The sequence below is a fragment of the Vicugna pacos genome, chromosome 3, assembly GCF_048564905.1.
Source record: "Vicugna pacos chromosome 3, VicPac4, whole genome shotgun sequence".
In the NCBI taxonomy this organism is placed as follows: domain Eukaryota; kingdom Metazoa; phylum Chordata; class Mammalia; order Artiodactyla; family Camelidae; genus Vicugna; species Vicugna pacos.
In genome coordinates, this window is record NC_132989.1 from 6,707,203 (window position 1) to 6,933,458 (window position 226,256).

The 226,256-nt window shown below is 46.2% G+C and overlaps 4 protein-coding genes, 1 long non-coding RNA gene, 1 other non-coding gene and 2 pseudogenes across 15 annotated transcripts; 4 read left to right on the forward strand and 4 right to left on the reverse strand.

The window, feature by feature from the left end:
- Window positions 1–295: 295 nt before the first annotated feature.
- CCNJL (cyclin J like) lies at window positions 296–51,048 on the forward strand. 2 transcript variants are annotated; one of them, XR_012064263.1, is made up of 7 exons: window positions 296–524; window positions 919–1,033; window positions 26,895–27,108; window positions 45,595–45,897; window positions 47,319–47,478; window positions 48,935–50,553; window positions 50,667–51,048. XR_012064263.1 is itself a non-coding variant. In XM_072949900.1 (6 exons), exons 2-6 carry the CDS (start codon window positions 968–970, stop codon window positions 49,356–49,358), a joined length of 1,167 nt encoding a protein of 388 aa, XP_072806001.1. In that variant the 5' UTR covers window positions 296–524; window positions 919–967; the 3' UTR covers window positions 49,359–51,048. The 2 variants fall into 2 exon arrangements, 1 of the variants encoding a protein (XP_072806001.1); XM_072949900.1 differs by having other exon boundaries at window positions 48,935–51,048.
- A 3,299-nt stretch (window positions 51,049–54,347) lies between these two features.
- On the forward strand, window positions 54,348–171,279 carry PWWP2A (PWWP domain containing 2A). 7 transcript variants are annotated; one of them, XR_012066337.1, is made up of 4 exons: window positions 141,506–142,182; window positions 157,924–158,888; window positions 168,257–168,522; window positions 170,693–171,279. XR_012066337.1 is itself a non-coding variant. In XM_072953183.1 (4 exons), exons 1-4 carry the CDS (start codon window positions 141,599–141,601, stop codon window positions 170,704–170,706), a joined length of 1,683 nt encoding a protein of 560 aa, XP_072809284.1. In that variant the 5' UTR covers window positions 141,523–141,598; the 3' UTR covers window positions 170,707–171,279. The 7 variants fall into 7 exon arrangements, 6 of the variants coding, with proteins under 6 accessions (XP_072809289.1, XP_072809284.1, XP_072809270.1 ...); XM_072953183.1 differs by having other exon boundaries at window positions 141,523–142,182; window positions 168,257–168,376; XM_072953169.1 differs by lacking the exon at window positions 168,257–168,522 and having other exon boundaries at window positions 141,523–142,182; window positions 157,924–159,621.
- On the reverse strand, window positions 56,997–61,919 carry FABP6 (fatty acid binding protein 6). 2 transcript variants are annotated; one of them, XM_072953228.1, is made up of 5 exons: window positions 61,352–61,919; window positions 60,863–60,942; window positions 59,430–59,605; window positions 57,875–57,964; window positions 56,997–57,111 (listed from the first exon to the last, which is right to left on the reverse strand). In XM_072953228.1, the coding sequence occupies exons 1-5, from the start codon at window positions 61,444–61,446 to the stop codon at window positions 57,058–57,060; spliced, it is 495 nt and encodes a 164-aa protein (XP_072809329.1). In that variant the 5' UTR covers window positions 61,447–61,919; the 3' UTR covers window positions 56,997–57,057. The 2 variants fall into 2 exon arrangements, with proteins under 2 accessions (XP_072809329.1, XP_072809327.1); XM_072953226.1 differs by having other exon boundaries at window positions 61,316–61,919.
- On the forward strand, window positions 62,518–62,590 carry TRNAV-CAC (transfer RNA valine (anticodon CAC)). The gene has a single exon. It is a non-coding gene; the product is annotated as a tRNA-Val (tRNA).
- LOC140689339 (uncharacterized) lies at window positions 84,205–85,675 on the reverse strand. The gene is made up of 2 exons (XR_012064264.1): window positions 84,823–85,675; window positions 84,205–84,425 (listed from the first exon to the last, which is right to left on the reverse strand). It is a non-coding gene; the product is annotated as an uncharacterized lncRNA (long non-coding RNA).
- Window positions 119,567–122,797, forward strand: LOC140690454 (heterogeneous nuclear ribonucleoprotein A1-like; annotated as a pseudogene).
- On the reverse strand, window positions 156,816–157,201 carry LOC102544533 (large ribosomal subunit protein eL22 pseudogene; annotated as a pseudogene).
- A 7,397-nt stretch (window positions 171,280–178,676) lies between the features above and the next one.
- TTC1 (tetratricopeptide repeat domain 1) lies at window positions 178,677–220,489 on the reverse strand. Of its 2 annotated transcripts, none has more exons than XM_006211900.4 (8): window positions 220,423–220,489; window positions 219,013–219,375; window positions 199,501–199,561; window positions 198,184–198,296; window positions 195,066–195,102; window positions 190,762–190,910; window positions 188,472–188,526; window positions 178,677–179,310 (listed from the first exon to the last, which is right to left on the reverse strand). In XM_006211900.4, exons 2-8 carry the CDS (start codon window positions 219,343–219,345, stop codon window positions 179,177–179,179), a joined length of 882 nt encoding a protein of 293 aa, XP_006211962.1. In that variant the 5' UTR covers window positions 219,346–219,375; window positions 220,423–220,489; the 3' UTR covers window positions 178,677–179,176. The 2 variants fall into 2 exon arrangements, with proteins under 2 accessions (XP_006211962.1, XP_015101267.1); XM_015245781.3 differs by having other exon boundaries at window positions 220,391–220,433.
- Between the last annotated feature and the right edge of the window lie 5,767 nt (window positions 220,490–226,256).

Below are 226,256 nucleotides of genomic sequence, written 5' to 3' on the forward strand. Positions count from 1 at the left end.
GGAGCCGACGTAAGGTTGGCTAGAGCAGCGCACGCAGGGGAGAGAACTTTCTAGGGGCATCCCGCCCGCGGCTTGCACGAGTGGCGCGCGCAGGTGGCGCGTCAGCCCGCGGGGTGCCCAGAACGCCACCGGGAGTCTCCGCCAAGGTGAGAGGAAGCTTTCCACCGAGGCGGGGGGAGGAGGGCGGACAGGAAACGCAGCCACCGCCGGCGAAAGCAAGCCTCCAGTTCCCAGCCCCCCGCCCCGCGGGGTGCGGAGGCCGGTGGCGCATGCGCGAGGCCCGGCCCCCAATTCCCCCAGCGAGGGAGGGAGGCCCCCGGCGGCCCGGAGGTTGCTGGCCGCGGCGGGACCCGAACGCGCGCAGGGGCGCGGCGGCCGGGGCGAGCCCGGCTGCGGAGGCGGCCGCCGAGAGCGTGGAGCGCCCCGCGCGAGGGCCCAGCCGCGTGCAGGCACCCGGGGCCACCGCCGGCTCGGCCCTGGGAGGGGCCCGGCGCCCGCAGCCCCCCACGCCCGGAGAGGGATGCGTGAGTTTCGCCCCGGCTCGAGGGCAGGATGTGGGAGCAGGACAAAGGCTGGGCGGCGGGGGAGGAGTTGGGGACGGAGAGCCGGTGGCCACTGCCGGAGCCTCCGCCTGAGGCGAGCTAGCGGAGTCGGCAACTTTCTCTGCAACTTTTGCAAAAGGGAAGATAAAAATCCTGCAAGTTGGTGCACGGCTCCGGGTCGTCCCAAGTCCCGCGAGCAGTGGGGAGGGGGCACCGCAACCTTCCCGGGACGGGAGGCGACCGGCAGCTCCGCCGAGCGGGGCAAGAGGGGGTGCCCCGCCGAACGCCCGGCCGGGGACGAGCGAGGATGGGGATGGCGGGGTGCTCCGAGCCGAGGGGCGCGCTGCGGCCGCTGAGGTTGCCCTTGTCCACGCAGGGTGCGCCCTGAGAGCCCGGTAGCCTCGGGTCGCGGCGCTGCGGACGCGATGATGGATGAGCCGTGGTGGGAAGGGCGCGTCGCCTCGGACGTCCACTGCACCCTGCGCGAGAAGGTCAGTCCCTCCCCGCCCTTGTCACTAGCAGGACGGGCTGTTTAAAGTCCCTTTCGCTCTCGGCTCCGTATCCTCCAGTCGCCCCGCGTGGGAACTAGAATCTCCTGATGCCTTTCTTTCCTCCTGCTCTTAGCTTCCTCCCGGGACAGTCCGTGCGCGGGGGTGAGAGACGAGACTGAAGAGCTTAAACTGCATTTTCTGCTTAGGAGCCCAGAGTTCTCCGACAACTAAACTGTACTCCTTAAGGTGGTGTTTCTCATAGTACTGTCACCCGAGATTATTTTAAATGGTACATGAATAGACTTTTAAAAATAATTACTGTGTACTAATTTTAATATGCAGTGTAAAAGCATGTATCTAGCAAGTTCTGCATAGGGTGAATGATACTGATTTTCCGTTTATTGTAGCAATGTAGCAGTTCCTTTTAAAATAAATTTATTTAAGAATTAGAGACTTGATATGAAGAATAATTAGGTAAATGATAGTATAAGGCATACGTAGTTATGCACACCCCCTCCCCCCAATATCTCTAGGATAAGACTGAGTAAAATTTAGGAAACAGCAATCTAAAGGTGAGGCCTCAAAACTAGGAGGTCGTAAGGAGATAACAAACACTACCCTTCCAGTTTGCCTGCCGTGGGAAAAGGTGGGGGCTGCTGAAATGTGAACGTGCATTTCCCTCCCCTCAAAGGGAGAAATGCCGATGGGTTCTGGGAAAATGGAAGAGTCCAGGTGCGCTGGAAGCATGGCCTCTGTGTCTTGTCTCTTGCCCCTGGGCTGAGGCTGGGAAGGGTGATTTGAGGAACAGGTGTGAACTAGAGGTGTGTATGGATTTCCTAGGGCTCCTGGGACAAGATATCACAAACCTGGGGACTTAAGAAATAAAAATGTGCTCCCTCCCATTTCTGGAGACTAGACGTCTGGAATCAAGGTGTTGGCAGGGCTGTTCTACTCCTTGGCGTTCTTTGGCTGGTGGATGCATCCCTGCCATCTCAGACTCTGTTGTCACATGGTGTTCTATCTGTATGTCTGTCTGTGTCTCTTTATTTTCTCCTTATAAGGACGCCAGTCATTGATATAGGGGCTACTTTAATCCAGTATGACCTTATCTTAATTTAACTAATTACATCTGAAAAGACCCTATTTCCAAATAAGGCCACATTCTGAGGTTCTGGGTAGACAAGGATTTGGGGGGACACTCTTCAACCCAGGGAGGGAGAGGTCTTCTTGGTGGATTACCTGGGTCCCTGTGCACACGGGCCTCACATGCAGTACATTTGCACCCAGTGTCTATGGAGTTCTGATTAAAAAGTCACCAGCTATGCAGGGCTTTTTCCTCATTAGAAGGTAGTTGTTTTCCAGTCAAATTAATTATTATTTCCTTTTCCTTGTACCTACTCGTCTCTCTCTCGTACATTGCTTGTCCGGGTTGTGGCTTTCCTCTGCTCCCCTTGGTCCTCTCGTCAGAAAAGAATGGCCCAAGGTGCACTACATTCTAGGCATCTGGAGAAGAAATCCAGGTCTTGGTGGTTCAGTTAGAAAGCAGGGCCCGTGGGATGCTAGGCCAGGCAGTAAGGGTTCGGCCCTTACTAAATGAATTAGAGAGGCCTGCCGTGGAAACGGGGCTCCCTTTTCAAAACGGGGCTCCCTTTTCATTGTAGGCTCGAGCGGTTGTCAGTTCTGCTTATGGCTACAGAGGAATGGCTTTGGCCTAATTGGCCCCTTTCTAGCAGGAAGGATTTCTGAGAGCAGTATGAACTCAACCAGCTCAGATACCTGAGTTTGCAATCTTTTGTTTATAAATGAGAATGTTGTAATGTCTCCTCTAGCCACTCACAGGAGCAGGGCAGGCAGTTCCCCATTAATTGTGCCTCCCCCATGCCACAGTGCCGTGTTAGCGCACTACTGGGCTGCCCACCTTGAGGGAGGACGGCTTTGTCCAGCTTCTACAGGTTAGAGATGGAAAACTCACCCAGGGCTTGCTGCTCCCGGTCAGCCGTGACTTGAAGCTGGTCTTATTAGGGTAAATCCTTATACTGTCGTGTTTGTTGTTTATTGCCAGGTGAGAACAAATTTTGTTTCCGTCTGTGTTGCTGAATTGCCATTGTAGAGCCAGGAGCAGTTACCCTAACTTGGCTGGCGCAGGCAGCGAGGGTGGGATGACTTGAGACAGTGGGAACCCCACTTTGTCAGACATGAGGTTCCGGTATAGCACTGTACTACAGTATATGAAATGTGACACCGCGGAAACAAACCTTGGTGTTGAATGCACACTAATAATGGCGGAGAAACTCAGAGCTGCTTATTTGACCTCTCTAAAACTCTTTAAACCTGACCCCCATTGTCCGTTCTTCCTACGGCAGCCAGAAATTAGATTGTGTCACTTCCCTGCCTAAAGACCTCCATTGTTGTCGTCCCATTGCACTTATAATATTCTTAACACCTCTGAAACACCTGACACAGTCCGGCCCTGGCCTGCTCTCCAGCCTTGTCTCCTGCCCTATCCCACTCTGACCTCCTTCCTCTTCCTTAAGTAAGTCTAGTTCATTCATGCCCCAGGGCCTTTGCACTGGCTGTTCCCTCTATCTGGAGTCTACTTTTCCTCTGTGTTACTGTATCAAATCATCCTGGTTTGTTCTCTTTACAGCAATTACCTAGTATCTGGGGTTGTTTTCTGTTTGCTTATTATCTTTTCCCCCACACCAGAATGTATGCTCCACAAGAACAGGCCTCTTGTTTGTCTTGTTCAGTGCTGGGCAGCTGTGTTCAGAACAGAGCCTCCTGTGTTCGAATGATGAGAAGAGTGAGTCTTCTTTGATGTCCTCTTCCGTAAACTGGGGGAAATGTTTTCTAGACACGTTAGGGTTCAGTGAGAGGCAGGTGGCAGGTACATGACAGGCACTGTGCATTTCCACTTACGACCACTCGGTGTGAGGCCGACAGCCCCTTTCATGTAGTACATGGCCAGGGTAAGTCTTGGGGTTTGTGAATCCCTACCCTTGGAGGGATTCACAAGTGTAGCAGATAAATCCTCCTAAGAAAGGCAGAGTTTTCCCATTGGACCCTTGGACGGTGATGGGGTTGAGGCTGGGAAAGGCAGCAGTGTGCCAGAAGTCACAAACCTGCTGAGGGCCGGGACACCAGAGCCAGATGCCATCGGCAAGATCTTCTGACCAGCCTGGGCAGGGCTTGCTGGCTGGTGTAGGGGAGAGTGGAACCCTCCTCCCGCCTAATCTCTCTGGAGAGATCGTTCCCTCTCCAGGCCCCCTTTATCCTGTGCTCAGCCTTAAATTACTCCTTTGCCTTTCCTGCCTGGCCCTACTGCTGCTGCTGGAGCAGACCTAGAGCCGCCTCATTCGGCTCCTTTCGGCTGGGATTGGGGGTGCCAGCCATTACAGGGGAGTCAGCATTCTTACTCTGGTCACACCTGTGCCCTTGAACTTCTTCACTGAACATGAGGGGAGGAGCACTTCACCACTAGCAGGCTGGTGGCGGCAGTGAGGCTGTTGGTGATGTTTTTCTAGTAACCAGGTGTGTGCCCCTGGGAGTGTTTAGATTAGAATATCAGCCATTTTTTTTTTCCCCCAAAGATGGCATCCAGGTTGAAAATCAGCAAGTTCTGGTGCACGTGATGGAAATAGGACACAGGACGGCTCTCAGTTTGAGGGCCAGCTTCCTTGTCCTTCAAGTCTCTCTCCCCTCCCCCATGTGTCCCGGCCCCAACCTCAGGCTTCTCTCGTGATCCTTGTCACCTGTTTAGTAACTGGGTCTCCTCATTAGACTATGAGGTGTGTGTGATGTCTTGGCATTCCCAGCCCGGTGTGTGGCGTGGAGGAAGGACATGGGGCATCCACTGCCTCACCTGCTGCAGGCACAGCCATTGGGGCAGCGCAGAAGGGGAGGACCAAGCTCAGATGGGCTTTCCGGGGCACGTTGAATGGTTGTGCAGGAGTGCTTCCCAGGGATCCTCTGTCGGGTCTCTGGCGTGTCCCAGGAGGTATCCCCCAGCCTGGCTGGGCCGTTCTGTGTGAGCGGCTGCAGTGCTGGCTGTGGTGCCAGGCACAGGACCAGATGGAGGCTGCCTCCCAGCCTCCTACAGACTTAGACAGCCTGGCTCTCTCCTGGGATCATGTTGGGGGAGGAGTAGGGGAGGGGCTAGAAAAGGAATTCCCCTCCCCCTCGAGGGCAGATTGACTGGCCTGGACCAAAGTCCAGCCTAAGGATCTTAGGAAAAGAGCTGCAGATTGAGCCCAGGTAATGGAAATCTGCATTATCATCCCTCTCAGAATTCTGCCAGGAGGTTTTATTTTCATTCCTGAATTTTACCTTCTAATGAGCAGCACGATGGATAGAAATTGCTCTGGCCTCCTTCTGATTTATGTCCATTTTACGCATAATCTTCACTCCAATTAGGAGAAAGTGCTCATGGTAGTAAGCAAAGAAAATGTTTCAGGACCCTCATCGCTGTGATTTAAGGCTTCTTGGACATGTGGGAGACTTTCTGAATATAGGAATTTGGGGGATGCTTGGGGGAAAAGTACCACACCCTTCCGATGCCACGTTGGCAAGTCCCGCTTGACGTGGCCTGGTAGCTTTGCCTCCCGGGCTCTGGGGACCCCGTGTGCCAGAGGCCCCTCCTCCTCCATCGGGTGTCTCCTTTCTCCCAGGATCAGAATCACGTGATACTTTCAGGGTCTTCTCTGCTGCTCCATTTGAGGTCTGCAGAGTAACCAGCCACTGGATGTGTTTTTTGACTTCCTGAAGCTCGCTTCCTCATACACTTAAAGATACTTAGCCGTGTGGACGGATAAAGGACATGTTTACTGATTTGTGACTGAATTTATACAAAGACCTTCTAAAACACCAGCAGCAGAAATGACCTTCAATGACGATGACGTTAGTGCTGCTGTTTATTGAGCACGTACTGTGTTTCAGGCAGTGTGCCAAGCACGCCCCTGTGCATTATCGCACTCCTCCGACCTGCCCTGGTGCTGGGATTGACCCTGTTTACAAATGAGAAACTACAGGACTCAGAGGGGGGTAACTGTTTTGAGATCCAATCCCTGATTGTATCAGAGCTTGAACATAAATTCCTTTGGAAAAACACATCTGTTTTAGCAAAGAGTGGATGTAGGGAACAGTCGAGGCTCAGAACCTCCGTGACACGGAAGGTTGTGTATGTCAGTTTCTGGTAGGACTGTCCTCCAAGAGCTGGGTTCTCCCTAAACCACCCTGAGAAGCTGGCCGCCTGGGACCCTGGCCTCCCCCGGGGCGTTGCCCAGCCAGGTCCCCCCTTATTTGGTCCTGGTGGGTCCTGGTGCCTCACCTGTGTGTGGTGCTTCTCACCTTGAAGTGATTTGGCCTCTGCTGTTGCCAGCCCCAGGGGTGCAGGTGGTCAACTTCTCCAGGTGGCCAGGGAGAGGGAGAGAGGCCTCTCTCGCTAGCCTGAGCTCTGACCATGGGTGTGGTAGAATCTCAAACCAGCCCCCAGGGTAAAACTGCACCGTTTTCTAGTGGTCCCCTAAAATCGCCGCATCCTTTTCGTTCCCTTTTCCAGCATTATGTATTTTCTCTTCTCTCTCCTCCCCTTAAATTCCTTGAATTTCGCCACTGCCAGGCTGCACAGTTGTCTCCTTACGGAAGATGGTGACCCAGGTCCACTCTCAGCCATTTGGCTAGTTCACCCCCTAATTGGCTTTTCTATTCCCTTCCCCTCCTTTGGGGTTTCTGCACCCCGCTGAGAGGGGGCAGTTCTTTCCAAATCATGAGGCACATCCAGATCTGCCCAAAGGAGATTGTTCCAGACATGAGGACGTATCTGCCCAGCTTCATTCCAGGAACGTGTCACTCAGGCCTTTCAAACCCAAGAGCTGGTTTTGACAAGCCCTTACCTCCTGACAGGGCTGCCTCCAGTGGTGGTCTTCAAGTGAGACCCTGAGCAGCCAGGCCTCAGCGCCCCTTAATGGTGGTAAGGGTGAGACTTCTAGCATAAATAAGCAGGAGTTTCCTGTGTGCACCCTGCGGAGCTGGTCCGGGCTGCCCCCGAGGTGTATGCAGACAGAGAATGCGAGATGGGTTGAGAAGTGAGGCCAGGAGGCTGGAGGAGATACCGTTCAGTGGCATCTAGCCTGGAGACTCCCTGACTCCAGTGCCTCACCTGTCTTCTGCGGGAAGCTGGGGACAGAGCTGAATCAGAAGTTGGTGTTTTCCCTCGAGTCCTAAGCGGCTTTCAGTACAGAAGCCCTCCGTGTGCCCACAACACTCAGCTGGGACCTGGTCTTGGTGCCCCTTACCTGTGGAAGAAGCAGGTTATCTTGGAACCTTGCTTTCATCTGTAAACCAGGAGCGTGACCCCTGCCCACCTGCCTCCCAGATGTTCCGGGAGAGAGTGGGTGTGGGGGTCCTCCGCCGGCGTCCGGGCCTCTGGCTTGTGCGATGGGGAAGGGTCTCGGCAGCATCCTGGTTGGCTGTGCTCCCTAAGTGACGGGAGGACAGTTAAGGCTCTGGGTTGGCCCTGTGCCCGTGCCCTTGATCTGTTCTTTGTCTCCCTAAAGCACACAGCCCCTTGGGTAAAGGGAGAGAACCTGGCAGAAGGAGGTGACGCCGTGGGGCTGCTGCCTTCTCTTTTCATTTCTTTTTCAAGTTATTAAACACACCGAGTGGGGTGTTTGTTTAGGAAACTGCAAAAATGATTACAAGCAAACAGAAGAAAGTAAAATTCCCGCCGCCCGCCCCATCCCACCCCTCGGAGGTAATCAGTTGACATTTTGGTGTGGGTTCCGCTGTTTTTTCATGTGAGTGTCATCACAGTACCTTTTTAGTTGGGTTTTTGGGTTTTTTTTTAGTAAAAACGGAAAATATCTTTTTTCGAAACACTGTTGATTTTGCAGTATATCATGTTTCCATATCATTCTTCTCCTCCCAACTCCTAACTGTTAGATGTTAGCAAAAAAAATTAGAAACAATTGGGTTGTGTTTATTTAGAATAGATAATACAGGAACATGGTGAAAAAAAGAAAAAAGACAAACCCAAGCTCTATGAAAGGGTAGACGGTGACGAGGCTTCCTTCCAGCCCTGCCCACGTTCCCCTGGTTTCCCTCCCCGAGACGGATCTCAAGGATCCGAGGTTCTCGTGAGTCCTTCCAGAGTTATTCTGTGCACGAACAAACCAAGCGTGTGTCTGTTCTAACACAAGTGGTAGTAGAATTCATACACTTCCCTGTACCATTTGACTTTTTTAATGTGTATGTTTTAATAATTTAAATATTTCTTATGAAACCGCCAAACAGAAGCTCCATGACCAGAAGGGAATTTTTTTGGTCTTTTCTGCTCATTGTAACAATAAAGGTATATAGTAGATATTCAGTATATATGTATTGAATTAATGAATGGAATGTTTCTTTTTGGTCAATTTTTTACCCAAATGTATACATTTTATTTTATATAACTATTATCACAGTACATTATATTTCCATAACAATTTTTTTCTTAACCGTATATACTAAATAACTTCCTGTGTCATCAACCATTCTTTTGTGGTATCATACATAATGTTGTATTGTATGGCTATACCATGATTTGATTAATTCATTTTTTTGTTGGATCTTTTTTTTCTTTGGATCAATTTTTTGGGTTTTTTTTTTTTTTGGTGGGGGGAGGTATTTAGGTTTATTCATTGATTTATTCTTAGAGGAGATACTGGGGATTGAACCCAGGGCCTCATGCATGCTAAGCATGCTCTCTACCGCTTGAGCTGTACCCTCCCTCCTTTGTTGGACATTTTAGATGGAGCTGCTTATTCATTTTTTAAAATTGAAGTATAACTTATATACAGTACAGTGTACTGATCTTAAGTATATATACAGTTTGGAGTGTACAGAGAGTTTTGACAAATGTATATACTCATGTAACTACCAGCATAGTCAAGCTGTAGAAATTGCCATCAACCTAGAAAGTTCCCGGGTGCCTTTTCTCTGTCACTCACCCCATCCTGCTCCCAGCCCCAGGCAGTCAGCGATCTGCTTTTTGTCTGTGTGGATTAGTCTGTCTTTTCTAGACTGTCATATAAATGGGGTTTACACGTGTGTGTGCTTTTCTGTCTGCCTTTTTTTACTTCGTGTAACGCTTTTGAGAATCGCCTATGTTGTATCTATTGGAGTTTCTTTCTTTTTTATTGCTGAGTAGTCTTCCCCTGTATGTATATTACATGATTTGTTCATTCATTCCCCTTCTGATGGTCTTTTGGGTCATTTCTGCTGTACCGTTTGATTTTCCACAGCATTGCAGTGGTGACCCTAGTCCTCTATCTAGGTGTGAGAGATAAATGAGAATAAGAGAAGAAATTCCTAAAATGGAATTGCTGGTTGGCAGGGTTTAAGAACTTTGCGTATCACCATTCAGTTCCAAAAAGCTGCACCAGTTGGCACTTCCACCAGTGGGGTGGGAGAGTGCTTCCCAGTAATTTTGCTAACCCTGAATATTAACTTAAAAAGAAAAAATCCATGCCCTTTCAGTAGCTCAAAATGGTGCTTCCTGACTGTGTTTAAAAGGATCGGAAAGCCAGGATGGGAAAAGCACTAAAGGATGGAAGAGAAAGGGTAGGAACTCTGAATACCTTGCGGGAACTGGGGAGACCGTCTGCAGCAGGGAACCAGCCTGAGACCCATGTTAGGCCGGGTGAGGACTGCTGACCTTCAGCCCTGGCTGGAAAACTCCCCAGGCTGTCTCTTAGCCCCATCCTTTCAGTGTGTGCTTCCCCCTGTCTCCATGTGGCAGTTGCTTGGTAACTGAGTCCTGAGTCTCAATCTGAGTTGTCCTCAGGCACCAGCTCCCTTGCAGGTCACTGGAGCAGAAGGTACCACAGCCAGAGCGTTCTGTGTGATAGGGACATCCATGCTGGTACCACCAGCTACCTACTTAGTCCAAAAGTGGTCATCCAGTGACTTGAGTGGATGAGTGGGGGTGACAAGGAGGGGAAAGGAAGATCATCAAAACATAAAGAAGCATCAGGAATTGGACAGGTTCAGTTATTGTAAGGAAAAGTTGGAGAAAACCTAAATGCCCATCAGAAGGGACTTGGTTTTGCTGTGGTTCATCCATACACTAAAGTAGGCGGAGTCATGAGATGTGACGTGGCAGATAACTTTGCACTAAATAACGATTGATTTTTCTGGTCATTGTGAAAAAGCTGACTCTTTGGAGTGAACCATTGCTTTTTCTTTAACTTTTTATAATGGAAATTTTAAAAGATACCCCAAAGTAGAGAGAATAGTAGAATAAATCCCCTTGTACCCTCTACCCAGCTTTAGTACCCATTTCTTTTTTTTTTAAACTTTTCTTTTTCTTTTTTGGGGGGGCTAGGGGGAGGTAATTAGGTTTATTTATTTATTTTTAGAGGAGGTACCGAGGACTGAACCCCAAACCCTGTGCGTGCTAAATATGCGCTCTACCACTGAGCCATATCCTCCCCCTCAGTACCCATTTCGTCTGTTCCCCAGACAGCATGTCATTTCACCTGTAAGTATCTACTAACAGATAAAGGCCTTTTTTTAAAAAAAAAAAAAACTATGCCATTATTACAAAACTAACTGCCATTCATTAATGATCTTCTATTGCTCAGTCCAGATTCAGTTCTCCCTAGCTGTCTCAGAAATGACTTTTATATAGTTGCATTGTTCGAATCACAGCCCAGATAGGATCTGTGCATTACGTTTTTTTTATTGAGTGAAAGATTCTTTAAATTCTATAGGGCTTTACGATTTTCAAAAGTTTCACACACTTGATTTCATATAATCCCTTCATACCCCTTTTTCATCTCCTGTTCCTATACTGGCCCTCCTCCCTTCCCTCTCCCCACTAGTAACCACTAGTTTGTTTTCTCTGTGTCTGTTAGTCTGCTGCTTTTTCGTTTTTATTTGCTTGTTGTATTTTTTAGATCCCACATATAAGTGATATACACTATTTGTCTTTGACTTATTTCACTTAGCATAATGTTCTCCAAGTCCATCTATGTTGCTGCAAATGGCAAGATTTCATTTTTTATGGCTGAGTAGTATTCCATTGTGTGTGTGTATGTGTGTGTGTGTAGATATAGAGATACACATCTTACATCTTCTTTATCCATTCATCTGTTGATGGACACTTAGGTTGCTTCCATATCTTGGAAATGTGAATAATGCTGCTATGAACATTGGGGTGCATGTGTCTTTTCAAATTAATGTTTCTGTTTTTTTTCAGGGATATACCCAGGAGTAGTCATATGGTAGTTCTATTTTTAGCTTTTTGAGAATCTCCATACTGTTTTCCACAGTGGCTGCACCGATTTACATTCCCACCAGCAGTTCAGGAGGGTTCCCTTTTCTCCACATCTTCGCCAACATTTGTGATTTGTGTTCTTTTTGATGACAGCCCTTCTGACAGGTGTGAGTGATATCTCATTGTGATTTTGATTTGCATTTCTCTGATGCTTAGTGATGTTGAGCATCTTTTTTAATGTGCCTGTTGATTCCCTGCATTTGCTCTTTGGAAAAATACCTATTCAGTACGTCTGTCCATTTTTTAATCTGGTTTTTTTTGATGTTGAGTTGTATGAGCTGTTTATATATGTGGAATATTAACCCCTTATTGGTTATACCATTTGCAAATATTTTCTCCCATTCAGTAGGTTTTTAAAAATTTATTCTTAAGTTTTTTATTATAATGGTCTCCCTGTCCCCTATCCCTTTCAATAAATTTTTTTTCATGCCATTGGGTTTTGAAGAAACCAGGTCGTTTGTCCTGAAGAATGCCCCTGTTCTTGATTTGACCTGTTAACTTCCTCATGGTGTCCTTAACTTGTGTTTACTGTTAACAGTTTGGTTTATATACTTCCCTACTCTGTGGGACTAGAATACGTGGTAAGCTAATTGTTCTCTAGCTGTCAGCTCAAACATCACCTTCCCTGACTCAGGCTGGACCCCTGTTGTGTCCTCAGACCACCCTCCATTATTCCTTCAGCACTCAGCACAATTTGTAATTTTACACATATTAATGGGTTTATTCCACTTGGATCTGGCTCCCTCCCTAGACGGCGGGTCCTGGAGAGCAGGCTGGGCTGTGTCTCCCCAGTTCTGATCAGAGCAGCTGCTGCAGAAGAGCTCCCCACCCCCACCCTGCCCGGTCCCTGTGTGCTCATCACGGACCCCTTATCTAGGGTCTGTGCCTCACAGCCCACGCATTGCTTCCCAGACTTCACTGTCCGTGGGGCAGTAGCCGGGCTGCCATTAACTCCATCTGCTGGTAGAGAATGGCACCTGGGAGAGCTGGCACCTCCAAACTTCACGATCTGTCTGGAGGCTGACTTTTGGCAAGTAAAGGAGTTGCAGCCAGCCCTCAAGGCAGTGATGTGCAATGTGAACTTCCCCTCAGCGCGCGGCATCCGGGGCAGCCACGCAGCAGGCGGAGAAGGCAGGGGCCAGTGGTACAGGGCTGTTGGCTCTGAGTGGAACTCTCACATTGGTCTCTTTTGTGTTAACTGTATGTTTTGAAATCATTCCAGACTTTGAGAGGAGTTGCCAGCACCAGTACACAACTGTGAATATGTTAACACATTTGCCCTTATCGTCCCCTTTTTCTGTCTTCATATATTTATTTTTTCTCCTGGACCAAGATGCAGACACAATACCCCATCATCCCTTAATATTTCAGGGTTTATTCTGCATGGTTACCTTTAAGATGGGCCATGAAGCGGTTTCTGGGGGAGTTTTTGTCCAACCACTAGTGACGTCTTCCCAAGTGTCAGGATCCACCCTGGAAGCCTGATTTGGGTGAAGGGGATTCAGCACTTGGGTCAGGAGGGGGAAAGCCAGGTGGCAACAGGTAGCCCGACTGTGAGCCTGGGAAGGCAGAATCCTAGCTCATTTCCTTGGCTGTCTCTGTGGCTTGTTGGCAGCTGACTTCTTGATCAGGCAGTCACTTACTGAACCCCGTGTATTACCTGCAGACCCTGGGAGGCTCTGCCAGAAGATACCATGGCCCCAAGGGAGGGGCTGTCTTTAGCACAGCTGAGGACCCTCATCTGAGCCCACATACGGCCATTCCATTTGTTAATGGTTGTGAAAGTTAGCAGTGATACTCCCCAGTGATGGATGGTTATTGTGTGCTTGACTTATGTTCCTCCCCTGTTACCTGAGTCCTCAGGCAACCTCCTCTAGTAGGTACTAAATTACCCTCATTTTATCCCCATTTTACAGATGAGACATGCTAACATTTAGAGAGTTAAATAACGTCCCCAGGGTCGTACAGCAGGTAGACGGCAGAGCCAAGATTTGAACCCGGGCAACCTGGCTCCAAAGTGCGTAGCCTTAACCACTGTACCAACGGTGACACCTCATTGCCTAGAAAAGTTTGAATAGCTTCCAAAAGGAGGTGAGATGTGCAGGAATTCATCTAACAGGGCCCAGGGCAGCGTGTGGTGGTCACACATCCGTAACCTGCCAGGGGTGGTCTGGTGAGTCGGGGAGGAGAGGGAGGTGGACCAGGAGCACTGGTTCTGGGAGGCAGGTGTCCGTGGATGTTTGCAGTTACCCTGAGACGCACGGACAGCTGTGAGGAGGGAGAGCTGCATCACTGGAAAATTGCCTTGGCCTTGGAGACCTGGGTGTTGGCAGCGATCCAAAGAGATGGCATCCGAACCAGGGCAGGAAGTGGGAAGACTTGAGAGTTTTAGGAAATTAGGGTCAAAAAGACCGATTAACCAACAGGATTAAAGATTTCATGCTTCTCAGTCGTTGGAACAAAGTAATTTTTCCATCACCGAGGGGTTGGCCTTTTCCACAGTGAACCTTGTTCTTATAAAGCTCCTTATAGCAAGTGCCAGTTTCTGCATGATCTTTTTTTTTCTTTTTTCTTTTTTTTTTTTTAGTACGAGAGGTAATTAGGTTTATTTATTTATTTATTTTTAGGGGAGGTATTGGGGATTGAACCAAGGACCTTGTGCAGCTAAGCGTGCACTCTACCACTGAGCCATACCCTCCCCGCTGTTTCTGTGTGATCTTTAAAGACTCCCACTGCCCTCTGAATTAAGGGAGTAGCTGTTTATTGGGCACAATATGCCGGACATTGTTGAATGTTTGATGCATGTTATCTCATTTGATTATTAAAATTTCTTTGACATCCTGACAAGGCGCAGAAGTATCCGAACATTGGCACACATTGCGTTCAATATGTATTTTTTTTTAGCAGCTGACCACATGCCACTCACTGCTGGCCACTGGGGATATAAAGGATGAACCACACACTCAGGCTAGGGGTATAGGTCAGTGGTGGAGTGCCTGCTTAGCATGCACAAGGTCCTGGGTTCAATCCTCAATACCTCCATTTTTTTTTTAAATTGTCTTTTAATTTTTAAGCCCCCAAAATCTCTACCTTTGTGGAGCTTATAGTTGAGCATCAGGCTCAAATAAGTGCTTATAAAGCTCAGACAGGTGCCCAGCTCTGTCCCAGGAAATCCGATTCAGTAAGTCAGGAAATGGGGAGACTGTAGATTCCTAGGGCTACCTCAAACAGGGTGACTTAAAACAACAGAAATGTATATCCCTCTCAGTTCTGGACACCACAAGTTTGAAATCCAGGAGTCTGCGGGGCCGTGCTCCCTCCAGAGGCTCTCAGGGAGGATCCTTCCTCGCTTCTTCCAGCGTCGGGTGGTTCCCGGCAGTCCTTGGTGTTCCTGGCTTGTAGCTGCGCCGCTCTGTTCTCTGCCCCCGTCTTCACCCGGCCTCCTCCCTGTGTTTGTCTTTGCCTAGTCTTCCCTCTGTATGTCTGTCTTGGTTTTCTCTCCCTGTAAGGATGCCAGTCATTGGACCAGGGCCCACCCTAATCCAAACTGACTTCGTTTTAACTTGATTGCATCTGTAAAGACTATTTCCAAATAAGGTCACATTCTGAGGCTCTGGGTAGACCTGCATTTGGGAGAGACACTATCCAACTCAGTACAAGGGGGAGACCTCCGTGTTTCAGTAGGTCCCCAGGAGATTCCAGGGTCTGTGGTCCACTGACCGCAGTCACAGAAACCCTGGCCTGTAGGTCAGCAGGGGAGTGGAGTCCCAGTGGAGTGACAGGGAGTTAGTGGTGGTGGTGACCTTACTCACCCATTTCAGGCTGCAAGGTAGAATCAGGGTACCCAGGAGAATCCATCAGAAGGAACCTGGAAGTTAGGGAGGGGAGCTGGAAGTGTGGAGTGAAGAGCTTCTGAGGTCACAGCTCAGGACTGGCGACCCCAGGGGAACGGAGGGTTGCACCTGTTGCAAAGAACCTGCATAGAAGGGGGCACATCATGACCCCTCCTCCTAGGTGATGGAGGCTATGAGAGAAGGGTGAGATGTGGTCGTGTGGGGGGACATTTTATAAAACGGCACTGGGTGTTGTCGTGGGGGTGTTGGCAGGGCTCCGTGGGAGGGGTGGGAGGGGGACCACCGAGGGGACGGGCAGACATGCCTCTGGCCACGGTGGGATGCCCAGCAGCTGGAGCAAGGCCTTGCGCAGAGTGTACCCTGTGGCTCTGTCTCCTGGGAACTAGGAGGTGTGTCCGGAGCTGGGCCTCTGGCCATTTGCGGAGTTCAGGGGGCCTGTGAGAGATGGGGTGGCTGAGGGAGACCTCGCTCTGTGCTGCAAGGAAGCTATAGGCCAGACATGCGCAGGAGGGGATGTCACCGGCAGTGGTGGCTTCATGTACTGCAAGCCACCCTCTTGAGAATGTTGAAATAATGTTCCCACAGAGAAGTGGATTCTTTACAGAAAATGCCTCTTTGGGCTCTATGAAGCAATCGGGCCGAGAGGGGAAGGAAGGTGAGTGATACCCCGGCTTTGCAGGGCCTGCCAGGTCAGTGGTGTGTCCTCCTGAGGCCCCTGAAGAACCACCAACCCCCTCTCACGCCAACACCTTTCTTTTTCCCTTGCAATTTACAAGTCTCTGCTTCCTGTTGGTCACCTTGGTTACCCAGGGTGTTTCTTCACGTCTTGCTGCTCTGTTCTCAGGCAGACTCGACCGCTGGAGCTGTTTCCCAAGCAGCTGGCCCAGTGCCTGGAGGCCCAGCCTCCCTGGGGAGGCAGCAGTTGGCAGCAGGGAGGATGAGCATGGTGGAGACCTGGAGTGGGTTTTTTTCAGCAACTCGTGGGAGAGAGCAGCCCAGCCCTGCTGGGTTGTCACATTTGAAGCAGTGTCACAGCCCAGGTCCGGCCAGCTCCTCTGACGTCCAAGCCAGGATGTGCCACTGACCTGCAGTGCAGCCTTGGCCGTTGCACTTCCATGCCCCCATCTCCTGGGTACCAGTGTTAGAGACAGTGCCGCTGCTTCAAGAGGGTGCGTGTGGGAATGGAGAGCCTGAATTGGGTTAAAGTGTCGGGGGCGTCTGTGTGCGGAGAAACGAGATTGGAAGGGCACAGCGTGACACTTGTACGTACTCACAGCTGTCACCTGGTGTGGGATTGTTGGCGATTTTACTTTTCTTTGTACTCATTGTATTTTCTAAAATTTCTGCAGTAAAATATTTTATAGTCAGTTAATTGTAACGTTATTTTGGAAGGAAAACACAAACAAACCTAAACTATCCCATGGGAGCCCCAACACATAGTATTAAGAGCGCGGAGTCAGAAAGACAAGATTCAGGTGTGTCCTTTATTAGCTGTGTGGCCTTCAGCAGGTTACTCAGCCTCTCTGAGCCATCCTTGTCTGGAATACTGGGATGCTGATGTAATACTGGGCCTGCTGGAGGGTGAGAGGACAGAATCCATGGAGCGCAGTATCTAGCAAATGAGATATAAGCTTTCATGTTATATATATATATTATGCATACATTTATATAATGGAAGGTCGTATAAAACTGTTTGTCATAACAAGCAGTTCCAGATACTCCTGGAGAACAGAAGTGAGGTACAGAACTCAGGGGGCTGAGTTCCAAAGGAAAGAGAAAGCTCTGTCCTTGTCGTAGGGTAGCATGTGCCCCAGTCTGTCCAGTAGCAACAGACTGTTACCGAGGAGGAAACTGGTCTGTGTTGACGGAGGATTGGAAGCTGCCAAAATGATAAATGTATATATAATATAAGAGATGGGGCAGTAGGGGAATTTAATCTTGGGCCCAGGGCCTGACCCCCCACGGCAGGGTACCCAGCCCTCTGCTGCCTGGGGCTCCCGTGAGCTGGCGTTTGTGGCCTCTCGTGCCCCTCCTAGGCTCCTAATAACCACGGCCTTGTGGAAATGCTTACTGGGGCATTCTGCAGGTGGAGGCTGTGGTTTTTAATCTCAGCAAGCTCTTCAATTAACCTCAGTTTAGAATCATCAGATTATCAGGCACTGAGCCGAGGATTTTCACCAGAATCTTGCCTTGCAAATGCGCTGGGGTTTAATCCTCCCCAGCGCGCAAGTGCCCAGCTACCAGCACCCGAAGTAAAGCACCATTTGGCAGAACGCGCTCGCTGGGATGCTGTTACTCTGCACCCCAGAAGGGGCAGGGGGTAGATAAATAAATTCAACCTAGAGTTTTCTCAAAACTACGTTTTTTTTCCCAAACTGATGTTTGGGGCCTCTGATGGGCTGATAATACATGATGGGTTCCTTTTAGGGAGAAACCATGTAGTATGCAGGGTTTCCCAAACCAACGGCTCACAGAACCCTTTTCTTCAGGGACTGGGGTGTCACAGAACTCACACTGGGAAACGTTAGCTTTGAAATGACCAAGTATAGAGGGCATAATTTATAATTCTTACAGCTCCCAGTCCTCTGTTAACACGGCCCTGCTTCCTTTTTGGGAACCCTCTGCTGCTGTTGGGGAAACTGAGGCACATGCCACCCGAAGGCAAGGACAGAGCTTCCTCTTTTCCCTGTAATTCAGCACCCCCAGTTTCTTGTACTCCCTCACCAGGCTTTGTGAGCAGTTGGAATTGTTTATTATAATGAATAGTTTTATTCAACCTAAGATCAGGAGGAACTCATTTTTCCCTACCTTTCATTTCACGTATTGGCCATTCCCCAGATTTGGAGATCTGGGTGGGTGTTGAGTATGTCCTTGGTGTCAGGCACTGGGGTCACAGAGCAGAAGAAGGCGCCCCAGTTCCTGCCTGCCTGTGAGATTTACAGTCGAGGAGTGAAGAAGGACGGTGAATGGCTGGGTGGACGGATGGATGGAGACTCCTAGATCCTCGGGGGCTCTCTGACACAGGCATGATCAGGGAGCACTCTTCTCAGAAGTGACTTTTAAGCTACGATTGGAAGGAAGAGTGGGTTACTAGTGAGGCAGTTAGAAAGTAACACAGCACAGGACACCAAGGGGTCAAATGAAGACTTCCCGTCCTCCCTGCTGCCAGGGGTGACTGGCGGAGCTTTCACAGTGCACGTGACCTTCAAAGAAAGCCTCAAAATGCCGGCAGAGCCTGTGTGTGGGCAGCACACGCTGAATTTTATCCCCCGTCCGCCCTGCAACGGTGACAGGCTGGGGTCCCCACCCGGCGGTCCTGGCTGTGGGCTCAGGGTCTGCCGAGCTGCACTTGGGGCTGGCCTTGCCCTGCTCCGGGCACGTCTGAGCCCAGCACAGGCGTGGAGTGTTTGCACCTCTGCCCAGGGGAGAGCCTGGAATCCTCTGAAGCCTGTCCAGGCGGCCCTGTGGCTCTGCGTGTCTCTTGCCTTGGGGCTTCCTGTGGGTTTTGACTGACTTGCCCTTGGCCTTTCCAGAGCCTGTCCCTCTCAGGTAATCCTCTTTCTGCCTCAGAAGCCTCAGGCAGAGCTCTTGCGGGTGGAGGCGGTGGTTTTTAATCTCAGCAGGGAGAATATTTCTAAAGGGCTCAAGCTTCCCTTGACACCCACCGCCTTTCTTTGCCCCGGAATGGCACGTCTGGTCTCCCCGGGGTTTCCCACTCGGGGACTGTCCCCCAACCTCATGGGTTACCCCAGTTAAGGGTGCAGGCCCCGCTAAGGGAGACCTGGGGGAGCAGGGCAGAGAAGGCCACAGGTGGAGGGAGGACCCCTCCGTTGGTGTGTGCTTGGCTCCCACCTGTGTTCATCCCATGGAATACTCCATTCATTCACTCGTATATTCATTCACTCACGGGACAGAATTTCATTCGCCCTAACTGTGTGCCAGGTACCGGGGCACGGCCAAGACCTGGAGGGAAGCGGCTCCTCCCTCCCTCCCTCTCTCCTCCCTCCCTCCTCCCTCCCTCCCTCTCTCCTCCCTCCCTCCCTTCCTCTGGGAGAGCACATTGTAGGTGGGGCGACCGATGATCACTCAAGTCAGCAGTACCAGCTGACTGGGAGGATGCTGCGGCAGAAGAGGGGTCACGGAAGGTCTCTGATGAGACCGGGAGGAAGAGATGCAGCCCAAATGTGCAGAACAGGGGTCTGGTTACATCACGGCACAGCCTTATAGTGGAACCTCGAGACAGCCACTGAAGACAGTTTCCAGTGCCCTCTGAAGGGGAGGGGGGCGCGCTTGTAGCTGGGGGTCCCGCTTTGTGAAAGTTGGTGCAGAGAAGCATCTGAGGAATCCACGTGAAACTTAACGATACTTCTCTCTGCACTAGGGGCTGTAAGTGATATTTGTTCGTCTTTTCTACTTCTGAAAATTTGCCGGTGAACACAGAATTTATAATTAGTAAAAAGGAAAAAGGAGCACTTCTGCTGGGTCGTGCCTGGGTGGGGTCTTCGCATCTTGTGAGGATGCAGTGGGACGTGGAGCACGCCTCTGGCCGGAGGGATGTGGTTATTAAAGGGCTAGTTTTATCAAAGCGGTGATTGACGTAGGGTTGCCGGGGAATTCTCAGGGCCTTATGAATACAGTGGGTGTCTAGACCCTCTCCATTTTTCTCAAACTGGAAACACAGTAATTGAAATAATAAAGTGGTTGTACACGGAATGCTTTTAAAAATCTGGGTGATGTTGACAAGCATAAAAGTAAAAATCACGTGAGATTCCCAGCCCTCTGAGACAACCACTGGGTCACATTTCGGTGTCTGTCTAATAGTTTTCTTCCAGTCCATTGTTATTATTTTTAAAAATACAATAAACTCCTGAGATAAAAGCAGATTTTTTTTAAGGTGGATTCCCCCCACCCCCACCCCAAACTCCATCAGGGCCATCTGTCCCCGTGCCCCCACCTGCTCATGTCTGGATGTACCTGAGGCGCACGCGCCCTCCCATCTGGCTCAGGTGATGAAGGACCAGCAGCTGGGGAGGGAGAGTTTCAGGAAGCCTCTGTCCTTCCCTCCACCCCTCCTCCCCTCTTCATCTGTGCCCTTCGTCCCTGCAGCCTTTGTGCCGGTACCGGCATCGATGCTGCCCCTGGCCCCTGCAGTGAGCAAGACCACCCTGCCTGGCCAGTTCCTGCCCCTTTCCGCCCCCGCCGGCTGCTGAGTGCCTGCCAAATGCCTGCCTAATCCAGGAGAGCTCCCCCGGCCGGCCGCCCCTCGCAGGCTGCTCTTTTGTTACTAGAATCCAGGCTGCTCAGCGGAGGGGCTGGCTTCATGCACCCGGCTGCCGTGGCCTCTCAGCTGATTTGGGTCAAGAGTGCTTGGGGAAGAATGCGATCCTTAGAGCAAAGCCCTTGGAGTGAATGCCTTCCCCCCTAATTGAGTTAGGGGAGTAGTCAGCTGGACTCTCAACTAAACAGGGTGGGCACACCAGCATCCTGCATTGCTGTCCATTTGCCAAAGAATCGCCCCGCTCTGAGGTGCAGGGGAGAAGCGAAGGCTTGGAGCTACTAATTTCACTCCACCCTGGGGCTCTGCAGAGCATGTGGGGCCAGCAGGCCCCCGAGCCCCAGCTACAAGCCCTCGGGTGGAAGGTCTCATCCCACCCTACAAAGCAGGTATCCTTCAGGGCCCGATGGAGGCACGTAAGCTTAACTTATCCGAGGTTTGATTGCCCAGTTTGAGGGAAAGGCCACTAACACTTGCCTGAGTGCTGTTGAGTGCCAGATACTTTACATGATGGCGTTGCCAGCCCCATATTTCAGATGAGGACACTGGGGTTCAGAATTCACATGCCCAAGGTTAGGAAGGTTAGTAAAGGGTGGAGGTGAGACTCTACCCCAGAACTGCCCGACTTTGTAATCTGTGCCAAGCTGCTCCCCTGTATGTGGCGGGGGTGGGAGGGGGTGTTCTTGGAACAGGGAGGGACATCCCTGTGTTCATTCTTATTTTTCTTGAATAGATTTTATATTTTTCAGAGCAGTTGTAGGTTCACAGCGGTATTGAGCAGAAGGTGCACAGAGTTCCCATGTATCCCCGGCCCCTTCCACGTGCACAGCCGCCTCCATTTTCAACAGCCCCCACCAGACTGGTCCACTTGTTGCAACCAGTGGACCTACACGGACACCTCATAGGGACACCAAAGTCCGTAGCTTCCACTGGGGTTCACTCTCCCGTGCTGTACATTCTGCGGGTTTGGATAAATGTAGAATGACGTGTATCCTCATTATGGTATCTTATTCATTAGTTTCACTGCCCTAAAAATCCTCCGTGCTCCCCTCGTGCATCCCTCCCTCCCCCCTCAACCCCTGGCGACTGCTGGTCTTTTTTCACTCTCTCCACAGTTTTTCCTTTTCCAGGTGCCACGCAGTGGGAGGCGTACAGTCTGTAGCCACTTCACATTGGCTCCTTTCGCTCAGTAACGTGCATGTACGTTTCCTCCGTGCCTTTCGGTGGCTCTTCATTCCTTCTCAGTCATGCAGGTATTTTCTGAGCACCTGCCTCGGCCAGGCACTTACTGGGCACCTGGCAAATGGTATGGGCAGGATGGATGTGGCTCTTGCTCTCGAGCTGGAGTTTAGCAGGAAGAGACACATAAATAACTGTCCATACTGAACAGCGTGCTGAGAGAGAGAACAAGGGGTTCCTGATCTGGAAGGATGAGGGTCAGAGACAGCCTCTCTTAGGAAGTGACGTTTATAGCAGTGTCTGAGGGACGAGCAGGAATGGGGACGGGAGCATGGCAGGAAGCTGTCGTCCCAGCTTTCAGAGGCCTGTCTACGCTTGAAACCATCCTGTGCAGGAAGCCCTACTGCTAGCTCCTTCCTGAGCTCTTGTTACCCATCCCAAAGGTCCGTGACTGTTTCTTTTATGCACTGATGGCTTCCTGTGAAAATCTGCACGAGCCAGTAGGCCCTTTTCACAGTAGAGTGTTCAGAGGAAAGACCTGCAATATTTGAGCTTCTCTTGACACAAGGGAAAATCCCCAGAGGGAGGGAGTGAAGCTTGGCCGACTGAGCTGGGAGGGAAGTTGCATATCTGACTTCTGGTGTTTGGGGCCTTTGAACTGCCTTGGTGAGGGCAGCGCGGCCCTGGCCAAAGGTCATTGGCTAATTTCCGGCAGCTGCTGCCTATGGAACACCAAGGCTCTGTGATTGTGGTTGCTTCTTGTCAACAGCCTTACAGCCCTCGGCTTAAAGGAAATACCCAAGTAGCTTGCAAGCTTGTGGGGGCTGTTGTTGGGAGTCAGGGGCTGCATACCCACTTTGGCTGCTGCTGCCAGCTGTCGGAAGCCTGGCTGAGAGATCTTCACCCGTGGCTGTTCTGGTTCTGCCCGTGGCATTGCCCTGCTCTAAAACCTTCAGTGGCTCCCCATTACCCTCAGGGCAGGCGGGATATCTTAGCAGGATGTACAGGCTGCGACTCTGCCCACCTTTGTAGCCTGCTTTGTCCAAGCACACCCTGTCTGTCTGGATGTTCCCAAGGCCCCAGCTTCCCCAGACGGGACCCCATTGTGGCCTTTAACCTGCTGGCTTCCTTTCCTTCCTGCGTCTTCAACAGGTTAATTCCTAGACATCCTTCCAGAACTGAGCTAGGTACATCTCTTCTCCTTGAAGTCCCAACTGCCCTGGTACTTTACACGGATGGCCACACCTTCCTCTGGGCCCAGGGCATTCAGTTCTCACCACAGCAGCCCCGCCTTTCTTCTCCCCCTCCCTTCCTTCACTATTTAGTTTCCGGGCACCTGACCATGTCCTAGTCACACTAGGGTGCTGGCAGAACAAGCCTGAGCAAGAGCAGACCCAGACCCAGACCCCTACCCTCAAGGAGCTTGAAGTCCCATGGTGGGGATGAATAATAAAGAAGAAGCCAGGTGTTTTCCTTGAAGACGTCAAGATTTTCTCCATGATTCAAAACGTCCACAAATGATAACTGCTAGAGAGGGTGTGGAGAAAAGGGAACCCTCCTAAACTGTTGGTGGGAATGTAAATTGGTTCAGCCACTATGGAGAACAGTATGAAGTTCCTTAAAAACTAAAAACAGACTTACCCTATGACCCAGGAATCCCGCTCCTGGGTATATATCCAGCAGGAACCCTACTTCAAAAAGACACCTGCACCTCAGTGTTCATAGCAGCACTATTTACAATAGCCAAGACATGGAAACAGCCTAAATATCCATCGACAGATGACTGGATAATGAAGTTGTGGTATATTTATACAATGGAATACTACTCAGCCATAAAAAAGAATCAGATATTTCCATCTGCAGCAACATGAAAGGACCTAGAGATTATCATGCTAAATGAAGTAAGTCAGACAGAGAAAGACATGTTATATGATATCACTTATATGTGGAATCTAAAAAACAATTTACAAATGTGTTTATTCACAAAACCAAAACAGACTCACAGACATGAAAACAAACTTTTGGTTACCAAAGAGGAAAGGAGGGGTAGATAAATTGAGAGTAGGGACAGATACGCACTACTATATAAAATAAGTAAACAACAAGGATTTACCATACAGCACAAGGAACTATATTCAATATCTTATAATAACCTGTAATGGAAAAGAATCTGAAAAAAATACATATCTGAATCACTTTGCTGTACCCATGAAACTAACACAATATTGTAAATCAACTTTATTTCAATAAAAAATAAACTATTAAAAAAAGATTTTCTCTGGGTGGGGGAGGGTGTACCTCATGATAGAGTGTGTGCTTAGCACCCACGAGGTCCTGGGTTCAATCCCCACTACCTCCATTAAGAATGAATAAATAAATAAATAAATAAATAAATAAATAAATAAATAATCCTAATTACCTCCCCCCCCAAAAGTTTTCTCCTTGATTTAAAAAAATTTTTTTTTAAAGATTGAGGGAAAGAATACATTAAAATTCTTCTAGTCTCAGATCTGTTGCTAGTTAAGGAAAGCCCTGGGGTTACAGGATTTTTTCAAAGTCAGCTTCTTCATGGATAATGTTGGGGACAGGAAATAATTGATTCAGGCCTTGGGCACCTTCCCTGTGCACCACTCTAGGGCTACTGAGGGGTTGTGTCCTGGCCCCCCGGCTCGGGGGACAAGCCAGTAGAGAAGAGGTCCCAGCATGAAATCTCCACCAGGCTTTGCCTTCACCAGACCTGCCCTCCCTCAGAGAAGACAGGGAGGGCCCGCAATCTCCCTCTGTAGTGTTGATCAAGGTTTGAAATTTCGCAATTGCCTCATCCTTTGATGGCCGACTCTCCGTCTGACTGGGCCATAAACTCCATGAGAGTGAATAACATGTACCATCTTAGTTTTTTTTCTTTGTCTTCAGACTGCCTTTTTTTTTTCTTTTTCAGACTGCTTCCATCTTATTTTTTTTTAACAATAGCTTTATCGAAATAAAATTCACATACCATAAATTCACCCCATTAAAGTACACATTCAGTTGCTTGTGTATTCATGGAATTGTGCAGCCACCCACACTATCTAATTTCAGCACATTGTCACCATCCCTGAAAAAAAACCCTTATGCATTAGCAGGTCCCCCATTGGCCTCCCCACCCACCCCAGCTCCCAGCAATCATTAATCCACTTTCTCTTTGCATGGATTTGCCTATACTGGACATTTCATATAAATGAGATCATACAACATGTGGCCTTTTATGATTGGCTTTTTTCACTTAACATGTTTTCAAGGTTGATCCATGTTGCAACATGTATCAATACTTCATTCCTTTTTACGGCCTAATAATATTCCATTTTATTTCTCTACTTGTTAGTTGATGGGCATTGGGTTGAGCTGTTTCCATTTGGGGGCTATTATGAATAACGCCAATATAACTAACTATTCCTGAACAAGTTTTTGTGTGGTCGTGTGTTTCCATTTCTCGAGTGTATATACGGCAAGGATGGAATTGCTGGGCCACGTGGTAACTCTGCTTCACGTTGTGAGGAGCTGCCGAGTTGTTTTCCACAGTTGGCCGCACCATGCTACTTTCCCACCAGCAGCGTATGAGGGCCCCAGCTTGTGCACATCCTCCCCAACATTGCCGATTTTCTGGCTTTGTTTTTGTTTTTATCATAGCCACTCTGATGGGTGTGAGGTGGTATCTCATTGTGGTTTTGATTTGCATTTCCCCGATGATTCCTGATGTTGAACATCTTTGCATGCACTTACTGGCTATTCCTGTATCTTCTTTGAAAAAATGTCTCTTCAGTCCTCTGCCCATTTTTAAATTCTGTTGTTTGTCTTTCTGCTGCCGAGTGGTAGGAGTTTTTTATGTATTCTGAGTTAGAGTCTCTTGTTGATATATGACTTCCAAACATGTTCTCCCCTCCTGTGGGCTGGCCTTTCACTTTCTTAAAGCTTTCTGAAAGTTTAGATTTTTGAAGTCTAACTTACGTTTTTTTTTTCCTTCTGTTCCTTCTGCTTTGGATGTCATATCCAAGAAACCATCGCCTGATCTAAAGTCAAGAAGATTTGCTCTTTTTTTTTCCCAAGAGTTTTATAGTTTTAATCTTGTATTTAGGCCTCTGTCTACCTCATTCCAGGTTTTACCCCAGGGCCTAGAATAATGTCTGATGTTTAGAAGATACTTGATACTTATTAAATGAAATAAATCAATTGATATCTCTTGAATGAATGAACAGACATCTCTAGTCCCAGATCTGTTGCTACTTAAGTGAAGCCCCAGGATTAAGACAGGGGTTATATGGTAGACGGGCAGTTCGTTTTAACCTCCTGCCCCGGTGGACCCGCCCCCTCATGAGCTCTCACCATTCCTTTTCTGCCAGCCTCTCCTTTCTTATGTGTCCTCAATTTTACTTCTCCTTAGTTTCCCGTATTTAACAGACTGTTGCAAAGACACGTCCTAAATAAATCGTGTCTGGTCTACTGGTCTACTTTGGTTAAATTGTAAGTATGGTAGATACACAAGAAAAGTTTTTCCATCATAAAAATCTTGGTTGGGTAATAATATCTTGTTGGTTTTTAATTCAGACGGCACAGCAGTGTATAAACTACAAACGAAAAGTCCCCTCCTTGGGGGACATATTATGTCTAGCACTTATTTTTAGAAAAAAAAATGTGTGTGTGCAGAGAGAGAAAAGGTAAAATCTGGGTGAAGGCTGTTGGGGAGTTCTTTGTGCTCTTAACAACTTTTTTCACTTTGAAGTTTTTGAAAACAGTGTCTCTCGCAATCCCACCCACAGAGGGAATTAAGCCAAGGACCGAGAGGTTGCTGTGTGCTAGGATGGGAGCGCACATCCACTTTTCCTTCCATCCTCTAGCTATTGTGGAGGAAAGGAAGGTGAAGGCGGGTGACCAAGGTCATCCAACCTAGTTGAGTAGAAGAACCAGAATTTGGAGGTGGGTCTCCAACCTCAAGGCCTACCTGTTTTATGGCCTTGTGCAACTCAGGCACTCCACCTTTCCCTGGGAATGGCCGGCTTCTTTGAGCTGCCTCCTGCCCTGTCGTCACGTTCCTGACACTTCCCGAGCCTGTGCTCAGTGAGGGCGGAGACAGTCCAGGACTTTCTGGGCTGTGGGGCTGCCAGCCGGGGACTTGAAGGAAAACGAACAGGGTTTGGCGGGAATTGGTGCCCCCTTACCTCTCGGGAGGCAGCCCTGACCCCGCTTGTGTCCTGCCTATTCCAGGAGCTGAAGCTGCCCGCCTTCCGAGCCCACTCCCCGCTCCTGAAGAGCCGCCGGTTCTTTGTCGACATCTTGACCCTGCTGAGCAGCCACTGCCAGCTCTGCCCCGCCGCCCGGCACCTGGCCGTCTACCTGCTGGACCACTTCCTGGATCGCTATAACATCACCGCCTCCAAGCAGCTCTACGCCGTGGCCGTCTCCTGCCTCCTGCTCGCAAGTACGCGGACCTCTCCTTCTTCCCCAGGGCTCTCCTGGGTCATTCCACGCCTCTGTGGTCTTTGCACGTCTTCTGTGTTTATCCTTAGCTGAATGCGAACTATAGTAATAATAACCAACATTTTCTTTAGCATCTATAATGTACCAGACTAAGGGAGAATTTTAGCAGCTTGATCTTAATGAATCCACACAGTGACCCTAGAGGACAGATACTTTTACTACCTCATTTCACTGAAGCACAGAGAGGTTAAGAAACTTGCCTTGGGTCACCCAGCTTGCCTGTAGGAGATAGGATTTGAGCCTAGAACTACGTGACGCCAGAACCTGTGTCTTAGCTGCATGGCACCTGCTTTCTGGCACAGGGCCTCTGAATGTGCTGGGAGGGGAACCCAGCAACCACAGTTCTTAGAGGTGTTCAGAGACGTGACTGCTTGCACGGGGCCAAGCAGGACCCATTTGTAGTCACCAGGCGTGGGCACAGGTTTCTTGGAGTTTTTAGCTTCCGATGAGGCTTTGCGAAAAACACGGCATAGCATTGACCATCCGTCTGTCTGCCTTAGTAGGAAATACTATGTGCTGAGGCTGCTGCTCTGGTCATCTGCTTAAAACACAGTCCACCGTGCCACCCTGTCATTAAAAATCCCCCTTGGTTTACCAACAGTTTTAGGATAAGGACCAGCCATCAGGGTCCTGCCTCTCTGACCTCATGCCTTTCTCCTCTTCGATCCCTGGGTTCCAGCCAAGCCACCTCCTGTCTCCCATCTTTGCACATGCTGTTTCTCTGCCCAGATTTTAATTATCACCCGCCTTCCCCACTAAGCAGTGAGTTTCAGGGAGGGAAAGGAGCCTGGCATGATGTAAGGTCTCCAAAAAAAGGTGTCTATGGACTAAAGGAAATGAATGGAGCTCGGGGTTCTTTCGGAGCTGGTCTCCCACACGTCTCCCAGCTGCCCTTCATGCAGAGGAGTGAAGTGACACCACAGTGACCAGCGGCAGTCACATTTCCTTGATGGTCCAGTATTTTCTCCTCCGAATTCACTCAGACTTTACAGTCTCCTCTACAGTGTGCTGTTGTCCTATTTCTTTTTTGGGGACCCTCCCCAGTCCTTGATGACTGCAGATGCCTTGAGCAGACGGTGCCCATTTCCTCCTGTGGCTTTGTCCGTCCCTGGCACGCAGCTGTGAACCCTCCAGCACCATCACCCAGTTCCAGACACGTGGCTTCAGAGTCTTGACAAAATTCTGTCTTGTTTTCCACCCTGGCACTTTCCACTCGCTGTTATTTATAAACCCTTTGGCTGCTTTGGGTTTACAGCCTCCTGATTTGTGGTTTTCTCTATCTTGGGGCGAGTTGAATTTCTTGTGTTATACAGAGGAGCCAGTCTTGCTGGGAGTCCAGTCTGCTCACTGCTTACGTGTCCTAAACCACACCTGCACACAGCTCCCTTTTCGTCTTGGGAAGAGATGGGGGGCTCTGGACACATGCCCGTCAGTGGGGGGCGAGATGAGCCTCGCATTTCAGGAGACCCTAGAGATGTCTGCGCCGTGGCCTCTGGCCTCCTGCTGTCTGTGATCTGTGGACTGTATCGCGGCCCCTGGGGGCTGGGGACTTGTATTTCCATCGGGCCGCGGAGGCTCCCTTGGCGTCTGTCTGGGGAGCTGGGACAAGAGGCGCACCCTGGGGACTCCTTTGTGCCGCTGCCGCCGCCAGGGCAGAGGGAGGGGTTCTTTCAGATGGAGAAGCAGACGCCCCCCACCCCACATGTCTGAGGGCAGCAGCCAGCCTCGGGCGGCAGGAGCGGACTTTTCAGGACACCTGCCATACGCTCAGAGGCCCCAGGAAATAAAAGTTTCCATGACAGCCTGAAATCATATTCATTACCCGCCTCCCCTCTCCCCAGGCGGAGTGTCGGCCACAAGGCGGGTCACCTTGCCTCAGGGCGGGTTGAGATCTGCTAATTTCATAGCAAATAATTCCCAGATAAGAAGGGTGAGAGTTCACCTTGCCCTTACTTATCCATTCTTAGGTTTTGAGAGCCGCTTCTGGGTAAGGGCTTGGGGCAGGTGGAACCCTCTCACCTACACATCTCTGCCCCTGTGAAGCAGGGGCCAGCCCAGGGCCCGTGACTCCAGGCCTGCGAAGGAGGCAGAAAAGCCATAGCTTGTAGGTCATTCCATGGTGGCCCCGTGGCAGAGCCGCCCGTTTGCCTCTCTGTGACCACGTTAACTGCATTTCCTACCTGGACTCCGGAGAGGATCCTACTTTAAATATACCCTAGCTATAGATACACCACAAATGGAGTCTCGCCTCTCTCGTATTTAGTCTTTCAGCTTGTTGTTGTTTAATTAAAAAGATAATTGGGCCACGCGGGGACCCCATGACTTGCAGGTGAGATGGCATTGACGGTGCTTCATGATAACCGCATCCCGGCGGGCAGCAGCTTCGTCACCGGCGGGTCCCTCTCCGCATGCCCAGCCCACGTCACGTGGAAGCCTCACAGCCGGCCTGTGCGGTCTGGCTGTCAACTGCCCGTTGTGTAGGTTCAGAGAGGCTCAGGGTCACACAGCTCGGAATTTTGCTTTTTTTTTTTTTTTATTGAAGTAGAATTCATATCACAGCATAGAATCCAGCTTTTTAACCATTGTCAAGTGTCCAGTTCCGTGGCATTTATCACATTTACATTGTGTGCGGCCGTCGCTGCTCCCCAGTTCCAGAACATGTCCATCACCCCAAAAGGCGCCTGTGCTCCCCTTAAGCAGTCACTTCCCGTCCCTTCCTTCCCCCAGCCTCTGGCAACCACCCGTCTGTTCTGTGTCAGTTTGTGTGAAAAGGAACCATACAATTTGTGACTTTCGGGGGTCTGGCTTCTATTATGTTGTGTTCTCAAGGCCCGTCGGTGTTGGAGCATGAATCAGCACTTCAGTTCTTGTTCTGGCTGAGTAATGCTCCACTGTGTGGATGGACCACAGTTTGTTTATTCATTCATCTGCTGATGGACATTTGGGTTGTTTTAGCCTTTTGGCTACTGGGATTGGTGCTTCTGGGAATACTGGGTGTGCATTTTGTTTGAACAACTGCTTTCATTTCTTTGGGGTATTAACCTAGGTGGAGAATTCCTGGTCATGTATGGTCATTCTGGGTTGGACTTTTTAAGGAAACTTGGAGTTTTGCTTTTGCTTGGTTGTTGCCGCTCAGAGATGACTGGGTGCAGAGTCCTCAGCCCCAGGGCGTGGACCAGCCTGAGGAAGGAGCGGGGGAGAGGAAGAAAGCCAGGAAGGCGAGAGGCATGCCCGGTGGTATTTTGCCAGAGTAGCGTGGTCTTAAATGTAAGCCCTTATGCTGATGGTACAAAAAGTATGAGATACATTTTTAGTGTTAGAACAAAATCCAAAAGATACAGACTCACCTAGTGTAAAAAGTCAGTTTCCCCCCACACCTGTATCCCACTCCCACGTTTGGAGTATATCCTTCCAGACCTACATGTACTTGTTATGTATTTCCATAATTGGGAAAAGAAACCCAGGGGTGCGGAAAGGGAATGAATCAGAGATAAACTGCCCAGTAAGCAAAATTACCAGATTCCCTCTCTTCCTCCCTTTTCCATTCTCTTTCCCCCCTCTTTTCACCTAATCCCAATCCCATCATACTTTCTATTTGCAAACTTCTGTTTTCTTTCCCTGTGACTTCCAGACCCCTCCCGACTCCGTGGGAAAACAAGGTTTCTCAGTGCTGAGCTGTAGGTGAGCCCTGTCCTGCCCCCCGGCCAACGGCTTCTGGTTTGTGAAAAAAGTGGAAGCCAAGGGTGACAAGTGCATGTGTCTTGGGGGTAAAGGTCTGACTTCAGATTTTTGTAGGTGGGCCTGAGTCCGACGCTGGCCTTCATCTCAGCCCTCCTCCTCTTCCCCAGGAGAGGGAAGTGTCAAGCAAGAGGGTGGGCCCAAGGCCTTTCTATAAGGAAAGGACCCCTCTCTGGGCGCGGGTCTCCTGCAGGGCTGGGTCAGTTAGCCCTGTCACGCTGTGCTACCTGTGAAAAGGCCCATCTCCTGGCTGCAGATTTTTAAAATTAGAAATGGCATGCTCACTTGTAAATGGGATTCAAAGAATAAAATTTAAAAACCTGTTGCCTAGCCCGCTCTCCAGAGATAACTTCTGGAAACAGTTTCTTGTATCTTCTTCCAAAATCTATAGAGTGTGTTTTCTAGAAATGTTCTGCGTATAATATACAAACACACCGTCAGCCCTCAGGATTCCAAGAGTCCGTGCATGCAAATGCACCTACTCGCTAAAATTTATTTCTAACTCCAGAAGCAATACTCCTGGAACTTTCGGGGTTATTTATGGACACGTGCGGGGCAGCAAAAGACGTGAGTCGCCCAGCGTGCATCTTCCCAGCTGGGCTCGAGCACGGCAGCACTGCCTCCTGGGTTCACTCTCGTGCTTAACACCAGCGTCCTTTTCTCCCTCTGTCTAGTGTCACATCTTCTCATTTTTCTGCTTGTTGGTGGTTTTGCTGTTGAAAATGCCCCCCGACCATGGTGCTGAAATGCAGCGCCGTGTTCCTGCGTTCAGGGAGGCTGCGATGGGTGTGCCTTAGGAGAACACGCATATTAGATAAGCTTTGTTCAGGAATGGGGGACGGTGCTGTTGGCTGTGAGTTCAGTGGTCATGGATCAGCCGTATATTAAACAGAAATACACCAAAGAGGTTATGTGTTGATCGACTGTGATCAGAGGCGCGCAGAAACCTCACCCTGCTTCTCCCCCTGGGGGTGTGGTTGTGTAGCCACCAGATCAGTATTCACAGCGAATGGTCAGAATCGAATACATTAACACAAATGGATTAACCTCAAAGGAACTTTCTTCTTAGCACATTAGGGCACATCCTTCCCATCAGCCTGTGTGGATTTAACTTACTCTTTTTACCGGCTGCAAAATTCTCCATACTATAAACACTGCCATCTGTTGAGGGATTCCTCTGTCAGGGGACAATTACATAGCCACCCACTTTTTTCACTGCCAAGAACAGTATGACAGCAAGCATCCTTTTCCCCGCATCTTTGCACACTGAAGTAAGTCTGCGAGATAAATTCCCAGAGTGGGGGTTGCCTTGGTCCAAGGTGTGTGCATTAAAGATTTTGGTAGGTAGCACTGAATTGTCTTGCAGAGGTTTTAACCAGCAGCTGAGGAGATCCCTTTTTTCTTTTTTCTTAACTTCTGAACTTAATGCGAGGGAGCCCTTGGAATCCTGCTTCCCCATCTGAGCAGCACACCCTCAGAGGAGGGGAGGAGCAGGCCCTCCCCTGTCCGGCCCCTCATCGCTGTCTGTGTGGGGCGTCCCCTGTGCTCCCAGGGGAGAGCCTTTGCTTCCCACCGTCCTGCCGTGTCCTGGCCAGGACCCCCAGGTGAGGAATGAGTTCCCAGACCAATTGCTTTTAAGGCTCCTTGAGCTAGAAATCAATAGCCTCATGTCTTAGGACAGGTACCAAAAAAAAGGCACTGCCTCTAGGCCCCAGGAGGTTCCAGGAGAGGCCAGTCTTTCTCCCAGTAAACCGCCTTCACTTCCCCTCACTCACCCCTGCAGCCCTCCCCTCCTTCTGCTTCATAATTACTATTTTATTTTTTAATGGAACTGCTGGGGATTGAACCCAGTACCTCGTGCATGCTAAGCACGCACTCCACCACTGAGCTATGCCCTCCCGCCCCCTCCCCCTGCTTTGATTACTATTGCAGAATTCTGAGAAGCAGCTCGTTTGACAGCAGGGTGGGGAGCAGGGGTCGCCCCGGTGGAGATTTTGGAAACTTGAAAGCAGCCCTAATCCCCCTGAATGTCCCTCCTGGACAAGGCTGAGGGAGGGCTCACCAGCTCTCCCCAGAGCCAGGAATGCTTGAGACCCCTCACTGCAGGCAGCGGATGCAAAGAGGGCAATTTTTCCACGTGATCTTGTTCAGGGGTGCACTTCAGACAAAGCAAGAGACTTATTTGTAGGATTAAACCCCTAACTGCAAGGAAATGTGGCTGGAAATAATTTAACATCCCCTGCGTCTCACACAAGAGTGGCCAGGAGGAGGCCTGCATTTCCTCCCTGCAGTGGTTTCACGTTTCAGAAACCAGGATGGGTCTTACCTTTGATGTGTGCACTTCGTATGACCATAGTTTATTGTTTCCTCCACTGCAGCATCAGTGGTGCATCCTGTAATCAATGGCGTGTGGGCGGTGGCCACACAGCACAGGGCCGACTGGAAGATGTGGCCTGTCACTTGAGGGCCACGCTGAGCAGATCCGGGCTCGGACCTCCAGTGTTACCGCACAGTGAGGACGTGGTGATTTTTCCATTTCCTGTCCCCATCTCTGCAGGCTGGCAGGCTTAGAACTATTTGGGGGAGGGATTTTGTGTGACGTGCCTGTCAGCTGACTGGGCTGGAATGTCAGAAATTGGACCATTTGCCGCAGCAAGTCTAGTGCTCAGACCTGTTTGTCCAGGGGCTGGGGTTCTGGTCTCTGAGATTTTTCTGTGGGGGAGGGAGGCTCTTAAGCTGCATGGGTTAATTGAACAGGCAGGGTCCAGGAGCCCTTGACCCTACATGGGTAGAACATTCAAAAAACATTTATTCCACCTCTGCCGTGTGCCACACGCTGGGCTCAGCCTCGAGGAGTCGGGGGTGGACAGTAGGGGTGTCTACAGGCCATGTCGTTGGCGATGGTTCATACCACACACATGAACCTACTATGTGCTGAGCCTGTGAGACAGTGGGGGCACAAAGGAGATCAAGACCCTCCCCTAAAGATGCACCCTTCAAGCCGGGCATTGCCAACAGGTCTTGGCACATGCCAAGAACAGGCCAGTCGCCCTTCTGAGAAAATCCGAGTGTCCTTACTGTTAGGAGACCAGCCCGGCTCACACACGCAGCAGGAGGATGACTGGGACGTTGATGTCAGGCCCCCCGTCTGCTCCTCACACTCTGTGTTAGGCTGGCTCTCTGCTCTTCCTGCAGCCGGCAGCCCGGTCAGGTCTGGCACAGAGCCTGGTGAGCTGGGAGCGGGCATTCTGCAAAGCAGTGACCTTCATTACAGGGGAGAAGTCCATTCCTCTGCACAAAGCATATGCTGGACCGTGGCCCCAGATGCCAGCCGTGCACATGACAAGGGGCCCCCACCCCACGGCCCCTGCTTTTACAGTCAGTGAAATTATGTGGGTCCCTTGTGAAGAGGAACAGAAAGGAACCCGGGCTTTGCCGGAGTCATCGTGTGCAGTCCTCACACCCATTGCTCCATCCTGAGACGGGAAGTCCTCGCAGCCAGAAGGGAAGCCGGTGTGTGACCCAGCTGGCCGACTGCCACCTCTGACCTCGGAGGCATTTTTACAATTTCCTCCTGAAGAAAACAACCGCACAGCCTCGCCTCCAGTCCAGAGTTGGACTCGGAAACTGAGTCAGCCTGTCAGGAACGTGCTTGCATTCATTCATTCAGTTTTCTTGAGCTCTGCTCTGTGCCAGAGACTGGAGATGCAGCCACGAATAGAACAGCCTTGCTTTTAAGAGAGGGAGGAGGGAGGCACTGTGAGGCAGCATGAAGATGGGGGCTTGATCTGTTTCGTGCTCCGCTGCCTCCCGGGCTCAGCACGTAGTGGGTACGTGTGTGTGGAATCAGTCTTCAACGACGGGGACTGTAGACATTCTTTAAGGACCTTTCTTTGTGTCCTGAGGAAGGAAGGGAGCTCAAGCAGGGGAAGTCCCAGGTTCACCTTCACACGACCCTGGTGGGCCCCTGATGCCCAGGTCTAGCTGGGATTACAGGCTTCTTTCTGCAGGACATTTCCTAACCTCCAGATCCCTGGAGGGGACACAGCTCTTGGATGTGGCGCCTCTGCAGCAGGTTTCAAGGACACAGTTGGAGGAGGGTGTGCTCCCTGCTTCCCACCCGCTCTGGTCTGCACAGCTTCCTCCCTTCCCTGAAGACCACTGCCCAAGCACCGTTTTATAGCTGGAGGGCTCTCTCGCTCTGTTCTGGCTCTCTCTCTCCCACCTCAAATCTTATCCGCACATTAAACTGTCATTGTGCCCGTGATTGCACGGTTGGTTCTGAATCAAGCAGAGGCTTATAAAGCAGATTGGGTTCCAGTCTTTGTTGATCACCGTTGAAAGCACGCTGAGCCCTCATCACATTCTGTCTACTTCGGCCGCTCCCACTGCACGGGCCCCAGAGGCTGAGACTCGCCCCAGACCACACAGCCAGTGAGTGGCTGAGCCCCCGGGGAACCCAGGAGGATCCCTGCACGGTGCCTGCTCTGCCCCTCCGTGCTGCACTGCGAAGGAAGACAGCCTTCGGCGGGTGCTCTCCACAGAGTAGTTTCCTGGCTTCTTCATCAAATGGCTCAAAATCTGTCTCCCATGATTCCTCAGAAAGACACATATCTGCTGGACATCTGAGCAGTGCCCCTTTGGGGACAAGTAGGAAGCACCCTGTGGCCTCAATAACTACAAAAAGCCAAAGAGTTTTCTTTTTTAATGCAAAAACTAGTGGAGAGGGTATAGCTCAGTGGCAGAGTGCGTGCTTAGCATGCACAGGGTCCTGGGTTCAGTTAAACAAACAAGCAAAGCAACCTAATTCCCCTCCCCCCCCAAAAAGCCCCAAAAATAATAATTAAAAAAATCTTTTTAAGGGAAAAAAACTGGTTTGGGGGTGCGGTACTGTTCTTTATTACAGAAAGCATCCCCCTCAGGGATTCACTCTTTGACTTCAATTCTGCCGTTGGACGAAAAAGCTAAGTCTTGTTGATCATACAGATCTTTAGCGGAAAGGCTCTGGAATTAAATTACTAAGTAGCAGAAGGAATGATGGAGACAAAAGCATTTGTGGAGAAACAGGCGGTTCGACGAAGGGAGGCCGAAGCTGGCCTGACACCCACATCCCTGGGAATTCCTGCACCCAGATCAATGTACTCGTCACCGAGACTTTCTGGGGCTGCAGGATCCTCGTGACTGTACCTGAGACTTCCTGCTTGTGGTGTAGAAAGCTCTGGACGTTTTAGCCATTTATGCATTCATTTAAAAAAAAAAAAAGAACTATTAAGTATTGACTTTATGCTGGCTGTTGTGAAGGGCGTCTGCAATGTTCTACAAGATGGATGTGGTCCCCGTCCTCACAGGGTAAGTAGCCAGCTGGACTTATCATTTTGCTCTCATCCTTAATGGCTAGGATGGTGGGGGCAACTCCCTGAACCTGTTTGAGCTTCTGATTCCGTGTGGAGGACACTCCCAGCCTCTGGGGTTGTTCCCAGAACGAACTGAGAGATCTTGTGAGGGCATGTAACCAGCACCTCCCAGGGAGGCTGCCTGCGTGGCTTGATGCCTGCTGTGCTGTGCCTGGAGCGTGGGATGCCGAGGGGGACCAAGTGTGAAGCTCCCTGCCCTCCGGGGCTCCCATCCTGGTGTGTGGATTCTCTCCCTCTCGCTAACCAGCTGGGAGGCCTGGGGAACTCCCACCCCTGTGAGGAGGACCCATCCGGGAGAAACCTTGGCTTCCTTCTCTGAGAACCTTGAAACCACCAGCAGAAGAGTGGAGTTCAGGGTCACAGTCAAGGGGGAAGGAGGCTGGAGCCACTCTAGGTCCACTCAGGTCGTCCAGCACAGCCCCACCAGTGGGATCGTGGGGCTGGGGGAGCCTTTGGCTGGGCTGATTTCCACCCCTTTTTCAGAGCCTGTAAGAAAATGTTTGTAGCTTTGGCTGTGAACCCTAGTTCGTCGCTACCCAACTAGCAGAACTTTAGAAGATGATCCCTGGGAGTGCAAAGTTCAATACATAATACAGCAGCAGCTGCCACCATTCATGGGGCACATCCTGTGCCCTGAGTCCTGCGCCAGTCCTGTCACCTGTGACCTCCTTGAGCCCTCCCTACCACCCTTGGGGTTCGGGTTTCCAGGCAATAGCCTGAAATCATACAAGTTGTAATGGGTGAGGGTGGCGAACTGGCCTGAACTTAAAGTTCTTGGCAGGGCATTCTTGCCTGTTACCTGTCAGGACTTCACCCAGAATCCAGGCTCCCCCGGGTCAAGGGATGCTCAGCCCTAAGTAAATATTATCAGGACTAGATGTAAATAAAGCTGGCCAGTTCTGCCCCTCCTAATGGTCACTGGTCTCCCCTCTGAGGAAGGAAGAATTAACATCAGAAAGGTCTCCCTTCAGACTGGCCCAGCCTGGGAACTGAAGGGGCCAGTGTTTCCTCTCCCAGATACTGGGAAAAAGGCCTTTCCACCGGAGCTTTCTCTTTCCTCTTGGGTGCTCACACCTCCTCTACTGCCTGGCACTTCCCACGATCACCTCGGAAGATGTCAGGCCCACATTGATCCCTCTGGCCTGCCTTCCCTTCCATTTACATCAGCACCCTACATAGTAGGGTCGGGGGCCGCTGGGAGGGGGAGGGGTGGCCATGGGGGTCTCAATTCCTGATCAGATTTTCTTTCTCATTCTCAGATGAAAATGAGACAGGAGGGAAGGGGGCAGGGCACAGTCATTAAGGGAATGACTCAGCAGTTAGCACCAAGACGGCTGAAAACTCAACTCCCAGTAGACCCGGAGGCCCAAGGTGGCGGGAGATTTGACTTCCAATGGCCCTTGAGCTTCATTATACACTCACTGTAATGTATCAGCATGGGGAATGACACTCCTACAGGTGCCATGACAGTTCTCAGGCTGATCATAAAAGGTCTGAAAGAGGGTGGTGGCCCAATTCCTGGGAATCCCTGCCCCTTCCCCAAAATATTTGGAATAATCCTCCCACTTGTTAGCATATGAAGCTGCTGAGCACATAAAAACTAATAACGCTGTGTCTCGTGGCTGCTCCCTCCTGAGTGAGATGGCCCTCACTCTGTGGATTGTGTATCTACTTTTACTTTATTTTTTTTAATTTATTTATTTTTTGGCATATATATTTTATTATTAACATTTAGTCAGTTTACAATGTTGTGTCAATTTCTAGTGTACAGCGTAATGCTTCAGTCATACACGAACATACATATATTTGTTTTCATACTCTTTTCACCATAAGTTACTACAAGATACTGAATATAGTTCCCTGGCTGGGCTATACAATATGAACTTAAACTTGTTTATCTATTTTATATATATTAGTTAGTATCTGCAAATCTCGAATTCCCAATTTATCCCATCTCATCCCCTTCCTCCCCGGTAACCATAAGATTGTTTTCTGTGTCTGTGAGTCTGTTTCTGTTTCGTAAATAAGTTTGTTTGTCTTTTTTTTTTTTTTTTAGATTCCACATGTAAGTGATATCATATGGTATTTTTCTTTCTCTTTCTGGCTTACTTCCTTAGAATGACATTCTCCAGGCCCTCCATGTTGCTGCAAATGACATTATTGTTTTTTATGGCTCAGAAGTAGTCCCTTGTGTAACTATACCACAACTTCTTTACCCAGTCATCTGTCGATGGACATTTAGGTTGTTTCCATGTCTTAGCTATTGTAAATAGTGCTGCTATGAACATTGGGATGCAGGTGTCTTTTTGAATTAAGGTTCCCTCTGGATATATGCCTAGGAGTGGGGTTGCTGGATCATATGATTACCTACTTTTACTTTAAACTAAACACCCAACCCTGCACCTTGTGGCCTTTCTCTGGCCTTCTGAGATGGCCTGCACTTGGCCTATGGAGTGTGCATCTCTCTGAATAAATCTACTTTTACTCTACTATGGCTCGCTCTTGAATCCTTTCCTGTGAGAAGCCAAGAACCCTCACTTGGTGGAGTGAGTCCCAGGGACTCAGCCGAGGCCTGGGACACGGCCATTCTCTCATGCCCCGTTTTCCTGTATCAAAAAGAAGGGGGGAAGGACTTTAAAATAGAAGAGTGGCCTTTCTTGAGAAAGAGCAGCTTTGCCTGTTTAAAGGCGCTGTACTTTTTTAGCAAAGAAGAATAGTTTTAATAGCTGTTGCATTAAAACATGGTCCTCTTTAGCCAGCAAAATTTGGCCTCGTCTCTGAGTCTAGGTTTAGCTCCCAAATGGGCAGCAAGTGATCCTGAATGAGTCTGTTAAGTGGGCATCTTGCCAGGCATGAAGGGCTGTTGAGGGGATTAGCTGGGAGCCGTACATAAAGCAGCCTGTCTAGCAGAGGGGGCAGCCCTGGGCCTGGGCGTGAGAAATGGGCAACACAGGCTTTTTCTAGAATCCCATTCTGTGCCATTTATCTTTCTGTCTAAGAATTTTTCTGAAGGTGCTGTAAATGTTGATGCTCTTTAGAGCTGCACAATGCATTCATAGGGGTTCATTATAACGTTTTCTCTATTGGGAGGGCTATATTTTAAATTTTCCAAAATAAAGAGTTTGGGTATTTTTTTTAAAGCAATTAAAAATAATAAGTCTCTCGAAAAGTTAGGAATCCTATTTGGTCTGCTTTAAGGCTTGGTTGTCAAGACATTAGTTGCAAGAAGAAAGAGCCAGTCTTTTGAACAGTCAATTCATAGAGACAGAAAGTAGAGAGGTGGTTACCAGGGTGGGGAGGGGCGACAGGGGGTTGTTTAATGGGTATAGAGTTTCAGTTTTGCAAGACAAAGAGTCCTGGAGATTGGTTGCATTATAGTGTGAATGTACTTAATGCCGCTGAACAGTACAGTTAAAAATGGTTAAAATGGTACATTTTATGTTATGCGCATTTTACTGCAGTTTTTTTAAATGCTTTTTTTTTTTTAAAGAAAAAGAAGAGCCAGCCTCTGAGTGTCCCTCCTGAGGCTTGCTGGGTTGCAGAGTCTGGCCAGCATGGCCTAGCCTGTGGTTAAGTGTTCAGGCTACTTGACACCTGAAACTAACACCATATCGTAAATCAACTATATTTCAATTTAAAAAAGAAAGAGTTTAGACTTGACAGATACATGGTCATCAGTCCACTAACTGACTATGTGACCGGCCAGGAATGGCCCAGGCTCTGTGTGCACCAGCCCCTGGGAGTGGTGGAGCAGTGCGTCAGCTGGTGTGCAGAGCATCCTCAAACCTGCATGCTCACCAGTGCCCCCGGCACTGAGGGCTCACGTGCGTGCGCCTGGCCTCCCAGATTCAGGCGAATGCTTTGATATGCTCAGGGTTTTCCTTTCATCTTAGTATGTTGATGGTGCTCCCAACTGTTCAAGTTCGGGGCAGTATGAATATCCAAAAAGACAAGTGTAGAAGAAATGGTAGACTTGTTAAAAATTCCTTTTTTCAACCCCAGTGTAATCACTGATATCAGGAAAGGATCATTTGTGGATGCCAGATCGCTGAGTTAAAGGTCGTTGGGACACAGAATATTCACTTAGTCTCTAGGTGTCACCTCACAGGTGAATGGTACCTTTAAAATGGAGAGATCTGGTGTCATCACCTTAAACAGGCAATCAAACGTAGCATCACTGTTGCTGCGACAAACTGACGTTATAAAACCCCTGATGTGATCTGGTAAGAAGGACAAAATGTCACCTCTATAGGGTTCTTGCCCAAACTGATCATGAGGAGACAATCAGGCAATCCAGAATATGAGATATTGTACAAGACTGCTGGGCCTGAATTCATCCAGTCTGTGTCACGAAAAGCAAACAAAGGGGACTTAAGAGACATAACAGACACCATGTGTTGCCTTGTCAGATCTGAATCCAAAAAACAAAAGTTATAAAGGCATTTTCGGGACTCTTGGGGAAAGTCGAATGTGGACTGAATGTTAGAAAATGTTATTGCATTAATGGTGATGTTCTTGGGATTGCTAATAGCAGTATGATTATGTAGGAAAATGACCTCAGGGATGGATGCTGAAGTAGCCAGGGGTGGCAGGTCATGTCTGCAACTTAATTAAAATGGGCCAGTAAAACCAATATAACACACACACACACACACACACACACACACTTGTGTGGCTCCATCATGTCTGCAACTTAATTAAAATGGGCCAGTAAAACCAATATAACACACACACACACACATACACACACACTTGTGTGGCTCCATGTCAGCAATTGGTGAATCTGGGGAAGGGTCATCTGGGTTCATTGTTCTGTTGTTTCGACTTTTCCGTGGATTTGAAAATTTCCCAAATGAAAAGCACATCAAACAAGTTGAAAAGAGTCTCTGGCTCTTGTCTGACTTGAAAAAACTCAGCCTTCTGTTCCCCCGCCCCTCCTGGGACCTGCCTGAGCACTTCCAGGCATCTGTTGTCTGTGCCCTTTGTCAGTAAGGAGCAAGCAGCTGAGTGGCGGTGCTTGGTGATGGTGGGCTGGGGACAAAGGGTCAGTCTGCTCACAGTCATGGGAGGAGGGAGGAAACGTCTGCCGGGCACGTGCAACACCAGGAAACTCATAAAATCTTTGCTGGCTGTGAAATGTATTGTGCTGGGGAAGAGTCACTAGGACCGGGAGCTGTGAGGTCCCTAAGTGTGGAGCTGAGTTCTCGCATGAAATTTTTCTCTGAGCCTCCGGGGCCCCGAACAGAACCTACGTGGGAGGATCCAGTGTGTGTCCAGCACAAGGCCCGGTGTCTGGCCTGGCAGGAGGGCTCTGTCCATTTCTGTGTGCTGGACACTCCCTCCAGCATCTCCCATCCTGCGTAGCCATGCTTTCTCCGCATGGGTCATGTTCCTAGAGAGCAAACGAACCCCCTTGGGGTTTAGCACTGTTAGATCCAGAGCCAGCTCTGCCCTGCTCTGGCCTGCAGTGCGGTGGGTCCCCAAGAAGCCCCCCTCACCCAGTGTGGGGAGCAGACGGAGCAGGTGAATTCAGATTCCTCAGTAATCCGTGGCCCCTTGCATTGGAGGGTAATCCTCTTGGGCCTGGTGGCTGGGGGAAAATAACAGATCCCTGAAAGCTTTGAAAAGCCCTGAGGGCAGGGAGAAACTAATCTGATTGAGCACATCTGCCCATCGGAATAGACTGCTGGCTGCCAGCAAGGCCGTGGGATCTCGGTGCCACAGCCAGCACGGTGCACAGCGCCGTGTCTCTGCCAGAGCCGTGACCTTGACCCCGCCACCTTCTGCTCCGGGAAGGAAAGAGCTCATATCTGTTGAGTGCCTGCAAACAGCATTGACTCAAGTCAACCCAAGGTTCAGGAAAACCTTGACAATTTTGCAAAACATATTTTTTTTCTTTTTATTTTTATGAGGGGGTGGTAATTAGGTTTGTTTGTTTATTTATTTATTTAATTGAATTAATTTATTTATTTTTAATGGAGGTACTGGGACTTGAACCCAGGAACTCATGCATGCTAAGTATGCACTCTACCACTGAGCTATATACCCTCCCCTTCTTTCTTTTTAAATTGCAGAAAGAATACATGAATCATTGGAGAAAAAATTAGGGAATACAGATAATCAAAGAGCATCAGAGAACAATTCAAATGGCCTACAATTCACCTTTCCAGAGAGAACCATTCATTCTCTCAAGGAATATCCATCGGGCACCTGCTGTGTGCCGGGACTGTGCTGGGTGGGACCTGGTTCCTGTCCTCCTGGAGTTCAGATCTGTTAATGACCTGCTAATGGCCAGGTGGTGGCCACCGATACTAGCACTTGAAATTAAACAATCTGAGTGTGAGCAGTGCCCTGAAGACACTGAGCAGCCTCTGAACTGAGCTCTGGAGGGCACCTGATAAAGTGGGTGAGGGGATGACCTCTCCCAGCCAGAGGAGGGGTCAGATTCCTAATGTCTGGATCCAGGCTTGGGGGCGGAGTGGGGCCGTGAGGCTGGGGAAGGTGGCGAGGCCTGGCCAGCGGGCCCCACCCAAGGATTTCGGCGGACAGGGGCCTCTTGCCCTTGGGAAAAGGGCAGCTCTGTCCTTGCCTTTTCTTGCCCGAGTTGCCCTTGTACAAGGCAAGGCCAGGTGTGTGCTTTGGAGACAGTGCAATGCCAGGTCCAGCTCCTGCCAGACCGGACCCGGGAAGGAGGTGAATGCGGGTTGCTGTAAGCCGCTTTGGACCTGGTCAACAGTCATTTCTGCTCCTACCTGGCAAAGACCAGGGCCTCACGTCACCATCTCTGCCCACACACTGGGCTGTTGCCTGGCTCCCTGAGAGCATGGAGATGCAGGCTTCCCAGAGTCGGTGTTTCATTTCTCAGTGACGTCTTTCGAGGCCTTGGTGAGGAACGCGTTGCATCCGCTGTTGGGCAGCCTGCAGTGGTTGCTCCCTTATCTCTCAGAGAGCGCGGGCATCTGCTGAGAACTGGGTCAGGAGGCGCCGGTGGTTGTGCACAGGTGTTCGAGTGCTTTGTCTGCTGTTCCTCGGCGGCGAATGTGTGCGTGAGCTCAGCTGGGTCGCCCACTGCCTCTTCTTGCTACCGAATGCAAGTGCATGTGCCCGATGCACAGTGAAGCTGACCAAACCGAAACGTCGGGGTCTGGAGTAGAGGAAGGTGTATTGCAGGGCCGAGCGAGGAGAATGGGTGGCTTTTACCCCAAAACCCAACTTCCCGAGAAGTTTTACAGGGAGATGTTTTTACAGGCAAAACTTGGGGTGAGGGCTGCAGGGTGTGTGACTTTCTCCTGATTGGCTGGTGGGGAGGTAACGGGGTGGTGCTCCAGGACTCTTGTGCTCTGCCTGAAGTCGCAGTCCTCCCCCTGGGGGCCTTAGATCTGGCAGAACTCAAGATATTGTTATGTATGTTCCTCGAGGAGGAACCAGGACCCTGCTCCACAGCTGCACCCTTGTTTAAGTGTTCCTCCCTTGTCGCTACACTCCCTCCCTTCCTGACCAGCAACTGTGAGGTTGAGCTTGGAGGCCAAGGTGACCGGACCAGGAGACCAGGCCTGGGGGTGCACCATCTAATGTGTGTGTCGGGCAGTACGAGGGGACTGCGGTCAGGGAAGGCTTCCAAGAGCCAGTGACTTCGAGGTGAAGGACACGGTGAGGTTGGCGGAGTGAGGCGGGGAGGGAGCAGGATGCTCCGGGCAGAGGGGCTGCACAGACGACGGCTTGTCAGCAAGGAGAGCAGGTGCCTTCAGAGAGCTTCAGCGGCAGAGGCCACAGCCAGGTGTGCGTGGTTTCCCCCGAGTGAGGGGGTTAAGGCCAGATTCCCCAGCAGCTCCCCCTGCGGAACCTCCCGCAGCGGAGGCTGCCCCTGGGGCCTTCCACAGCTGCTGACTGTGAGCCCTCGGTCCCCTTGACCCTTGGGCGGGATCACGCAACGCTCATGTTTAGTTTTTGTTATATCCAGCTCCATGTGACTTTGTTTCATGCAACTTATTTCCAGGACTTTCCTATATGTGGTCATTGTTCCTTTAGTACTTCCTGAGCTGGTGACATGTTTGTCCATGGAGTGTCATGTCTTTTTGCCACCGTCCATTGATATGAATGTATTCCAGTTATCCTGCAAAACGAATCACCCCAAAACTTGGTGATTTAAAACAACAGTGACGTGGGCTGTTTGGTGGTTCCTGTGCTGGTTTCGCCGGGGCTCATTCCACTCCTCAGACGGTTGCTGGAGGATCCGCTGGGCTGGAAGGTTCAGGGTGGCCTCGAGCACACGTGTGAGAGGCGGTGCTGGCTGTTCCCGGGGCACCTGGGCCCTCCTCCTTGTGGCCTCTTCTCCCCCGAGAGGCTAGACCTGCCTCCTTACAAGGCAGCCTCAGAATGGTGCTCACAGGGGTGAGGGCAGAGGTTGCAAGACTTCTTAAAGCCTTGCCTTGGAAGTCACATGGTGTCACTTTTTTTTTTGTTTTCCAGTTTTATTGAAGTATACTTGGCATACCGCATTAGTTTAAGGTGTAAACAACATAATGGTTTGATATACGCATCTACTGTGAAATGATCAATAAGTTTTAGTTAACATCCATGAGCTCACACAGTTTTTTTTTTCCTTATGATGAGAACTTTTAAGATCTACCCTCCTAGCAACTTTCAAATATACAATACATTGTTATTAATGTCGTCCCTCTGCTGCACATCACCTCCCCAGGACTAATTTATCTTGTAGTGGAAGTCTGTACTTTTGACCATCCTCACCCATCCCCTGCCCCTCCGCAGGCAACCCCCGGTCTGTTCTCTGTACCCATGAGCTTGGTTTAAGATTCCACATTTAACTGATACCACAACTAAGAACCCGTTGACAGAGTTTAAACTCAGTATCGAAGATAGTGGGGAGTCACCGAAGGGCTTTTCCCCGCCTGGAGGGGCAGGACCAGATTTGCAAGGTCACTGTGACTACGGCCCCCTGACCAGTCCTAAGGTGGAATTAGTGAGGACCAGACGGGAGGGCCACCTTAGTCCCCAGGCCTCACCGCTGTTGCTAACTGCTGTGGAGCACCTTCCGTGCTCCATGTGCTGGTGTGAACATTTGGGGTACGTTTTCTCGTTGAATCTAACAGAAGCTTTAGGAGGTATAGGTCCCACTTTACAGATGAGCAAGCTGAGGCACAGAGAGGGTGCAAGATCTGTGCATGATCACGCAGCCGGAAGCGATGGCATGGGGATGCGAGCCCAGGTGCGACAGATCTGGAGTGTGTGCCTTTGGGCTTCTGCTTCTCCCTCAGGTAAGTTCGAGGACAGGGAAGACCATGTCCCCAAGCTGGAGCAGATAAACAGCACCAGGATCCTGAGCAGCCAGAACTTCTCCCTCTCCAAGAAGGAGCTGCTGAGCACAGAGCTGCTGCTGCTAGAGGCCTTCAGCTGGAACCTCTGCCTGCCCACGCCCGCCCACTTCCTGGACTACTACCTCTTGGCCTCCGTCAGCCAGAAGGACCACCACTGCCACAGCTGGCCCACCACCTGCCCCCGCAAGACCAAAGAGTGCCTCAAGGAGTATGCCCGCTACTTCCTAGAGGTCACCCTGCAAGGTGGGCCTGGTGTCGGAGCCTGTCTGCCCTTCTTACCTGCACAGGGGCGGCGGTCCGGGGGCTCCGAGAGGCCCGCACCCAGGGAGTCCTTCCTAATGGGGGGGGGGGGCGCATCCACCCAAATCACCAGGTCACTCCCCCACTTGGCAGAGATAAGCAGAGAAGGAGCGAGGATGTGCCCCGTGGGTTAGCAGTAACGTGTGAAAGAGAAATAGCAGCTTATATGCAGGCGGCCAGCTGGTAGCCTACTTGTTTACTGACCAGCTAGTAATTTTTTATACGTTAACCTGGAACATGGCAAGTGATCTAAATAGCACAGATTCACAGGTAGGTCATTCTGGGAGAGCTAGAGTCATACAGGTAGGGTGGGAGAGAGGACTATGTTCCCAGCTGCTTTAGCAATAGAGTTACTCTGTTTATTTGAATCTCATCTTCCCGATGTCTTAAAATCTAGATATTAGGGGGGAAAAATCTAGATATTAGGTAAAAATACTAGGTCATTTGAACCTCATGACGACTCCACATGAAAATCATTTCTGCTGTTCTCATTTTTAAAAATCAGTTTCCTTTATGGATACTCGAGAGATGAAGTAACTTACACAAGATCATTGCTAGCGTTTGGACCTGGGGAGTCTGACCCTGCGTCTGTAACCTGGGTGATGCACGCTTTAACAGGCAAACATTGAAGTCTTTGAAAATCATGAACAATTTAAAACAGCATAGTAATACCCTGATAACCGAGTGTCCTTCCTGAAAATTGTGGGAATTTCAACAGCTTGCCTTTTGCATACAAAGGTAGTGCCAGCTTTACCGTGTTGTTAGATATCTTAGTAGGACGTGAAGATTTCTCAGATCATTTCACTATGTGCACATGTGCCGAAACATCACATTATACACCTTAAGTATGTACAGTTTTTATTTGTCAACCATACGTCAACAAAGCTGGGAGGGGGAGAAAGAGTCCTCAGTAAACGTAAGTCAAGGGCCAGTTTTAGTTATGAATATCAAACTCTTGTAGCCATTCATTCATGCTTTCATTCAGCAGATTTTTACTGAGTGCCTACTGTGGGCCAGGCCTTGTCACTATTAATAAGGAGCCTGCAACTGGAAGGACAGATGTTTGGCGGGTCTGCTTGTAGCCCGCCAGCAACCCCTTGCAGCTCCTGGAAGACAGGGGACAACATTTTGAAAATCACTGCTTTAGGATGACGGCAGAAATCCCAGACTGCGAGCCAAGGTGTTTTAAGATTCAAGAACGGAGCTTCACGCTGTACTGAGCTCTCATCGTGTGTGTATGTGCAGTGAGCAACCTTGAACTTAATCATTTGTCTACCAATTCCCGGGAGACACCAGGCAGGAGGGGCCCCGGGACTCCAGGGCATGGCTTTATGACGCTGACTCCCTCTGTGATTCTCCTTCAGATCACATTTTCTACAAATTCCAGCCTTCTGTGGTCGCTGCAGCCTGCGTGGGGGCCTCTAGGATTTGCCTTCAGCTTTCTCCCTCCTGGACCAGAGACCTGCAGAGGATCTCAAGCTACTCCCTGGAACATCTCAGCACGTGCATCGAAATCCTGCTGGTGTAAGTTCCTCTCCTGATCCTTCCGTGTTTCTGAAATGTCGAAGTTCCACTTGCTCGTGAGGCCCAGGAAAGTGGGCCACGGTAACTGCTGATGGAGTTGGGGTTTGGGGGCTCAGTCCTTCCTATTTCGCCTAGCTTTGGGTTTGCCGTTTTCAGGTTGGGGGTGAGGGGGACACGAGGGGCTTCTGAGTGTTGGCTCTGGGATCGATCCAGCGTATCCGTCCGTCTTCTGGGTGATCGCACTGAGAGACTCGCATTATAAGCGGCTTTTCTCTGAAGTGGACACAAAGTCGACTCCCAGCCAGCTGAGCCCAGGGTGGCTTCGCACAAGAGGCCACAGCCTCCTTGCAAGGGCCCCTGGGAATCTGGGGGAGGAAATGCTCAGTGTTTCAGAGAGGATGCTTAAAGCATCGCAGATGCACACCATGAAAGTAGAGGCAAAAGAAGTCAGCAGTAACCTCGGGGAGGAGGGCAGAGTCCAGAAAGCTCCTGATGGCTTCCGCCTGATGGCTGGCAGCATCTCCTGGATGCTGGCCCCGCTGACCACAAGGCCAGGCCCCTGAAGAGCCGACTCAGCCTCCTGATGCAGCTGCCTGTCTCAGTCCTCGTAATCGGTCCTGCTTGCTAGCCTGTATTTTAAAATCTTTGCCTTTTAGAAGGTCCCCAAAGCCGGGGAACCTTCTGGTTTGAGTGAGGATGGGTGCCCCTGGGTACTGAGCCACCGGCCTTGCCTCTGCCTCTTCACCACGGCTGTCCCTCTGTGGTAGCCCCCTTCTCAGATCTGCTGCAGCCTCCACTTTCTCCTTTCTTACAGAAGCCTCTAATTGATTGGTTTCCCCAAAAAGCCTTCTTATGGGAAGCTTTGGGGGGTTTTTTTGAGGTGGAAAAAAAACCTGTTCCATCTCCCTTTTCAGAGGGAGACACTTAGGTCCCTGGGGGCAACCTGCTTGAAGTCTGCAACCTCAGGAGCGAGCCAGCCGGGGATGGAGCTGCCAGGAAGTGGCTTGAAGGCAAAGGTTGAGTTCACCTAAGCCCTGGGAGCTCTGCCGCCTCGGGAAGGTGCTTTGCCCAGTGTGGGGGGTTCAGTGATGAGCAAACGCGAACGAGTCTTCCCTCTCGGGGCTTGGACTCTGCAGGAGGGGCCCAGTGGTGACCTGGAAGTTGCCGCCTGCTGTGTAGACTGCCGAGGTGGGCCATGCAGGGGCTGCAGGGACAGCTGGCTCATCTTGAGGGGTCAGAAGAGGGCTTTTGTAGGAAGCAGGTCCAAGCTGAGACCTGAGGCCGGAGTTTAGTCGGAGAACCGCTGAGGCAGTGGTACTGGCGGTGAGCACAGGCCGGGTGCAGCCCGGCGGTCGTGGCACACACAGCTCGTCGCATCCCACTCAGCTCAGCAAGGCAGCTGTGTGGTGCTGTGGCCTCAGACCTCCCGAGTCTCACCCAAGTCCTTTTCTTTCAGAGCTTATGACAACGTCCTCAAGGATGCCGTCGCGGTCAAGAGCCAGGCCTTGGCGATGGTGCCCGGCACACCCCCAGCCCCCACCCAAGTGCTGTTCCAGCCGCCCACCTACCCCCGCCTCAGCCAGCCAACAGCGACGGCCCTGGCCCACTTCCAGACCCCCGTGCGGGACCTGTGCTTGGCCTACCAGGACCCGCTGCTGCCCCCCCATTCGGGGACCCTGCTCTCAGGGGGCACCGGCTCGTCCCTCCACGCCCTGTACCCCGCCCTGCCGCCCCTGGACGTGTGTCCCGTGGCCCTGCCCGCGTCCCTCGGCATGCAGATGGCCATCACCTCTGAGCCCAGGCACTGCCTCGCCGCCACCTATGGGAGCAGCTACTTCAGCGGGAGCCATGTGTTCCCTGCAGGCTGTTTCGACAGATAGAGCACCTTTAGCCACCCAGGGAGATCTTGGCAACCCAGGAGGTGGAGGACACCGACGAGGGGAGCTCAGCCCAGTGAAGTGCCTGGGAGGCCATCCCCACAGAGCCTCAGGGCCCTTGAACGGAGAAGGTCCGTGCTCTTTTTAAATAAAACTGACCCAGCTCAAGGCAGTTAATGACATACCTCAACCAAGAGCATTCGTCTGGAGAACATTTTCCACACGTGGCTGGGGTGCAAGGGGATGGCTTGGTGGCCATCTCTGGAGAAGAGCCCAGGGGGTTGACAAAGACCTGGGACGAGGCCAGGAGACGGGGGACTGGATGCCGACCACGAGCACGGCCAGATTTTAGCATCAAAGACTCCTTTGTGCTTTGCTGATGGCAGCTACACCACTGAAAAGGGGGGGCAGCCTGACCTGTTCTCAGGACCCCCAGTAGATGCCGTCTGGGGTGCTTTTCTTTCCCTGGCTCCATACACAGGGGCCCATGTGTGCATTCTGCCTTCCGAGGCACGGTGAGCGGCTGTCTTGCTTTTGTTGTGGAACCTAAAACCTCCTTCAGCCTTTTATATATTTTACTTGCTGCTGCTTCCCGAAGTGACCTAGCTTTCTGTTCAGTAAGATGTCTTGTTTACATGCTGCATCAGGGATTCTGTGATACTTGAAGATTCCTTAGGACTGAAAAACCATGGTGATTGACACACTGCCTGTCCCACGCCAGGGCTGTGGGTTTTAACCTGGCTTGGGACTGACCCTGGAGGTCAACCCAGAGCTCCCTTTGCAAAAGCATATGGCCGGGGAGAACCGCTTTCCAGGCTCTCGGTTCCAGGAGATTCCACGTCTTGGATGCTCTGTTCACCTGCACGACTTCGATAACCACCCAGAAGAAAAAGGTTGTTGAAAAGTAAACAAAGATTTAAAACCAATAAACCCCACCTCCCTTCATCACACGCTTTCTAGTGCATAAGATTAAACCCAGCCTCGGCTTGGTGTTTGGCTCAGAGCAAAGGATCGTAATGTGGGATGAATGCCTAATGCCAACTGGATTTGGGGAGTAGGGGGTGTGCCAGGTCTGTGCCCCCACCGACAGCTGATTGGATTGAAAGCCAGCATTTGGGTTTCTGCAGTGAGAGGGCTCTCGGGAAGACCCTCGGAGCCATGTGCAATATGTTTTATCCTGACTCGTGGCTTGTGCTCAGTATGTTTCATTTTTTGGTTGGTTTGGGGTCGGGGGATACATTGTTTGCGCGCTAGAACTGGGAGGTGCAAAGAACCACAGAAGCGTCTTTTTTGTTTCTTTTTTTAAAAAAGAACCCATCTTGGATTTCTTGGCTTGTTTGCCAGTCCAGGAGGCTGGCAGGGAGGCTGCCGGGAGTCGGATCCGAAGGCGGTTTTCCGAGCAGACAGAAGGCTCAGCGTGGAAGTTGAGTCAAGAGGAGACGCTGGACGCGGACAGGCTGGGGCCACTTTGTCACACCAGCATAGGAAAGTGCACGTTCGTTTGTTGTTTTTCTCTTTTTTCCCTTTGCCCAGCCTCTTATTTATATGCAGCTGGTTTGGATTCCAAGTTACTGTGTCTGTTCTGAGGCTGGGCGCCTGTGAGCCCCACCCCCACCCCAAGTAGAGCCTCACAGCCAGCCCAGCCCCCAGAAAAAGCGGTCCAGCAATAAACGTATCACCTGTTTCTTCCTGGCCTCCTCTCAGCCAGCCCTCCCTCGCTCTTCCACGTCACCCCCGCGGGGCTGAGAGGTTATGGGGGGAGGGTGACAGCAAGACTGGCTCCTGCCCTCAGAGCTGGCCTCCCGGGGACATGGGCTGGGCAGCAGGGGTGAGTGAGGCTTGACATCCCAGCTCTACCACTGAATCGGGCAGGTTCTCCAGAAAAACAGAACCCATTATATAGGTAGTGAGAGAGATTTATTTTAAGGAAATTGGCTGAACATTGCATGAATGCCTGGATTAGGGTCAGGGTGAAGGTTCCACTTCGTCATGCCCTCTGGGTTCGAGGTCCAGCTCTCCAAAGCCATCTGTTCTGTCGTCTGAAATATATCAGTGATTCTCAGCAGGACTCACTTTTGCCCCCCTGGGAACACTTGGTGACGTCTGGAGGTATTGTCCGTTGTCACAGTCGGGAGAGGGGCATGGCTGGCATTCCGTGGGTAGGACCCAGGGCTGCTGCTCCACATCCCACAGTGCACGGGACAGCCCACAGTAATGACCTGACTGGCCCCAAGTGACGACGGTGCCCAGGCTGAGAAACCTCAGCTCCTGCATCACCTCCCAGAGAGGGCTCTGTCACTCCCCTAGGCTCCCTCCTTGCCCCCTTTCATTTTCTTCATAGCTGTGAAATCACCTGGAGTGATCTTGTGAGTTTGTTTACTGGGTTTGACGGCTGTGCCCTAAGCCACCCCCAGCCAGTACAACATATACAACATCACCGCCTGGTGACGGTGGCTCTGATCACGCACTTGGCATTTATTAGCCATTTGCAGTCTGTAATTCACTATGCTAAGGAATTTGCTGATATTATGTCTTATAATCATCCTAATAACCCTACAAGGCAGGAACTATTATTAGCTGTATCTTACAGGTCTGAAAACGGGCACAGAGAGCTTCTTTGCCCAAGGACAGCAATAGTGAAGGAAGGAGCCACAGCTGAAACCCAGCCAGCCCAGAGCTGACGCGCTGCCCCGAGGTGCCTCAGTCAAGGGTTTTGAATGAGCGCAAGGCTCCAGCTGGTGGTACCACTCACCTGGTGGAGAGGACGTGACAGGATGATGGATGTGGGTTTGTAAAAAAGCTGCCAGGCATTCATGCTGCTTTTTTACAGGGGTGTGGGGGTTCTCAGCGTGCGCAGCAGCAGGCAGAAATACAGCAACATAGCTTTTCGTACATCTGCCACAGGCTGACAGGATTTACTGCTCCTCCTGTCTGCCCCCAACCGGCTGTGATCTGGGAGGGGGTCCCCAAGCCCCATCTGTGAAGGTGAAAATCTGGGACCAGGCTTGGGGCTTCCCCAGAGCATCCCCTGGGAGAGACCCCACCTCTGGGCTGGCTCTGGCAATCCCTGGCACCAAATTCTTGAGAAAGACTCTCACCAGCCTCATTAACCTCATTCTCTGTTTCTCAGGCAAGCCCTTTGTGATGAATTTCAGCAGAAAGGCCATAGCATTTGGCAGGAGTCTCAAATCCACATGCCCATCAGGACCAGGCGGGTAACGTAGTGAGTGAATCAGCCAGATGATGGAGACAATGTGATGGGGTGGGGCCTACTGAAGCCTGTGTTAAAGTACTGCCTTTCAGGGATCTCATCTCTGTGCTGCCACAACTTCAAATTCCAGAGAAACTGGAAGGACACTTTCTAGGAAATTAACGTTTCATGATTTAAAGAATTAAATTTAAAAATTTTGTAATGCAACAGAAGACACACAGGTTAGAGTGGTTCTCAGGCTGGAAACTTGCAACCTTTAGTATATAGACTAGAACGTTGGGCCTAACAGGTGGAAGGTCTGAGTTTGCTCATAGCAAACTGAGAAAAGCTGCTTCTCCACTCTGAGCCTCCGTCTCTTCATTTATAAGGTGGGAAGGCCGTCAGTCTGAACTATATACTTCAGGTTTATGATAAGAAAGCCTAGAATGTATGGAATCATTATTCAGCGGGGAGTTCTGTGAGGAATATTGTCAATAAGAGGGCCCCTTTCTTTTTTGGGGAGGCTCAGGTGAGCCCCAGAGCTTCATCTCCCTCCAACCCAGCTCTCGCTCTAAAGGAAGAGCTCAAGTGGTCTTGCTTCTGCTGGCCCAGCTCCGACCAGTGTCCAGTCCCCAGCCCTTGCCAGAGCCATAGCAGGCAGCACACACTGGATGTCAGGCCTCCTGCTGCTCCCCAGCTGTGTGGACGTGGGCAGGGCATTCCCCTTTTCTAGATCTCAGTTTTCTTCGTCTGTAAAATGGGAGGGTTTGGCACTGTCTCCAAGGTCATCATACCTGGCTGCAGAGCACTTTAGAACAGTGGCAGCTCCCTGGTCTTCGTACCTGAAGTGTCCCCACTTCTGCAGGTCTGCGGTGGGTCCTGGGCTGTCCTTTTAATAAGACCCCCAGGAAATACACGTGCACAGCCAGGTTTGGACACGTCTCCCTGCCCTGAAAGCTCTGACCCAGTGTGTGCTGGTTCTCACCAGTAGAACCGCCAAGAAAGGCCCTGTTTAGTGAGCACTTACTGTGCTCCACGCCCCGTATTTGACACTTTCCTCATGCTCTCTTATTCCCCCTGCTCTTCTTTTTTGTCCCCATGACAACATCATGAGCTAGGATTATTATCACCATTTTCCAGATGAGAATACTGATGTTCAGAGAAACCCAAGGTCTCACCATGGGCAGGTGGTGCGACCAGATTTCACAGTCAGATATGCCTGACCAAGGAGTTACTAGTGGCCTCTGCATTTTCACCCCTAGAGGACACACACATCCCTACACCAAGGTACAGTCACTCAGGATTTCACTGCACGCCCCCCACCTCCCGCCAACGTACACACCTTGGTGTCTGTCCATGGGACCACAGGTGGGTGGTGGGGCGCCACCTAGCGGTGGTCTTTAGAGACGCTTTGAGAAGCTCTCGTTTGACCAGATGTGCTTGGTGGGAGAGAAATTGTCACCCTGGCAGAGTGGCAGAGATGACTCTCAAGGGCCAGGTGAAGGGCACCTGAACTGAGCGGGGAGTCCCTTCAACACCTTGACCAGCGCAGCAAAATGGTGACGCTCCTGTAACTTTCTGGAGGCCACTAGCATGGATTTTTACCCTTAATCTTTGCAACTCATCTGCGACCCAAGAAGGGAAGGTCTTATGAGCCTGTTTTACACACGGACAAGACAAGACTCCGAGAAATACTGCGGCTTGCCCACGTGCCTTACAGGTAAGCGGAGGCGGTGCTCCTAACATTTCATCACACTGGCTTGAGGATGGCGGTGGTGATGGAGTGGAGGTAGCAGTGGCTCCTGTTTAATTCGCAGCATGACAGCTCTGTTAGGTAAGTACAGTCATTATTTCCATTGGCAGGTGAGGAAACTGAGGCTCAGAGAAACGGATGAACTCACCCCAAGGTGACACAGCTTCTAGGTGGTGGAAGAGGGATTTGAACCCTGGCAGTGTGACTCCAGGGTTGAAACTCTTAACTGCTGTCCCTTCTACTGGCTGAGGAAGCCGCTCTTCCCGGACACCAGCAAAACGGATGCTGCCTTCCAGCTCAGCTTACTCCACTTACCTGTAAGCTGAACAGAGAGACTGTGCCTCCATCAACCAGTGACCCCACATCACTCTCCAGTTCTTGCTCTGCTGTGTGACCTTAGATGAATTTCTTGTTTCTGAGCCTTGGCTTCCATATCTGTGAAATACAGAGTTTAAACTAGTTGGGCTGTGAGGGCCTTCTGTTCCATGAATCTGACTTCTATAACAGAATTTCTCCCCTGCCAACAATTTGAATTTGTCCTTGAATCGGTTACCAGAGTGAAAACAATCTCTCTCTCCCACTCCTCTTTTTCTTCTCTACTCTTTCTCCTCTCCCTTCCTCCTCCTCTCTCTCTTTCTCTCTCAATTTTCAGCCTAATTATGGTTAACTCTCTGTTGTTTAGAGGCTTATTATCCAAGCTCATTATGAGTAATTATTCAGTCTGTAGGGGAAACAGCAACACTCCTAGTTTAATTTAATGCTTACCTAGTTCACTTAATTCGCAATAAGTCTTGGCAAAATGATGGGATTTGCAGGGTCCTGCTTGGTGGGTGGGTGTGGGAGGCTGAGCGCTGTTCCTGGAAAGATAAACAAGTTCCAGGGCAGAAAGTGGGAGGAGGCCAGGAGCAAGCTGCCAATGACCTGGGCTGTGCTATCTGTCCAGGCCAAGGCTGGCCCCTGAGAGTGGAGGGCCATTACATAGGCTGCAAGGACTTGAGATCAGGTAGCACTTATTCAGCACATGCTGTGTGGGACTTGTATATTCAAGATCATTTAGATAATCTGCTCTTTTTTGTTTTTTTGTTTTTTTACTATGTAAGTTTCAGGTATACAGCATTATAATTCAACCTCTGCATACTCTGCAGAGTGATCACCACCACAAGTCTAGTTACCACCCATCACCATACAGTGGACCCCCTTCACCATTTCGCCCAATACCCAACCCCCTTCCCCTCTGGTAACCACTAATCTGTCCTCTGTGTCTATGAATTTGTTTTGTTTCAGTTTGAAATCATACGATACTTGTCTTTCTCTTTCTGACTTACTTCATTTAATATAATATCTTCAAGGTCCATTCATGCTGCAAATGGCAGGATTTCATTCTTATGTTTATGGCTGAATGGTCCACTGTGTATGTATACCATATCTTCTTCATCCACTGATGGACACTTAGTTTTACTCTGATAGTGAGTGTATTCTCTTCCAGGAGTTTTGTAGGAATTTTGATTAGGGTGGGAGAGAGTTTCCCATTTGATACTGTGGGTCTTGCATGTCTCTCTCACCCTTTTCATGAAAGGAGGCCCTGATCTCATGACTTTGGGCAACAGAATCCAACTAGAAGTCAGTATTGTTCAGCTCTGACTATTTTAATAGTTTTAATCTATGTGGCAAGTGATGCTGGCTTTCCATGTACAGAAGTGATGTAAAGTTTTCACTGGAGTGAAAAATAATTGAATTGTCATAGAGAAAAATATGTAGGAAAAAGCAGTCAGGGTGGTACCCAGATGGGGAACACTCCCAAGAAGAGAAGAGAATGAAAAAAGTCCTGCCCAGTGCTCTGGGTTAGGGATTCTCCAGCCAGTGGACGAGCGGGCCTCCCTTCTCCTCTCCCGTGCCCTGGGACTGATCGGCAGGGGTGTCTGCTAAATCCTAATGCTGCCCCAGAATCCCTCCCAACTCAGGGCTCCAGGCACCTACCAGGGAGTCGTACGGGGCCTTCTGACCACTTTCCCAGCCCCCCGCAGCCTTCTCCAAGTTTCTCCCAGGCCCCCCAGCCAAGCCCTACTCGTTCAAACCATGAAGCCTCAGTCCTTCCTGGCACTCCCATAGACCCTTTGCCATCTCATAGACTGTCATTTCCCCTCAGTCCCTCATCGGTCCTCCTGGCCCCCTCGTATACCAGCAGGTAAACTGAGGCCCAAAGGAACGACTCCACAGCCAGTGATCAGAGAGCCACAGCCGTGCTGAAACAGCTTCTCTGGCTAAGCCCTGCTGCGTCTACCCCCGGGTCTGCGCGGCCTTGGAGCCCAGCAGCTGGGGGCCCTGTCCTGGAAGCACCACTCCTGCTCCCACCCCCTTTGATACACCTGTCCCGTGGCCCATCTGAGAGTCAGTGTGTCACCCCTCCCAGCTGACGTTTGTCTTTTTAAAGGGCAGCCTCCACCCAGAGTGTTGGGTGGCAAGCTGGGGTGAGGAGTTCACAGAAGTGCCCATGGTCACTGCCTTCGCCCTCCCCCGGGCGTGTCTGGAGTTTCCCGTCCACATCCAGGTCTCCCTCTGCCAGGACACAGATCCCACAGGGATCCCAGGGCCAAGATGTGGCCGTCCTCAGGGGTTTCCCACTCCCACCCAGCCAGAACTGCCCCGAGACACCAGAGAACAAAAACAAAGACAAAGAGGTTCTCAAGCAAGCAGAATGTCTCTTGTTACACCAGCTTTATTGGTGGCTTGGTGGCCCCTGCAGAGCCCTGCCCACTAGCTCAGGCCAGCTTCTTGCTCACGCGCTCGTAGGTCACGCCTCCAAAGGTGGAGATCTGGAAGAAGCAGCGGGGACAGAGAGAGTCAGTGCGGAGGCCCCAAGGTGCGCATGGGCACAGCTGACGGTAGACCAGCTTCCAGTCCCAGCCCTGAGTGGAAGTCAGTCTGCTGCACCACTTCTCTGGGCCTCAGTTTTGTGATCTGTTACAGGACCCACTGTGCAGACTCAACGTGGCCAAAGTGCTAAACAGATGTCAGGGTGATGTGGCTCTTTGTGGGATAACTGTCCACCTCTGTCCATTTCAGTTCACCCGTGCCAGGCGCTTCCCTTGCAATATCCTGTTTAGTCCTCCCAACGGTGAGGTGTGCCCATTGTACAGATGCGGAAACTGAAGGTTATGGAAGTCAGTGACCCCCTCAGGTCAAGGGACCTCAGTGTCTGCAACATTTAGCATTTAAGGGGCACCTGTGCTCAGTGATGGGAAGATACGGTCCCTGCAGTGACCCGAGGGTGGGCACTGGATTCAGACTGCCCAGCGCCAAGTCCCTGCTCTGTCAAAAAAGCTCTCTGTCCTCTGGCTAATCATTTAGCCTCCCCCTGCCTCAGTCTCCTCACCTGCAAAATGGGGATACAAATCCTTATCTAACAAGGTGATTGTGAAGATAAATGAGATCATGGGCACCCAGCGCTCAGCACAGAGCCTGGCCCATGGGGAGTTCCCGTGAAGCCAGCTGCCCAGAGGGCCACATCTCAGGGACCGTGGCTGGGGGCAGAAATGCAGTCTGATCGATTGTGCCGGGAACCAGCAGGACACTCACCTCCACCAGCTTGCCATCCACCATCTCCGCGGTAAAGTGGTAATGGGGGGAGTCCACCACCACCTTCCCACCCTCCATCCGCACGGTGGCCTGGAAGAGAAGCATGACACAGCTGGAATTACAGAAGCCCTCCCCCCAGACGCAGACCAGCCCCTTGGGGATGAGGGGTCTGCCTGCAGCCCCAGCAATCCCCCTCTTGGAATTCATTTGCCTTATAGAGATCCAATTTACATATATCCAAAGATATAGATAACTTGTGCATGATACCGGACCTCACTGTGCCTCAGTTTTCTCATCTCTGAAATGGGGGTAGTAACTGTACCTTCTTTGTAGAGTTATTATGAGGATGAAGTGATTCACTGTGATATATCTAAAGTGCCTGGAGCAGTGCCTGGCTTGGGGTTGAGGACTGCTTGTTAACTAGGGAGTCAGTTAAGAGCATCATTGTTAGAATGAAGCCGATGTCACCCAAGGGTGTTAATGAATGAACAGCCTAAATATCCAGCCTAGGTTATCCACCGGTGACTAACCTACACGTCTCTCAGTGAGGGGGTGGTAAATAAATGACAGCATCTCTGTACTGTAGGATCCTGTACCACCATTAAAAAAGAATAAGGCAAGTCAGCATGTGCAGACGCAGAAAGACGTCCATGATAAGCTGTCAAATTTCTTAAACACCCAAGTGACAGAATATGACTATTATGACTACTTGTCCTCCCCCTCGGCAGCCTGAGAAACCAGATACACTGGTGGCAGGGCTGGGGGGCCGACAAAGAGGACCCAGAGCCGGTGGAAGCCCTGAGGGGCCGGTCTGGGTTGGAGGGGGATGAACAGCCCCCTTTCCCCACTTCCTTTTTTTTTTTTTAATGTATTACTGTATTATGCAATTTTTTTTAAACTTGGGAGGAGGTAATTAGGTTCATTTATTTTTAGAGGGGGGACTGGGGATTGAACCCAGGACCTCATGCATGCTGGGCATGCGCTCTACCACTTGAGCTATACCCTCCCCCCCTTTCCCCACTTCCTCACTTCCCAGGATTTCAGGTTCAAACCCAGATGAGTCTGATTCTAGGGCCTGGGCGATTAATCTCTAGGCCACACTGGAGGCATCATAAAAATGTGCTCATGCTCTCTGGAGCCGGACGGGTGTGAAGGCCTGCCCCTGCCGTGGGGTCCGGGCACTGTTTACTGATCTTGTGACTCAGCTCAGCTCCCCTGTCTGCAGGATGGGATCAGCGTTGTGGCGACTTCATAGGCTTAGCTGCTTTAAGGTGTGTGACGGATTCAGCAGGTGTCTGGGATGTACGCGTGAAGGGTTCAGCAAGCGTTAACGGTTTTTTACTGTCTTTATCGTGTTCATTATTGACAGTAGCATTAAAAACCAGGCGTGGCTAAATTGCCTGTAACGAGCAAGGAATAACGCCGGCTCTTAAAGCTGGAGGCTGGACTGGAAAAGAAGCCTCAGCTCGGGGAGCAGCCCCTGGGGACATGATTGGGACAGAGGAGTGGGCCAGAGGCCTGGGGAAGGGGGGGTGGCCAGCCAGCGGCCTCTCACCTTGAACTTTTTGCCCCCAACGGTCTCCATGTCGCACTCCTTGCCCACGGTGAGCTTGTTGGTGATGGAGTGGCCCCCGGGGTAGAGCTGGGACCAGACGAAGTCCTGCCCAGACTGCTGCACCTCCGTGATGGTCTTGAAGTTGCGGCCCTTTTCAATCGCGTTGCTGGGGAGCCCTGGGCCCGGGGACAAGCAGAGCGGCTGTGTCAGCGCTGCCTACAGCCTGTGGCTTTGGGAACGAGCTTCCCCCCGTCCCCCAACCCCTATGGCGCAGGCTAGACTGACAGTTAAGAGCACAAGTCCCAGTTCTGCCATTCTAGTCTTTTTTTTTTTTTCTTAATGGAGGTACTGGGGATTGAACCCAGGGCCTTGTGCGTGCTAAGCATGCACTCTTCCACTGAGCTGTACCCCTCCCCGCCCCAAGTCCCAGTTGTGTTGTAAGCCATGTGGCTTGGGCAGGTCACTACGTCTCCAAGCCTCAGTGTTTTCCTGGAGATAATGTGCCCATTTCACAGGACTGTTGCAAGGACTGAATTACCATGACTGTCTTGGAAAGCTCCGGGCATACAGTAAACATTAAATAGTAGCTGCTCCTCAGATAGTCGTATAAAAACAAATAACAGAAGTTCGCCAAGCTCACAAAGTTCTAGGTGGATGGGACCCTCGAAGCTGTCTTCTAATGCTCTTGTTTGATAGGTAAGGAAATGAAGACCCAGAGTGGGAAGGGACCTCTGTGGGTGAAGCCACGTCACTGTTCCTTCAGGGCCAGTCCCAGTAACTGACTTGGAAGCCCTCTTGGCTCCCCAAGGCCCCGGGGCACACTGGCCCCGCTCTTGGGGGCTCCTCTGCCGTCAGGAGGCAGGGAGGGCCCCGGTCCCTTGGGGCCGTCTGCCAGGTCTAGACGACCGTGCTGCCTCACACTTGGCTGCGCACCAGGAGTCCTGCTCACTGTCACTGGTTCCTCACAGCCAGAGTTGCAAATCAAGCAGTCGGAGGAGTGAGGTCCTTGATCTCTGCCCACAGTGCCTAGCTCCGTAAGAGGCCCATGTTTGCCGAACGACTGAGTGAACAAGTGGCTTGTCTCACCTGGTCTCTGCGCTCACCCTTTGGTCACCTCTCCCCAGGCAGGATGTGGTGACACCACTCATCTCATCATTGGGCCCTCGGGGTCTAATGACCTCTGCCACTGGTGTGCAGTGTCACCTTGGGCAAGTCTTGCAGAGGTGCCCCGTCCGTAACACTGGGTTGGCCCATGCATATAGCAAGTGTTCGATGAATATTTGAATGAATAAACCAATCAAGCCTCCACCTCACCAGCGACTAGCTGTGTGACCTTGCTCTAGTCACTCAACCTCTCTGGGCCTCAAGGGGTTTGGGTTTCGGGCACAGAGCCAGCCAGGACAGCCCAGCCCTGGGAAGGTGTTCTCACTCACCCAGACGCTGCATGAACTCGTCGTAGTTCTTCTCACTCTCGGTCTCAAACTTGCCGCTGAAAGCCATGCTGCCGGGAGAGCTGGAGGCCCAAGAGCAGAAGAATGAGGAGGAAGGTCTGTGATGCTGAGAGGTCCGGGGCCTCGGCTTATAAACTCTCCCAGATGCTGAGGGTCAGCACCCAAGTCGCCCCACCTCTCCCTCCTGCCCTTGAAGTAGAAGCATTTGCAGTTTTATGACAAGGGCAGGACCTGGAGGAGCAGAACCCTGAGGTTATTCACCCCGGGGGTGTGCTGGCTGGAATCCCACGGCCATTCCCAGGAAGGCCAGGGCCAGCTCTGCCATGGGGTTTGAGGCGTCAGCCACCTCTGCCCAGCCCTCCCTCCATTCATCCATCCACGCTCTCATCATTCTTCATTTCATCCCTCATTCGGCAACCAAAGTGAATCAGGCACCTCAGCGTGGGGCTGGCACTGAGAAGACAGACATACCCCCTTCCCAAAACAGCTTCCAGTCTGGACCAGAGACAAAACACACCTGCCGAGAACTCCCACGCGAGCAGGATGGGATGCGTCCTGGGAGTCATGCAGATTGGGGGGTGCTGGGGAGGGAGCGATGACGTCCAGCTGGCCGGTGCAGCTTTGCACAGGAGATGACACTTAATACATGTCTTGAGAGAATCATAGGATTTGGTTGTTTAAAGAAGCAGTAAGTTTGGAGGAGGCTGAGAACACAGACAGGCAGCATTCTAAGATGAGGGAACAATGTGATGACAGTGGGAAGGGCCTCTGGGAAAGGAAACAGTGGGTCTGGCTGCAGCAAAGAGGACTTGCAGGAAAACAGACACCAGATGGGGGCAGAGAATGTGAGCAGAGTCAACGAGTGTGAGCGGACCCAGGGATCCTGAGCAGGAGGTGGTGCCCGGTGCACCAGAGACCTGCCGGGTGCCAGGCAAGAGCTGGGAGCTTGGCAAGTTTTACTCGGGTCCAGCTTCACAGCTGGGAGGACTGAGAGTTCAGACCCCTACCTCCTGTCCCTTGTCTGATTCTGGCACCCCTCTGCACCCCAGGACTCCATCTCCTCCATGATAGCTCCAGCCCTGCCTGTCTGCTGGGACCACAATCTGGATCAAACAGATTGGCCGAGCAAAGTGTGGGGCACTTACAAAGGCTCTCATTCTTCTTATTACTAATTAAGGACAATTTTGCAAGTCTCTGTCTCCTTTTCCAGGGCCGGCTTTCCATGAATCGCCATCGTTTCTGTCCAAAGCAGAATTCACCACCGTTGCTGACCCCCAGATCTGAGGCCCAGTGGTTTCCCAACTGATGAAACCAGCTTGGCCACATTTTGCCAGCCGGCAATCCCCAATCTTAGGATTCCTCCCCCCAGCCAGGGGTCTTATTTAAACACACACACGCACACTCCCCGCCCCGCATTGTCATCATGATTGTCTGGTACTTAAACTATTATATACATTAAAATTTCAAATAATTCAGAGTCCTGGCGGAGACAGTCCTTGATAACAGTATCTACCCTTCTAGACTTTTAAATGCATACATACACTTTCTTGTATAAATAAAGTTATATTGTTCTGTCCCTCCTTTTTTATGCCGTGATGTAAGTACATGTCTACATCATTACATAAAGCTATGCCAGGGGAGGGTGTAGCTCAGTGGTAGAGTGTGTGCTTCACATGCATGAGGTCCTGGGTTCAATCCCCAGTACCTCCATTAAATAATAAATAAACCTGATTACCCCCTCTCCTCAAAAATGAATTTTTTAAAATAGCACCTTTAATAGTACCTTTTTAATAGCTCCAGAGTATTCTATTGTTTGTATGTTTCATAATTTACATAACTACTGCTGGGTCTTAAGGTTGTTCCCAACATTTTTCTATTATAAGTAACTCTGAGATAAACATTCTCGTTCTTACCTCTTGGTGTACATGTCAGGTTGTTTACTAAGATCAATTGCTAGGGATGAATTCCTAGACTTGCAGTTCCTGGAACAAAGGGTTTTTGTAACTATAGCTTATATCTATTACTCTACTGCCTTTCTGAAAGGCTGGAACAGTTCACTCCCACCTAAATCATACGAGAATTTCCCCTCATTGATAATAGTGAGGAAATAGCAAAGACAAAAATAGCTAACACTTACTGAGTGTTTATCATGTGTTGGGCACGACGCTGAACGTTCTGCATGGATTATCTCATTAAATCTTCCAAACAACTCTGTGAAATGTCCCCATTTTTCCAGGGAGGAAGCCAAGGTTCAGAGGAGTTAAATAACTTGCCCAAAGTCACAGAGCCCCTGTGCATAGTTCATATTTACTACCAAGGCAACTTTCAACATCGTTTAAGGGCATTTCCAAAAATCTTCCATAATCCCATTACCCTAACACTGACTGTTTTTTGGTTTTTTTAATTCTCTTTCTCCTTTTTTTCTTCTCTCTCCTTCTCTCTCATCCTTGCTTTCCCCCTGTGGCGAGGGGGGGCAGTAATTAGGTTTATTTATGTATTTAAAAATTTTTTTTTAGTGGTGGTACTGGGGATTGAACCCAGGACCTTGTACGTGCTAAGCAGACACTCCACCACTCCCACCACTCCATCCTTGCTTTCTTGCTCACTGTTATAATTAATTAGATATATAACAGCCATAATCACTATGTAACTGCCATATTCCGTTCTCTTTTTCTTTGCTCAGTGTTAGTTTATAGACACAGTCCCTTGTTTCTATAAAGCAGCCATGTTTATTATGAGAAACGGCTGCATAATGTTTGCTGTTGGACTTTTAGGGGGATCCCAAGCTACCCCATGAAATGAAAGTCCACAGTGAGCTTCTTTATATGTGGAGAATTTTTTTTAAGTGTTTCCTTGAGCTAAAGCTCCAGGATGGGATGACAAATTTATGGGATCTGGAGCATTCGTATAGCTCTTAACATGTTTTGTCAAGTTGGGACTGAATTGGTTTCCCCCCAGATTGCCCGGGTGCTGAATTTCTTGGGACTCAGAATTTAGAGCATCGTTAGTAATTTCCCCCAAACAACACCCTTCTCGACATCACAAATTGTGCCACCTTGAGATTCTATTTCTTTTCTTTTCAGACAATCTTTATGGCGGGGAGAGGGTGGAGCTCAAAGGAAGAGCACGTGCTTATTAGCATGTACAAGACCCTGGATTCAATCCCCAGTACCTCCATTAAAAAAATAAAAACCCCTAATTACCCCTCCTCTAAAAAAGCCTCTTTATGGAGGAAAAGGTTTTTAATTTTCTGATTGTAAAAGTAATAGACGTTCATAATAGACAATTTGGGAGGAACAAGCACGGATAAGCTAAAAGCTACCTATAATCTCACCATGGGGTCTTATTTTTCAATTGTAAAATTAATACATACTCAATGTTTAAAAAAGACAAAAGCTCAAAGTGGGATAAAGTAAAGGGGAAAGCCCCACATCCCACTGCATGTCCTTTTCCAGAGCAGCTGCCGTCAAATTCAGTATATAACCTTCGGGGCATTTCCCACATGCACACAAACATATTTGTGCCTAGTCTGTTTTTCCCCTCCTTGTTCTTTTCAACCAAAATGAAATCCAAACATACTGTTTTGTCTTGCTTTTTTCACCCCCCTTAGCAATATATCATAGACATTAATGGATCTTACTTCTTATTGGAAACTGAAAACTATCCCATTCATTATTAAAAGGGACTTTCCAAACAGAGAAGAAAGCCGCTAAAAGAAAGCATGATGTCACACTGGTCTAGGCATGGGAGAGCAATGGAGTGTTTGCCATCTCCCTGTCAACCTTGGAGGAAAATCATTTCACAGCAGTGATTGGGATGTAAGGGGGACAAAGGAGACAATTGGTGGTTAAGCTAGAGAGGCTCAGGGGATGGATGGGGTGTAGCCTCCTGAAATGCCCTGGGGTCTCTAGTCTCAGAGGAAGTCTGTAGTTTGTAGAATCCCGCCTTCATGCCTTGGCCTGCCTGGAATGACTGCTTACCTTTCACCCGTCTTTCCACATTCAGATTGTGCAACTCCACCTCCTCCAGGGAGCCTCCTCTGATTACTCCAATCTATAGTCTGTCCCTTACAGGAACCCCCCCGGGTGTGTACCATCTGCTTGTAATGACTCAAGGGGAAGCCTGGGCGTTACAGTTGCATGTGTTAGCCTCCCTGTATGAGCTCTGAGACTTCAGATTCACAACCTTCATTCATCCAACAGATATTAGCTGAGCACCTACTGTGTGCTAGACTCTGGAACCACCAGGTATCTGTCCTCAAGTCTGGGTGGTGAGAGACCCAGCCCAGTAAACAGGCAACTACAACGTGGTGTGATACATGAGATAAAGCGGCAAGATTGGAATACTGTGGGAGCACAGAGGCAGGACCCTGACCACCTCTTCAGGGGCGGGGAAAGCCAATCTGAGAGAAACTGACAACTAAGCCAAAGCCTGGATTTCCTCATTGCTAAGTGGGGATAAAAACACCTGCCTTCCAGAGTTTTAATGAGATTAAATGAGGATATATACATAATAGGCTTAGCACAGGATCTAGTCATTTGTAGGTACTCAGTGAATGATACTGTTAATCCCATTCATGGGCAGTTTGTCCAGCCTGTCTGCCTATTGTTTTCAATTACTGTTTATTGTAGCATTAATTTAACTCTTCACAAAGTATGTCTTTTATCTCCCAATGATATCATCATCCCTGTAAAGGAGGGAGCCTGCATCCCATACTTCCTCATGGGAGACCTCCGACGTTGTTTTATTTGTTCAGATCAGTGTAGGATAGGCTGGGAGGATGTGTTTTTCAGAGTGTGGTCTTCCTCATACACTGCTGATGGTGCAGGAGGGGAGGGCTTGTGAAAAAATGGAAACCCCTGGGCCCTGAGCCCCAGAGGTTCTGATTCAGTGGGGCTGGGTGGGGTCGTGGAATCTGCACCTGACAAGTTCCCCAGTGGTGGTGATGCAGCTGCCCTGAGAAGCTCCAGGCCAGGGGACGTGGGCAAGAGCTGGCAGTTGGACCAGATGGCTCTCCAGACCCCCACCTAACTCCCTTTCCCACTGACTTCTTTCTGCATGGGCAGAACTGTTTTCCCCTTAGTGGCTCATCCAAAGTCAGCATCAAGGGCGGGAGGGGAGTGGTAGGGGTGTGGCACCGGGACGCCTGACTCAGCTGTCATCCTCTCCCCTTCGCTGGGGTCTGTATGTGCATTTGACCGTCCAGCCTTCTTCCCTCCACACCCTATCTCTTTTCCTCTTCACCTGGAGTTCAATTAATTGTTCAGACACTCATTGAAAACCTTCCAAGTGGGGTAAATGAACCCAAGCTGCTTCCGTATCATAGTGAGGTTTTATGGGGCAATTGAACCAACAGAGCGACCATACCCCTGGAGATAAAGAATGACCCCAAGGCTAATCCCCCTGGGTCACCCCAACTTCCCACCTGGACTCTGGCTCCTGCCTCAGATCAGCCGCTTTATTCTGAGAGGAACTAGTGAAGAAGGTGGGAAATGCAGGTGCTTGAGTCCATGGTCGGAGGAGGATCCCTGGGTCTCCCCCTGACCTCCCTACCCCAGGAATAAATGATCCATCAGGGTTACAGATTCCTTGATCAAACCCCCCCTTCCTCTTCTTTCCTCAACCAAGAATCTGAAATGCTAATTGGGGTTGTTCCTGGAGTATCGAGGCTGAATGGGGCGTCTGCTGGCAGTTTATTCCACGATGATTCTCCTAGGCCTGCTCTCAAGGGTCAGAGACTAAGAAATTCAGCATTCCCTTGGAAAGTCCAGTTGGCACTTTGTTTATCCACAATTGGAACTTAGATTTAGAAATTTACAACTAGAAGAGGTGGAGACTCTGAGGTCAGGCTGCCTGGGTTTGAATCCCAGCTCTGCCACTTGCTGGCTACATGTCCTTGGGCAAGTCTCCCTGTGCCTCAGTTTTCTGATCTGCAAAATGGAGATAATTGCTCCTAACTTAAAGGGTTGTTATGAATATTAAATGAGTTAATTTTTGTAAAGCACTTTTTTCAGAGCCTGGCACAGAGCATGTAAGAGTGTGTTAATAAATGTTGCTGGGGTGGGCTGGCTGTGCAGCTCAGCACCACTCTGTCTGGTCACCAGCTTTGCAGTGACAATTATCTCCGTCATTGCTAAGGTCAGATGCCCCCGAGTTCAGTCCTCATTCTTGTCTTTCCTCTGAGCACTCACTTCCTTGGTGATTTCATCCAGTCCATGGCTTAAAATGTCATCTCTATGCTGGTGACTCCCAGATTTTTTTTTTTCCTGTCTGAGAGCTCCCCTCTGGACTTACATCAAACTGCCCATCTGACAGCTCCATTTCATGTCTTATGCCATCTCAAACGTGACATGTCCAAAACTCCTTTTTGTCTACTCTCAACAGAGCCTGCTCCTCCCATGATCTTTTCCATCTCAGATGATGCGGAATCCTAGAAGTCAGTATCTACCGTGCACTCGCAGTGTGCTACGTGCTTCATATTAATTATCACCCAATTCTCCCAACCAGTCTCTTGAGTAGGTCCTGATATTATCCCCACTATATAAATGAGGAAACAGGCTCAGAAATGTCACTGTTAGTTGCATTTTAGGAACAGTGTAGCTTCAGGTCCTGCACTCGTGTCCTCTAACTGAAAGTAGCAGTTGGATTTGGATGAAGCCCCCAGGCTCTTGGAGACCATTATTTCTCCTGTAGTACTTAACAAGTGATCCCAGATTGCCAGATACTATGCCAGGTACTCAACACATAGCATCTCATTTAATCCCTGGAACAAACTTCCCAGACAGCTGTTATTATCCTCATTTATAGAAAAGAAGGTCTAGGCTCAGAAAGGTTAGGTGGCTTGTCCAAGGTCACACAGCTTTTTGTTGATGAAGCTTGGAATTTTTTTCCTCTTTTTTTTTATTGACTTACAGTTAGTTTACAATGTTGTGTCAATTTCTGGTGTATAGCACAATTTTTCAGTCATACATGAATATACATCTATTCACTTTCATATTCTTTTTCATCGTGAGCTACTAGAAGATATTGTATCTATTTCCCTGTGTTATACAGCATAAACTTGTTTATCTATTCAAATATACCTGTCAGTATGTACAAATCTCGAACTGTCCCTTCCCACCCACCTCCCCCCTGGCAACCCCAAGTTGTATTCTATGTCTGTGAGTCTGTTGATGAAGCTTGGATTTCAACTCAGTTTTCTCTGACTTGAAGCGGTACTTGCCACCACTATCGATGCTGCTGGCTCTCTGATGAAAAGCAAAATGCCAGTCTCTGGCTCTAATGTCAGAGTCATAACCCATGCGTTCATTCATTCATTCAAAATGCATTTACTGAGCACCCAGCTATGTATTAAGGAAGGAAGATACACAGCAGAAGAGAATACAGTCCCCACCCCATTGGATGAAGCTCCCAGCCTGACATCTCGTCCCCTTTCCCCCAGCTCATCCCCTGCTCTTAGCTTCACTTCCTTTCCTGTCCAGCCCATGGATGCGTCACTTTCTCTGCCAGGACCCTTCAAGTCCTTTGCCCACCTTGGCTTCCCAGGTCCCATCTTGGGACAGAAAACCAATTCGTCTCTCTACCTCCCATCCCCAGGACTGCTGGCTACAACCAGGAGAAAAGGTGCAACAGTGAGAACAGTGGGGGTGACAACGCCACCACAAATTCATGGTCTGCCCTCAGCCAGGTTTTGAACAGCTCAGTGGTCCTTCCCCTCATCACGGGTGGTTCCCAACCCCATTCTTCATGCCACCTACCCTTATCAGGTCTTCTCCATCACTCCCACCTCCCGAGTGCCCACCCCAGCCATCACTTTGATGTCCATAAAACAATCTGCTGTATGGATATATCACAACTTATTCGATCAGTCCTCAGTGATTGGACACTTTGGTTAGGTAGGAAAAGATGCACATATGAGAAAACAAAAATGAAAGCCTTATTCAAGACCATGTATTAACATGAATACAGTTAACCCTCAGACAATGCCAGGGACTAGGGGCACAGACAGTTGGCTCGGTCGAAAATCTGTGGAAAACTTGCCCCCCTCCCCGTATCTGTGCTTCCTCCACATTCGTGGACTCAACCAACTGCAGATTGTGTAGTACTTTTCCATTTACTATTGGAAAAAATCCACATATAAGTGGACCCAGGCAGGTCAAACCCCTGCTGTTCAAGGGTCAACTGTGGAATTAACTGAGGCGAGTAGAGTGGAGCTGAACTTGTTCCGGGAGTTCCTGGGTGATAAAGCAGCGGAGGACAGTGACCTCAGAGTCAGTACCCGGAGACGAGATGGGAAGTCCTGTGGCCACTGGTCTGCAGGGCCACCTCCTCACGGGGGACAAAGCACTTTGCCAGACAGGAAAACCCCTTGTTTCCTGCTTCTGCTCTGTGTCTCTGCCTGTTCCACTCCCTGCTTCTGAGTTAATGGAATGTCTGACTGGTGCGGACAAAGCCCTTTGGGTTGCAAGTAAAGAAACCCTCTTGGACCAGCTTAGGCCAAAAGGGGAACTTAACAGGTTACAGCATGCATAATTGCTGCTATTTGACCTTTTCGACCTATAAAAACAGTTTCACATGGTTCAACCTAATTTTTTAAGGCTGCAGAGGCAACTCAGGGAACCCAAAGGGGTGGAAACAGACTTCATGAGGCACTAAAGGAATCTGTCTCTCTCTCTCTCTTTCTCTTTCTCTCTCTCCCCGCCCCCAACTCCATCTGCAGCTTCTCTCTGTGTCCACCTGATTCTCCACACACCTCCTTTCTCTGCTGTCCACGTGCTGGCAGACAACAGGGCTTTCAGAACAGGCAACAGAAGCCAAGCCAAGAGAGAGAAAATCTGATTGGTCCATCCTGAGTCAAGTGTTCACCTCTGGTCCAATCAGCCGTGGGCAGGGAGCCAGATGCTCTTCATCGCGAGCTATGGAAACCGATTTGAACAGAAAAGAAATGTACTGTAAGGATATCAACTAGATCACATAATTTTCAGGCTTGGAAAACAAGTAGGGAAATGGCTTTTGTGAGGATCCCGCCGCCAGTACCAGCAAAAGCTGGACTGGAGAGTTTGCAGCCCTTATCAGCGGTGGCACTGCGCCCTGTCACTGAAGCCACCTTTCCCCTGGGCACTGATCGTGGCTCCCACCACCACCAGAATGGATTCTCTTGCCCCTGCTTCTCTGCAGCTCATTAGGGGTGTCTGATTGGTCAAACCCAGTTCACACGCAGGCACCTCGTGACGGGGTGATGGGAACACGAGTATCTGGCCTTTTCAGCTTCGTCCTGGAAGGTGGAGTCCATGCAGTGGGGGAGCTCTCTAAACAGAGGCAGGGTGCAGATGCTTCTCCCCACCAGTGGGGTCCTGAGGCACCACCTTAGCCACCAGGTCTGGCTGTACTGAGTAGAGAGGGAAGTGTTTGAAGAAGGGACTGTGGGATGGGCAGATGATCAAAGGTGTCCATGACCGTGACTCTCCCCAGAGAGCACGTGCTGTGCCCTGGATGAAAGCTTTTCTCCTCCCATCTAGCCCACTCAGGTCTTCCTGTCTTCCACTTGGAACCTGCACAGGAGAGCTCAGGATTCAGTTGTTCCCACTGCTTTTCCATCTGAGACCCAAGCAGCCGGAGGGCAGAAATCGGCCTTTTGTTTCTGTGTGACGTGTACAGCGGCAAGGGCTTTACAAATACCTGCTGGGTGATTCGGGGCTCTTTCAGATGAAAGTACAGACTCTGATTCTTGGTGACAAAATTTTAAAAGGGGAATATTTCTTGGAGGGTGTGGGGTAGCGATAGAAGGAGCGGAAAAGCAAAACCACGAGACCTCAAGTTAGCCTGTAGCACCAGAGAGCAAGGGGGAAAGAAGACACAGACCCCTTGGGAAACTGACATCCAGGGACTCACCTTCAACCGCCGTCCTTCCTTGCAACCCTCTACCGAAGACTCCGATTCCCAGCTCAGCCAATTACTAGCTGTATCACCTGGACAGGTCACTTAACTTCTGTGTTTGAGATTCCTCCTCGTTGACAGAATGGGGCTAACAATTAAACCTGCCTCCTAGAGACATGGAGGCATTGATAACTCAATATATGAAGAGACTTAGAAAAGGGCCTGGCACCTAGCAAATACTTAGTACATGCTAGCTAATAAAAAAGTACCAGGAGACAAAGTTCAATTGGCCTAGCTAAGCTGTATCCAAGCCCTGGGGGTGGGTCTTGACGGACAGTCTCATGAAGGCCTCTATCCAGCAGTGGGTAGGAAAGGTCTTCAAGGAACACGGAAAGGACTTGGAAGGGCTCTTACAGAGGAAGGGGACATGCATGCCATGCAGGCAAGAACCCTAAGTCCTCTCTATAATTTCTCAGCGCCCCAGGACTGGAAAAGAAGATTGGCCACCCCTACATTTGTGGGTCTAATCCTAGCCAGGCACCAGAGCCAGGAAGGAGGAGGAAGCAAGGAGGTAGATCCAACAACACCCAAACAACCTCACCTCCAAACTTACAACCAAAGCAGCCCATGACCCTCGAAAAATATTGCTTCGGGCCAAAGTCAGATGCCAAGAGGTCTTCATCCGGTTCCCTGTGCATTTATTCATCGCCCCCTCTCCTGCCGCTGGCTAAACGTGATTAATTCCTGTGACAGCCACAGGAATCACTCCTAATGAATTTCTAATGATCTCATTTGGTGTTAATGCGCTATGTAATTCCGCAGGACACTCATTATAATTTAGCCTTATTAAGTCTAGTTATTGGGAACTACTGTTGCTCTAAGCTCACAAGCAGGAGAAAAGTAATTATCCGGAGCAGGCAGTTAAATTTATGGAAAGGACTGGACATTCAGAGAAGGCCAGCAAGTGGCTGCTCTTATGCTTTTGTCCTTGGTGTGTACCGCTGTGCAGAGGGGAACCAGCTGTGTGGGTCTTTGTGCTGAGACCCAGGTGCCCTCCCTGACTTTATATTCTGTAATGTCAAAGCTGTGCAGGGTGCAGGCTGCGTGGTGGGATTTTTAAGAGCCATCCAAAGGTGGCCCTGCCCTGAAATGGTCTACCCCACTTGCCTACTGCTAGGGTCTGAATTTCCATCTTAGGGATGGATGGATTCCTTTGCACCAGAGGCACTGCTGCAGGTGCAAAGGTGACCTATGGCACACCTCAGGAGTTCACAGAGCGGTCACAGATAGTTTATCTCATCTGATCATCACAGCATCCCCATCTTATCATTATACCTCCTTGATAGATAAGAGACAGGTTCACACAGGTGACACAACTTGCCCAAGGCCCCAGGTGCCAGAGCTGGGAACAGAACCAGTATGTCCCCACCCCCAGGTGAGTTCTCTCTCCTGCTCACCTCTCATTTCCTGCCTGGCATGTTTTTTCCCACACACGTGACTGAGACTGCCATCTAGATCAGACATTCCTTGAACTGGGAGCTTTTTCTATGATTCTCTTTGCCTGTTTGGTGGGCCTTGGTTCAGAGGATGAGAGGCAAGGCTCCCTTGGTAAGGGCAGGTCAGGGCTCCTGAAGACCCCTGCAAGGTTCCATCAATCATGCACAAGTCGATTTCATTTCCCCTTTTGCCACTTCTCCCTGAAATTTTCTCCTTATTCCCACTTTCTTACAATCAACTTCTTACTTTTGGCAAAAATGTAGATTACTTTTTTTTTTTTTAGTTGGAAATCATTTTCTCCTAGTGATAAAAGTAACATGTGCTTTTTGCATAAAATTCAGAAAAATGCAGCAGAGCTGAAGAACTATAAGGATCATCTGTAATCTCATCACTCGGATGTTTTGCGGGGTGGGGGAGCCATCACTCAGATGTAACTCTGTTGTTTAACGTAGAGTTGGTGTGTATATGCTTCCAGACCTTATTATGATGCACACATAAATATACATACCAACATTTTATCCAAAATGGGATCGTACCACATGTGCTGTTTTGGAACTTGCTTTTTACTAAACTTAGAAATGCAAATTTTCTGAAAGATGAATTTACATTGTCAGTGGATAAATAAAAACGAATTTAACAAGAATGTCCTTGATGACTCCTCTGGGTTATGGGAAGATACAAAAGAGGGGAGCTTGAGAGAATAAAGTCCAAATACATACATACACAATCCAGGAAGGAAATTTGCTTATTGCTACCTTATCTCCCAGAACATCTTGCTTATCAGTCTGAGTTAGGCGTTTGCCATGAGAAGACCAATGGAGGGGAGATGAAGGGCTAAGTGCAAGGTTGCTGGGCACCAGGGGTCCCGGGCATGAGCAGACGGGGCTGTGGAGTTTCGAGGTCAACTCAGAACCCCGCCGCAGCTCTTGCCCACCTCCCCCAGCCTCATTTTCTGTCACGCCCTGACTGCTACAACCTCATGATCATCAGAACCCCCCCACACTCACAGTGCTACTTTGCATATATTTTTGCTCTCTACCCGTATTTTCTCTCTGCCATCAATGGTGAAATTTCACTTTCGTGCAATGTCGAATTCAATTGTTTGCCTACAAGGAGAGCCGAAAGAGCCCCTTGGAGGGCAGAGTGGGTTTCGCGGCAGCAAGAAAGGAGGGGCTGGGTGGGAGAGAGGAAGCTTTTCTTTCCACTCTGAGGTGGGGACAAGATGACCACAGCCTTCCTTGGTGCCACGTTGAGTTCAGCCTCCGTGACCGCGGGGCTGCCGCGCATCTTCAGGTCACACTGGACGTGACCTCCTGCCTCCGGGGCCACGTTCTGTTCTCCAGGTCCCTCTTTCCTGACTCTCTCCAGAACCTTCTGTCAGCCCCGGATGAGGTGCCTTTGGCTTCTGCCAATGGCTTCTCACTGCAGCCAGGGAGCCCCCCAGAGCTGTGAAATATGTTTGTTGCGGCTATTCAGACGTGGGCAGGAATGGGTGAATCCATGTTGGTATCAGGGTGACCAGTGTGCGTGTCTCTGTGCTCCTCTGGGCACACTGCCCAGGTGTATTGGTGTCTGTGGTATTGTACCCAGGAGTCGAGTGCACGTGTGAGAAGGGATGTGTGTATGTGTACGTGTGTGCGGAGACAGATCTGTGCTTTCTCTGTGTATACATGCGGAGTATGGTTATGTCCTGTGTATACGTGAAAATCAGAGTGCACAGTGCTCAGCTGTGACTGTCTGAGTGTGGGCCTGGATTTATTTGTGCACTGGGATGTGGGAGTGTTTATTTACTGAGATGACAGTAGGTATTAGTTGGCTGCCTTAGATTACAAGCAAAAACAAACGAATAATAAATAACAACCCCCCCAGCAATAAATAAACTTATTATCTCATATGACTGGAATTCCAGAAGTGAGGAGGGAGGACTCTCAAGTTGACTGATTGCCTTGATCAATAATGTCTTGAAGGGCCTCTGTTCTTTCCACCTCTCCACTTGCCTAATGCCACATCCTCATGGCCACAGAATGTCTGCGGCATTTCCATACCCCACACTCAGACACTAGGAATCCAGTGACTGGCAAATACATCTTTGCTTCTGGGGTGACTGTCCTAAGAATGAGGAAGTTTTCCCAGAAGCCCAAGCCTACTTCCCCCGACATCTCATTGGCTAGAACTAAACATGGCCAGAGCTGAACCCGTCTCTGTTAAGGGCACGAGACCACCAAGTTTGGTTTAAACGCATCAGGATCTCCCTCCTGGGGCAGAGGATGGGATCAGCCTCTCAAAACACAAAGCTGCTTGGAAGAAGGGCGGTCAGCTGACAGAGTTCTGCCAGGAAGGAAGAGAAGTGGGGATGGATGTTGGATAGACAGTCTGTAGTGTCTTGCACAAAGGCATGTGCAGAGCACGTCTATAAGTGTCCATAAGTCTATGTCGATATGAACATAAGTGAGTATGTAATATGTATGGGTGTTGCAATGACTTATTGCCTAACAAGCCATTCCAAAACGCAGTGGCTAAAAACAGCCAAGCTTTATAATTTCCCATCGTTCTGTGGGTCAGAAACTTGGGCAAGGTGTGGCTGGGCCGGCGTCTGCACCAAATGGCATCACCCAGAGCCACTCACTCACAAAGCTACATCCCGCTAGTAACTAGGCTGGGCTGGAAGGTCTGCAAAGGCTTCCGTCACGGGCCTGACACGGCTGTGCCCCTCAGCGTGACTCCTCTCTCTCCGGGTATGACTGGCCTGGGCTTCCTCACAGCATGGCAGCCTCAGGACGGTTGCACGTCTTCACCTGGAAGCTGACAAAGTCCAACAAGGAGGAAGTAAAAGCTGCCAGCCCTCTTAAAGCCTGGATTCAGAAATCTCAGAACATTGCTTCTCCCACAGATACTCAAGAGGGAGGAAAGAGAATTTACCTTTTGCTGGTGGAACAGCACACACATGCAGACAAGGAAAGAATTCATGGCAGCCAGCTTCAGCGATGATCTACGACTGTAGGAGTACGTCTTGAACATGGGGGAGGGTTGTATATGAGCGTGCACATTCTTGTTTGCAGGTGTGATTGAAGGATTGTGAGTATGGGGGGTGTATAGCTCAGTGGTAGGGTGCATGCCTCGCATGCACAGGGTCCTGGGTTCAATCCCCAGTATCTCTATGAAAAGATCAAATAAATAAGTAAACCTAATTACCTCCAGCGGGGGAAAAAAAAAAGAATTAAGCATTGTGGGTGTGTGTGGCAGCGTGTGTGTAAGTGTGGCTGTGTCCACTTACACATGCACACCTGTTTATGTGCATATGTGCACATGCAGGTGGGTAAGTGTGTGTGGATATACACAAGGAAACACACACAAGGAGATGTGTGAATGTGTTCAGGTCCAAGGGTCCACCTGGGCCAGGGGCTTGCATGTGTGTGCATACGTAGTAGGGAAAGTTGATGGGGCCAACCTGCTCCAGCTGTGGCCCTCTGTGGCCCTCGCTGAGACCGCAAATCCTGGCCAAGGCTGGCAATCTAATCATTCCTGGGATCTTGTCCTTGACTGGGAGGCCTTGGGTCCCAGGCAGAAGACTCAGGCCTTATCATAACTAGATTCAAATCACACTGCTGGCAGTGGAGGAGGAAAACTATCACTTTGTTTTTTTTTTAATTTCTTGAGGCCTGGGACATCACTGGCCTCAAACAGCCAATGGGAAAGCTTAGCTGCTCCCCGGCTCCAAGAGGGAGCCCCATCCCTGGGGCTGTAAACCGCAGGACAGGATTTCAGGGAGAGCAGGAAGCCGGAGCTCAAGGCTGCTAGCAGGGTGAGGCCTCCACCCTGGGTAGCCCTGAGCCCTTGGCTTCTCTTTCACTCTCTGCAGCGTGTTTCCCAGTAAAGAAAATATGGCAGGGCGGGAAGCAGGGAGGGAAAGGCATGTTGCAGTGACTCCTCCGTGCAGTTTTACTCTGTCTCCAGAGAGAGCTCTGAAGCACGGACTCCGTGGGCCTTTCTACAGATGAGGGAAAGGATGCTTGGAAAAGGAGGGAGACTTCCCCGCAGTCACACCCTTTGCAAGGAGCAGAGGTGGGATTTGAACTCCAGTCGGCCTGATTCTAGAGTTCCTGGCACCAGACCGGAACATGGATGCTTAAACACCTTGCAGGAGATAAACAACTACTCAACCTACAAGACACAGCCTTCAAGGAAAGCACAGTTCAGGCTCGATGGGAGGCCCAGGTCTTCAGCTGGAGTTGATTTTCTCAAAGCCCACCAGATCCTCTCTCAACATTGACTAAAGCCATTCCGGGCTTCTCAGTCCCGTGAGGATAAAGTTCAAAGCCAGACTCCTTACTGCGACTCACAAAGGCCCAGAGGGGCTGGCTGCTGCCCACCACCCTTGTCTCCTTTGAGTCAGCCACATGGGCCTCCTCTTTATTCCCTGAATAGACTTATATACATGCCCCCTCTGCCTCGGGCCTTTGCACTTGCTTGGCCTGCTCTCAACTTAAACATCACTTCCTCGCCTAAGGGCATGATAATGGTGTTATGATTCGCTTCTTTTTAAAGAGTCCTTCTCCTTTAGGGATACATAATGAAGTATTTACAGATGAAATAATAAGATGCCCGAGATTTGTTTCAAAATAATTGGGTGAGGCAGACACAAGTCAGGATGAACCATGTTGCTTGTGGTGGGAGCAGGGGGATGGGTGCGTGGGGGTCTCTCTGTTTTTGTGTGTTTGAATTCTTTGTGTGTGAGATTTTAAGAGATTGTTCAAGAAAAAATGGAAAGGGAGGGGAGGATATCGCTCAAGTGGTAAAGTGCATGCTTAGCATGTACAAAGTCCTGGGTTCAATTCCCCAGTACCTCCTATAAATAAATAAATAAACCTAAATACCCCCCCCAAATAATAAAATTAATAAACTTTATTTTTAAAAAAGAATAAATGGAAAAAAGTCACTTCTTCAGAAAAACCTTTCCAACCCCAGAGGCTCAGTCAGGTCCCCTCTTCTGTGCAGCCAACACGTCACATCTCCTTCGTGGAATACATAGATGACAAATGGTTGAGTTCAGAGTAAAGAGCTCAGAGGCAGCTCACTGTGTGAACTGGTCCAGAAAAGGCAGCCTCCTGAAGAGAGGGAGGAGGGAGGGGAGGAAGGGTGACGAAGAGGGGGATGGAGAGGGGAGGTGGAAACCCAGCTGGATTCTCTCCAACCCAAATACATCACATCGTATCATCACATCATGTTATATTATATAGTTTTTCTTTGGCCACCAATTCCTTTCATTAAAAACAGTTTTAAAATTAATTTTCAAAGCAGGGAATACATTCACATATTTCAATATTTAAGAGTAACAAAAGGGGCTACAAAGAAAAATCTCTCCTCACACCCAGGCCTCCGACCACCCCCCCACCCCCACCCCGGGGAAGCAAAACCATCAGTTTTGTATGTGTCCTTCAGAGCAACAGGATGCATATACATGTAAGTATGTATATATTTATATTTGTATCTCTATTTCCCCACTTTGATATTTTTATTTAATATAGCTTGAGAATGTTTCGCGTTGATACCAAAGAGGCCCTCACCGTTTTTCGCAGCTGTCTTGTATTTCGTTCTATGACTCCACCGTAACATATTTAACCAGGCATCTACTGAAGGGGCGTTCAGGTTACGTCCGATCTAGTGTTATTACAAACAAAGATGCAGTGAAAAATGTTGTGCGTTACCATACTTCGAGTCTGTAAGATGCCATGTGTAGGACTAAGTTTCCTTAAGTAGAATGTCGAGGCAGAGCATGTGATAGATCCTGGCAGACCGTCCTCCGTGAGGGTTCATCGGAGACCACCTCCCCGCTCTCCCCAGCTCTGGGCGGGGCTTGAAGGGAGCGCAGGCGTGGCCAGGCCAGGAGGAAGGGCGAGACCATTCCCGAGGGAAGCCTACAGCACAAAACACTGGCGAGGTATCTGGGGACGGTCCTGTGACATCAGCTGGTAACACAGACCTCTCCTCCAAATAAGGGCGCAGCCAGAGGTGGCCTCTGCCCACTACAGCAGCAAGAGTGGGGACCTGAGTATTAGGTGATCCTGGGCCCAGGTTTGCCACCTTGGCTTGGCAGGTGGCTTTGGGCAGGCTATTTACATAATGATAACGGCCAACACCAGACACCGGGCACAGTGCTGAGCACGTTGCGTGTGTCACCCCATAGCCCTGAGAGGCTGGCCAGTCTGCAGCCTGAGCTCAGAGAGGTTAGGGAACCCACTCGAGGTGGTCCAGCACTTAAGGGACAGAGTCAGGATAGGACCCAGGCTTAACAGTGCTTCAGTGCCTCAGCTTACCGCTCAGCGAGGTAAGGCAGTGAGACCCTGACTAAGCCTTTTCCATCTCAGAAGGTCACGTGGCCTGTGGCTGCGCAGTGAGGGGCTTGGAGAGGAACTGTCTGGGAGTCGGGGGTGGGGATGCGGAGCCCCCTCCACAGAGAAGGCCATGTCCAGCCCCACTTCTTGCAGGAAGGCCTGAATGAGAGAGAGAGGGAGAGGGAGAGGGAAAGGGAGATGGACCGAGAGAGAGGGAGAGGGAGAGAGAAGCCCCAGCGGGTGGGACAGGCGGCAGAGCCCAGCCCCACCTACCTCTGGCTGCCGGTGCGCCGGGATGCAGTGACCTGCAGCGCCCTCTGGCGGCGCCCTTCGCGCCTGGGACGACTGGGCCAAGGGCAGGAGGGGCGACTCCGGCGATCGGCTCTGGGCGTCTCTGGGCGCAGGCCGGCCTGCCACTCCTCCCAGGGGTTTTCTTCCTCGGAGATACGCCAGCTTAATAATAGTAACAACGAGGCGCTCTCAAAAAGTGGCACAAAGAGACTGCTGAAAGGAGGGAAAGGACTCTTGAAACCATGGGGTCATCATCAGAGTCATGAGGAAATCTGTCCAAGGGTCCTCCCCACTGTGACCTGAAACATCCTTGCATTTGCCTCTGGTGACCACTTTCGCCTTCCCAGGGCTGTCTGGTCCGCGCCTGCTGCCCCATCACCGCGGGCTGAGCCGGCCCTGCCCGTGAGCCTGGCTGAGCCAAAGGCCTCAAAGCCTGTGAGGAGCCCCCGAGCCGCAGCCTGGAGAGGGGCTCCTGAGACCATCTCGCCGTCCGCTGGTCTGTCTATTCCGTAAGTATTTATGGAGCCCCTACTGTGTGCCACCCACATGCGCTCTGGGGCTAAAGACATTAGTGACAGGCAAGGAACTGAGATTCCAGGCCACGAGAGGCAGACAACGAAGAAACAAGGTCATCCGTGTGCTCAGAAGTGTTGTGAAGACCCCACAACAGGACGAGGTGCCAGTGTCTGAGGAGGCCTGTCTGGCAAAGGGCACTTTCATGCTGAGGACACGGGACCTTGGGGGGAGCAGGCAGGGGAACTTCAGGTAAAAGTTGGATGTTGAGGACCACGTATGCTTGAAGGCATGCCAGGGGTTTGGATTTGACTACGGGGGCCGAAGAAGTCATCACAGAGGGCTTCCGGCAAGGATGGCGTGATCTGATGGGCAGTGTTATTAGGTCATTGCTCTGCCTGCTGGGGAATAAAGGATGGGAAGGGTGAGGGTGGAAGCAGGGGGCAGCCAGGAGGTGACTCCAGGTCTCCAGATATAAAGAGATGATGCCAAACCAGGGCGGGGAGAGTGGGTTCTGATGAATCTGAGAAGCGTGGTGGACTGGACCTGCTGGGGGACTGTCTGGGAGTGGGAGGAGCCAAGACCAGGCCAGTACCACACCCCTCACACCCCTTCCAGCCTGGGTATGGCCACCGAGTCATCTCCCTGGGGTCATTCAGAGTGGGGCAAAGGACTCATGGCCAGAAGCCCACAGGGCTGTGTCTTGGTGTGCTCAGAGGCTGAGGACCTGGGGCCAGAGGCGCTTCCAGCCTGGCACAGCTCTCTTCTCTCCCCCTGCACCTGCAGTCTCTCTCTCATTCTGCTCCCAGTCTCTCCCTCCTTCTCTCCCTTCCCTCTCCTGCTCCTTGCCCCCACCTACACACACACACACACACACACAAACACGTGCACAGTTTACTGCAGCCTTATCAGAAGGAAGCCTCCAGCAAAGACAAAGGGTCTCCAGGGAGCAAACAAGAGGAGCTGACTGTGGAGTTTTACCAGGAGGGGGAGGCAGGCTTTGCTGCCTTCCACATCCCACCTCCTGTTCCCGCTGCCGCCACACCACTCTCTAGGCTCCTGCAGCATTTCCCCTTAGACCCGTGGTTCTCAACTGGAGGCAGTTTTATTTCCTTGGGTCATGCGTCACTGTCTGGAAACATTTTTGGTTGTCATAACTGGGGGAAGGGTACCACCAGCCTCTACTGGGCGGAGGCCAGGGATGCTGCTAAATATCCTTCGGGGCACAGGACAGCCCCCTGACAAAAGAATGATCTGGCCCCAAACGTCAACAGTGCTGAGGCTGAAAGAGCCTGGAAGGGACCGTCCTCTTGGTCACAGTCCCACTGTCATCACGTGGTCATTGACCAGGCAGTGGCTCTGTGGCCACACTGTGCCTGCGTTATCTCTGTCAGTCCCTCAGCCATATGGTGAGATAGGTAATGTCAGCTGCCCAGGGTCCCACAGGCACTGAGAGGCACTAAAGCCTGTGGCCTCACTGCCCCCCTCTAGTGAAAAGTTTTCACTGGGTGTGTCATTGTTGCTAGCAATGGCTGCTTTGTTTCAAGCGAAGTCCTACTAAGAAGTCCCACATATAAGAGAAAAATTAGGATGCCTGGGTGGAAGCAGAGTGGGAGTATCAAAGCCCTTGCCCCAACTCCCCCTGTTCCCATCTTCCCCCTGGTGCCTCCAAGACTATCTCTCCACCCTGGCAGGCCCGCCATGTAGGGATGCACGGGTTGTGCACTGCAGAATTCCAGGGGGACGCCATTCCCACAGGCTACATCGCAGGCTAGTAGGGCTAAGGCAGAGCTACCTTTAGGGCTGGGGTGGCAAATAGGTTTCATCTTTGGGTGCAAACACACACTGCTTAGCAGACAAGGTACCATAATTAGCTAATGAAGTCTGGGCCAGGAAGGGGTGTGGGAGTGGCTGTGAATGAGAGTGTCTGCCGTCCCTGTCCTAGGATGGGAAATAGGAAATTGAATTCGACTGGGAGCTTTCTTGCCCCTCCACACCTCTTGCAACTCATTGGTAGCTCAAAAATGGAGTTCTCAATCCCGCTTTAAAGAACAAACACACAAGACCTGAGGCTCCATGGCACGCCAGTCGTCCAGAAAGCCCTGGGATTAGGGAACCAGCTGTGCCTCTTCCCCACAACCCCGGCAGGTTTACCTTTTGGGTGCTCCTGACATTTGTTTTAATCTAGTGTTTCCTAGATTCACGTGTTTGGGCAGAGAGGGCCTTCCTGGGGATGGATTGGAGCCAGAACTGGCAGAATGAGCCAGATTGGGAGTGTCCCTTCTCCAGGTCCCACCCTAGTGTGACATCCCTCCCCCTGAGGGCCCGGACCTCTCCCCATCCTTTGTCAAGCTTTCTGGCATCTCAGGCTGTTTGGCCAGGAGGCCCAACAGAGACCCTGCAATAGGGAACAGTGAGCACTGTGTGTTCTCTCTGCAGGGGCCTCCCCAGCTTCCCTGGAACCTGGGGATCTTCCAACCTGGGCTGAGTCATCCTGGCCCGCATCTCCTCTCCATCACCTCTGCCTCACCTAGCTACGGAGTGAGGCCAATAATGCCAGAGCTGACTCTCTCCCTTCCAGCAGGGAGTGGTCGCCATGGTCTGGAAACGCAGCTTCAGGCCTCCCTGGGGCAGGTACCACAAAGAGGAGGGCACCTCTGGGGAGAAGACGGAGGGAGACGTGTCAGCACCTACCCCTCTGTAACTCCTGAAATGTGTACCATCATAGACTTAGTTAAGAAAAAATTAAAAAGAAAAGGAATCAGTTTGGGGCTTGGCACTAGAGCCCCTAGGGTGGGGTGGAGGTGCCAGGCCAGCTGCCAACACAGAGAATGGCCATGGCTGTGGGGGGGTGGGGGGGCTCTTGTCCTGGACAAGAAAGATGAAATTCTGCCTTCCGAGGAAGTCCTCTGTTCATGTATTTGTTCACTCAGGAAGCAAATATTTTTCGAGCTCCTACTTTGTGCTTAGCGATGCAATGGGTGCTGGTCAAGGTCCCTGCTTCCCTGGAACAACTGGGCCTGAGGGGTGGGGGTGGGGGGCAGGGAGGTGGAGGGACAGGCAGGGAAACAGGCTGACAGGCAAAGTGATAAGTGCTAGGAGTGGAATCAACTAAAGAAATACCGTCCAGGGGGAGGTATAGCTCAGTGGTAGAGTGCGTGCTTAGCATGCACGTGGTCCTGGGTTCAGTCCCCGGTACCTCCACTAAAAATAAATAAAATTAAAAAAAAAAGAAAGAAAGAAAGAAAGAAAAGAAATACCATCCAGATGGGACTTGGGGGATCAGGGAGGCCTCCTGGAGGAAGGGATGTGGAAACTGGATGAAGAATAAATCAGAGCCAGGGAGGGTTGGGGCTTTAGGGGAGAAGGAGGGTCCAGGCAGAAGGAGCTCTGGGTGAGAGGCCCAGCTCTGGTACAGAGACGATGAGGATTTCTTCTAGGATTCAGGAGCCACGTGGCATCACCTCCAGCTGCCTTTGAGCCCAGACGGCTTTCAGCAGAACCTGGGCACATCTACCTTGTCTGGCCTTACTGTGTGTGCATACATCTCTGCCTGCGGGGCCAGGGGGTCGCTCAGCCCAGGATGGGGCATATCTTTGTGGCCGCTCCGCTGGCTGGCACAGGGCCAGGCACATGGCAGGGCTCGATGTCTGTCAAATGGTTCTGGGTCAAGTTCATGATCTCCCACAGACAGGACAGAGATCCAGGCACAGTGAGTCATTAGTTCACAAGATACCTGTTGAGCATCTACTCTGTGTCAGACCCAGGCTAAGCACTGGGCATTTAGGAGAGAGTGAGCAAACATGATTCCTGCTGGAATGGGGTTTACATTCCCCTGCGGGAGAAACCGTGTGTGCAGACTAACAGGTAGCCAGGACTGCTCGACAGAGGAAACAGGGCTTGTGATAAGAAGTGGGGTTGCGGGGAGCAGAGAAGCCTGGGTGGGGAGGCGTCACTCCCATCGCCCATATAAAGACCCTGCAGGAAGGGCAACAGGTCAGGTGAGGGCAGGGAACATGGTGCTCTGGTGAGTTAGAGGAAGATAAAGGAGGCTACGGAGGCTGGAGCAAAGGCAATGAGGCCATGAGTTGGGGACAGAGGAGAGAGATGGGCAGGGGCTAGATGGCACAGTACCTTGTGGGAAAAGTAACGTTTGGGATTTTATTCCGCATCAGCTAGGGAAGCTACCAAGCTTCTAAGAAAGGGTGTGTGGCAAGATCTGATCAGCACTTTTTTTTTTCCCTTTGATCAGCACTTTTAAAAGATCAAAGTAGCCCCAAAGAAGCTTTTGTCCCTCTTCCAAATGATAGATTCAGGATATATTTTCGAGGATAAATCAAAACCACTTGCCAACATGCTGGACACGGGGGAAGGGAGGGGAGGAGACCTAGACAGCCCCTTGGGGCCTGTGCAACCAGTTAGGCAGAAGCTGTTCTCAGTCAAAAGGACTCAGTTTGGGGGTCAGACAGGCCCAGATTTCAATCTTCAACCTCTTCAAGTCTCAGTTTTCTCTTCTGAAAAATGGGAGCAAAATGACAGTGGCATATAGACAGTATTAATTCTTATCCCTTGATCAAAAAGTTTAGAGATGTCTAGAAAAATAAACTGTTTTGTCTGAGGTCATAGTGCCAGACTAAACAGGTAAAAACAAAGAGACAGAAAAGGGGTTCTGGAGGCTGACCTAACACCCAGTTCACATCTGGGCTCTGGGCCTCAGTCTCCTTACCTGTAAAGTGGGAGTATGTCATTGTGTTACCTAAAAACTGGATTCGTCTCCTGGTGCATGTCAAGCCAAAAGACACAACCAAGTCAAAGAATGGGTAAAGGAAGGATTTATTACTTGCAACAAGTAAGTAGAACACTGGGGATCTTCCCAAAGCAGTGTCTCCCCAGACAGCAAAATTAGGGAAGTTTTAAGCATATTCTGCATATTCATGAAGGGGCTTGGGTGGCTGACAGAGTCCAAGCTTTAGTTGATTGAAATCACAAGGGCCAACATCACCATTCCATCCAACACCTGGGTGGGGCCTTAGTTCCTGTAAACCCAAAGTATCAGAATGTTAGGTATATCCTCTGAGGAGGAATTAGGACTCTTTTATCTGAACTACTGTCTCTTGACAGCTTTTCCTTTGTTCCTGCATTCCTTAAGATCATTGATTACTGAGACCAGTTCAAGGGCAAGCTTTGTGGCCAGGTTTAGACCACAGAATGAGTTGGGCCAACAATGGCTTCTCTTTTGTCAAGAAGGCCATGCCTGGTTCTTTCTTGGGGGACCCCTTACCTTATCTTAGACAGAATTGTCTCCTAGCCCTGAGATGATTGAATGAGATTTGCGTGTTGAACAGTTAGCACAGTGCTTATCCACATAGTAAGCACTCAGGAAATGGGGGTGGGCGGTGGGAAGTGCGGGGCCCAACAAGACACCATTCTGACCTGTAAGTCTCCATCTTCTGCTCGGGACACATACCAGCTTCAACACAGAGAATAATATCAATTATGCAGTAGCTTTATCTGTGGTCTGACTTCATCTCCACAACCGTACTGAAGTTTGTCAGTATTTTGCAGAGGAGGAACCAGCCCCAAAGCCCACATTACGAAGCCTGGGCCATAAACCAGGGGTTGCAAACTGTCGCCTGTGGGCAAGCAGCCTGATTGAGTGCAGCCTGCTAGGCAAGGAATGCTTTCTGTGTTTTTAAGTGAAAGAAAAACATATATATAAAAAGAGGAATCAAGTTTTCTTGACGCCTGAGAATTATAAGAAATTCAAATCAGCTGCCATAAACAAAGTCTTATGGGAACACAGCCCCGTTCATTAGTTTATATCGTCCTTGGCTGCTTTTGCTACAAGGGCAGAGCTGAAGAGTTGTGACAGAGAGCGTATGGCCTAGAAAGCCTGAAATATTTATTATCTGGCCCTTCATAGAAAAAGCGTGCAGACCTCTGCTGGGAAGCACAGATGCACTGAACGGTTCTACCCCCAAGGATGCAGAACCCATAAATACCATCCGAGATAACCCAGGGTCCACCTGAAGGCTACGGGGGAGGGAGGCGTTTCAGATCCCGAGAAGGTAGGTCATTGCACCGCTCCAAGGAGGGACCCTGGAGAAATCGAGTCCAGCGTCCTCTTTTTAGATGAGTAAAACTGAGGCCCAGAGACTGGAGGCAACCCGCCCGAGGCCACCCAGCAAGTGGCTAACAGCCAGGTCAGGGGCTGCCTCCCTCGGGGTGGGAGGACGTGGGCCAGCGCCCGGGTGGGCGGCGCCTGGGGCCTCTAAGGTTCAGCTGGGCGGGGAGGGCGGTTGCCGCGGAGCACGGCGGTGGCCCCGCCCGGCCGGGGAAGGGGCGGGGCCTGCGCCTCGGGCTCCGCCTCTTTCTCGCTCCCAGCGAGGCGCCTCGCGTGGTTCCCGCCTCCGCTCCGCCCGCGGCGCGCTTCCAAGGTGAGTCCCGCGCCCCGCCGGCTTGCTACCTGGGCTAGGAGATTCGCCCAGGCTTTTTTTGTTTGTTTTCCTTCGATTTTGTAAAGCACGGAAGACACACCCAGCTCCCTGGAGCTCTGAAGGCAGCATTTGAACCAGACCCAGCTGGGGAGCTCCTTGGCCGATAGGGAGCTGCCCGGAGGGCAGCCGGGGGCGGGGAGGCGGGGAGGGGGTGCGGTGCGCGGTGGCCCCAGCCGCCAGGCTGGAATCCGAGACCCGCCCCAGCCTGTTTCCCTCTGAGGTGAACTGGGAGGGCCGCCCCAGAGGAATTCAGAAGCTCCGTCTTCTGGCAGCCTGGGAAAATGGTAAAAGTAATAGCCAAAAAAAAAAAAAAAAAGTAATAGCAGACATTTATTAAAGGCGTGACTCAGAATATGTGTTGGAGAGGAACTGTGGAACTGTTAGGTCGCTGACCACCAGAAGCCCGAGCTTCCCACGGAGTCCCTCTTGCATCACCTGGACCCTGGTTCGCACAAGTCCTGACTCAACTCCTAATCTGACCCAGTGTCCCCCGCCCCACCTTAAGAGACCACCCTGCCATGGTGTCCTCCTCAGAAAACTGCTGAACCCTCAGCCTCTTTTCTGCAGGTTCGCTTCCCCTTCCTGCCCTGAAATCTAACCTCCCCCAACACACCAGGACCCTGTTCCCTCACTGCCCCCTCCAGGGAAGCTGTTGGTTTTTCCCGCACACTCCTGTAGATCAGGGTCTAGGGGATAAAACCACTTTCTTGCTTGCTCCTTGTGGAGCTTTGCAACCCATTTCTCCTCCTCTCTTCTTGAAACATTACTTCCTGTGGGTTTACTACTGCCATGGTAGACAGCCCACAGCCCCTCCTTACTCTCTCACACAAGCTTCCCAGAGGCGGCTTTCACTGATCAGACATCCGCTCCTCTAAATCCTGTTGTTACCTGAAAACTGGGTTCATCTCTTGGTGGGTGTCTAGCCAAAAGGCACAATCAAGCCAAAGATTGGGAGAAGGAATTATTACTTGAAGCAAGTAAGGAGAACACTGGAGGTGGGTGTGGCTCTCTCCCAAAATAGTGTCTCCCCAAACTGCAAAATTGGGGAGGTTTTAAGCTAGGGGTACATGCATATTCATGAGGCTTGAGCAGAGGAGAATTCAGCTTAGACTTGGAGCCAAGGTTGAGTTGTCCAAGCTTTAGTTGACTGAGGTCACGAGGGTCAACATCATTCCATCCTCCACCTGGGTGGGGGCCTGAGTTCCTGCAGAACTCAAAAATGTATTCCATTGTTACGTGTATCCCTTGAGGAGGAACTAAGACCCTGTTTTATCTGAACTATTGTGTTTTGACTGCTTTTCCTTTGTTCCTGCAGTCCCTTACTTTCCTTAAGATCACTGATTACTGAGCCCTCTTCAAGGGCAAACGGTGTGGCCAGGCTTAGATCACAAAATGACTTAGGCCAAAAATGACTCCTCTTATGTCAAGAAAGCCATACCTGGTTGTTCTTCTGGTTACACGTCACCATCACTTCACCCTTCACCCCCCTCAGCCACTCTCTTCTATGATCCTGTCCTTGACTCCCACTGCCAGCATCACACCTCCTCCAAAATCCCAATTTCAGGGTTTCTCACTCCCTTTGACCAGCACTTCCTCTTCCTCCTTTTCACCTACTCTTCGCTCCAGCAGCACCTCAATTGTATTTGGACCTCCAACCTGTGGTCCCTATTAAGTCTCCCTTTCTTCTACTCCTGTCCCCAGACACCCAGTTCCCCTTCCCAGATTCACCCACTAGTATCAGTTTTATGCGTATGACTTCCTCTTGCTTTCTTGAAAAGCTTTGGTTCTTCCCCCAAATGTCCTGGTTTTCCTCCTTCCTCACTGGCTGCTCCTTCTCAGTCTCCTAAACAGATTCCCCCTCTGCTTGGCGTCACAGTGTGACACACTCCGCCTCCCCCACTGCGTGGTCCCTGGGCATCTTCTTTTTCATGTCGACACTCTTTCCCTAGGTGATCTCTTCCTGTGCTGTGACTTTTGAAAAGCATGCATAAGCCAGTCACACCCACGTGTATTTCCTTAGTTCTGGCTTCTCCACGTGGATGTCCAGTAGCCATCTCCAAGCCAGCATGCATTCCTAGTGACTATCTGCTGTTTTCCTGTGCCTAGGACTGTCTCCCCAGCTTCCCAGTCCTGCTTCCCCCGTCTCCCCCACTGCAGTAAATGGCATTCTAGCCACAGATGCTCAAGCCCAGACAAGGTGCTGTCTCTGATTCCTCTCCTTCCTCCATGGCCACAGTGGACTTCTCATGTGTTCTTGTCAACTCCAGAACGTGTCCCTAAAGCACTCGTTTCCCTGGGTCTCCCACACATAAGTCTGAGCCCTTAACACCCGTCCCCTGGATTTGATGCAGGAAAACGAAAGTGGGGAGTGAGAAAGGCTGAGTCCCAGGTCTCAGTTGAGGCCCTGGGATGTGCCCTGCCAAGTGTGGGTCCTTGGCTTCGCGCAGGAAAGAATTTAAGTGCGAGCCACCGTTGAGTAAAGGTTAATTTATTTAGAGAGTTGCACACTGCATAGAATGTAAGGCAAGAGAAAGGCAAGGAAGGAACGGGGTGTGGGAATTGGGTGCTCAGGTTAAAGTAAAAGTAGGCACACAATCCATAGACAGAGTGGGGGCCATCTCCAAAGAGTAGGGAGCGAAAAGGGCCACTAGGCCTGGTGTTGCCATGTTTTATGGGCTCAGGAGCTTCACACGCCTACAGGTGGGACCATTCCAACTGCCCTGGGGAAGGGGCTGGGATTCCCAGGAATGGGGCCACCACCCATTCTTTGGCCTTTTGGGGTTAGCCTTGGGGCTGTCATGGCACCTGCGGGCATGTTATTTGATCAGGCTGTTACAGTGAGCACATAATGAAGCTCAAGGTCTGCTAGAAGTCAAACCTCTTAATCCTCAAGGCCAACCAGGAGGTGAACCTTCCACCATTTTGGTATTAAATTGCTGTTATTCCTTGATTGGCTGTGCCCTGCCCCCTTCCCTCCTGTCTCAGATTATCGATAAGCACCATCCTTTCACTGGCCTGTCTCCCTGCTGCTTCTGTGAGACCCTGCAGTCTGCCCTCCTCTGGGCAGCCAGGGCCACCAGAAGGTCAGGTCGTGCCTCTCCTCAATACCCTGCTCTGGCTCCCACTTCCCTGTGGGTGAGAGTGGCCTATGATCTGGGTCCTGTGACCTCTTGTCTTAGTCTGTTAGGGCTGCTGTGACCAAATACTGCGGACCGAATGGCTTATAAGCAACGGAAATCTACTTCCCACAGTTCTGGAGGCTGGAAGTGGGAGGTCAGGGTGCCAGCCTGGGGGACAGGGAGCTCTCTGGGGCCTCCTTTATAAGGGCACTAATCCCATGCAGGCCATTATGTCCCAATCACTTCTCAAAGGCCCCTGAGGCTTCTACTCTGGGGGGTTAGGACTTTAGCATATGAATTTGGGGAAGACGCAGACATTCAACGTAGCCCCCTTTCAACTCATCTGCTAGTCCACTCGCCACACCAGCCTGCCCCTGGGGGTCTCCTCTCCCGGGGAAGCTCACCTCTCACCTCCCATGTTGGGTCCCTCCTCAGGGACCACCTCCTCAGGGCCCAGAGGAGACACTTGTCCTCATTATTAGACAGTCTCCCTCGGGGCCAGAGGGGGCACTGTCGCTGAGGGCAGGAATTTGTGTCTGTACGGCCCTCTGATGTGTACTCTGCACCTGGGACCGCGCCTGACACCCAGGAGGCCTTCAGAAGTGTTTTCAGAATAAATGAAACCAAATGCCCTGCAGCCTTCAGGGCCTTTGCCTTAGCAGTTCCATTCCCCCAGCTCCTTGCAGTTGAAAAGTCAAGGTCTCTTTCCTGTGCTGCAGCCCCTGGCATCTCTCACATTTTCCTGATAACACTTATCACCACCTGATAAATTTAGTGGTGTCTCCCCTACCTGGTGGTACAGTGCCTGTCTCCTTGCCCTGCAGTGTTTCCTAGTAGGCACATGCTAATGAGATCAGGATTTCTTCAGCTCCACACTATTGACATTTGGGACTGGAAAGTTCTTTGTTATGGGGATTATCTGCTGCATTTTGGGATATTTAGCAGCCTCCCTCGCCTCACCCCACTAAATGCCAATAGCAAAGCTTCTCCCGCACACCAGCTGGGGCACCCCAGAATGTCTCTAGGCATTCACACTGTTCACCTGGGAGCAAAAATCACCCCTGGTTGAGAACCACTGAATTAGTTGAAAGAATGGATGAATGAATGAGTGAATGAATGAATGAACTCAATTCTGAGCTCTACCCTGAGCTCTTTTCTCTACTCCCTAGATTAAAAGTGCTTTCTGGAGGTGAGGGTATAGCTCAAGAGGTAGAGCACATACTTAGCATGCGCAAGGTCCGGGTTCAATCCCCAGTACCTCCTCTGAAAATAAAGAGATAAATAAACCTAATTACCTCCCCATTAAAAAAAAAAGAAGTGCTTTCCTGCAGATCCCCAGCTCCATTGAGAGAGAGCACAGAAAAGGCTTGGCCATTTCTTTCCACCCAAAACAATATCCCAAAGCCTTACACCCACTGAATGTCCTCTGAAACCCCTCAGAGCTCCCCCCTCCCCAGTTGTATAAGTTTATAGCGACTCAGTTTTTTACCTCCTAGAAAGATGTATGTCTGTGTGTCTCCAGAGTAGGGGTGAGGATGGAAAAAGGCACCATGCTCTCCTTAACCCAATTCTTCCCAGGTTAACATTGGCCTTACTATACTTCCCTCCTACCCTGCAACGCAGCCCTGAGTATTGAGGAAGGAGGGAAAAAGGTCTTGAATTTTTAAATCAACTCTTTTTTCCCAAATAACTTCTGGCAGCCACAGCCTAAAGAATCATCCATTTATACATTTATTTAACTAACCTTTATTAAGCATCTCCATGTGCCTGGGACTATGTTAAATGCTTTATACATCAATTACATGTTTTATATCTTTTTCATCGTCACAACTCTATGAGATAATGTTATTACACCTATTTTACAGATGAGGAAATTAAGGCACAGGGTAGGAAAGTCTGGGGTTGGCTCTCTGCAAAACCTTAAGACCAGCGGGCATGAAATCCCAGCTTAAGTCCAGCCACACTGTAGACAGAGCCCCTTGGATGCTCCTCAGGCATCTCATACTCAGCAGGCCCAGGGAACTCCTCTCTCATCCTCCCAGCCCCCACCCCTCCATTTGCCTGTCCTAGCTGTCAGAACCCTGGCCTCTGCTCTGCCCCCCACTCCCAGATCTAATCAATCACCCTAGCCCTCCTTATCTTTGGAAACTCCACCAAAGCAGCCTCCAGGCATCTACTCCCAGCCCACCACATCCTTCTTCCAGACATCAAGCTTTCTAAATGCAAATCTTCACAACACACATCCTGCAGTGGTTCTCCAGTGTCTTGGGGATAAAGTCCAGCCACTTCTTAAATCTCCAGTTCCACCTGGCTCCTCCCAGAGCTGAAGTTCTGGTCCCGGCTGTTGCTGGAATTGGAGATTTCTTATACCTCTGGGCCTCTACGTGGGCTGCTCCTGGCTCGTCTCTCTGCCTGGACAATGTTTATTTGGCTTATAGAACTCAGCCCAGCCCTGAGGACAAGGTGATGCCATGACACCCAATGCCCATCCCTATCCTGTTGGAATTGCTGTCTGTCTGTCCTGTTCCCCAAGTAGAAGGGAAGCTGCACAGCCCTGGAAGCTCAGTGGTCTCGTAAGCAAGGCTCTGGCAGACACAGCAGGCTCTCATACTGCATGTGTTCTCTGACGGAATGAACAGATGAGCAAGTGGAAGGATCAATCTGGATGCCAGGCGGACAGGCAGGCACATACACACACTTGTCCTAAAGCGGCGGCCCTCACACTCACGCAGTGGAGTGGCCCAGGGCCTTGGCGATGAAGCGGGTTTGCATGCTGATTCGGGCAATATCTGTGTGTGTGACGTGAGGTGGGCTCACTGTGCCTTGGGTCTTCTCTTCCACTTGTAAAATAGGACGATAATGTCATCTTCAAGTGCTTAAAATAAAAAGCATGACCATGCGAAGGGCTCTGCAGACAGTATTAGCAGATGGTGGTTCTGTCTATTTCTGCTGCTTGCAAGATGGCGTGATGACAAAGATGAGGATTTGGCGATCCGGCTGCCCCGGGTCCAAATATTGGCTCTTCCAAGTACTAGCTGTGTGATTTGGGGCAGACTACTCAACCACTGGGAGCCTCTGAGTTTTCCCATTTAGACTGGGATAATAATACCTACCTCCCAGGGTTGCTGTGAGAATAACATATGTAAAGCACTTAGCTCTGGGCCTCAGTAATGGTCGTCTGTATTTTTAGCCATAATTCCTGTGGTTCACTCAAGTCATATAATGTAGTGTGATGGGTGGGAACCCTGGTTCTCCATGGGTGACTCAGACTTCTCTCTGCTGTTCGGTTGTCAGTCTGTACAAAGGGTCAGCTCAGCCAGCTCCCTCTGGCTCTGAAATGCCATGATCCTGAGTCCTGGTCTTTTTCGTCCCTGACACTACCTGGCACCCTATCCAAGGAAACTCACCATCCAGGGAAGGAGGAAATACCCCTTCTCTGTATCTCCAGCTCAGCACCCCTGGCCTTATCAAAGCTGGCTTACCCCATTACTCACCCCCTCTGGGGTCTCTGCTTTTCACTTCCAGCAGGTGCCAGCGGGTTAATCCGAGGCCCTAATGGAACCCACAGGAATTCAGTGATAGCTCACTAATGGGCCGCCCCATCTGCCTCCCTGTAACACAACACCTTCTCCCTGGTGAAAGGTACTCAGGGACTTCCTGTTGGCTCCAATCTGCTGGTTTCTGACATCTTGAGAGGCAGAAGGCTGGAGAGGGAAGGAGGTGGACTGGTAGAAGTGGGGACAGGGTGGGAGAGGCTCTGAGCCAGCAGTCAGCACAGCTGGGCTCCCATCCTAGCTCTGCCACTGCCCTGCTGTGTGAGCTGCACAAATCCAGTCCCCTCTCTGGGCCTCGGTCTCTTTGTTTACAGCAGGCTGGGCTGTAAAGGCTTTGCTGGAGCTAGCATTTTGGAATTTTCAAGTCCTGTCACTTTTGCAGCTGAGGGGTGAGTGTCCTTTCAGCCTCATTCAACGTCCAAAAACTATGGAGCATTCAAGATAGCTAACATTTCCATTACTCCCCAAGAAGTGTAATTTTCAAATTCCCAATTTCGAATTCCCTTCCCACCCTCTTTACCCTCTGGTAACCATAAGTTTGTTCTCTATGTCTGTGAGTCTGTTTCTGTTTTGTAGATAAGTTCTTTTGTGTCCTTTTTTTTTAGATTCCACATATAAGCGACATCATATGACATTTTTCTTTCTCTTTCTGGCTTCACTTAGAATGACAGTCTCCAGGTCCATCCATGTTGCTGCAAATGGCCTTATTTTATTCTCTTTTTATGGCTGAGTAGTATTCCATTGTATAAATATACCACATCTTCTTTATCCAGCCATCTGTCGATGGACATTTGGGTTGTTTCCATGTCTTGGCTATTGTAAATAGTGCTGCTGTGAACATTAGGATGCATATGTCTTTTTGAATTATAATTTTCTCAGGATATATGCCCAGGAGTGGGATTTCTGGATCATACAGTAAGTCTATTTTTTGTTTGTTAAGGAATCTCCATACTGTCCTCCATAGTGGCTGCACAAATTTACATTCCCACCAACACTGTAGGAAGGTTCCTTTTCCTCCACACCCTCTCCAGCATTTATCATTTATAGGCTTTTTAGTGATGGCTATTCTGACTGGTGTCAGGTGATATCTCACTGTAGTTTTGATCTGCATTTCTCTAACAATTAGTGATGTTGAGCATCTTTTCATGTGTTTGTTGGCCTTCTGGATGTCTTTTTTGGAGAGATGTCTATTTAGGTCTTCTGCCCATTTTTTGATTGGGTTGCTTGTTTCTTTGATATTAAGGAGCATGAGCTGTTTGTATATTTTGGAAATTAGTCCCCTGTTGGTCGCATCATTTGCAAATATTTTCTCCCATTCTGTAGGTTGTCTTTTCTTTTTGTTGATGGTATCCTTAGCTGTGCAAAAGCTTTTGAGTTTAATCAGATCCCTTTTGTTTATTTTTGCGTTTATTTTCGTTACTCCAGGAGCTGGTTCAAAAAATACATTGCTGTGATTTATGTCTGTGAGTATTCGGCCTATGTTTTCCTCTAGGAGTTTTATAGTATCTGGTCTTATATTTAAATCTTTAATTCATTTTGAGTTTATTTTTGTGTATGGTGTTAGAGAATGCTCTAATTTCATTCTTTCACAGGTAACTGTCCAGTTTCCCAGCACCACTTATTGAAGAGACTGTCTTTTCTCCATTGTACATTCTTGCCTCCTTTGTCATAGATTAATTGACCATAAATGCATGGATTCATTTCTGGACTTTCTATCCTGTTCCATTGATCTATGTGTCTGTTTTTTGTGCCGGTACCATACTGTTTTGATTACTGTAGCTTTGTAGTTTAGCCTGAAGTCAGGGAGCATGATTCCTCCAGCTCTGTTCTTCTTTTTCAAGATTGTTCTGGCTATTCGGGGTCTTTCGTGTTTCCATATAAAAATGTGAAAAATGTCTTTGGTAATTTGATAGGGATTGCATTGAATCTGTATGTTGCCTTGGCTAGTATGGCCATTTTAGCAATATTGATTCTTCCAATCCAAGAATACAGTATATCTTTCCATTTCTCTATGTCATCTTCAGTTTCTTTCATCAGTGTCTTACAGTTTTCAGAGCACAGGTCTTTTGTCTCCTTGGGTAGGTTTATTTACTCCTAGGTATTTTATTCTTTTTGGTGCGATGGTAAATGGTATCGTTTCCTTAATTTCTTTTTCTGCTATTTCATTGTTAGTGTATAGAAATGCAACTGATTTCTATATATTAATTGTGTATCCTGCAACTTTGCCAAATTCATCGATGAGCTCTAGTAGTTTTCTGGTCACTTCTTTAGGGTTTTCTATGTGTAGTATCATGCCGTCTGCAAACAGTGAGAGTCTTACTTCTTTTCCGATTTGGATTCCTTTTATCTTTTTCTTCTCTGCTGTGGCTAGGACTTCCAAAACTATGTTGAATAAAAGTGGTGAGAATGGGCATCCTTGTCTTGTTCCTGATCTTAGAGGAAATACTTTCAGCTTTTCCCCATTAAGTATGATGTTAGCTGTGGGTTTGTCATATGTGGCCTTTAGTATGTTGAGGTATGTTCCGTCTGTGCCCACTTTCTGGAGAGTTTTTTGTCATAAATGAATGTTGAATTTTATCAAAAGCTTTCCCTGCATCTATTGGTATGATCATGTGGTTTTTATTCCTCAATTTGTTAATGTGGTGTGTCACATTGATTGATTTATGGTTATTGAAAAAGTGTTGCGTCCCTGGGATAAATTCCACTTGATCATGGTGTGTGATCCTTTTAAAGCATTGTTGGAGTTGATTCGCTAGTGTTTTGTTGAGGATTTCTGCATCTATATTCATAAGTGGTAATGGCCTGTGATTTTCTTTTTTTGTGATATCTTTGTCTGATTTTGGTATCAGGGTGATGATGGCCTCATAGAGTGAGTTTGGAAGTGTTCCTTCCTCTGTGATTTTTTGGAATAGTTTCAGAAGGATAGGTGTTAACTCTTCTCTAAATGTTTGGTAGAGTTCACCTGTGAAACCATCTGGTCCTGGACTTTTGTTTATTGGGTTTTAAATTACTGATTCAATTTCAGTGCTGGTAAGTGGTCTATTCATATTGTCCATTTCTTCTGGGTTCAGTCTTGACAAATTGTATTTTTCTAAGAAATTGTCCATTTCTTCTACATTGTCCTTTTTGTTGGTGTATAGTTGTTCATAGTAGCCTCATGATCCTTTGTATTTCTGTATTGTCAGTTGTGACTTCTTTTTCATTTCTGATTTTCTTAATCTGGGCCCTCACCCTTTTTTTTCTTGATGAATCTGACTAAAAGTTTATCGAAGAACCAGCTTTTAGTTTCATTGACCTTTTCTATTGTTTTTTTCAGTCCTTATTTTATTTATTTCTGCTCTAATCTTTATGATTTCTTCTACTAACTTAGGGTCTTGTTTGTTCTTCTTTCTCTAGCTGCTTTAGATATAAAGTTACGTTGTTTCCTTGAGATTTTTCTTCTTTCCTGAGGTAGGCTTGTATCGCTATAAACTTCCCCCTGAGAACTGCTTTTGCTGCGTCCCAGAGATTTTGGATTGTTGTGTTTTCATTTTCATTTGTCTCAAGGTATTTTTTGATTTCCTCTTTGATTTCTTCAGCGATCCATTGTTTGTTTAGTAGCATATTATTTAGCCTCCACGTGTTTGCAGGTTTTTTCTTGTCGTTGACGTCTACTCTTACAGTGTTGTTGTCTGAAAAGATGCTTGATATGATTTCAGTTTTTTTTTTTTAATTTACCAAGATTTGTTTCATGGCCTAGCATGTGATCTGTCCTGGAGAGTGGACATGTTCCATGTCCATGTGCACTTGCAAAGAATGTTTATTCTGCTGCTTTTGACTGGAACTTGAAAATTAGGGGTGGGGGAGATGTAATTTGATTGATTGATTGATTGACTTTAATGGAAGTACTGGGGATTGAACCCAGGACGTCGCGCATGCTAAGCATGTGCTCTACCGCTGAGCTACACCCTCCCACCAAAAATGGCCTTTTAGAAGAGGAGGAAGATGAGTGTGGCTGGAGCACAGTGAGCAGGGAGGGCAGTGGGGCTGGAGCAGATCAGCCTAGAGGTCTTTCCTCAGGAAGGCAGACCCCTCCCCCAGGTCTGGGTGCGTGCTCCCCGCTCCTTCCCTGTCATTGCAGCTGTCACACTGCATCGTCATCGCCTGCTCATTCCTCTGACTCCCCACCCAGATCACGATTTCCTAAGGACAGAGACCACCTCCAGTAAGTGCTGGGCCTTCTATCCTTGACTGATAGCATAAAGCAAGGTACACGTCATCCACGGAGCTGCCAAACACGGTCTCTCCAGTCTGCCGTGTCTCAGAAAACAGCACCCCCATCCATCCAGCAGTTCAGAGAAGAACCCCCCAGAATCATCATGGATGCCTTGACTTCAATTTCTCAGGAACAGACCTGTCGTCTCTACTTCTTGAACCATCCCACACCTGCCATGGTCACCTCCCTGGCCCAGGTCTCCGTGAGAACTGCTCAGCTGCTCCCTCTTCTACTCCCTCAACACACCACTCCCTGCTTAAAATGTTGACAGCTAATTTTTATTTTTTTATCGGAGACTGAAAAGCAAAACAAAAACAATAGCACAGTCACTTCCCACTGTGCTTAAAATAAAACCTTTATCCTGGCCTACACATCCTTACTGAGCTGGCCTTGTCTGGGTCTCAAGCTCAGCTCCAACACGCTCCTTTTTGCTCCTCTAGCCACGCTGGCCCCTCTCTCTTCTTTTTCTGATTCGTACATACTCCAAGGTTCACTCCTGCCTCAGGACCTTTACATGCGCCTAGGCCCTTTGCCTAAAATGCTGTTACCCCCAGATTTTCACCTGGCTGTGTCCTCTTCATCCCGACTCATCTCCAGTGTCACCTCCTTGGAGGGGCCTTGGAGCCTGCCCACCCTCACCATCATTACTTGCCATTACTTGCCATCCTATGTCCAGCATCTCTACCTGCTGTTTCCTTGTTTGTCCGTTCAGATATTTGTTTATTGCCAGTCTTATCTCCCTTGAAGTTATGCTACATGAGAGCAGGGTTTATTTACGTCACTCAGAGCTGTAGCCCCAGAACCTGGCCTGTGGTAGGCCCTCAGTTATTCCTTCTTGAATGAAAGAATGACTTGATCTCCTCCATGTGCCATGCTCCATTCTCAGCACTTTAAGTGTATTATCTGACTGCATCTCCCAGCGGCAACCCAGAGAGAGAAGCCGCAGCTTAGAGAGGTGAAGTGACGTGCCCAAGGTCATGTAGCGAGGAAGGGATGGAGCCTGGATTCAAATCAGCCAGCCCCTCAAGACCACACGAGCAGTTTAACAAAGGGCTGATCCTCAGAGCAAACCCTCATGCTGCATGAGTGAATGAAGAAATTACAAACACCTGGACCGAGTGGCATGGCTGAATGACAATGTTTCCAGCTTCAAGAGCTGGCAGTCTTCATCTTCTTGGCTCTCTGTTGTTGGAGTGGAGAAAGAGCAGAGGGCTCTCACTGACTGAGGGACTCTGCTCTGCCAGGTGCTCTACCCAGTCACCCTGGTGGTTATCTGCTCTGTCCAGAGACTGGCATGTCACCCTGGGCGGCGGGGGAGGGGCCCCAGGGAGCATCCTGGTAGCTGGAGGCGCTCCCAGGGCGGCTCTGCTATCTTGCGAGAGCCTCGTCTCTGGCTGGCTGCCCACCCGCCTGCCAGCCGGAGCTCCCTGGCTCATCAATCATGCGGCTGCGCTCTACCAGGCTGGATCTCAGAGGAAGACAAGTCAGCCGAAGATGGAATGGGCCGCAGGCTCAGGAGGAAATCGAAGACACTGGGAGGTGGGGTGAGGGGAGAGGCCCAGAGAGACAGCTGAGGACGAGGTCGATGCCCCCTCTGCTAAGGAGGGTCGATCTTGGGGAGGAGGCAGGGGCAGGGTTCCCACTGGAAAAGCGGTGGGGTGAGCAGAAGAGGTGGAGAAAATGGCTGGTGTGGGCGGGGGTGGTTTCCCATTGCAACGGAAATTCAGTCTTCCCTGGTGCCCTGGCTGCCTCCCGCAGCCCCGGGGAGCGGGCTGACAGCTCTGGGGAGGCGGGCAGCGCCTGGCGGTTGAGTGACTGATTTACCGCAGGCTCAGCTGCCCCCCAGCCCTGCTGTGGCCCCGGTGGCCTGGCTTCCCGGCACCCCCGTCTCCCCAGCCCCGTGGGGAGGCGGGCGGCGGGAGAGGCTGCGGCGGCTCGGTCTTCCCCACCCCTCTCCTTTCTCAGATCTGAGTCTCCTGGGACTGGAATTGCGCTGTCTCCCTGGAGAGGCTCTGCGGAAAGTCAGGAAGTCTGTGCCGAGGACTCCTTGGAGATCTCCAAGTCCATAGAGGCAAATCCGCAGACTTTTGTTGTTTTGCTTTTCAGTCTACATAGTTTAAAAAAAAATCCAATTTCTTGCTGCTATTTAAAAAATCCAACGATCTGGCAACTCTGAGTAGGCTTTCCCAGAGCTGAGCCCCCCACACCGCCTACACCCCTCTGTGGTACTGAGCACAGCCCCGTGGCTTGGAGGTTTCCACCCCTCACCTATTCTCAACCCCCGACTGGGGAAGGTGAGGCTCACAATGGGTCCCAGGAGGGACGGTTAGCCCAGGGACACAGAGGCCTCCTAGTCTCATGTCCCAGGGCAGCCTTCTGTGAGGTGTGATCTGGGCAAGTAACCGAAGAACCCCTCAGAACTTCTGTTTACTCATTTATCAAAGGGAGATAATCACAGTGAACTTGTGAGGACTGAATGAGATACAAGCACATTTAGCTTTTAGGACCATCCCTGTATGTCTACCAGGAAGATACTCTTAGTTTTGAGTAGGTAATATGTGTGATAATATATACATTCCAGTTAATATTCACACACACACACACACACACACACACACACACACAGAGAACTACGCCAAAACCCAGTGGCTTGAAACAACAGTATATTATTGTCCCTTGCAGTTCTGTGGCTGACTTGGTTCATATGAGCACATGGCAGCTGAGCGCGGTCATCTGAATGCTTGACTGGGGCTGAACTTACAAGATGGCTCATTCAGATGACTACATATGATGTTAGCTGGAGCTCAGGTGGGACTGGGGACCACAGTGCCTACAGCGGGGCACTCCGTGTGGCTTAGACTTCTCGCAGCATGGAGGCTGGTTTCTGAAAGAAGAAAGTGTCTTAGGTGTCACTACATGACCTTTGATGACCTAGCCTTAAAAGCATCACTTTTCATAGCATCGCTTCCACCATCCTCCATTGGTCTAAGCAGATGTAAGCCCGCTCAGATGGAACAGCATGGGACACAGAAGCCCCCACCTCTCAAGAGAATTTAGGGCCACGTTTTTTTAAAGCACCACAACATATATGTAAACTGAAAAACAAGTCTCATTTCTACCCCACTCCCCTAGGGCTGAATTACCCTCCCTCACAGCAACACTACTAGCCAGTTTTCTGTATTCCTTCCAAAAGAGGGTCCACACATGCACAGGTGTGAGAATTTTGCATATACAGATATCCCTGCTATCTACCCTGGTTTTCCAAACACTGTTCCAATTCAGGAACCACATGGATTCAGGTAGCCTCTTGGATGAACAATTTGCTAGCAAACTCTTGCAGTTTGCTATCTGAAATGAAATCTAGGAGTCAGAGATTCCCATAAGGTAGCATCCATTGCTTTGAAGCCCTACTGTCTGAATTCAGAAACCAGGTAGATGTGGCTAGCCAGAGACACGTGTATAAATACACACAAAACGTTTCTTCCCTGCTCCCCACCGAACCAAACATGAGCGTACTGGACACGCTGCTCTGTGCCTTGCATTTTTCTCTTAATAATTTGTCTCGAAGAGCAGCCTGTTTCAGCACATAGAGATGTCTCTTTCCTGGTGGGTGCACAGAGCATTCCATTGTTCAAGTGCACCAGGATCTGCTTAAGCAAATCACCTCCTATTGGCTACTTTTTCCCCCCTAGTCTTCTGTGAATCATAACCCACACCACAGTGAATAGCCTTGCCCAGGAGCCTTTATGCACTTGTGTAAGATTATCTGCATGATAAATCCCTAGAGGCAGAATTCTGGTCCAAGGGAAACGTTCCCACGAGCATCTCTCCGCCATCCTGGCAGGACAGGCTCAGACTCCGCATCTCTCGGGTTCTGGCCTGGACCTTTGGCCCTTGCCCGTGCTGTTGCCTGTGGGATCCTGCGTCCCAGCTGCTCACCGAGGTTGTATCAGAGCTCGCAGGGGTGACGAGAATATCGGAACTCTGCAGGGACAGAGATGATGGCCTTTGCAAAAGGAGGGTGTGGGGAGCTGGGGGACAACTCACCCCACTTATTTGCCTCCGGTTTTGCAGCAGCAGCAGCTGCGTCTATTTCTCTCCGACCCCAAAGCGGTGGCTGGGGAGCTTCGGGCTGCTTTCACTCCCTCTCAAGAGAAACACAATGCTTGCTTCTTGTGGCAGCTCTGCACCCAGCTGTTTAGAGCCATCTGTAGAAGCTTCCAGATGTTCAGAGGCCCAGAGGAGGAGGCACCATCAGGAGCCCCAACTGCCTGTTCCCAGCCTTTCACTGTCCCAGAATGCCCATAACTGCTCTTGCACCGGACACAATATTAAACCAGGAGTCAGGGACCTAAATTCCTGTTTATGGGCACAGTTGCCTTTATGTGCCCTGCATTTTGATGGGGAGGCTGTGACGCACAGTGGGTATGCAGGTCATTTACTGTTTATCCTCAGAGCCATGCCCTGTCTTTCTCCTGCTGGGCTCTCATCTGGGGGAGTTGAACTACATTTCCCAGGCTCCCCTGCCCACTGGCTTCCTGTTAAGTTTGGCCAACGGGAGGCACTGGCAGATTAGAGAGCAGGGGGTGGGGAGAAGTCGGGATGTATCCCTCACACCACCGCTCCTGCCGCCTCTGGCAGTGACTCCAGAGGATGGCCCCTGCCTCCGGTGTCCTAGCTCCTACCACGTGGCCAAAGTCCCTGGGTAGTGATGTCCTTCCCACAGTTGTCAATCTCCAGGTTGCCCCACTTTGCCTTGGTTTTCATCTCTTCTAGCCCCTGTCTAACTAGTTGCCCATATTAAATTCCTACTCCTGAGCTCTGTGGCGTGGGTTTTGGTTTCCTGCCTGGACCACTACTGATGCAATGGGTGAGCATGTGGACTCAGGTCAAACCCTGTGAGATTCTGGGCAAGTTATTGACCTCTCCGTGCCTCGGTTTCTTCATCTGTAAAATGGGAATAATAATAATAATAGTACCTATCTCCTTAGCTTACTGTGGAGGTCAGTTGGACTCATAGTTTGTAAAGTGCTTAGAACAATGCCTGGAATATATCAAGCATAGTACCAAGCTTAGGTTTATTCATCTTTTCTCATTTAGTCCTCACAACTTCTCTGAGAGGCAGGGGCTGTTATTGTCCCAGTTTGATAGACAAGGAAACAGAAGCACAGAAAGATAAGGTGACTAAAGTCACACAGCTGTAGCAACAGGATTCAGACCAAGTCAGTGGGACTCCAGCATGCAGCCGCCCCACCATGCAGCCCCCCCAGATCACATGCGGTGGGCAGGCTAGGACCTTGGTTGGGCTGCCGCAGCTCCGGTGTACCTGATGGGCACTGGGTGTTTGGCCTGCCTGTCACCATTTCCTCACCTGCAGCCCATCCTTGCAAATGGGAAGCCAACACAGCCAGCATCCTGCTCCCCAGGCCAGAAGGAAATGGGTGAGACTGTGTCCTGGATGGGAAGAGGGGATGGAGAAGGAGCTTAAGACCACTTTCCCCTTCCTTATTGGTCGCTGAGCTCTTCCTGTGGTGGTAGATAATTGTGCTCAGGGTTTTACGTGCCAAATGGCTTAAGAGTCTTGGAGGAAACCCAACTAGATTGACTTAGGGCAAATGTGAATGAATTTGTTCTGCAAACTGGGAAGTCCAGGAGTGGATTTGGCTTTAAGCAATGCATCTTTTTTAATTAAAAAAAAATTTTTTTTTGGCAGGGGATAGGTAATTAGGTTTATTTATTTTTATTTTATTTTATTTTACTTTAATAGAGGTACTGGGGATTGAACCAAGGACCTCCTGCCTGCTAAGCACACACTCTACCACTGAGCTATCCCCTCCCCGACAAGCAGTGCATCTTGATGTCATCATCAACATCATCATCTTTGCTTTATTTCCTTCTAAGAAGTGACTTTATCCACAGGTAGATGGTCTCTCTCCAAACTCACATTCTCCTAGATCTGTAACCCCAGAGAGGAGAGACCCAGACTCTGGTTAGCTTGCTTGTGTCTTGAGTCCATCCTGGGGACTCACCACTGTTGCCAAGAAGAAGATAGCATGACTGGCTGGCTGGTCAGTGCCCCATCCCTGTGGCCTGGAAGAGGCCAAGGTGCTGTGATGGAAAGTCTCAACAGAGCACCTAGAATGGTGTGGATCCCCAAAGAAAGGGAGGCTTTGCAGGCAGTATAAAAAGAAAGAGTAAAGAAATGAATTCCTGACTGTGTCCCCAGATACGCCTCACTATACTGAATCCCTACTATCATTACTTTGTTTTGCAGAAAAGGGGACAGACACAGACAGGTTGAGTATGAAGCCCACACTTCTTAGCCCAGCTAGGATGGGGGCCCAGGGTTGCCAGTCCTCACAGGCCCTGCAGAGCTCAAAGACTGCGTGGGAAAGGGAGGAATCGGGAGTGGGAGACGAGATGGAAGACAAGGCTCTGGGCCCTGCCTTCAGTCATTGCCGATAGGAAGACCCAAGCTTTCGCTGTGGGCACCGAGCTCCCAAGGCTTGAGCTCTGGGGCTCTGTGCGCAGCTCTGACCGGAACCCGAGCTGGAGATCCCCTAGTGTGTCTTCTCCTCTGTGGGCACAAATCCGGCTTGGCCCGGGCTTCAGGTTTGGGGCTGAGCTGTGTCGCTTGCCATCTGTGCATGTGCACCTGCAGGAAGCAGTCCTTGTCAAAGCCCCTTTCATTCCCTCATTCCCTGGTGGAAATGCCCTGCACCTCTCCCCACGCCAGCTCTGCCCCAGCCAGTCCCCCGGACGGCCTCAGCCTCTCTCATCCCCTGCAGGTTGAATGTCACGCTGCTCCATTGACCTGCCTGGACAGCATTTCCTCTCCCCTCTGTTCACCTGACTCCTTCTCATCCTTGGAATTCAGCTCAGTGGTTACTTCCTTCAGGAAGCTTCCGTGACATGCCAGCCACTCTCCCCAGCCTAGAGGTACCTTCTCTGTGTTTATTTCTCACATAGCAGTAATCACGTTCTGATGAATTTCTTCTTCCTGGACTGTTTTCCTTCCCAAATTCTAAGGTCTCAGAGGTTGAGAACTTCATTTCTAAACACAATTGATACTCCATAAATTTGTGTTGAATTAACAAATGAATGACTAAAGGGCACCACTGGGACCTGGGACATTCCCTTTTGCAAGTCGAGGCGCTGGCCAGGGCTGCCTAGGGTTTATGTTGGGGGTGCTGACAGGGCAGGAATGCAGCCAGGATCCTTGGCTTCTTGGGAAAATTCCTGTAGTTGCAGGCAACCAGGGCAGGATTTCAGAGGCCCAGGTCCTTGCTCCAAAAGTAGATAAAATAGAACTTACTCCTTAGGCAAATTACAGAGTAAATCATAATTACATAATATAATTATATAATAATCTCACGTGGCATGTTGGAGTCCTGGAAGCCAATGTCAGAGGTAGATTTTTTGTTGGTAAAACTGATGTAAGAGAAGAAAAACCTTCCTTCTACCCTCTTAGGTTTTGTAACTGGGGGTTTTGTAACAGTTTACAACTGTTGTTGTAAACCAACAACAGCCAGATCAGTAAGAAAAAAGATAAGTTTAATCACTTAATATGCAGGAGTTTACATAAAAATGTGACTTAAGGAGGTGGTTAGAATTTGGGGTTTACAGACCATCTTAGTAGGGGAAGGGGAGGAGGGAGAAGGGCACTTATAGGAAAACAAGTGACTTTGAGGAAAGAGAAATGGGCCCTTGGAGACTAGATGAGAGATATGATAGCTTTAGGACAGTGTCTGTGCAGGCAGGTAATTCCAGTCTCTGGTCAGTCTTCCCTTTTTGCTCCCCAGGGAGGGATTTAGGACAGTTGAGTTCTTTTGAGAAGCTATGCTTTTAGGCAAGTAAGAGATAGCAAGAACTCAAATGCTTCCTGCTCAAAGTGATTTTTATGCCACAGCAGCATATTCTTGACTTTTTCACTGAAAAGTCCAGGGATTCAATACTTCATCAGTTACAGCTGGATCCAGGGGCTGAAACCATTTTGTCATGTCTCAGCTGACAAATCAATGCATCCGTCAATCTGGTCCCCTCGCCCTCCCTCTACTTCTCACCCTCTTTTTCCACGCTGTCTTTTCCTGTGATGGCTTCGTCCTCAAGCAGGCTCCTCCCATGTCATGGCCAGATGGTCTCCAGGACCTCCAGATGTGCGGGAAGCCAATTGCTGGCAGTGCCTCTTTTCCCAAGAGTTCCAGCAAAATTCCTTGGGTTGGGTCTCATTGGACCCAGCAGAGGAAGAGATCGGCTGATCAGCCGGGCCTGGCCCAGCACACACACCTGCCCTGGAGCCAGACAGGTAGAGAGGCCAGGTCAGCCTCACCCAATCTGCCTGGACTGAGAGTGGAGGAGGGGTGGTTTCCGGGAGGGTAACTAGGGTGCTGCTAAAAGAAGGAATGAAGTGGATTCCTGGCGAGGGAAAACCAGAGGTGTCTACTATACAGAGAGAGGTCTACAGAGTGAGAAAAGCTGAATCGTAATCATGGACTCACAGAGTCCCAGAGGGCCACAGCTGAAAGGTCCCTTAAAAGTGGGTTCTTGCAGCCCTTTTGTGACAGCTGCTTCCCTGGTGCCCCAGGGAGCGCCATCCTGTCCCTGCCTGTTGCCTGACTCCAGGAAGCCTGAGGGGTCGGTGGGGGGAAGAAAGGCGCCCCGGTATCCTCCTCCCCCCGCACTGCTGGAAGACTCTGGGTCACAGCTGCCCACCAGGGGCCTTGGTTATGCTCCTTCCCAGTGTGCTCTGGGCTCTGGCCATCTGCCAGGCTGGCGGACAGCCATGCTGACTGTGGACTGTAAACTCCCTTCTTGACACGGAGGCCCAGTTGGAAAGATATCCGGGGCTTCTCGGGAGCTAGAAGCAAGCCAGGGAGCAGGCGGCAGTCCAGCCTGAGGCCGAAGCCCAGGGCCTGCCTCTGGCCGAGGATGCCCAGTCTCCTTTCTCCTCCCCTCCGTCCACCAGCCCTGGGAGGCGGGGCACCGCCCCTCCAACCACAGACCGGAGCATCCTGTTCAGACCTGTTCAGACACTCTTGAGGCCTGGGGCCATTATGCTTCTCCCAAAGGAGAGCTGAAAGCTAGAGGAAAGGATGGTTTACTAAACAAAGCCTTACAGCCTGAAAAGGCCAGGCCTTCCCCTCCCTCTTCCCCTTCTTTCTGCTGAACCGGCAGAGATTCAGAGGCTCAGCAGAGGACAAGCCAGGTCTCAGAGAGATTCCCCTGCGGCTCCTGCCATCCTTCCTTCCTTCCCGCCCTCCTCCTCTCTTCACTTGTCCCTCCACAGAATGTTCCAGCAGAAAAGGAGCTTTAAAAACACCTCCAGAGATTACAGACTGGCGGATCACGGTTCAGAACATGTTGTATTTGGCCCTCCCTCTGTTTAAGAAAAATCTGAGCCAACATTTTAAAAATTGGGAGATTTCACATAAAAATTCATGTGTCCAGCCACTTTTGAAAGCTCGTAAGATCTTCTAACACCAGGTCTACGTGTCCACACTGGTGATGCTCTGTCAGCCACTTGAGTAGACAAAGAGGTGACATCCCACAGCTGCCCCTGCAGATAGGGAGTGGGCGACAGTCTCCTTTTGTCCCCTCCACTGAGACCCACTGCCCGTTACCATTTCCTTCACCGTTGGCACTTTTGTCTTTATTATTTTGGATTGTTTGCCTCCAAGGCTCCATTAGAAACAGAAAATGAGAGAGTTGCATGTTTTAAAGAAATCAGAAGAGAGCCTTCTTTGTAGAGGAACTGAATATTCCTAGATGTTTCTATTATTAACTTGGCCCCAGTGAGCATTTGGGTTTGCAAACTCAATCTAATCCAGCCTCCTAAGTTTGCAGAAAGACTAACCTGAGCCCGGGAAGGTGCAATCCAGTCTGACCAAGTGTGTGTCGTGAGCCTGTGGAAGGGTATCTCTGTACCCACACTTCCTGGATGGGGGCTTTAGGCTCCCTCCCTCCACACTGCTCTCAGCAGGGACGAGGACATCCTTTCTGAAGCAGCACCGCTCTCTTCTCTGGTCCCCTTGCTTCCAGAGGGAGCCTTTACAGAGGAGACAAGCAGCTGGATGGGAGACCTGGTCTCCCTGCCTCTCAGAAGCCTTCCAGGACGGAGGGGTGGGCTGAGACCGACCCAGGGCTCTCATCGGCAGAGCTGCCTGGAAGCTGGCAGCTGGCTTGCTTTCCAGGGCCCCAGGCTCTGGGAGGCAACATTGTCTCACCGGATGGGAGACGTGTCTATAGAATCTTGCTGTTTGAAGAATGAACTGCCTGGAATAAAGGACGTTCCCACCCTCTTAGAGATGGCCAAGCAAGGCTCAAGGCCACTGATGGGATGGTGTAGGGAGATGAGAGGAAGGGGGTCCAGGTCAAGCTGAGGTTAGTTTTTGGAGGTTTTTTGCTAAATATCAGAAGTTTTGGGAAGCCCCTAAAATCACAGAGTTATGTGTCTGAAGAGAGTATTTATGCCTTTTTTTCCACCCCCCACCCCAGATTCACAAAGGGTCACCTGAACCTACAAACAGCCTACAAACAGGTTATCAAGCAACTGGGCAGGTAATCTACCAAGAGGCAGTACAGGGCCAAGTGAGGGCACAAGACTGCCTGTGGCTTGGGTCCAACTCCCCGTCCACTACCAGCCATCAGCCAAGCCATTTCAGTGGCCCCTTACCCTCTGCCTGTTAGAGAAGAGAAATAATGGGACCTACAGTGTACTTTTGTTTGTAAAGGTTAAGTGAAGTCACAACAATAGTTGACATGGTATTAGCTAATAATATTGCTCATAGTCCTTTTAGCTCTGAAATTCTACTGTGAACGGGTTCAAACACTTTGAATGTGCACGATTGGTAGGGCTTAGTAGAGTCTTTTTTTTTTTTAATTTTTTTTGTGTGGGGGAGGGTGGTAATTAGGTTTACTTATTTATTTTTTGAGGAGGTCCTGGGGATTGAACCCAGGACCTTGTGCATGCTAGGCATGCATGCTACCGCTTGAGCCATACCCTCCTCCCCCACAGCCTTGTACTTTCGCAGGAGGCAGTGCTGATGGGAGGACTCTACTACTGGAACACCAATCTGGGGAGGGGGCAAGGAGGGGATGCTGCCTAACTCCACTTAGAACTTTCTTCATATGCCTTGAACCAGTTACACTTCTTATGGCCTTAATTTCCACGTCTATAAAAGGGGGAGCATGACAGCTCCTACTTCCTAGGGTTGTGCTGGAGATTAAGTAACAATCGTTTTAGGCCCTCAACCAGTGTCTTGCACATGAGAAAGTACTCAATAAACTGTATTTGTCAAGAGGTGGGAATAGCTCAGTAGCTGAGTGTGTGCTTAACATACAAGAGGTCCTGGGTTCAATCCCCGACACCTCCATTAGAAAAAAAATTATTTTTAAATTATATTTATCACCATCCCTCTGGGTAGGGAGTTCTTTCTGAAGATTCTAGCATCACAAGGCATGGATTTACTTTACTGCACATGCTAAGCCTCATTTGTCATCCTTGAAGTTTCCTGAGACCCCTCTTAGACCGAAGGCCCTCGGGGACAAGAAATGGCAGCCACCAGAGAGAGTGGAAAGAGCGTGAACGAAGAGCAATGAGTTCTATGCCCTGCCACCAACCAGCAGTCCTGTCTACTCTGGATCTCAACATTTCATTTGGATGAAAAGATAGCTAATTATCCCGCTGCTCCCCTGTACTGAGTGCTGTTAAAAATGACTAAAGATGATAATTTACATGATACAAATGAAAAACAGCAGGACCCTGTGGGTCCTCCCAGGTACAAATCCTTTCCCCCATTTCTTGTGTATAAGAAATAGGTTTCATTCAGCCTCCTTGATCTTCCCTGAGTTCCAAAAGGCAGACTCAAATCAGGGAAGGGAGGGAATGCAGAGACAAGGGAGGAACAGTCAAGAAACAATGGTGCAGCCTTGGGGCAGGGTCCTGGTTCCTCCTCAGGGAATATACATAACAACATCTGGAGTTCTTCTGCCGGATCTAAGGCCCCGACCCAGGAGGAGGATGGCAACTTCGGGCTGAGGACAGGGCTCCTGGAGCACCGCCCTGTTAGCTCCCCACCAACCAATCAGAAGAAAGTCACACACCTTGCTGCCCTCACCCCAAGTTTTGTCTATAAAAATTTTCCTCCCCCAAACCAATGGAGAGTTCCAGTTTTTTCTGGTTTTTTTGTTTTGTTTTGTTCCTTTTTGAGCATTAGCTGCCCATCCTCCTTGCTCAGCCCTGCAATAAATTTTCTCTTCTCCAAACTCCGATGTTTCGGTTGGTTAGGTCCCACTGTGTGTCAGGCACACGAACTTGTGTTTGGCAACACAAACGCTTTAACACTTCACGAAATGGGCAGTCTATGTTCCCAGGTGTCCAGAGAACTGCAAGATGGGGCAGAAGGCAGGACGCTTTTGACAGGGTAAAGAATAAGGAACAAGGAAGAGAAAATCAGAAAATGAATAAGGAACCAGGAAGTAAGTACAGAGCCCAGAGTTAGCTTGGTTCTCGGGGACTGGCTGACCAGGTGGGTAGACTGTGTCTGTGATCAGGCGGAGCGTTTACAGGGACGTGGAAGTGATCTAAGTTTTGGTTTGCTGACTTGGCGCCCCAGGCGGGAGTGGCTCCATCTTGGGCCTAGAAAAGTATTTCAAGACAGTGCACTATGCTGACTGCTGGGTGACTGATCTCATTTAATAAGTACCTTGGGTTACTATCATCCCATTTCACAGGTGAGGAAACTCAGGCTCAGAGAGGCAACAAACCTGACTTCAGATTGTCACAGGGCATAGGGCTCACTGCCCAGGGCGCAAAGTAGCCAATATGACGACGCCGACTTTGGAGAAAAGAAAGAACTTTATCACGAGGCCCACCTGCCAGGAGACAGGAGGCACGGCTCAAATCTGTCTCCCCTTCTGGGGTTCCGTCAAACTTCCGGCCTTCCTTTCCGGTCATGTCCCGGCTTTTTGGTTCCGTGCGTGCGTGCGTTGGTGGAAGGGGAGGAGAAAGTTTGGTTCCGGGTGCTGTTTGAGGTCCAGATTCTCTCCTCTGCGCATGCTTTGGCTGCAGGACTTGTCGTTTTGTTCTTTGTCTCTGAAAAACAGCTCAGGGTCTTGTTAGAACCAGGACAGGGCCGGCTTGGGGCTGATTCTGCGGTGACAAGAGCACACAGGAGGTAAGGGATGGACCTAGGTTTAGACCTGGAGCTACACATTTCACTACTAAGCTGACCTGGTTCAACACAATGATTTCTAAGAACACAACTCCCCAAAGTACTACTGCACAGCCATGAGTCAGAAGTCGAGAAAAGCCAGTCCCACTCTGGGTTGTTTCATCCCCCCCGACTCAATCTTACCCACCCCATATCACATCCCACCCCTGCCCTCAGACCCCCAGTGTTTCTCCTGGGTTACCTGGACACTGGGTCGGTCAGCAAAGGAGGGACTGGTACAAAAAGATTTCTTTAAAAAAATTTGTTTTTTAGTTGGCAGGTAATGAGGTTTATCTACTTTCTTTTGGTGGCGGTATCGGAGATTGAACCCAGGACCTCATGCATGCCAGGCATGCACCCTACCACAGAGCTACACCCTCCCCCTGAAAAAGTCTTTATTTTATCTACTCTCCTTTTCTAGACCTTGGAGATAGGAACTACTTCTGGTCCACACAGCTAAATGCATCTCTTGGGCTGATGGCTTCTCAACAGTTACTGACATAATTTACTTAAAGTGCCCCTGCGTTGGATGGCGCTTTGATGAAACAAAGCTTGATCTAATCCCAGGGTGACTGTGGACAGCCACTTATTCTGTGACCACCAGGAAAAGGGAAATAAGAATTACCTCGGTTCTTAGTCACCCAAAAAAAAAAAAAAAGAATTTTTGACGAGAGACAAAAAGCGTAACATAAACAAGATTTTTATTAGTGAAAAGATGGTACACGCCCGAGAATTGAGAGCAGGCCAATCCACGAAAGGGAAAAAGGGAAAACGGCGCCATTCCTTTGTTCTTCCTGTTGTTATATCCTGGCTCAGGGGCTTTTTCGTGATTGATTGATTTGTGGCTCAGGTTCTTTGAGTGATCAGACTGATTGATAGCTCAGGTTCCTTGTGCTCAGGCCGATTGACAACTCTGGTTCCCTGCGGTCTGGCACTCCCATCCCCTTTGGGGCAGGTTCGTTGGGTCAGGTTACCCGGAGTCCTTCTCTTACGCGCAGCTGCAGTGTTTTGATTTTAACTGGCTTCTTTTGCTGGCCCTCATTTAGAGAAAGTAAAAATTTCTGGAGTCCGTTTTCTTGAATGCAGACACACTGCCGTTTTCTGGATTGTTCCTCTCCTCCTCCACTCCCTCTACCCAGTGCTCATTTCTATCTAACCTGCCTAGCAATTCCACAGATGTTTACTCAGTGCCACTGATTGCCAGATGCAGCCCTAGGTGCTGGGCCAGAGTGGGTCGGTTACTTTTTGGTGGAGCAAGGGGAAGAATAAAACCAATGAGTACACACATGAGCAATTTCAGGTGAGGATAAATGTCAGGGAGACAATAACACGAGGCGAGAGATGGAGAGTGAGGAGCCGTGGTGGGTACAGAGCACATTCTCCGAGGTGCAGTCAAGCTTCCCTCCAGCCAGCTGTCGTGTGTTTACACTCCACCTTGGCGTTCATTCCTCAGAAGATCTCCAACAGAAAGGTATTATTATCCTTATTTTTCTGAGAAGGAATGTGGCTTCCAGAAATTAAAGAACTTGCTCTAAGTTGCTAAGTTACTTAGTTTACTGGGATGTGAACCTCAGCCCTTGCTTTCCAAGTCCATGTACTTCTCCGGCATCTTCTTGGCTTCACTGTAAAATGATTGCGTTGGACTTCTAACAGTCTTTCCTTTAAAATCATATACATATAAAGACAGAGTCAAGGAGTAACCTATAATGAAAAAGAATATGAAAATGAATGTATGTATATGTATGGCTGAAACATTATGCTGTACACCAGAAACTGACACATTGTAACTGACTATGCTTCAATTAAAAAAAAAAATAAACAGAGATACAGCAAATGAAAAAAAAAAAGAGTGAGCCAAGGAGATCTGGTGGCAACTGGTGCCTCTAGGAGCAGGTGTTCTGGCTGTTTTCTCTCTGCACAAGGAATAAAATCCTAATTATGACACAAAAGCCGGGAGGGCCAGGCTAACTTATTTTCTGCCTGCCCTTGGGGTTTCAGAGAAAGTGTATCATTGATCTGGCAGCTGCTGGAACAGGTCAGCAGTCAGGACACCAAATGCAAATGCCCCCAGGCCTGGAAATTCCTGCCTTGGTGAAGACAAAGAACGGCCCTCAGGCAGTTATGCAGAAGGGCTCACCCACGTGGAACCCCCAGCTCCTGCTCTGCAGGGGTGTGGAGTCCGTCCAGAGATGGAGTCTGGTGGTTTCAGGCTCATAGTGATGCAGTAAACATGAATGTGGGGCGAGAGGATGGCCATGTCCCAGGTCTCGGTTGAGCCCCTGGGACGTGCCCTGCCAAGGGTGGGTCCTTGGTTTTGCACAGGGAAGAATTAAAGAGCGAGCCACAGCTGAGTAAAGGTAGACTTATTTAGAGAGATATATACCGCATAGAATGCAGGCTGTTTCAAAAGGCAAGAGAAAGGCCACGAGGTGTGGGGGTTGTTAGTTTTTATGGGCTTGGTAACTTCATATGCTAATAAGTGGAAGGATTATTCCAACTGCTTTGGGGAAGGGGCTGGGATTCCCAGAAACTGGGCCAACCACCACTTTTGACCTTTTATGGTCAGCCTTGGAACTGTCATGGTGGCCGTGGGTGTGCCATTTACCACGATAATACATTACAATGTGTATAATGAAGCTCAAGGTCTACTGGAAGTCAAATCTGCCATCCTGGGCCTCAAGGTGTATGGGAGTTGAGTCTCTCTCCGTCTTGGTGCTAACTGCTGCGTCATTCCCTGGGTGGTTGTGCCCTAACCCCTTCCTTCCTGTCTCATTAGGAGCCATAGCTTTGGCCTCCCAGTGCCACCTCCTCCAGCTCTGCAGCAAGTGGCACTCCAGGGTCCCCTCCGCCGTGTGTGGTCCCTGACGCAGCCCACAGATACGTTAGCCTACTCGCTTGCCTCTGTTCCCTTAGCTCTTGGTTCCTCCCTTTATTAGAACACTTCTGGGAAAAAAGTGGTAATAATGAATTTTTGGCCCTATGCTAAGAGGCCTTACACAATCATCTCACTTCATCTTTTTTACGGTGGTGGTGGTGGTAAAAAATACATAACATAAAATTGACCATCCTAACCATTTTTAAGCATACAACTCAGTGGCGTTAAGGACATTCACACAGTTGTGCAACCAGCCTCTGGTAACCACTGGCGTATTCTCTACGAGTCTGCCAATTCTAGTATCTCATATAAGCAGAGTCGCAAAATATTTGTGCTTTTGTGTCTGGCTTATTTCACTTGGCATGACATCTTCAAGGTTCATGGTGTGGCATGTATGCAGATTTTGTTTATTCATATATGAATAACAGCCTACAGTATGTATGGACCGCATTTGGTTTATCCCTTCATCCATTGATGGACATCCAGGGTACTTCTACCTTTTTGCTATTGTGAATAATGCTGCTATGAACATGGGTGTGCAAATATCTGTTCAGGTCCCTGCTTTCAGTTCTTTGGGGTATATACCCTGTCGACTGAAAGAAAAATGAACAAGGTAAAAGTTGTGAGTTAAGTTCTATTTGGGGAACTTAACTGAGACTGTAGCCCGGGAGACAGCCTCTTAGGGAGCTCTGAGGAGCTGCTCTGGGAAGGTGAGGGAGGAGCCAGGATATATAAGAACTTTTTTGCTAGGAAAATATGTAGTCAAGCATGAAAAGATGCCATGAAAAGATCACAAAGAACAGACATCTCAAGTTAATGATGTTAGTGGTTTTCTGTGTATGGGGCAATTTGAAAATTTTCCTTAGATACGCATCTTAACTCTCTAGGGGCCAACGTATCCAAAGCACAGACTGTTTCCTGTTTTTTTCTCCATCCTCAGTTCCCCTCTGGTGGGCAGTGGCAGTGGCTAATGGCTTGAGCCTTGTAGGACTGGAATGACAGGCAACATTCTTTCTTTGTAGCCCAGGAGTGGGATTGCTGGATTCTTCATTTAAACCTACTGTTTAATTAAGAAGGAGGGTTACCAGTATCTCTGCATTTTACAGAGAGGAAAACCAGGGCACAAAGGAATTAATTTGCCTGAGGCTAGGAAGTGAATTAAAATATATGTCATCCCTGTCTTCTTGGAGCTTACAGTCTTGTAAGGGAGAAGAAAGACGTTAGGCAGCTAATTGTGTTACCAAACCGAACTGGGGTCCACTCACCCGGCACGCAGCTAGGCCAATATACCGACTCGGGGTTGTGATGTAGGAAAGTACAGCGTTTACACTCAGGGGGGCCAAGCAAGGAGTATGGTGGCTTGTGTTCACAGGCCCAAACTCTCTGACTGCTTTCAGGGAAGATTTTTCATTCTTTAATTTTTCTTTTCTTTTTTTGGGGGGAAGATTTTTTTAGAGGCAACTTTGGGGGTGAGGGTTGCAGGGGGCATGACTCTCTTCTGCCTGGTTGGTGGTGAGGTTACAGGGTGGTGTTTTGGGAATCCTAATTATCAGCCTTCCAGTTCCAACCAGTCTGGGTCTATGGGCTTGGGCTCAGCACGAAGTCACGATCCTCCACCTGAGTGGGGGCTCTTAGTTCCTGCAGAACAATTCAAAGATGTGTCCGATTGTTATGCAGATCCCTTGAGGATGAACTCGGACTCTGTTTTTCCTCTGAACTATTGTTTCTTGACTGCAGTTCTCTTTGTTTCTGCATATGCTCTCACTTCCTTAATTAGTAACAATTTGAGTCTGCTCTTTGGAACTCAGGGAAGGCCTAGGTAGAGCAAAGCCTTTTTCTACAAACAAGAAATGGGAGACTCAAGGGCGCTTTTGCACCCTGGAGGGCCCCACAGGGTCTTGCTCAGTTTCAGTTACACAAAATGTTATTCAAGAGGGGGAGGATACAGCTCAAGTGCATGCTTGAGCATACACAAGGTCCTGGGTTCAATCCCCAGTACCTTCTCTAAAACTAAGTAAGTAAACCTGATTACCTACGCCCCCACCCCCACAAATGTTATTCAGTCACAGTTGTGACAAGTGCAAGGTCTTCTCCTGTTCTGCTACAGCCTGTCACCAGGCCCCAGAGCTGCTACGTCCATCTCTCACCCAGTAATTAGGGGGGTGTCGGGGAGGGGGAAGTTTCCCGCTCTAAGCTTTTTGAGTTCTGTGGCCGGACGAATAATAAGATTGACATGAGAAGATTAACAGGAGAAAAAGAAACACATTTTGGGGGTAGGGGTGGGGGTAACTAGGTTTATTTATTTTTTAAATGGAGGTCCTGGGCATTGAACCCAGGGCCTTGTGCATGCTGAGCAGGCACTCTACCACTGAGCTGTCCCCTCCCCTAAGAAACACATTTTAATTCATGTACAGAGAGGTCCCCTAGAAATGAGACCTAAGAAATGGCCAGAGCAGGCAGCTTTTATATTTTTTAGACAAAGAAACAATACATTTGTGAGGAATTGACAGAACAAAGAAACTTAGGCTTTGGGTGCTCAATTAATGAAGAATCTAAACAGAGTTTGGGCTTGGGGTGGAAAATTAAAAGAAGTAACAGGGTTTGTTTATATAGGCTTCTTGGCCCCAATTCCCTATCTTTGGTGATAGCGGTGTCCTTCTATCTCCAGATGGAAGGAGGGCGCCTTTCACAGGAGAGAGGTATTTCCTGCTTTCATGGAGACAGAAAGGAAGGTCAGAGTGTCAGTATGTCAATATGCCGTCAATATGCCATTCGGGCGCATTTTGGGGTGGCCTACCCTGGACCCCAACAGGGGCCTTTCTAAAGTGCACATCTAATCCTTCCACTGAATCTGTTAACATTCTTCAGTGGCTCCCTGAACCCCTCTACACTAGCTTCTCACTTCGTGTGTGCTCCTGCGCACCTTCCCTTCTCCGTGGCCGTGGGGCGGAAGGTTGGGACGTGCAGGTCTCCAGTGCAGCCCCTGCCCAGGGGTCCTCCACCCTGACAGCACTAACATTGTGGGCAGGACCATTCTTTGTGGCGGGGACTGTCCTGGGCATTACAGGATGTTAGCAGTATCCTTGGTCTCTGCCCATAGGACGCCAGTAGTACCCCCTTGCCCCAGTTGTGACGACCCAGACTGTCTCCAGACATTGCCAGAGGTCCCCTGGGGGACAAAGTCACTCTACACCTGCTCACTTCTCTGTCCTTTGTGACTGCAGAAGCATTTACCCACCTGGCAAACTCATACACACACAGGTGTCCCTCCTGGATACTTCCATCAAGATGTACCTGTGTTTCCCCCACTAGACTGTGCACATCCCGAGGGCAAGGATTGTGTCCAATTCCTCTTGGTGTCCCCAGCACCCTGCTTAGCGTCTGGCTCTGGACTGAACCCGCTAAAGATTTGTTGGATGAATGAATGAGTAAATGAAGTATGAATTGTTCATCTCTCCTGACAAATAATGACTCCCTTTTGCAGAGAACAGTCCATCTCTGTCCAATGACAGGGAAACAAAGGTGTCTGGAGGATGTCCTAACTTTTAAAGTTGAGGACATAGGGGCAGTATATGTAGTGGGTCAAGGGCAGTGCTGCCGAATAGAGTTTTTCTTGATGATGGAACTGTTCTAATAACCTGCATTCATCAAATACAGTAGCCACCAGACACATACGGCTTTCGGGTACTTGGAATGTGGCAAATGCAAATGAGGAAAAAAAAAATGGTTATTTTACCTCACACTGATAGATTTAACTCTAAATCTGGACAGGTCTAGAGCATCTGTTTCAGAGTCAGGGGGCTTGGATTTCTAGTCCTGCCTCTGATTTTAACTCATCTGTGTGGCCTTGAGCAAGTGTCTTTCCGTCTCTGAGCCTCAGGTCCTGAGGCTTGGATTAAGATCACAATATGCAGGATTAAGATCACAATAGGAATGAGGGGATTCCTCTAGCTGCCAGCCCTCCTGGATTGTTGATGGCTGCCTGGGGCACAGTCTGGAGGAGAATTCTGAAGCCACACATTGCCTCAGAGAAGAAATGCAGTGTCTGCATAAGCCCGGGAGTGGTGGATCCTGAGGTGGTGCTGCAGGCTTACTTAGGCCAGGACTGAGTCCTTCATTCACCCAGCTGCTGGGAGTGTAGCTGGGGCCCCTCCCTAGGGTTTGCCCTTGGCTGAAGAGCACCACCCCTCTGGTCAATAGGAGGATCCACAGTAGGAGGCAACTCCATGGAGGTCATTCCAGCTCCTGAGCTCCTGGTTGGAGGCACGGGGGCTTTGGTTGCACGTAACATCATAATTCAGCCTCTCCAGTGCTGCTTCCCTGCCCCCACCCCCCACCCCCAGCTGCTGATCTCGAAAGCATCTTTAGTAAATTTCTCGCATGCAAATCTCTGTCTCAGAGTCTACTTCCCAGAGTATCCAGCTGGAAGACAGCATGGTGATGGGGGCAGGGGGGAGATTTATGCTGCTTGGGCCATGAACTTGCCATCTAGGGCCTACAGAAATTATAAAGCAAGTTTTCCCACAGTGGCCCCTGGTACCTACACTGAATGACAAAAAATAGCCCAGCTACAGCCCTGCTTCTAGGAAACTATTCTCACCTGCATCCAGCATCTGGCACTGCTGTCATTAAGCAGACGCCAAGCGTGAAAACCAGGGGGAAAGCCCACAGTTCACTGATCTCTGAAGGTTCCTCCAGCTTCTGTCTTGCCCAGAAGACTGTGAGGGGGCTCTGAGCTCCCTGACATGCTGGCAGGCCCCCGGGAGTGTTGGAAGGGCAGAGAACTATCTGACAGTGACAGAAGAGACAGCCACGGGAGGAGGGGACTTCAGGCAGCATAGGTCAGGAGCCACTTGTCTGGGCTTCACTGCTGTGTGGGATGGAGAGGGAAGCATAGCGGGGTAGAGGGCGTCTCTTGCTGGATATGTCTGTTTGTGTTCCATGTGCAAGCAAAGGGTGCAAGCATTACCTAATTTAATTTGTACACCCTTTATGTGTTAGGGACCCTGATCCTGTTTTATGGAGAAGACTAAACTGAGGTTCAAAGAGAACTAACTTACCCAAGATTGCATGACTAGTAAGTGGCACTGCTGGGATTCAAACCCAGGACTTTCTGATTCTAAGGTCCGTGGTCCTTTCTTGGCACTCCTATGCCCTGCTTCTGTTGTGATTGCAGACCTAAAGGCTCAGATTCATCAGGATATGAGAAATAACCCAGTTCAGGCACACGGCTAGTGGGTTCTAGGTTATGTGCTAACTCTGATCCATTGGTGACATGGTAGCTGGTTAGAATCCTGTGTTGAGAAGGATTCTGAGGCTGAATCTCAGGAGTGCTGTGATCCATTAGTGACGTCTGCCACAGCAGGAGTATGTGTGGCAGAAAGTAGATTTGTTCTTAGTCATCCCAGAACTGGTCCAACCCCCTCAGTTCACAGAAGGAGAACCTACGGCCCAAAAAAAGACTTCTGTAAGATAACGGGTTTTGTCAGTGGCAAACCAGGACCAGACTTCGGGGGACCAATTCTGCCCACTATGTCCAGGGGTCAGTCTGCTTTTTGTGTCTTCTGTCTCAGATCCTGGCGAAGGGCTTGCTCGCTGTACTTAAGCTCAGAAATACCCACTTCCTGTGGCATTCAAATTGGCGGTGAGCCCTCCGGAATCGGGGGTCTCAGGGCCACTTAGAGCTACCTGTATCCCTAGACTGGGATTAGGGTCCTGATAGGGAAAGCCGCAAACTCACAGAGAAGCTCAAAGAACTGTTCTGCAGCCAAATCTGGACTCCCGGGCTTGGAACTGTTGAGCAGAGGCCACGCACGGCCTGACCAACCAGCAGTTTTACCCTCTGGGACTCTCTCATCTGTCAGCCAGGTTTGTGTCAGAGTTGGGGCAATTCCCAGGGACTTCTCCAAAATCTACGTGTTTAGTCCACAGCACTGATTTCGAGAGAATGTTTCCTTTGTCTTCTGGTTTTCTCTCCCGTTGCTGAATGATTTTTATTGCACTGTCCCAAGGGGAAGCAATTTTTACTGTCTTCCTCCTTCCCTTCCACCAGAGAGAGAAAGGGAAAGATGGGGTAAAGACATTTCAGAAGTCAGATGGGCACCAGGCTGAAGGAGGAAACAGATTTGTCAATCAGGAAAAGCGCCGGTGGAGGCTGAGACTTGGCTGTGAAATGAGTTGCTGTTACAGAGGATGTCTGCAGAAGGATGGATGGAAAAAGGGAGGGAGGGAGGGAGGGAAGAAGGAAGGAAGAAAGGAAGGAAGGAACTCAGTTCAAAGCCACCTCATAGAAGCCTTGTTTGGCAACCCAAACAAGTAGCTCACTTGTTTTTTTTTAAGTAGCTCACTTCCCTTTCAACCAGTCACTTCCTATCTTAAAACCCCTATTTAGTTCTTTTAAATTTACTGGTTAGTTAAATTTATTTATTTATTGAAGTATACCTGACCTACAATGCTATGTTAGTTCCAGGCACACAACCTACTGATTTGATATTTCTATACATTACAAAATGATCACCACCTCATTTAATTTCTTTATAGCATGTGTTAATCTGAAATGATCTAAAATTTCTTTGTTTATAATCTGCCTCCCTGTATTAGAATATAAGCCTCATGAGGTCGGGGCTTTTGTCTGGCTTGTAATCCACTATATCCTCAGTGCCCGGAATGGTACTGGCCTGGCACATGGTAGGTATTTAAGAAATGCTTGTTGAATGACTGACTGAGGAACTTAGTCTCTGACAAGCCATGTGGTAACCCAAGCCTTATTACTTTTTTTAAACAGCTTTATTGAGATATCATTCAAATATGGTCATCCATTTAAACTAAATGGTTCAGTGCTTTTTAGTATATTCGCAGAGCTGTGCAACCATCACCAAAATCAATTTTAGAATATTTTCTTCACCTCAGAGGGGAACCTCTGCCCATTCGTAGTCACTACCCATTTCCCCTCGACTCCCCTCAGTGCTAGGCAACCACTAATTTACTTTCTGTCTCTATGGACTTGCCTGTTCTGGACACTTTGTGTAAGTGGAATCAAATGATGTGTGGTCCTTCTGTGTCTGGCCTCTTTTAGTGAGCATAATGTTTTCAGGGTGCATCCAGGTTATAGCATATATCAGTTCTTCATTTCTTTCTGTTGCCAAATAATTTTCTGTTGTATGGACATTCCACATTTTATTTATTCATCAGTTGATGGGCATTTGTTTGTTTGTTTGTTTTAATTTATATCTTTTGGGGGGAGGGGTAATTAAGTTTCTTTCTTTCTTTCTTTCTTCCTCCCTTCCTTCCTTCCTTCCTTCCTTTCTTTCTTCCTTTCTTTCTTCCTTTCTTCCTTTCTTACTTTCTTACTGGGGATTGAACCCAGGGCCTAGTGCATGCTAAGCATGTGCTTTACCACTGAGCAATACCTCCCCCCACCCCCCCGCCCATCTGGGTTTGTTTTGCTTTTTTGGCTGTTATGAATAATGCTGCTATGAACTTTCACATGCAAGTATTTGTGTGAATATATGCTTCAGTTTCTCTTGCTCATTTACCTAGGATTGGAATTGCTGGGGCCCTCGGTAACTGTTTTAACCTTTTGAGGAACATCAGATTGTTTTTCAAAGCAGCTGTACCTTCATTCACATTCCCAGCAAGAGCGTATGAGGGGCCCAGCCTCTCCACATCCCAACCAAATTACTATTTCTCAACTTTTTAAATTTTTACATGTCTTTCACACCTTTATTGTGGTATGTTTCCTATACAGTAAACTACACATATTTTAGATGTACAATTTGATGAATTTTGATAGATGTGTACACCAGTGAAACTTTCACCAGCCGGCTTTTTTATCTTATAGCCATCCTGGTGGGTGTGATTGGTCTCTTAGTTTTAATTTCCATTATCTTGGCTAGTGACATTGCACAGCATTTCATCTTCTTATTGGCCATTTGTGTGTCTTCTTTGGAGTAATGTCTGTTCAGTGTCGTTGCCTGTTTTTAAATTGGGTTGTCTTTTTATTATTGAGTTATAAGAACTCTTTGTATATTATAGAGAAAGCTCCCTTATCAGATATATGATTTGCAAACATTTTCTCCCATTCTGTGGGTTGTGTTTTCACTTTCAACACAGGCTTTAAAATCAGAAAGATTGGGTTTAAATTCCTGTTCTCCTATTGGGCAAGTTACTCAACTTCTCTCATCCTCAATTTCTTATCCATAAAGTAGTCATGAAAATACCTAGTTTGCAGGCATAGTGTGAAGATAAAAAGAGATAAACAGTGCAAAGTAGTGGGCACATGGCTGGATAGCATACATGGTAACTACCAGCATGATTAGTTACAATGTCAAATCAATGAATAAATCAGGAAAGCAACAGTACATTGAACTCCCAAAGGCTTCTGGTGTAGTGATGCCCAAACTTACTCTGGGGATACCTAGAAAGATCTCTAGTACCCAAGGGGGATTCTGTGAATCTCTGTAAACAGAGGTGATGTCGATTTATTTTAGACTGAAACAAAACCTAACCCTGCACGTCCTAAAGGAGTCAGGGGTGGGGACTATCTTTGTGTGTTGGGAGCGAGTAATGAGGGGAGAGGTGATGATTAAAAATCAAGCAAACCTGTGTTCTCCTGGTGGCCCCTCCCGTTGCCCACCTGTTTAGTCAGAGGCTTCCAAAGAGGCCTAACAGCTGTGAGGCCCTTCTCTGGAGGGCTGAGCTTTGAAACAAGAGATGAGAGGCAGAGAAGCCATCTCGAGCCACACGGAAGGCTTGTGGACTGCGGTCAGGAGGGGTCCAAACACCACGCGCTCCAGGGCTTTGGGCTTGTCCCCTGCCCGCTGTGGAGGACGTGGATGCGGCCGGGGATGCAGGGCCACACGAGGTGGATGGAAGAGCCGTGGCACCAAAGAGGGCTGTGTCGAGAGCAGGGTTTCAAAGACGAAGTGCCCACTTAACAGTGAAAAAGATTGTTTTTGTTGGCGGCATTAAAGAAGACACTGGAGAACATCACCCAAGAGGTTATTTTGAACAGTGTGAGAAACTGAAGTGACTGAAATCACGACTGACCGAGGCAGTGGCAAGACGGGATCTGCTTTTGAAACCTGTTGATGACCATGACTCCGTTCACAGGATTGTCATTCAGAGACACCACACTGTCAAAAGGTACAAACTTCCAGTCAGAAGATGAGTAAGTCCTGGGGATCTAATGTCTAATATGGTGATGACAGTCAACAATGCTGTATTGTATATTTGGAATCTGCTAAGACAGTAGATCTTAAATGTTCTTAACATACACACACACGGTAACGTGTGAGGTTGATGGATGCGCTAACCAACCCTAACGTGGTAATCATCTCACAATATATACACACATCAAATATCACACAGCACACCTTAAACTTAACACAGTATCATCGATTGTATCTGAATAAAGTTGGAGGGAAAAAGGAGAGAGAAATAACATCCTGTGTATGATCACCACCGTGAACTAAGGAAACCTTGGCTAAGCAATAGCTGGCTAGTGCTTTATTTGGCCAAAGAGGTCGAGTGAGCCTGGAAACTTTGTGGTTATTGTAGAGGTGGGTTTGGTGGGCAGGATAGCTTTGGTGATGGAGGAAACCTCAGTGGTCAAGGTGGCTTTGGTGGCAGTCCTGGTGGTGGTGGTGGTGGATATGATGGCAGTGAGGAGGGCTATCATGGATTTGGAAATAATGGAAACTATTTTGGAGGTGGTGGAAGCTACACTGATTTTGGCCATTATAATTCATTTTCAAATTGTAGACCCATGAAGGGGAGGAAACTCTGGAGGCAAAAGCCTCTATGGAGGTAGAGATGAATACTTTGTCAGACCATGAAACCAAGGTTCACGGGGGTTCCAGCAGCAGCAGTAGCTGTGACAGCGGCAGATGGTTTTAATTACTGCCAGGAAATAACACTTAGCAGGAGAGGAGAGCCAGAGAAGTGACAGGGAAGCTACAGGTTACAAGAGATTTGTGAACTCAGCCAAGCACAGTGGTGGCAGGGTCTATCTAATACAGAGAAGACCTGTTTTAGCCACTACTCGTGTGTAAGGGCAAAAACCTCAAGGACTGTGTTTGTGACTAATTGCACAACAGGTTGTTTTAATTTTTGTTCGGTGGAAAATGGAGGGCATTACAACCAAGTGTGTCAGTGTAGGTTTGAGGGGATTATTTTTTGCATCCCAGCTGTTGATTGCTAAATGTAATAGTCTGATCGTGATGCTGAATAAATGTGTCTTTAAAAAAAACAAATCCAATCAGATGTCCACAGGCAAAAAAAAGAACCTCCACATAAACCTCACACATTATACAAAAGTTAAATCAAAATATAGATTATAGACTTTAATGTAAAAGTAAAACTATAAAACTGCTAGGGAAAAAAATGAGTGAAAAATCAGCATCTGGGGCTAGGCAAAGAGTTCTTAGACTTAACAGAAAAAGGATCTTTCATAAAAGGAAAAATCGAAAATGTTTGCAAATCACATGCTTTTTTTTTTAAAGACCTTTTTCTTTTCTTTTAAAATTTTTTCCCCTTTATTTATTTTTTTTACATTTTTTTATTGATTCATAATCATTTTACAGTGTTGTGACTTTTAAAATTTTTTAAATTTCCTTTTAAAATTTTTTTCTTTTCTTTTTAAAACAAATTTTTAATGGCGGGGGTGACTTTAAGTTTACCATGTACTGTATGATTCTATGTACGTAACATGTTTGAAATGACAGAAATTTAGAAATGGAAGATGGATGAGTGGCAGGGACTGGGATGAAGAGGGGAGGTGGGTGTGGTTACAAAAAGGGCAACACAGGGATCCTTGCGGTGATGGGGCTACTCTATATCTTGACTGTGCTGTGGATACAGGAAACTGCCTGGTGATACAATTGTATAGAATTAACACACACGTGTGCAATACACACACAAGTAAAGTAAAACTGGGGAATGCTAAATAAGATGAATGGACTGGGTCAATGGCAGTATCCTGGTTGTGGTATCATATGATACAGTTTTTTCTTAATTGTGGAAGGGTGTACATAACATAAAATTTACCATCTTAACCATTTTTGAGTATACAGTTCTGCAGTGTGAAGTACATTCATTCACACTGTCGTGCAGCCAATCTCCAAAACTCTTTTGTCTTGCCAAACTGAAGCTCTGTACCCATTAAAAAACAGCTTCCCATTCTCCTCAAAAATATGTTCTTAAAAAAAGAAAGTGTTCTTCAATCAAATAATTCTAAAAAGAGAGCAAAAAATAATACAGTGACAGGAAGGTCCATTGTACATATGGACCACATTTTGTTTATCCATTCGTCCATCGATGGACTTTTGGGTTGCTTCCACCTTTTGGCTATTGTGAAATAATGCTGCTATGAATGTGAGTGCATGAATATCTCTTCAAGATCCTACTTTCAGTTCTTTTGGGTATTCCCTCCATTCCCAGCCTGGTGAAGCTTTCTGTCTTGCTCCCTAACCCACCCATGGGCTGTTTTGTCCCACAGCTCAAATCCTATGCTGTTAGCTTTTGCTTCGTTTGTCCATATTTTTTTTTCCAAGTAAGTTCTGGAAGGTCTTTGGTTTCCCCAAAGTGCATGGCACAGGGCCTTGTTACGGTCACAACTCTGGAAAGCTTTGGGCCGGTTGCCAGAATTGCCAGATGGCTGCGTGAGCCAGCCCGGCCTGTCCTTGAACCTCACCTCACACCTTCTCTCACTCTGTGCAGCCCCACTGCCTTCTTCCAGTCCCTCCTGCCAGGCGCCTTCCCTCTGCAGGGCCTTTGCACATGCTGTTCCCTCTGGCAGGAAAACGTCTTCCCTCTTGTCTGAACAACTATTCATTCTTCAGACACCAGCTCAAATGTCATTTCCTTGGCCAGGCGTGTTATATGCCTGTACTTTTCCTCTGTGGCCCTTTTCACAATCACGCATGTACATCTGATGCTCTTCCTCCCTAGACCGTAGGCTTCCTAAGGCCAGGGACTGTGTCTTGGTGTCCTCGGTGCCTCGTCCAGTGCCTGCCGCATAGAAGAGGCTCATACGTATTTGGTGATTGAAATAATTCACAGGAAGGAAAATGCTTGAACTAGGAGACCTGAAGTTATGTAATACATTGGGGGCAGAGGAATGTAATAGTTGCACCCAAGAACCTGAGAACTGGGGTGGAAAGAAGGCTTACTTTTCACTCTCTTTTTCTGAGTGGTCTGAATTGTACATACATAATGTGTTTATCGGAAAATGTTTTCATCTTAAAAAAAAAAAAAAAGAGGAACTCAGGAAGCCTACCTGTAAAAAGGGGACATTTGAATCTGGATCTTTGTGTGGACTCTCTCCTGGAAGCAGTCCCCTGTTCTCACTGATGCTCGGGAGGGTGACTTCAGAAACAAGCAGTCCACTGCCCTCGCAGGAGAGGTTCAGCTGGTTGCGCTGCCAAGCAGGAAGTTTACTCAACCAAACAAAGACCCACAGGGAGGTGTTTTTGATGCTGATTTTTCCTTGTGCTTAAATGTGCCACAGTAGCCTGTTCCTACCAAGACACTGCCCTTTCTAGCTTGTCCTAGTCAATACTTAAGTCATCTGCAGTCCCAAATCATTTAATCCTTTCACAAATACTGACCTTTGTCTAGAAGGGAGGGAGGGAGGGAGGGAAGGAGGAAGGAAGGAAAGAAAGAAAGGAAAGAAAGGAGAAAGGCAGGCACTCCCTTTGTCTCCGTCTTTCTGCTTCTGAGCTCTGTCACAGGGGAGGGCTTGGCTGGCCCTATCTCCCTTCTCTTCTCTTGATTCTGTCCTTTTCCGCTTCCCCATGTGGCTACTTGTGCAAGGCCCTGCTTTGTCCACCTCAGGGAATTCAGAGCCAGGCCTAACAAGTCTGTATCCTAGCTACCTTGGAAAAGGAAAAGGACCTTGATGAGAGATGAGCTCGAAATAGCAGAAGGTTCAGGGAGGGAGCAGGCAGACGCGAGCAAAGGCCACAGCTGCCTTTGTATCTCAGCTGGAGAATGCTCGTTGGAAAAAGCTAGAGCCTTATTAGAAGAGCCTTTAGACTGAGATGCAGAAAGGCAGAGATCGATTAAAGAAAGGAGACAACTGTGTGGTGTACCTGCTGCCAGGTGTGATGCACCGTGGGAGATTATTTCATGTACAGCAGGTCATCCAATCTTCATAATAGCCTGGAGTGTGAGAATTACTAATCTGCAGAGCAGATGGGAGAGCTGGAGTCCAGAGAGGATAAGCCACGGGGCCAGAGTATAATCTCAGGGCTGCCCCAAAGCCCAGCCCTTCCCAGGTGCCTCACGTCTCTCTGATGGCTGGTGCTCGGCCACGTTGCCTGGACTCTCTGATCAGTCCTGTCCAGTCAGGTGTGAGCTCTAGTCTCCAGCAGGTGAACTGTGGGTGTGGCTGCTCCACAGGCCACTGATTAAACCCTCAAGCAATCAACCATCATAACATGAATTAATCAAGGATTTCAACTTTGGAGTTTGACTGCCTGGGTTTGAATCTGGGCTTTGCAATTGACCAGCTTGGTGTGTCTGAGCCTTTGAGACGCTTAAGCGACCACTTGGTCTTCCTATGCCTCAGTTTGTTCATCTGTGAAATAGCGATTAGGTTGTTGTAAGGATTAAGTGAGTTGATATAAATGAAATGCTCAGCACAGACCCTGGCACATAGCAGGAGGTCTCCAAAGGCTAGTTACTGTTTACTGAGTGCCAACTACATGCTAGGCCTGGGGCCAGGGTTTGGAGACAAGCAAAATAAGGCCTGATCCTTGCTCGCTTTGGTCTAGAGCCAGAGGAAGCAACAAGTAAATAATCACACAAGTAAATAAAAAAAGCTTTGTGAGAAGCTGTGATCTGAAAGATGGAGAGGTAGGTGCTGAATAGGCATCAGGAGGAGGGGCAGGGCTCCAGGCTGAGTGAAAGGCACGTTCCTGGGCTTGGAAGATAATGTTAAGTCGTCCAGGTTTTTGAGACACTTTTCCATTAGAATCCTCTGAGCCTGTGTGTGCTGGTTTCCATCACTCTGAGAACCAAGTCACATCCTGAAAGCTGATCTTTGGACCAAAGCCTTCACAAAGACCACCAGTGGTTCTGCCAAACAAAGATTCTTCTAGGGAAGTTAGCACTGGGTCTGTGGGGAGTGAGTAGTTAAAAAGGTGAGTTTAGGTTGAGACTGAACTGGGCCTAAGTCTTCACTGTTTGGTGGATCTCAAGTGGAGACTTTTCAGTGCAACCCAGGGCCAGACCCTGGAAAACCCTGAGTTGGTGACTTTCAGTGGGCTCTGGCGCTCTCCTTTTTTCATGCTTAGCCAGGCATGGAAACCACGGTGTTCTCACTTTGAATCCTGGCTCCACCACCTACCATCTGGGTGACCTTGGGCGAGTTTTTTTTAACTTCTCTGAGACTCAGTTTCTTCAATGAGAGTAATAATACCCACCCATAGGACTATCATGAAGATGAAATGATATTAATACACAGAAATGCTTTTTTTTTTTTAGAAACGCTTATTAACACAGTTCTTGGCACGTGGCAAACATTTCAAATATGATGCTTACTTTTACTAGAAGTTTTGGCCAACAGTGGAATATTCTTTATACAGTTGGCAGTGGGCGTGATTTATTTTGATAACCCTGACTCATTGCAGCTGCCGCTAGAGGATCAGAGATTTTTTTTGGCGGGGGGGGGGTGCACTGGGGAGAGAGGTAATTAGGTTTTTATTTATGGAAGTATTTTTAAATTACGTTCTTGTCCTTCCCCTCTCAGTTTCTCTTCTTTGAACTGCTGATTTAAGTGAACATAATAGCACTTAGGGGAATGTCAGGGCAAGAGTGAGTTCATTCCTTCTACAAGTCTTCACTGAGGCCCACAGACTGCCAGAGACGATTCAAGGTGCAGGGGGTGAGGGTGATGGGGAAGGTGTACAGAGGGACAACAATTAAGTAAGTAGGTACCTAAGTAAATAAGATCTATCATTTCATACAGTGGTGAGTGATGACAAGAAACTAAAACAAGTAAAGGGGTAGAAAGGAAAGGGGGAGGTGCAGAGTCTGAATAAATCTCATGCTCCCTTCAAATTAGTCACTTTGAGCTGCTTTACATTTAATCCAAAGATGTTGATAACATTCATTATGATTTTCCTTCTCTTGGAATAGCTTTCAAAGTCCAGAGTACATGCATTTGTATACTCTTTATAGTGACCGACCGTCATATTTACCTATTATGGAAAAAATAACCTTATGGGAGATTTTAATCATGCAGAAAAACAGAAAGAAGAAAAAATACAATGGCTTCTATCTCTAACATTTGAACATAATCATTATTAATATTTTAGAATATTTATTCCCAGGATTTTTTATGCATTTAAACATTGTTATAATACTTTCTATCCTTTTAGACTTACATCGTAAGCACTTTTCATTTTAATGAATGAAATGAAAATGAAATTTCAATGAATTAATGAAAATCTTTATGAATACAACTTTTAAAGTCACATAATATATACCACTGAGTGGCCGTATTATAATTTATTTACCAATCCTTGTCGGTGAAATTTAGGTTGTTTTTTTTTCTCCCCTCTTTAATAAAGTACCTTGTGATAAAATTCTTTGTGAAGTTTTAAAAAAAATTACTTTCCTAGAAATGGAATTGAAAAATTAAGGACTGTGTATGTATTATCAAATTGCTATTCAAAAGGGAAATATCAAATTGCAGAAGCTTGAGTGCCTGAAAGAATGCTCATCTCACTCACCTTGCCTCACCTTGACTCCTATTTCGTATTACCATTTCTTTTATCTCTACAAGTCTGTCGGGGAAGGCATGGTCTCCTGTTCTTGTTTTAATTGGAATTTTGGCTCTGTTACTTACTAGCCATGGTGTGACCTTGGGCAAACTAGTTCACGGTTCTAAGCTTTGGAGTCTGACAGACCAGGTTTGGAGTCTTGGGTCTGCCAGTACCAGCTGTGTGAACTGAGGCAAATCACTTCACTTCTCTTAGCCTCATTTTTCTCAGTTGTATAATGGAAAAGAGTTGCTACGTGGATTAATGATACCATGTTTGCAAACCATCTAGCAAGTAACAGTCATTACATAGTCACAAGCCCAATATGACTAAAAAGCATGATTATTACGGCCTCCCCTTATACTTGTGACTTTAAAATGCCAGCTCCCCTAATCCCTGACCCTGCAAATCTGCAGCCTCAGGATTTGAATTTGGAGTTGGAGGTTAATGCTGAGCGGGTTTCGCTGCAGCTTTGGAAATCAGGAGTGATCTCCCTGAGGGCTGAGCTCTAAGAGCTGAAAGCTAGGAGGTGGATAAGTCAGAAATCAACTGTAGCTCCCATGTGGGAAGCTCAGTTCTACATCCCCTGTCAGGTGGAAAGGGGGCTGAAGAGGAGTGGTCTCCCAGGGCCCCGGGCACTGCCTGGAAGGATGCAGATGCAGCCGTGGGTGAGAAGGAGGCAGGCAGCCCAGCCACAGCTCTGCCTTCTCCGTGGGCTTGGTTTGGTCCCCAGAGCTTCCAGACATTCCCCATCAGAAGGGAGAATGAGCAGGGCTGGTTAGATAGAAATCCCTCTTCCATATTCATGCAGGATGAAGGCAGAGATGTGGACTTCCTTTTAAGTACGTGCATCACTTCAACTGTAATTACCTTTCCCCAAATTCAAGTACAGACTGGGGTGCGGTGGGGTGGGAAAGGATATGAATCTATAATGGGATCCTAAACAAAATAAATAAATAAACCCTCATCAAATTCACAACCAAATGCCAACTGCAGTCCCTTCCTGGGACAACATGGGGAGGTAGAACGGATGGAGAACAGGCTTGAGTCGAGCAGACGCGGGTTCTCATAACGGAAATTTCATCTCTCAGGACCTACAAAACGAAGGCTGCCCCAGTGGCCCAGCCAAGTCACAAATCTACACCTAAGGCAGCCCCCACCTTTTAGAAACAAACTATCTCTCAGAGTGAAAAGCAATATAAAAGAGTGAAGATTTCAAATAAGATACAATGAGCATGCCTATCAAGGCTGGTGCAGATGACTCCGGCACCAGTCTCCAACAATTATACCTCTTCTGCTTTGTGATTCAACGCCTGTGAATTTATTCGGCTGAGGTCTTTGATCTGAATTACAAGGGCACATAAAGGTCGCTCCTGATGGAGAACTAACCCTTGCATTCCCTGACCAACTGAAACTGCAATCATTATGTGCCCTACAATGTGCTGTAGATGACAGTGAAGATGAGTCAATCCTGTGAGACTTCCGAGTAAGCTGAAGTTCCCCAGAATCTGTGGGTGACTTTATCACTAGACATTGGAAAAATCAAGAGTGCTAAACCCATAAAATCCAAATACACTCTACCAAACTTTGTCTAAATTGACTCAATATCCATTAATATCAGAGGCTATACAAACACTCATCCCCATGGTTGAATCTTTAATTTCACCAGGGTTACTTGTCCCTTGCACCAGCCCTTGTAACACTCCCATCCTCCCAATTAAAAAGCCAATTGGGCAAGGATGGTGCTATGTCCAGGACCCAAGGGCAATAAACAAAACTGTGATTCCTCATTTTCTGGTGGTACCCAATCCAAAGACCTTATGATCACAGGTGCCACCAACTGCTGAAAGGTTGACAGTGGTAGACTTAAGCTCAGCTCTCTTTAAAATCCCCATGGACCCAAATCACCAACATTTATTTGCCCTTCATGGAATAGTCAGCAATATACTTGGACTGTAATGTGTCGAGGATTTACTGAAGTTCTCACCAAGTTTTCCCAAGCCCTCTATCAAGATCTTAGCACCCTATAGTTCCCTCATTTTTACCATATGTGGGTGCTCTGTTGCTATGTTCTCTCACACAGGAAGCCTCTAAATTAGACTCAGTATATTTACTCCAACAGTTGGCACACAAAGGTCACAAGTCCTCAAAGGAAAAACTTGAGTTTTTCAATCAGGTTATTCACTATTTAGGACATGACTTACAGCACTGAGGGATTTCACTTTTCTCTAAAGTATATGCAATGAATACAAAACTTTCCAAAACCTATCACAAAAAAACCAACTTAGAGGGGTTTTCAGCCTGGCAGGGTATTGCAGGCTTTGGCTTCCTAATTTTTCCTCAACAGCTTCCCCACTTTTTGAACATCCATAAACCTCCACACCAGAATCCCCATCATGGGGAAGACAAACATGAACAAGCACCTGTTGACCTTAAGACAGCCTCCAAAATCCCCCCACCCTGGGTCTGACCAACTGCGACAAGTCTTTGACTGTATTCATCCATGAAAGGTGTAATCAGGTTTTAGGAATTTTAACTCAAGACTGCAGTGGAAGACTGGGAGCTGCCACACATTACAGCAGGCTGCTGGACTTGTAGCCAGAGTTTACCCAAATCGGCTTAAGGTGGTCACTGCTGCAGCCCAGTTCATAGAAGCCTCAACAGATCTGAGCTTAGGAAATGATGTTTACCTCCATACACTTCATGCTCTTCTTCTTAGCTCAGCATCTTTCCTCAAGTAGACCCACTGCTGTGGACTCCTGCTTTTATCTCCAACTCACTCACGTCTTCAACGTTGTGGCGTTCTTAATCCTGCTACCTTACTTCCCTTCTCAGGTGAGGAAGAAGAACATGGCTGTGATACAGTCACTTTCTGATTGGTTACCCCATGTCCAGATCTGAATCACATAGGCCTACATACCCCAGATTTAATTTTCTACGTGGATGGGTCTTATACCAAGAATAAACAGGGAGGGTATAAAAGCTGATTATGTGGTCACTATTCAATATGAGTTCACTGAACACAGACCTCTCCTGCAAGGGAATTCAGCACTACAGGCAGAATTATTTGCCTTGACCAGACAGCACGCATAATCACTCACGAAAAATCAGTTGACACTGATGGCTGCTATGTCTTTGGTGTGGTACATGGTTTTGGAATGTTATGGAAACAAAGAAGTTTTCCAACCTCAAGCAGCATTCCTATTAAAAAGGGCGCACAAGTAGAAGTAATTCTCCCTGCCATTCTACTCTCTTCTAAACTCCCAATAATTAAGATTGAGGCTCACACTCAAAGACCTGAGCCCGAAAAATCAGAGACAGATACTGGCAGATTTTCATGCCAAAGCCACTGCATCCAGAGAGGCTGATGAAATCTACTGCATGGTTCAGAGGCCCATCTACTGATACTACTACTTCACAGGATAGTATGTTACCCAGCAGGGTTAATTTTTGTCTGTGGGGGTTAAAAGAAAATACATCTTGGGCCTATGAATGCCTAGATGGCTGGTGCTTCACTAGGCAGTGTTTTGGGGTGATGTAACTGTACCCTAACTATCCGCAATCCAACTGAGACTTCTCCCTGGTCTGGTCAACTCCCCTCAATTTGCATTATCAAACCAAACGGGAATTATCAGGAGGTTTTTGTGATTCACAATTAGGAGTAAGTGCAAAGGAGGCTATGATCAGGAATCTCTCCTTAACTCACAGAATCTGCTTCTAAAGCAACAGCTGCCCAGCAAAAAATCCCTGGACTCTCTGGCCAGGATTGTTCTTGATAATGGGATAGCCCTTGATTATCTTTTACACGAGCAAGGAGGTGTTTGTGCTGTGGCCGACCCCACTTGTGCTTGGATTAACACTTTGGGGAAGTCGAGACTCAGATACTTAGGATCAGTGAACAAGCCCCTTGGCTTAAGAAATGGATGCTCCTTCAATAGTGTCTTTCATTGATGTTTTGATCTGAGTTGGTTTGGGTGGTGGGGACTTTGGCTTTGGAGTGCCCTCCAAATGCTGGGTGTTACCATACCTAGAGTCATGTCTCCCTGTGTGCTGTGTTCTCTCAAAGGCTTTAAATGCATGCACACAGCTGCTGGGGACCAGACAAATGACCTCTCTTGACCTAGAATGCCAAAAATGGGATGAAGAAAATGGCCAACTCAGAGACCAAGACTTTGGTTATCCTAACCTATGAAGTCCAGTAAGGGATCCAGCGTGACCCCACCATGAACAAAAAGTGGTAGTGTGGAGTAGCAGTAACACCATAAATTTTGAGCAATACTCTAGCACAACTGATAGTATTGATCAAAGTGGGGAACTGGTATAGGAAATTCATGTATCGGGACCCACAAAACTGAGGCTGCCCCCGGGGCCGGGCCCGTCACAGATCTAGACCTAACTCAGCCCACATTTAGTATAACTGCATCACTGTCTGGGAAACCTAACTGCACCACTCACAATCCTTCAGCTCAGTTAAAGCTGGCTCCCTGTACCCTAGAAAACAGGACCTGCTGGCCTTGTAAGGAGATCCCCGACCCTTTAGCCAACCATGCCCTGTCTCCGAGTTACCTCATTAGAACCTCTGTAGAACTCACTGTTGCCCAAACTCCCTCAGAAGGAGTGCTCCTTTGCTTGTGGGGCATTGTCCTCCCCGAATCCATGGATTGTTTGTCCTTAAATAAAGGATGTGATACTCATTACTAAATTATATTATTTTTGTCATTTGACAGTTCAAATCCTGTTACCCAAAAACTGGGTTCGCCTCCTGGTGGGTGTCAAGGTGAAAGACACAACCAAGCCAAAGTTCAGGAGAAGGATTTATTATTACTTGCAGCAAGTAAGAGGAATACTGGGGGGTGAGAGGGTATATAGCTCATTGGTAGAGTGCATGCTTAGCATGTACGAGATCTTGGGTTCAATCCCCAGTACCTCCATTTAAATAAATAAAAACCTAGTTACCCACACCCCCACCACCAAAAAGAAAAAAAAAAAAAGGAATACTAGGGGTCTTTCCCAAAGCAATGTCTCCCCAAAAGCGAAATTGGGGAAGTTGTAAGCTAACTACATACATATTCGGGAAGGGGCTTGAGCAGAAGAGAATTCACCATCGAATTAGGGCCAAGGTCGACAAAGTCCAAGAGTTAGTTGAGTCAGGGGTCAGCATCACCCTTCCCTCCTCCACCTGGGTGGGGGCCTTACTTCTTGCAGAACTCAAAGACATATTGTTATGTATATCCCTCGAGGAGGAACTAGGAATCTGCTTTGTCACCGTACTATTGTTTGACTGCCTTTTCTGTTCCTGCATTTCTATGTTCCATAAGATCATTGATTATTGAGACTCATTCAAGGGCAAGCATTGAGGTCAAGCCTAGATCACAAAATGACTTTGGCCAAAATGCCTTCTTTTAGGTCAAGAAAGCCTTTCCTGGCTTTATAAGGAATGGCTTTCTTGATACAAGCCAAGTAGCTTATAAGCCAGGTGGCTCTCAGAGCCTCAGTCTCCTCATCTCTTAATTGGGGATAATAATGGTACCAACCTTGTGAGTTTTATAAACCTGAATAAGATAGAGCATATATTATCCCAGTGCCGGCAAAATAATAAGCCCTTAAGGAATGCCAGCTGCTTTCATTATAGGAGACCATTGTGGGGACCAAGGTACTGTTTTACATAGTTGTAGTGTTTAATTTTGTTCTTATTAAAAAGTCTTTCTTTTATGAAATGATCATAGTACATAATAATAGACATTTGGTGACCTTACCTGGCAAAATGAAGGGTTGGCATCCCCAAGTTTATCCTCTGTGAGCAAAATGTGGATAACAATACCTTCCGGGTAATATTGTTGTGAGAATTAAATGAGAGAAATCTAAGTGTCTTACACTTACAGGTCCGCTGAGCTGGAATTAGAGTTTTCTATACTCAGTTCTGTCTTAAAGAAATACAATGTGAGCCACATATATAACTGAAAAATTTCTGGTAGCTATATTAAAAACATCAAAAGAAATGTGTATTTAACTCTAATGATGTCTTTTATTTAAAATATCATTCCAACATGTAATCAGTATAAAAATGATCCTTGGAGTATTTTATAATATTTTTCTCCCACCAAGCCTTTAAGATCCAATATATATTTTATATTTACAGCACATCTCAATTCGGACCAGGTACGTTTCGTTTCTCCAGTAACCACATGAGGCTGGTGGCCACTGGGTTGGGCAGCACAGCTCTGGAGGTACTGTCAGCAAAGATACAGAGAGATACTGATTTCCACTCTTCCCTTCTCTTCCCTAGTCTGAATCTTGTAAAAATGCAAATCGAGCCCTGAAAAGCATCTTTCAAATTCACTTTCCTCTCTTTGGAATGTCTCTTTTTCAAGTACTGTGTTCCTTGGTTGACACAAAGGAAAGTCTTTGGGGTCTGGGTGGGCCTGGAAGAGGGAAGTGGGTTTTCTCTTTTCGTCTAAGACCAGAAGTTCCGGCAGAAGAGTACTTTCTAATTGTGGAAAACCAGAAATCACTTATTAAGGATTACACACAGTGAGGAGTGATTTATATGCATTACTTTATTTAATCCTCACAATGACTCTATGGAGTAGGTTCTATTATGTTTCTACACAGGGAGAAGTAGAGGCTCAGAGAAGTTAAGTAACTTCCCCAAAGTCACACAGCCAGGAAATGGCAGGACTTGACCTCAGTGAATGTGAAGTCAGTACCTGTACTAAAGAGCTATTGTGTCATTCTTTATCATTAGTAAATTGCGGAGTTAGCATTCAAATTCACCTCTGACTCCAAGTTGATTCATTCAACCTATTCTGGGAAGCCGTGGTTTTCTCAATTTAAAAGGGAAAAATAACAGTCACTTTGCAGGATAATTTTAAGGATTAAATGAGCTAATTTACTTGCAAATTTGTAGTGGAAATGGAAGTGCTTTGCCTCACTAGGGAACTCAGTTCTGGCTTTTCACTAGGGGCTCATTGTTACCTGATTACCACAAATTTCGGTAACCTTTAGTGACAATCCCAGTAAGTGTGACCCCAGTGCTTGGCACAAAAGGCCAAGAAGTTAGAAAATCTCCGGTGAGATCGTGGGCCCTGCGCATCCCTGATGATGGAGTGCAGTCCCTCAGTGAGACCAGGAGTCAGAGCTCTCAGGTTCCAGTCTGGGCTGTTCCTTGAAGGGCTGAGAAACCTTGGACAAGACCTTTCTCCCCTGTAAACTGAGGAGACAGAACCAGAGGGGATCTGAATTCCTTTCCAGCTCTGATCCTTCTCTCTGCAGAGCAGTGAACCGCTCTCCCACTTCCTTCCCTGCGCCCGACTCCCCCCCCCACGCCCCCAGCCCCCTGCACCTCGCGCCTCAGCCGCGTGAGTGCGAATGCACGCGGCGCCTGTTTCCCAGAGAGCGGAAGGCGCAGAGGCGGCCTTATAATGAATGAATATCGAGCAAAACGCACAGGGCTGAGGCTTCGGAGAGAAGTCACTATGGTGACCAACGCAGAGAGAATGCGCGCGGGCTCCTGGAGCCCCCCAAGGTCTCCTGCCTTTCATTCCAGAACTCTGCCGGGCTACCCCCCCCCCCGCTGTGAGCTCTGCTGAGTTAAGTGCCTCAAGGTCAAGGGAACAAAGAGAGGACGACAACTAAATTGGCTTGTCTCTTCCCTTCTTCGTCAGCATCCACGGACCTGGGTGGAGTGGGCTGAGTCTAGAAGGAAGTCGGATTTGGACACAGGGGCCAGCCAACACGTACAGAAAGGGGTCGCCTCTGAAGGTTCAGGGATGGTTGGGGCGGGGCGGGGGCGGGAGCGGTACCACTTCCCATGCGGTGCCACAGAGACAGCCAAGGTCCAAGAGCTTGCAATGAATCATTTAGAGTCCTTGAAAAAAAAAATCTTTCGGGGACTTGCTTCTCATTTTCACACAGTAAATACACCAGAGCAAAAAACGATGTGCTGTGACCCAAAGGAGACCAGAAAGGGCAGGCTGGTGGAGCTTCTGGGTTCCAGGATGGGGATTCTCTTGTCCTTTCTGCCCATCAGCTCCCAGGAAATGAGTCACCCCCAAAGCTCTGCACACCCTGTCCAGACAGCCCGTTTGGAATCCTCCTGTTTCAAGGCAACCCAGGCTCTCTCTTATTCACTTGTTTATGTATTTATTTGCCAAAGTGAGAGTTTAAACATTTTTTTCCTGAGAAATACATATTTATTGTAGAAAAATGAGAACATTAGGATTCCTGGAACATGGAGATGGGCAAAAAGAAAAGAAAACCCACAGTGACCCTGTACCCCCTTGAAATAACTATTCACTGATTTAGTCATTTGTTTATGAATTCTACAAATATTTGTAAAGGCCTGTGTATGCCAGGCACTGTGCTGTGGGGTAGCGGGGCAAATTATGAACAAAACAGACATCATAAGGGTGTTTTCCTATGTATAGCTGTACACACATTCCTTTCCCCCAAAATCTCCACTGTTTTAAAAACAAGCAAATACAAATAAAACAGAGAGTGGGAATTTGGTATAGAAATGAACCAAAGCAACTTGGAACTGGATATTCAGGTCATTTTTGTGTTTGCCTATGTGTAGTGACAGGAATCGGTGGAAGTAGACACTGAACTAGCTGCTTGGAGGCGAGAAGCTATGAACCAAATGCTAAGAGTAGGGCCTGGCCCTCAGCCTCTAGCTCAGAATTTGCACTGGATAAACCAAATGACCTCCACGCTCCTGCCCAGGCCTCCAGACCTTTGGGATGGATAATAAAAAGGGTTGCTAGTCCAATTTATTTGATGTAGAGAAGATTATTACCATTTGATGTAGAGACAAGGAAACCAAGACAGAGAAACTATGATGAAACAGAAGCAATTCTATCAAAAAGATCATGGGTTTGTGGTTTGCAAGAATGGATGTCATATTACATGTACCCCTTTAGCTGAGGTTTCCACCCAGTTTTCAGAAAGCTGCACTTAAGGCCATCAGAGCAAATGACAGTCTTCCCAGAAAAAACATAGGGAGCTCTTTGTTAAAAAAAATTATTATTTTTAATGGAGGTACTGGGGATTGAACCCAGGACCTTTTGCATGCTAAGCATGTGCTCTACCACTTGGGCTATAAGCTGCCTCTGCCACTGCCCCACTGCCACCCCCCCCCCCACCGATTCTGAATCTTTAGATCTTGGTGATAACAATTACTGAGCTAGACTGACTTTGATTTAGGTTCTATGTTAAGCACTTCATGTAAGTTACAGAATTAAAAAAAACAAACTCTGTAGGAAGGTAATTATTACTATGGCAGTTTATAAATGAGGTTATAAGCACCTTGCCTAAGATCATGCCCTGATCATACAGTTAGTCAGAGTCCCTGTGAAGAGTTACATCAGGGTCATTCACTTCCACTCTCTGAGTTTTTAGACACCAAATTTTAGTCCCCTGAAGAGCTCAGAGATCAAAATCTGTGACAGCCAGGATCTGCTTGAGTAGTCAGCTGGATTCTTATCCCTGCCATTCATCTATCTATCCCTCCGTCTGTCCATCCATCCATCCATCCATTCAATGATCTGTCCAATCAACCACTATTCATCTGTTATAGTCTGAATATTTGTGCCCCTCCGAGGTTCACATGTTGAAATCTTGGTGATGGTGTCAGGAAGTGGTGCTTTGGGGAGATGATTAGGTCATGAGGGCAGGCCCCTGATGAATTAGATTAATACCCTCATAAGAGAGGCCCCAAAGAGCCCTCTTCTGCCAGTGAGCATATAACAGGAAGTCTGCAATCTGGAAGAGGCCCTCACCTGACCCTGCTGGCACCCTGATTTTATACTTTTACTGTAAGAAATACATTTCTGTTGTTTATAAGTCACCCAGCCTGTGGCATTTTGTTCCAGCAGCAAGACCCCATCCAGCCTTCCAACCATTCATCAAATCCTCCATCCATTCAGCCTCAAGTTCCAAAGGCCTCCTCTGTGCTGATGCAATGCTCGGAGGAGGCTGAAGGCAGAAGAGACGGGGATACAACAAACAGCACAAGTCAAAGCTGGGGTCACTGTAGATTTGGAACCCCCCAAGGGCATAATCTCTTATTTTGGTATTTGCAGCACTTAAAGTATGATTTGACTCTTTAAAAACATTTTTTTAAAATTTATTATTTATTTTAATGGCAGTTCTAGGGATTGAGCCCAGGACATTGTGCATGGTGAGCATGTGCTCTAGCACTGAGCTACACCCATGTCCCCTGATTTGACTCTTGTCTTCTTTTCCAACCTTATCTCAGCTACTTATCGTCTTGCTTACTTCTCTTCCACCACACTGCTCTCTTTCTGTTTCTGGCATAAGCCAAGCCCTCTTTTGCCACAGGACTTTGGCAACTGCTGTTCCTTTTGACCCAAATTATTCCTTCAGCAATGTCAATAGCTGTCTCCTTATCCTTTGCATTTTAGTTAAAATGTCTTGTCCTCAGAGAGGCCTTTTCTGACCACCTTATCTAAAGGAGACACTTTCTGGTCCTCCCTCAGCTATTCCCTATCACCTCATCTTGTTTCTTTCTTTCCTGGCATTGCTCACAATCTGTAATCATGGTATTTATTTATTCATTGCTTATTTTTTAGCTCCCTAACTAGAAAAACATGTCCCAGGAGGCTTTCATGTTCCTACTGCATGCCTTCTGCCTGCCCAGACCAGTAACTGACACATAGTAGACCTTGAATATTTGTTGAATAAATGGATGAACATGTTCCCAGTATTAGGAGGTTTGGAGAGTAGAAGAGAACAGACCTTCAAAGACAGAGTAGGACTGAGAGCCTTGAAAGACAAGCAGAAGAGGATACACTTGATGTGAACATGGGGAGACAGTACAGACTCTTGAGTTGCAGGGTGAAAATGGTGATTTAGAAGTGTTGCTCGGTATGCCACCGTCCACTATAAACCCTTAATTTAGATGATTCACTGCAGTGTCTAGCAATGAATTATTGCAAGAGGTAATCAGGTCCTAGTTCCTGAACTGTATTCTTCCCCTCTGGGCTCTTAGACAATGTGGGAACTCAGTGTTGGTCTAGGAGTTTCATGGAGCTCTGTTTTCTGTTTAGTTAATTGATTATGGTGAAATATAGACAAGTGACCATGATGAAGACCCTGAAGGGTGGGATCCATGCTTGCTTCTGCAGGCATCTCGCCAGCAGGAGATCAATTATTTGTTCAATGAATGAATGAGTGAAACAATTATGCACTTGGAAAGACCTAGGTTCTAAAGGATTTGCTACTAGCTATCTGTGTGACCTTTAACCTGGCTAAGGGTCAGTTTCCTTATCTGTAAAATAGGGAGAAGGCTTAACTCACAGGATTTTAAATGAGAGTTTATGAGAAAATCCCTGGCACAGAGTGGACACTAAATAAATTTGTCTCCTCCTGTTACTCTGCCCTGACTGGGATTTCCTACTCGCCTTTCCCAAGAAGAGCCACAGGGCTTGAAATAGAGCATATGGTGATATTTACCTTTTCCCATCTTCAGTCTTTTCAATGCAAAACGGGAATTCTGACTGCAACTTACTGAGTGACCTTGGGCACCCTTTTTGTGCCTCAGTTTCTTTATGTATAAAATGGGTATAATAATAGTACCTGCCTTATAGGAGTACTGTAAGGATTAAATGAAATATTATACTAAGTGTTTGTACTCGTGCCTGGCACATAGAAGTTGCTCAATAAATGTCAGCTGTGCTTATTCTTTAGAACTTTTTTACTCCCTGTAATGCTGGCAACTTTGTTCCTTTCCCTCCTGTAGTCATTCTCAGTGTCTACAATCTCTTCTGGAGAAAAGTCTCACTCTGAGGTGGAATCTGAGAGAAAAGGGCTCAGTAGATTCCTCCGGACAAAACAAATCAGGAAACTTACAGGAGGAATAGAGAAGTAGGGTCCTTAGGACACTGAAGACAGAGGCTTTTTCCACTTGTGATATAGGAGAGGCCAGGAAAAAGGCTGAAGCAAGGAACCAGGTGCGACCACTTTCCAGTGAATTAAGGTTGAAAAAGTAGCTCACAGGGAAGTCTAGCAATGCCTCAGGACTACTCTCCGGAACATTCATCAGCTTAATTCAGGGTGCCTGCTATCCTGTCTATTTTCATTAGCATTTTACTGCTTTGAAAGAAGTAGGTGCATTGTTCCTAGAAAGTGGGGCGAACTCAAGGAAAACACTCCTTGTGTGGGAGCTGGAGTGGCTGCCATGAGGTTATGGAAAATGTCTTGCACATCATTTTATCCCCGGTACCTAGCGCAGTGCCTAGCATAGTAGGAGCTCAAAAACTGTTTTGTAGAATTATTTGCAAACTTTACTTGCCCTTCTCAAAAAAGCTTGCGCCCACACGCAGCCGCAAGCAGGTCCGCGCCTAGAAATAACATTTATTCTAAGGACCTCCGCGCAGGGATTCTTGGGAAGAGGTTCCCCTCCCTCATTACCTCGTTACTCCTCCCCTCGGTCTCCTTTGAAAGAACAGGCAGGACACGTGATTCCCTCCTTTACTCCCACCTCTGAAAAACCCGGCTGATAATGGGCAGGAGCATTGGCCAACCACAAGGCTTTACTTTTTCTTTCAGCCAATAGAAAGAGGCAACAAGTATAGGGCTCCGCTTTTGTGACTCCCCCCGCCCCCTTTGAGCCCACCCCGCCGCACTCCTCCTCTAGGATTCGACATCTGACAACTCGTCCGGCCAATGAGAAGTTCCTACTCTGTATGGGAGGGAAGGACTGACTGGATAATTGACGTCCTCATCTGGCCAATGGAATATCACAAGTGCGGGAGGGGTGTAGGACGGAACCAATGGCGCGGTGCCAATAACGAGCATCGGGGTAAGGGCGGGACGAAACCGCTCGCGGGAGGGAGGGGAAGGCCCAGGGAACCAAGCAGCGCTGCCGCCGCCGCTGCAGCCCGAGTTGGAGGAGGGAGAAGCCAGGAAGAAAATGGCGGCTGTGGCTGCAGAGGCGGCAGCGACTGCAGCGTCCCCCGGGGAGGGGGGCGCCGGCGAGGCTGAGCCGGAGATGGAGCCCATCCCCGGCAGCGAGGCCGGCACTGACCCCCTCCCAGTCACGGCCACTGAAGCATCTGTGCCGGACAGCGAGGCCGACGGGCAGCAGTCCTCTCCTCAGGCCGACGAGCCGCCTCTCCCGCCGCCACCGCCGCCGCCGGGGGAGCTCGCCCGCAGCCCGGAGGCGGCGGGGCCGGAGCTGGAGGCTGAGGAGAAGCTGCCCGCTCCGGTGGTGGAGCCGGCGGCAGCCGCGCCTCAGGAAGGGCCCGACCTTCCACCTTCCCCGGCACCGCCGCCCGAGCAGCCCCCGGCTCCCGAAGAGCGCCAGGAACCGCCGCTGCCCCAGCCCGCAGCCCCGGCGCTCGTGCCGCCGGCGGGCGGGGACTCCGCGGTGTCGCAGCTGATCCCCGGCTCGGAGGTGCGGGTCACGCTGGACCACATCATTGAGGACGCGCTCGTCGTGTCGTTCCGCCTCGGGGAGAAGCTCTTCTCCGGGGTCCTTATGGATCTGTCCAAAAGGTACCGCGCCCGCCCCCAGCACGGCCCCAGGGCACCCCGGCCCGCTCGGTCCCTGGGGAGGCAGCCAGCCGGGGCGGCCCCTTCACTCACTCCGGGCTCCCGCCTCCCGGGCGCCCCGCCGCCTGCGCCGCCCTCGGGTCCCGCGCGGCGTGTGGCGCGCGCTCCGAGTGGGACAGGCGCGCAGGGCCGCGAGAGGGCGGTCCCTGCCCCAGGTGGGCGCCTGCGAGGGGAGGTGTGCCGCCCGGAGGGGGCGCGGGTGCTTGACGCGCTCTCGGGTCTCACCCCCAGCCCCGGCCTCCTTCCACGACCTGGTCCTGGCTCATCCACACTGGGGCGGGTGGGTTAATGCAGAATGCAGGAGGATTTTTTTTCGGGGGGGATCAGAGAACGGGGTGCTGCGTGAGGAGATTGCTTCATTCTCAAATTAACCTTTAACTTTAATGAGGTTGGAGAAAGGGGTGTGTGCATTGGGGTTCCCCAAACGTTAACTGTCACTCCTTATAAAGCGGAGAGCGTCTGTTAAACATAAGCCCTTTGACTATTATTCTTACTGTTAGAACTGTTCAGTAGGGAAGTACTTTAAGAAAAGTAGCGTAAAGAAAAGTGTAAAGAAGAGATGAAAATTTTTTTAACCTTTAATATCAGAAAGATGATGCGGTATAACAGTGTTCAAATACGAATTCCTAAAACTAGATACAGTTTAAATGGTTGTTCACCCACAAACGTCTTGTCTTAGCACATTTTTATTTTTTAATTTAAATTGTTTGTGGGTGTTACTTTAAACAAGTGAAGAAGGTAATCTGTTCTGAGTCTAGAGTGAAGTTAACCATTTTATTCTCTTCTTTTGCAGATCTGAAGTGCAGAGACTCCCATTCACGGCTCTCCATTCTGTTTCCTGCAACAGCACACACACTGATGGTATCTCACCTGTTTAGAAATGGCTTATTTTAGTATGTTTTACTTTTAACTGCTTGCCCTCCCATCGGGACATAAGATTAGGGGAAGAAAGCCATTTAAAACACCTAACTGAAGTGTGGGAAAAGATGGGAGCCTTTACAATTACTAATAACAGTGTTACATCTCAAGGATTTTTAAAAATTAGTTTCTTTTATTTATTTTTAAAATTACTTTGGGTTAGGACTTCTGCACTTTTGTTTTCGTAGTTAGAAAGCAGAATGAGACCAGTGTGCTTTCTGCTGATGTATTTAATAGCAGAAGAGCGTATATGCTCAGTACTGTGTATGCTGTTGACTCAAACAGAAGTGAAGGCCAGTGACTGTGTGAGAATCTGGATTTCAAATCTGCAAAAGGAAGGTGCAAAAAGGTAAGTTGTTTCTGGAAATGAAATGGATACTCCTTTCTTGATTCGAGGTGCTCATTTTGTTGGTGTTTTATTTTTGAAAAATTTTCTTCGGTAGGGAACTGTAATTTGTTTTGTGAGTTTTGGTCTATTTTACCTACAGTGCTTCTTATAAACAGTTTCTTTTGTTGGGGGTGCTATTCTTACTATGAACCTTTTCCATTTTGATGTTTTGAAGTGAAAGGATCCTGTCATTAACGTATTTTATTTAAAAGCCATTAAGGGAACCAGATGAACTTTTCATTCAACAAATATTTATTGAGCGCATCTGTGTAAGGCACCCTCCCAGGTGTTCTGAGTATTACATGTATGAGACACAGCCCCTGCCGTATAGAAGCTTTGAAGGGAGGCATATACACTGTGGAAGTGGTGAAATAAACCACAAAGTATTTTTAAGATTTAGCACTTCAAGGAATTATTATTAGACCAATGATTGATTTAGGTTAGGAATTTTTCACTTTTGTAGTTAGAAAGCAGAATAAGACCAGTGTGCTTTCTTTTTTTATTATTTAATGTTGAAAAATAGGCCTGCCATTTTATTTTGTAATCTGCGCTTACCTTTCACAGTTTTGGGGTTAACTGATGATGCAGCAGATAACTCTTCTTCGTAGACTTTACCAAGATCATGACTGCAGTTGTCAGTTGCTTTAAAACTAGTTTGTATCCTATTTGAATTGGCTATTAACTAAAACCTTCAGGTCAAAATAACAAGAGCTTCCTCCTGAGTGCCTGTTAGGTACCAGGCATTGTACCACATGTCTTAGTCTTTATAACTGGTGGTATTTTTCACTTATATAGGAGGAAACTGAAGTTCATTCAGTTTGGTCATTTAGCTTGTAAATGGCAAGGTCAGGATTCAAATGCAGGCTGATCTGGTTCTAAAGCCTGTGCTTTTTAAAATTTCATATTAGAAAGGTAGTGGGGTGACACATTTCCTTTTAAGCAGGAAGTAAAGAATTTCATATTTCTGAAAGACAGTGCTTATCTTGACTTCAGTAGCTACATGGGATAATGCAAAGAGTATGGATGTTGGAGCTAGGAGGATTCCTGAGTCAGCTCATAGCCACGGAACTTTATGCTTTGGGGACTCATTTCTTTAGCTGTGCTGGGAACACAGGAGGCCATGAAGTCTTGGTTCTTGCCTGTGCAGTGAGATAGGAAAGAACGAACATTTAGGAGACCACAAAGTGCATCAGTGTATATGTGCTTTTCTTAAGCCTTCCACGGGGCCAGGTACTGCTTTTATTAATAATTTTATTCTGACATTGTGCACCTTACAGAAATGTCTTTTAAAGTTGGAAGAGTGGTCCACCACGTGGAAAAAGTGTTTGATCCTAGAGGATTTCACACATACGTGGATTGATCAAGAGAATGCTTTTGTAAGCGTTTGACAGTCTTCACCTTCCTGTCATTGTATTTTTTGCTTTATTTTTAGAATTATTTAATTGAAAAGTAGTTTTTTTTAAGAACACATTTTTGAAAAGAATCTTTTTGTGTAAAAAAAGGAGCAGGACACATGTAATGAAAAAAAAAACTCAAGATAAGTGGTACTAAATAGTAGATTGCTCTGGACAGAGTGTCAGGGTACTTGGTGTTGACTTCCAGCACCTTCTTATTAAAGTAACATTGACTTTGGGTAAATCTCTGTGCCTCTCTGGGCTTCAGTCTCTAGTCTTTTATGAGGCTAATTCATTTTGACTTTAAGCAGTTCATTTTAAACACAAATGCGCAAACTTTGCCTCAGTTTACCTGTTAGTAAAGTGAGGAAGGGTGACTGCGCGATCTGGTTTTCCTGTACCATCCTGATTTGATTGTTACCGCCTCCTCTTTATTCAGAGTAGTTTGCTTTGGCAGATGAATGACATGGTCACCCTAAAAATGAGGCTATTTGAATATCTGGTTAAAGCCAGATTTTATGTAGCACAGTATTTACTTGAAACCGAGTGCCTTCAAGGTGAGCCATGCATTCTCTGGTTTACTCAAGGCTTCTCCACTATTGTTTTATACGCAGCCCTCTTAGATGGTATATATTACCTGCCTGCTACTGAATTCATGGGCAATGTCTAACGACTGTAGTTGACAACTAGCAGATGAACCAGGTAATCAACTAACTCACAAGTTCAGTTTGGTTTTTCTATTCCCTTTTCTTCCTTAACCTTATGCTTTTGAAATTTTGATGTAGGTACATTTGTTTCTTCATTTAGCGTTATATAATCATCCCCTTCAGGTTGCTAAACTGCCTTAATGATTGTTTTTAGACAGAAGAATCAGTGCTTGTACGACTGATTTGTTTAATTTTTTCATGGTAAATGAACCTCCATGGATGTATCATCCTTGCTTCAACATTTATCAACTGTTAGCCAAACGTGTTTTGTCACATAACCACCTCCACTGGGTTATTTTGAAGCAAATCTTAAACAGCACTTTATCATACATAAATGTTTCAGTGTAGAGAGCTCTAAAAAGTTAAGAACTTCAAAAACTGTAACTGTACTGTTATCACACCTAAAAATAGTAGCAACAATTCCTTTATATCATCACGTATCTAGTTAGTGTTACAGTTTCACAGGTTATCACAAAAGTAACATCTAAGTTTTGTATTAAGATTCAAGTAAAGTTTATACGTTGCACTTTGAGAAGTTCGCTAAGCTTTTCATCTGCAGTTCTCTTGCCATTACTTTTATTCCCTTGCAGTTTGTTAAGCTGTAGATTTTGTTTGGTAGAATTTTCCACATTCTGGATGTTTTTCCTATTGCATCCCCTTGGATGCATTTCCGTAACATTTTTAAAATAGTTCTTTTCCCTCAGGAGCAAACTGAAGGCACGACTGCAGTCCCCTGAGGGCCTCTTGTGAAAGCCTCTGTTGCTTGTTTTGGGTCAGTAGAAATGATAGGATATCTCTTGCCTGCTTGCAAACTTTTAAGCTTATCCCTTAAACACACCTCCAACTTTAGTAATTCCAAACATAGAAAAATTTAGCCAGCAAACATAATGTGCCAAGGGCAAAAGCCTTCAGCCCAGGTTTCCGAAAAGGTTGTGTCGCAGCCTTTTCAGTCTGTACCTGAAGGGACTGTGGTTCCTTTCTACACAGGGATCATTTAAACTGTTTATTACTGTTCTCCACATCTTAAAAATACAGTTATAAAGCCACTTTGAAACCCTAAAACTTCTTTCTGATTCCATTTTTTTCGGACCTGGTATGATTTAAGGAATCATGAAGTAAATGCTTACGCTTAAAACCCTTGTGCGTTTTAATTTTGTGGTACATGCTCATTAAAGGTTGCAGCCTGTTGTATTTCAGGACTGATCTTGTACAAACAGTGTGTGTGTATGTGGGTACTGTTGGATTAAAAAGAATTGAGATAATTTCTTGGGAAAGCTTCAGATTTCACTGTCTTAGTTTAGTTCTTAAGGCAATTTGTAGAAAATTTACTTGTTTTTTAAGGAAATGTAAACCAAGATGATTTTTTTTTCTTTACAGAGGATGAAACGTATGGTGCAATAGCCCTACTTTTGGTGGCAAAAATATACAGCCATTCTGGTGAAGCAGTGAGTAGTGGTATGAATAGGTTATATTAAGCATCCAGGTTGAGAACTTAGGACCTTAAGTAGTATGCTTGAGTGATTGTGTTGGGTTGTACATGTTTCAAACACTTAAAATATTTTTTGATGATTATTCTGCTTCTATCAAAGTATTGCTAAAGGATTTCTACAGTAAAATAGCTTTGAGGCGGGTGCCACTTTCCTACCCAGGCAGCATTGGGACACCCACTGTACTAGTACATCTATTACTGTATTAGGAGTGAGCTCTTTGTCGCATGTTAGACTGCAGTGATTTTTTTCGGGGGAGAATGATTAGTTGTTTGGACACTAAAAGTCTAGTTTTGAGTGTGAAGAATCTTATACCATCGTGGTATTAAAAATTTTATAAACTAGATAACGTGTGTTACACACTGTGCCAGGCATGTTTTATTGGACTTGGGTTTCTAATGAGGTTAATTTTCAGCCTTTTACGTGTAAATAAGACCGTACTTCACTGTGTCCTGTTTGAAAGCAAAGTTCCTGATGAAACTAGGTTTAATCTTCCTAGGAACAGTTTTTCTGTGGAGGGCCATTCAAGAATTTGTGTTATGTGCTCATCTTCTCTGTTATGGCTGAGTTAATTTCACGTTGATTAAAAAATGAAAGATGTTCTTAGTAGTTATTTGTGCCTCGAAGGTACATCCTTATTTCTTGATATTTGTTGGTTCTGTTCTCCTGTAATTCCCTAATTAATTCCGGCACAGCAGCAGAACAGCTTGCTTTAGTGGCAGATCTTGGAAGAAAGTGGAGGTTACTCTGGGTGGATTTAATATTGAATGTTTTTGCTAAAACACTTTTGGGCAGTTGTCCTCAAAACAAATGTGCTTAAGCTTTCTGAGCTTCACTCAGAAATTTGCATTTTTAACATAGTGACTGTGATGCAGATGATTCTTAGACCATATTTGGAGGTAACTGATTTTTAGGGGGTAGTTTTGCCAAAATAGTAAGCCCATACATAAATTTGTTAAACCTGCTTAAAAGTTGTTGGGTAATTTGATTGGAATGTAATTACAACAAAGTAAGCGACACATGTGGGGATGGGCCACTTGGGTGGCAGATCCAGATTCTTACTGTAGAGCTGGTAGTCAGACTTGTAAATGGTTTCTTAAATCTGGTTGCCCACTAGAAGTTGAAGTAGTCCATAATTTTTGTCTCACTCCCTTTGGACCAAGTGGCCTTAAAATAGAATAGTGGTTTTTAGTCTTTTAAAATGCATACCTCCTGTTATATTTGATTTCACTTCTCCGCTATTCCCACCATCTAGGAAGGTTGCCAGGCTTTACTTTCTATAATTAATAATAGCTACTGTGTAGTTCCCACTCCTGTGCTAGGCACTGTGCCAAGCACTTCGCATACATTGTTTCATTTTACTCTGGAAAATCCAATGAAGTAAATTCTATTAATCCCCATTTCACAGATAAAGACACGAAGGCTCAAAGAGATTAAGGAAACTGCCTAAGATTAAAAGTGGTGGCTATCAATAGGTATATTGATGGTGCCTTTTTGCTTGTGGAATGAGATGAATAGCTGAGTCACAGCGGTTTGTAAGAATTACATTTTGTGATTTGAACTGAGAAATTGAAGATGCCTTTTTGAATGATATACAATTCTCTCAGGTTTGAAAACAACCATGTTCAAATTCTAACACATCTAACTATCTTTTGCCATTACCATTTAGCTTATGATTTTGGTGAGGAGTTACCCTGGTGGCTGGAAATGGTGGAGCACTCTGTTCCTCACTCAGCCAGCAACAGCTGCTTGCTTTGAAAATACGAACTGCTCTTCAGTTCGATTTAGTGAACTCTTTCGGCATATTTGGAAACAGTTTGTTCTTCATATGTCCTAAGTGTTTTGCCTCGGTTGGCCTGGCCCTGGCAGCAGTGGACTCCACTTGATCATGGGGGGGGAATCACAACATGTTGGATTTGAAGCTCTTTGAGCACCAGATCAGCATTGATTAAGTACTGGATGATTGAATTGGAAAAGAATTTAAAGACTAAAATATAGTAAGTTTTTGGACAAACCTGTTTTTGGTAAAACAGAAATAGTGAAATAGATTGAATAAAAGTGCCTTTCTAAAAAAAAAGTCCACCCTTTGAGAAATAACTTAGACCTCTGAGTGGTGGACTCTTAGACATAATACAAAAGAAATGTTAAAAGTACATAGAAAAAAAAAGTACAGAGAGAACTTAAAACTGCTTGTTGGTGTCTTAGAGCCAGGACCAAGGGAATTCTTTTTTAAGTGTTTGAAAACTGTGATGAGTATTTAGATTAATAACTAAAAAATATTTTTTTATACCAGTGTTCATTTTCTTGGGAAAGTGTCAAGTATGTTTCCCTTAGTGATGCTGTACAAAAGTGAAGTCAAGTTTTGTCTGCTCTTAAAAATATTTTGCTACTTTGTGGTCATTATCATTTTCTTGGATGGTTATTTTAAAAGAAGAATTTACTGTTAGGGAGTTAAATAATTTGAATACAATGCAGACGTTATAATGATGATGATTATTTTTTAAAGACTGAAGCATAAGTGTGTTCTCTGTAGTTTACATTTTTATTTCCAAAATATCCAGGTAAGTTGTTTTTAGAGGATTGTTTGAGAGTACATGTTTGAGGGCTCAAGATCTAAATTATTAGTGTTTATTTAACCTCTTTTTTTCCCCTCCCTGCAAAAGCTGTGTTTATAAAAGAGGATTGCATAGACTTTTTAAAAACTTGAGTCAGTTCTTACGGTTACAGAGATGTTCTTTTAAGACTTATGTAGCTCCCCGCTTCACTCCCGCCAGTTAATTTTAAAAGATCTCTCTTGGTGTTCTTGTTCATAATTAGTGGATGTTTTGTTTCTATATTCCTAAAATTACTCTCCCTCCCTCCTTACCCATTTGAGTATCCACAGTCCCTGCAGATGCCCCGTGTAATATTTGGAGCTTTTAGTTAAAAAACATCATTCACTTAGTTAACAAAGTTAAATGTATTTTAACTTTACTATAGTAATAGTTACTGTGTGTTATACCTACTTTCTGTGTGCTAGGCCCTGTGGTAAGCAATCGTGTATATTCTTAATCTTGAAACTAATCTTGACAAGTCTATCAGGTTACTTAACCACAATTTCAGTATCCAAAAAGCTCTGAAAACTGAACTTATTGTTATTTTTTTGGTGGCAAAACCTAACCTGATTAAAATCATGAGCAGATATTGTATCCCTGTATCCCATTTAGTGTGAATGTTCTTTCTGTCTCACTGCTGAAATACTCATATACTTAAGGGTAGGGTGCTTGTTATCTTTTGAAAACTGGAACAATTCTGAATTCTGAAGCCTGTCCACCTCCATGGGGTTCAGAAAAGAGCATGTGGACTGGTTAACTCCTCCCCGTTAGTGGGGACACGGAGGGGAGGCAGCAGCAGGGGTTAAGAACCTGGCTTTGGGCCGACTGCCTGGATTCCTGCCTCGGTTCTACTGCTCACCAGCTGTGAGGTCCTGGGGAGGCCATGCCCCTCTGTCACGGCAATTAAATCAATTGGTGTAAACAATGAGTGCGTATTTAGAATAGTGCTTGGCATGTAGTGCCATATAGGTGTCAACTGTTACCTTTATGAAGTAGCTGTTGGGTGGCAGAACGAAGATGAACACGGCACTGTGATGGTCGCCTAAGTGGGCTTGCTTGAATAGCCCCTCAGCCTGAATGTGTTGTGGCCTGCAGTGTGGCCTGCATCTTAGGTACCCTGAAAGCACCTGTGGAAGCTTCAGGTCATACTGGTGAGGTGTAACGGTCCCCTTTTAATAAGGTAGGATGGTATTTATATTTCACTAGGGAATGAGGTAACTAGGAGTTGTTTTCAGAGTCTGTTGTTCAGAGTTGTTTCAGATGCTGGGGGGTGTGTCTCGTCTTTCCATCCCAGTAATCCCCTGCCGCAGATCAGGCGGCTTGTGAGGAAATACGGGCTTTGTCCAGAGAAGAAAGTTACAGTCTCATTAGGGAAATTTAGTCCTTGTAGTCTCTCTGCTTCTTATCTGCTTTTAAAACAGAATTGAAAAGGGCTAACCTTTGAGAATGACACATATCAAAGTTAGGGAAAGGAGAATGTTTTTGTGTTCTTTGTACATATTAAATGATGGGGCCAGGCTGGTATACCTGAGCTTCAGTTTTTAGTAGAGTGATTTACACCGTTGGTCCCATCACTATACAATCAGAAGCCTTCACTGGCCTTGTCTTGTTAAGACTAGTATTCTCCATCCACCACGCTCCACCCAGCCCTCCCTTATGCACTCACCAGCACGTCCTCTTTTTCTGCCAGATGGATGCTCTGTTTTATTTGCTTGTTGAAGTGAATCCGTACTTGTCTTCCCTGGAGGAAGGAATCGGGTTGCTGCATCTTTCCCCTCCTCGTTGGATTTTTACCACACCTGCTCAGTGTTTCACTCTTTTGAACCAACTTAAATGGGTCACCAACATTCAGAAATGGGAAACCACTCTCCACCACTCTTATTTTGCTTTTCACTTCACTTAAATCATCCCGGTTTCCTGCAAAGCTCACTGCTTAGTCACTAATCCCCATTGCTCTCCATCCCTCTAGTCTGTAGCTTCTTTCCGCAGTGACTACAGCATTCTGGTCTCACCTACTGAAGTTGGGTCCTAGGACTGGGACCTAGTTTTATCCTGACTAATTAGGGTACTTGTATTTGAATATAGATTTTGTGCTTAGTGGTCCTTGGGGTGAGTTGTTGGCACTTATGCTTAAGTAGAACAGATTTTCTTTTTTATATACTTTAAAGTTTTGATGGAACTGAGTATAAACTAAGATTAAGATTATACTGTTTAGAATAAATAGTTTTTAAAACTATTTTGAAATAATTTCAAAGCAGAAAACTCAAACTCTTTAGATTCATTAATTTTCAACATTTTGATATATTTGCTTTATCATTCTTTATGTGAACACATTTTTTCCCTTGAACTATTTGCCAGTAGGTTACATACATGATTCTCCTTTACCCCTTAACACTTGAGCATGTATTTCCTAAGATCAAAGATACTCCCGTACATAACCACAAGATGGTTTTCAAATTCTGGAAATGTTGTTAAGAGAACTTTTATTTGTCTAGTGACTCATATTTCATTATTTTATCAGTTTTGCCAAAAATGTCCTCCAGTGAATGACCATGTATGGCACTTAGTTGCAGTATGACATAGGATGTAAGTATATAATAGAGACTCGATTTAGGTTTGTCTGGTACTTGCTCAGGAGAGGCTCAGGTTAAACCGGCGGTGTTGTGAGCTCAGGTACCACACCTGCAGGCGTGTGGTAGTCATGTGCCCTCACCGCTGATGTCCACTTGGATCCTCCCTCAGCTCAGGGTGTTGTCCTCTTATTCTCCAGTGTAATTACTGTTTCCCTTGTGCTAATGATTCCTTTACTACCATGAAAATAAACTGCTCTCATCAAACTTACCCCTCTACATTAGATAGATATACAATTAAAGACTTTTTTCAATTGTGGTAAAAAAAAATACATAGAATATACCATCTTAATCATTTTAAGTGCATATAGTTCAGCAGTGTTAAGTACATTCACATTGTTGTGAGGCAGATCTCCAGAAATTTTTTATCTTGTAGAACTAAAACTATACTCATTAAACAACTGCCAATTTTCCCTCCCAAGGCCCCGGCAACATCCATTCTACTTTTTTTTTGTTTTGAAGAAAAACTTTAATTGCTGTTGCAAACATCTGTATGAAGCAGAAATTGGTTTTAATATCCATTCTACTTTTTATTTCTATGAATTCCACTACTTTAGATGTATAAATGGAATCTTAATTTCACTTAGCACATTTTCAAGGTTCACCGTGTTGTAGCACATGACAGAATTTCCTTTTTGAGGCTGAATAATATTGCATTGTCTGTATGTACCACATTTTGTTTATCCATTTGTTGATAGGCATTTGGGTTGTTCCCATCCACCTTTTGGCTGTTGTGAATTGCTGCTGTGTACATGAGTGTGCGATATCTCTTTGAGCCCTTGTTCTGAATTGTTTTGGATATATACCCAGAAGTGGGTCTGCTAGGTTGTATTGAATTTTTTGAGGCATAGACGTACATTTTTACTTACAAAATTTTCTATTGCATGTAGCTGACTATTTTATTTGTCCTGAGATTAAACTTTGACATAATAACCAGTCTCAGATGCAATGTGAACCAGAGTAAGCTTGCTTCACTTTTCCCTGGTTTATGATTTAACCTGTTGCTAATTCAAGGAAGGAGACAGTTTCTGAAAACTTCTGGTTGAAATGAAATAATCTAGGTATTAATTGCATATAATTTTTTCCTATCATTCTTTTAGAGAATGGAATTCTAGGGGGGAGAGGAGTCTTGGTCTTTGTTGATCTATTTATTAGGGAGGTTTGGTACAGACAGAACACTGGGGCCTGTCTCAACTCTTTTTTTTTTTCCCAACTAACCCTCTTGAACTTATTTTCTGAGCATTTGCTTCACATTTACATCAGCTGAAGATTCTTAATTTTCTCTTGCCTTAACACAAAATAACTAATTAAGCCTCAGTATTCTCCCTCCTCAAAATTTTGGCAGTCATTACTCTTAAATTGTTAAGATGATAGCTAGGTTTAAAACTTTTCATAGATTCATAGATTCACAGGAATTTGCAAAGATAGTCCAGAGAGGTCTCTCGTACCTTTTACCTAGTTTTCCCCTGAAGCTATTTTTAATTAAGCCATAAGCCTGAATATTTTTCCTTTAGAATTTTTGGGTAGTGGTTACAGAAGACTGTGAGTGGGTAAGGGCTGGAATGAGTCACTAATACAGTAATAAATACCCTCATAAAGCACAAAGAAGGGGAGGGGCAAGAGGAGAGAGATTTGAGTCTTATTACTCAACTCCTGAAGTATTTGTAAAGAGTTCTTATAGAAGAAACAGAAACAGTAGATACTAGTCAGCCTTCTATGGGACATAAATATCTTCACCTTAGAAAAAGCTAAAGCAGACGTGCTTGCTGAAAATTCAGATCCAGGGTTCCAGCCTAGAAGTCTTAACCTTTCAGTCTTGGGGCAGGGCTTAAGAATCTCCATTTTCAATCACCACTGAGTGTTGTGTTGCAGATTCCTACCGACTATACTTGAGAAATTACATTTTAGGATTTTTAAGAGACCATAGTTTTGTTGCTACTTTATATTCTTATTAAGGTTACGGTTTCATAAGTCAAACTTGAGCATAGTTACACATGTACTTTACCTATGGACCCATACCCATACACACACACACACACACACACACACACGTGAAACAGATTCACTGCAGTCACATATATTTACACTCTGATTTATTGAAATCACAGTTGTGACCCCTGAAATTGAGTCGCCATGCCCTGTTTGAAAACATGGCTCTGGTACTAAGTATTGTCCATGGATGAGTAACAGCATGATGGCTGAGATGGAGGAGGACATTGATTCCTTTTCCTCTTTATCTTTTTGGTTCCTTTGAGGAAGTTTTATTATTACTTCAAAATATTTTCCTGCTTTTGCCAATTTAGCCCCCACATTTACCAGTTTGGCGGTTTTTTGTTTTTTTTGTTTTTTGTTTTTTTTTTGTTTTCATTTTCTTTTGATGCCTGCGCACTTAAGTGCCTCTCTGCTATTAAAAACATGTGATGCTTGTTTTTTTTTCTTTTTATTATTTTTATTGAAGTATAGTCGATTTACAATGTTGTGTTAATTTCTGGTATACAGCACAGTGAGTCATTCGTACATATATATATTCCTTTTCGTATTCTCTTTCATTAATGCTTGTATTTTATATACTTAAGAGGGTAAGGCAAGGGAGAAAACCCCAGAAGTGAAATTAATGTTCTCATTAGACTCCATGAGGGTAAACAGAATCAGATTCCCCAGCTTGTTTGATATAAACAGCTTTAAAATAATTGGCTGGAGAGGGGAAGGTGTAGCTCAGTGGTAGAGCACGTGCTTAGCATGCACAAGGTACTAGATTCAACCCCCAGTTCCTCCATTAAATAAACAGACAAACAAACAAACCGAATCCCCTCCCCCACCAATTGGCTGGATCATCCTCACATTGCAATCATAAATTAGAGGTATAGAAAGGACCCCAAACTTTGGTAAATTATTAGTTGAAAATAAGATCAGATTACTTAAATGAAGTAAATTAAGTGAAGTAAAGTTTAGCCAAGAAAAACGGCTAACATTGGCCTATGAATCCTCACCTGAATTCTTTAAGGTATGAAATATTGTTACTCCATTTTACACATGCGAAGACTGAATTTAGAGAGGTTTAGTGATGCCCAAGGATACAGTCGGTAAAGGACAACTGTGAAACTTCCCCTCAAATTGCAGTTTAGTTATTCCTAATAAAATGAGGGAAATTTGTTCTCTGTTCAGTTATGGGAACAGCATGTGAAAATGTAATGGGGCAAATTGATGGCTCCTTGTACAAGTTAGAAAATTTTATTGGTAATACAAATAGTGGTCTCTCCTGAGATGAATTAATACTGTTTTATGTAGCTCTATGTTAAAACACAAAAATAACCTTTCTTTTCCTGTCATCTTGAAAAAGTGGTTATAAGAGAAGACTAAATGCTCCTAGTCCCTTGCAATTAAGTAGCCAGGAAGCAAATATTTAGGTACCAGATGATATTGTGGAATAAAAAGTAACTTTTTTGCAAAGTCTGATACAGTGAGGAGTGTGTTCTTACTTGTGGATTAGCCCAGACCCAAACTTGCCGTGCCCTAGGTAAAGAAGGCTTTCCTCTTCCTTTGTTGTTGTATTTGCTAAAAGTTGTTGGTTTGTGGTAGCCAAGGTAACAAAAGACTTCAGAAGGAAAACCCTTTAGACATTGGAACCATATATTGGAACCAGGTATACAGGTGCTGGCTCTTCCTGTACACCTGAGTTTAGGGGTGTCTGCAGCCCTAGAAACTTAATCTTAAAATTCTTCCCAACAAAGATATTCTGTACCTTTTTGGGGCTACAAGGACATTTTAGAGAATCTGAGAACCAAGACTCATCCTCCAGAAAAACAGACCTGTACAAAACATTTGCATCTAGTAGTGTCAGGTTCTACCTGACTGCTTGAAGCCAAGCCTTGGGTCTAAGCATCTCTGCCTTGAAGGATTGGCGTTAGAATTATATTGTGTTAAATATTGTTTGAATCAAGTAGTGCTCAAAATTGACATGTACTTGAGATTATTTGCTAGTGTAATTTTGTTTTTATGTGTGGGAATCTGAGCACAGCAAGTTTAGATTTAAGGGGGTCTTGATGTTTAGCCCAGACAGGTTAAACCACAGTTATTGCTAAATCTACATGAGAAACAAGGTTATTGACCCGTTTTATTAGAAACTGAGGCTTGTAAAGATTTGTGTTCTGAGGCAGTGCTTTGCAAACTGGGTCTGGACCTGTAAGGGAGTCTTAAAATCCATTTAGTGCATTTGGCTAGCATCAAAACAAATGAAAATAGACTACAGTAGGAAAAAAAATCATTCCGTATCACATAATATAAGGTCACGTATTTAGTGAAACCTTTGCTTAGGTGTGTATTTATATATGTACATGTACATGCATGTATAATATACATAAACATTTTTATTGCATTGCAATGTGAAATATATATATATCTTTTTGGTTCCTAAGTTTTATTCCAGAACTTATACAAAATATTCCAGATAATTATGTTTTAATCCTCATCTTCCTCCTCTTATTCATCTTGATTGATCTGAAAGTAACGCAATTTTTAACTCTCTCTGCTGTTAGCAACTACGTGCAACCAATCACATAGATTATTCTTCAGATATTTTTTGGTGAGATATTTCAGATAACTTTTGGAAAAAGGCACCTCAGAAGTTACAGTAATCTTGCTTTTGCTTCTCTCGATTGTTACAACAACTCCACTGAGATTTCCAGGTTTTCCATTCACTTTGATTCTCTCCTATAGAAACTGCTCAAAGTTGGCAGCATCCATGATTCTCTCTTCTACAGGGTGGGTGCAGTCCAGGGTAAAAGCTACAGAACCTGATTCTTTTTTTTGCCCCCCTCCGCCACAAGCTTTTTCACAGGTGCCATGGCGGCAGCGGAGGCAGAAAGGAAAATATTTCTTAATATATGATGTGATTTTAAAAAGTTACAAAGTCACAGTTTTATGTCTGTCTGCTTTTGAGGTAGTTTGAGTATCTGAATTTCTAATATTTTTGTGGGTTTTTCTTCAGGGGCAGATGTGGGGTGGATTAGGGCTTAAGAATTAGGGCAAAAGAGTAAAGGAACAAATGTCTTTGAATCTTGAGTGTTTAAATAATAAAGTTGAGATGGGATTTTACTGTTTTCAGTAGTTTTGGGTAGTTAAGGCTGAATTTGTTTTGTGAAGCTTTTGAAAGCTATTATAACCAGAGGAAGATGTGTAATAAATTTATAGTTGGATTTATTGGACATGTTGTCTGTAGCTGAGCGAATGTTAAATGACTTAATATCAGGTTATCTGATAGAACATTCTTTCTGATTCAAGACTGGAAAGATCTGTTTTAAATAACGTCAGCTATTCTGGCATTGCTTAGAGCCACTATCTGAGTATTTCTCATTGTGTTTATACGTAAAATGCAGGACCAGTGAAAAAGTGGGGAGGGCGTTGGGACTTGTGCAGGGAGGCCGTCTGTAGGTTTTTGGTTTTGCTTTTTAATGTGAAATAGTTTTCAGGAAAGGTCATACCAATAAACATTAGGTGGTGTTTCAAAAAAAACTGCACTATAGACATAAGGTAATGGCTTCTTTTTTTCCTTTCATTTCTTTCAAAGGTTTGGGCCCCATGGGATTCCTGTGACAGTATTTCCCAAGAGGGAATACAAGGATAAACCTGAAGCCATGCAGCTCCAAAGTCATACATTCCAAGAAGGAACAGAGGTGAAGCGTGAAGTGAATGGTGCTGTTCCCGATGACCCTTCTCCTGTCCCACCTCCCGAGCTGAACTTGGCTGAACGCCTGTGGACTTCCAAACCACCACCTCTCTTCCATGAAGGAGCACCTTATCCTCCCCCTTTGTTTATCAGGGACACATATAACCAATCAATACCTCAGCCGCCGCCTCGGAAAATTAAGCGACCCAAACGAAAAATGTACAGGGAAGAACCTACTTCAATAATGAATGCTATTAAATTACGGCCCAGGCAAGTCTTATGTGACAAATGTAAAAACAGTGTTGTTGCTGAAAAAAAAGAAACCAGAAAAGGTGGTAGTGCGAGTGACTCTTACAAATACGAAGATAAAAAACGGAGAAATGAAAGTGTAACTACTGTGAACAAAAAACTGAAAACTGACCATAAGGTGGACGGGAAAAACCAAAATGAAAGCCAGAAAAGAAACGCTGTGGTGAAGGTTTCAAATATTGCTCACAGCAGAGGCAGAGTAGTCAAAGTTTCTGCTCAGGCAAATACATCAAAAGCTCAGTTAAGTACGAAAAAAGTGCTCCAGAGCAAGAACATGGATCACGCGAAGGCTCGGGAAGTGCTGAAAATTGCCAAAGAAAAGGCACAGAAGAAGCAAAGTGAAACCTCTACGTCCAAAAACGCACATTCAAAAGTCCATTTCACACGTCGGTATCAGAATCCTAGCTCAGGGTCCCTTCCACCCCGGGTCCGCTTAAAACCGCAGAGGTACAGGAATGAAGAGAACGACTCTTCCCTGAAGACAGGGCTGGAGAAAATGCGGAGCGGCAAGATGGCGCCCAAGCCCCAGTCCCGCTGCACCTCCACCCGCTCAGCAGGTGAGGCCCCTTCAGAAAATCAGAGCCCCTCCAAAGGCCCTGAAGAGGCCAGCAGTGAGGTTCAGGACACAGCTGAAGTGCCGGTGCCTGGGGAGCAGGATGAACCGCAGACACTGGGCAAAAAGGGCAGCAAAGGCGAGCTCTCTGTTTACATGCCCCTAAATCAGAAGAAGTCTGACTCTTCCAGTGCGTCAGTGTGTAGCGTTGATAGCACAGATGACCTGAAGTCCTCCAACTCTGAGTGTAGCTCTTCCGAGAGCTTTGATTGTCCTCCAGGCTGTATGCACGCACCTTCCACCTCCTCCACTTCCTCCTCTTCAAAGGAAGAGAAAAAGCTCAGTAATTCCTTGAAAATGAAAGTCTTTTCCAAAAACGTCTCTAAATGTGTCACACCAGATGGCAGGACCATATGCGTAGGGGACATTGTTTGGGCCAAGATATATGGCTTCCCTTGGTGGCCAGCCCGTATTCTCACTATAACTGTGAGCCGGAAAGATAATGGCCTCCTAGTCCGACAGGAGGCCCGTATTTCATGGTTCGGGTCTCCAACAACATCTTTCCTGGCTCTTTCGCAACTCTCCCCCTTTTTAGAAAACTTCCAGTCACGCTTTAATAAGAAGAGAAAGGGCCTGTACCGCAAGGCCATCACAGAGGCAGCCAAGGCTGCCAAGCAGCTGACCCCTGAGGTGCGGGCTCTGTTGACACAGTTTGAAACGTGAGCACGGACAGTAAGGTAGGCAAGAACCTCTGGGAGGCGCCACAGAGTCTCTAGTCTAGCGAAGAGTGACTTCTATGAAACAGCATGGCCCAACTGGAGAGAGAAATTGCACTCAGTTGGCTGCTTTTTTGTACTTAACCTTATAGCCATTTTTAGACCGAGAAGCTTGAACTGAACAAGCAATCAAATTTTGTCTTAAGGAAGTGAGATTTTAGCATATTCAGTTTTGAAGTCTAAAACCATCTCAAGGCATAGGAGCCATAGCCTCAACTGAAAATGAATTTTTGCAGGGACTGTTAATTGCCATTTGTACCTAGTACTGTGTGTACGTGTGTTCATATATATACACACACACACGTGCGTGTATATGCATGTGTATATACACAGGTGCACACATATAAAATATAGCCTGTCACTGTGTGACAACAGGTTGCATATTTGGGGTCATAGTAAGGGCTGGTGAGCTGGGGGAACGGTGTGGATATTTAAGGACTACTTGTCTCTTAGTTAGTGAACACTTAGTCTTTCTACGTGCATAATGGCACAGCGTTTGACACTCGGGTGTTTGGCGAGCTGAGATGCTTGCTGTTGAGTTTCAGACTGGGCAGATAGCCCGGTATTTGGGATTAAGACTGTTAAGGCTGGGTAGGTTTGAATCATCACTCTCTCTCTTTTGTCCAATGGGGACTTAACAAAAACTTTCAGACTTCACGGTTTGGGAGTTCAGATAGGTTTGTCTTTGGTTGTGTAAATAGTTGATTGCTAAATCTGGTCAGATTTCTCCTGACTGACTGGCTGTTCCTAAATTCTTAGGATACATCCTGGTAAATTACACTTTGTGAATTAATTGTTATATGTGTAATTGTTGCATTTTGGATGTGTACCTAGTTTGATAATTTTTAAAAAAATATTTCCATTTAAGGTATCTGTTTGCAGGTCAGAAAATGAGAAACTGTAATTGTGTAATGCTCTGAAATGTAAAAAAAAAAACAAGCTGTAAATAAAATCAACTAAATCCAAATTATTTGTGTGTGTTTCTCAAAAAGCCTTGAAAAATTTCAAGATGGTAGAAAACTATACTTTGTAATAGTGTATAGAGGAGGTGAAAAATCACTTTTTCCTATTTGCCCTATCAGGGAATGTATAATGAGTGTAGATAAAATTCAAGTAAGTGATTAATCAGTATATTGTAAAAATGAGGCTTTGTAGTAGAGGTCTGATATGCTTCTAGATTTGAGGCCCTGCTCCCACTTTCTCATAAATGCATGGGTTTTAATTTTTTCAATCTAATTTTTTTCAAATGACTTTTTTCATTAAAAATTTTTTAGCCATAATAATTAATTTTCACCATATAGTTTTTTTTTTAACATTTGCGTAGATAGAACCAGTCTCTTTTCTGCTTGGTATTCTGCCTCAGGTATCATTGCTTTTGGGGCCCATAACTTAGCCGACATGGTTCATCTGTCCCTAAGATTTGAGTTCTTACTTACCATTTTTAGCTTTGTATTGTTGGTGAAAATTCTGATGGATTGCCTGTGGAGGCACTTTTGTCCCAAGATTTTTTAAGTTGCTTTCATATTTTTTTGTGTCTAAATTTTTAAATTTGGTATGTCAGCTTGACACTTGGAAACTTAGGACTTTCAAAGAGAGCAAATTTTTGTGGATTTCTAGGTAAGCCAATTTGAAATCTCAGTTACTGTGGAATTAAATAAGAAAATGGAGATAGAAAATCAATAGTCTTCTGTCAGCTTCCTTAAGGTCACGGGCTTCTGTGACTATGTACGAGTTTCTGCAAAAGCAAGTAGAATGTCTTCTGGGGAACTCAGTCAATGCTTTTTGATTATAATAAACACACAATTAAAAAAAGATGTTTCACCTGAATAGAACATATTCTTTCCTGCAAACAGAAACAACTATACTATCTTAAAAATTCTTTGATTATAATAGGTTGAAAGATGCTCAGTGTGATTGAGGGGGTCTTAAAGAGTTTTCCAAGTATTTGTTTCAGATTAACGAATTTATTCACTTAGATATTTTTGAAAGTTTGAAATCTAAGGTTCAGAAAGATTTAAACGAGGCAGAGCAAAAAGTTAAAATATGTAATTCCAAGGTTTTGTGTAACGATCCAGGTGAGTTTTCTGTTAACATAGTGGTTTTGACAGTGATTATTACATAGTCAAGTGGTTGGACATACATGCTCTGGTGGCATAAACCAAATTTGATTTGTTTCAGAAGCCATGGGAAAGAAGAAAAAATAGTAAAATCATGATTGTTGAGTACAAAAGGAACAATTTGATACAGTCCATACTTCTAAGGAAAAAGTTGAAGCATAATCACAAATGTGCACCATCTCTAATTATGCCAAATAATCCCTCAGTTTCAAACCAGCAGTCTGGCATATTTCATCTGAAGTTTCAATAGGGAAAAAAGTTTTAAAGAATTTCTCTAATCTTCAGATGAACTATGTATTCTTAACACGAATCCAGTTGCTGCAAACAGAATGATGTTTTATTCAAATAGAAGTTTCTTAAGTAGCTGAGATACAGTTGTCCAGTATCTACTGTGGATGGACATAGAGATGAAGTGGGTAATTGCAGCCATTTTTCTTTTACATTCCTCTAAGGAAAAAAAAAAGCACTCCTTATATGGACATAACCAAATGGGCAATTTTTTTCTTTCTTGTAGAGAGAAAACTAGGCTTAAGCCAAATGTCTAGCGGTCTAAGAAAAGTGGCGAGAACCGGATTAGCAAGGGGGAGAAACGAAGGGAAGAAAGAACTGAAAGCTGAAGAGATCTTTATTTCTAGACGTCTTCAGGAATGTAAAGCGTCAGTGTTTTTCCCTTTTAGTTTTCTAGAACTTATAGACCCCAAAGAGTCTGGTCTATAAACCTGGGGCTCTTTAGATGTGGAACCAGAGACCTAAAAGAGCAGAGAAACAAAGTCAGGTTCGCTAGTCTGACGCCCATTTGCAAGACGATGATGGTGTGTCCTGCCCAACTTGGTTTTGATGGGAAAAATCTGTAAGTAATTTTAGATTGTTACCAAGAAAAGACAGGACAGACAGAAATACAGATAGGAGGGTGGACTCGAGGCAAAGGATGTGGACCTTAACTAAAATCAGCTAAATCAGTGTATATCTTCATTAGCGGGTCAGTTTCTAATTTACAAGATACTGAGTTGCAACCCTATTTGAGTAGGTTGTCTGCACTGTTGGTTACGTGGAAGAAAAGGTACACATTTCCATTTATAGACATACATTCTTTTATGTAGAGTAGCTGAGTTGGGAATTGGAAATTCCTTAAGAAACCTATAATTTGGATCTAAAATTAGATTTTCCCTTTTAAGTTGTGAATTTTTTCTACAGTTTGTGCTACACTGGTTCACATTTGTTGCTTCTATAGATCAGAGAAGAGACTGGCAAATGTCTAGAAAAGTGGATAATGTTTTAAGTCAGGACATTGTTTTGATTTTGGGCCCAGTGATGGCCTCCAGTAGGGAATTTGCCAGAGAGAATTCTGAAGACCCAATTTCTAAGTTGGGACAAATTTAGTGTTTGCTTTGGGATTGTACTAATATGGTTGCTATTAAAACAATCTCTAATTGAGATGCTTGCTGGAGGGAATTCAGAAATAGAACGGGAGGCTGGTGCCATGCCAACTGCCAGGAGAAGTCAGACAGCTCGGCTGCCTTAATTACTTCTACCTGCTTCTGACTTGGTTACGAGGCTCTTCACAGTCTGTATTTACAGTTCATGTCCACTTACTACACTGCTTCATTCAACAAAGAGTGAACAGAATTAAAAGCTGAAAGCGTTAGCAATTCCAGTCGTAGGGGTCTGGACGATCTGCAGAGTTTGTTTTCCAGGAAGCCTTGGGGTCTTTGCCATGGACACTAAAGGTAGACGAGAAACAGCTCAACTCTTTCTTGCTTAATCTTTTCTCAAGTAAGAGACTTCACATTTATAGACTCAAACAGGTTTTTTTTTTTCCTTTTTCTTTTTTTCTTTTTACTTTCCTTCTGACGAGGTGGAAATCATTATTTCCTTCATGTTAGTAGAGCACTGTAATTTGCTGGTTTGGCTTTTTTTTTTTTTTTGTATTTAAAAATTGTCGCTTAATATACCAAACACAAAATTTACCATTTAAGCCATTTTTTAAAGTGTACAGGTGTGTGGCATTAAGCACCTCCACATTGTTGGGTAGTTGGCACTGCCATCCATTTGTAATTTGGTTTTTGATAGAAATCTTTTAAGTTTGGATAGGACTGTCCTCGAAGGTGTTTGGAAATTCGGTCACAGGCGTGTCTGTCTTGGTCTAGCACCGTGATTGGCACGTGGTGCTGGAAGCCTGGTTTCCTGCAGTGCTTTGCAGTCAGCACTGCGGCTGACGATTCCGCGTCCTTAACGACTCACCGCCTCCTGGTGACAGTCTTAGGCCAGTTAGTATGACTGCATTTACCTATTAAGTGCTCCTAAGAGTAGGTTTTAGGGTAAAACCGTTACTTCCTAGTGACAGAAACAGTTGTTTTGGACAATTTTATGAACGTGGAAGCCGTTTAGATGATTTTCATAATGGAATTTGTTTCCAAAACTTAAAGTATTTACATACCATCACACTCTACCATATTTTTATAATATTCATACCATTTTCCCACTCCTTATGCCAGTACAATCCTTGGAAAATATACACCTTGACATACATGGATAATTCTATTAAAATTGTAAGGTCATTTCGTGTACCATACTTTGGTAGGAAATACTGAAATAATTTACCTTTTTCTTTTTTTAAGGTTTTTTTTGGTGGGGGGAGGTAATTAGGTTTATTTATTTATTTGCACTTTTTGAGGGAGGTACTGGGGATTGAACCCAGAACCTCATGCATGCGAGGCCACACGCTCTACCACTGAGCTGTACCCTCCCCTCAGTTTACTTTTATATTGTTCCTTTAAATCCATTTTGGATAGACTGAGTCAAATTTTAGTGCATCTAAATAATCTCTGGAAAAAAACTGCCAAACTTGAATTTTTTTCTCATAGAGCCTATGTTATGCTGGCATAAATTAAAGATTTGTCATGGGGACATGTAAAGGAAAAAAAGAAATTCTCATTCTTCAACTCAGTAAATTACATGGCTGTAGTATAGATGTCATCTAACTTGTGGGCCTTCTTTTGTTGGACACTTCGGCTTATAAAACAATTTCATAAAACTTTGTTGAAAACTGACCAGTTTTTCTGGAAATTTTTCTTAAAACTTGGTTTAAACATGAATTAAATATTTTTTCTTTAAATTCCTGATTATTTTTGTAAGGGCTCCTGAAAAAGAAGTTTAAAACACAGCTATTATTTAAATATGGAATTTTCCTTGTATCATAAGGATGTGACGGTTAACCTCCTTTTCATTGCACTAGAATCATAGAAATCTTTCCAGAAACCTGATTTAAAACTCCTTATAATTTTTTCTGTCCTAGTGCGGGTATCTAGAAGGGAAACCAGATACTCCATAGCCAGAGTGTTAAGGCTGTGTCATCATCAAATGTTTTTCCTTTTCATGTAAACTAAAAGGCTTGTAATTATAACGTATCAAGTTTTAGCGAGGGCTTGTGTTTTGGTTTTTAAGTAGGATAATTTTATAACTCGGTGTCCCTCACTTAGTTCTCTGTGGCACAAAGATTCACTTAAAAGCTACTGAAAAAGCTGGGGAGGAGTAACCTCCCCCCCCAGGTAAAATGGCAGGTGTCTTTGCCTGCCTGGGGAGACTTTTTGTGGAAGTGAGAGAGGATCACCCCGTGTAAACGACAGAAATGGGTGGGGAGGAGGATAACTTGCCAGTGATGCAGGTGAGCAGGCGCACTCGTTAACATTTTTGCACAAACAGTGCTCAGTGTCCGTCTTACTGAGCAGAGTCCTTCTGTTCCACTTTTCAGGCACGTGGCGGAAAGGATAGGCTCTTGAGCCAGATTTCCTAGTTTCAAAGTCTGACTTGGATCTGCCACTCACGAGCTGTGTGGTCTTAGGCAGGTTACCTCCATGTCATCATCCGTGACGTGGGCGAGGGTAATAGCACCTCCTCGGAAGGTAACGGAGAGTTTAAATGATGATGAAAGCGACACTGTCTGGCGCAGGACTGAACTACTTGCTGTCATGACCACAGCTGCCACTTGCCGTACGCGGCACAAAAGCTTCCTTCGGGTAGCTTTTGGTAGTGTCTGTCTGCAGCGTACACTCAGTGTAAATGAAAAACAAGCTGTAGCACTGTTATTCTTACCTGAAAATTCCACCAGGCATTTGTGGAGGGTGCCTGGGGGTTTATGGTGAGGGGAGAAGTGCATTCAAATATTTCAACTTTTGCGTGAGGAAGAGTAATTCCATCGATGCAGACATTCAGGTACTGACTACCAGTCCCCATCCTCGAAGCCTGGCGCACCCACATCCTCTCAAAGGCGTGAGCGGTGTCTGAGCCGGTGGGGCCCGTGGAGAGGCCCCGAGGCATTTCTAAAGGTACCAGAGGCACAGGGCTGTACCTGGCAGCTTTGGCGTGGTGACAAGTAGCTGGTTTGTACGGGTGCTGTTTCCTGGAACCTGGTGTTTTATTATTTCAGTATTTTGCCAAAAGGTGAAAAAGTGGACATTAATTGGAACATTCCTTTTTATTGCCACTGGTATGATTGCATAGCAGATGGTGTCCCATTTCTAGGAGGGAAATACCTCACATTCCAAGGCCTTGATCTGTGCGCGCCGTGGCCGTATTTTCCAGGGGGTGGTCATTTCTACCCATAGCTCGTTTTTGACGTGCGGCCGATTACAAATCAAGGATTTCCCCTTGCAGCTTCATTTTCAGGAGGGACTCTGGCAGTGGCACGTCTCGGTGTGAGTTCTGGTATGCTGGAAAGAACTTTGTGCAGTTGGTCTAAAACCCTAGAAAAAGAACTGGTTACAGAAATAGCACGAAGGCTAGAAAAACAGGGTGTCTCTTGTGAAATGAGGTGCGATCGATGCTTCCCTCCTTGGTCATGTGTTGTGCTGCGCTGGGTTAAGAGAATCTTTATATTGCATGTTCAGCGAGACAAGGCAAGAGGTATATGTACGTGATTTCAATTCTTTAGTTTTTAATTCTGGGCTTTGCACTAAGGCTGTGACCTCTTCTACTTCGTTCATGCTCTAAAGGGGAGACTGAATGCTGACTCACTCTGTTGTGATTTGCCCTTTAAATCTCTGCTGCCTCCCAGGAATGGTGGCCATTGCTGCATGTAAGCTTTCTTTTAAAGGACAGAATAAGTAACTTCCAGGGAAATTGCTGCCTTTCATGAGGGTAGCCTTCCTTTTACCGCCTCACTGCCAGGGCTCCCTGGCTCTTCCTCATGGATCCTGTTCGTTTCTAAAGAAGAATCTTGAGACCCTTAAAAGCACTGAAGGGAAGTTCACCTCAAACATGAGTGCAGAAGACGCGCGGGCCCGGCTCTGTGGCCGGAGCCCTCACGTGCTAATGTTCTACACGGCATTTCTGGGCACTGGGTGGGGAGCTGCACAGGGAAGTAAGATTCTCTGATGCACCGTCTTGACTCTCCTCTTGCCTAGAACTGAAAAGGAGAGCCTTTAGAATGGTTGCTGAAACCCAGGTTTTACCGATGGAGGGCGAGGTTCAAAAGATAAATTCTTGTGCATTCATGTTCGTTTTTCTTGTGTGATTGCTGTTGGGTTATAGCTAAGAGTATATTTAAGTTTTGCCATGAACAAAAGGGTAAATAACCTCATTTAAAAAAATTGTTCTCTGAATTAAATTCAGAAGTAATCATTTGTATATAGATCAGTTGTATGAAATTTCCCCTTTTCAGTGTCAGAGAAGCCTTAAGGTTTTGATTGTGTGCTACTGTTTCTAATTTAGCATTTAAAAATATTTTATTATATGGATTGAACATTATCTAAATCAGTGATCCCAGAGTTGACTACGCTGAAGTGGTAATGAGTTGTTCCTTACGCGTTCTGCACTTCAAGCAGGGAAGCAAGGAAACGAGCAAATGGGTTAAACAACACGGCTTCAAGGACAGTCCTTCACTTGAACTGTACTTTGAAGTCTGCGCTGAAAGCCAAAGTGAGAAAGCTTACCTTGTCAAACCTATTTCAAGCAGGTGTTACTTCACAGTAAGTTCAGGTCTGAGTGTTACGCACAGGGGCCACCGGCATTCAAGGAGAAAGGGACGCAGGCAGTTCGCGTCATTCTTCAAAACGGTCTCTGAGCGCACTGATACGGTGCAGATAGGGGTGAGGACTTCGGCCGCTGCTGAATACCGAGCCGATCAGGACTACGCCAGCGCTGGGCTGGGGCCAGGCTAGCACAGATTTTTTGTCAGGAGCATTACGTGTGAGCTAGCGCTGGAGGGCAGCGTCCTGTGAGCCTTAAGGCATTGTGCTGCTCCGCTGACTCGGGCTGGAGCGTGCCCCCTCCTGGCCAAGACTGGTGTGCACACACCCTAAGTCTGTCCCGTTGGCACCAGAGCTTCACGTTTTGTGAGGCCAGCAAGTTATCTAGAAAGAATTCATTATGAAAATTCAGCTGAATTTTGGTCTTATTTTTAAATTTTTTTTTTGTAAAATGGATGAAAAAGAACTCGAATGACTGCTCTATTTTTGTTAACTTGGTTTTTTCTACCATAGGTCTCAACAAATGGCAGCTATTACATCAGACAGTGACGAGTCCTGCTGCTCCCTTACAGTGTCTGACAGACCACTGTGGATTCAGACTGGGAGCATTGAAGTTAACAGTGAGACGGGCAGGTCTGTCTGTGCTAAGCCCTGCCACAGAGTGAAGAGGGCGTCATGTCATCACTCCCGCCCCCGAAGTAGCTCAGGCTAGATGTAAACGAACGCGCTAGTTCTCTTTCCTCCGTTTTCACTGACCTTGGTAGCTGGGTGCGCCTCATGTAAGTGCCAGTTATAGTAAGTGGAATTAACTTTTCATTGCTGTTACCTGCTGTGTGGAAGGAAACCAAAGCCCACCGCCCGTGAGCCTCTGAGCCGGGAGGAGCGGCTCCCAGCGTGGGAGAGGCTGGGGGCGGCCGGCAGGACTCCGTGGGAAGGCAGATAGTGCATTTCTGTCTCATTTCACTACCTCAGTCTTTCTTTGTCACTTTTATATTCATTATTTTAACTTCTTAGATAGTCATTAATGTATGAGAGTATATATATTGTCTCCATAGATATTCTTAGTGAATTAAATCAACCCAAGTCAAGATTCAGAGGGTGGCAAAAAGTAATGCTGAAATGTAGTTGTAATTATTTCTTTAAGCACACTGACTCAGACCTCCTGGGATAACGCCTGGATGGCTTATTCTGGGCTCTTACGTGACAGGGAAGGTTTAGGGGTTTTGCTGTCATTGCTGCTTTGGACTTGGGATCTTTTTGGCTTCCTTGAATGAAGGCCCTTCACCCTCTGGCGTGTGAAGAGCTGTAACTGGGCCGCATCACTGCCCGGGAGCTGAGCCTGCAAGCTGGCTGAGGATGGCACGTTTCGAGTCAGACCTTGAGGCTGGGCTGTTTGGGACTCTTACCTGCACAGGCGTGGTAGCTGCCCTTGTGGTGGTCTCACCATTTTGTTTTCGGCATCTCCCACAAGAATAGTAAGATCTGCGCCCATCCTTGGCTTTCCCGCCAACTTGAACAGGCCTCACTAAGGCTGAAGCCAAAGACTGAGAGTCATAATAAACAGAAGGAAGTGGAATTGCACATGGGATTGGCTGTTGATGTTTTTTCCTTTCAGTTTATAAAATGGTGACATTTACTTCCAAAGTTCTGTGTGAGTCTAAATTTATTAGTAGTATTATATTAGTGTAATATCTTAGTTTTAGAAAATTAACTCTTCCTAGCTCAGTGTCAGATTTTAAAATTGTTAATCATTCTGCTGCTTTAGTGATGAAGGACTGCATTCAGTTTCCATTTTGATGTGTGCAGTATTTACAGCTAGAAGTCACTTTTCATTGCTTAAGAAGAACTGTGCTAGGAAGCCCCGTGAACTTTACAGACCTGGACCCACAAGCGAGTGACGCAGGGCAGCACTGGAAGTTCTGAGTGCCATCAGAGACTGGGGAATGCAGCTCATCTGAAACATTTGAAAGTTAAACACTGGGAGGATGGGGTTGGTTTTTCTTTTTTTCCTTTTTTGCATTGTTTGTTTTGCCTGTTATTTCACTGAAGGTAACCACATCTTTGGTTTAAGAATACATCTGACTGAAAAAAAATCATCCTCTCCACGGGTCACGTCTTCTGGGATTCAAACTCTTATTGGTCCTTAGGCGCCCAGGTTTGCGAGGCGTGACCAGGGACCGTAGAGGGTTTCAGTGGGATTCGTACCACTTCTTGGTATCAGAGGGTGGTCGGTAATGTTGGGCATCCTGGTCATGCTGCTTGGCAGTAAGTTTTACATAAGCCTTGTCCTTTATGAGTGTTCTGCTCAGAGTCCTGCTTTTGGTTGGCGGTGTGGTGCAGAGTGCCTCTGCTGATACTCTGGCTTGCTGGTGTAACGAGGGACACTGTGTAATCCAACCAGTGTGCAGAAACTGCCTTTATAGCAGTTATGCTGCCTTTGGTGCCTTCTAACGTGCCGTGTGTCTCCCTCTGGGGACGCACCCTCCAGCCCCTCTTTTTCGCTCCTGCCCATGTGCAGACAGTGTAACCTGCAGCCGAGTCTGACGCAGCCTGATTTTGTGTAGAACTTTGCTTGCTAGAGGGAGGCTGCTGGTGTGTTTCACAGTCCACACAGCAGCTCAGGCAGCTTCTCATAAACAAATTATTTTACAAAATACGCTCAAGTGCAGATTGACTATGTGAAGGTGACAACCATTTTATTTGTGCTGGAATTTGGCTGGATTACTTCAGAGATAACACGAATGCTTCTGCTGGTTTAGAGCGGTAGTAAGTTGTTTTCTCAAAACGAACACAAAAAAAGCCATTGGTCAAGTTTAACTGATTTAAAAGAAAAAAGTCAGATGTGATCCCACAGTCTATATAGGGCTCAGTTTAAACCAGGACAGCGTCTTCCTCATATAAGTACTTGTGCTTAACTGCATTTTCTTCCTTTTCTTTACTATATTTCAGCACAGAGACATTAGCAGGCCGCTTGTTTCATCGGACCTGTACCACAATGACACAGAACACCTGAGCGTCAGGACTGAAATGAAATTGGAGACTCAGATTTTTAAAGCTGCACTAAGAAGTTAATGTTCAGGCAGTGGTTAAAACCAAGTCTATAATGGGGCACTTGCAAACCGTGCTGTATTAAACTGAAGAAAAGGTATTAGGGGAATATTTTATAAAAAGTAAACTATTGCAATAAGTTATGCATCAGATGAGAAGAGCGATGTGAGATACGCAAAGACCTCTCTCGAATTTTACGTATGAAGAATCACTGACAGTAACTTCTTTTGAACGTGAAGTCCTTTTCAGTACAGCCTTGGACAGGCCTAAAAGGCATGGGATGTTGACAGAAACGCTGAATTATTTGTCATACAAAAACTGCTTTCTCCGAGGTTTATGTTCATTAGTTCAGCTATGAACTAAGATAATTTCTAAAACGGCTCTCCTGTGAAACAGCAATAGTCGCAAACGCCGAGGCCAGTGAGCCCACCAGGGTGTCAGTGGGATCAGCAGGAAAGATGACCGAACATCCTACAGGGATGGCAGTGCCCCACCCCCCACCCCTCCAAGAACATTTGCATCTTTTCTTCAGTGAAGCAGGGCCAGGGCTATATTATCTTAAATACACGTTTGCTTGTTAGATCATATTAAGATGTATTTATTTGCCACCAGTATTTAACGTTTTGTGCACATTTTCATGACTACATTCTTATCTTTCAAATTCTGACTCAAAGTGGATAGGCTAGTGTTGATCTTGGAGTGAAAATATACTGAGAGCGAGTCTTAATCCTACTGCGCTGGAGAGGCGTTTGAGCTTCTCCCTGTCCTTACTGATTTGGTCTAGTTCAGGAAAGGTGACAATGTCTGAATTGTCTGACCTCTCTCCACAGAGAGCTCCTCTTTCTAAGTGCAAGAAATTCTCGCAGGTGTCAGTGCGACTTGACCCTGGGGAACAAACAGCAGGAAGCAGACCCATAAGGACAGTGAACGTCTCACGCATGGCATATGAATTCTCATTAATGAAGGCCGTCATGTTTTTGATTCTGGAAAATACATGTTATGAAAAAAACCTTAGTTTTTCTTTTTTAATGAATGGAGAAAACATTAATGAGACAAGCAGATGGTCCTGTTAGTACTACATTTTTAAGGCTTTTATATTTGATGGTGCAGTGCTTTTAATAATAAAACTAAAGTTTTTTAGTGGCAATACTGATTTATTTTTTAAACCAGAAAGATAATCCATATTGATTACTTAATACAAAAAAAAAAAAGGAAAAAATGCCAAAAAAACTTTTAAAAATACAAAATTCATGTGAAGCAACATAATAGAAAACTGAGCATTTGGCTCAAGTGTTCACTTTCCAATCTTACTATGTAGGTTTGGAATCACTTAATAACCCCACACTCCAGATTAACAAAAAGTTCTGGGTGAGTTTCAGAATATTTACTCTACCTGACAAGGATTTTACAACTCGAGAAGGAAAGGTAGGCAGTCCTGCTTCTAATGAGTTAGTGCAAATCTTGATTACGACGTAAGTTATTCAAAGTCTCGATGGCATTCTGAAATTGCCTTTATGGAAAATTCCTTATCATGAAGTCATTGTGCATTTGATCAGGTCTGAAGAAGTCAGCTCAGAACTGCAGCAGCAGGCGTGCTGACGACGACACGCACGCCAGTGGCCCCTGCTCTCTGGCCCCAGGGTCAAGGCTGGGGTGGTTCTTGCAGACACGTAACCCAGCAGCACCTTTCAGGCTCACGCCCAGAACCAGGTGACTCCCAGGTCACGGCAGATTTTGTGTATCAAAAATTTTAACTAAGCTTTATAAGTCTGTCTTTGTGCAGAGTGATGGGAATGACCAGGAAGTACTATAAAGGCAAACGAACTGGGAGAGATCTGGTTTTAAGTGTCTAATAGTTTTTCTCATGACAGTATCTCAAAGCTGTTATAAATCAGATTTTCATTTTTTACAAAACAGAACTCGGTGGTATTTAAAATCTAGACATACCGTATTGCTGTTTCCCTTCCATCGCTTTAGTTGCTTAATATTTAAGCTTTGCTTCATGGTACCTTCGTCTGTATTTCAAAATCTTCACAAGCCTATTTCATTTTGTAGACTTGAATGACAAAAATTGTTTCTCATCTAAAGTATGCTGAGACTTAACTGTTAAAGAAAGTTGTGTAACATTTATCCAATAAAGTCTTGATTTTTAAAAAAAAAGTTATTTAAAGCCTCTTTGTTTACTTTTTAGGAGTTAGGTTTAAAAGGTTATTTTTTAAGCTGTTAAAATTCAACCGCTTGTCCTTCAGGGAGCTGTTCCAGGTAGCACTGCTCCTCAGGGGAACAGCCTGGAGTTTTAATCACTGGGCGACTTTATGGGCTCTTTATGAGCAAGGATAGAGGAAGGGAGAGTAATTTAGGATCCTGTGCACAAACATTACTGTTTTCTTTTCTGGTGGAAACGAATAACCTACCATTCAGAGTTGGATGTAATTAAACAAGCATCTACTGGTTGGTTGGCTGGTTTTAATTTTAAGGAGTCCTGCCCTTATGGATAAATGGTTGCTTCTTTAAAAGCCCAGTATGTCCAGTGTGAGGTCAAGTGACCAGAAGCACTCAGCTGTCTTGAAAAATTTGCCTCTGGAAACTACCAGATGACATTTTTTTTTTTTAGGGCTGACCCAGAAACTTCGGTCAGTGTGCCTTTTTTTTTTTTTCCATTTGAGTGAAGCAATCCCTTAGAAGGCTGCCTGCTATTCCAGAGGATACGTGGCGTCTTTAATTGCAAACATTCTCCCATTTCAGTTTATCTAATGAGTATAAAAAGGAGGCCACTGGAATCCGGGTCTGTTGATACCTCTTTTTTCCCACAAGTTTCCCACAAATGAAAATGGAAGTAGAGAACCAGGGAAGGTAAACACGTCATGTGCATGTCAACTGGGAAGGCCTGCGGGAGCCCCCTCCAGGGCCAGCGCTCCTCATCCTGTATCTGTGTCACTACGTTTACAGACACAACTTCTACAAGACACAGATGCAACCTGGGACCTCCCGGACGCTGTCTTAGATGAGGAAGCATGAGTTTAGACTGACGCCCTCAAACATGTACTGTAGACCCTGTTCCAGCATCGCCCTGGTTGGTTCTCTTCACATCTGTCATGTCTGATGGCTTCAGAGCCCCAGCGCCTGACAGGCGTCCCCATCCGCGTAGGCCGTATTTCTCAGCAAGCTAGAACTAGCAGCTGGGACTGAATCACGGCCACAGAGGGTAAGCTGCGGTTTCCCCGGCAGTGGGGCAGCCGCTCCTCCGCGCTTCAGCTAAGGGGGGAATGCGAGCTTCCCGAGCGTCCCCTGGAGGGGAGGGAAGCAGAAGGTACAGGGAGTCGTAATCCTTGTCTGGCTGACAGACATTAACTCCTACGCAGGGGGGGCCTGTTCCTAGCTTACAGCTAGCTCAGAGGGCTGGGGAATCAGAAGAAAACTCAGATGAACCGCATGTACCCATCCCTAGCTTCAACAATTACCAACTTGCAGCCAAGAAGGGTGAAATTTTTGATGCTCCGAAATGTAAGAACATCCTCACTAGTTTTCATAAAGTAATTTTATCACTAAAGGGTTTCTTCACCCTTTGAAGGGCTTTAAGCAGTCAGATGCTCTGGTTATTTCGGCCCCATCTCCTGGGCTGGCTGGCAGCAAGTGGTCCATTTCTCATTTTCAGGGGTATGAATGGACTTGGTCTAGTGTGGGCTCAGGACTGCTTTCCACACAACAGAAGGAAGTGACTGCAAATGATCACCTCCTTCCTCTGCATAGCTACGCAGCTCCCTGGAGGAACAGGCTTTCCAGCCACTTCTGGTGGGATGTCTACATCCTTTTTTAAAGGAAATCCAAGTGATGGAAGGAATAAGCTTGTTACCATAGAAGTGCAGGGGGGTGGGGCTGAAAGGGTCATAAACATGTCACTGAAACTGCCTCCAGATTTCACTAGGGTGAGGGGTGTGTATCAGGTACACAGCACACACTGACAGGCGTGTTAGACAGAGAGTTCAATGCCTTAAGAAATAAGGGAGAGACAAGGCAGGGAGGTGACAGGCAGGATCAAAAGGGGGCGTGATCCCAGAAAGCAACATGGACAGGACAGCGGGCTGGCAGTGACCACCGGGCTGCAGGCTCAGCGGCACCAGCGAGGCTGAACTCGGGCAGCCCCAGGCCTGCCTTTCACGCAGAGGCAAGTTGACGGGAAAGCACAGACAGCCGGGAGGAAAGGGCAGGTGCCTGAACTACCGATTTCTCCTGTCCCATGTGATGGCTCAGATTTGCACTCTGGTCTTGGAAGGTTATTGGGCCCTTCCCTTTAAAGACCTTTCTCAAGAAGATTAAAGCAGCCATTAACCTGAATGGCTGTTCCCATCCTCCCTGGTCTATCACAGCCTTCCCCTTTGACATTCCAAGTTTCACTAAACCGGTTGTAAAGACAGGATTTGCAGGTCTGCTCAGCTCTTGGGCTCAGACAGACAACCTTACGAACACACCTTCCCATCAGGTTTACATCTCACGGCTGCTGGCAGTGCCCCACTCCACAACAGTCCAACCAGACAGTAACCCGCCACCAAGAAGGCCCTGTGTCTGGTCTTCCTAAAGCTGCCTGCATTCCAGCTTGCGAGCTGAGAGGTGGACGGCAGCCGTGGTCCTGGAGGCCACACAGAGACCCAGGGAGCAGAGACCGCGGCCAGGCCCAGCAGCGTTCGCCAAAGCGGTCCCGTCCCTTCACCTACGCACACTGCTGCCGGAACGACGACTCCTGTCCTCTAAGGACTAAAACGTTCACGCCTTTGACTATACCTGAGCAAGTCTGGAGGTCCAGTGCTTGAAGTCTTGTCACTTTACCGAGGCTCAGATGCAGGCCCAGGGCTGCGGTGTTGCGTCATTAGCTAGCAGGCTCGGCCACTCCCAGCCTCCGCATCTCCAGTGGTAACCTCCTCTATTCCTAGAAGCACAGTAACTCGTACAGCGATAAGGCAGGCAACCACTGCAGGGTGGGACAAGGGGCAGAAGGACAGGGGAAGAGGAACTCAGCCGCAGGGCTTGTGACAGAAGGGGGACGCATGGCGAGTCTTAGAGTTCTTAGAAAAAGAGGTTGAATTTTAAGAATAGAATTTAACCATGGTTCAGATCCATGATGTGAGAAAATGAACTAACCCATGGTGCACTCCGCACAGAAAAACTGCCACACGAGTGTGAATCTGCTGTAGTAACAGTGCCGGTGCCCCGGGCGAGCCTCTGCAGAGGCTCCGGTGAGTGGAAAAGCTGCTCATGTGCAGGTTAGCACAGAGCGGGGACATCTACAAACACAAGACGGAAATGTGACCTGGGGGAAGGAGGGGAGGCTGAAACTAGAGGACAAGCTGGGGACTCCTCAAAGTCCCAAGACAAATCCTTGTAAATATCCAAAAATGAAAATGTAAAAACCAGAAGACGTGCTCACAGGCCACGCTGAATGATCACCACCTGAGGACGGTCTACGTGACCACCCAAGGTGGGCTTGAGTGGCTTAAATATTTACCAAATACCTTTTTAAGAAAACTTCGCGAAGGGTGTAATGACTAGATTCACTGCTGAGAAATCCTCGCTGAGTCCTCCAAACTGACTGGAACTGCACACAGATCTGAATGAAAACACTTCTGCAGGGAATTAACCAGGGCCTTAAGGGCCAGGGGGACGAGGCTGTTCCGGGCAGCACGTGGGGAGTCGCGGATCAGCCCACTGGCCCGACTTGGGGAGACCCAGATGCTGCCTTTCGCTGCCTCCCACCACATTCCTTGGCAAGTGAAAAAGAGCACGTAAACCGTCTGACATTTGAAATCACTTTGCTGGGTCTTAAAATTTTGAAGATGACTAGTTCCTCCTTGTCTCGAGAGGACAGATAGCAGTTAGTAGCAAAGGAGATGCTTTAAAAACTAGGTGCTAAATAAAGACCCCAGAGATCTCGGGACGTTTGGATAGAATGGCCGTCCACACTGAGACCACTTTTGTGGAACAGCCTTTAAAACCAATTTCTCAGTTCCAAGTAGAGCAGTAGGTGCTGGTGCTATTAACGTAAGTATGGCCCTTACCTGCTAGGAGCCCACGTCTATTCAAGGAGGCAGACAGGTAACAGGTCACAGTATTAAAAAAAAGTTTGAGTCTTCAAGGAAATTATAGGAGATCCAAAATTATTCTGATCCATTGCAATGTCCCTGGCGTGAGAACATACACCATGTCACAGTGTGACTGTTTTAAAAGCAAACTCTGGTATACTTGCTTTGGTGTGGGAAGGAAGGCACCACAGAACTTCAATCGTACATCTCAGCAGGAGGCGGCAAATGCAGGCCCCCTTCCTCCCCCTTCCTCCACTCTTTCTACTTTCAACCCTTTCAGGACTTTTCTATAGTCAAACATTTTGAGCAGGTTTGAATCCATCTCTTCCAGATTTTGGAAGCAGAGAAGTTAACGGTAGTAGATAAACAACTTGGCTTAAGCAAACTCATGCCTACTTAGATCCCCTTCCTTTCCTTTCCAGACACATGACTTGGCTCGCTCACTAGAAGCATTTCGTGTTGGCCTTGTTTGGCCTCCTGCAAAATTTCAGTGAGGCGCTGGAGGGGAAGGTGGAGGAGGAAGGAGGCCTAAGAAGCAAAACCTCTACCCCCTGCGGCAGTGGTGGCGTCTCAAGAAAGGCTCCTTCTAGGCAAACAAGTCTATTTCCTGTTCCTTGAGGCTCAGAAAGTCCTTTAGGAATCTCAGCCTTGACCGTCGCTTAGTCTCAGCAATTGAGCTCAACAGTGACGTGACAGAGTGGCTCTCAGGGCAGCTCCGGGGCTCCCGGGGTTCCTGAGACCCCTTCAGCTGTCCATGGGGTCAAAACTGTCTTCACAGTGGTTACGAAATAATCTCTTTCATAAGAGGCTGCTTTTCCACCATCATTCTGTCACAAATACACAGAATTTTCCAGGCTACATGTCGTGATATATCGTGACCAAACGAGCACAGAAGCAGGCGTGAGAATCATGCTACCTTCCATCAAGCCACATGCTAGAGAGATCTGCAAACTGTGTAAAAAAAAAAAAATTCCCTCTTCTTACTAAAATGTGATTTTTAGAAGATATTGTTCTAAAAAGATTATCATATTAACATAAAATGTATTTGTTAGTTTTAAACGAATTAACTAAGTATTTAATACATTTCTCAGCTTTAATTTCCAGTATGGTAAGTATCAAGAGGCCTGAGAACTGCTGCCAGAACCCAGGCCGCGCAGGACGCACGCACCACCAACAGCTGGGCCGCACGGCTTCCGGCCAAGGTTTCTGTACCACCTGGGTGACTTCCCACATACCTTTCGGGGGAAACCAGGTGCCAGGTTTATCATAAAGAGAGCAAAGCCAAAGTAACCACACTGCTTCTCCTTTCTCCTTTCCCCCTATAAACTGCATGGAGGATTTTATTTCAACCTGGGAGGCAGGCTTGGCAAAGCACACCCAAACCGTAAGAACGGAAAGCTTTTCACCAGCAGCCATGACTAGGGAAAAAGAACCTACCGCCCCGGAAACGCCCGGGTCCACGTAGCCTAAAAGGACACGGCTTTGTTCGGGGGTTCACATACCGTCATTCCTGAACGAAGTCATTTTAAGTGGAAATTACTGAGGTTGACGCCCGGTCAAAACCACTGACGTCCATCACCCGCACAAACCCGCAGAGGCCGAGACGGCACGCGGGGCGGAGTGCCTGAATTCGAGGGCATGGCAGAACGGGCATCTCTTCAGGATCATCTTCAAGGTGGAAACCAAGACGCGGGGCAGATCTGTGGAATCCAGCCACACCCCGTAACACCACTGGACACCAACACTGCTCCTAAAGCTAGAAACGCCTTCCTCTTGAGCTGTCATCACAGGGACAAAATCCACAACCCAGCTCAGACCATCACAGAACGCGTTTATTACCACAGAGGAAATCACGAGATGCTGGAGCCCGCACATGGCAGCCTGGGCGGCATGTGTGATAGGGAAGAGGGGACGGCAGGGGGGAGCCCCACCAACTGTGGCTGGGCAGCCTCTGGCAGGCAGGTTTGCTCGGCCTGGGAGACTCTGGCTGGGTTTGTTTCTGAGGAGCCTGGGGGAGGTGAGCCTCGACAAGCAGGCTTTCTCCTGGACAAAATAAAGGACAGCCAGAACCAGGGCAACAGCTGCACAGCCACCACCCTAAAATGGAAATCAAATTAGGCTCATTACAACAGGAAGTGCATTTAGCCCTGATCATAAAACAAGGGGCAGAGGGGAGCACTGGGCTCTACTGGATAGCCTGTCTTGGAGATAAGATGCTTTTAAAAGTTAAACATTGTTAGGGCCCTTCCCCTCGCTAACAGCAAGCAGCACACAATTTCCAAGCCAGCTTTAAAAGCTATTGTTATCTCTGTTATCTGTTATTATTTGGATTTTGAACAAAATTGATGGAGTAGGAGCCAGTAGAGGAATCCTGTTTGATCTGGAAATTTTCTGTGGAGAGTCCGAAAGGCCGGAGAACCAAGTTCCCGAGATCTTTTAGTTTACCTGCAATGTAAAAGCAGAAACTGCAATAAATACGGTCAGCAGAACGACCCCCCTCGACCCTGTCTTACTGTCTGGTTACAACACAGAAAGGGTATCTCTCTGCAGCTAAAAAACTCCTGCTTTTGAAATCATGCAAACTCCGGCCCCCAGTCTGCCCTCAGCACTGCCGTCACCTCAGCGCCCTCCACCCCGCGCCGCTGCTTGAGCAGAGGACATGAGGGAGCCCTCCTGGGAGGGCAACGCGCCCTGTCCAGCCTGGCCAGGGCCGCCAGGGCCACGGGCGCCAGGACCAGCGGCGGGCCCCCGGGGACAGCCGCTCCTGCGGGCGGAAGGCCAGGCCCCGCCGCCTGGCGGGGAGGGTGGAGGTCCCTCCAAATCTCTTCTCCATGGAACAGCAGAGCCACTTGCCGACTCTGATTCCACTGGACCTGGGTTCAAACTCAAGAGCCTCCCGCTTTTCTAAGCACAGCCCTGCTTCCACTCCAGGCTCGTCATTTCTTGGGACACAGGAGATCTGATTCACGTGCACAGCACCGCCACCCTCCGCAGCCCAGTCTCCTCCCCGCGAGTTTCAGGCTGTATTTATTCATCACCAGGTGAGTTCAATTCATGAAGCCAAAATTAAGATACACAGTATAACCATGGATTTTTATGCTGATTCGACATAACTAGAGGTCCATGGAGTTTATATAAAAGTTGGAGACTCCAGGACATCTCAGAGATTTTAAGGATTGGTGCGGCAACAGGATGGAATATTTGAAACTAAGAGAGTTTTGGAAAATTGTGGCTAGCATGGGAGAACACATATTTCACCCGTTTCTAAACTGTTCTTATTTTTCTTGCAGGTCTGCTTCCAGTGGAGATGGGGACTTCTGTGGGTAAAAAGGAAAGAAGCCCCTGACCATCAGAACTGCAGGTTCCTTCCCACCTGCCCTCTTTAGCAGCTTTGTCCCTCTGAGGCCTCCCACCTTGAAGTAAACCCCAGGTCAAAAACTTAGGACGCGTGGCCTTCAAATGTCAAGGGCTTTCCTAGTAACTCTCGGAGAGAGCTTTGGGACTCAGTCGAAGACTCAGCCCCCAGAAGCTCATCACGTTCTGAGAAAGCTCCCTAAACCGAGACCGACCGCTCTCCAGGCACGCTTTCCAAACGTAAACCCGGACACACGCTCAGTGCTGCCGACGGGGGCGATCCCTGGCACCGACGCCATCCCCGCACACAGGTAGCAGCATGGAGAGGCCACAGCTAGACGGACGCGTGGGTGGGGACCACGGCAAGCTGGGAACAACAGGGCCTCCCTAGGGAAGCGTGACTCGGCCAGAACCGGCAGCGTGCCGGGCGGCCGGGGAGAGAGGACAGGGAAGAAGCAGGCCTTTAAAGCCCAGTAAGCCCCACACGCCGCTGCCGCACGGGCCCCGGCCCTCCTGACGCGGAGGGAACGAGGCGACAGCGAGCCTCCTGGGCCGCTCGCGCCACACCCCGCAGGAGCAGCCTCTGTCTTGGGGCCACTCCGCCTGTGCGCCACGCCTCTGCCCCTGCCTGGGAGGAGGGGGCACTGCCGGGTCCACCCCCACTGCCAAGACAAAGTCTAAAGTGCAAACATACATTTATTTGGTGTCTGCCATATGAGGCACCGGGATCTCAAGGGTACAAGTTATTCTTGGCTTTCGAGATGCTCACAGTCTGCTGGGGAGACAGACACAAGACTGGGGTGAGCCCAGAGGAGCGCTCAGGCCCTCAGGGGTGTGAGGAGGAGTCTCAGCAGAGACGAGGCTCCGCGTGCTCTGAGGATGGGGAGGATGCCACTGTGCCTGGAGACGGCCACAAAGCACGGGCACAGATACTCAAACTGCAGACGGAGAGGGAGCGTGGGGCGCTCTGCAGGCCTCACTGCCTGACTGGCTGCAGACCTGCCCACCACGAGGAGCCGTGAGCTCCAGCTCGGCTGCTGGCACGGAGCGGCCGTCACGAACACGTGCTTCTCCAGATGCAGGGAGCACGGCTGCTGCGCGTCCCACGGCTGTTCCCAGGCACCGGCCAAGCACGGAGGGGACAGGACAGGGACTCCTCTGACAGGTAACTCTGGCTCCCCGGTGGCTTTGCTGAGAAGCCCTTGGCACTACACCGCGGCCCAGGCCTCCGACAACCACAACCCCCGTCTCCTCTGCAGGGATCCTACAGGGCTCCCTCCCACCTCCAGCTGCCGCCCATGGCCTCACGGTCCCCTGCAGGTGTTTCCCCAATGAACATCTTGCATTTCTAATCCAAGCATGGCTTGTTTCTCCAAGGTCCCAACCTAACACACATGGCATCACTCTTTCTCCTTTTTTCTTGTATCTCTGCCTTGGTAACACTCCACAACAGTCTATGATCTCCAGAATAGCAAACGGCCGATGGGAAGTTGTGCTTGCTAAACAGAAAACATCCATAAGGTCCCTGGCAGGTAGCAGACACCCAATAAAGACGCAGGATTAAATTGTCTCCACGCTAGAGAAGACCTGCGGTCACCTTTTAGTGCACAACCAACTACTAAGTACTACGTGAGGTAGGGATGCAAGGATATAGAACACGATCTTCACACCAGAACAAGCTCAGATATGCTGGAAGACACAGGCGGAAGCCAGCTCACATGTGGCTGAGATATAAAACGCTAGGAGAGTCAGTAAGAGGAAGAGCCCTTCCAGCCTGGGCAGGGAGGAGGGCCATCTGGCGGAGCTCTGTGTGTGAGCCTGCATTTGAATCTCCACCAAGGCAGACACAGGACCACAACCATCTGGGATGGGGGGAGTGTGCAGGGCGGGCAAAGGTGGTTTGAGCAAATGTAGGGAGACAGGCAGGCAAGGGTGGGAAGTGTGTCCAATGGGCTGACAGGGAGGCGGAAGGACCCAGATGGCAGGCTTTGTGAGCCAGGCCCAGAGGTCTACGGCTCCTGTGTCAGGGCGAAGCCCACTGATGGTTTGGGAGTAGCTTTCAGGGTTAATCATGCTGTGGGACAAAGTGAAAAACGAACAAGAGAAGGAGAGCCTGGAGGTGGTTCTGACAGAAAGTTAGTGCAACATAATGGGAAAGAGGCCATTTCTTCATTAAACAAACATCTGATGTCTACAGTGTTGGGTAAAGCAGCTTTGAAATTAGGGGATGGGGTTAACAGACAGAAACTACTACATGTAAAATAGATAGGCAACACGGATGTCCCTGGGAATTATACCCACTGTCTTGTAATAACCTCAAATGGAGAGTAATCTGCAAAAATACTGACTCACTATGCCGTACACCTGAACCTAACACAATACTGTAAGTCAACTATACTTCAGTAACAACAAACAAACAAACAAAACAAGCTCCGAAGTCAGCACGGGGCCAGTGGGAACTAAGAGGGCAGAGCACACCATTAAGGTAGAACCGAGAAGTTTTTGGCGTCTGCACAGCCCACCTCTTACTGTTTACGACGGTGGCAGAGAAGCACCTTCAGCAGAGACCACGTGTACACAGTCACACACAGATTCTCCTGCTGCCGCCCGGAGTCAGGCTGGGCGCTCAGAGATCAGAGCAGCGCCTCTGTACCCGAGACACGGTCCTCTGCCAAAGGAGCCGACCTGCCACACTTCCCACCGCCTGCCAAACCCTACGTCTCCCCTGAGCTGGGCAGTGAGCAGTAGGCTCCCTTACTTCCACTTGTGGCAAGTCTGGCACCAGCACTCAGCCTGGACGTGTCCACAGGTGCCGAACCGTCAGGATCTCTTCCATCAGACGAGATCCCATGGCAAAGAGAAGAGCTCAGCACTGCTTGTGCTCAGACAAGAATGGCTGTGACTGGAGATTAATGCCCGTTCTGATGAATAGTAATTTCTGTGCCTCCAAGCAACAGCGTCTCATGCTAATCCAAATGACTCATTATGCGTGACCTCTCTTTGGAGATACTGACAGTGCAGGAGTCAGTTTACCTTGAGGAGAGCCAGGAAGGCCATCTGCCTCCACCTCTCTAAGACCACTGGGGTTTGAGCCCAATGCAAGAGGTCCTTTGGGACCTTCTCCTACTTGGAAAACCAAAACGCATACAAAAGAATCCTGAAATGGCATTTCCTCTTATGAGGCAGGAAACTAAGCCATTGGCTGACTCCTGCTTTCCTCTGAGCAAAAGGCAGATTAAGAGGTACCACAGAAGAGAGAAGATAAAATTCACACCCAATTCAAATGCTTATTTTAGCTCCTGGGTGAAAGTAGAGGCTGAAACAAGACTTACCAAGAACTGTCCAAGCGGCAGGAGTGATCCTCCCACGAGCAGAAGCTACAGGAGTAGCGACTAGGAAGTGCAGCAAACAGCAGGGAACCAGAAACCCAGAACTCACACCCCCCACCCCGAGGGGCGGCAGCAACACAGAGCCGGCCAGCGCGCAGGGCACGGCATGTGCACAGTCTGTAATGAGCACCAGGCAGGGTGGAAGGAAGAGAAACGGGAAAAAACGACCCTGGATTTCCATACCCACATGTGTGGCTTCAGGAGTTTTAAGGACCAGTAACAATTTTGAGTCTTTCTTGTAATCTTCAGTAAGGGAACTGATTCTAGAACCTTCTACTTGCAGAGTGGAGAAGCACATAATGCACAAGAATAGCTGAGAAAGAATGTGCCGCATCCTCGCAATGACAATGAACAAATCACTTCCAGGCCCGTATCTTGAATGTGGATCATAAAAAGGCAGTGTTCTTAATTCAATTCACAAAAGGATGCGAGTGGCCAGGAGTGAACACCTGAGGAACTTCAGGAATCAGGAGATGACAAACATGTTCCAAGAAGGTGGAAGGAGGGACAGTCCACATGGAAAACCTGGGCTGGATGATGACCAAGGCCCCTGTGTGAGCGGGAGGGATCGGATGCCAGTGACAGGAAGACAGGGTTGCTGGGGCCACGCCCTGCCCATGGCTCTGGGTCCTTTGGGGGAATCAGTGACTGTCCTGTCCTGGCTCTAGATTTCCCGGGTCGGAACAGCCACCTGGCAGCTCTCGGCTGAGGCAGGAAGAGCAAATATCATGGAATGGTTGGAATACAAACTATACACGCTGCTGGGACACCCCCCACCCAGGACCTGGGTGGTCTTTCCTACCCACTCGGCAAACGGCAACGACCTGCAGTGAGCTGCCTTGGCCTCTCCAGTGGCAGCCTGTCCGAACAGACACTGGCAATGAAAGCAGGCGAGGGACGGCTTGCCACAGAGAGCTGTCGCACATCTCAAGCCTAGTGAATGAGGAGAGCACACATTCTGAAACGTCTACTTTCTACTTTTTCTCTGCTGCAATCACGGCATGAGGAGGGAAAGATAAACTCAGACACATGCCTGCTTCTGCTCAGGAGGGATCTCTCCAAGCAGAGCTGCTGAACACACCCCTGCCTATCACCGCGATGGCCACACCCCATCCTGCCTCAGTGCTCCTGGCTGTGCCTGCGCTTGCACTGCCCTCTTCCTCACCAATCATACCCATAAATCAGTGCAGATGAACCTGAGTGAGTGTGCATCAGTAAAGCCTAGAGGGGCGGCTAAGACTCAAAGTGGTGGGCCTCACCCCTGATCTCTGATTCAGTAGCCTGGGGTGGGCTGGAAAATGTGCTTTTTGGACAAGTTCTCACATGAGGCTGGTCTGGACACTGTATTTGGAGAACCACCCCCAAAAGATAACTTGTTTTCGCAGCTGGCAAGTGGGATCTCGATCAGAAGCCTGATATTAAAAACTAACTGTAAACACCCCTCTCTAGTGGCCAGCGGGATGAGGCTGCCCAGGTGGAGTGTCCCTCCTAAGATGATGTAGAAAAACAGTCCATGTTATTTTTTTTGGAGAAAGCAGACAACTTTATCTCCAATCTCACAGTTTGACATAAGATGACAAGAGAACAAGGAAGAACCACAGGCATACACATACAGATTCTTGGTAATTCCACATGTTTGAGGTTTCATGGCTGGGCCAGGATATAGGATAAAACAATCTGCAAATGATGATGGCAAAAGTCTTGATCCCACATTCTTTTCTAATTGTAATCAAAACTTGTTCAGAGACCTATGTCAGCACCATCACTTGGTCTCCAAGCACACAGGTCTTGCCCTCCCGGCAGAGCTGCGAGGTGTGGCTAATCTCCGCCACCTCCTGTGCAGAGAACCCAATCCCAGGAAGGCTCCTCTCCCTAGAGGGTTAAACAGACATGCTTCTCAAGACACTCCTGAACACAGAGCAGTGCACTACGGCTCTGTCATCAGTACCCACAGTCCAGCAGAGAAGCTTCAAGGATCTGAAAATGTCTCATCAGTTTTACTTTGAATCTTTTTTTAAAACCCATTTATGTGAGAAAAAATTTAACACTGTGAAAACAAAACAAAGAAATAAATGATCTATTGATACTCACAAGGCTGTGCCTGCCATCCTAAACCCTCTTGATTTCAAATTTTTATGTTCCTTAAAATTGCCTGATTATAAACACTAAACATTTGAATTTATACAAATAAAATACCACTTCTTTTTTTCTATATTGTGGTTTCATATAATTTTTTTTTTAAAAAAGGAGTTCTGCTGTTCAAAAAGTGAAAATCACTAGATTTGAACAAAGCCAGATAATAATCAATAACCAGCACCACCAATGGCTCAAAAAACTCTGAGCCTCTTGGGCTTCTCTGTCCAGGGCATCTTTCCCACCTCATCACACCACTGACCACATCCGTAAGTCCTTTAAACCTTCTATTCCCTGGCTATTACAGGGAAATAGAAAGGACTTTCCAGAGAAAGGACGAAAGGAAACACTCCAGTTACTGACCCCTTTCCTCAAATCTAAAGCCAACACGATCGTCCTCTCTGATGGGCAAGGACTGCGGCACCATGACTGACGGCCTCCCAGGGTCTCCACTCCTGCTCTAAGGATGATATTTATAAAACACAGGCTAAGAAGAGAGAAGCAAGTATGTTCTACTCATTCCTAATTCCAATTCAGATTTCTTCCCCTCAAAGAGGCGGGTACGTAGCTCTTCTTTCTAACAAAGAGGAAGTCAGGTTATAAAGAGAAAAGAAAAAGCAAGTCAGAGATGACTGAACAAACCTAAGCACAATCTCATTTTGTGACATAATCACATAACTTTGTAAATGCCAAGGACAAATGGTATTAAGCAGTTTTCTGTATCTTTAACTGCCTGTCTTCCTGTAGAAGCCATCATTCCCAGAGAAACTAGCACTAAAAACCATGCAATCCACTGCAAAAAGCCGGCTCACAGCTTCTAAGGACGTGACATCACTTTGCATTTGGAGGGACTGTCCTCCAAGGAACTCACAGCACATGAACCAAAGCCAGGTCATCTGCAACGAGGAGGGACGGACACCAGAAAGCTCTTGTGGGGCTGAGAGTCCACGCAGAGAGGGATTCCTCCCTTTAAGGCTCTCCTATGACGGGTAACACCTAGAAGCCGTATTTTACTCGTGATCTTTACATTCATCAGGAGAACAACGGAGTCCAGCCATTCAAACTACTGATGCATAACAACTGACATATTTATTTACCAAGCAATTTAAGCTGTTTAAGTCAGATGGAAGGAGAATTCATTACAAAAGCAACTGAGGGAATGAATTCAACTTGAGTATTTCAAATGAAAGGAATAATGTAAGTGAAACTCAAAGCCCAGAGACAGGAAACATTGGCTCACTAGAAGTTAGAGTGACAAGGACAGATGGAAGTTTTCATTCCATCTGGAACTGACAGCAGCAGTATGACTCAGTTTAATACCTACCCCTTTACAGTTTCATACAGGCTCAAAAAAAAAATAAATAAATAAATAAATAAATAAAAAGGACCTAGAGACCAGTGCCTAAGTGTCTTTCCAAATCCACAATGGTCATTCACAAAGCCATCTCTTTCAGCATGAAATTCAGCTCAGTTAAATGCAAATACTTTCCCCCCCACCTAAAATAAAGCATCATTGTTAAAATAGGTCAGAAAATGCTCTATTCCCTCTTCTTTCAAGAAAAAGCACCTCCAAGATAATTTTTCTGCTTAAACATGGTGTCAAATTTAATTAACGATGTAAATTAGGGAAAGAGCCACTTTTGGAAAAACTGGAGAAGGCTCCAGAAACCTCCCAAGCATGAAGCAGCTCTCCTTGGAGTCTGAGTTTACCTAGCAGGGCCAGAAGGCTCTGGACTATCGAGGTTAATGGCCTCTTCTCAATCTACTCAGCTATCGGCGTGATCTTCTGGGAAACTTGTCTCATTTTCTAGATACTCATGCCTAACGGCCATAAATGGCCAGGCTCAGTTTATTTTAAATGATTTTCCTTTAGGCCCGTATGATTGCAATATACTGAATGCAATTCACAAGACAGAAATCAAATATTCATAAGGAAGGACATACAGATCTCAAGCAGGGGTTTAAGCAGACAGGTTAAAGCAGAATATGCTGGGCAGGTCTCCATCTAGGAACCTTTACGCCCTTTCAGTCAAGCAGACTGCTCATGAGAGGCGCTCTCTGACTCCAACTATAAAGATGCTTTGAGGGGAGGGTATAGCTCTGGGAGCATGCACGAGGTCCTGGGTTCAGCAGCCAGTATCTCCATTAAAAAAAAAAAAAGCTTTGACAAATACAAGAACTAAAACACGAGTCAACTGAATCCATTTGCCCTGCCCTCTACCCAGTCTTCTCCCCTTTACTATTTATTATGAATTCCTGCCCTCTTACGTCTTCTCAAGCACTAAAGGGACTCTCAGTGCCATCAGTCACTGCATCCTGATGAACCCAAAGCCTTACGCTGTTTACTCAATCAAGAAACTCAACTGTTCTGTTTTTTTGTTTTTTTAAAATGAAATTCATGATCTGAAACAGAGGTCGGTGTCACCCTAGGTTGGGAGCTGAATTATATTTGCATTCTTCGAGGCAGGAAAACTTCTCAAGAAAAACAAAATAGAAGTTTAACTTTCGAAAAGCTGATGTCCACTCTAAACCACATCGCTCCTTCTGGAGTCAAAAATGGCTAAAAGCTCACTAGTCCCGTGGTATTGGTGGCTACACTAAAAGAAGGGCCCTGAAAGTGTTTTTAAGTGTTGTGTTCTCCTCTAGAGAATGAAAACACTGGTGCCCCCACCCCTGGCTTCCTGCCTATTTCTGTTTACGGTCAGGAGAAAGTAAGGGAAGCAGACTTACCCAGCATCTCTTCCTTCAGTCTTTCGTTACGTTCTTCAATTTGCTTAGGTAATCTCTGAGGGGAAAAGCACAGACACATGGACTGTGAAAACCCTTTGATTTTATTTTGAACTTGAGAAACACTAAAAACCTAGAAAATGAGATCGGGTTAGGTACATATATATGATCCTATTACATAAAGAAAAAGCCAGCATTTGTCTGTGGACGAGCTACAGGAAGACGGGGGTTTTGTCTGGTTCAATGCCACATGCCCAGTCCTCGGCACAGTGGCTCATGGAGGACCTCAATAAAAAAAACTGGTGAAAAACACACACACACACACAATCTGAAAGGATACACACCACATGTTTATAGCGGTGTATTTAGGTGGTGGGATTATGAGTGATGTTTACGGTTTTTGCCCATCTGTATTTTTTAACTTCAAGTCCTTTCTTTATATAAGCTCATTTGTTGAGAAAGCATCAGATTGATATTGGATGTTCCTAAATGATCATCTAGTTCAGGGTTTTTCAACCTTGGCAGTATTTCAACAGGGGGGCTGTGCTGTGTATTGCAGGATGTTCAGAGTATCCCTGGCCTCTCGTCACTAGATGCCAGCAGTTACCCTCCCCGTCGTGACAAAGTGTCCCTAAACATTGCCAAATGTCCCTGGGAACCAGACCACCTCTAGCTGAGCACCACCCATCTAGAACAGTCTTCTGTGGCCACTTTTTGCTCTGTAAGTGGCCCCAGGTAGTCTGGGGTTCCAGTAATAACTCAGTTACAATAATTCAAAATAAAATAAACTCATTATGCATATACCAACTAGCTTTAATAACAAGCTCCCTTTCACAGAAAGCTTAAAACTAATTTGACGAGGATAAAGGCTACCGAGAATTTAGGCAAGATTTTAAGAACTCCGCTCCCTTTCCCCATGTCAAATTTACGCTAATCCTAACACCATTCGGAGATATGTTAAAAGTCAGATAAAGGATTAAAACTGCTTTCAAACTGCGTATGAATTTTAATTACCCAAACGAGCCTTTCTCCCATTATTCCATTTCTAGGTAAATAAATTATCTGTTATTACTGAAGGAATTCACCGAAAAATAAAACCCAAACCACCTAGGATTTTAGTGCAGGGAGATGCATCAACATTTCTCAGGTCTGCCTGGTGGAGTCATAGTTCCAAGGAAGAAATGAGAAATCCTGTACAGCAGGGGCTGAGATGCCCTCAGGGGCCAGACAGGAAATGTAAATAAGTAATGGAATGGCTGTAAGGCAATAGTGGATGGTGCGGTTCAGCGGCGGAATTGGAGAGCTCCAGCCGAAGGCCAGCGCGCGGGAATTCAAGAAGGGGCCAGCATGTCCACATCTAATTTTTAAGAGGAGTCCGGCTTAGATTTTTATCTAGTAAAATCTTTCCATTTTTAAATGTTGGCAAGTGGCCTCAATTAAAAAAAGAGCCAAAAAGTTTGGTTTCAATAAAATAGGCCTGTAGCTTCCCCACTCCTGCCTGCTGGCCTGTCTCTCCACTGCGTAATGGCTTCCAGGACAGAACTCTCCATCCTAATGACCCTCTGGGAAAGTCTGGCAGCACAGAAACCTGTTTAGTGAAAGCCAGTGTTTCTCAAACTTAGTTGAACATCTATTATATTGGGGCATATAAACACCTAATTCTGTAGCACATCTTTAGAACAGACGCTGCTCTGCACATTAGAGATAATCAGAGAGTAGTGCTAAAGGTAGAAGCACAAATCTGAGTTATTTTGTAAGGAAGGAAAACCAGTAACATGTAGCTAATTTACAATCGACATACGACTATTATGACGTTTAGAAGCAAAATGAGTTTTAGTTACAAGGATAAGAACAAGAGTCGTTTTAAGAAAGATAAGGTTAGTCTAGGATACATTCAACTGGAAGTGCACTGGGCATGTGACAATGACTAGAAACCTGGTGACTAAGTAAGGCAAAGGATGGACAGAAAACCAGAGGTTTAACACCTGTAATACGAAGACTCACTCTCAACTAACCTACACAACTACCAGCAGGCAAGATTTCCCTAGTTCAGCCGTGAAATAAAGTTCTTGTCAACCCTGGAGGTCAAAGGTTTAGGATGAGGATTAAATGGTACATGGTCAGAGTAGGTCTGTGGCCACCACTTCGAAGTTCTAGCTCCCATATTATTTTGATAAGCTTTTCAAAAGCACAGAAATGGAATGTAGTTGTGTCTCAAAGGATTATTTAAGATTCACTGAGTAGCAACACGGGGAATAGAAGAGAAAATATTTTTAAAAAAAATGAGGTTTACCATGCAAGCTTCCCTTGCTTGATGTACTGATGGATCTTTTTCTAATATGGATTTATAGTCTTCCAGGGCTTCATCTAGCTTGTCAGTTTTCTCATACAACTCCGCTCTCCTCAGTATTGCCCTGATGTAGCTGGGGTTTAACTGAATTGCTGTAAAAAGAGAAGAAATAATTGTTAGTTACCATGAGGAAAAAGGTCCTATACACCCTCAGCCACACCAAGTTTCCTTATTAACCATTTTCCATTGGTCTATAAGGAAGAGTCATTTGTCAGAGGTTATAGCTGGGGTTGCCAAACTTCTCCTGTAGAGGGCAGATACTCAAGACTTTAGGCTCTGTGAGACAGACTGTCTCCGTTACACTGCTGAGCTCTGCTACTATAGCACGAAAGCAAGAACAGACGCTGCACAAACGAGGGTGGCTGCATCACAATAAACCTGTGTTTATGGACACCGAAATCTGAATGTCATGTAATTTTCCTGTGTCCTGAAAAACCATTTCTCTTTTGATTTTATTTCCAACCATTTAAAAATGTAAAAACCATTCTTAGCTTGCGGGCTGTATAAAAGCAGTTGGCATACAAGCTGCATTTGGCTTGTGGCTGTAGTTTACCAAACCCTGGTCTATAGCCCAACGCCTGGTTTCCACATACTTTTCCTTCACCCACTTTAGAACAGGCCAGAACACAGAGCTCGAGTGCACAGCGAAAGAGCAAGAGGGAATTTGAAGGGACAAGTTATAAAGAGTTGAGTGAGAACAGTTTGGCGGTCAACTCCGCCAGCATTCTCCTTTTTCTGGGCCTCAACTACTGAGGTCACGCCGTGACTACTGAGGTTACATTTTTGGCTAAATTGTCACTGTTCCTTGAAACTCCTGCTCCAACACCTTTATGTCACTGGAGCATAATATCCTTCCCTTCACCTAACAAGTGGCCCCTCTAATAATCCTGTGTCTGTGCTTTGGTTCAAGTATACGGCACTTTTCTATTCCTTTTTGAGTTGTTTCTTTTTCTGTTAGGAAGCAATAGAACTTTTTTTTTCCTTTCTAAATGATATACTCATTTAAAAAATGCATTCATACTTTCAGTAACTATTTATTTAGTACCTAACGTGGTGTTATCTTTGGAGTATAGTGGTAAACAGAACACACAAGGTCCATGTTCTCATGAAGCTTTAAGCTACTGTAGGAGGCAGGAGCAAGCAGCACGCAGTAATTTCAGATGCTTATAGTGCTATGGAGAAAAACGAAACAAGGTCATGTAAATTCAAGGGAAGAGGGGAATAAGGTAACTTTAGAGAGTGGTCAAAGAATATGAAAAGGGAATATCTGAGGGAGGCCAGCCATCTGAAAAGCAAAGGAGGAGTGCACTGGAAGAGGGCCAACAAGAGGAAAGGCTCTAAAGCAACAACCACCTCGCCATGTTGGTGGCCAGGCAGGGGCTGGGGAAGAGATGAGGGCGAAGACAGACGCAGCAACCAGGCCATGGAGGCCTTGCTGGCCAGGGAAAGGAACTTGGACTTATTCTTAAGTGTGATAAGAAGCCACTGGATCAGTTTCAAGCAGATTAAAGACATAATCTGACTTACACTTTAAGGGTCACTTTGGCTGTAGTGTGGAGGGGACAAGTGATAGCAGTGAGACAGCTGGGAGGTCAGTGCAGTGGTCCAGGTGAGAGATGATGCTGGCTAAGCTGGTGAGAGTGGGGATGGAAAGAAGAGGCCGGATTAAAGAACCATCTTTGAATCACAGCCCACAGGACTTGCTAATTAAGCCATGTGGAGTGAACAAAGAACAATCAGGGATGACTCCAAAGGCTTTAGTTTCAGCAAGTAAATGGATTATAATGACATTCATTAAACTGAAAATAACTGCAAGTTGTGTGTGCCTGCATGCATGGGGGTCGGAGAGGAACCAGAGTCTGTTCTGAGCAAGTTAAATTCGGAACGCCTACCAGACATCCCAGAGGAGATGTCAAGTTTGCAGCAGAAACAAGCTCCAGGCAACAGGGCACAGGTGAAGATGTAAACTGCAGCACACAGATGGTCAAAGTTTCAGAGCTGGTGAGATCACACAGGGAAAAAATATAGAGAAGAAAGAAGAGGGCCCTATAGATGAAGATCTAGGAACTTCTAAAATGACGAGGCTGACAGAAGCCAGCAAAAGAGAGTAAGAAGAAAGAGCTAATGAAACAGAAAAAAAATGACGAATGACACACTACATTACACACTTTCGGGCGGTCAAGAAAGCTAAGGATAGAGAAGCAACTACGGAGCAAGAGGAAGCTGCTGCTCACTTTTATAAGATGGGTTTCATGGGTGTGGATGAAAAAGAAGCCCAAAGGACATGTGAGCAGAGAACGGGAGAAGACGTAACCAGAGAAATGGCACAGCAGGTGGACGGGATACTGTTCAGGAGAAGAGTTTCTGAAAGAACCCAACCTCAACATTTCACCTTTACCCGTTTTCAACCTCCCCTTGGTCCAGCATATCATATTCTCTTAAAATATTCCCAATTACAACATCATAATATCTGTAAGAAAAACACTCCAGTGACCTCTACTATCCCTGTTAAAAACCTGAAAGCCCTAATTTACATTTTAACTCAGATACCACCCCCTTCTCAACTGGTGGACAGCTTCTAACAATGCAAGTATGTATGGAAGAGAAAGAACCTCTCCCATGATTCCTGTATAAAAATCTCTAAAGTCAACTTACCACTCTAACTTGTGATTTTCTTTCTTAATCCATATAAATAGAATGAACTTAAGCTTTATTTACGCCAAGGCTGAAAGCCCCAGGGTGAGTGGCATGAAATATTGTTCCATGTGACTAGCAGCAATGAGCTCCAAATACGACCTCAAAAATCAGCCAAGCCCTTTGCCAAGGTTTATGCACTGAGTGGGCGTGTGTATGTGTTTAGAGGGGAGGAGAAAGGTCCTAAATACAAATAAACCATGCTAGTGTCGATGTATTTTGCCTCTGGTTCAATACACGCAGCCCATAACAGCTAAGGATAAGCACACGAATGCTGGCTTAACCAAGTCCAAAAACAAATCTGGAAGACACTGTGGTTGGAAACATTGTCCTCCCCCTCCTCTCACTTTCTTGGTAAGCCTCCTACACTGAGGGCAACAGCTAGAAATAAACTGTTTCCTAGTGTACACCCTGCTCATCAGGCTCACAAGGCATCTTCTCAACATTTGGTTACAGAGAAAAAAACTCAGAAAATCAGCAGCTTGCTCCTAATTTAAACTCTTCAAACCCACACACGTCACACAGATTAAGGTTAAACATTTTCTTCCAAACAAAACAGTACATTCAGAATTAGATCCAGCCCAAGATAGTAATGGGTCAGAAGCAGTCTGCTAGATTCTAATGCACCAACAGCTTCATTCAGGTACTCTGAAGAAACACCCAGCATAAAGAAGAGAAATCCAGGAGACAGGGTAACTAATTAATGTTAAAAAAAAAAAAAAACCCAAAAACAAAATAGAAGAGGGAATTTACACTTGGTCTGAGAGTGGGATTAGGTAACATATAAGGTTCTTTCTAACTCTAGAGTGCTCTCAGAGAAAATCTCATCCAAAGGAGGAAAAAAGAAAAAACATAAATTACAAAAGTAGCAATTAGCTAGAAAAACTCATAGACTAGCAAGACGCAAGGGAAAGTGATCATGTGTGTTCTCCACACCACGCAGGTCATAAAGGTAAGACAACTGACTGGCCTATCAGGAAATTTTTGAAAAAAAAAAACAACAGTGATCCGACGTCTGGGGGTGCCTCTATTAGTTGCTGGGATGAAAGACCATGATGGAACTCAGGTATCAGACAGCAAAGGCTCGATTCACTGTGTGGAGCTTGAAAGGATAATTAAAATGATGGCAAGGTCTGGACGAATGACTGCCTCTAACTAGAGTAGCAATTCCCCAAAAGAAATTGCGTTCCCTGCTGCCACTCTGAACATACAGATCCAGATGCCCCAGTGGCAGCTAGGATCTTCAGTTTCAATCTCAAAGGAGAGTAATATGGACACTACAGGAAGCTAATTCTGTTCCAAGAGTTTCTGTGGCCACGGAAGTTTTGAATTATTTTCCGTATATTTACTAGTACAGCATAAACCGCCTGAATTATCCATTTAAAAGCATGGTTACACAAAGATGACTACTGTGCAGTACCTCTAGAAAGGCTGAAAGTTTCTTCTTTATCGGCCCCAGAAGAAGGGTCCATGTGTACAAGTGCACACCTGATTGGCTTGTCTAGAGGTCATGCTCTTGTATGTTAACATGTAACAAGACCAAAAAGTTGTACCTTTGCTGCAGTCACTGATGGCCATCTCTTTCTTGTCCTACAAGGAAACAGACCATTAATATGTGTCACCCTAGATCTGTCTCAACAGCCCAAAGGCTCAATGACATAAGTTGATCATTAACAACTGCTTATGGAGATGCAGAGTGCCTTTCAAAGAAATCACGCCAAAACATGCATGGTACTTCCAAGCTAAAATTCAAACTATGGTGACACCTCTGACTTGAAAGTCTCCTGGCAACAAATTATTCAAGTAGCTTCTTCCTCACGTATCTTTAAAGACTGTTGTAACTGACCTATTATATTTGCAAGATACTTTACCTTAGAATGTTGACACTGAGAAAACTTTGTAGTCAATACACAGGGCAGATGACTGATAAGTGAATAACTGAATTAATAACCCTCCTCTTTGGCTAGCTGTTATATAGCACATCCAAAGCGGTATCTTCCAGAAAGCATAAAGATGGTCCATCTACAAACACAGTATGACTTGTCATGTGGTCTCAGTTGTGAACCTTAAATTATCCAATAAGGAAACAAAACTACAAAACAATTCGCCAAGTAAGATATCTAACCAATTCAGCTTGCTGAATGGAGAAGCGCAGCACAGTGGAAAGAACACTGGCTACCAAAAGAGCTAGAGTCTAGATCTGGTCCTGACACTGATCTGCTGCTTAACTTTTCTAAACTCTAAAATGTCTATTTCCCCCAAATTAGAAATGTTCTACAATGTTACAGAAATGTTAGTTCAAATAAATGCTCAATATTTCCGTAACAGCTACTGTAACAAGTATCAAGAATTTTGCGGAGCATTTTAGAACGTTGACCAACGTTTAAGGAGTTTAAGGAGTCAATCAAAAACAGTTCCAAGGATGGGGAGTGACTGCTTCGTGGGTCTTCTTTGGGGTCATAAAAAAATTTGGAACCAGACAGTGGTGATGGTTGCATCATACCGTGAACGTATTTAACTGGCACTGAACTGTATACTTTTAAAATGGTCAATTTTATGTCATGTGTATTTTACCCACAATAAGCAAAAAAGGTTCGAGTCATCTGGGAAACTCTAACTATATTATCTCTCCCATGCTTATCAAGCAATTCACATATTAAAAGCTCTAAGTCCTGTGGTAAAGAAATCTGTAAGTCCATATTTTCCAAACTTATCAGAGTCCTATAAATCTAAGACACACAATTTCATATTTTAAAGTTTCTGAAATAGGAGTAAATCTTTACAGTTTATGAATATAAATGTTGGGGGTGGTATCCGTTGTGCCCCTAAGAAACAATTTTTAGAGCTTATTTTTTTTTAGGGCTTTGGCTGCTCTCTTGTGTAGCCTGGCCTCCAGCTGAAATGAAACTCTGCCCTATCTCCAGTTTGCCTCTGCCCTCTCACACATGAAACAGAAAGCCTGGCCAGGCGCACCCAGTCAGGGGTGCTGAGGCCGCACACCTGCCTTTCAGAAACTCTTAAGCAGTTAACTCATCACCTTCTCAAACTCAGAATATGCTCCTTAAATCACTTCAGTGCATTAATCCTGAGGTTTCCAAGTCTGTAATTTTAGAATCTTCTTAAAATATTATGAATGCAAGTTAAAAGAACAAACGAAAAACTCCACTAACAAACCTATCCTATGTACAGGAAACAGTCACAGAAGTCTTTTGAGTTCTCTTCAGATGTGACAGGCAGAAGACTAGCAAGGCCATACATTTTCCTAACTCAAGAACCAATCGATTACGTTAGCCCATCCCTAGCAACAGCATTAACTCGGCAATCGTGGGAACAAAGAACCCCAAAATCCCAGGAGCCAGATGAGCATGGTACATTTTCTCTGATATTGAAGGTATCCCTGATTCCACTTCACAATGACAACTTCTAGCCTAAGAACGTGGCAGGATGTCTCAGAGGCAAAGGCAAAAGATCAGAATTTTCCAGCTAAATGTAAAAGGTGTTGGCTGTGAATTCTATCGATGGCAGTATATATTAATGAATACTGTTTTAAATAAACTTAAAGCAGTTGCTTTAGAACCTCTAATACAAAATGTCTGCTTGTATACTATAGAATTATTCCTTCTCCCATGATGCCACATCAATCATTCTAAAAACATTTTCACCTTGGAGAGTGAATCCAATAATAAAACATAAATTTGGATTAAAAAAAAAAAGACTTTCTGCATGTCTAAACATCCAAGCACCTCCCCCCACACCCTTAAAAAAAAGCTGGTCATACTAGGTGACTCTGGTAGAGGCACTAGTGAAATTCAGGCAACGTCAAAAAGAAAGTGACATAGATACCCGATCTAAACAGACAGACAGAAAACCACTTCACTTAATACTGGGCTGGCTTCGTGGTTGCTTAAAGGTGTGTTGAAAAAAACCCTACACTTTGTGTTTTGAATATTGGTAGCCACAGTTAAACAAGTAATTTCTTTTTCAAATTCTCATCATTTCTGTCCAGCGAGATTTACCACATTAACAGGAATATCAGACGAACCACAACAAATCTAACTTTTAAGATCAACACTACAGCCAACAAATATAACTGCACTCTTATCTACTCTACGTTCACCCTGCTACACCAGGTCCTCAAGTCCTTTGGAATCACAAAATACTTCTGAACTTTCCCTGACACCCATTTTGCATTTAAGGGCACCTCTCAGCCCAACCCTTGGATGTTTCCCTGTGTCCACACTTTTCTGAGAAAAACAGAATCTCAAGAATAAGCACCTTGAAGTCCAGACTTTTAATCAGTGTTTCCTGACCCTTTGAGTCTTTATCTGGAATCCCAGAGGCCTAGAATAAGCAGCTGTCAGCTGTTCCAGGCCATGCGCTACTTGGCTCTTTGCTTCACTAACCTGCCCTAGTTTGGTGGAAACTTTGCCAGCTTCCTTCCATGAAAGTGTTCACTCAGCCACTTTAATGAGGAATGTGAACAGTAATCCGACTCAAGTTTTTCAAAATATTTTTCTATCCCGCCTGTGCCCTTTACATCAGGGTAATGTGTGGGCAGGGCAAGGAGGCAGCAGCTTTGAAGTCTCTGTGCTTGTTTCTGGAGAGAAGCTAGCCTACGAAAACACTGCAAGTTCACATGCTGCTTAAAAAGGAAAGGTCAAAGGTACATACCTGTTTCATCCTTGCAGCAGCTCTGTTTGAAAACAGAATAGACCTGTCTTTCTGGAAGCAGGATGGACACATCTGAAGCGCTCGACTGTAAGAACTTTCGGCTTCCATATAATCTGAGGATAAGGCAAAATATGAGAGATCGTTATGACTTCACTCCTGGTATCTCTGTATTCCAAAGGGTCTCACAAGGCGTAGCTCTCCATTCACGGGACAAAGGTCTCCAATAAAATGCTCTAACGCTTACCTTTCAAGTGGTTTATCAATTTAGTAAGTTTTGAAAGGGAACTAGGGAACTGGACAGATGAAAGAGAATAAAATCTGGGTTTAACGCCCTGAGAGGAAGAAAAAATCCTGCGTATATATTTTCATTAAAGACAGCGTGCTTTCATGGAGTCAACCTGGCTAAAACTGTTTCCAGGAAATGTCTGGAGGGACATTTTATGGAGCTAAAAGCAACAATGTAAAAATCAGTAGCTGACTAAACACCTTAAAAGAGAAAATGGTGATAAATTTATATATTCATTGCCATACACAGAATTATGGCCAGGGTACTAAAAGAAAATTGCCTACTCACTTCTCAGGTTTGAAATATTTAATACTGAAATACAAAGAAACATGCTTTTAAAATTGTAACCATTTAGTTCACTTAAAAAAAAAAGAAGTGACGGTTGTTAAACCAGGATACAAGGGAAAAAAATTTTTTTTAAGTTAAAAATAAGTAGGGGAAAATGTTACTACTCCCAGATTTCTAAGCATACACAGTCTTGAAACATGACAGAAAGCTACCATAAGATCAACTACTTCCCTCAAACGAACCCAACTTCCTTCTAAGCAAATACAGGAAATGCAGAAGGACATGGAGGCCATCTCTCTACTGAAGGCAGCCACAGAAAGAGGCACATGAAAAAGCAGCCAGAGCCTAAGTGAACCCCTTCCCCAGGCCGTGGGGGACCCACCAGCCAGTCTTTACAGCACTGCCGCAAGTTAGGAAGGGGGGCCCTGCTTTGACAGCAGTGCAGCCAACAGCCTTTTAACATTCCAAGTGAGAGCTTTCCAAAGCAACAGCTCAAGAGTTTTTCCTCCTAATTTCTGGGTTTACAGGTAATAGATTATAGAAAAGAAAAACTGCGCCTGTGCCTAGTGATACGTGGTAACCGTCACTGTCCACTGAGAAAATGTGGACCTGGTAAAAAACAAAATTCCAAGGCGCTGGGAGGCAACACGGCATTGTCAGCAGTTAGGTTTGCTAGCTGTTTCCAAACGTCCTTTGGTGTTTCTTCAAGACGCCCAGCATCAGTGCTCAAGTAGGTGTCTTACCTCCTTTCTTAAACTGCTCATTTCCCTCCTCCTTTAGTCTAGTGCTCTCTTCTCTCCTTTTCTGAAAGAGATCAGAGAACGACATAATTCTTAGAATATTACTGTCAGTGAACAAAAGGTCAGCTTTCACTACACGTTAGCCCGTTGCATAGGCAGCAGCTTGATTTTCGAGAACTGGGTCAGTTTCATTAAATCTCAAACAGATATAGAGAAAAACACACAACCATCTGGCTCATCATCAATTGCATTCTGAAGTTTAAGAGACAAAACCTAGGTTTTCTATGTTTCTAGCTTTTGCACAGAATGGTAATTTCTGTTTACTCTAAATGAAACTGAACAACATACCCACTGGTATGCTTACCCTTACAAATTCAAATTCTAGATCTGCTACTTATTAATCGTATGATCTTGGACAAGTTCCAGATCTTTCTGAGTCTTAGTTTCTTCATCTAAAAACTGAGGCTTTAATAGATTTATGAATTAATGTGACAATGTATATAAAGCTCCCAATATACTGACGGGCACATAAGGGCTCAATAAATAATAGGCTATTACTTCTGTAAAATAAGCAACTTAATACTTATTTAGCTACAGCTATAGTTTGTGTCATGAAGGAGACATACAGTGCGCCGGCAGAGTGCACTATGGGGAAACAAGTCTTATTCGCAGGGTCAGAGCATATGCTGTTAGCAGGCTAACGCAGGGAAATTTGAAGAAATTCAGATAAATCTCTTTTCTTAGCTGCTTCTAACAAGTCAGACTAACAAGTCAGAAATTCACACAGATGGCTAAGCACTCACTGAACTCAAAGAGAGAGTGAATGCCATTCTGTAGACCAAAGACGACACGTGCGGATCCCTCTGTGCTTTCAGCCCCGAACATCTTAGCAACGTGGTCAGCACCAGCAGAACTGGCTCAAGTGTCTGCCGCCACTTTTGACAGCGTTAAAACAAACAAAGAAAACTCCAAAATCTCTTCCTTCATTCTTTAAGTTTCTGACTAAATAAGAACTTCAAAGGGAGGAAATACACTTAACAGGCTTTCTCATCCGCAGTACAAGCTGGGAGCCTAAACAATTGGTACTTCTAAGATTAGGAACCAAACTAAAAATATTATGTCTCTGGACAAAGTTTGTAAGTGAGCTGTTGAGACCACCTTATTATACCTTATTATTATCCTCTGGGATGAAACAGAGCACTTGATGAATCTCAACAAAGAAACTAAAAGGAAGGTATAAACTGAATCTAATTTTTATGGTATCTATTATGTGCCAGATGTTCAACAGATAAAATAATTCATTTTAAGATACAACGTATCTAAAGAAGGGCTACTCTTTTTTTTTTTACTGAGGTATAGTCAGTTTTCAATGTTGTGTCACTTTCTGGAGTACAGCACATTGCTACAGTCACACGTGAATATACATATATTCATTTTCATATTCTTTTTCACCATGAGCTACTACAAGATATCAAATATAGTTCCCTGTGCTGTACAGCATAAACTTGCTTATCTATTTTATATATACCAGTCAGTATCTGCAAATCTCAAACTCCCAATTTATCCCTTCCCACCCTCTTCCCCGCCAATAACCATAAGTTTGTTTTCTATGTCTGTGAGTCTGTTTCTGTTTTATATATAAGTTCATTTGTTTTTGTTTTTTTTTTAAGATTCCAGATATGAGTGATATCATACGGTATTTTTCTTTTGGCTTAAGGAGAGGCTACTCTAAGGGAATACAGAAAAAATAAAATGGGTGGTGGTGATGGCAATCAAAATATTAAAATCAGGCCACATTTCCCTAGTACTACCCAAGAGGGAGGTGCTTGGGTTGTAATGGTCCTCTGTTGTATTGGTTAGGATTTCTGGATGCAAGCAAAAAGACTATCTCAGGCAAAAAAAATTTCTGAAGGGCGTATTTACTGGAATGCTACTGTGGGGCTCACACAATCAATGGAGACCTAAATGATAGGTTTAGAGAACAGGCAGGACTCGAGGCAGCTCTGTTAAGTCAAGAAGCAAGAAAACACTAAGTGCCTTCCAGTGGAAGAGACTGGTCAAGACAGGGCTGTAATAGCAGCCAATAAATTCTAACCACTCCCTTTTCTTTGCCCTATCCAGATTTAAAGTTTTGGTCAGAAGCATCCAATGAGCCAAGTGTAGGTGACATGGCTCAGCAGTCAGAGACTGGAGTGAGGGACATGGGGGGCTGCCACCCAGCAAGATTATAGCACAAGGGAATTCCTCCACACAGGAAGGGGGATTGGATGCTGGAAGCCAAGAAAACTCCAGAACAAATCCTGTTAAAAATTATTTCAACTCCAAACAGACAAAGCAAACTTGACAAGGGAGAACAAAGCTGGAGGCATCATGCTCCTTGATTTCAAACTACACTACAAAGCTACAGTAATTAAAAACCAGTATGGTATTGGCATAAAAACACATTGATCAATGGAACAGAACAGGGAGCCCAGAAATAAACCCACATATATATGGTCAATTAATTTATGACAAAGGAGCCAAGAATATACAATGAGGAAAGAACAGTCTCTTCAATAAATGGTCCTGGGAAAACTGGACAGCCACATGTAAAAGAATGAAAATGGACCGCTATGTTATAACATACACAAAAACAAACTCAAAGTGGATCAAAGACTTGAACATAGTAAGACTTGAAACCACAGAACTCCTAGAAGAAAACAAAGGCAGTAATGCTCCTTGATACAGGTCTTGGTGATGATTTTCTGACTCTGACACCAAAAGCAAAAATAAACAAGTAGGACTCCACCAAACTGAAAAGCTTCAGCACAGCAAAGGAAACCATCAACAAAATGAATGGACGAAAATATTTGCAAAGCATCTATCTGATAAAGGGTTAATAGCCAAACTACATAAAGAGCTCATACAACTTAATAGCAAGAAACCCTCAACCTTATATAAAATGGGCAGAAGATCTAATAGACATTTTCCCAAAGAAGACATGAAGACATACGTGGCCAACAGGTACATGAAAAGATGTTCAACATCATTAATCATCAAGGAAATGCAAATCACAACTACAATGAGATATCATGTCACACTTGTCAGAATAGCAATAATTGATAAGACAAGAAATAACTGTTGGCAAGAATGTGGAGAAAAGAAAACCCTTGTGAAATGTTGGTGGGAATGTAAATTGGTGCAGCCACTATGGAAAACAGTATGGAAGTTCCTCAAAAAATTAAAAATAGAACCATCATATGATCCAGCAATTCCACTCCTGGGTATTTATCTGAAGAAAATGAAAACACTAACTCAAAAAGATATCTGCCCCTCCATGTTCACTGCAGCATTATTGACAACAGGCAAGATACAGAAACAACCTAAGTGTCCATCAATGGATGAATGGATAAAGAAACTGTGGTATATGTAGACAACGGAATATGATTCAACAATAACAAAGAATGAAATCTTACCATTTGCGACAACATGGATGGATCTCAAGGGCATTGTGCTAAGTGAAGTAAGCAAGAGAAAGACAAACACCATATGCTCTCTTTTATACGTGGAGTCTAAACAAAACAACAAATCCAAACAAAAACCCAAGTTCATAGGTCAGGGCTTGGGTAGGGGCAGGAGAAATGGATAAAGAGGTATTAAAAAAATTTGTTTTAATTAAAAAAGTTATAAAATGATTTCAATTAGGGTAAAACCAAAACCCTGTATTAGTGAATCCATTCGATCAATTTTAAATTCACACAAAAACAGCCCCCTGCATACGTCACTGGCTAATAAAGTTGTCAATGAAAAGTTGGTTTCACATTAGAAAATATATTAATGCAAGGTAGCATGTTGATAAGTTAAAAGAGAAAATTATATGATCACATGAATAAATGCATCACAGGTCTGAAAGGTCTGTAATATATTTTTTAAAAACAGTTACATCAAAAATAAAAATTCTTTAGAGAAGAGCAACTCATCAAGTTATTAGTTTAATGTCCACCCATTAACAATTTTCAATCTCTCTGCTTTAACTCTAGTTTCAAGCTACTTTCTGATCTATAATCTGTTCTCCAGTGCCAACTTATCAGGAATGTTGTATGAACATGAATTAGTCACTTAGACTGTCAGACCAGGCTCTTGTGAAGTGTGAGTGTGAGTGAGTGTTGAGTGAGTGTGTGTGTGTGTGTGTGTGTTAAGAGTTTAATCATCATTTGGTAAATTTAGAACATTAAGATCCCAATGGGAAAAGCCTAGATCCAAGGTACACCCAGAAGGAATTACTGATAAGAGCCAGCCTGAGCAGGCAGCCCGAGAAAAGCTCACGGTGCCCTTGTAAGTTGGCCTAAAAGCTGAATGAGCAGAGAGATGGGCTCCAGAACGGATTTCAAAGGCCAATTTTTCTCAGGAAGGCATTTTATTTTTTCAACTGATAAATCACAACTCAGTGACCCAGTGAGCAGTAAACAATGGAAAAGAGTTGCTGCTTCCACAGACTGTATAAATTGAGGATTAATGCAATTATCAATATCATGCTGAACATCTCCTAGGAAACAGCTAAAAATAGCACTCTGAAGAGAAAGCTGCACTCTCTCAGCTGTGCCAAGAGACTAACTTGATCCCAGTACAAAGACTAGGATTTATTCTGCTGCTGGAACATCCCTTTTTTCCAAAGGATGGCACACATCCTGTGTAACGTTACTGGAATCCAAGGACAGATTTTACAGTGCGTTAGGTCTGACTTAGCACGCTGAGTGCCAGGAGCATTCACACATAAATGAACTGGCAGTGCTGGGATTCTGCTGCATTCTCAGGTGCAAATCTTTCAGGTTCTGGTCTAACTCGGTTAGGAGTCCTCTCGCACGCCTCCACAATGCCTTTTTAACACATTCTAGAGAGGCCTCACTGGGAAACGTCTGCTCCAGAATTATATTTTCATAAGAATGGGAGCCAAAGAAATGTTACAGGCCTCTTTACTCAGTATTTCTCCCAGTCACTGAAAACTCGGGGGTGGGGAATAGCGACATTACTCTGCACTGTAAATCGTCACAGGAATTGTCAAGGAAAACCCTAAGCAGACAATGCCCTTGATGAATGGAGTTTATTTCAATAATTACTACGACTGCAAACTTCTCAGCCTGGTAGTCAAAGTGGTATATAACCTATATCAGGATAGCACTCCACTACTTAAAATCTGTGATCACATACATTAGCTCATTTGCTTTTCAAGACAATTCTGAGAAGTAGGAGGGAGGTATTGACCTATTTTACAGGTTACAGAAATCAAGATTCAGAAATCTCTTATTCTTCACAACAAACTTCTATTCCAACCCACTCAACCTTATCTCCCAGGACTACACAAGTCCTCTCTTCCAGACAGTCCGATCTTCCCATCTTTTATTCTTCATTCCATTCTTTTGCCTACGCACCCACCTTGGAATGCCTTTGTTTCCCTCCTACATTTTCCTTCCAATTGCCCAAAGCACATTTTCCTGTTTTCAAAGTCTGGCACAAACCTTATCTCCTCTCCAGGACTACCTTTCACTTCCTTCCCCACATGATCTTCCTCTGAACGCAGACTGAACGTAATGCCTCTAATTTGGCAATTCAATTCCACCTCACAGGGTTTTTTTTTTAAATTAAAGGAGAATAAAAAAGCACTGCAGAAAGTCTGGAATGTTACCTAACGCTTAAATGGTTTTCTGGGTTGAAGAACACTGCACATCCCTGGGCAAGAGGGCCCCGGCAAGGTCCTCTTCTGACTGCACCCTTCCTCCCATGGGGCCCTTTTAGCCTGTGCTCCAGATTTCCTGCTTAAGTCTACTTAGCTCACTTCCAGGATCTGCATAAACCTTTGCCTGGATCTGTCCCACTAAGGGCGGGCTTTGCTACAGGTGTACGTTATATTCCAGGTGCAATACTTTCTACTCTGCTTTCCTCGGACCTGGAATCAGCTTTCTCCAAGGAGCCCTGGATTCTTTCAGTGGGGAATGGTATTTAGAAACCAAGGTCTAAGTGCCAGTATGTTCACTGTTACTAAGGAGTCACTGGTTTTAGGCCCTCTCAGTGAAGATACCCATGGAAATACATCTTAAAAAAACCAAAGCAAAGCAAAACAAATACCACAGAAGTCAGAAAATACATACAAGTCAAATCTTGTATGCACGTATCCATGAAAGTGAAAACCACGTCAACTCCCACAGTAAAAACTGGTTCCCAGTCACGGCAATATATTTTCTCCTTCGCTCTACTCTATAATAAACAAAAAAGTTTCAAAATTACTATATGAATATCACTACCTATAACCTACAACGCAAAGTTCAAGATCTCACTGCAGTTCTGACTTTACAATATAACCTACTAAGGGTGTACAGCCAGAGTACTATGTCCGAAGTTACTGTAATTATCTTCTCTGTGCAATCAATTGGATACAGTTATGTTATATGGAATCAATCTGATACAGATACATTAATTTGTTTCTGTCTATAATCCATTTTAAGGCTTAATTTTCCTTATCCTTTCTAATTTAATTTTAATATTTGAACGTGTAGAATATTTACATAGTTCAAAACTCAATACTAGGTGGGACTTCTGATGTGGCTGAATGAGGAGGCTGCCATATCCTCTAACCTAAAAGCAACTATGAAACTGGACAAAAAGATCAAAAACAACTATTTCAGAGTCCTGGAAACTGACTAAAGGTTTATAAAAAAGTGAGTTACAGTTATTCATGAAAAACTACTGAACATGAGGAAATAACCATGGAAATCTGTGGCGTACTTGCTAGAGACCGCTTCTTCTCACCATTCAATGCTGTAATTCTAACCCAGCAAGGCAGGCTGTGAATAACCAGCGGGTTCACGGCTGGACGAGGCTGACTTGATTCTAAGAGGGTGAAATAACCCATGCCCAGGGGTGCTGCAATCTGAGTGGCAAGCAAATGGGGAAGGTCAGGGGTTCTACTAATCTGTGGCTGAGGCCCTGGTTGGGCAAGTAACGGACCCATGGACTAGACAGAACTATGTAACAGGGGGATATAAAACAGTCATCGAGGCACTTGCTAAGCTCTTCAAATTTCCTGGGCTGACTGGAGTTCCTGTGCACACTTGGAGAGGATGGAGAAGACTGAAATTATTCAACACATCCTGTTCTATCAGGAGGCAGGGGAGACACAAGAGGGTTCAGTTGGGGCAGACTTGAAAACTATCTGAACTTGGAATATACTTTTACACCCACACACAGATCCACTGACAGGAGGTAGGAGCCTTATCGACTTGAAGTACTCGAACATAAATCTCTGACCAGTTATTGGATGACCACTAAGTTGTGCAGAAACAGAAGCAACCCCAAGAAAGCCAGACTTAAAAACAAGAAAACAAAACCCAACTGAGCAGAGCCATCAGTGGCCACCTATCCTAGAGGAAATGAATTGCACAGCTTAAGTACAGGCAAATAACAGCAACAACAACAACATTTTTTTAGAGCAGAGAAAGATTTATTACAAGGCCAAGCAAGGAGAATGGCTGGCTCAAGCTCAAAAAACTCGAACTCCAATACAGGTAAATTACTAAACAAAGGAGCAGACAGGCAAAAGAGCAACAGAAAATATCTGGGGGGTGAGCATGGGGTGGAGGTCAGAGCTGCTACAATATTACTTAATACGCCCAGTTTCAACAAAAAATTACAAGACATGCAAAGAGACAGGAATAGTTCACCCATAATCAGAAAAAAAACGTGGTCAATAGAAACACCTGAGTAAACACAGATATGAGATCTAACAGACTCAAAAGTGACTCAATTTGTTGAAAGAACTAAAAGCAATGTGTTTAAAGGCTTAAATGAGAGCATGAAGACAATGATTAAAAAACAGAGAACCACACAAAAGGGACAGATATTATCTAAAAGGAAAAACAAAATTTAAAAAGCTGAAAAGTTCACTAACTGAAATGAAAAACTCATAGACAGGCTCAAAAGCATATTCAAATTGGCATGAGAAATAAGTAAACTTGAAGTCAGAGCAACAGACAACCAATGTGAAGAACAAAGAGCAGAAAAAAGATGGAAAAAAGTGAACAGACCCTTTACAATATATGGGATGAGTGTTCCAGAAGAAGAGAAAGAGAAAACATATTTGAAAAAATAATGACTGAAAATCTTAAAATTGTGATAAAAAATGTTAATCGACAGATCCAAGAAACTCAGTGAACCCAAACACATAGATCCAAATCTAGAGACACCAGAGTCAAACTGTTCAAAGACGAAGAGAAAATCTGAAAGCAACAAGATAAAAACAACTTATCAGGAAACAAGATTATACTGTATAGCACAGGGAAATATATACAAGATCTTGTGGTAGCTCACAGCGAAAAAGAATGTGACAATGAATGTATGCATCTTCATGTACAACTGAAAAATTGTGCTCTACACTGGAATTTGACACAACATTGTAAAATGACCATAACTCAATAAAAAAAGTTAAAAAAAAACTTACCACGTATAATGGAACAACAGAACTATTAATATCTAGTTTCTTACCAAAAACAATGAAGGTCAGGGGCTGTGTAATGACATATTCAAAATGGTGAAAGAAAAAAAGACCATCAATCAAAAAGTAGATATTTAGCAAAACCATACTGCAAAATGAAGGCAAAATAAAGACATTCAGAGATGAAGACAGAGAATTTGCTGCTACCAAACTTGCCTTACAAGATACACTAAAGGAAGTCCTTTGGACTGAAAGATGACACCAGATGGTAAATCTATATGAAGAAATGAAGAGCATTAGAAATGGTAAATACATCAAAGGCTCTATAAATATATTATTTTCTCTCTTCTTTTAATTTCAAACAAAGATTATATAAAATAACAATTATAGCACTACATGATTGGGTTTACAAAATATTTTGATATAATGTTTATGACAATGGTAGCACAAAGGAATGGGGAGGAAATGGAGCTATACTGAAGCAAAGTTTCTATCCTCCCCTAGAATTGCATTAAATTAAACTAAAATAGACTGTAATAAGATGTATATTGTAATCCATACAGCAACCACTAAAAAAATTTAGCTAAGAAACAGTTGAAAAATTAGAAATGTTAAAATGGTACACTAAAAAAATTATCTAACACAAAAGAAGGCAATAAAAGAAACAGGAATAAAAAAGACATGGAACATGTAGAAGACAATATGGCTGATGTAATAAATTCAACCATGTCAATAAGCACATTAAATGTGAATGGACTAAACACCCCAATCAAATGGCAGAGACTGTCAGACTGGATTTAAGATTCAACCATATGCTGTCTATAAGACACACTTTAGATTCAAAGACACAAACAGGTTGAAAGGAAAAGGATGGAAAATATATATCATGCAAATAACCACCATACGAGAGGAGAGTGGCTGTCTTAGTCAGTCTGGGCTGTTATCACAAAAGTACCACAGATTGGGTAGCTTATAACCAACATTTATTTCTCACAGTTCTGAAAGTCCAAGATCAAGGCACTGGCAGATTCAGTGTCTAGTGAGGGCCTGCTTCCCGCTTGCTTTAACATCACATGACAGAACGGCCAAGGGAAGTTTTTTTGGTCTCTTATTAGGGCACTAACTCCATTTATGAGTGTTCCACCCTCATGACCTAATTATTTCCAAAGGCTCCATCTCTTGATACTATCACATTGGGAGTTAGTTTTTAAGATACAAATTCGGGGGGGATGAAAACATTTAGTCTATACCAATGCCTACAGAAGTATCAGAAAAAAGTTTTTAACACAAGAAATATTACTAGAGACAAAAAAGGAATGATTTCATGATAATAAAGGAATCAATAAATCAAGAAAACATAACAGCAATAAATGTAAATGTACCTAACAGCAGAGTTATAAAATACATAGAGAAAAAGAATTCAAAGGAGAAAAATAATCCACCATTCAATTGTTAAAGATTTCAGTATCTCACTATCAGAAACTGATAGAAGTATGGAGAAATATACACAAAACAAAGTATAGCCTAACACATTGCTGTAAAATATACATCCATATAATTAATAAGATTAAGAAAGAGAACAAACTGCCAGAACCTCAGAAGTTTCCCATGTGCCCCTTCCAAATCTGTAACACCCTCTCTCTCACCCCAACCCCATATCCCCAAGCACTCAATCTACTGTCCGTGAATTAACTTGAAGGATAATTTATAGATAACTGACTGAGGTTAGTACGCTTCCAAAAAACTGTAATATCCACTTATGCTTACCACCTTGGGGAAAAAATGTGTCCAGAACTGACTCTTAAGAGATCTTCAAGGTTCCAGACCCCTAAGCATTTCGCAGTCTACACTCAGTGTTGATTTCTGACTTAGTTATAACTAACGCTTTCAGATTGCTTTTATGCGCTAGTCATTTAATCCTCACAACAACTTTGTGAGATAGGTACTATTATTATCCCATTTTGCACCAAGCTGGGACAGAGTTGTCTAACCTTTCATGCTCTTAATCGCAAGACTATATTGTCTTCCACAGGTATGGAAATAAAGAATTGTTTGCAGGAAGAAGAAAGTGAGCAAGACACAGGAACTCCTGTAAAAAGGTAGTAAGCACAGAGCTCATATGCTTCGGTCTTAAAGAAAACGTCATTTTTAAAATTCCCTTGCTACCAAGAATTAGGGCACTTGAAAAGAGGATGACACTCCTCCAGAACATGTCACTGGGTCCCAGAGATCTGATCCATAGTCATTTTGAGACCTACATTAAAAATAACCTCTACCTCGCTGAATCAGGGACTTGCATCACAGTTCTTGGGTTTTTATTCTACAGTTAATCCAAGGCCATTTTCCATTGAGTGAGCAAAATGGGCTCCCTGCAGGTGTATGAATTCAATTTGCAAGTGTTTAAAACCTACTCTTTGCCCTCACAAATACAGGGATGCTCAGGGTCTTTTATTTTATTCTATTTTCCAGGAAATTAATTTCTTGGATTATAGAGTAAAATGCAGAAGTTCCCCCATCACATGGAGGAAATGTACTCTTAAAGATGAAACTGAAATATTATACCACAGAAAACCATCTCAACAGCATGCTTCTATACTTTTAAACTAAACAGTTCTCCAGTTATTTAAAAATTTGATTACCATTCAAATCTTTGGTGATCCAACCTTGTCTAAATGAGGTTCTTTGTTTTGATAAATAATGCCACTATAAATATATATCTGATAATCTGAAGAACAGGAAGAAGATGAGCATTTGGGAAAGGATACAAATTTGGTCTTAGTTGACACTAAAATTTCACTAGATCATTGATGCAAAGATGGACTGTTACAAATGGTGCTGGGATAAATTGCAGTCATTTGGAAGAAGAAAAAATTAGATTGCTATGTCACACCATACACAAAAATACACTCCAAGAGGATTGCAGACCTAAATGTAAAAAGTGAAACCATGTAAGTACTAGAAGAAAACAGGTGAATACCTCTTTGACCTCAATGTGGAGAATGGCTTTCTAACTATGACTCAAAATTCTAGAGAACTCCACTGAAACAACTTTAAATACTGCTGTAACTTGGTAAAAGTGTCTGAAGGTGCTCCTTCATTCCCTTACTAATCATAAAAAAAACCACTCGCCACCAGAGACCCTGACCCTCTCAGTGCAACAGCTGGCCAGGGACATTCCCTATACTTTAGGTCAGTGAACACAACATAAACACACTTGACTTGGAGCTTACAACTGTATGTCCCTTCTATCATTGTTAAATGACACAAACTTGCATTAAGTAAATTAAAAAAAATCTTAATTAAATAATTCTATAGTAAGCATGTGTTTACCAGACAACAGGAGAAAACCAAGAGGTTCACATCGCCAAGTTAATCTCCATATTGTAAATCTACCAGCAGCTCTCTGCTTCCCTCTGCAGCTTCGTAAAGTAATTGCGACAATACAAAGCAGCACAAACTTTGAAGTCAAGCACAGTCTGAGTAAAAAGGAGAATTTTGAAAAACTGCATACTTGCTAAAGGGCTGAAAAATGGAAGCACATCCAACAAAACTTTCTGCTTCAGTCCTACCTAGGTGTGCTGAGAAAACTACACACTGACAGGGTTAGAGACACCAGTCATACAAATGATTCTGAAGGGAATTCTTTATCATTAAAAAGGGAACCAAAGCTTCAGTTTTGTTTTCTTTCAAATCAGACATCATTTGCTTTATACATACAGACATATTCACTCTTTCCACGAGTCACTTTTTTCAGAAGTTGGCTTGGAGCTGGGAGGGTGGAGCTCCAGATTTAAGCTGCAGCCAGAACCCGACTCTCACTAAATCTTATCATTCTGAGGAAAGATGACTGATCATGGAAATACTTTGTTTCTTAACTCAGAAAATTCCATTTTCCAAAACTCAATTTAATAGAAATAAATTTCCTTATTTTGGTACTGTTTAAATTCTCCCCCAAAGTCATTTTTTTTCTTTTTCTGACCTTGAGCACAGATCACGGTAAAAGAAAACATCCCGTTAGTAAGCTCATCTTTTGATGCTGGATGCAGTCAGTACTCTGGTTAGCCAATACTTCTTGTTTTGGGAGCTTAGTCACCTGTGTCAGTCTAGCTCTCTGTTTCCCAAATTGTGGCCACAGTTCTACCCACACCAAAATGACCTAGGAGATAAGCAACAAGGATTTACTGCTGAGCATAGGGAATTATAGTCAATATCTTGCAATAACCTATAACAGAATATAATCAGGAAAAAAAAAAAGCTGAATCACTATGCTGTACCTGAAACTAACACAGTATTTTAGAATCAACTACATTTCAATGAAAAAAAAATGACCTGGAGATGTTTGTTAACAAAGCAGATTTCTGGGTGCCACTTCCCAAGTCTGTGGTATCAGACACTTCCCAGGGATTTGTACAGTAAGTTTCCTGTGATTCTTAGCCACAATAAAGTTTGAGAATCACTGATCTACACAAAGAGATCTTCCTTAATAAACACAGGAAACACTGAATGCTACTTTAACTATTTCATCAGCAAGTAACTCCCAAATGTTTTAGAGTAAACAACCCTTACCTCCCTGGTTTAAACTCAGCATCAGAAATCTAAGGCCCTTCCAGCTGCTAAATTCTAGGATTTTATTTAATTCCTTGTCAGAAGCATTCATTTTAAACCCAATACTGGTAAAACTCTTCTAAGAAATTAGTAAATATGGCAACCTTAGTTCAAAAGGACGCCCATTAGAAAGGAAATAAAAGGTAAACAACAAATCAGAAAGGGTTTTCTCATGAAGTTAATTAAAAGAATATGCAGGCCACTACAGAAAAGTTACTGAAAACTTTCTAGAAGCAAGAAGAGAATTGTTCCCTGCAAACATGCCCACTGTTACACTGATATGATTATGAAAATAATGCAGTGAGGTAGCAGAAACATGGAAATCAAAAGGATCAAGAAATGTGGGATTTAAGAAAAATGAGAGAACTAGGGAAAGACTTGATAAGAGAACTTCGGTTCTAAACCAATACTTCAATAGTGGCTCCTGGCTGGAGGTTAAACAGTGTTAAAGGAAAGTCCAATCCTTTTCAGTTTCAGAACCCAAGGAAAATGTCTTAAAATCCCATTAACTATGTGCTTTGAGTCCAAGTTCACCAAGCAACAGACTTCTATATCCCTTGCTTAAATGGATCTATGTATGTTATCTATTTGTAAATGAATGCTGTGTGCAAACAACTGGCACCACGGAGCAAACCCATTAAAATAGCAAAATCTCCATTTGGCCTTACAAATCTTTTTCATATGCAGGCAAGAATTAAATCACCAAAGCCCCGAAGAACTCAAAGCCCCTCCATCTTCTCTGTATTCGTTAAGGGCATCACCATCTACCCAGTACGTGAAGCCAAGGAATCAAGCTAATTTCTCACACCAGCCCTCCCAACTGAATCCACCAGTATGTCAACTCCACCTCCAAAATATATCTGAAATCATTCATTTCTCTTCACTTGATCCACAGTTCAAGCTACTATCATCTTTGCCCAGGCTACCGGATTAGGCCCTAATTGGTCTCAATGCTCTGCACCACCCCTGCCCCACACCCTTCATTCTCTGCACCACAACCAGAATACTCTTAATAAAATGTAAGTATTTTATTCCATCTCTACTCTGGCTTAAAATTACCCATCTGTTTCCTACTGCACTTGGAAGAAACTTCAAATTCCTTCCCATGGCTCACAAAGTGGTCCATCATCAGATACTCCTATTTCATCGCCCCATTCTGTTCCGTAATCACTATGCTCCAGCTACTACTGGCCCCTCCACTCCCTGTATGCCAAGAATACACCAAGCTTGTAGCTACCTTAGGGCCTTTATACTAACTGCTCCCCTTGTAAGGAACATTTCCCTCTCAGATCCTCACACATTTGACTCCTTTTTCCCTCCAAGTCTTTGCTGAAATGCCACCTCCCCAGACAAGTCCTTCCCGACCAATCAGTTGAAAGTGGTCCTCCTGATCCTTCCGACCCCCACCCCTTCATCACTTCATCTTATCATTTTACCCCATACCTCCCAATCAGAATGTACCTATGAGAGATGAGAAATCCTGTCTTCTTCACCACTGTATTCCTAAGCACCTCAAACAATGCCTGGCATGTGGAAGAAACTCAAACATTTCTTGAATAAATGAATGAGACAAAATTTCTGTAACTTGCAAGACCAATTACTGGCCCTCAGGGAAGAGATAACCTTATTCAGCTACTGAATGAAGGAAGACTATGCACAAGGCCCTATGACAGTGGTCCTCAAACTTCAGTGTGTGCACAAGAACCCAGAGAATTTATGCGTGTGGCCTCAGAGCTCCACTTTGGCAAGCAGCCCACAGTGCAGTATATTCTATATGTCCCCAAACTAAAAGCATCTAAGAGGATACTGTGAGCAACTATACACCAACAAAAACTATAAGCATCTTTGTATCACAACCTTATTACAGCAATAATCCTCATCTGCTACCAGGTGTGCCACCTCAGCCAAGCTTTCAGAATCACTTATTTCCTGTGCAGATCTAGTACATGTCAAATGTTGGATAAAATCCCATTCCTCTGGGTAGTCAAGTCTACATTTAAGTTTTCACAAATAGTTCAGACTGCTGCTGAAACACACACACACATACACAGTGCTTTCCTTAAGAGATGTCTCAACCAAATCCTAACTGCCTTCCTCTTCCATCATCCTTGATTTATGAGTTCTGCTGAGAGCTGGCACCCACTTGTGGCCAGATTATCTTCTAAGCCACAGGGCAAGTCAAGTCAGCTTGAATAACACAGTTTAGCTATTGATACTAGGTACATTTGGCAATACAGACCCTATGACAGCAAATCTTTCCTGAATCCTCAAAGGTCAGCTTTATGTGCTTTTTTTTTTTTAGCAAAAAGTCCAGCCTGGTTGTAAAGAATTCATTTTTATTTATTTATATTCTCAAACTGTAATAACTTCTTTTGTTGTTAATTATAAATGTATCACACGCTTACTATAAAAAAAGGCAAATGTTACAAAATTGTATTAAATATAAGTAAAAATTGCCCAATAATCACACTCCACAAAGCTACTCACTTTTTACAATTTGGTGTCTCTCCTTCTAAACTTTCATGTATAAACGTGTTTTCACATAGGTTTTTAACTTAAAAGGAATTGTCACTTTTATAATACGCTGTAAAGGGACAACATCTCTGTCTCCTCTACTCTCAATACTTACTCTGAACACTTCTGTGACCAGATGTGTGGAAGTTTCCCCCACATCAAGCAACTCCAGCTCCACAGTGGACACTAGCTGGTGAATTACCATTTAACTCAATTCTGATACAATCTACCTGGAGACAGTGTCAGATCCCACAGGTTAAGGCTCGGTCCCACACGTCTGGCCCCATTCCCACTTCAGATGCCAACTGCAAGTCCAGGGTGTCGCCTCTTTTTTTTGGTTTATATATTTTTTCTTTTTTATTCAAGTACAGTTGATGTACAGTATTATATAAGTTGATGTACAATATTATGTAAGTTATATAGAAGGTGTCCAACACAGTGATTCACAATTTTTAAAGGTTATACTCCATTTATAGTTACTATAAAATATTGGCTATATTCCGTGTTGTACAATATACCTCCGTAGCTTATTTATTTTATACATAACAGTGTGTACCTCTTAATCCCCTACCCCTATCTTGCCCCTCCCTCCTTCCTTCTCCCCAATGACAACCACTAGTTCTCTGTATCTGTGAGTCTGTTTCTTTATTCTTATACTCACTGGTGTGTTATATTTTTTAGATACCACATATAAGTGATATCATACAGTATTTGTCTTTCTGACTTATTTCACTTAGCATAATGTCCTCCAAGTCCATCTACACTACTGCTGTCACCACTGCTCTTGACCCATGGGCTATATACTGGTGGTTCCCATAACCACCTCCTTGGGTTCAATTAATTTGCTAGAGCGGTTCACAGAATTCAGGAAAAGAGCTTATTTATTAGATTACCACTTTATTATAAAGGATATAACTCAGGAACAGTCTGATAGAAGAGACGCATAGGGCAAGGTATGTGGGAAGGGGCACTGGGCTTCCATGCCCTCTGGATGTGTCACCTTAGAACGCACGTATGTTCACCAACTCTGAAACTCTCTGAGCCCCATCCTTCTGGGTTTTTAATGGAAGCTTCATTATGTAAACACGATTGATTAATCATTGGTCATCAGTGATTAACTCAACCTCCAGCCCCTCTCCCCTCCCCAGAGGTGGGGACAGAGCGAGGTGGGGCTGAGAGCTTCAAATTCTGACAACCAGACTTCATCCTTAGGGGCTTTCCAGAGAAGTCACTTCATTAACAGTAACTCAGATGTGTTTCAAAGGGGCTTGTTATGAATAACAAAATATACCTTTACCTCTTTTCACTTAGGAAATTACAAAGGTTTTAGGAACTCTAGGTCAGGAGCTGGACAAACACCAAATATATATTTATTGTAAATCATTTATCACACTTGCTTAATTCATTTAACTATGGGCCTATTTCCATGTCAATACTAAGATATATCTTTCTTTTTAACGACTATATTGCACACTACCACACAGATATGCCAAAAATGTTTAAAGTATTCCCCTTTGTTCATCATTAGTTCTAGTTTTCCAAAGTTATGAATGATCCTGCAACATATCTCTATTATATACGTCTACATGTATCTTTAGTAACTTCCTTAAAGTAAATGACTAGAAGAGAATCAGAAGTTTAAAGTTGTACCATCCAATAAGGTACTCACTAGCCATGTGTGACTAAAATTAAAAAATTGAAAAATTCAGCTTATCAGCTGTATTAGCCACATTTCAACTGTTCAACAACCAGATGATTTAAAAATGTGGTAGCCAATGGTTACCATATTGGACAGTGTAGAAACAGAACATTTCCATCACTACAGAAGGTTCTATTGATAGCCCTGATCTAAAGAAATGCTCATACAAAACTCTGATATCTATATCCCATAGAAATGAGGCAGCAATTCAAACTCCCAATATTAGTACATGAGTTCCTACATCATTTTCTTGTCAATATCATATCAGTGCTTTGTGCTGCGAAATAAGACAGAACGTTTTAATGTGCATATAAAAATTATTAGTGAGGCTGAAAGTCTTCACATTTTGTGGCCATTTGTATTTATTTTTGTTGTTGAATTAATTACCTGAATTCTGTCTATTTTAAAAGAATCAAGCTTAAAGATACTCTGTTCCTGATGACCTATAAAACCAAACCCTATGTGAAGAGACATATTTCCTAGTAATTTCACAAAAATATGTATCAAAAACGGCATAAAAATAGCTAATACTACAATTGGTGTGAATGACACAAGTGTATACAGTTGTTAAAACTCTATGAACTGAACACATAAGAACTTAAAACAGTTTCATCATATAGAAGTGACACCCTAATTTTTAAAAGGAAGCAAAAGTTTTAAAAGTATTATGCTACTTATAATATTTAATTAATAAGCATCAAAATAATTAATTCAAATATTTATAGAACTTAGAATTTCCTCGCTAGGAGACCAAAAGAAAAAAACAGTTCTTCTATAATGAGAATGGGGAGCAGAGTACGTAACACTATGAGGCAAACCACTCAATTGTCAAACCGATGGCAATGGAAAAAATTCACTGTATCAGGGCAAAACATATTAAGGTATCAGAAAAGTATTGCTAACATTATAACACAGATGCTTAATCAAGGTTTCTAAAAAGCCTGCACCAGTGATACGAAAAATGAACCAAACACTCACTTCCTGGAAAACCGTTTCCCTAATGTTATTGAACGATACTTGATTTAATTTTCCAAGTCATTTCTGCTAAGGTAGTTATGAACTTGGCTCCTTTTTGCCCTTTATCCTTCTCTGCTGGTGGCACAGACTAGCACAAAAGCTAACACATGCATGTTAAAACCAGCAGATCTGACAATGTAAATTGCTTAAGGAGGGACAAAGACAAGATGCTCCTCCTCACCTCCCACTTCTTCCCCATCCCCCACTCTTACACTGCACATTTACCATCTCAGTCCTTTCGGCGTGTGAGCTGTTCAAAGGCATTAGCTACAAACCTCATTCAAGTTCTCTGCAGACAAACTCAGTTACTACGGTGACTCTTCAGGCAACCTTGCTTATGAGATCAGGAGGAAGGATACATGGAGGTCACCAAGCCTCTGTCTCCCAAAGTGAAGGCTTGCTTAGTCACTTGTGCAAGGGCAAAGCAAAGGATCGTGTATATTTTATTCATGTATCTACTTTGTAGGAAGATAGCTGTTTTTGTTAAATTCTACATTATACTTTGGAATCAGAGAGATCTGGGTTTGAGAATTAGTTCTGCCATTTATTAGATACGTGACTTTAGGCAAGTTACTACTCTAAGATCTGTTCTCTTATGGGGAATGCTAACAGCCTATGTCTTGTAGACGTGTTGTGAACATTAAATGAAAACACAAGTAACATTTTAAGCTCAGTGGTTGGCATGATATAGATGTTTAACAAATGATAGCCACTATCACACACAATTCTGTTCCTCAAGAATGATATGTAAGTGATCCAGGTCCCAGCCACTGCTCTCTGTAACCAAATCCCCACCAGGATATCCAGGCGGTCACTTTTTGTTAACAAAGAATTAACATAAAGCAGGCAGCATACCATAGTTCTAAAGTCTGACTAAAAAACGTCCACTACAGGAATTTCAGCAGACGACCATAGATAAGATTGTTAAAAAAAAAAAAAAAGGCAAAAGGTATATTATATACATGTTAGAAACAATGACACAGGATGAACATAAGAACTCAAAATTCACATAAAAAAGGGAAATTTCTTTGCTAAGTAGAAACACTCAAGGCTACTGATTCATCTCATATTCATTTCTATTAAAGCAGTAAGGTCAAAGATTGGCAAGTCACTCTTTACCACAGATGAAGCAGTCTATGAAGCAGTATCAGACACATTTATTCACTTGAAGAAGCAGTTTATGTAGCAGATCACGTACAATAAAGAAAATATTTACCTTTTTCTCTTCATCGGGCATGTTTTTTTCCAGTTCTACTAGATACTCTTCATCTAGTTCAGAGGAATTCACATCATTTTCAGGTTTGTTTTCAACCTCGTCCACTCTTGGCTCCTCCTTCTCAAATGAGGCACTGGGGTCATAAAAGCACTCCTCTTCTCCCTGGTCCTCCTGAGGATGGGTCTCAACATCCTGGAGCAGTTTGCTCTGAGAATGGTGATCTTTGGCATTAGAAACTGGAGGGCTAGCACCCTCCGCTTCCTGGGGATCTGTAACTTTCAAACCATTAAACAGATCCTCTGGAACCCTACAGTTTTTTGACTTCTCCTCCATGCTCAATCAGTGACGGAGGTGAAGATGAAACTGGGAAAGAGAAAACGTGTTTTAGGTAATGGGATCTAACCTATCAAACCTGAACAAACTTCTGAATCAAAGCTCAAATCACACCTCAACTTCCTTTCACTGAATTCATTACATATATAATTATACATTATATATAGAGAGGTAATCATAAGCCCATAAATAACGCCAAATGTAATTTTAAATGATACCCTTTTCAGAACTTCTTATAAGCAACAAAAGAGGCCGATTTTAATGTGACTCTTCCGTTTCCACTGCTCCCAGTTTGTCGGGGTAGCAAAAAAAAATAGACCGAAACGAAAACAATGGCAAGAAAAATGAAGCAGTCCTAACCTTTATTCAGAATGAATAGCCAAATGGTAAGTAAGAAACTATGGCCTGTCTTTCCAGCACCACCACAGGAAGGTCAAGAATTTTTGGTGGAGCTCAAAATGCAATTTGTGCCATAAGAGTAATCATCAATTACACCCAAATGCCTGTGATAGACAACACGTAGGTTACGGCGGAATGGGAGCCCTGACGCAGGTGGCCCTAATCAGGATCCCCGAGAGAGTCAAAATCAACCACTAAAAGCGTGGTTTTCAACCCTGGCTGCACAGCATTAACACCTGGGACGCTTTAGCAAGTACTGCTGCGCAGGTCTTATCCTCACTGATTCATTGGTCCGGCGTCTGGCCAGGACATCACTATTTTTAAAAAAGGCATCCCAGGTGATTTTCATGTGTAGCCAATTGAGAACCACTACTGTAGAAGCTGAGTCACACCGTCAGCAGCCCTGCCTCTCCGCTCGCAACAAAACACGCCAACGACCCTTGAGTCGCGACAATTTGCCCCAGCTTGTCCCAAGAAAACTTAAAAACACCAAGATTTGAATACGGAGACCTCTCCTCCACAGCAGTGTTTTTTGTTTCTCCCCGCTTCCAGGTCCAGTGGAAGAAGGCAGGAGTCTGAGGCCCTAGGGTTAAGGAGGGCCCACCCCACGCTTCCCAACAGTTCTTCCTCTAGCTGCGACCCTCACCAGCAAAAGAACGGACCCACCGGGTTACTCACAGCTCCACAGCTCGTCTCCTCCTCACCTTCCTAGCGTCTGAGACTCTTCACTTCCGCTCAGTCAAGTGCTCTTCCGCCAGCGCCGACCAATAGCGTCACTGTTGGCAAAGCATCCTGGGAAATGTAGTGAAACCCTAAGGGAAAGAGGGCGTCGCTGTCGCTGTGTGACGTCATCGTACGGACTGAAATATGAGCGACGGTCGCCATCTTGGGTTACGGCAACACTGCGTTACTCAGCACAGGAGAAAAGGAAAAGAGAAAGGCTGTCTCTACTGTGTTCCTTTTACTCCTCCAGAATGACCTCTCTCAAGATAGATGTGCTGTATGTAGAGGAATCCTGAAGCCTAAACCTTGTCGTTCAAAAATAGTTTTTCCTCTAAAGATTCTCAAAGTATTTTTCAACGGGTCCATCGCTAGATCAATACAGTGTTGATAACCATACTAAGTTGTTATCTGCTTTTTCCATACTCCTCTCATGAATGTACAGTCGATTTTTCCAGAGGTTATGTGTCCTGTGGTAGCGTAAGGAATTGAACGCAGAAGGAGCTATGAGAATCCATCTGTCTTCTATTAAGCCAGAGATTTGCAAAAATGTAAAACAATGCCACTCTTCTCACTGTATTGTTTTGGAAAATAGTTATTATCTATAAAAGGATTATTTGTATTAGTATATAATGAGTGAATTGTTATCTTGTGAATTAATAAATTAATATTGCAATGTTTTCAGTTCTAATACAGTAAATATTGATAGGTATATCCCACATAAAAGCTTTTTGTGGTTCTCGATAATATTTCAGAGTAAGTGGGCCTGGAACCAAAAGCAAGGTGCTGGCCTATAGATTCATTCAAGAAGTGTTTATTGAATGTTTATTAGACCCCACGCATTGCGCACTAGGAAAACAGAACTGATATATCCCTTAAGGTAGCCAGAGAGGTAACCAGCAATAACAGCAGAGTATTAATTCATTTTCTATAATTCAAAGAACCCATTGCAGAGATAGCTGGGAAAGGCTTTTTCAGGAAGGATATCAAATTTGCTTTTTGAATTTAATGTCTAAAGGAGGTTATGCATACAGTTACATTTTTGTGTAAGTGAACAGCTTTAATATACTAAAAGTAAACATTAAAAATATATCAGAATTTTTGAAACCTTTTAATATTTCTTAATTTAAAAAAATACAGCAGGAACTTCAGAAAGATTAGGCCTCTTTTGACTTTTAAGAAGTCCTGTTAGTTAAATTCTAGTTTGATAGAAAGGCTGTAAATTTTAGAGCAAACTAAGTAAATGAATAAATACATAAAATAAACAAGTTACTGTTGCAGAAAAGTGTGTTACAGCTCAGTGTTACAGCTCAGTTGTGACAGCAACCTGGATCCGGGCAAGAGACCAAGCAGCACTCAGAGAGTTGGAAAACTCAGGTTCATTATGCCAGCTGGCCCAGATAAGTTAACGCTCCAAGCTCTGGACCCCATCTATAGGTTCACACAGGCTTTTATAGGCTGCCAGTTTACACTCTGCAACATCATATGCAAAAAAGGTATAACAAAAGTTGACCAATTAGGAACAAGCTTTATAGAAATGGACCAATCAGGAGGGAGAGAAATAACCAATCAGGAGTGAGGGAAATGGACCAATCAGGACTGAAAGAAATAACCAATCATGGAGTGAGCTCCATGCAAGTGAAGTACTACAAATGGACCAATCAGAAGTTACAGAAATGGACCGATCAGTAGTGAGCTCAGGGAACCAATAGAATTTTAGGGGTAAGTTCCATTCTCCTAGAAGTAAGCCCTTTCAGAGGCAAAAAGTGAGATAGAGCCTCTTGGCCAGGGAACCAGAGGGTGCTGGTAGGATAGTAGTGGCTCTGCTTGGGTATCCCGCCAGTCTTCTTATGGGCCTTCCCACCTCATTACAACATCAGCTTTTTAACTATATCAGCTGTCCAACTTTGGGTGATAATTCTAATAGCTAACCTTTATTGATCATATGCTTGTTATATGTGACATGTGGTGGAAAATGCTGTAGGTGGATTATCTGAATTCTAAATCTGGCTCTGTCACTTGACTAGCTATGTGACTTCGGGGCCAATTATTTTAAAATGCTCCTAAGCTTTAATATATAAATTTATCTCATATGTAAACATTAGGATGGGTAACAGTGGTACCTCCCTATTAAGTTTGTTGGGAGATAGAAATGATATAACCTAGAAAACAAAGACCACAGGCCTTGGCACATAATGTTTAATGAATGGTGAAGACAGTAATAATACTTGACAGGCCTTGTAACAGTAGCTGGGCAGGAAACCTGATAAGACACAGTCCCTGCTCTCCTGCATCCCCGGGAATCTACAGGCTAGTGCGGGGGGTTGGGCTGGGGGATAAAGGCTCTACTGAGCCTAAAGGAAGAAGCAATCCAGTCTTTCATTTTTATGCCAAGAAGAACCAGCATCTAGTTGGTTCTGTTTGGTAGGTCTTCACTAATAAGATATTTGACTTAGGCTGTTGAAAGAGGAATAATTCATTAAGAGGACATGAGCAGGAGAGGCTGAAGGACATCATGAAAATATTAGGAGGCTTAAGGGGAAAGATATGTAGTTGGATGTTACTGAGATTATAGAGCACAAGCAAGAAACAAATTTTTACAGATGCAAACCCACCAGTCAATTCCTGGAACCGTGGAAATTTTGTCTCTTTGCTTACAACCACTCTGTAAAAGGAAAAAAAAATGTTTTTCATCTAGAGGGCAGTTCTGTTGTTACTTTCCCAGGACAGAGACCATATCTGTCTTGTTTACAGTTGTAAAGAGTCACTGAACATCCTGTTATCACAGGGGTGAATGATCCTCTTTCAAAAATTTATGGCCAAAACACTGAGTAACTCAGTGCTCTGATGACTTGCAGAGAGAGTTTGAGACTTCTGACATTTCCTTATACCATTGTTGTAAGAATTAAACATGGCTTATCTAAAACACATAAAGTGAAGAGAAGCGAAGTGCTCAAGATAGGAAAAAAATACTTTTATATTTTTTGAATTTTTATTATTTTTTGTGGGGGGTTACTAAGTTTGTTTGTTTACTTATTTATTTAATGGAGGTACTGAGGGTTGAACACAGGACCTCATGTATGCTGAGCATGCACTCTACCACTGAGCTATACCTTCCCCCCTAAAAATAGTTTAATATTAACAGCACTTACCATGGTAAGTGCTCAACAAATATTTACTGTTATTGTCATCATTATTATTATTAATGAAGGTATTATGGTAGTACCACTGTTATGATCAATTACAAGTAGTAATTTGATTACTTATTACTAGTGGTACTAATGATAACCAATAACATTATTAATTGTGATAATATTTGTGAAGCTTTCATTCATACCCCCCGGACGGGGGACAGAACGCCTAAGTTTGTGGAAAGAATGGAAGCTGAACATGAATGAATGAATAATGAATGAATGCAAGGCAGCATACTAGACCCTGTGAGGGGTACAGTACTAAATCAGGACAGGAGCAAAATAATCATTTACTCTTTGCTTTTCTTTTTCGGGAAGCATTTAGGTGATTTCTTAGTGGCACAGGGCCCATCTCTCAATCAGCAAGCAGTTGCCCATTTGGTCTGTGGCCAGTTAACTCTGGGCTGGGAGCAGAGCAAGGGCTAGGGAGGGGTAAGCAAGTCTCGGTGATGGCTGGAAGAGATGGAGGGTACAAGAGAAGGAGTCTTATACTCCAGGGTGGTCCTTTGGGTCACTGGCATGGTAGCGGGACTGCTGTCCATTATGGTGGTTAAGAATGTACATTCTGGTGTCAGACTGCCTGGGTTTGAATCCCTCCTCTGCCTCTTAGCAGCTCTGTGATCTGATCTTGGACAAGTCACTGAACCTTAAAACCTACCTTAGAAAGTATCATGAATCTTAAATGGGATGATGAAACTATAGCACTTCGTACAGACCCTGGCACAAACTTGAGATGTATTTTAAGTTTAAAGCACTTTATAGAACCTGCAGGCAGAGATGGAAATCACTCCTGCCTCTGCTGGTGACTTATTATACACACACTGTGCTAAACGTTTGGGAGGCTCTGTGAATTGATGCTCCCTGGAGCTAGAGGTTTACATCTTTGCTAGACTACTCAGTCCTTTTCATGCTCAAAGTGGCATACATTAATGCCACAAGGCTTACTGAGCCTGGCTTCGAGGATAAAGCTTTACACTCAGGGATCCTCTCAGTCCTGGGCTCCTCCTCCCAGAGTTGGGGTGCCTGAACTTGCTAAAGCAGGGTGCAATATCCAAGAATAATCAGGGATGTCAAAAGAATTCCTTGAGGATGAGTAGTATATAAAACATACAATTAAGACATAGATCCCGTATTCCTATAGTGCTTCTAAAAGATGCCACTGCTTTTAATTTCTTCCCAGTTCTAATCTTCAAATTGAGATCAGTGATAGGAGATATAATCAAGAGTTAACAGTCTGTGCATCTATATTTCTAGATTTCTGTTTCTGTTTGAACAGCATGTCCAACAGCAGTAGAAGTGAGACACAGATGTGTAATTAAGAACAAACCTGACTCCATATTGAAACTATTCTTTTAGCTGTAACCTTTGTGCTCAGTTGTCTGTGCTTAGTCTTGCTGGCTCTGGACCTTATGAGAAAGAACGTTGCCTGTAGCCTGAAATGTACAGGAGGAATGGCCCATTCTCGAGGATCTGACCTTTAAAGGAATAACACTTTTCAATTAAAAAGTTGCAGAACAGAGAATAGCATTTGCCTTGTTGGAGGTTTGTAGGAACACTGTGACCAGACCGAAGCAGACAGCTGGAAGAACAAGGGATTCAGACACCAAGAAGTTTGCTACAGCCATCCTTCCTCCAATTTTAGTATAAAAGAAGCCTCAATTCTAACTCGGTAAATTGGTTCTTAGGGACACTAGTCCACCACCTTCTCAATCTGCTTGCTTTCCAAATAAAATCACTGTTCCTTGCCCCAACGACTTATCTCTCAATTTACTGGCCTGTCAAACAGCAAGCAATATGAGCTTGGACTTGTAACATGTATGATTTAAAATTTCTAGTAGCAGCATTAAAAACAGTAAAATAAGCAAAATTAATTTAAATAATTTAAGCCAATCTGTCCAAAATTTGAACATACAATCAATACAAAAATTATTAAGAGACTATTTCACATTTTCTTTTTCCTTCTGAGTCTTTGGGATCACGTGTGCATTTACTGTTATAACACATCGCAATTTGGACATTACATTCCCATCAAAAATACTTGAATTAGTACTCAGATTTCATAAAATCTACAGTTGAAAAAGTAGATTCATATAGCCAGGTTTTTCAAGTATACTTCCCAATGACTGAGTCAAATACCAGTTTTAAAATGTAAACTTAATTAAGATGAAATAAAATGAGGTTTGCATGATTACACTAGTTACGTTTCAAATACTCAACAGCCACATTAAGCTAGTGTCTCTGTACCAGAGAAGACAGGCTTGGATTTTCCAGAACAACAGCTAACTTTACATTCATACAGAACTGACACATGTCAGGGATTGTGACCATTAGCTTCCATCTGTCATTGTAGGTAATCCTTACCACAACCCTGGCCTCCCTACTTTCCATCCTTGTTTCCTATGATCCCCTCACTATGCAGTAACCAGACTGGTCTTTTAAACACATGAGTCCTGTACAAGTCTTAACCATTTTTATTGCTTCCCAGTCTGACTGGAATAAAATCTGAAACTCCCTGCCATGACCCATACAGCCCATGTGAGATGGTCTCTATCCGCCTCTCTGACCTCGTCTTGTACGTCTGTCCCTCTTGGACACTATACT

Bases quoted from the DNA above. Each gene is read 5' to 3' on its own strand.
- FABP6 (XM_072953226.1), bottom strand. From the start codon at position 61,446: ATGACTCCCAGGACGCATCCCATCCTGCTCGCGTGGGAGTTCTCGGCA. The intron at 57,965-59,429 runs GTGAGAGGCCGC...CTTCTCTTCCAG, and splicing joins TTGGGGGCAAAAAGTTCAAG to GCCACCGTGCGGATGGAGGG. The intron at 57,112-57,874 runs GTGAGTGTCCTG...TGCTTCTTCCAG, and splicing joins TGGATGGCAAGCTGGTGGAG to ATCTCCACCTTTGGAGGCGT.
- TTC1 (XM_006211900.4), bottom strand. From the start codon at position 219,345: ATGGAGGAGAAGTCAAAAAACTGTAGGGTTCCAGAGGATCTGTTTAAT. The intron at 199,562-219,012 runs GTAAATATTTTC...GATCTCTTTCAG, and splicing joins TGCCCGATGAAGAGAAAAAG to AAAAGGAGAGAAGAGAGCAC. The intron at 195,103-198,183 runs GTATGTACCTTT...GTTTCCTTGTAG, and splicing joins CTGCTGCAAGGATGAAACAG to GACAAGAAAGAGATGGCCAT.
- PWWP2A (XM_072953169.1), top strand. From the start codon at position 141,599: ATGGCGGCTGTGGCTGCAGAGGCGGCAGCGACTGCAGCGTCCCCCGGG. The intron at 142,183-157,923 runs GTACCGCGCCCG...TTTCTTTCAAAG, and splicing joins CTTATGGATCTGTCCAAAAG to GTTTGGGCCCCATGGGATTC.
- CCNJL (XM_072949900.1), top strand. From the start codon at position 968: ATGATGGATGAGCCGTGGTGGGAAGGGCGCGTCGCCTCGGACGTCCAC. The intron at 27,109-45,594 runs GTACGCGGACCT...CTTCTCCCTCAG, and splicing joins CTCCTGCCTCCTGCTCGCAA to GTAAGTTCGAGGACAGGGAA. The intron at 45,898-47,318 runs GTGGGCCTGGTG...ATTCTCCTTCAG, and splicing joins CCTAGAGGTCACCCTGCAAG to ATCACATTTTCTACAAATTC.